This window comes from Mesoplodon densirostris, chromosome 2 (genome assembly GCF_025265405.1).
Source record: "Mesoplodon densirostris isolate mMesDen1 chromosome 2, mMesDen1 primary haplotype, whole genome shotgun sequence".
In the NCBI taxonomy this organism is placed as follows: Eukaryota; Metazoa; Chordata; class Mammalia; order Artiodactyla; family Ziphiidae; genus Mesoplodon; species Mesoplodon densirostris.
Genome location: NC_082662.1, coordinates 59,044,264 through 59,278,710, shown reverse-complemented (window position 1 = coordinate 59,278,710; position 234,447 = coordinate 59,044,264). Strand labels below are relative to the sequence as shown.

General features: G+C 37.6%; 3 protein-coding genes across 3 annotated transcripts; 1 reads left to right on the top strand and 2 right to left on the bottom strand.

Annotated features, from left to right (window-relative positions):
* The first annotated feature begins 34,510 nt into the window (after positions 1-34,510).
* INSL5 (insulin like 5) lies at positions 34,511-37,158 on the top strand. The gene is given in 3 exon segments (XM_060084412.1): positions 34,511-34,685; positions 36,925-37,013; positions 37,015-37,158. Coding segments are annotated over 3 exon segments (408 nt in total).
* A 23,354-nt stretch (positions 37,159-60,512) lies between these two features.
* DYNLT5 (dynein light chain Tctex-type family member 5) lies at positions 60,513-81,968 on the bottom strand. Its single transcript, XM_060084400.1, has 4 exons — positions 81,850-81,968; positions 66,384-66,475; positions 61,567-61,691; positions 60,513-60,716 (listed from the first exon to the last, which is right to left on the bottom strand). Exons 1-4 carry the CDS (start codon positions 81,966-81,968, stop codon positions 60,513-60,515), a joined length of 540 nt encoding a protein of 179 aa, XP_059940383.1.
* An 11,351-nt stretch (positions 81,969-93,319) lies between these two features.
* SGIP1 (SH3GL interacting endocytic adaptor 1) lies at positions 93,320-220,411 on the bottom strand. Its single transcript, XM_060119528.1, has 25 exons — positions 220,291-220,411; positions 203,635-203,698; positions 198,843-198,867; positions 190,983-191,039; positions 187,324-187,378; positions 186,445-186,620; positions 170,163-170,174; positions 164,755-164,766; positions 161,584-161,608; positions 160,565-160,616; positions 159,161-159,246; positions 156,074-156,166; positions 154,604-154,678; positions 151,768-152,259; positions 144,614-144,741; positions 143,514-143,640; positions 137,893-137,958; positions 136,902-136,961; positions 114,005-114,116; positions 104,581-104,736; positions 100,169-100,301; positions 96,394-96,596; positions 95,068-95,132; positions 94,329-94,493; positions 93,320-93,342 (listed from the first exon to the last, which is right to left on the bottom strand). Exons 1-25 carry the CDS (start codon positions 220,409-220,411, stop codon positions 93,320-93,322), a joined length of 2,583 nt encoding a protein of 860 aa, XP_059975511.1.
* Positions 220,412-234,447: the final 14,036 nt, after the last annotated feature.

Below are 234,447 nucleotides of genomic sequence, written 5' to 3'. Positions count from 1 at the left end.
CCATTCTGACTGGTGTGAGATGATATCTCATTGTAGTTTTGATTTGCATTTCTATAATGATTAATGATGTTGAGCATTCTTTCATGTCTTTGTTGGCAATCTGTATATCTTCTTTGGAGAAATGTCTATTTAGGTCTTCTGCCCATTTTTGGATTGGGTTGTTTGTTTTTTTGATACTGAGCTGCATGAGCTGCTCATAAATTTGGAGATTAATCCTTTGTCTGTTGCTTCATTTGCAAATATTTTCTCTCATTCTGAGGGTTGTCTTTTGGTCTTATTTATGGTTCCCTTTGCTGTGCAAAAACTTTTAAGTTTCATTAGGTCCCATTTGTTGATTTTTGTTTTTATTTCCATTTCTCTAGGAGGTGGGTCAAAAAGGATCTTGCTGTGATTTATGTCGTGGAGTGTTCTGCCTATGTTTTCCTGATAGTATCTGGCCTTAAATTTAGGTCTTTAATCCATTTTGAGTTTATTTTTGTGTATGGTGTTAGGGAGTGTTCTAATTTCATTCTTTTACATGTAGCTCTCCAGTTTTCCCAGGATCACTTATTGAAGAGGCTGTCTTTTACCACTGTATATTCTTGCCTCCTTTATCAAAAATAAGGTGAACATAGGTGCAGGGGTTTATCTCTGGGGTCTCTATCCTTTTCCATTGATCTTTATTTCTGTTTTTGTGCCAGTACCATACTGTCTTGATTACTGTAGCTTTGTAGTATAGTCTGAAGTCAGGGAGCCTGATTCCTCCAGCTCCGTTTTTCTTTCTCAAGATTGCTTTGGCCATTCAGGGTCTTTTTTGTTTCTATACAAATTGTGAAATTTTCTGTTCTAGTTCTATGAAAAATGCCATTGGTAGTTTGATAGGGATTGCATTGAATCTGTAGATTGCTTTGGGTAGTATAGTCATTTTCACAATGTTGATTCTTCCAATCCAGGAACATGGTATATCTCTCCATCTATTTGTATCATCTTTAATTTCTTTCATCAGTGTGTTATAATTGTCTGCATATAGGTCTTTTGTCTCCTTCGGTAGGTTTATTCCTAGATATTTTACTCTTTGTGTTGCAATGGTAAGTGGAAGTGTTTTCTTAATTTCACTTTCAGATTTTTCATCATTAGTGTATAGGAATGCAAGAGATTTCTGTGCATTAATTTTGTATCCTGCTACTTTACCAAATTCATTGATTAGCTCTAGTAGTTTTCTGGTAGCATCTTTAGGATTCTCTATGTATAGTATCATGTCATCTGCAAACAGTGACTGCTTTACTTCTTCTTTTCCAATTTGGATTCCTTTTATTTCTTTTCTTTCTGTGATTGCTGTGGCTAAAACTTCCAAACCTATGTTGAATAATAGTGGTGACAGTGGGCAACCTTGTCTTGTTCCTGATCCTAGTGGAAATTGTTTCAGTTTTTCACCATTGAGGATGATGTTAGCTGTGGGTTTGTCATTTATGGTCTTTATTATGTTGAGGTAAGTTCCCTCTATGTCTACTTTCTGGAGGGTTTTTATCATAAATGGGTATTGAATTTTGTCAAAAGCTTTTTCTGCATCTATTGAGATGATCATATAGTTTTTCTGCTTCAATTTGTTAATATGGTGTATCATGTTGATTGATTTGCATATATTGAAGAATCCTTGCATTCCTGGGATAAACCCCACTTGATCATGGTGTATGATCCTTTTAATGTGCTGTTGGATTCTGTTTGCTAGTATTTTATTGAGGATTTTTGCATCAGTGATATTGGCCTGTAGCTTTCTTTCTTTGTGACATCTTTGTCTGGTTTTGGCATCAGTGTGATATTGGCCTTGTACAATGAGTTTGAGTGTTTTCCTCCCTCTGCTATATTTTGGAAGAGTTTGAGAATAGGTGTTAGCTCTTCTCTAAATGTTTGATAGAATTCTCCCGTGAAGCCATCTGGTCCTGGGCTTCTGTTTGTTGGAAGGTTTTTAATCAAAGTCTCAATTTCAGTGCTTGTGATTGATCTGTTTACATTTTATATTTCTTCCTGGTTCAGTCTCAGAAGCTTGTGCTTTTCTAGGAATTTGTCCATTTCTTCCAGGTTGTCCATTTTATTGGCATAGAGTTGCTTGTAGCAATCTCTCATGATCGTTTGTATTTCTGCAGTGTCAGTTGTTACTTCTCCTTTTAAATTTCTAATTCTATTTATTTGGGTCTTCCTTTTTTTCTTGATGTGTCTGGCTAATGGTTTATCAGTCTTGTTTATCTTCTCAAGGAACCAGCATTTAGTTTCATTCATCTGTGCTATTGTTTCCTTCATTTCTTTTTCATTTATTTCTGATCTGATCTTTATGATTCCTTTCCTTCTGCTAACTTTGGGGTTTTTTTGTTCTTCTTTCTCTAATTGCTTTAGGTGCAAGTTTAGGTTGTTTATTTGAGTTGTTTCTTGTTTCTTGAGATAAGATTGTACAGCTATAAACTTCCCTGTTAGAACTGCTTTTGCTGCATCCCATAGGTTTTGGTTCATCGTGTTTTCATTGTCATTTGTTTATAGGTAATTTTTGATTTCCTCTTAAATTTTTTAAGTGATCTCTTGGTTATTTTGTAGTGTATTGTTTAGCCTCCACATTTTTTTATTTTTTACAGAATTTTTCCTGTAATTGATATCCAGTTTCATAGCGCTGCAGTTGGAAAAGATGCTTGATACGATCTCAATTTTCTTAAATTTTCCAACGTTTGATTTGTGTCCCAAGATATGATCTATCCTGGAGAATTACCACTTGAGAAGAAAGTGTATTCTGTTTTCTTGGATGGAATGTCCTATAAATGTCAATTAAGTCCATCTTGGTTAATGTATCATATAAAGCTTGTGTTTCCTTATTTATTTTCATTTTGGATGATCTGTTCATTGGTGAAAGTGGGGTGTTAATGTCCCCTACTATGACTGTGTCACTGTCGATTTCCCCTTTTATGGCTGTTAGAATCTGCCTTATGTGTTGAGGTGCTCCTATGTTGGGTGCATAAATATTTACAATTGTTATATCTTCTTCTTGGATTGATCCCTTGATCATTACGTAGTGTCCTTCTTTGTCTCTTGTAATAGTCTCTATTTTGAAGTCTATTTTGTCTGATATGAGAATTGCTACTCCAGCTTTCTTTTGATTTCCATTTGCATGGAATATCTTTTTCTATCCCCTCACTTTCAGTCTGTATGTGGCCCTAGGTCTCAAGTGGGTCTCTTTTAGACAACATATATATGGTTCTTGTTTTTGTATCCATTCAGCCAGCCTATATTTTTTGGTTGGAGCATTTAATCCATTTACATGTAAGGTAGTTATCAATCTGTATGTTCCTATTACCATTTTCTTAATTGTTTTGGGTTTGTTACTGTAAGTTTTTTCCTTGTGTTTCCTGCCTAGAGAAGTTCCTTTAGCATTTGTTGTGAAGCTCGTTTGGTAGTGCTGAATTCTCTTAGCTTTTGCTTGTCTGTAAAGCTTTTAATTTCTCTTTCAAATCTGAGTGAGATCCTTGCTGGCTAGAGTAATCTTGGTTGTAGGTTTTTCCTCTTCATCACTTTAAATATGTCCTGCCACTCCCTTCTGGCTTGCAGAGTTTCTGCTGAAAGATCAGCTCTTAACCTTATGGGGATTCCCTTGTATGTTATTCCTGTTTTTCCCTTGCTGCTTTTAATATTTTTTCTTTGTATTTAATTTTTGATAGTTTGACTAATATGTGTCTTGGCTTGTTTCCCCTTGGATTTATCCTGTATGGGACTCTCTTTGATTCCTGGACTTGATTAACTATTTCCTTTCCCGTATTAGGGAAGTTTTCAAGTATAATCTCTTCAAATATTTTTTTCATCCCTTTCTTTTTCTCTTCTTCTTCTGGGAGCCCTATAATTCGAATGTTGGTGCGTTTAATGTTGTCCCTGAGGTCTCTGAGACTGTTTTCAGTTCTTTTCATTCTTTTTTCTTTATTCATAAAAATATGCTCAACCTTGTTCATATCCATATAAATGGAACTTAAAACCATTAGGTATAATTTTACACCTAAGAGAATGGCAAAATTTAAGATTTCTGATGTAACCAACTATTGAAGAGAATGTGTGTCAAAGGGAAATTTTATATATTGCTGAATGTAAACCGGTAATACTACTTTGGGAAAAACATTATACTTTATTGTGTAATTTATACTAGATATACCCCATAACCTAGTAATTGTATTCTTAAGTTCTGGTGTATGCTAAGCAGTGGGTCTCATATTTAAATGTACTTACAAATTACTTGGGAATCTTGTTAAAATGTGATTCTGATTCAGTAGGTCTGGGACAGGGCCTGAAATTCTGCAACTGCACAATGCTCCCAGGTGAGGCTGACTCTACATAGTCAGGATTTAGAGCACTGACTTTCAGACTTTTTGATTATGACTTCATTGTAGAAAATACATTTTAAATCCCTATTTGGTACATACATTTACAGTTAAAAGATGTCTGTGACTCCATCTAGTTCAATCTCTCATTCCCAGCAAGAATAATTTCTTCAGCATTACATACATAAATAGTTATTGTTAAGTCATTTGTCTTCTCTTCTAATGAAAGAACACTTACTATTTCCCTAGATTGTTAGTTCCATTATCAGGTAGCTCTAAATGTTAGAAAGTTTCTTCCTCATTTTAAGCCAGTGTTTGTTCATGTAATTTCTAGACAGGATACAAAGTTCTACCCTTTATTCCAGCAAAGAAAAACATCTATATTTTCTTTGCACAGTAGTCCTTCAAGGTAATTTAATTATTGTAAAATCATGATAGAAAGAAAAAGGCAACAATCAACTGTCTTCTAGATAGTATTTCTAGTTTGGTTCTTGAATTGTCTCTAAGAGATCTTGAATCATCTAATCTTCTATTTAACACATTTACTAATATATGCCAAGCAAATGCATTTTGATTTTTTTGTGTTATAGGACACAAATATCTATTTGGCTGGCACTGAAGAAGGTTATATTCACAAATGTTCTTGTTCATATAATGAGCAATATCTAGATACCTACAGAGGACACAAGGTTAGTTTAATTATAGTAGGTATGGAAATTTTTATCTTTAATATTTCTGAAAAAAATAGTATCATTAGGCACAGCATTTTTAATGCAATAATTTACAACTTCAGAGTTAAAAATACCAGCTTGAATTAGGTGCTTTCTTATACAGAAAACACCAATAATATGGGGGTCATTTAATTTGGCTTCTAGGTATCCTTGATTTCTTCTTGCCAGTTGCGGAAGCCACAATTTTTATTTGTTTCTAAAAGACTTTGCTTATGTTGACATGCTGATCCCAGAGTAAAATTGTCTCTGGCATATACCTATTCTCTACATTTTTTATGATTGTTCCAACTATGTTTTCTTCATTTTCTCCCTTATTTCTGTTTATTTTCCTTAACATTCCTTATATTTTTAAAAGTAGTATAATATGTATAAATATTTAGTGAGTATTGTAGCAACTATATTTTTATGTTTCTGAAGGGCATAATTTAGGGAAGAGATTCAATTTATGGCCTTACTCTCAGCTAAAATAATACCCACACAATAATTACATGGTGTATAAGATTTTAGAAATCTGAGCATTTTTAATTTGTTGGTCAAATTTAAAGTATAAGAGGGTAAATCCTACTTACCTATGTATTTTAATTTATTTTTCTAATTTCAGGGTCCAGTGTATAAAATAGCATGGAATCCATTTTGTCATGATGTATTCTTAAGCTGTTCTGCAGATTGGGGCGTTATTATATGGCAACATGAGAATCTTAAGCCATTTTTGAGTTTTTATCCAACTACTTATGTTGTTTATGATGTTGCCTGGTCTCCAAAATCATCCTATATATTTGCAGCTGCAAACGAGAGCAGAGTGGAGATTTGGGACCTTCACATCAGCACGTAAGTGTTAATATTTTTCTTGGAGTTATTTCTAATAGAAGCAGTTCAATCTAAATGATACCTGATAGTATTGACATTGGTTAGAGAGAACTGTAGTTACTTTAAAACAAGTAATAGTTTACACTGTGAGAGTCCTTTCTGAATAAAGAGATATGCCAGGATAATAAATATGTTTTTGAACCTGCAAAGTATTATTTTATTTAAGAAAAATAAGGAATGTAGTGTAAAATTATGACATGGGGAAAAAGTTTGCAAAACATTCATGTGGAAAGAAGGTATTTTAACTTTTTAATATCCATGTTTGCTTAATTCTTGTCAGCTGTTCAATACTGTTTCAAATATCCTGAATTAATAACTATACCAACAAAATTCATCCCCAGTGTTTCCACAGAAGACATTAAAATATGACCAAATTAGTTTTTCATTTTCTTCAACCAAAATAGTCTCTCTTAGTCCTTTTTGTGCAAAAATATTACAAGAGCAATTTAAATGGAAACACTGAAATAACATGCCAACATTTCAGAGCACATTTAAAACACCCAGATAATTCTTGAAATTACCATATTCTAAAATAGAATAATATATTAATGTTAATTACTTATACCATACGTCATTTTAAAAATATTTGAATGAAAAATATTTGAATGAAAATAGGTTACCTTACTCCATCTCCATAAACTTTTACAGGCTGATATAGAATATCATAACTAGCTTGAATTCTCTGTTATTGCCTCGTTTATGGATAAATGCAGAGAGGCACTGTTCTAATTGTGTCTAATTAACTAAAGGCTTTCTATAATAAGATAAAGAAAAGGAGCAAAATAAGTATTTTTTATAATATTTACTTACTCTCTTACCTTGCTTTAAAACATATTTGAAGGGGCATGCATTTAATTAAAATTTTTTATTTTAAGTGTTACACCAAAGTTATGAGAGTGCCATCTAGGCCATTTATTCTTTTTAATATGAAAGTTTATACAATGCTGGAATAAAGTATTTAATGGTTCTGTAATACTTATTCAATCAATATTTCAATATTGGAAAATATTGGAGGTCTTTAGGCAAGTTATTATCAGATGAAGCATGGAAATACATTCTTGTTTAAAATAAATGAAATAAAATTCAATGGGTTTATTATTAATTGCAAATTTTTTCCTAGAGATTAGTAACTTAGTAACTGGAAAATTTCATCATGGCTTGTTCTATAAAACAGTTTGACCCAAAAATCAAGGATTACAACACAAAGCAATTTATTTTTGTGTATGAGATGACTAAGGTAGAAAGTGGCTACTTAAATGATCCTACCTCTGATTTTATTTTTTCTAGTAAAATTGTAGTTCCCAGGGCAACATTTCTTCAGAAGTATGCAAGTGACTGCTGCTGTTATTTTATAAGGGTGTCAATGAATTGCTTTGGATAACCAAGAGTAGCAAAGGTTCTTGTTCAGAGAACCTTTGAACAAGGTTTTCAATCTTGTTCAGATTCATTTATTTTTTAATTTAATTTTTAATTTTTTTAAATAAATTGATTTATTTTATTTTATTTTTGGCTGGCTGCGTTGGGTCTTCGTTGCTGCCTGCGGGCTTTCTTTAGTTGCCGTGAGCGGGGGCTACTCTTCGTTGTGATGTATGGGCTTCTTATTGCCATGGCTTTTCTTCTTGTGGAACACGGGCTCTAGGCACACAGGCTTCAGTAGTTGTGGCACGCAGGCTCGGTAGTTGTGGCTCATGGGCTCTAGAGCACAGGCTCAGTAGTTGTGGTGCACAGGCTTAGTTGCTCCACAGGGATGTGGGATCTTCCCGGACCAGGGCTCAAGCCCATGTCCCCTGCATAGGCAGGCGGATTCTAAACCACTGCGCCACCAGGGAAGCCCGAGATTCACTTATGTTCCAGGGGTTCATTTGGATCAAAACATCCTTCTGTTAAGAGACATTTATTATTTAAGGAGTTGTATTAGGGATCTTCAGAGAAACTAAACCAATAAAGAGAGAGAGAGAGATTTAAAAATATTGGCTCACATGATCGTGGGACCTGGCAAGTCCCAAGCCGGCATGACAGGCTGGCAACCTGGAATTTCCATCAGAGGAGTCCATGTTGCAGTCTTGAGTACAAAGGCAGTCTGGAGGCAGAATTTTATTCTACTTCAGGGACCTCAGTCTTTTCTTTTAAGGCTTTCAATAGATTGGATGAGGACAACTCACTTTACGGAGGGTAATCTGCTTTATTCAAATTCTACTGATTTAAGTTAATCATATCTAAAAAAAAAAAAAAAAAGAAAGATACCTTCACAGCAACGTGTAGACTGGTGTTTGGCCAAGTTAATGCATAAAATTACTCATCATGGGAGTTTAAATTGTGAGTTCCCATCTTAATTGTGAACTGCTTTAATTTATTTGGTTGAAATTAGTTTATTGATAAAATGAAAGTTTTGATTGAATAAAGAGTGAGAAGCAGTTATTTTGCTTTTGGAAACACATAAAGAAGCTTTTGGTTTTTGTTACATGAAATCACAAATATCTCAGATTTTTCTTAGTCTGTATATAAAAAGAACAGAGTAACAACAACTAAATTTACAAATAAAATATTTCGTTACAGTTTGGACCCTCTGATTGTGAATGTTGCTAAACCTGGAATTAAGTTCACAACTGTTCTCTTCACTAAGCAAACAGATTGCCTTCTGGTGGGAGACAGTGATGGACAAGTTGCTGTGTATGAATTAAGAAATATGCCCACTGCTTTGGACTCTAACCGGGTAAGACTCAAAAGTCATAATTTATGTCATTCTATGATTTTATTCAAGTTGTAATTTTGTGTCATGGAAGAGATTAACATTTCTTAAACGTATGTTAAATGTGGTTCAATGGAAAGAATGTAAATCCCAAGAGTTGCTACCTAGTAGGCGTGGCCCCTACTAGGCTTATTTTCTTTGAGTCTCACATTCTCTATCTGTAAAGTTAAATAATGTTGTTGGGCAGAATAATTATAAATATTATATGAAAGAACTTAAAATTGTCCCTAGTATATGGTTGGGACTGCTTACTGCAAATATTCAAAGACTATTACAAGAAATATTTTTAGATATTATCCAGTGTTCCTGAAATTGGCATTTATTTCTGTTGGTTTAGCATTATCCTCTTCCCTTACTCTGATTTTCAAATATCAAAACTTTGTTGTAAAACTTTGACAAGCAAATCCGTATTACTAGATGCCCATTATTTTAAGAATTATTTATGTAATTATATATTTACTTATTTATTGTTTAAAAAAATTTTTTAATTGAAGTATAGCTGATTTACAATGTTATATTAGTTTCAGGTGTACAACAAAGTGATTTGATATTTTTATAGAGTATACTTAAAGTTATTATAAAATATTGGGTATATAACCTGTGTTGTACATTACATACTTGTATCTTATTTATTTTATACCTGGTAATTTGTACCTCCTTAATCCCCTTCTCTTGTCTGCTCCTTTCCCCTCCCCTCTCCCCACTGGTAACCACTAATTTGTTCTCTGTATCTATGAGTCATTTTTCTGTTTTGTTACATTCATTCATTTGTTTTATTTTTTAGATTCCACATATGTGTGAAAACATATAGTGTTTATTTTTCTCTGACTTACTTCACTAAGCATAACGCCCTCCAGGTCCATCCATGTTGTTGCAAATGGCAAAATTTTATTTTTTATGGCTGAGTAATATTCCATTGTATATATACCATATAGATGCCCATTATTTTCAAGACGGCTTTTCAATTTTTTCTGTTTATGTTTAAGTTTCTATTTTAAGGAGTAATCTGGCAATTATTATCATGAATATATCAACATGTTAAAAATATTAAAAATATTAAAAATATGTACAAATCAATGAGAAAAAGCATTAAGACTCCAATAGAAGCGTAAGTAATGGTCAGGAACAGTTCATTCACAAAAAATGGCTAGTAAATATATTTTAAAATTTAACCTCACTAATAAAAAATTGTTAAATTAAAATGTGATACCATTCTCATATATCAAATTAACAAAGTTTTTTTAAATTGGACTACTTATTCCTGGCAAACATTCGATAAGATAAGTCCTCTCCCATACTGATGGTTGAAATAGAAATTGGTATAACTTCTTTGGAAGCAATTTGGCAATCTGAACCAGAATTGTCCACTTTAGGGACTCTGTCCTACAGAAATATTCATAAAGGCAATCAAAGAAATTAGTTATAGCATACTTTGTGATAGGATGAGGAAAAAAGAAAAAGAAACAAAAGGAAAGAAAAAAAGAGAAAAAGAAAAAGGAAACTATCTAAATATCCAACCAGAGGGAAATATGACCAGGAATGTCAGATGTGCTGATTAGATTTGGGGCACATGTCGGAGGTGCAGTTCTACTCCAACCATATGGACTATAAATGTTAAACAAACAAGCAAGCAAACAAACAGAGAATACCTACATACATACATACTAGCTTGCTTGGGACTTTGTACTTGTTATTCCCTCTCCCTAAAATCCACACAGTTTGTTCCTCTACCCACTGCAAGTCTTTGCTCAAATGTCACTTTCTTAGTGAAGTCTTCACTGGCCACCTTATTTAAAATTGCAACCTCCACTCTTGCCCACACTCCCTATTCAATACTCTTCCATAACTTATTTTTCGTAGTAACACTTACTTGGTATATACCATATTCTTTATTGATTTATTTTGTTAATTGCTAGTCTTCCACAGCTAGATTATAAGCGCCACATAAACAGTGAATTTTGTCTCTTTTGCTCTGGGCTATATCCCTGTGGCCTAGTACAGTGCCTGGCTTGTAGTAGTTAGTCAATAGATGTTTTTGAATAAATATGCATTGAAAAACTAGAGAAAAATTCAACATATTAGAAGCATTATTTTTTAGGGGTACAATCATGAATGAATTTTAGTCTTTTACTTATCCATTTTACAAATCATTACACTACACAAAGTAATTTAAAAAATACATTGGTCTCCTTACATAACAATTTTAGTCTGCTCTGAGATGTGCAACCCTAATGGCTTATTTTTTCCATATAAAACATTTAAATATTTTCAATTTCTCACACATTCATTGAATGCAAGATATTTTAAGAGGATGGGGATGTTTGTGGTCACAGTGGAACTTGTTTAAGATACACAGCTCAACAACCAAAAGAAATTAAAAGAGAATTCTATTCTTTATTTAAGTCTCTCAAAGAAACATTAAAATGGATCCAAATATATAGTTCATAGTACTCCTTTTTCTTCTTCTGTCCATATCTCTCAAACCCTAAATATAGCTTCAAGGCCTAAACCCATCCCTTTTTGTCTCTGTAATTCTTTCAGTTCTGTCCCAAAAGAGCTCTAAGAACTTGTCCACAAACTCTGAACTTGGGGCAGTGGGGAGGGAGACTTGAATTGTTTCAAAATTTTTCTTAGTATGTGTTGGTGTACTGGTAGAAGGGAATCTATAAGCATTAGCATGCTGATTCTTTTTATCACATATATTTTTCTGCAGGACCTATCAAGTACTACAACAATTTATCAATATAAATTATAATATTTTGTATACATGTCTTTCTTACTGGTTTGAGCTGCTTGAAAATTGTATGTTCAAGTGTCTAGCATAGTGCTAGCACATAATAGGCATTCAGCAAATGTTGAATAGATGTGTGAATGAACAAACCTATAAACAAAATGAATATAGTTTCTAAGAAAGAAGCAACATATGCTTAAGAAACATAATCAAGTCATAAAGAACAAAATAAACTCCTATAGGAGCACAGAGCAGGACAACAGTTGACTTTTGAAAGGAGAATAGGAAGAAGAAAAGGAAAAAATAAGAATGCTATGGAGAAGGCTTTCGCACAGGAGATTAAATTTCAACTGTGTTTTGGAGGATTAGGATTTTTTCTTGTAGACAAGAGAGTAGAATTGTTATTCCAGACTGAGTGAAAGGTTTAAGCAAAGATATGGAATTGAAAAGGTTCATGGCGCTTTTCATGTGGAAATGGTGAGTAGATTTTTTTGACTGGTAAAGAGATTGCTTGAGATAAAAGCAAGAAAAGGGCCAGTTGTGCCATCTGGGACCAGAAAATGTATGACTGCCATCATGAGGAATTTGAACTTTATTCTATAGATTATGGAAAGCCATTTAATGTTTACAATTCTAGAAGTGACATGGGGGGAAACATTAGATCCCCATCTCACATTTTGTACAATGGTGAACTCCAAATTGATTGAAGACTGTGAAAAGTAAATGAACTCCTAGAAGAAAATGTAGGATAATACATTTAAGGTCAAGGATAGATTTTTTTTTAAATGACCACCCCAAATCCCCTAATTTTTTCAATTTTTTCCTTTTTCTTCTTTTTTCTTTTCTTTTCTTTTTTTTTTTTTTTGTGGTACGTGGGCCTCTCATTGCTGTGGCCTCTCCCGTTGTGGAGCACAGACTCCGGACACGCAGGCCCAGCAGCCATGGCTCACGGGCCCAGCCGCTCAGCGGCATGTGGGATCTTCCCGGACCGGGGCACGAACCCGTGTCCCCTGCATCGGCAGGCGGACTCTCAACCACTGCGCCACCAGGGAAGCCCTCCTTTTTCTTTATTTGTAAAATGGGTATAATATTGGTACCAGAATCAAAGGTTGTTAGAAAGATTGAGTGAATATGTGCAAAGTGGTTAGAACTGTTGCTGGCACATAGTAAGCTCTCAATAAATCTCAATTATTCTTTGTATGATTATTATGTCAAAATTAACATTTTCTGTTCAGGATTCCTTATGCCAAGTTAAAAGAAACAGATTGGAAGAAGGAATTCCAAGATATATAAAAGACATTTTATATCCAAAATGTATAAAGAACTCCTACAAAACAATAAGAACAACTCAATTTTTTATTTTTTTTTTTATTTTATTTTTTTTTTTTTTGCGGTATGCGGGCCTCTCACTGTTGTGGCCTCCCCCGTTGCGGAGCACAGGCTCCAGACGCGCAGGCCCAGAGGCCATGGCTCACGGGCCCAGCCGCTCCGCGGCATATGGGATCCTCCCAGACCGGGGCACGAACCCGTATCCCCTGCATCGGCAGGCGGACTCTCAACCACTTGCGCCACCAGGGAGGCCCCTCAATTTTTTAAATAGGCAATGTATAAAATATTAACTCAGAGTAGAGGAAACTAGATTATCAAATAAACTTGTGAAGCAATAATCATTCTCACTAATAATGAGGGGATGTGCAATTAAAATTATACAAGATACCAGTTCATATTGATCAGATTTACAAAAATTAAAATATTAGCCAATATCAAGTATTAGCAGAGTTGTAGGGAACTAGAAATTCTTATGCAAGGGTCATGGGAATATGTCGAGATTCTCTTGCACAAGTGTACCAGGAGACATGTATAAGGTAGCAATGTGAGGTTTTTTTTTAATGTTTCTTTTAGACATAGAGAAGATTACTCAGTCTAGGTTCATTTCAAACATTCACATTCAAATATGTTACAAAATTTTTAAAAAACTTTAGTTCACCTTAAGCTCTTACATTTAGATTATATATTTTATTATTTTAAGTCTAGGAAACTTTAATACCACTTTTAAGGGAGTTTTTGTAACAATTAAATTTCTTTAAATTCTTTAAATTACATTTATAGATTTAATATATTGGATTTTTAAGTACTTCAATTGTCTTAGGGCAAACAAATCTCAGATACTTAAGGAATTTTTATTAATTTAATATATTTAAAATATTGAATATGCTGAATCTTAAACTTTCCTAAATGTTTCAATGCTCTTTACAAATTTATAATATTTACATCTATGATTAAAAGTCAAAATCAATTATCTAATCACACATTAAAATTAGAATCACAAATTTGTTAGACAATAAAATATGACAAATTCTTTTATATGTAATGAATATTTAAAATTCCAAGTATGTACAAATTCCTTAATACAAAAATATTAAAATTACCTGTTTGATTTGCTACATTATTTCTATACACAACTTTTATTCTTCTCAGGCTAAAAATATGTTTTCCCAATAAAGAAACAAGTGAAACATTCCAAATAGCTTTGGAGATTATTTTCTCAACTGGCTGCGATGCATATTGACAGTAGATGTTTAAGGGCATTTTGCAGTCTACCTTGGCTGCCAGGCTGAGCCCTATTTTACAGTTGATTTGTCAATGCCCTCCATATGGAATAGTCCCAAAACCCGTGTCTCCTCACGTCTAGTTATATATTACCAGCATATTCCATCTTCTCATGGAAGTCTGCAACCCTGAATGTGTTACTGCATTACTTGATTCATTTCAGTTCATTTATTGACTGTGTCATTAATTCTAAATTACTACAGTTTTCCTATCTGGTAGGACTATAATTGTTCTAGATGTTTAAATGACATCTGTTTGGGGCCTCCCTGGTGGCGCAAGTGGTTAAGAGTCCGCCTGCCGATGCAGGGGATACGGGTTCATGCCCCGGTCTGGGAGGATCCCATATGCCGCGGAGCGGCTGGGCCCGTGAGCCATGGCCGCTGGGCCTGCGCATCCGGAGCCTGTGCTCCGCAACGGGAGAGGCCACAACAGTGAGAGGCCCACATACCGCAAAAAAAAAAAAAAAAAAAAAAGATAAATGACATCTGTTTGGATTCTGTATATCTCCCAGGGCTTTGTTTAATTTGTTGGTAGTGGTCTAAAAGACATGCAAATGCGAAAAGAATGTTCATAACAGCCTTGTTTCTACATTGATAAATTGGAAACAATCTAAATGATCATCAGTGGGAGACTGGATAAATAAAATATGGCATAATTACATAAGTGATTACAATACAGAAGTTTAAATGATATATATTTCAATGTGTCAATATGACAAATTTTGAATAAACCTTAAAAAACACAGTGTTGAGTGACAAAAACAAATTGCAGGAAGGTAAATACAATATGTTATGATTTATGTAATATTATTTAAACACAAAAATCAAAATTATGTCCTTTACTGGTTATATTTATAGTTAGTAAAAGAAAAGAATATAGACTGGAATGTGAAAGAAAAATGTTTCATTTTTGTTTTGATTTGAATCAGTTAGAGACATCTTTTATTTTGAGCAGTATGCTCTGTAAGCAGAAGGCTAAGCTCAGAGAGTCTGAATGTTTTCGACAAACGTGTGTGTGTGTGTGTGTGTGTGTGTGTGTATTAATGATTTCAGTGCTGCTGAGCAAAATTTTCTTTTAACAAATATATTCCATACATTAGTATAAATACAATTTCCTAATACAAATAAGTTTTTCATTCTTTTTGGCCATTATATTTTAAAGGTTCAGGGTTATATTTCCGAGAGATTAAACAAAAAATTATCAATCAGGTTTTTAACCACAAGCTTAACTGATACACTTCCTCCTTAGCTTTTCAGAGAACTATAATCATAAAAGTAATTTAAAGTCTCAAAGTAATTAATGTCAAACCATTATTTCCCATCAAGATGTCTTACCAAGTAACGTTATGACCTACAATTTCTTCATTAATTTTAACCAAGAGTTAATCAAAATTTTGGAAGTCATATGATTTCACTATATAGGAAAGATGTACATCAAATTTATGATAAAGGCTGCCTCTGGAAAGTGAAAGATGAGGGAAGAATAGGATTGGGGAAGGGTACAAAGAGAATTTCATCAGTAAAGTTTTATTTCTTTTATTAGAAAATATTCAAGGCAAAGATGATGTTTGTTGATTTGGGGTAAATATGTGTTTCACAAAGGCAAAGTACCAGACAGCCCATGCATAAAGTTTACTGGAGCAGGGTTCACTGAGGAAAACCCACGGAGAAGGGATCAATAGCAATTTTAGGACCACAACACCCACTCGTATTCTCATTGCCCATCACTTTCTGGGGCCTTGCACAGCAGGAGATGGACTTTGATCCTTGGGCTGTGGAGGAGGTTTTAAGTGACATAATTTCTGAAACTCTGGACCCTCCCAATGTGATCATGGGTCAGAGTATTATTGTGATAGTACATGGCAGAACATTGGCTCTAGCCTTATCCTACTGACTCAGGGCTCATGGTTAGGGGTAACATCAGCCTGATGCCTGACAGAAACAGGCGGTTGGGGTCCAAGCCTTGCAGTTATAACTTTGTGATGTAGCTAGCTGTTGACAGGATTTACCACCACATTAACATTTATTGTTTGTTGAAGCACCAACTCCTCTCCTGGTGTGATGGGGTTTGGTTGATGGGGGCCTAAGTCTTGCATTGAACAGAATTATGGCTTAAGCACTTGGCAGAAGCTAATTTCAGTGGCATAAACCAACTCCTTTTCTGGAGGCAGCCTGTAGAGAATCACTCCTAAATACTATATCTACTCTTATGTTTCAGTATACAAATGTTTGCCATCTTTTCCTCTGTACTTTTGAGTGTACATTTTTTCCCAAATTAAAGGGAAAACAAAAAGTTAAGTTAAATTGTCAAAAATATAAACACACACACACACGTGTGTGTGTGTATATATATATATATATATATATATATATATACACACACACACATTAATGTTGAGAGACACTGAAGACAGAAAAAATAGACTGTTCATTCAATAAATATTTACTGAGTATACACTATATGACAGGGTCTGTTTTAGGCAATAAGAATACAACTGTGAACAAACTACAGTAATGATCTACTACGTTTGCCCAAGTGAGAGACTGAACTAGATTTAGGTAGGTTTGAGAAGCAACTTAGCAACTGATTTGATGTGTCAGAGCTTAAAGGATGGGGAAGTACCAATGTGTATAGTATAGGTTAAAAGACAGGAACTGACTTATGTATTATCTAAGGTGTTTATAACTCTTTAGAGTTTATAAAACACTTTCACCTACATTAGCTCATTCACCTCTTACAACAGTTTTTGGAAGGGGATGTTACTATTTCCATTATGCATTCAAGAAACTAAGATTCCCAGATATCAGTGATTTCCTCAAGATCACCTATATGTGATAGAGAAAACTCTAGTCTTCTGCTTCCAATTCCCATCTTTTCACTATGTCTTTCTTGAAAACTCACCTCCCATCTTTGGTTTCATTTACCCTTTTAGTACAAAGATCATTATTATTAAATGAAATACAAAATCCACATAGAAATTCAGACATTTTACTCTCTCTAAATCAAACACTACAGATCAACAAAGAGCTTAAGATAGCATCAAGACTAAAAGTTATTTTACAGATGAGAAAACTGAGATTTAAGCATTAAAGCTAAACAGGAGCTGCCAAAATTGTCCCTTTACTGAATCCTTATAAAATTGTTTTTCAAACTTCATTAAGAGAATCTCTCATAGGAAAGAGCAGGTTCATACTAGGAAGTAAGTGTTATTATTTAAACTTACCTTGGTTTGTTTCATTTTATAATCTTATTGGATGCCCTTTATGTGTGTATCACTAGCTTATAAATTTTAAATGACATTTTAAAGACTACTTTACTTCTTAATTTGTGTTTTATTGCATTTTAATTGTGTGACTTTTTTTTTCTTTTCAGGGAAATATAATAGATACTTTGCTTGGGCCCAAGTCAAATCAAAGCATAATTCATCATCAGTAGTATCTTTTTTGTTGTTGTTTAAAGGAACAGTGTTTAATATCCAATAGTCTGGTTTGTATGCAGTGAGCTGGGATTTTGATTATAGAGCACAATATTTGATGTATAACTTCCATCTAAATTTAATATAAACTTAATGAACTTTTACTTCAGAGAAATGTGATTAGTTTGTGATTTAAGCTAATTGTAAGAGTTTTACTGGGTTTTTCTTAATTTTTTGAAATTTATTTCTATTCTTTTTCTTAGTCATAGTCCAAGTACATATATGTACTTATAAAATATCCAAACAAGTTAGAAATTGTTATTTCTTTAGAAGCAAAGCTTGGAAAGTATTAGAATTATTTAAACCAGAATCTTTATTAAGACAAAGTTCCATACACTTTTAAATCTTCTGCTTTCTGAGCTGTGTTTTCCAGGGTTTATGAATTTTGCAGGTGTATTGTGAGAATACTGGATTTTCATACCCTATTTTAAATAAGAATTTTATACTCTTAGATCTGAGAGCTGAAACTATAGAACATTGTTAGACTATTTGACAAACAAAAGACATGACAATAAATGTCAGAATTGCATTGTTTGGCCAGCAGGCATCATACACTCAATTCAGAGAGAATTAGTCTGGGACACATCAGGGCATCCTCCTCTGCATCCTTCAGAATCTGCTCTGGGTTTTAAGTCCAGACTTAAGTGGGCCTAGAGATAAAATAGAAGTCCCTGATCTGTAGTTTGCATCAGGATGTTATTTTGTGAAGGGTTCTAGAGCAAGCTTGTGGAAATTGGAGGAGTGGGAGGCAGCAACTCCTCCAAATATAGCTTGCTAACTGTCTGTTCCATGCTGTTTGTCTTAAAAAGTCTTGCAGTTTGTTAACTGAGACCATAGGACAGTATAGCCTGTTCTATAAAGCATGCTAAGTGGAGAGGAGAGGATAAGTCACTTGAAACTCACTAAACTGTCTGAAAAATAATATTAAAAATGAGAATGGAATCAGAGCAGCTGTGGGAATTATCAATCTCCATTTCTTTGGAGCCATCCTTTAAACAAAAGCAAGGCAATTTTTAGGTGGACTGAAAGCTAAGGTCAGGTTATAAGGATTATAAATTTTCTGCTGGTGTAAGTCATTAACTCTTTGTCTTTTAAAAAGATTTGGACTTTCCATAATACTTTGTATAACAAATTAAAACTTAATTTAATTGAAAAAATGTGTGTTTTTATTATATATTTTTGATCTTAAAAAATTTTCACATGTTCTATTCTCATTGCTCATCAGGCCTAAATGAAAAATAAAGCTATTTTATTCTTCTTGGATCCTGGGCAACTGATCCTGAACTGAACCTATTCCATTGTATGGGATCATACAATATATAGCCTTTTCAGATTGGCTTCTTTCATTTAGTAATATGAATTTAAGGTTCTTCCATGTCTGCTCATGGCTTTATAGCTCATTCCTTTTTAGTGCTGAATAATATTCCATTGTCTGGATGTACCACAGTTTGTCATTCACCTACTGAAGGACATTTCATTTGAGTCCAAATTTTGGCAATTATGAATAAAGTTGCTATAAGCATCTCTGTACAGTTTTTTATGTGGAATAAGTTTTCAACTCCTTTGAGAAAATACCAAGGAGTGCAATTGCTGGATCGTATGGTAAGAGTATGTTTAGTCTTGTAAAAAAACAAAACAAAACCCTGAGCCATCTTCCAAAGTGGCTATACCATTTTTCATTCCCACCAGCAATGTATGAGCATTCCTGTTGCTCTACATCCTTGCCAGCTTTGGTATTATCAGTGTTCCAGATTTCAGCCATTCTAATGGGTGTGTAGTGGTACCTCATTATTGTTTTAATTTTCATTTCCTGATAACATATAGAGTTTACCATAACATGTTAAGAATTGAATGAGAATTCTGCTCAGTTGTTAGCCATCTCTTTTTATCTTTAAACACACACACTCACACACACAAAATACCAATGGGCTGGTTAAAGGTTGAAGGAGGGAGTGGTGACTGGGCTAACTTTAGGCTCCTATTTTGTGCTAGGTATGCATTTTTGCATTTGGTCATTCTCTGCCAGGCATCTCTCAGAGAGAAGTTAAACTGTTGTCTGAGAGTAAATTGTTAGCTGCTCTTCCAACTTCTGTAGGGAAGGAAGATTGTATTCTCTAGTATATAGTTGTACATCATATTTAGTGTGTTCATTTAGTTCACCTCTGTGTAGTTACATACAATAATAAATGAGAAGTAGAGCATTTAGTATTTGCTGCTTTGTCTCAATAGGAGTCTCTCTAAAAATGTTGAATTGTACTGTGAATAATTGTTATCAACGCGCTAGTAACAGTGTACCTGTTAAAGTTCTTTGCAGTTTGCAAAACATCTTCAAGTCCACTGTTGCATTATACCCTTACATTGATCCTATGAGACAGGTAGGGCAAGCAGTTGTATTATTATCATAATCTCTATTTTCCAGATGATATAATTAAGGCTTAAAGAGGTGATATATTTTGCCAAAGGCCATAGAGCTGGCAATTGGTCAGACTTGAACTCAAACCCAAGGCTTTGAACAGTTCTTATACATTATCCACTATTGTGTTGTCAATGGTTCATGCCTATATGGTTTGCTGAGGTCTCATACACCAAAACATAAGAGTACATATTCTTCTATAATTAAGGTTTTACCCCTAAATAATAATGCTAGTAACTTAGTTTTTCTCAGCTTTTTCCCTCTGCTATTAGACATTGCCATATGGACCCCTTCTGCTGGGAGTACTCTCCTCCTCTCTCCTCACTCCCCTTCAGTGTGTTAGCTCTTCACTCACCCTTCAGATCTCAGTTCATATCTCATCTTCTCAGAAGAGCCCCTTCTGAGCTCCCTCCTACAGGACCTCACCCAGCCAGGCTAAATTTGCTCCAAGCATCTTGAACATGAAGGGAAATGTGAAGTTTCTGCAGGGCTGGAGAGGAAGGGGAAATGAAGAAAAGAGAGAGACCTGTGGATCCACAAAGCAGAGGGGACCCATTTCCTACTTCTGAAAACCATTGTTCAGGAAGTAGTAAGACCTAGGAGGGACCATAGTCAACCTCAAAAAACCATTCTCCATGGAATGAGTGATGTGCAAAGAAGCAAAGGAACTGAAAAAGCCAGGCAACTGAGGGTGATTAATGATCCAGCAAGAGCAGCGCTTTGGTGATAGAAGGGCCTTGGCGCAGAGTAAGATACTAGACTTATATCCTGGGAAATGGAAGAAAACCAACACTGAGAGATACGGACATTAACTTTTTGTGTGTGTGTGGTTTGTTTCTGCCAGCTGACTGGAATGAAGACTTGGAGTTAGAAATTGAATTATAGAAAATCTATTTCTTGGATACCTAAGTTTCTGAGTTGACATTCATACCTGCTGTGCTAAATATTTCTGTGGTCATTTGCATAGTGTCTGCCTCCAGCCCTAGACTGTAAGCTCCTTGAGGGCAGGGACTATATGTTTTGCTCACTACTGTATGTTCAACACCTAGAACAGCACCTCCACAGAGTAGTTATTACCACAAATATTTGTTGAGTAAATGAATTATCAAATTAATGTAAGTAATGTTGGCTCCATGCTTGTCCCATATTATAACATCATCTAATATTTTACATATGATTTCCTCAACATCCTAACAAAATGTCTTAACATCACAGAGGGTAAAAACATTTTAATGGTGGAAAACATATAAAGCATAAAATGAGCCTTGAAAGTTGCTAAACACAGGTCATAGCTCTTTTTTGTTCTACAACAGGATAAATCCTTTTTCCCCCTCAAGACAAAAGCTAAGAACAAATCTATGATCACTTTCTTTAGGTGAGTATTACTGCTGCTTTGTGAGATTGTATTCTCACTGACAATTTGGGGCACAATTTTCCTCCAGCGTAAAGCACTTAGCAAGATTCCTGGTATGAAGTAGTTGCTCAAAAATAGCAGTTCTCATTTTGATTATCCAGACCACATCCCCACTTCTTGATCTGAGAACCCCTTTGCCCTTAGCAGCTGGCTGTGTCCTTGCCAAGGCCCTACTCCTCCTTCAGGAGATACAGACTGTGCTTATGACCTCATTTGTTCCTTTATACAACATCTGGGCTTCATGTCTTGTTTGTTCAGGCCTTCAGAACCATAGAACACTTACTAGGCTATTAGCCTTCATTTGCTTAGGTTGGCATACCTAGTTGGTGATAAAACTAAAAGGCTAACAGTTTACATGAAACTAATTCCTGGGTTAAATAGAAAGCAGAACATGCCCATTAAGTTGGAACACCTAAAAACATGGTTATGAATCTCATAAAATGAGCACTTCTTTTTTTTTTAAACTGATGAAACATTTATGTAGCATCCAGAACAACTCATAAAAAATGTACTCTCACCGTGTCTGTGATTTCTTTGGATAAGCCAGCTTTTAAAAGATATGATGCCATTATACCAGGAAGAACAAAGGATCCCAGCGCACTTTAGGGATCTTACATCACAACTCACTGATAATAGTTTTAGTGAATTTTCTAAATTACACATAGTTTGATTATTTATTATTTTAATAATTTCTAAAAGCCCCAAATAACAACAAACGCATAAAAAGAAAATAGCTTCACTTCCGGGTAAGATGGCGGAAGAGTAAGACGCGGAGATCACCGTCCTCCCTACGGATACACCAGAAATACAGCTACACGTGGAACAACTCCTACAGAACACCTACTGAACGCTGGCAGAAGACCCCAGACCTCCCAAAAGGCAAGAAACTCCCCACATACCTGGGTAGGGCAAAGCGGAGAGATTCCCGCACAGAGGATCGGTGCCGAGCAGCACTCACCAGCCCAAGAGGCTTGTCTGCTCGCCCCGGCGGCGCTGGAAGCTGAGGCTCGGGCTTCGGTCAGAGTGCAGGGAGAGGACTGGGGCTGGCGGCGAGAACTCAGCCTGAAGGGGGCTAATGTGCCACAGCTAGCTGGCAGGGAGTCCGGGAAAACTCTGGAGCTGCCGAAGAGGCAAGAGACTTTTTCTTCCCTCTTGATTTCCTGGTGCGCGAGGAGAGGGGATTAAGAGCGCTGCTTAAAGGGGCTCCACAGACGGGCGCGAGTCGCGACTGAAAGCGCGGAGCCCAGTGACGGGCGTGGGACGCTGGGGCTGCTGCTGCCGCCGCCAAGAAGCCTGTGTGCGAGCGCAGGTCACTGTCCACACCGCCCTTCCGGGAGCCTGTGCAGCCTGCCACTGCGGGGGTCCCGGGATCCAGGGGCGGCTTCCCTGGGAGAACGCACGGCGCGCCTCGGGTTGGTGCAACGTCACGCCGACCTCTGCCACTGCAGGCTCACCCCGCACTCCGTGCCCCTCCCTCCCGCCCGGCCTGAGTGAGCCAGAGTCCCCGAAGACGCTGCTCCTTTAACCCTGTCCTGTCTGAGCGAAGAACAGATGCCCTCCGGCGACCTACACGCAGAGGCGGGGCCCAATCCAAAGCTGAGACCCAGGAGCTGTGAGAACAAAGAAGAGAAAGGGAAACCTCTCCCAGCAGCCTCAGAAGCAGCGGATTAAAGCTCCACAATCAACTTGATGTACCCTGCATCTGTGGAATACATGAATGGACAACAAATCATCCCAAATTGAGGAGCCAGGAGTCAGTGCTGTGCCTCTGAGGTGGGAGAGCCAACTTCAGGACACTGGTCCACAAGAGACCTCCCAGCTCCACATAATATCAAACGGCGAAAATCTTCCAGAGATCTCCATCTCAACGCCAGCACCCAGCTTCACTCAACGACCAGCAAGCTACAGTGCTGGACACCCTATGCCAAACAACTAGCAAGACAGGAACACAACGCCACCCATTAGCAGAGAGGCTGCCTAAAATTCTAAAAAGTCCACAGACACCCCAAAACACACCACCAGACGTGGACCTGCCCACCAGAAAGACAAGATCCAGCCTCACCCACCAGAACACAGGCACTAGTCCCCTCCACCAGGAAGCCTACACAACCCACTAAACCAACCTTAGCCACTGGGGACAGACACCAAAAACAACGGGAACTACGAACCTGCAGCCTGCAAAAAGGAGACCCCAAACACAGTAACATAAGCAAAATGAGAAGACAGAAAAACACACAGCAGGAGAAGGAGCAAGATAAAAACCCACCAGACCTAACAAATGAAGAGGTAATAGGCAGTCTACCTGAAAAAGAATTCAGAATAATGATGGTAAAGATGATCCAAGATTCTATTTCCCAGATCCAAAATCTTGGAAATAGAATAGACAAAATGCAAGAAACAGTTAACAAGGACCTAGAAGAACTAAAGATGAATCAAGCATCGATTAAAAACACAATAAATGAAATAAAAAATACTCTAGATGGGATCAATAGCAGAATAACTGAGGCAGAAGGACGGATAAGTGAGGTGGAAGATAAAATAGTGGAAATAACTGCTGCAGAGCAAAATAAAGAAAAAAGAATGAAAAGAACAGAGGACAGTCTCAGAGACCTCCGGGACAACATTAAACGCACCAACATTCGAATTATAGGGGTTCCAGAAGAAGAAGAGAAAAAGAAAGGGACTGAGAAAATATTTGAAGAGATTATAGTTGAAAACTTCCCTAATATGGGAAAGGAAATAGTTAATCAAGCCCAGGAGGCACAGAGAGTCCCATACAGAATAAATCCAAGGAGAAATACACCAAGACACATATTAATCAAACTTTCAAAAATTAAACACAAAGAAATCATATTAAAAGCAGCAAGGGAAAAACAACAAATAACACACAAGGGAATCCCCATCAAGATAACAGCTGATCTCTCAGCAGAAACTCTACAAGCCAGAAGGGAGTGGCAGGACATAATTAAAGTGATGAAGGAGAAAAACCTGCAACCAAGATTACTCTACCCAGCAAGGATCTCATTCAGATTTGATGGAGAAATTAAAACGTTTACAGACAAGCAAAAGCTGAGAGAGTTCAGCACCACCAAACCAGCTTTACAACAAATGCTAAAGGAACTTCTCTAGGCAAGAAACACAACAGAAGGAAAAGACCTACAATAACGAACCCAAAACAATTAAGAAAATGGGAATAGGAACATACATATGGATAATTACCTTAAATGTAAATGGACTAAATGCTCCCACCAAAAGACACAGATTGGCTGAATGGATACAAAAACAAGACCCATATATATGCTGTCTACAAGAGACCTACTTCAGACCTAGAGACACACAGACTGAAAGTAAGGGGATGGAAAAAGATATTCCATGCAAATGGAAACCAAAAGAAAGCTGGAGTAGCAATTCTTATATCAGACAAAATAGACTTTAAAATAAAGACTTTTAGAAGAGGCAAAGAAGGACACTACATAACAATAAAGGAATCGATCCAAGAAGAAGATATAACAATTGTAAATATTTATGCACCCAACATAGGAGCACCTCAATACATAAGGCAAATACTAACAGCTATAAAAGGAGAAATTGACAGTAACACAATCATAGTAGGGGACTTTAACACCCCACTTTCACCAATGGACAGATCATCCAAAATGAAAATAAATAAGGAAACACAAGCTTTAAATGATACATTAAACAAGATGGACTTAATTGATATTTATAGGACATTCCATCCAAAAACAACAGAATACACATTTTTCTCAAGTGCTCATGGAACATTCTCCAGGATAGATCATATCTTGGGTCACAAATCAAGCCTTGGTAAATTTAAGAAAATTGAAATTGTATCAAGTATGTTTTCCGACCACAATGCTATGAGACTAGATATCAATTACAGGAAAAGAGCTGTAAAACATACAAACACATGGAGGCTAAACAATAGACTACTTAATAACAAAGTGATCACTGAAGAAATCAAAGGGGAAATTTAAAAATACCTAGAAACAAATGACAATGGAGACACGACGACCCAAAACCTATGGTATGCAGCAAAAGCAGTTCTAAGAGGGAAGTTTATAGCAATACAATCCTACCTTAAGAAACAGGAAACATCTCGAATAAACAACCTAACCTTGCACCTAAAGCAATTAGAGAAAGAAGAACAAAAACATCCCACAGTTAGCAGAAGGAAAGAAATTGTAAAAATCAGATCAGAAATAAATGAAAAAGAAATGAAGGAAACGATAGCAAAGATCAATAAAACTAAAAGCTGGTTCTTTGAGAAGATAAAGAAAATAGACAAACCATTAGCCAGACTCATCAAGAAAAAAAGGGAGAAGACTCAAATCAATAGAATTAGAAATGAAAAAGGAGAAGTAACAACTGACACTGCAGAAATATAAAAGATCATGAGAGATTACTACAAGCAACTCTATGCCAATAAAATGGACAACCTGGAAGAAATGGACAAATTCTTAGAAATGCACAACCTGCCAAGACTGAATCAGGAAGAAATAGAAAATATGAACAGACCAATCACAAGCACTGAAATTGAAACTGTGATAAAAAATCTTCCAACAAACAAAAGCCCAGGACCAGATGGCTTCACAGGTGAATTCTATCAAGCATTTAGAGAAGAGCTAACACCTATCCTTCTCAAACTCTTCCAAAATATAGCAGAGGGAGGAACACTCCCAAACTCATTCTACGAGGCCACCATCACCTTGATAGCAAAACCAGACAAGGATGTCACAAAGAAAGAAAACTACAGGCCAATATCACTGATGAACATAGATGCAAAAATCCTCAACAAAATACTAGCAAACAGAATCCAACAGCACATTAAAAGGATCATACACCATGATCAAGTGGGGTTTATTCCAGGAATGCAAGGATTCTTCAATATACGCAAATCAATCAATGTGATACACCATATTAACAAATTGAAGGAGAAAAACCATATGATCATCTCAATAGATGCAGAGAAAGCTTCCGACAAAATTCAACACCCATTTATGATAAAAACCCTGCAGAAAGTAGGCATAGAGGGAACTTTCCTCAACATAATAAAGGCCATATATGACAAACCCACAGCCAGCATCGTCCTCAATGGTGAAAAACTGAAACCATTTCCAGTAAGATCAGGAACAAGACAAGGTTGCCCACTCTCACCACTCTTATTCAACATAGTTTTGGAAGTTTTAGCTACAGCAATCAGAGAAGAAAAGGAAATAAAAGGAATCCGAATTGGAAAAGAAGAAGTAAAGCTGTCACTGTTTGCAGATGACATGATACTATACATAGAGAATCCTAAAGATGCTACCAGAAAACTAATAGAGCTAATCAATGAATTTGGTAAAGTTGCAGGATACAAAATTAATGCACAGAAATCTCTGGCATTCCTATATACTAATGATGAAAAATCTGAAAGTGAAATCAAGAAAGCACTCCCATTTACCATTGCAACAAAAAGAATAAAATATCTAGGAATAAACCTACCTAAGGAGACAAAAGACCTGTATGCAGAAAATTATAAGACACTGATGAAAGAAATTAAAGCTGATACAAATAGATGGAGAGATGTACCATGTTCTTGGATTGGAAGAATCAACATTGTGAAAATGACTCTACTACCCAAACAATCTACAGATTCAATGCAATCCCTATCAAACTACCACTGGCATTTTTCACAGAACTAGAACAAAAAATTTCACAATTTGTATGGAAACACAAAAGACCCCGAATAGCCAAAGCAATCTTGAGAACGAAAAATGGAGCTGGAGGAATCAGGCTCCCTGACTTCAGACTATACTACAAAGCTACAGTAATCAAGACAGAATGGTACTGGCACAAAAACAGAAAGATAGATCAATGGAACAGGATAGAAAGCCCAGAGATAAACCCACGGACATATGGTCACCTTATCTTTGATAAAGGAGGCAGGAATGTACAGTGGAGAAAGGACAGCCTCTTCAATAAGTGGTGCTGGGAAAACTGGATAGGGACATGTAAAAGTATGAGATTAGATCACTCCCTAACACCATACACAAAAATAAGCTCAAAATGGATTAAAGACCTAAATGTAAGGCCAGACACTATCAAACTCTGAGAGGAAAACATAGGCAGAACACTCTATGACATAAATCACAGCAAGATCCTTTTTCACCCACCTCCTAGAGAAATGGAAATAAAGACAAAAATAAACATACGGGACCTAATGAAACTTAAAAGCTTTTGCACAGCAAAGGAAACCATAAACAAGACCAAAAGACAACCCTCAGAATGGGAGAAAATATTTGTAAATGAAGCAACTGACAAAGGATTAATCTCCAAAATTTATAAGCAGCTCATGCAGCTCAATAACAAAAAAACAAACAACCCAATCCAAAAATGGGCAGAAGACCTAAATAGACATTTCTCCACAGAAGATATACAGACTGGCAACAAACACATGAAAGGATGCTCAACATCTTTGCTCATTAGAGAAATGCAAATCAAAACTACAATGAGATATCATCTCACACCAGTCAGAATGGCCATCATCAAAAAATCTAGAAACAATAAATGCTGGAGAGGGTTTGGAAAAAAAGGAACACTCTTGCACTGCTGGTGGGAATGTGAATTGGTACAGCCACTATGGAGAACGGTATGGAGGTTCCTTAAAAAGCTACAAATAGAACTACCATATGACCCAGCAATCCCACTACTGGGCATATACCCTGAGAAAACCATAATTCAAAAAGAGACATGTACCAAAATGTTCATAGCAGCCCTATTTACAATAGCCCGGAGATGGAAACAACCTAAGTGTCCATCATCAGATGAATGGGTAAAGAAGATGTGGCACATATATACAATGGAATATTACTCAGCCATAAAAAGAAATGAAATTGAGCTATTTGTAATGAGGTGGATGGACCTAGAGTCTGTCATACAGAGTGAAGTAAGTCAGAAAGAGAAAGACAAATACTGTATGCTGACACATATATATGGAATTTAAGGGAAAAAAATGTCATGAACATAGGGGTAAGACAGGAATAAAGACACAGACCTACTAGAGAATGGACTTGAGGATATGGGGAGGGGGAAGGGTAAGCTGTGACAAAGTGAAAGAGCGGCATGGACATATATACACTACCTAACGTAATGTAGATAGCTAGTGGGAAGCAGCTGCATAGCACAGGGAGATCAGCTCGGTGCTTTGTGACTGCCTGGAGGGGTGGGATAGGGAGGGTGGGAGGGAAACGCAAAAGGGAGGGGATATGGGAACATATGTATATGTATAACTGATTAAATTTGTTATAAAGCAAAAAATTAAAAAAATTAAAAAAAAAGAAAAAAAAAAAGAAAATAGCTTCTCTGTCCATACAAAATGAAACTTTAAATATTACTGTTTATGAGATTTTTAATAAAAACCTTTTCAGCTGCTCATTTAATTTTTAATGATAGGGCATTTTAAAAATCACTAAAATGGGTCTTCCCTGGTGGCGCAATTGTTGTGAGTCCGCCTGCCAATGCAGGGGATATGGGTTCGTGCCCCGGTCCGGGAAGATCCCACATGCCGCTGAGCAGCTGGGCCGGTGAGCCATGGCCACTGAGCCTGTGTGTCCGGAGCCTGTGCTCCGCAACGGGAGAGGCCACAACAGTGAGAGGCCCGCGTACCGCAAAAAAAAAAAAAAAAAAAAAAAACAGTAAAATGAATGGTAAGAAAATTTTATCCATAAAATTATGCAAAATTATCTAGATAAATGGTATTTCAATATTGGTTCTACAGATAGTTGTAGAGTAGAAATTAACTGGTATTAAAGAGGGGAGGAAAAGGAGTTTTAGGTGAAGAAAACAGTATGTGCAAAGGCCTAGAGAGAGAGAGAGAGAACATGAACCTTTCAAAAAAATCTCTGAGGTGTTTGGTATAGGTGGACCATTTAAAGTTTGAGGGTATCTAAGACCTTTGCAAATAGAGGCCAGATCATGAAAGGTCTTACAGGCCATGTTAAGGGAATTTTGCTTTTTCTTGAGGAAAGTAGGAAACAATTGAAGAGTCTTCAAAGTGGGTAATAATCACATGTTTTAGGAAGATCATCCTGGCAGTATTGTGGAGACTGGATTGATGAAAGATATAGGGCCAAGTAAGAGGCCATTATAGTAATCTAAATGAAAGTTGTGATCATGGCAGAGGTGATAGCAGTGGGTAGAACACAGGGAAATTTATCAATAGAAGGTAGAACTGATGAGACTTGGTGATTTAATGGATGTGTGTGTACAGGAGGATTCAGTCAGTGAAGAGTGAGAGAGCATGAGGAGCTGTGACTGACCCACAAGAATAGCTGAGTGAATGGTGGTGCCATTGAGGAAAACACCCTCTAGAAGCAGTTGGTATGACTATGAGCCAAGGATGAGCAGTACTAACTCTGTGTTAAAAATAATAATAAAAATAGGGCTTCCCTGGTGGCGCAGTGGTTGAGAGTCCGCCTGCCGATGCAGGGGACACGGGTTCGTGCCCCGGTCCGGGAAGATCCCACATGCCGTGGAGCGGATGGGCCCGTGAGCCATGGCCTCTGAGCCTGCGTGTCCGGAGCCTGTGCTCTGCAACGGGAGAGGCCACAACAGTGAGAGACCCGCGTACTGAAAAAAAAAGAAAAAAATAATAGTAATAATAAAAATAAATTAGTGTTTGCTAACAAATTTATACAGCGATCTCATAATCATCATTAACATAAAATAGCTATATGTGGTATGCTTTATAATTTATCAGTGCTATAATTAACATTACTTCATTTGACCCTGTGATATTTTTCCATTTTACAAATTTGAAAATCTAATACAGGTTAAATTACTTTCTCAAGCTCTCTTAGCTAGAAACTAGAGTGGCAATAATAAAACTCTAGCATTCTAACACCAAGATCACTATGGCACAGTGTAATATTTGGTAGAATTATTATGATTACCGTCAATGATCAATCTATTAAAAATTCCCTTTGTGCTAGAGACTTTTGATCAGCACTCTTTCATAATTTAGTCTTGAAAACCACCCTAATAAAGTCAGTATTATCATTTTTTTGTAGTCAGTATTATCTACATTTTACAAATGAAGAAACTGAGATTCAGAGACATTAAGTTATTTCCTAAGTTCACATAGATGTTAAATGGCAGAACTGAGATAGGATTTCCCAAATCTGACGCTATAGACGGTTCTTATAACTCATGCCAGTCTGCCCTCAACACCATCTATTAGGCATTCCTGTGGCTGTAGTTCCTTGATAAATAATATATAGGTGAAAGATTTACAGAATCCATTGTCTAGTTGTTAATCTGGAATTTTGGTTTGTGTTAATTGTGGACTTTCATATAATCAATAATATTGAGCATGTGGTAATTAACAGCAATTGTTAAGGTCAAATAATTCATCTTTGCTTTGGATCATATAAACAGTCTCTACATCTGTAAAATGTAAATAACTTTAATTATACTAGCCAGAATAAGTCATGATGTTGCTACAACCAATAATTGCCAAATCTCAGTGGCTTTAAATGATAAGGATTTATTTCTCATTCATATTACATGTTCATTACAGATTAGCAGGTGGCCCTGCTCCATGTTGTTCTGACTCAGAGATCAGATTCCATTGTCAGGAATGTCGTTGGTCACCAAGGCAGGAGAGAGGTAGAACTGGGGAATCATGCACCTATCCTTAAATGCCAGGTAGAAGTGACATATGTCACTTCCACTCACATTTTATTTGCTAAAATATGTCTCTTAGCCACAAACAACTTTAAAGATCAGAGAAATAAAATCCTACCATTTGCTTGGAACTACAAATATATATACTCTAGGTAATTCATAACGATCCCAGATATTAATCAATTTCATGGTGAAAGATTTTCTAGGGCTAAATAAGTTTGGGAAACATTGAACTTAAAGTTAAAGAAGTTTCCTAACTATAAGTCTTCTCTGAGCCCTGACTATATTAGTATGCATTATTAATCTCCAAGAAAGGGACTATTATTATGGGATCCTTTTTTTTTTTTTCCAAAAATCATCTGCAAAGACTCATGACCTGAAGACAACACTTTAAGAAAGAGTACTCTAAGATTCTGCCTTTTTAGAACTTATTTCTAAAGAGGAAATAAGTGGAAAGAGGAGAAGAAAGAAGGAAAGGAAAGAATAAAAGAAGGAAAGAAAAAGACTAGAGCAGTGTAAATTTATGGATAGTTTTGAGATTGAAAGTTATTCATAAAAGACATTCATAGGGGCTTCCCTGGTGGTGCAGTGGTTGAGAGTCCGCCTGCCGATGCAGGGGACATGGGTTCGTGCCCCGGTCCGGGAAGATCCCACATGCCGCGGAGAGGCTGGGCCCGTGAGCCGTGGCCGCTGAGCCTGCGCGTCCGGAGCCTGTGCTTTGTGACCACAACAGTGAGAGGCCCGCATACCGCAAAAAAAAAAGACATTCATAGTAGCGAGTAGTGACCCAAAATTACATTTTCTAATCTATTGCATATGACATTGTTAATTTATTGAGCATATAATAAGCTTCATATATTGTGTTTTACTTGTGTTAACTCATTCCATCTTCATGACAACATAAAATGCAGATTATTGTCTCCTCACAGAGGAGGAAACTAAACCTCAGAGAAGATATCCAGGTAGTAACCTGAGTTACAGACTAAATGAGGAGAAAAAGTTGCATTAACCTCCGAACATAAAGGATTAGGGCTCCAGTTAGAGGTATAAGCAACAAACTGTTGTTGGTCAAGAGATAGATTAATTTTCATTTTAGTTATCCTTTCTGGTTGGACCTTGAAGTGTGTGGAAAGAGTGATATTTGGGCACCTGAGTGGAGAGCCTTAAATTCCAGGCTGTTTGGATTTTATTCTCCAGGTAATGCCGAGCCACTGAAAGTTTTTGAGGGGGGAGTAACAGAATTAGCCAATTATAGCAAGACGTAGAATTTCAAGTTCAAAAGAGTTTCTTTCTTTCTTTCTTTTTTTTAAAGAGTTCTCAAGTAATTCAATCCAACTCTCTCAATTCACAAATGGGGAAAACAAAGCACCTAAATTTGAAGCTCTGCAGCTGGGGCTTTCATTATTGGCAATAGCTTTTTCATCTGGATAACTGACATGGGTGATTAGCTTGCCTCCATTTGGTCACAGGCTGAGCTCAGATCTTGTTCAGATCTCTCACCTGCGTCCCAAATTAACAAGAGTCCTGATGAGGCCTAAGAGCTGGCTGAAGAAGGGACTATTTTGAGCCTTGGGAGATCAAGTAAGGGTGATGACAGAGTTCAGAGATAACAGAGTGTATGTAACATCTAGGGTAGGGTCATTCCTTGGCTGAATGCGTCTCTCTTGGGTTTTGCAGAAGCCTAACCTAGCCCATAGCCACTGATGACAGCTTTACTGCAGTGCTATGTTAAAGCTGGCATTATCAAGGTGGGCAATATAAGTCTCCAAAGAAGGGAAGAAGTTGGGAATAAATGGCTGAATAATTGCTGATGTTGTGAGTGTGTTAGACTTGGTCATGCAGATGTCCCTCTGGAGTTGATAAATGACACAGATTCACCTGCAGTTTTGACCCATCAAAAGATAAGGTAGCTCTGTCTGATGTCAAAAACCATTCCTGCGCCTTTGGTGTCTTTCTTAGCAAATGGGCGCCCTACCTCCCAGCTGTGCAAGGCAGAAACCTAAATACCACTTTTGGCTGCTCTCTCCTTTGCCCCTGATGCCCAATCAGTACCAAGCCCTTCTATTTTTTGAATACCCATTTGTCCCATCCTCTCTACCATGACCTTAGTTTAGGCCACCATCATATCTCATCTAAATTATTGCAAAAGCCTTTCTCTGTTTTCCCTGCCTCAAACCTTGTACCCCTTAATCCATTATCTGCAGCCAGAGAGAGAAAAAAAGCATCAATTCTTTGAAATAATATGTCTATTTTTCAGAGTCAGAGATGTGTCCAATGACAGCATAGATTATTTTGTTCTGTTTTCTAGCTTCCCTACGGAAGTGGTGTCACAAATATTAGGGGTGAAATGATCTTGATCCACAGGCTCAAGTGATTTTTTTCAACCAGATATCACAAAGATTCAACAAAATCAACTAAAAAATTATTTGTACAATTTGCTAAAAAGCGACACAATAATTCTTTAAGATCTCAAACTCTAGAATTTTCAGTTTAGATAAAAGCTTTGCAAGAGCTAGTGCTTTCAGAGGGTTTACTGTAAGAGAAATTTCATTATTTAGCTATTTGAGATTATGAATTCAGTTTTCTATTATAAAAACGTGTGTTGATAAAGGCGTACCTAAGGCATAGTGTGAAGGATAACAAGGAAAATTCTAGTCAGAGAAATTCTACTGAATTCGAAAGGAAAGTTATCTTTCTACTTTGTCCAGATGGTAAAGAAAGAAGGCAATCAATAATTATTGACTGTTTATTTTGCCAAGCAAGATGCACATTATCTCATTAGCTCTAGAAAGCACTTACTATCAGCACAATTTTACAGTGAAGGATGCTTGGGAATGTTAAATATCTTGATAAAGATTCTAGAGCTGATAAGTGGGAAACCAGCATTCAAGCCTAAAACATGAGAACCTGCTTTCTTTTTTTAAATTTAATTTAATTAATTTATTTTTTATACAGCAGGTTCTTATTAGTTACCTATTTTATGCATATAGGTGTATATATGTCAATCCCAATCTCCCAAAGAGAACCTGCACTCTTAAGTGTGCATTCTCAATGCTTTGAAATAGATGGTGCTTTCAATACTTACAAATCCCTTATGAGATAGGTTTTCCCATTCTATAGATATTATTATCTAAGCTTAAAATGTTTAAAACTTGTCCTGTGTCACTCAGTAAGGGGTAGGGCTGACACTGAATCTCATACTTGTCTACTTTCAAAGTCCATGTGTTTTCCACAATGTCTTCCAAGACAGCGTCCTGTTAATTGTCTCGCATATGCGGCTAATAGTAAGTGATGATGTTCAGAAGTGACTGAATAACTAGCAATAATAGTAAAAGCTCATTTTCAAAACTTCATGGTGTCACCTATGTGCTTAGCAAATATTGTTAAAATGACATATTGACCAATAAAATGTCAGGAAATTTCGTATAAATTGGCCAAGGGTGTGAGGGCAACTTCAAAACTTGATTTGACAATATTGACTATATCAGACTCTCATTCAATTCCCAGCAAAATGAGGGGTTTCATTTATACTTTGTTTCTCTTCTCTCTCCTGCTTGCCATCTCAGAAGTGAAGAGTGAAGAATCCAGGAAGCTCTGCGGGCTCGAGTACATACGAACTGTCATTTACATCTGTGCCAGCTCCCGGTGGAGAAAGCACCTGGAGTCAATCCTGCAAGGTCAGCAAGGTAACATGAACGCATATGACTCCCTCATTTATTATTATATTTTAACTGTTTCTCTAGTTACTGCTAAGCCACTTCTATATCAATCTGGAGGATTAATTATCGAAATAAACAATTTGGCTTGGGAAGGAGGTGAGCTTGCTACCTTTCAAAAAATAAGGACCTTGTTTTCTTTAGTCCCCGGCTTGAAATGATTTGATTGCATAACTACTTCGATGAGCTCAGCATCTATGGCAGGTGCTGGGGGGGTGGGTAGAGAGAAGCATGTGATTTCAAGGGTCATGTTGGAGCAGCAAGATTTTCACACGCGGATAATTATAGAATATAATAAGTTGGCATTCAGGCAGGTGCTAAATAAGAATGGAAGGAAGGAATCTAACTTTTATTGAGCACTTATTACATGCCAGGCAGTTTCATGGGCAACATTTCATTCAGTCTTCCGATAAGGATCCTTTGAAGTAAGTAATATTACCACCATTAGGGCCTCCCTGGTGGCGCAAGTGGTTGAGAGTCCGCCTGCCGATGCAGGGGATACGGGTTCGTGCCCCGGTCTGGGAGGATCCCATGTGCCGCGGAGCGGCTGGGCCCGTGAGCCATGGCCGCTGAGCCTGCGCGTCCGGAGCCTGCGTGTCCGGAGCCTGTGCTCCGCAACAGGGGAGGCCACAACAGTGAGAGGCCCGCATACCGCAAAAAAAAAAAAAAAAAAAAATATTACCACCATTTACCATTTTACTGAGGACAAATTTGTTCACCCAGCTAGTAAGCAGGGTGGTTGGGAAGCAAACCAGATCTTTCTGGCTTCAGAGCCGAGGTCTCCTGTTTACTCTATACTGCGTCTCAGGTGGGGAAAAGATGGTGGTAGTGTGTTGTAATAAATGACACTACCGTGGAGGTGGTGGTATTTGACAGAGGCCCTAAGGGTGTGTAGGGTTTGGGAGTTATGGGGAGTGGGATGGGAATTCTAGCAGTAGGAACTGTCTGATCAGAATTTTAAAGGTGGGAGTGAACCCAATGTGTTTCAGAAACAGAGAGGGGGGTGACTTCACTACATCTCTTCATTTTCCAATTCAAGTAACTTAGAAGTTGGCATTTTTCTCCTACTAATCCTATATTAAAGTGTGATGTATAATTTATTTAAGATTCTATTTTAATAATTGTGTTTATTATGTTTTATAATAAAAGTAAAAAAGAAAAACATGTTTACATAATAAATGTTGCAACCACACATATGATATGAAAACTTTACAGGTTTCAATTTGGTTTAAAATGACTGGTAAATAAAAAGATTTTGGAAAATGACCCAGAGATTTTGTATTTTGGTGGACTAATGTCTTGAAAAATTATGAACTTACCACTCTTACTTTAATAATGAGAGGTTCATAGTTACTAGATGTTAATAAACAATAAGCGTTTTTAATCTCAAGGGAGTAAACATAATTTACCAGACTGACCATAATTTATCAATCTCCGGCAAATCAGAATACAATAGAAAAAATACATTTTGAATATCTTTAAAATATGTGGGGCAATGGAGTGTATGTCCGTATAAGGCTATCTCTTTTGACACCACTGACTTCATAATACTGTTTATTTAACCTTTCACAGGTTTTCAGATATTTTCCCATACATTATTTATTTGATACATTACTGGCTTACCAATCAGCATTCATTCATCTAAATGTTTTCTGGTGCTTGCCAGTGTGCTAAGGTGCTGATAAGTAAGTTTGAACGAAGTTAAAGTGAGACAGGCTTATACATGGACTTCGGGAACAACACTGATAAAAACAGTTGGGACCACTTTTAATTTGCAGACATAGAGGTTTAAATCTCCACTTCCTTACTGATCAGCTTTGCAGGGCATACACTGGATTATTTTTTGTTTGATTGTTTTCGTTGATAGCATGTAACTAATACTTTTGGAAGCCACTGGTCACTGTGCAGAGGTAGCCAGGACAACAGAAGTCAAGCCCTGACTTGGCTGCTAACTGGCCAAGTGATATTGGTTCTGTCACTCCTCCTCTCTGCACCCACATTTCCTCTTCTGTAAAATGAAGAGGGTGGATATGACTGAGTTCTCCCTAAAATATCTAATCTCTCTGAAACCCCAGACCAATGTTAAAAAAAATCAACTGCAAGATTCAATTTCCTTCCAGAAATCCAATGCATTTCCCCCAGAGTAGAACTTGGTTGCTGCCTTTGTCAGAGCTCTCTAAGGAAGTATTGTTTTTTCCCTTCCATATAGCTGAGAGAGGAAACGGCTTCCAGCTGCCTAATGAACAGGAGATTTCTGAGGAAAGCCCAGTGCAAAACCTTCGGAAGACGGATTCCTCGGGGGGAGGAAAGTCTTCAGGGTGAACAGCTGCCCACGGAAGGGCTTTGGAGGTCAAAGAAGTATTAGGTGATGTCAAGACAAGACTTGAAAAAGTTGTGCTGCACCGAAGGCTGTTCTGTGTCTGACTTGAGCGCTCTTTGTTAGGACAAGCAAATCCCCAAGGATGGCAGAATTTTAGCACATGTTTAATCACAGTGTTTTACTTCCCAGAACAATACTCACATTGTGTCATTAAACTAATGGCTTTTGGGTAGGCAATCCTTCTTTCCTAAATGTTGTGGATAGTTGGCTAAAACCACAACGAGGTCTAGTTTCTCCCATTGCCAAGGTGAATGCACTGTTCTTTCCAAATTTTAACTAATCCTTTGAAATTTTAAATGCTGTGCAAAATTGCAATAAAAATTCCATAAAGCAAGCTTACTGTGATTTTTCTGTTTTTAAAACAATTTTAAAGAACTTTAAAACAGTAAACCAAAACTGTTGATGGTAAAAAAAACCTTAAAAAATAAAAAACTATTACCTCATCATCTAGAAATAACAATCCACTCTTAACTTTTGTGTTGCTGTATATTATTACTGAAAATTTAAACATCGATTCACAGTCAAGTGTAAGAATCTAAACAAAGTGCTTTCCTCAAGAGTTCTGAGAGTGCTCAATTAATGTTTCCTAATATCATGCATCTCTTCAACATTATACTTGAGAATAGTTGGGTGCATATATATATATAAAAGAGGGCCCATAAACAGCCCAAATCCAGAAAACGTTTGGGTATCTTAGCTCCTTTCATAGTCTGGGCTGCCTTGGTTTTGCCTTCCTACTGCTGAGATGAAAGGACATTCTATTCTCATCCTGGATGTTGAGAAACTAAAACGCAGATAACCAAGTCATTGTGCCACAATTGGATGTCTTCACAGATGAAAAGATAAAGTAAGATATCACAAAATTATGCTCTTATTTCTAACTCTGTCAGCCAACTCCCCAGTAGGTCTTAACATAGTTAGACTCTTTGTTCATCTGAGGTGGTGCCTATTAATACTCCAGCCTGTATTTGAAATTCGTCATCTACACATTGTGTACGTAAATTGTGTCAAAGCATTGTTCTTTGCAGATAAAAAACTGAGTCTCCCTAGAATTATGTAAACGTCTACTAAGTCACACAGCTGAGGAGGTGGTGTCACTGATCCAAACTTAGGCTACTTAGCATGAATCAAGGCAGTCATATCAAACTGCACTGGTTGTCAATTAATCTTTACCACGAGACACTCCCTGTTTGTTTAAACCAGTTTCACTGAAGAATGTCTTTTGAAGAAGCAGTAGAAATTAATGATATTAAATCTCAACCCTTGAGTACATGCCCTTTCAACATTCTGAGGAGTGAAATGAGAAGACTGCATGAAGCATGTTTGCTGCAGACTGAAGTATGATGGTTTCCTCAAGGAAAAGCACTTCTGTGATTGAGTTTGAACTTAAAAGTAGCTGCTTTTTCCAAGAAGCACCATTTTTAAGAAAAAATAAAGACTGAAAAACTGTGGTTATTCAGATTTGGGTATTGGCAATGAAATGAAATAAAATTTGAAAATGAACAAAGTAGGCTTCAAGGAAAATGACTGACAGTATTTGTTGCTGATGATAAAGTTCAAGCTTATAAGCAATTTTGGAAAACTTTTACCCACCACCCTGAGCATCAGTGGTGATATTTGATTTTTTGATATTATATGACATGTGTCAACATTTGGGAGATCTGCTATAACTCAATGAACCAATATTTTCCAAATGATCAATGCATAATACTACAAAATCATGAATGGTTAAGAAATCTGCTCAAAGTGCAAAATAAAGATTTTAATCTAACTACAAAAAATTCATTGATATCATTTCAGATTTTACACTGCAAGTAACTTTTTTTTTTTTTTTTTTTTGTGGTACGCAGGCCTCTCACTGTTGTGGCCTCTCCCATTGTGGAGCACAGGCTCCAGACACGCAGGCTCAGCGGCCATGGCTCCCAGGCCCAGCCGCTCAACGGCATGTGGGATCTTCCCAGACCGGGGCACGAACCTGTGTCCCCTGCATCGGCAGGTGGACTCCCAACCACTGCGCCACCAGGGAGGCCCACAAGTAATCTTTAATAAACAGTCACTTGTTGAGTTTTGGTATAATATCAAAAGAGAATATATTGATAAAAATGATCTGAAAATGCTATTAAAATACTCTCCCCTTTTGCAACTAAATATTTATGTGTGGCTGAATTTTCTTCATGTACATTAGCCAACATAACACACAGCAGCAGATTAAAAATGTAGGAGCTGATAGAAGCTGTATTTTATAAAGACAGTCATTAGAGACTTGCAAAAATATAAAACAGTGCCACTCTTCTCACTAAATGTTTTTTGTTTTGTGAAGATATAGATTTTTAAAATAAAATATGTTATTGGTGTTAATGTGTGATGAGTTTATTTTTATTTTCAAATGAGTTAAACATATTTAAATTCCTCAGTAAAATTCTAATATGATAAATATTGATAAATTGAACCCACATAAACAAAAGCTCTTTGAAGTTCTTAATACTTTTTAAGAGTGTGAAAGGATTATGAAACCAAAAAGTGTGAGAATTGCTCTTATATAAGGTTTTGCCACAAATTTTTGAGGTTCCATCAAGAGATGTTTAGATTGCTGTATTTGTCATGACAAAGATGCAATAAACAGCCTTGTTTATATACCCTTATGTACTGACACTTTTATTTCAATAGGATAGGTTGCCAAGTTGCTAGGGGGAAAAATATGTGTATTTTTTTCAGTGTACTTATAATAGTTATTTTTTATTTGTTACATACTTATTAGTCATTATAAATGTATCTATTCAATTTAAGTACATAGAGAAACAAAGAAGAAAAATGGGACCTAGTCTTTTTACTTAAATCCTGCAGTCCCTTTTTTTGGGAAAAAAAGATAATATATGTATATGGTTAGGAAACGTAAACAGTCCAGGGAAGTATAAAATACAACAAAAGTCTCGCTCTCTTCCATTTGGTTCTGAAGTAATATAACCCTTATTCAGAGTTTCTTGTAATTTCTGCCAGAAACAAAAAATTATGTCTATACTGAATATATGTGGTATAGTTACAGATTTAGTAACTATAGTAGATATAGATAGCTTGCCCTATATCATTATCTATCTATCTACCTACCTATCTTATCTATCTACCTATCATTGCCTATCTATATCTATATCTATCTATATCTATAACAGATCTATATCTATAACATCTATATCTATATTTATCTATATCTATCTATCTATATCTATATCTATATCTATCTATATCTATCTATATCTATAACAGATCTATAACAGATCTATATCTATAACATCTATATCTATATTTATCTATATCTATATCTATCTATATCTATCTATATCTATCTATATCTATAACAGATCTATAACAGATCTATATAGATCTATATCTATATCTATATCTATCTATATCTATCTATATCTATCTTTTAGCTGTCCACTAAAACTTCTCCTCTTCCTCTTGGGCACAGATAGACTACATTCCTCAGTTTCTTTGTAGTTTCATGTGGTCATATGACTGAATTCTAGCTAATTAAATGTGAGTAGTAGTGATCCATGCTATTTTAAGAGTAGTCCATCAAGTCTCCCTCCCTCTCCAGTCTCCCTCCCTCTCCCTCAATTTAGCAAGCAATAACCTTTGACTTTTTTATGTTTGATTCTACTTTTTACAGTTGTTAACCCACTCTAATACAATATATACTGAATCTATCAACCCATTTTACACAAAAAGAAATTACACACACTCATTGCTTTTTTTAATACATCTTGGAAATATTTCAATAACATCCCAGTATAGGTATTATAATTTTAAACACATACCAAGAGATTACCATTTAAAAAATTTGTATTAATTCATATTTTCACTAGAAATTTATGAGTGACTCTTTCTCTACATTCTCCCCAGTCCATGATGTTATTACACTTGTAAAAATTTGCAATTTTTATAGATGAAATATTGAATATAATTTTGTTGTATTTGCATTATCACAACTATGATTGCCTTTAGTATTTATTTGACATTTTAATTTCCTCTTCTGTAAATTAGTCTGTTCATATTCTTTGCCTATTTTTCTATTTCTATTTATTTATAATAGTTTTCTTATCAATTTTCAAGACTTTTTAATATTAAGGATATTAACTTTTTGACTGCCATCTTAGTAAAATATTTCCTCCCAAGTCTTTGGTATGCCTTGATTTCATTTAGGATGTCTTTTGCATACAATGTCATTGCATACAATGTCTGTCTTTCCTTTAAATTTCTGGATTTCCTTTTTTGCTTAGGCAGAGCTCCCTTATTGTGAGTAAGGTTGTGAAAAAGTCTACTAAATTATATTCTAATAATTTAATTTTTTAACCTTTGCATTTAAATTTAATCCATCTTATATTTATTTTTGTATAGTATGAGGTGTTTAATTTTTATTTTCTTCCAAATGAACAGAACATTATGCCTGCATCATAGAGCAGCCTTTTCCCATGTAAATTTCATGCCATTTTAGTCATATGTTGTTTCACATGTTTGGAGCTACTGTAGGCCCTTTATTCTGCTCTTTGCTCTATCTATCCTCAGTTAGCACCATACTATTTCAATTGAAGTAACTTTATGGTAAATTTTAGTATCTCTTAAAAAAAGTTGTCCATCACTATAGATTGTTTAAAAATTTTTCATGGATATTATGAGACATACATCCGTCTGTGTGGATTTTATAATCCAGTTTCCAAAAAAATTTTATTGGAATTATAATTTGAATTGCTTTACATTTATACTCATGTAGAAAACATTTATATTCTATGATATTAAGAATTCTTATCTAAAATATATTACTATAATAATACAGTATTTTATTTCTTTTAATAACTTTTTATAATTTTAACTATATAGGTTTGTGTCTTTTTATACTACCTTCTAATTTTGTTACCTTTTATTTTCATTTTTTTCTTAAACATCTTTATTGGAGTATAATTGCTTTACAATGGTGTGTTAGTTTCTGCTTTATAACAAAGTGAATCAGCTATACATATACATATATCCCCATATCTCCTCCCTCTTGCGTCTCCCTCCCGTCCTCCCTATCCCACCCCTCTAGGTGGTCACAAAGCACCCAGCTGATCTCCCTGTGCTATGCGGCTGCTTCCCACTAGCTATCTATTTTACATTTGGTAGTGTATATATGTTAATGCCACTCTCTCACTTCATCCCAGTTTACCCTTCCCCCTCCCCGTGTCCTCAAGTCCATTCTCTACGTCTGTGTCTTTATTCCTGTCCTGCCCCTAGGTTCTTCACAACCATTTTTTTTTAAGTTTCCATATATATATGTGTTAGCATATGATATTTATTTTTCTCTTTCTGACTTACTTCACTCTGTATGACAGATTCTAGGTCCATCCACCTCACTACAAATAACTCAATTTCATTTCTTTTTATGGCTGAGTAATATTCCATTGTATATTACATTTTTATTTACCATTTTTATTTGCCCCTGTGAATGAGACATTTCCCCGATGTTCATTTCTAAATGCATGCTGTGATACAAAGAAAAATCTTGATCTTTTTGTATACTCATCTCCAGCCACCTCCTCCAGTTATTTTATTAAATTTAATGGCTAGTTTACAAGTCTATCTTGGGTTTTCTAGGTGTACAATATTATCATCTACTAATAAAAAGGTAATTTTGTCTCTTTCAATATTTAAACTGATTGCTTCATATTCTTGTCTTATTACATGACTCATTACTCTGAAATTATATATTGAGAGGGTAATGTGCAGGCATTGTTGTGGGTGCTAAGGATACAACCATGAATAAAACAGACAAAGTGTATATTCTTATGGAAGGCAGACATAAGCAAGAGAAATAGTAGATAATGATGGATGCTAAGGAGAAACTATGATAAGGGAGCAGAAAGGCTTGGAGTGAGGGTGAGAATTGAATTTCAGACAGAATAACTAGGGAAGACCTCACTGGGAAAGTGACTGCATCAAGAATTCTTAATGATGATGATGATGGTAGATATCTCTTTCATCTTCCTAATTTTAACAGAAAAATGGTTTCTGCATTCCAGTACTCAATATAACATTTGTTATTCAAAATATAAATAAATAAAATAATGAATAAATAATAGTCTTTATATTATAGATGCATATATGTATATGTACGAATATAAATAATATTGTTGATCATCTAAAGAGTTTTATTACATATTGCTTATGAACTTATTTTGTTATAAATGGCTTCTAAATTTTATCAAATATCTATTTAACTTCAATATATAATATTTTTCTCTTTTGTTAAGGTGAAGAATTATATTGCTAACTCTACTTATGTTGAAATTTCTCTGTTTTCTCATGATCATGGATTTATTAGTTTTTAGTGTAATAGGTTTTCAATACTCAGAAGGACTAAATTTGTTAATATTTTATTTAAAAATTTTAATCTGTGTTCATAAGTAAAACTGATCTCTATGTTTGTCAATGAAGATTAATATAGCTTCATAAAGTGAAAACATTATCTGCTCTTTAGAAATTTGGAAGAAAAATGCTATAATAGTATCTTTTGCCTAGTGACTTTAAAAAGATTCGCTGAAATATAATATACATATACAATAAAGTGCAAAACTTTTAAGTGAATTTTTGCCTATTTGTATAGCCATGAATTCCTAGAACAAATTCAGTTATTAATAATTTGTTATTGTTTTTGACATATCACTGGATTTTATTTGCTAAAATTTTGCTTAATATTTTTGCATATATTTTCATTAATAAATTGTATTTTTCCTATAATTTTATTTTTCTGTAATATCTTAAGTGATTTCGATATCAGGGTTAAGTTAGCTCTATAAAATGAGCTGGGACAATCCCTTCCTTCCTTCTTTCCTTCCTTTTCTAATCTCTGAATGTTTAAGATTGGTATTATTTCTTCTTTAAATGTTGGAAATTTCACTACTGAAGTCATTAAAGCTTGGCATTTCCTTCGTAGAAAGATTTAAAATTTCAGATTCAATTTATTTTACAGGTGCAGAAATTTCAAGATTTTTACAATTTTTCCTGAACAAATTTAGTGATTGTGTTTTTCAAGGGATTTGTCCATTTCACCTAAATAAATTCTTCATAATATCTTCTTAACTTTTTGCTGGGAGGTACTTTTTACATAGTAAATCCTTACTTTTCTAGTCTACTTTGTAGTTACTGATCTTTTCAGACTTCTATCATTTTGAGGGTTAATTTAGTTATTTATTACTCAGAATTTCTTCTAGATTTTAAAATTTGCATGACAGCAACCACAAGGCTTTCCTTTATAGTGCATCCTTGGTTTCAAGAACTTATGTTTAACACATAAATTCCAATTGTATTATCAGCATTTATTCATATTTCAGTGTATATAATCTATATTTAGTGCAAGAATTACTGCTTACCACTATTTTCTCCTTCTTCCTGATACATAGTTTCTAATCAATAAGTATATTTTGGTTGAATGAATAAAATAATCTTATATATTTTTTAATATTATATATTTATGTTCTATTTGCCTCTTAATCAAGCTTGCTGATGGAGAAGGGTGTTTTTATTCTGTTACTCTTTTTTTAATGTTTTGTTTTCGTTTTGAATTTTATTTTATTTATTTTTTTATACAGCAGGTTCTTATTAGTCATCAATTTTATACACATCAGTGTATACATGTCAATCGCAATCACCCAATTCATCACACCACCACCAACACCCCACCGCTGCTTTACCCCCTTGGTGTCCATACGTTTGTTCTCTATATCTGTGGCTCAATTTCTGCCCTGCAAACCCATTCATCTGTACCATTTTTCTAGGTTCCACATATATGTGTTATTATACAATATTTGTTTTTCTCTTTCTGACTTACTTTACTATGTATGACAGTCTCTAGATCCATCCACATCTCCACAAATGACCCAATTTCTTTTCTTTTTTTTCTTTTCTCAAATTTATTTATTTATTTATTTATGGCTGTGTTGGGTCTTCATTGCTGTGCACAGGCTTTCTCTAGTGGTGAGTGGGGGCTACATTTCATTGCAGTGTGCGGGCTTCTCATTCCAGTGGCTTCTCTTGTTTCAGAGCACGGGCTCTAGGGGCATGGGCTTCAGTAGTTGTGGCTTGTGGGCTTCAGTAGTTGTGGCTCACGGGCTCTAGAGTGCAGGCTCAGTAGTTGTGGTACATGGGCTTAGTTGCTCTGCAGCATGTGGGATCTTCCCGGACCAGGGCTCGAACTCGTGTCCCCTGCATTGGCAGGCGGATTCTTAACAACTGCACCACAAAGGAAGCCCTCGTTCCTTTTAATGGCTGAGTAATATTCCATGGTATATATGTACCACATCTTCTTTATCCATTTGTCTGTCGATGGGCATTTAGGTTGCTTCCATGACCTGGCTATTGTAAATAGTGCTGCAATGAACATTGGAGAGCATGTGTCTTTTTGAATTATGGTTTTCTCTGAGTATATGCCCAGCAGTGGGATTGCTGGATCATATAGTAATTCTATTTTTAGATTTTTAAGGAACCTCCATACTGTTCTCCATAGTGGCTGTATCAATTTACATTCCCACCAACAGTGCAAGAGGGTTCCCTTTTCTCCACACCCTCTCCAGCATTTGTTGTTTGTAGATTTTCTGATGACACCCATTCTACCTGGTGTGAGGTGATACCTCATTGTAGTTTTGATTTGCATTTCTCTAATAATTAGTGATGTTGAGCAGCTTTTCATGTGCTCCTTGGCCATCTGTATGTCTTCTTTGGAGAAATGTCTATTTAGGTCTTCTGCCCATTTTTGGATTGGGTTGTTTTTTTTTTTTTTAATATTGAGCTGCATGAACTGTTTATATATATTTGGAGACTAATCCTTTGTTCATTGATTTGCTTGCAAATATTTTCTCCCATTCAGAGGGTTCTCTTTTCATCTTGTTTATGATTTCCTTTGCTGTGCAAAAGTTTTGAGGTTTCATTAGGTCCCATTTGTTTATTTTTGTTTTTATTTCCATTACTCTAGGAGGTGGATCAAAAACGATCTGGAAACAGAAACTATAAGTGACACAATAGACCAGAGAGATTTAATTGATATTTATAGGACATTCCATCTCAAAATGACAGAATACACTTTCTTCTCAAGTGCTCATGGAACATTGTCCAGGATAGATCACATCTTGGGTCACAAACCAAGCCTCAGTAAATTTAAGAAAATTGAAATCATATCAAGCATCTTTTCTGACCATAATGCTATGAGATTAGAAATCAATTACTGGGAAAAAAATGTAAAAAACACAAACACATGGAGGCTAAACAATACATTACTAAATAACCAAGAGATCACTGAAGAAATCAAAGAGAAAATCAAAAAATACATAGAGACAAATGACAATGAAAACAGGATGATCCAAAACCTATGGGCTGCAGTAAAAGAAGTTCTAAGAGGGAAGTTTATAGCTATACAAGCCTACCTCAAGAAACAAGAAAAATCTCAAATAAACAATATAATATTACACTTAAAGGAACTAGAGAAAGAAGAACAAACAAAACTCAAAGTTAGCAGAAGGAAAGAAATCATAAAGAGCAGAACTGAAATAAATGAAAAAGAAACAAAGAAAACAATAGTAAAGATCAATACAACTAAAAGCTGGTTCTTTGAGAAGATAAACAAAATTGATAAACCATTAGCCAGACTCATCAAGAAAAAGAGGGAGAGGACTCAAATCAATAAAATTAGAAATAAAAAAGGAGAAGTTACAACAGACAGCGCAGAAATACAAAGCATCCTAAGAGACTCCTACAAGCAACTTTATGCCAGTAAAATAGACAACCTGGAAGAAATGGACAAATTCTTAGAAAGGTATAACCTTCCAAGGCTGAACCAGGAAGAAAGAGAAAATATGAACAGACCAATCACACAGAATGAAATTGAAATTGTGATTAAAAATCTTCCAACAAAAAAAAGTCCAGGACCAGATGTCTTCACAGGTGAATTCTATCAAACATTTAGAGAAGAGCTAACACCCATCCTTCTCAAACTCTTCCAAAAAAATTGCAGAGGAAGGAACACTCCCAAACTCATTCTATGAGGCCACCATCACCGTGATACCAAAACCAGACAAAGATACTACAAAAAAAGAAAATTACAGACCAATATCACTGATGAATATCGATGCAAAAATCCTCAACAAAATACTAGCAAACAGAATCCAACAACACATTAAAAGGATCATACACCATGATCAAGTGAGATTTATCCCAGGGATGCAAACATTCTTCAATATACACAAATCAATCAATATGATACATCATATTAACAAATTGAAGAATAAAAACCATATGATCATCTCAATAGATGCAGAAAAAGCTTTTGACAAAATTCAACACCCATTTATGATAAAAACTCTCCAGAAAGTGGGCACAGAGGGAACCTACCTCAACAAAATAAAGGCCATATTCGACAAGCCCACAGCAAACATCATTCTGAATGGTGAAAAACTGAAAGCATTTCCTCTAAGATCAGGAACAAGACAAGGATGTCCATTCTCACCATATTACTCAACATAGTTTTGGTAGTCCTAGCCACGGCAATCAGAGAAGGAAAATAAATAAAAGGAATACAAATTGGAAATGAAGAGGTTAAACTGTCACTGTTTGCAGATGACATGATACTATACATAGAGAATCCTAAAGATGCCACCAGAAAACTACTGGAGCTAATCAATGAATTTGGTAAAGTAGCAGGATACAAAATTAATGCACAGAAATCTCTTGCATTCCTATATACTAATGATGAAAAATCTGAAAGAGAAATTAAGGAAACATTCTCATTTACCATTGCAACAAAAGGAATAAAATACCTAGGAATAAACCTACCTAGGGAGACAAAAGACCTGTATGCAGAAAACTATAAGACACTGATGAAAGAAATTAAAGATGATACCAACAGATGGAGAGGTATACCATGTTCTTGGATTGAAAGAATCAATATTGTGAAAATGACTATACTACCCAAAGCAATCTACAGATTCAGTGCAATCCCTATCAAATTACTAATGGCAATTTTTATGGAACTAGAACAAAAATCTTAAAATTTGTATGGAGAAACAAAAGATTCCAAATCGCCAAAGCAGTCTTGAGGGGAAAAAAAGGAGGTGGAGGGATCAGACTCCCTGACTTCAGACTACACTACAAAGCTACAGTAATCAAGAAAATATGGTACTGGCACAAAAACAGAAACATAGATCAATGGAACAAGATAGAAAGCCCAGAGATAAACCCACACACCTATGGTAGACCAATGTGTGACAAAGGGGCAAGGATATACAATGGAGAAAAGACAGTCTCTTCAATAAATGGTGCTGGGAAAACTGGACAGCTACATATAAAAGAATGAAATTAGAACACTCCCTAACACCAAACACAAAAATAAACTCAAAATGGATTAGAGACCTAAATGTAAGACCGGACACTATAAAACTCTTAGAGGAAAACATAGGAAGAACACTATTTGACATAAATCACAGCAAGATCTTTTTTGAATTACCTCCTAGAGTAATGGAAATAAAAATAAAAATAAACAAATGGGACCTAATGAAACCTAAAATTTTTGAACAGCAAAGGAAACTACAAACAAGATGAAAAGACAACCCTCAGAATGGGAGAAAATATTTGCAAATGAATCAATGGACAAAGGATTAATCTCCACATATATAAACAGCTCATGCAGCCCAATATCAAAAAAACAAAAAAAAACCCATCCAAAAATGTGCAGAAGACCTAAATAGACATTTCTCCAAAGAAGACGTACAGATGGCCAAGAAGCACATGAAAAGCTGCTCAACTTCACTAATTATTAGAGAAATGCAAATCAAAACTACAATGAGGTATCACCTCACACCAGTTAGAAGGGCATCATCAGAAAATCTACAAACAACAAATGCTGGAGAGGGTGTGGAGAAAAGGGAACCCTCTTGCACTGTTGGTGGGAATGTAAATTGATACAACCACTATGGAGAACAGTATGGAGGTTCCTTAAAAAACTAAAAATAGAATTAGCATATGACCCAGCAATCCCATTATTGGGCATATACCCAGAGAAAACCATAATTCAAAAAGACACATGCTCTCCAATGTTCATTGCAGCACTATTTACAATAGCCAGGTCATGGAAGCAACCTAAATGCCCATCGACAGACAAATGGATAAAGAAGATGTGGTACATATATACAATGGAATAGTACTCAGCAATAAAAAGGAACGAAATTGGGTCATTTTTTGAGACGTGGATGGGTCTAGAGACTGTCATACAGAGTGAAGTAAGTCAGAAAGAGGAAAACAAATATTGTATATTAACACATACATGTGGAGCCTAGAAAAAATGGGACAGATGAATCGGTTTGCAGGGCAGCAATTGAGACACAGATGTAGAGAACAAGCATATGGGCACCAAGGTGGGAAAGTGGCGGTGGGGTGGTGGTGGTGGTGTGATGAATTGGGTGATTGGGATTGACATGTATACACTGATGTGTATAAAATTGATGAGTAATAAGAACTTGCTGTATAAAAAAATAAATAAATAAAGTTCAAAAAAGAAAAACTTCTGTTTCCTTATTTATTTTCATTTTGGATGATGTGTCCATTGGTGTAAGTGAGGTGCTAAAATCCCCCACTATTATTGTGTTACTGTTGACTTCCTCTTTTATAGGTGTTAGCAGTTGCCTTATGTATTGAGGTGCTCCTATGTTGGGTTGATATATATTTATAATTGTTACATGTCCTTGGATTGATCCGTTGATCATTATGTAGTGTCCTTCCTTGTCTCTTGTAACATTCTTTATTTTAAAGTCTATTTTATCTGATATTAGTATTGCCACTCCAGCTTTCTTTTGATTTCAATTTGCATGGAATATCTTTTTCCATCCCCTCACTTTCAGTCTGTATGTGTCCCTAGGTGTGAAGTGTGTCTCTTGTAGAGAGCATATATATGGGTCATGTTTTTGTATCCATTCAACAAGCCAGTGTCTTTTTGTTGGAGCATTTAATCTATTCACATTTAAGGTAGTTATCGGTATGTATGTTCCTATTACCATTTTCTTAATTCTTTTGAGTTTGTTTTTGTAGGTCCTTTTCTTCTCTTTTGTTTCCCACTTAGAGAAGTTCCTTTAACATTTGCTGTAGAGCTGGTTTGGTGGTGCTGAATTCTATTAGCTTTTGCTTCTCTGTAAAACTTTTGATTTCTCCATCAAGTCGTAATGAGATCCTTGCCAGGTAGAATAATCTTGGTTGTAGGTTCTTCCCTTTCATCTCGAAATATATCATGTCTCCCCCTTCTGGCTTGTAGAGTTTCTGCTGAGAAATCAGCTGTTAACCTTATGGGAGTTCCCTTGTATGTTATTTGTCATTTTTCCCTTGCTGCGTTCAATAATTTTTCTTTGTCTTTAATTTTTGCCAATTTGATTACTATGTGTCTTGGCCTGTTTCTCCTTGGGTTTATCCTGTATGGGACTCACTGCACTTCCTTGACTTGGGTGGCTATTTCCTTTTCCATGTTAGGGAAGTTTTCAACTATAATCTCTTCAAATATTTTCTCAGGTCGTTTCTCTCTCTTCTCCTTCTGGGACCCCTATAATGCGAATGTTGTTGCATTTAATGGTGTCCCACAGGTCTCTTAGGGTGTCTTCATTTCTTTTCATTCTTTTTTCTTTATTCTGTTCCACAGCAGTGAATTCCAGCATTCTGTCTTCCAGGTCACTTATCCATTCTTCTTCCTCAGTTATTCTGCTATTGATTCCTTCTAGTGTAGTTTTCATTTTAGTTATTGTATTGTTCATCTCTCTTTGTTTGTTCTTTAATTCTTCTTGGTCTTTGCTAAACATTTCTTGCATCTTCTCGATCTTTGCCTCCATTCGTTTTCCGAGACCCTGGATCATCTTCACTATCATTATTCTGAATTCTTTTTCTGGCAGGTTGCCTATCTCCACTTCATTTAGTTGTTTCTCTGTGGTTTTATCTTGTTCCTTCATCTGCTACATAGCCCTCTGCCTTTTCATCTTGTCTATCTTTCTGTGAATGGGGTTTATGTTCCACGGGCTGCAGGATTGTAGTTCTTCTTGCTTCTGCTGTCTGCCCTCTGGTGGATGAGGCTATTTAAGAGGCTTGTGCAAGTTTCCTGATCCTGTTAGTCTTTTGAAAGGAAAAATTGTACTTTTTTACTAGTTTTTAAATTTTTATTTAATTTGTTTCTTTTTTTGTCTGTAGCTATCTCCCTATTTTTCTATGTAAATCTCCCTCTTATTTGTTTTGTTTATTTTGAAATGCTTTCTTAATTACTAATATTATCTATTTCCTTCCTTTTTTACTCACTAATGTGTTTAAGTCTAAATATATGTGTCTGAGTATATCTTCAGCTATGTCCATGGGTTTGATTATGAAGCATTTACCTTCTTATTATGTTCTAAATTCTTTTCAGTTTTAGTTTTTTCTTCATCTTTGACTTAAGGAATTATCTGGGAGAGTTTCATAATTTCAAAATAATACAGTTTTGTTTTCTTAGTCCCTGATTTTTGATTTGTAGGTTTAGAAGTTTATGATCACAGATTAATTTCTGTAAATTCTCTAATTTTTGGAATTTATTAAAGTTTTTCTGGGAGCCAAAACAATAAAAAAAGTCCAGGTACATAATATATAGTTGATATTGTGAGTATTGGCTGTTAATAGCTCACAGCTTTCCCCTTTTTAGAGAACTGCTGTGACCAAATGGAGGTGACTCACCAAGGAGGTTATGTGCCTCTCTCTGTGTCCCCTCTTCCCCCACTCAGGGATCAGCAACAGGTAATGACTGACTTACACAGAGTACAAAGGGCCAGCCCCCTTTTGTCAAGGCAGAACCAGCAATGTGGTGCACCTCCTGCTCCAGGGCTCCAGGATGAACCAAAACTCCAGCTGAAAACACGTGCTTTGCATAGCTCCTTGCTGTCCGGCTTTCCTTTCTTTATTCCTCCTCAAAACACTCCCTTAATGTTTCAGTCCCTGTTCTGGGGAAGCTAACTGTTTCAAGAGCTGTCATAAAAAACTGCCACAAGCTGGGAGGCTTAAAAAAAAGCAGACATTTATTCTCTCATAGTTCTGGAGGATAGAAGTTTGAAATCAATGTACCATCAGGACCATGCTCTTTGAAGGCTCTGGGGGAGAATATGTTCCATGTTATTCTCTCAGCTTCTAGTGTTGCTTGCAGTTCTTAGCATTTCTTGACTTGTAGACACATCACTCCAATTTCTGCCTCTGTTGTCGCATAGCTATGTTCCCCTCTCTGTATAGGGCTGTCTTGCATCTCTTTTTCTCTCCTTATGAGGACATCACTCATATAAGCTAAGGGACCACATTACTCCAATATGACCTCATCTTAACTTACATTTTAATTATATCTGTAAAGACCATATTTCCAAATAAGGTCAGATTCACAGGTATCAGTGGTTAGGAACTTTACATATCTTTTCTGAGGACACAGTTCAACCCTAAACACTGACCTAACACATCAGATGAAAATGCATATTCTCTATTTTAGGGCATGTCCTTCTTTCTGCCTGTAACTGCTAAATCACGTTTTAAAAAAATATTATTAAAATTCTCCATATCTTGCTTATTTTTTGCCTTTTTTAAGACTCGGTAAAAGAACTTTTAAAATCTCCTATTTTAATCATGATTTATCGGGTTCTTTTATTTTTAGGAATTTTTACTTTATGTATGACTGTGACTATTGGGTGCATAAAGATTTACTGTTGTTATACCCCCTTCAAGTTCTATTTCTACTATTAAACAGCATTTTTCTTTGTTTTATCTAATACTTTTAAACTTGGAAATCTGCTTTTTCTTATATCAATATGGCTTTACTTGCTGTTATTTAATATACAAAATTTGATGGCTGTTTTACCTTCTTTATGAACTGTATCCTTTGTTCTTATGAGAAACTGTGTTAGTTAGCTCAGCCTGCTGTAACAACATACCATGCACTGGGTGGCTTAAACAACAGTGATTTATTTTCTTATAGTTCTGGTGGCTAGAAGTCCCAGATCAAGGTCTGGAAGGGCTGGTTTCTGGTGAGAGCTCTCTTCCTGGCTTGCAGACTGCCATCTTTGGTCCTCATATGGCCTTTCCTCAATGTGTAGGCCTGTGGTGGTGGGTGGTGGGTGGGAATCATTCTCTTTTCCACTACTTATAAGGCCACTAATTTTATCGGATTAGAGCCTCACCCTTATGACTCCATTTAATCTTTTTTTTTCCTAATGTATTTATTTTATTTATTTATTTTTGGCTGCATTGGGTCTTTGTTGTTGTCCATGGGCTTTCTCTAGTTGCGGTGAGTGTGGGCTACTCTTCGTTGTGGTGCACGGGCTTCTCATGGCAGTGGCTTCTCTTGTTGTGGAGCATGGGCTCTAGGCACCTGGGCTTCAGGAGTTGTGGCTCGCGGGCTCTGGAGCGCAGGCTCAGTTGTTGTGGTGCACAGGCTTAGTTGCTCCACGGCATGTGGGATCTTCCCGGACCAGGGCTTGAACCCACATCCTCTGAATTGGCAGGCAGATTCTTAACCACCGCACCACCAGGGAAGTCCTCCATTTAATCTTAATTACCTCCAATGTCCTAATCTCCAAATATAGTCACAATGGGGATTAGAACTTCAACATATGAATTTGCGAGGGGACACAATTAAGTCCATAGCAGATATCATTCCTTTTCTATTTAATGCTTTGGGCCTTGAAATTTACTTTGTCTAATATTAGTATTGACATTGCTTTTTTGCTCATATTTCTGTGGTATATCTTTGACCAAAAATTCAAACTTAACTGAACTTTAACTCCTACTTTTCTTGTCTTTTGGTTTTCAGTGTGTATTCTCAAAGTCACATGTAGCTGGCTTTTATTTGTTAAACAAGCTAATTCATGTTTAATGAGTGGTACTTAATATATAGCTGATTATATTCTATACAATCTAGTATTTATTTTAATTTTTTTGTTTGCATGACCAATTCCCCTTCCTCACTTGTTAATTTGGAAATGTTACTGTGCTTTTCCATTTCATTGCTGGTTACTTTCCACTTTCTATTAGATGTACAAAAATCTTGACTTCTGTCTTTTATAATTCCAATTCCCCTCCTCCACTAAGAGAATCCTTTAGAACTAGGGCAGTCAAACCATGGCCTTCGGGTCAAATCTGCCCTACCATCTGATTTTTAGGGCTCACATGCTAAGAAGTGTTTTTACTTTTTAGACGGTTGATAAAGAAATCAGAAGAAGAATAACTTTTCATGATATATGAGAATTAAATAAAATTAAACTTTCAGTTACATAAATAAAGTTTTGTTAGAACACTGCCACACTTATTTTGTTACTTATTGTCCCTGACTATTTGTGTACTTTGATGGCAGAGTTGAGTAGTTGTGACAGAGACTGCATGGTTTGCAAGGCTGACAATATTTACTGTCCAGCCCTTTACACTTTGCTGACCTATGATTAAGAACATTCTAATATCCTCTGGTTGACCCAACTCTCTAGAATGTGTCCTTTGCTTATGCTTGTAAACTGGGATACAAATAAAAAGTTTAGCTGTATTTTTAATTTTTTAGCTGTCCTACCAAAATATAGTTCTTACTATGGAATAATTTCCTCAAAGAAAAATAAAAAGATAATGTATTTTCTATAATTAATATATAGACTATTTTTCTTTATTTCCAAAATGGAATGACTCTCTAAGGTTAATATTTCTCATATGAATTAAAAAAATGATTTCTCAGCACTCTCTGCACAAATCAGTCTGGATATTCTGTCCTTTTGATGGTTAGATGATCCACCTTCATCGTTGTCTGTGGGAAGCAACAGACTTTCTTTTTTGATTACGAATGGTAAGTGTGGCTTAGTGCTTCCCATATTGGTTATACTGGTTCTCTGCCTTGCTTAGTAGGAAAATGGCCTAGTGGGTGGGTAGAGAACCACAAGTTTCCAGTTATGTCCTGCACTAAAATAAAAATATAAAAAATTGTGCATGGTAGTTAAATTAGCAAGGAAAGAAACTGAGAAGAAATTTCAGGAAACTTTAGTCAGACACTTAGCATAGTTAAGCTTTAATAAGCCTTCTGGTAGTATGTGTTCATGTATGGGAAGAAGGGAAGAGAACATGTAAATTCAAATGGACACTAAGACAGGAAAAAATAAGTAGATAAGTAGGGTAAGCAAAAATATTAAAAGGGACTATGAAAGTCCTAAAGTGGGAAGCAAGACATCTGATCAGAAGACGTATAAAAAAATAGGCAGAGGTTAACAAAAAGAGATTAAATTTGGGGATGAATGGTATTTAATAATAAATGTGGACTTGAGAAATAATTCAGTGTTTCTGACTCAAAGAAGGCAGAAACATGTGATTAAAACTTTTAAAAGAAAAAAAAGTAATCTAGGGAGTATCGTGGAGAGCAGAAATTGCTAAAATATATGCTCAATTCTTTAGGAAAACAGGTTCTGCATAAAGAAGTTGGAGGTGGAGAGGGAGCTTTCCACGATGGATCAGATGTTTTACATACACTTTCCCTTTCAGTCTTCATGGCAACAACAGAAGTAGTGATCACCCATCACTGATCAGTGATAAGTAGCAATCACTTTTACAATCATTTTTACCTTTGAGAAAACTGAGGCTGCAGACACTAGTCACTTTGCCCAAAGTCACATGGCTAGTAAGGTCTAGAACATAAAATGAGATATATGTCTGTCAAATCTGCAAGTTAAAACAAACAAACAAGCAAGCAAGCAAACAATCAAACAAACCTATATCACATTGCTGCTCAAAAAAAACGAATTCAGAAGAGAACTGAGGTGGAATGCAGCTGGAGGAATGTTTGGCACATTTGGCCCCAGGCACAACTTCCAGTGTTTGTGAAAGCAACATATTGGTGGGGCTGAGATCTGGATTGCAGGAGGTGGAAGTGAGAGCAGCAGAGAAAGTCAGAGGCAGTGGGGCAGGCCACTTATTTAAGAATTTCAGGAGCAAAAAGCACAGTAAATTGTCAATACTATTTAATATTGAGTTTTTTGTGTTTTTTTTTTTTTTTTTTTTTTTGCGGTACGCGGGGCTTTCACTGTTGTGGCCTCTCCCGTTGCGGAGCACAGGCTCCAGATGCGCAGGCTCAGCAGCCATGGCCCACGGGCCCAGCCGCTCCGCGGCACGTGGGATCCTCCCAGACCGGGGCACGAACCCGTGTCCCCTGCATCGGCAAGCGGACTTCTCAACCACTGCGCCACCAGGGAAGCCCCAGATATTGAGTTTTCTTAATCATTTTTTGATAATATCTAGAAAGATAGGTCAAGTCATGGTCCCAGAAGGAAAGTGTTCACTCTCTAAAATGGCTAGATTTAAAAGTTCTGATTTCTCAACTGTTGTTTTGTAAACTAACCCACGTACTGGATAATTCCCAAGAGTTTCTAAAAAATCAATGAGCTGAGATAGCTCAATTTCCCGACACGTAATCTGTAAGGGCCTTTTATTATGTGTTTTCTTTAAGGTTGTTTTACTAAGGATGACATCAGACGATAGCACTGACCCTTCTATTTAAGGTGCTGATGTATTTAGGACTGAACCTTTATATTTCTTGTGATGTATGACAACAGAAACCAATCATATAGAATTTTTTTTAATGAAGGAAAAAAAATAAGGTATCATTTAATTTTGATTTTGGGAAAAATTTCTCTATTGATTTAGGTGAAGGTTTCCTGCTGACATTCCTAGAGTTAACTGAATTTTCAGTAATTTGCTACTAGTACTGACTATACTTGCTGAAGCTGCTGCTAATGAATATTTTATAAAGCAGGAGGAAGATATTAGGTCTCAATTTGGATGTCTGCCAAGTCTAAATTTCTCACCTTGATGTTGTAACTCAGCTCCAGTCCCACTTTTTCAGTTGCCTGAGGCAACCTCCAACTGAATGTCCCATTATTAACTTAAATTCAACAAGTGCAAAATCAAGCTTAGTATTTTAGTCTTCAAATTCTTCCTGCTGACTTTATTTTTGCTAGGAGGACCATTGATCTGGTTACTCAGACTCAGACTTTCAACTGCAATCATAGGAGCTGTAATCATAGGGCTTCCTTTTAGGTATGGTGCTGTGAAGAGCTTAGCTAACATATGGATTTAATTCTCACCAAAACCCTGTGAGGTAGGTACCAGAACTATCATTACTGTACTTTAAGATGGGGAAGCTGCAGCTTAGTGGGGTTGATGATTTATTTAAGATCACTTAACTAGTGACTGGGATGGAAGGACTCAGACCTGAGGCTGCAAACATCAGAGCTTGAAACTTTCAACCACCTTTTCACTTTGCCTTAATTACCTCTGACTCCTTCCTCTTTGCCTGATTATGTAGACGTTGTCCTTAAAATGTTCATACAACTGTCTTCTCCTTTCCATTTCAATGACACCGGTGAGTTCAGCCCCTCATTACCTGTCACCTCTCCTAAGTGGTCTTCCTGTTCTTTACTGATGTATTCATCTTCTTAAAGAGTCAGTTCATGTATACTATCAGCCTAATGAAAAGCCTTTGATGGCTACCCATGGTCTGAGTGTCATTTTCGTACTCAGACATTCAGGTTACCAATCTTAGTTCCAACCACTTATCTTCATGAACACTGTGTTTTATCCAGTCTAGACTTCTTCCTGTATTCTGAACTTCTGTGTCTGTTGAAATTCTACTTGTCAGCTTCATAGTATAGATAAGTGCTTCTTCCTTCATGAAGCCTTCCCTGATTCCCTTAATTATATAAAGATATTCTGGACTTTTCTTAAGAAAACATATTCTAGCCTGTACCATGGTCACTTGTATACTTATCACCCCTATAGGTTCCTAGGTCTTCTAGGGTTGAACTCTGTGTCCTACTACCTTTTTGGTTGGTAATTATGCAGCATAGTACTATCAATGCTTGTGATTCTTTCTTGAAAAGTTAAGATATATTACATTTTATTCTTAGGTGTTGTCAGGATATGTGGTCCATATATTCAAGATGTTTTCAATCTAGTAAGGGAAACAAAGCTATTATTCAAAACTCAGCTAGAGAAGAATCAGGGGCTCAGCCATGAGGGTGATGAAAGGAGAGAGGATGGGAGGGGAGAAATGAATGGAGAAAGATTTAGAGAAAAGGTGACACCTGAGTTTAATGCTGAAAATTGAAGGAAGCTGCTATAAGTGCAAGGAGGGTGTTCTGAACTAGGCACAAGCATGAGTCAGGCTGTGAGATAGGGATGGCTTTTTAGGAACATCTATTGAGAAGAAAAAACACCAGGAAAGTTCAGTGGGTTTCAAAGTAAAACAATTCCCTCAAATTTAGTGTCATTTCTTTTTTTAAAAAATATTTATTTTAAAATTGAGATATAATTGACAGAACATTGTATAATTTTAAGGTATACAGCATGTTAATTTGATACATTTATTGGTTGGAATAGGTGTTAGCTAATATATCTATCAAAATTTCCCATCACAAAGCTTTTTAAAATAATCAGCATTCCTCCAAGTTAGTTACAATTAGTAAGTTTTTACTATATATTCTTATGCTGTTATATAATTGCTAGACTACCTGAATTACAGTACACAGCAATATGCTGGCAAACTGCTTCCTTTTTCTGATTTTTAACTGCCATCGTATTGTAAGGTTTTGAATCCTTATACAGCTTAGGACACATGGTAAGAAATTATCTCATGGATGAGATTTTATAACTCTAAAAAATAAGGACATTTTTATAATGGACTTTCTACATACTAAAAAAATTTGTTTCATACTGATTTATTCATGCAAAATTGCTATATGATTTCCCCTGCTATTGTTCTAAGAGGAGACATGTTCATAAATGTATAGTGAATATATAAAAAAATATATAGTTTTATATATTCACTATACATTTATGTACTGTACTTATGATCTAATCCAGATTCAACACTGGCTCTGAAGATCGACAAATCTTGGTTGTGATAAATTATTACACAGACATACTCCCACTAAGGCACAACAAAAAAAACAATGAAAATTGACTAATTCATTTTGAAACACTACCTTAAAAGCCAGAACAAAGAGAAGAAAAGGGATTTAAAAAGTATACTTAAAAAAAAAAAACCACGTCATCTTGAGGGAAAAATAAGACATCAGTACATGACTATAAAGCACTATCTTCCCATTTGTTAAATTCGTTTTGATATGAATTACACATCATTTTTTCCTTAGGACTATAGAGCTGTTAATTTTCTCCATATGTGTACACTTCATCTTTGACCTTTAACAAATGTCCTCTAGGCAGACCACTTACCATCCAAGAACAATGTCACAGCACCATTTTACATGCACACAAAGGGCTGAAATCTCCATAAAAATAAATGATCCATGTTATACACGACATTAACCCACAGAATAATAAGCTATTGCAGCCCTGTAAATTTTAGTGCCATCCATTCAAAACCACACTGGGTCACTTTAGTATTAAATTCATAGGAACAAAATAGTAAATACACATGTTTTATCTGTTAAGCTGCCAGCTATATAATTTGTGTAAAAGTCTGTTAGCCTAGGAAACCTATTGAAAGATGTATCAGGCAGTGTATATTTAAAAGCAGTGTCTCTTTCCAATACACGATTTTAGGTTACAGATACACTTACTATTAAGCATCATGTATATTTAATATCACAACCTCTACTTCAGTGCCCTAAAAAGCCTTTGTTCATTTTGTTGTTTCCATTATTGAAGAGCTAATATTTGGTTTTCCCACAATTTTGTAAAGTGCAGGCAACCCACAAGAACTTCTAGTTTTAGCTAGCAGTCCTGTGGGACTATGATAATTGTTATGAAATCATTAATTCTACATTAGCAGTTTCAACTGTCAGGTACATATAACAATAATTGCAGTTAATGAATGCTGCTTAACTTATTAAGTACAAAATGAAAACCAGTATTCTTTTATACACAACACGGAGACAGAGTACCATTGATCATTTGTGTATACCACATTGAATATGCTACCATCATTTATTGGTCAGGGTATATAGCCATATTTTTTAAGACTTCTCTTCATTAAAAAAATAATGCAGGGAATTCTAACTCTCTAATTAAAGTGTAATTAAAATAATTAGTACCCAAGGCAATATTTAATAAGAATCTATGTCTATGAAAAAACAATCCAGCAGAACCAAGACTTAGTTCCTTCTTTGGATAAACAAGATTCTTTCTTGTGCCACTTTCTCTCCCCCAAAGAGTAAGTATACTCTTTCATACTTACAAGAGTATGAAAAAGTCCCCAAACTTCCAATTGTTTGAAATATTAGTGTTGTGTCTTTCTCAAACATCTGGGCAGTGAAACTTGTGTACAAAGATACAGCCTATTTCTTGATTTAAAAAGTACGACCTAGATTTCTTGTTTTCAGTCACTCAAAGTAAACTGTGTAGACATTTGCAAGAGCAAAGAGAGAAGAATTTCTGAAAATGTAAGATGCAAAGGTATCATTTTTAGGATCCCAGAGGCATCTGCTTCCAATCAGTATGCTCTGGCCAGTCAGTTGTCCAATGTGAACCATCACAATTAGCTTATATCGTGGAATCATTAAGTCCTTCACCTGGGCTTTAATAATCTAGAAATTAAAAGCAAAAAAAAAAAAAGCCCTCACTTAGTCACATTGAAATGTGAGAGTCTTAATTTTCCTCATAAATATAGTGGATTTAATTGAAGAAAACAGCATGATACATTTTGGATCCTTTTAATTGTTGTAGAATGGTAGCTATAATTTCCTTCAAGCACTGTCCTCACAAGACAGGACATTTAGGGACAAAATGATAGCCCCAGCAAGAAATCTACATTTTCTAAGGCACATGGAAAAATGATAATCCAGAGAATAGAGTTCAATGGATTTATTACATTCTTTGAAAATCTATGTTGAGATGGCTTCCCTTCAAAGAATGTTGGCATTTGAGTTATACCCTCTTGTTCATGTCTAATTAAGGGACCATACAGCTGGAGTCTCCTGTAATATGACTAATCATGAATGCTTATTAGAGAGTTTGTAATAAAAAAGAAAGGAGAGAAAACCTGATGGAGTGCCAGCATTTTACTTGATAAAAATAGAAAGGTATTTAAAGGCCACAGTGTTTGCATTTGATGGCATACAAAGAAGGTGACTTGGGGAAGACAAAATGATTATTAAAATGTATTTTTTACAATAAAAATTTTTAAATAAATGGGGCAGTTTTATACATTTCTTAAACAGAATACATGCAACTGATGCACATAATACTTGTATTAGACAAAGGCTTTTTACACACACACAGACACACATAGAATATGACCTAATAAATATTTTTATAAAATAAAAATAAGCAGTTTTACTGCTACTGCAAATTAATTGCCTTCATCAAAAAGTAGGGGGTTGTGCTTTCAACAAATATTCTCATCATAGTTAACACTTTGGGAAATAACACGCATACCTCAGAAATCGTTTTAGTCATCTGTCTACAGAGCTCTGGTTCATATTTTTCTTCTTGTAGGTAGTTAGTTAACACATCTTTCAGTATATGATTGACAGTGACAACAGGAAAATGTTTGGTAGGACCTGAAAATACAGATGGAATTTCTTTCAAAGAAGTAATTTGAACTCACATCCATCCACCCCATAGCTTAACTGAAAGAGGGGTCTGAGAAGGGAACTAGATCCCAGAAGAGCCATGTGGAGAGGGCTCCCTTAAGAGTAGCTTATGCCCTTCTGTTGATAGATGCAAACAGCCCAAGATGAGCCCAAAGCCAAGGGTTCACACTCCTCTCTTCCTGCTGAAGTTTCCCGATGGCTGAACTTAACCAGAAGGTGACAGCCCGTGCCTAGAGTTGAGTTAGGTCAGCCTCCTGGGGCTCAATTAATAGTATTTTTATTTTGATGATTATATATGAATTGTTCAATTAAATTGAAATCAGCCTGGGGAATGAATGTGGACAAGTAAAACAGAGACATCTGATACGAGTATGAAAATTAACCCCAGTATTTAGTCAGCAGGAATCTCTGTTCTACAGGAGAACAACAAGCAGTTATAAACCTATGAAGGGTTGGTCCTGGTTGCTCTTGCTTCATGGGATCAGAGATAGGGCACCAGCCCCAGTAGGCAAGCTCCCAGACACCTACTGTGTCACCATCCTGTGGATGTTTTAGAAGATTTCCACTTGCATACGCTAGTGAAATGAGGCTAAATTTGAGAGTGGTTTCTCCCTTCCTACTTAAGAAATTAAAAAATGATACTACCAGCTTGGACTAAATTAAATAGACTATGTCCTTTAGATTGGTACCTCTCTTTTTTTTTTTTCTTTTTGCGGTATGTGGGCCTCTCACTGCTGTGGCCTCTCCCGTTGCGGAGCACAGGCTCCGGATGCGCAGGCCCAGCGGCCATGGCTCACGGGCCCAGCCGCTCCGTGGCATATGGGATCCTCCCAGACCGGGGCACGAACCCGTATCCCCTGCATCGGCAGGCGGACTCTTAACCACTTGCGCCACCAGGGAGGCCCTGGTACCTCTCTTTTTCACTCCTTCCTACCAAGCACTCATATGGCATTTACTTTAACTTGACCAGTATCATTCACATGGAACTTAATTTGGCCATGTATTATAGCGACCGTATGCATTGTTCCCTTCAGAAAATAGTAAATTCTTTCAGTGCATATATTTGTCCACCTATGCCTAGTACTCCTCCCTGTGATTTGGGAACGGCATCTCCCAAATGGGAGGAACTGGTCCTCTTCCTACTCTAACCATGTGGTTCTTTAGGCTCTACCATCATTTTCTTTGAGCTCAAGTCCAGGTCATGGTTGATTGGCCCTTGATGGACTTGCCCCAAGCCAGGCCAATTAGAGTCATTTCTTGGAATTTTTATTTTACATTGGAGCTAGGAAAAAAAAAAGTGTCTCTTTTTGGTGTTAAAAGTTATGACATGTGACTCTCAGGAACTGCTGGAGGCTGTTTCTCATAGTGGGAAGGCAGCCAGGCCACGGTGAGAGAAGGAGCCTCACACAGTTTAGGGCTGGAAAGATGGAATCCTGGGGGCACCTGAGTCCCAGTTTCTAGTAGCTCCCACTGTCCAGCTGCACCAATGCCCTTTCTGCACTTTGCTCAGGTTTGTCTTTTTAATCTCATTAACAAGATTCTATTCTGAAAAGAATTTTAAATATGGTAGCAAACTTTTCTTTTCTCACTTCTTTGTGACCTTGGCCCTATACAGCCAGAATTATCTATTGCCTTACTCAGGCTGGGATGCTGAGAGGCAAAGAGAGAGAGTCAATATTCAGCAGTTGACTTCCAAAACAAGCTCCTGAAGCTTTCACAATCAACTAATGCCTAAGCTTTTTTTCATTTCTTTTTTTTAGAGCAAATTTTTTTCTTTAGGAGGAAAAAATGTCTTTAGAAATCAAAAAGCAAAGATCTGAAGAAGTATCAGGATGGAAAAAAAAAAAAAAAAGAAAGAGAAACTTGTCCATAAAAATAGATTTAAGAGAGAATAGATAAAAATTTGGTTATTTAATATATCTGTGTCTTAGCTTCCCCAATAAGGATAGTGATAAGAATTATCACATATTGTTTTTTGTTGGGATTAAATGAGACAAAGTATTTAAAATGCTCAGAATAGTGCCTGCCACACAAAAAAACCACTCATTAGAGCTTTGTTATTAAAAGTGTTGTAGCTGTTATTGTTGCCACCTTATTCTGAGCAAAGAGATAGGGATTGCTCTTGCTGAGAAGGCAGCAAGATGGGCAACAGTGTAAGGAGGGATGTAGTGAGGCCTCCACAGGCGGGAAGGACCCTGTAGGGTGGAGCAAAGTCAGCACTGAGAGACTGGCGGACTCTGTCCAACAAAGCATCTGGTGACAGGGCCTGCTCATCTCATGGGAGTTGAGTTCAAACGATGTCTCTCTCTCTGTTTTTAGATTCTATTTTTCAGTAATTGGCTTCAGGTGGACTGTCTTGATGTGGCAGCAAAGATGGCCCCTTGTGTGACATGGTGCTCACAGTGTTTTTAAAAAATCAGGTACCTCTATAGTCATTGCTCCAGAAAAAGTCCTGTGGAGAACTCATTCCATACTTAATAGGAAATTATGCTGGATGTCATAGAAGGCTTTTCTTCTTAGTGATCTAAGGTGAAGACCTAGAATCAGTCAGTTTGAGAAGCAATAACATACTGAATGGGGAAGCAATTTAAATACAATAGTTCATTTAATTCTCACAGTATCCCTACTTGCAGATGAAGAAACTAAGATTCAAGGATGCTGAATCCCTTGCTCAAACATCATTTATTTAGGAATAGGCAAAATGAGTATTCAGATTCATATACATTGGACCCTACAGCCCGTATTTTCTTCTGTACTCATGTTTCAGTAATTAATTAATGGGAAGAGGTAAGTGGCTTTTATTATAAGAAATATATTTTCATTCTTCCATTCCCCCTTTTTAAAAATTATGATTTATCTCATTCTTGGTGGCTGTAATTACTTAGATATAGGGAGGACAAACATGCTAAACATTTAAGATGCGTTTACATGATGCATGTGAAAAAGTAAACACAGTGATACTGGTGATTGATATTTTCCTCACTCTTCTGGTCAGTATTCATTGTATAGATAGGAGAAAATCTTTGCCAAAGGCCCACAGACTATCTTCTTTCAGAGGCAAAATAAACCCAGAAACAAGTGGAAGTGGAAATACATTTTTGATTATTAACAAAATAGCTAGTTAACTGCTTAAAAAATGGATTGTCATGTATAGAAGACTTTAATCACAGAAGAATAATTCACATGACTTTCTGAAAGAAAATATGGAAAATAATTTATACTAAGCTATTTCTAAAATTACTTTTCTAACTTGCTTCAACACTCATTACTTCTAAAACTGATTAGACAATTTAGTTTATTTGGAGAAATGTTATGAAAATAGATCCTTTTGAAGAAGAAACACAGGGCTTCATATTTAAAATGCTTTATCTTGTGAAAATCAGATTCAAAACCTTCTAGCATGCAGAGCCCAGAGTCATAGGCACTGAATGGCAAAGCTCTTTTAGTTACAGGAAGACCTGACCCAAACTTAGTTTGCCTAACTGAAAAGTCTAAGAGTACACAGCTGGATGTAGGACTTGGTCTCAGGCTTCATGTGAGGGCAAGATGGCCAAAGCTGCCATAAGCCCTTATTCTTTTAAGTTTCAGGATATGAACTGCTTCTTCAACAGCCCAAACAACATTTTCTGAATTGAACCTCAAAGGCTTTGATGGCCTTGACCAAATCCCCAAGTCAGTCACCGTTACAACTCTGAAGCCAGTGTCAGCTTCAGGAGGATACTATGGACCAAAAGTGATAATGATGGCAGTGGTCGGGCTCCCCCAAAGGAAACTGGGTAAGGCTACCAGAGGAGTATAAATGTATCTTGGTTGGCAGGAATATTAGTTGTCTACCATAGGCACTGTGAAAATACCAGTAGACAGACTAATTATGGGGCCTTATAATCCTTGTCTTCTTGGGGATTACTGTAGAAAACTGGCTAGAAGGCCTAATGGGATGTGCTGATGGTCTATAATTTTCTTGAGGTTAACTGACCACAGATGAAACCACTCTGGCCTATGGAGTCTTCCTTTGGTCACTGGTAAGTCTCTGCGGAATTTCTATACAGCAGTAATTATATATGGATCCAGATAATAGTGAGAAGGTACACATTTAGAGAAAACAAGTAGTTCTATGAAGAAATGTGAATGGGGAATGATAGTCACTGTGGACTCCACCTGGAGTATAGGGGCAGGTGCAAAGATTTTTGTTTTCAAAGACCCAAAACCTCTGTGGGAAAAGATAAACATCTCTGTCAACAGGGGACCAGGAATCATTTGCCTTTGCCTTAAGGCTTTTTTCTCCACCCATCAGCAACCTTGGTTGGTTTTGTTTGATAAAACTATAATGCATATCTCTTTCATTTAACTCAAGTAGATATAAAAAACTCCACAAGAAATACCCAATGAACTCCTTAATTCAGTAATACAACTACACCTCAGTGCCACCCAGTGACTTGCTTGGTATTTAGAAAATACTGATAAAGAAAAGTAGGTAATGGATACTGGTCACACTTTGCAGAGGAAGAAATTAAAGCAATACCAAAGCACCCAATTAATTAAGATCCCTTATATTGTGCTAGCATTGAAGATAATGCCAGGTTATCAGATATTATTTTAAGTAAATATCACCCATGAAATTAGAAGTCTTAAATAGGATGGAGTGATAAAATGACACACCCAGTTGGTAGGTGTTTTCCATCTGAACTGCGAGGTGAGAGGCATCATCACGCTGGCTAGGTTCATCCATATAAGACACTGTACTCAGAGAGCTAAAAGCAAGGAGAAAACAAATTTCAACAGTTACTATAACAATAATAGCAAAACACCATGTTGCTCTTAGCAAAAATGTGACAAAAGTTTTATGTTTTCTCTAAAAATATTTCAAGCGAGTCCCCTGTAAATATCCTGGTAATACATTTAAAATCTAAAACATTTTAGAGATGGAAATATTACCAGTGCAGAGAAGTCACTTGGAGCAGGTCTCAAGTGTACTGGGTTGAAGCCCAGTACAGTGCCTGGGGCATTTGATTATCACGAAAGTATTCATGGGTTGTTCCATCTGTGGGCTAACGGAGTATGTACAGTCAGCCCTTCGCATCCAGCGATTCACCCAATCACATATTTCAGTTGGTTAAATCCGTGGATGCGGAACCCATGGATATGGAGGGCCAACTGTACTGCGCCATTTTATATAAGGGACTTGAGCATCCACTGCTTTTGGTATCCATGGGGGGCTCCCGGAACCAATATTCAGCAGATACCGAGGGCCGACTGTACACGTTTCAAAAGTTATTGTCAATTGCATCTCTACTGCAGGTGCAAAAGTCTCTCCTCAAAGTGGACAGAACTCACAAAAGGGACTGGGGATTATGTGAGGAAGCTTAAAATGCTGGGCAACAAGCTCTTTACATACATGGGGGATTATAAGGAGTTTACTATTAAATGTACCTCACAAAATCCCTTTAGTAGAAAAAAGAAAAACGAGAAACTCATCTACATGATGAGAGAAACCGCAATTCACCCAAACTATAGTAATCAATAAGCATCAATCACCCTTTTCAACATTAAGAAAGGGTTTTGGCTTGGTTACCAAGGCAATAAAAGCTTATCCAGGTGCTGAACAGGAGACCCAAATGAAGAGTAACCCCTAAAGTCCCTCCAGCACTACTTAATCAGAGAAAATTCAGCCGTCACTAATGGCAGTCTCAGATCTCTACCCCAGTTCTCTCCACCTGTGAAACGGAGGTTAAGACATATCATTTCAAAGGAGATGATATAACAGTGTGTGTGTGTGCGTGTGTGTGTTTTCAGAGTGATTACTTTTATAAGAAGGCTAAGTTTTTGCTTTAATTAAATGAGAATGAGATATTTGTTCTTAATCTTTGGGGACTTTTTTTTCTCTCTGCAAGGAGTTTTAAATACTTAGTTTTGAGCTGTTGGGAGTTAGTGAGCTTCCTGCAAATTGCTATTTTAAGAAAATCACAGATATTATATTTTAAAAATCATATAATACAATTTAAACAATAAATTAAGGTTTACCCACCCAGCCCAAGAAAGTGATGTAAGACATTATGGCTGCTTTTCCACAATGGATTTCTGGATTAGTGAGTTAGTCTCCATTCTTATAACACCTGCTTTCCTCAGTTTTCTGCTGCCCTTTGAAGTATCAACCAACCTGTTTAGCCACGTTGGCTGCAGGTGTTGTGAGCAGCGCCAAAGATGGTAGCTTCTGCTTAGAAAAACCAATGTTGCATAAACCCCTTGATTTTAAGATAAGCCAGCCTGCCCCAATATTGTATATGCTACTTTTTTTCTGCAAAATATTTTCCATCAACTGTCTCATTTTATCTTTAAAATACCACCTTTAAGGAAGTAAAAGAGTCATTATTCTGCCCATTTCAGTGATAAAGAGAACTGGCAAAGTACTTAACTGCATATACATATAAAAGGCAGACTTAGATTTCAAATACTCTATTTACCTCTGTAACAAAGTTTCATATATGATCATATCGGATAGAATGGAAATAGGGGCAATGACTACCTGAAATAATTAATTGCTGCAATTAAAAGTTACTTGCAGAAACATAAGAAGATGTTAATAAAACCCTATTTCTTTTCTACTAAACGCCATATTAAAAACTCATAAGGGAGAAGTAGAGTTTGTATAAAACTCAAATTAGCAGAGTTAGAAGTCTAACACAAAAAAGCAAGTAATGATTTTTTGCTTTGGATACTCTTGCTTTGGCATTGCCATGTTACTAAAAAAATGATATCCAGTGCAGTTTGTAATATTATCAGTATGATATTGGTAACTGTCATAAGGGCAGCTTCAAAACCCCACTGGCTGAACATTGATGTGCAAATAGAAAGTTCTTTAGAGTGACTTTTTTTTGGAATACTGAAGGTGATTTTGTACAGTGCCTTTTTATTTCTACAGCAATCTGTAAACAGTGTATGCTCATTGTAAAAATTTCAAAGCGTACAGGAAAGTATAAAGAACAAAGTAAAGTTACACAAAAAATTACTAACCTCAGTGATTATCTAACCGCTCATAATATTAAAAAAACTTTTCAGACATGATTTTACATATGGGATCTATTGTAGATGCTGTTTTTTGTTCACTCAGAAATATATAGCAGATAACTATGTCAATAAATAGTAATCTGCATCCATGTTTTAAATATCAAGACAGTATTTAATTTATGAACATACTGCATTTTATTTAAACAGGCCATTTAGGTTGCTTTCAATATTCCATCATTATAAAGAAAACTATAATGACCATTGTGGCAGGGACTGTCATTTGCTCTCTGATGTTGTTCTCTTCTTCCTTGGTAGCAGAACCAGAAGTTTGTGGGAATATTTCTCTCCAAATTGAAGACAAATGCTTCGACTCTTTAGTGCTACTGGGGCCATGTGGCTTATGAGCCAATAAGATGTAAGTGGAAGTTACGGGTGAAAATTCTGAGAGAATTAATTCAACCAACTAAGTCAACCAGCAGGGGCATGTTCATGACTGGACCGTGGATATGATGGCAAGAGCTCAGCAGCTATCTTGGATCTTGAGATAACCTTATGGATTACAGATCAGAAGCTAGAAGACTAGTCCTTCTAGACTCCTTTTATGTAAGAGAAAATATATTTCTATTTTGTTTAAGCCACTGTTTTTATTTTTTATAAAAAGATTTTTATAAGAAGCATTAGATAAAACTGATACAAATTTTAACTGATACAGAGTTTGGAAGTGGGATTCTGCAAGTAATAGAGCACAAAACTTGGAGTTAATTTTGTGGAAGAGATGAGGAGTGAGATTTCAGAGATTTCAGATATTTCAGATATATTAACCTGGCTTCCCTTATCATACAGAAGGAAAATATTTGGTTAGTCTATTGATTTCTGTACATTGGAAATCTGACCATGTATCAACCAAGACTATAATTTCATGTAAGTTATAGAAAAATTTTACTTTTTAAAAAACCCTATTTATGGTATTTTTTGAAACTGATATCTGATAGTTCCTATATTAGAATGAGATGCCTTGGAAGAAGGGAGAGAGAAAAGAGAATAAGTTGAACAGAAAAAATATAATATATATTGCATGAAAAAAGACAAGAAGAAGACATAAAATATTAAAAATGCTTGAAATTACCAATGTCAGTTCAGAATACTGACTTAGAAAAACATGTACATATTTTCTATTGATAAACAGCTTTATTCAAGCCCTTTGAAATTTTTAAAGATAAAAATGTGAGATGTTTCAAAGAGCAAATTTATAATTTTAATTACCAGTGCTGTATTCACAGCAAAACAAATTTATTGGGTATATTTCACATTACACGTGGATGAGTTTCTGTTGCCTATGACCGGGCCTTCCTTAGTTTATAATAATAATCCTTCTTAGATATATGATCTCACTGCGAATGGAATGCTGTAGTTGATTTTTTTAAATGTGAAAAATGGGGGTTTCCCTGGTGGTTGAGAGTCCGCTTGCCGATGCAGCAGACACGGGTTCGTGCCCCGGTCTGGGAAGATCCCACATGCCGCGGAGCAGCTGGGCCCGTGAGCCATGGCCGCTGAGCCTGCGCGTCCGGAGCCTGTGCTCCGCAACGGGAGAGGCCCGCCTACCGCAAAAAAAAAAAAAAAAAAAAAAAAAAATGAAAGAGGAGATAAAATGACATGATATGTGTTCTTGTGGGATACATTTTTAAGAGTAGGAATGATTCTGAAGGACAAAGAATGAACCATGCAACCTGTGAAATGTCTAGCTCTGAAGCGATTGAAGATAATCCAGGAAATGTGACTGACAAAGTAGAACAATTTTGAGTGGGTGAATAGAAAGTCAAAGTTAGTGTCTGAAGCCCACTGTTGGATCTCTTTATCCAAGAGAAGGTGAGGTTAAGGTCAAGAGCAGCTGATGAAACTTCTGTTGCAGCTCCTGGATGAATGCACAGTTCAAAGTCGCATTACCCTTGACAATCATCAGAGAGGTGAGGCTGGGAGTGTGTGTGCCATGGTTACCCCTACAGTGCCATGGAGATCATCAAGGAGTGTCGTCTGTTCCAACAGATGTTCAACACAAATGATAATATTCTTCTTCTTTTTTTAATAGGTACACAATGGAATGTTTCAGCAAGAAGGTAAAGAATACCTTGTTTTAAAAATTTGAACAAACATTTTTCTTTTTGCTGTAAATGCATCTTATGTCTGCAAGATGAAAGCCCTTAGTCACCCTGGACTTACATACTTGGACCTGTGAACCTAACCTGTTTGTATTCAGGAATTAGTATAAAATAATAATTATTCATTCTACTGTCAAAAAATATTTATTGAGTGACTGCTATGTGCCAGGTACTATTCTAGGTCCCTGGCATATAAAAAACAAAAAAACCGCAAAACAACAACAAAAAACAAAAAAACCCCAGAAAACAAAAACAAATTAAAATCTCTGCCCTCATGGAACCTAGTGAAAAGAGACAGAAAAAAGGCAATAAAATACTAAACAGGTAAGTTATATACTACGTTAGAAGATGATAAATGCTACACGGGAAAGGAGAGCTTAGTTAAGGGAGCTTGGACGTGGATGGGAGAGAGGCAGTTGTGTGTAATTTTAAACAGAATGATCAAGATAGATCTCCCTGAGCAAAGAGTTGGAGGAGGTGAGGAAATGAGCCATGTGGATGTCGGAGGGAAGGGTGTGTCGGGGAGAGGAAAGCACATGCACAGGCTTCGAGCAGAAGGCTGCCTGGTATTTTTGAAGAAGTGCATAGAGGCCAGAGTAGCTGGAGAAGAGGCAGCAAGCAGGAGGGTGGAAGGAGATGAGGTTACCAGGGTGTCAGGTAGCTGAACCATGTAGAGTTTTGTGGGCCATCTTAAAATCTTGGCTTTTACTCTGATAAAGTGGGAGCCTTTATAGAGTTTTGAGCAGAGGAATAGCAAGATCCATGTTATATTTTACAATGATAACTCCAAATGTTGTGCTGAGAATAGGCTATAGGGAAGCATGTGTAAACACAGGGATTCCAGTTAGAAAGCTTTTATAGTAACCCAGGGGAGAGATGGCAGTAACTGCTAGGAACAAAATTGTGTCTCTTCAAAGTTCATAGATTGAAGCCTTAACACCCCATGTGAGTATATTGGAGATAAGGCCTGTAAGGGGATGATTAAGGTGAAATGAAGTCGTAAGGGTGAAGCCCTGAACTGATAGAACTGGGCTCCTTACATAAAAGAAAGAAACAGCAGCATTCTTTCCTCCATGCAAGGACACTGTGAAAAGATGGCCATCTGCAAGTCAGGAAGTGGGCCCTCACCAGAACCTAACCAAGCTGGCACCCTGATTTTAGACTTCCAGCCTCCAGGACTGTGAGAAAATAAATTCCTATTGTTAAAGCCACACAATCTGTGGTATTTTGTTATGGCAGCTCAAGCTAATACAGTGACCCAGACCAAGTCAGGGAGTAAGTGGTAAGTAGTCGGGTTCTTTTTAAAAGAAATTTATTTATTTATTTATTTATTTATTTATTTTTAGTTGAGTTGGGTCTTTGTTGCTGTGCGCGGGCTTTCTCTAGTTGCAGTGAGCGGGGGTTACTCTTGGTGGCGGTGCGTGGGCTTCTCATTGAGGTGGCTACTCTTGTTGAGGAGCACAGGCTCTAGGCATGCAGGCTTCAGTAGTTGTGGCATGTGGGCTCAGCAGTTGTGGCTTGCAGGCTTGGTAGTTGTGGTGCATGGGCTTAGTTGCTCCACGACATGTGGGATCTTCCCAGACCAGGGCTGGAACCCGTGTCCCCTGCATTGGCGGGCAGATTCTTAACCACTGTGCCACCAGGGAAGTCCCAGTCGTTGGGTTCTGAATATATTTTCAAAATTGATCCAACGGAATCTCCTCTTGAATGGGAAGGAAGGTAGTTAAAGAGTTAAGTTGTGAGATGTTGAGTTTGCAATGTCTGCTAGGTACTGAAGTGAGGGGTCAATAGTCAGTTATGAGTCTGGGGTTTGGGAGAGATGTGTGGGCCAGAGATATACATCTGGGGGCATAGCACCATGTCTCAGTCACTAGACTGGAGGAGATTCCTGAGGGGCAAGTGTAGGACAAGAGAAGAAGGGGACAAAGGGAAAAAGTGCTCCCTGAGGCACTCCTATATTAAGAAATTGGGGAGAAGAGGAGGGACCAGTGAAGAAGATTGAGAAGGACTGACCACTGCATCAGCAATGTGAAAGTCTTTATGATCTTGACAAGGGCAATGCCACAAGTTCAGGGACAGTCTATTTTGTTCACCACTGCATCTTTGGGACATAGCACAATGCCAGTAACCCAGGCAACAAAAATGTGTTCAGTAAACAAAAGACATGATGCAGTGATGAAGTCATTGTTATTCTCATTTTATAGATAATATATTAAGACAAAGAATATTAAATAGTAGCTAGTTAAGTTAACAGAAGATCAGGGATTCAAACTCAGGTCTAGTTTGATGCCAAAGTTCTATGTAATAATAATAATCAATACTTGCTCTGTTCTTTGATGTGCCAAGAACTATTCTAGTGCTTCCATGTATTATTTTAATAAATTCTCAACATGCCCGAACTGACAGCTATTATTTTTATCCCATTTTATAGAGGAAGAAACTGAGGCAAAGAAGGCTTAATAACGTATGCAAGACCAGCAGATTGTAAGTGCTCACACTGGAATTGACCACAGCCAGTGATGGCAGATCAGGCCTCTGAGTCACCCGTTCGACTCCCTGACTAAGCTCATGCTATTCCATTCACTCCTTCAGAGATACAGTTGACAACGTGGGGGTTAGGGGTGCTGACCCTCTTTGCAGTGGAAAATCCAGTAGAAGTTATGGTCGGCCCTCAGTATCCATGGTTGCATTTCCTCAGTATCCTTGATTCCACATCCACAGCTCCAACCATGGATCATGTAGTACTGCAGTATTTACTATTGAAAAAAATCCACGTGTAAAAAAAAAAAAATCCACGTGTAAGTGGACCTGCACAGTTCACACTTGTGTTGTTCAAGGGTCAGCTGCACTGCAATAGTTAGCCAGGGCTGCCATAATGAAGTACCAAGCCTGGGAGGCTTAAACAACAGAAGTTTGCTGTCTCACACTTCTGGAGGTTGGAAGTCCGAGAACCAGGTGTTGGCTGGATTGTTTCCTTCTGAGAGCCATGAGGGAAGGATCTGTTCCAGGCCTCTCTCCTTGGCTTGTGGACAGCCATCTCCTCCCTGTGTATCTTCACATCACCTCCCTCCAGGCCTGTTGGTGTCCAAGTTTCATTTTCTTATAAGGACACCAGTCACATTGGTTTAGAACCCACCCTAATGAACTCATTTAAACTTAATTACCTCTTTAAAAAAGAGGTAATTAAGTTTATCTTTTATTCCAAATAAGGTCACCTTCAGAGGTATTGGGGATTAGGACTTCAACGTATGAATCTGGCAGGGGTAGTGGGGTACAATTAGCTAGTAATAAATAAAAATACTTTCATGAGGTCTCTAAATTCTAGGGTCAGAGAACCACAGATTATTTGCTCTGTCATCAGGGAACTGTGTTACACTGGCCAGTCACTTTACCACAACAAGCCTCAGTGTCCTCAGTATATGGGGATAATAGGGCATGTATATCCCTAATTGTGCTAGGGCTTCCCTGGTGGCACAGTGGTTGAGAGTCCGCCTGCCGATGCAGGGGACGCAGGTTCGTGCCCCGGTCCAGGAAGATCCCACGTGCCGCGGAGCGGCTGGGCCCATGAGCCATGGACCCTAAGCCTGTGCGTCCGGAGCCTGTACTCCACAACGGGAGAGGCCACAACAGTGAGAGGCCCACTTACTGCAAATAAATAAATAAATAAAAAGAAAAAACTGGTTCTGAAGAACCTAGGGGCAGGACAGGAATAAAGACAGAGACGTAGAGAATGGACTTGAGGACATGGGAAGGGGGAAGGGTAAGCTAGGACGAAGTGAGAGAGTGGCATGGACATATATGCACTACCAAATGTAAAATAGATAGCTAGTGGGAAGCAGCCGCATAGCACAGGGAGATCAGCTCAGTGCTTTGTGACCACCTAGAAGGGTGGGATAGGGAGGGTGGGAGGGAGATATGGGGATATATGTATATGTATAGCTGATTTACTTTGTTATACAGCAGAAACTAACACACCATTGTAAAGCAATTATACTCCAATAAAGATGTTAAAAAAAACCCATCATTTTCCCTTGCTCATATATTATGTTCTATATATTCATAGGTCTACTTCTAACGTTTCTATGTATTCCATTGCTCTATTTGTCTATTTCTACACCTATTTGTTTATTCCTGTATTTATGATTATTTTTACTTACTACAGCTTTGTGGTATATCTTAATATCTGATAGAGTAAATTCCTCCTCTATGTTCACTCTTCAAAGTTAACTTAGTTACTCAGAATTCTTTCCCTACTTATAAAATTTAGGAATGGTTTGTTGAGTTTCTCAAAATGTACAAATGGGTTTTGATTGAGATATGTGCATTTGTAGATTAATTTGAGAAATATTGATATGCTTTTGTGTTAAGCAGTTTCATCTATGAATTATTTCACCATTAATTCAAATCTTCCTTAACAGGAATGCCTTTACCTGGGATCACATTCACAGGGCACTTTTCACAAAGATGCCAATGAAGGGTTATGTACAAAGATGTTTTACATGGCACTGCATACCTTGGCAGGGAGGGAAAACCAATCTGGGTGTTCATCCTTAGGGGAATGGATAAGAGCATGAGTGATGGATGTATATTAAGGACTACTATGCAGCAGTAAGAAGCAAAGAGCTAGACATCCATAGTCACATGAGTAAACATAAAAAAATAAAATTATTGAATGAGATATGAGATTGAGCAAACAAAATGAGATTTAAGGCACAGTACCATTCATGTAAGTAAAAAATGCATATCTTTAAGTACTTGTTCTGTAATTTTTTATGAGAGTCAGTCAGGTGAAGTCACAGAAGGAGTCAGAGGATGGGTTCATGAAAACAGTTTATTATACTCACAGGTCCTAGAGGCAAGAGACACAACATGCCACACAGGACCATGTGGAAAAATGCCAGTGTGGTCAAGAGGCAGAAGACGGGAGCAAGGGAGAGCCAGGGACCTTTACTGGGGTTTCCCAGGGAAAGGCAAAGTGGTACAGGGAAAACAGCTCAGGATTGGCCTGGCCTGAATAATTTCAGTGGGCTCTAAGCTATAGGAAGGGCCCCTAGTTGCCTGGTACTTGGCACTGGGATGATTAGGGTGGAGAAATACTGCCTCCTGGGATGTGTGGGGGGCCAGAGAGAACGGGTCAGGATGCCAGTTGGTTAGTTTGCCTATTAAAGGCATGCTCCCTGCTGAGTCCTTGACTATCTTTAATAACTGGCTACGCCTGGTGCGGGGGGCAGCCTCTCCTCAGCCAGGAAGGTTTTTGAAGATGTCAAAACATCATAATACACAGAAAATTAAAAATATATATAATATAGTATTTAAGTATGTATATTCTTGTAGTATATTTAGTATTTTGTGCATCAGAGTGGGTGCCTATTGGGAGATGAGAGTGGGAGTGAGGATGGGGAAGAAGGGGGTAATCAGGCAAATGAGGGGTCCTACTCATATTAGCGATGACAATGTGCTATGAAATGAGGAATAGTTTCAACTCATCTCGGCTCCTGAGAAGTAAGATAATACATGAGATGAATGGGGATAATAAAAGTACCTTCTCTACTTAACCCACAGGGTTTTAATGAGATTCATATAGATATTGTATGGGATGTATCTATTAAGCACAACTTAATATTAGCTATTGTTTTGGTTTAATTTAGGAACATGGCCAATGCAGTTTCTCAAGCTTCTCTCTCTTTGGAGGGAAGCTGTGTCTCATCCAGATCTTGTTGGGGGATTTAGTTTGATTCAGATGGCAATAGAGCTTATCAAAAGGAGGAAACAGACCAGGCAACATCATTTTTAACTGCACATAAGCGGCTCAAGTAGTATAGGTTGGAATCATTGAATAAATTCGTCACATTTAAAAGGACTTGTTCATTGCCTTTCCCACCAGATTATTTCTGTGTGGTTCACCACCTACTCATTGGTCAATAAACATTTATTTCAAATGAAGCAATGAATGTAATCTTTTCCATTTTTTCCAAAAAATGATTATCATGTGGCTTTAAGTTTACTTGAAAAATGAGATTCTCTAGAGAAGAACAACCCTACAGTTAGTCACCTTTATATGCCTTGCATGTGGCACAAAGTGGAAGCTTAATAAACCTTGAATAAATGAATAAGTGGAAGAATATAATGTGGCCTAACTACTGCATTAGATGCCACCAGTGGGTTCAAGTGGACAGCTCTGAGATCCATCAAAATTCTGGTTCATGATATCACTGTAATTTTGGTTTGAGGCAAAAGAGACTCTTCAGTCTTCAGTCTTAGGCTTGACCTACCAGTTGAACTACTGGCCTCAGAGATAAGAAGGTTGGATATCATGTCACATTATCCTGGGAAAGTAATTTAATCTCAGGCTTCTATTTCCATTTTAAGGATATGAGAGCAGCACATCTGTTCAAATACTCTTTGAAAGCTGCCAAAGCCTGTTTCCAACAAGAAAGACGTCACTGTAAATACCTGCTCTTACCCATGGATGGGAAACAGAAGGTTCTAGTGAATGAGTAGAAGAGTTTAATTGATGCAAGTTACACGTAGATAGCCAATTTTCACAGAATGAAAATTTTTGACTGTAAACAAAAGCCCGTTTTGCCACTTGCTGCTTCTGTAGCTTTGGAGCCTCAACCTCTCTAAGCATGTTTCTTCATTTGTAAGATGAAGATGCTAACAGCATCTCTCTTATAGAACAGGGGTCAGCAAATATTTCTGTAAAATGCCATATAGCAGATATTTTCCACTTTGTAGGCCCTGCACTTCTATTGCAACTACTCAACTCTGCCATTATGGTGTCAAAGCAGCCAGAGACAATACATACATGAATAAGTATGGATGTGGTCCAGTAAAAACCTTATTTATGGATACTGAAAGTTGAGTTGCTTATAATTTTCACATGACAAAAAGTATTATTCTCCTTTTGATTTTTTTTCAACCATGGGAAAACCTTTATACAAAAACAGATGGCAGGTTGGACTTGGTCCTCGGGTCATAGTTTGCCAACTCCTGATACAGTGCATCTCTGAAACTTAAATGAGGTCATAGTGAGGGCTCAGTAAAATTTAGCTTAGCACCCTTATTATTATCAATTATTTAACTGAAAAGCAACAAAATTCAAAATTATAGATAAAGTATGATGACAACTAGGTATCTATAGGAAGAAATATGCCAATGCACTAACAGTTATGATGTTGGGATAGTAAAAACCAGCTTAAAATGCTTCTTTTTAAAGAATAAAGCATAAAAATTACCTCATAATGAAAACATAATTTACATTAAAGAGACAAATCTAAAAACAATTAACAATAATTATATTGAATATAAATTCAATCTTCCTTTTACAATTCAGAAGGCATTTCAGGTATCCATTACGCCCAGGGATCAATGTTAAGCATTAGTTACTTCTATAGAAGACCACAGAGAAACCAAGAACGTGGATGAGCTTATGCTGATCTTAGGCCACATCTAAGAAACTGTTTTCCAAGTAGGTCTACCTCCTATGCTTCTTTGCCCTCCTTATCAGAGTGTTTACTGTTATAAAGGCCAATAAGTCCACAGTCTAATGAGAGATATAGACAAGAAAACACCCAAATACAGTACCACGTAGAAGGTGAAAGCAGCAGGAGCAGAAAGGAAGAGCATCTGACCCAGTCGGAAGTGGAAGCGGTTGTAGTTGGGTAGTTATGAAACCGTGGCTTACATCCATTTCACCTGCCTTCGCTAATCAAGGTTGTTTTAAGACTTGCATGTCCTCCAGGCGGTGCCTAACTTAAACAATAAGATGTTTGCCCAAGTTATTGTTTAGGAACTTGGAGTCAGCTGCATCTAATTCGAGGTCAGCTGATTAAGGCTGGATAGGACCACTGACCCTTCACTGGGCAGACGCTAGTGTCCAATCAGTGACCTTTTAACATCAGAGGGCCCAAAACTCCACACTCAGAACGTGCAGAGGGCTGTAGGCTAGAAACGTCTGCACGGAACAACAATTACTGCATCTTTTCCCAATCACCTTTCCTCACCCTCCCCACACTCCCCACGCCTCATACCACCCTGCTTCTTTATTCTTTGTCCCATAAACTCCCCATCCCCTTGGCTTTGAGGAGGTGGATTTGAGATTTGTTCTCCTATCTCCTCGTTTGGCTGCCTTGCGAATGAACACTCTTTGCTGCAAACTTCAGCATATTAGCGTTTTGGCTTGCTGTGTGTCAGGCAAAATGAAACTGTTTTGGAAACTGTGATCGAGAGCTTCTTGGAGAGTTGGAGATGGAGCTAAATTCTGAAGGAGGAAAAGAAGGAAGCCAGAGTGTAAGACGAGCATTCCAGACAAGGATACCCCATGGGAAAGCAACGTGAGGCAATGGCTGGAGGCAAGGCAGAGCACTGAGGGATTGTAAATATGGAAGGTGGGAATGGCCCAAGAGTAGGATACAAGCAGGATAGTGGGGAAGACGGAACTAGAGAAGAAGGCAAGAGTCCGTGGACCCTTTTGGCCATACTCATGATTTAGGACTGTATCCTAATCCTTAAATTGTTCCTTGACCTATAAGTCTCAGCTATTTCATAGCAAAATGGTAAGAATGATGTCTACCTAGTAGGATTAATGCTGGGGAGATTAAATGACATAATGTATTAAGTCCTCAATATACTTCAGCATATGCTTTATACTATTGAAATTAATCTATTCAAAAAATTGTTTTGAGATAACTTGCAAGTGAAAGGTATATGTTTTTCCAAAAAAACACTGCAAATTCGAAACAATGCTGCATTTGATAGCCACTAAGTTTTCAGAGTTTTTCTACTAGTTGAAGACCCATTTCAGAAAGGAGAATAACCCATACATTCTGGTCCCTGGCAAGGATGAAGACAATGGAAAATAAGTGGGAGTTAGGGTTAGGAGGCAGCCTCCTAAATGGCCCCTGCATTGCAAGAGTGCTTGGAATCTGTTCATTTGCTATTTAATAAAAAATGCTCCAATAGAGGATCCATTCTGAATATTTTGTTTGAGAGTCCCTGTTTTTACTTTTGAAATATATCAAGATAATTATCACTTAAATGTATTTGTTAGTAAAAAAAAAATCTTTCCTCATGTGTTGCTAAAACTATTTTTGTGTTCTTGTTACCTTTTAATTTGTTTTTATACTTCATCAATAAAATAAGAGTGATCTTTAATTCTTCAGATTGGGCCATGTTCTGATTCTATATACTTGAATTTCTAATTTGCTTTGAAAGGGAAGAAGTAAATGAAACTTAAGCAAGTAGGGATGATAGTTTAGTTTTTGGATAAGAACAGTGCTTTTTAAATCATGGGACCAGGATTTATGTCAGATTATTATTATAATATTTGCTTCTAAAAAGTTGAATTTAAGCTAACAATTATTTTAAAATAATTAAAAAAAACTCTTACACTTAAATCTTGGAAATAGCAGCCAAAATGACTTAGGATCAGAAGCAAAAGCTATAGAGGTTAATTATTCTCCCAGCTTTACTTCTGATGTGCACTGAGATTGCTACTCCTTTATATTTCCTATCTGTAAAAGAGAGAGTTTGTACAGGACTTGTAATCCACAATCATCTAGTGTTGAAAACTAGAATTCTGAGTAAGTGTATTAATACATTCTGAGAGCAGAACAATTTGGTTTCAGAATTCGAACGTAAATCTCTTCCAGTTCTTCTGGTCTCTGTTCCAACAGACACACCAGCTCCTGCTTCCCAGTCATGGGGATTAATATGCTACATCTTTCTTTCTTTCTTTTAAATTTATTTATTTATTTTATTTACTTATTTTTGGCTGCATTGGGTCTTCGTTGCTGCGCGCGGGCTTTCTCTAGTTGTGGCGAGCGGGGGGCTACTCTTTGTTGCGGTACGTGGGCTTCTCATTGCGGTGGCTTTTCTTGTTGCGGAGCACGGGCTCTAGGCACGCGGGCTTCAGTAGTTGAGGCTCGCGGGCTCTAGAGCGCAGGCTCAGTAGTTGTGGCGCACGGGCTTCGTTGCTCCGCGGCATGTGGGAACTTCCTGGACCAGGGCTTGAACCCATGTCCCCGGCATTAGCAGGTGGATTCTTAAGCACTGCGCCACCAGGGAAGCCCTGCTATATCTTTCAATCTTGTAGAAACTTTTAAGAAGGAAAGTTTATAATATAAATTAATTGACCTCTGCATTGAATAATTTGTTTGGTTTTCCTCCCGATGGCAGTCAAAAAAAATGCCATGAAACTATTAAAAATTAATTCATCTTTTTTAGGAGAGCAAATGCAATATGTAGCAAGAGCCAAAAAATGTACTTATTATCCTTTGACCCACTAATTATACTTCGGGGAAGAAAACAATCAGAGACTTCTTATATAGTAAAAAATTTAAAAAGTGGAAACAAACTTAAAATGCTCAATGATTGGGGAACGGTTAGCTAACCCAGAATTATAAGCTGACAAAATATTGTATTATGTAACCATTTAAAAGGATATGCACAAAGACTATGAAAATACATTACAAAATTTGTTTAAAATAATGCTAAATGCATTGTATATGTATATATTGATTAAAAAATGCAAAAATGATGTATTCATATAATATTGAGGAGAAGAATTCAGGAGTCACTTAAGAAGTAGCTGGTTTACATTGCATATGACATTCTTTTCAGTAGATGAGTTTTTGGGATAGTCTCTGAAATAGTAAAAATGCTGCTGTGATCAACTTATCACTTAAATTTCCTTGTTCTTTTTCTCTTTCTTCTTTTTCTTGGTGCACAACACAGTGATTTAGTATTTCTGTACATTTCCAAATGATCACCACGATAAATCTAGTTACCATTTTTTCTCGTTCTTTTAAAAAATATGGCCCCCAAAGATGACCTAAACCTTGTACTTGCCCATTTTTCTCCTTTTTTATGTCCCAAAGGAAGTGCGTTTTTTCCCTCCAGATAAATATTATGAACCTGTTTATTAAATAATTTAGTGTGTTAATAGACATCCAGTCACTCACTCTTTGGTGCGCCCACGAGGCTCTTTCCGCCGGAACTCATGGCTACTTAAAGAAGACACACTGCCCCTCTTCTTCAGTAAATGAGCCGTTCTGTCTTTAGCAATGTCTGACATCATCATAACCTATGGAAGAAAACTTCTGTAAAATACTGAACAAAAGATCTGAAAATATTTTTGTATAACACAGAGACTCATTCTAAATAAAGTACACAGATACTTTTTTTTAAAGCATTTTTGAATAGGAAAGTGGGGTTTCCTTAAGAGTGATTTTTAGTGTATGTTGTTATTCTGGTCAGTATAACTGGAAATATGATAACTTTAAAAAAAATTTCAGAATTTATTTATAAGAAGTAGAGACTTTCTTTTTTGTTTCATTTTTATTTTTTGGGTTGCACTGCATGGTATGCGGGATATTAGCTCCCTGACCAGAGATGGAACCCGCTCCCCCTGCAGTGGAAACACGGAGTCTTAACCACTGGACCACCAGGAAAGTCCCATCTGATAACTTTTATTTATGCAATAGCATACTTAATTCACACAAGCATATATTAAGCTTCAACAAAAATACTTAACTGCAGAAGAGGTTAAAGTCACTGAGAAATGATAGCCATAAGTAGAAGAACGATATTATCCTACACCAGAAAACAATATTTTTATTGCCTCCCCAAATTTAATCTCAATGATATTTTGCTAATTAACATTTGTTGTTGTTGCTATTACTTTAAAAATTAAGGGGCCTCCCTGGTGGCGCAAGTGGTTGAGAGTCCGCCTGCCGATGCAGGGGATACGGGTTCGTGCCCCGGTCTGGGAGGATCCCATATGCCGCGGAGCGGCTGGGCCCGTGAGCCATGGCCGCTGAGCCTGCGCGTCCGGAGCCTGTGCTCCGCAACGGGGGAGGCCACAACAGTGAGAGGCCCGCATACCGCAAAAAAAAAAAAAAAAAAAAAAAAAAAAAAAAAAAAAAAAAATTAAGATGAGCTGCTTCTCCAAAGGGTATTTTTTTTTCAAGCAACAGTGATTTATTTTGTAAAGAGCAAATAGAACTTTTAATGAGGTAATTTATTGGAAAACCTACCTCCTCTCACAAATGATTGTGAAAAAGCTGGTAGTAGGAATGGACTTCCCAGAACTTGGACTATAACTCTACTGCCCTATTGCCTACATACAAGTTTAGACATTTCATTGGAATTATTTTATAATCTGTAAATCTGAGAGCCCTAACAGGGAGACACTGTGCTAGGCACTGAAATAGAACTAAAACAGTCCCTGCCTTCAAAGAGCTGGCAGTTGAAGTGGGTAGGTCAGACAAGAACACAACCTAAAACCCCAGTGTGTCAGTGTCAGGGCAGACAGAGGCAAAGGGTACTGAAGGGCACACAAATATGGCAGAGGTACTGTGTGTTAGGAAGCGAGGCAGTGTGGGGTGTGTGTGATTGTGGACCTGTGTGTGAGAGTGTGTGTACGTGGGTGTGAGCATCTCTATGTGAGCATATATATGTCTCTGTGGGCATGTACTTGTGTGTATGAGCATGAGTGTGTCCCCATGAGTGTGTGAGGCTGTGTGTATGAGTGAGTGTGTACATGAATGTGTGTGCCTGTGTGAGTGCCCATGTGAGCATCTGTGTGTATGAGTGATTATCTGTGTCCTGAGTGTGTGCCTTTGTATGTCGGTATGTGCACCTTTGTGTATGATGTGTCTGCGCACTGAATGCATGTGTGCTTGTATGTTTGAGTGTGTCTGTGTACATGAGTGTGCCTGTGTGAGCGTGTATATGTGTGAACTGAGCCTGTTTAAGTGGGTCATTCAGGTTCCAACCTTAAAGTGACACAGACAGACCTCGGTCTGCTCACCTGTTTCTAAAGCTGCCCCACAGGCCAGAATTGGGACCTGGAGGTCCAGAGGGGCTGAGGCCGCCGGTGTCGCCAGACCTCAGGCAGACTGCTCAGAACTCAGGCTGCTCCACGATCGGACCGGCTGGCCACTGCACTTGGCAACACCGTAAAGCCGAGACACACAGGCGGGTAGGGAACAAAAGGCTGGGACCTGCTTCCAGTTCCAAAAACTGGGGCCACTTTTTTCTTATTTCTTGGAGGGAGGAGGAATAAGGCATTAGAGAGAGAGGTCGTGGACAAGGCAGGCAGCCCATTTCTAACACAGGGCCCTCCCGGCTTAGCCCCCTCGATCCTCGAACTTGCCTTTTGCCTCGGCCAATCTTCTCTGCTCCTGCCCAGCCGCGCTGCGGAGAGGGCGCACTTACCTAAGGCTGTGCTGGAGATGCAGACGCGAATCGGCCGGGGGCCTCCCAGACCACGGGCTCCTCCGCTGCCGGGACCAGCGCGGGGTGAGGCTCCCGCCTCCCAGGCTTCCCTCTGCCCGCGAATGCCCGCGCACTCCCCCTGGACTCCGCGGCCCGTCTCCAAGGTGACCTTCTCAAACAGAGTCCTTGGCCCGCCCCAGGCAGACATAGTCGTTGCGTAGTCCTCTGAGCCGCCTAAGGATGTGGAGGATCTCCTCGTCACTGCCCAGAGGGGGCTGCCCTGAGCCTGGCTGTGCCTTGGGGTGGCCGCGAGCTGGAGAGAAACCGAGTCGTTCTATAGCGAGGGGGACATCTGGGAACTCAAGGGGCAGCCCTGAGAGCCCTCATCAGTTTCCTTTTGCAGTTGTCAGGGGCAGGAGTGGGAAATGCTGCCGGTTCCTAGGACGGGAAATGCGAGGTACACAGAGAAAGGAAAGCACCGCCTTCCCTTTCCCCGATCCCTGATGCTGCCTTCCACCACCCCAAGGCACAGATGGTTGATAATAGAGCTCACATTTACCAGGTACTGGCAAACAGTTTTAGTTTTATCTAGTCCTCCCAACAACTCTTTCAAGAAAGCATTTTTGGGACTTCCCTGGTGGCGCAGTGGTTAAGAATCTGCCTGCCAATGCAGGGGACACGGGTTCGAGCCCTGGTCCGGGAAGATCCTAGATGCTGAGGAGCAACTAAGCCCGTGCGCCTAACTACTGAGCCCGCGCTCTAGAGCTCGTGGGCCACAACTACTGAGCCTGTGTGCCACAACTACTGAAGCCTGATCGCCTAGAGCCCAGATTTCGCTACAAGATAAGGCACCACAACGAAGAGTAGCCCCCGCTCGCTGCAACTAGAGAAAGCCCGCGCGCAGCAAGGAAGACCCAACGCAGCAATAAATAAATAAATAAATAAATAAAGCAAAGTAAAAAAAAAAAAAAAGAAAGCGTTGTTAGTCCTTTACAGATTTAGAGAATTGAGATTCTGAGATATTGAATAATATGCCCAGGGCCGCTTGGAACTCATCGGCTTACCTTTTGGGCATTACAAACTTTCACGTTACACTTTCCTTGACACCACTCTCCCCAATCCTTAAAGTTTACGAAGATATGAAATGGAGGCTGTTTGGGGTTGAGAACCCACCTGACAAAACTAATAGGCCCTTCCTCCTTAATAACCATCCCTCTTCTAACCCCAGAGCCCTTCCCCCAACCCAAAGCAAACAAAACCAGACCCTGAAGGGACCTTCACATAGTGGGCAATCATTGGAAATAGAAAAAGATGGTGCCCTAAGCACCTAGCTTGGTGCATGTCCATTAAGGAGTGCTCAGTGCAGCTAGAATTGGCTGTCAATAGCAATACATCTGCATAACGGTAGAGCACATAAGGATTAGGATAGCATTGGAGAAAGAGCATTAACATTTTCTGGCCCGTCTCGATCCCTATTCACATAAAAATAGGAACAGGAAAGGATTGTTGACTATTTACTATATAATAGTTAGGAACTGTTAGGTGACTGATAAATATTATCTCATTTAATCTGTTCAGTGACCCTAGGATAAGGGGATAGTAACTCTATTTTTTTAAGATAAGGAAATGAAGAATCATTGAGTAACATGCTCAAGACTATAGTTAAATTATAGAATGAGATTTGTCCAACTCTAAAGCCCTTGCACTGTGCCAGACCTTCTGCCCACCATGCCCACCCTAAATATGCAACGAAGTTTTCCAGAAATGTGGTAAAACTTTAAGAGCCTGGTAATAAAAGAGGTTCACAACTCAACTTATTTTTATGTTTTTCATTTATTTTCCAGAAAAAAAAATCACATTTAAATAGTAACTTACTTATATATTTGATCTTGTTCTCAAGTATAATTAAACTTTGTCCTGCAGTGGGAACCCTAGTTGAAGTAATGTGCCATGATAAATAATTGCATATTCAGGATTTTGTGAAATGGGTGATTGGGAAAATTATGAAGGAAAAAACACTTGTAAAAATCATTATTTACAAAAAATGATATCCACACCTTTTCTATTTTATAAGGCAAGTAACATTAAAATGTTCTCATGGTTATCTTCAAGAAGTCAATATTACAATTTCATAACACCATTGCTCATCAGAGAGCTTTGGGCAGTTCTGTGAAGGAACAAACCCTTGCTTTTTATTTGCTGGTTTTTTCTTGAGCACGGCACATAAGCAGTAAAGATTTCATCACAGCTACGAGAATTAAGTATTCTCTATTGAATTACACATGTAGGAAAAGGAGCCAGCCATCAATATTTTAACTAATTTAAATAGTATATTTGAGTATTTTACCCCAGAGTTTTTTTTTTTAATAAAGATTTTATGCTCAAGGTATTTTGTGAAAATATGTACTCCATCCAAGGTCATAAAGACATTGCTTACTTTTGCTACAAAGATCATGGAGAACTCTAAATAAAAGCTACCACTAACTCAAAGTATACACTAACAGAATTTTCTTTAAGAAAGACAGCTGACTGAATTTTATTACCTTTAGAAATACAAGAAAATTTCTCTGAGATTCTTTTCCTAGTTTCTCTTATTGTTAAAAGTACAAAAAAAAATCAATGCCTTCCATTGCCATTCGATCATTTCATTCATACAGATCTTTTCCTATGCAAAGTGAAAAAAAAATCCTTTGTATATTGAAACCCAATACTCTTCAAACAGTTTAAAAAGCCAGCTCTACAAATGACTGCTGGGCCTGTAGTGAAGTCCTACTTATACATGAGATTAGCATATCATACCAACACTTGGCTTTTTCAGGAAAAATTATTCAGTGGCAATTTTCCAACTCCCTTAGAATGAGAGAGTGACACAGGAAGAGAGAGAAAACAGGGGCCAGTCTCTCTCACACATGTCCATTTAACAAAGCAAGAGCTAAATACTGAGCTGCAAAGCCACAGCTATAAAAATGATCATCCTATCATCTCATAAGGAAAAGAAAAAACCTGGCTTTGGACCTTGATCGCAGTGATAGTCATTTGGTGTTTTTTTTTTTTTTTTTTTTTTTCGGTACGCAGGCCTCTCACTGTTGTGGCTTCTCCCGTTGCGGAGCACAGGCTCCGGACGCGCAGGCTCAGCGGCCATGGCTCACGGGCCTAGCCGCTCCACGGCATGTGGGATCTTCCCGGACCGGGGCACGAACCCGTGTCCCCTGCATCGGCAGGCAGACTCTCAACCACTGCGCCACCAGGGGAGCCCCATTTGGTGTATTTTTAAAAAATATTTTAAAGTAATGATGTATGAATAACACTAAAATTTGTTTTGCCAAAAGAAAAGAAAAGAAACTGTCATTGAAGTAATATACAACTGAACAAATGAGATGGAATTAACATTTGCATGATATACTCATTCAATGGAATGTTTTAAAATGATAAATGGCTTATGATTCATCAAGCTGATTCAGAAATTCTGAATGAATTAAAAATTGAACTATATTTAGAGAAATGTAAAGTGATTCAGCTTTACTCTTTTCTGTCTGATAACAGACAGTTTACCCAGGAATTATTAAAGGATATTTGTTGATTTTTTATGAAAACAATTGATTTGCAAAATAAAGCAAAGCAAAAAAAGAACTGTGTAATACTCATTAATAGAGTGTAGAGTCCTGCAAAATCTATACTAAATAGTGCATTTTTCTTATGTTTAACTGAAATGTTTTTCATATAATTTCTAACAAGATTATGTAAAAATGCAGTCAGCATCAATCCATCATGATTCAATTTCTTAAAGTGTTTAGATAAAGTATTACCAAAGATTGTTCACTAGTATTAATTCTACTCTGTAAAGAAATTTGGACCATCTTCAACAGATAGCAGCATGATGTGATGGCCATAAGTGCAGATCCTAAAAATAATGCTTAAAAAAGTAAAACAATTTTATTGTTTTGTTTTGAATATTTTAGGTGATAAAGTTAAACTCACTAAGATATACTTATGAAGGGACAGTCAAGAGGTCTGACCATGGTCAACTCAAAAGACCCTAAAATTTGATGTTCTTTCAAGAAGGATATTTGGTATTAGTTAGATATTTAAAATGCAGCTCTATCCTATAGATTACAGAACTTCACAGAAATAGAAATGCTACTGGGTTTTGTTGTTTGTTTTTAATATTTGGAGACTTAAACATTGCACTCCTATCTCATTTTTCCTCCATACATTCCACAGACAAAAAGTAATGTAATGGTAGCCATGTTTGATTCACAAATGAGCAAATGGCATTTAACTACTGTTTGCTGAATGAAAAAAAAAAAAATGGAAGGAGCAGGAAAATACAATAAAGCCTGAAGAGAGAAGTGCACATAGTAAAAGAGGTGGGGTGGGTCATCAGAACAGTCTCTTTAATCAGTGTAACAAAGATTGACTTGTTCATTCATATCAACAATTTAATTTAACTCATTTTAAGGAAGCATCATGTTGCCAACTTTTAAAGCGATATTTAGAGATCACCCTAATTTTGATACCATAAAAAAATTATGCTTCCATTAAAAAAAAATGCTGACCAGAATACCATGTAGCAAAATGAATACATTTAAATTGAATGGGATTTTGCTCAAATGCATAATCTTTTGGAAAAAACAAAGTTAAAAAAAAAAAAAAAACAAGAAACCACAAACGCATCTCCTTAGTAAATATAGGCACATTTTACCGTGTCATTCAACTTTAACTGACAGACTGTGATTATTTTGAGAAAAAATAATGCAAAAATGAAAGCAATTGGTGCAACTCTTTTTGAATGACAGTAGTCCGTGCTTATAAAGCATCCAATTCAAAGGCCTACAAAATAAACAGTGTCAGCTCACAAGTTAGATGCCTGTGTCCCTTGCAGGAAGGGAGCCATGTTTTAGGACATTTTATTTGGAATGAATGACAGCTTGCAACCTACCTACTTCTTTTAATCTTTTAAGACACTGACAAAAAGGACAGAAAAATGACAACGGGAGAATGCATTTCATGTCAGTTTGAGATAGCATAAAAGAACTCTAAGGAAATGAGGAATTTTCCTAGAAAAATACCTCTACGTTTTTTTTTTCAAGATTGTAGGAAGCTAAATGGACTGAATGAAAAATTAAGCTGACTAGAAAAATGGTATTCAAATTATAATTGAATGTGCAAAATCTGATGAAATGTCAGAACTAAGAAGTATTTGAGAGATCTACTAGGGCAGTGATTCTCAAATTTTGGGTGCTTGTCAAAATACATATTCTTAAACCCCACCCCTACAGATTTATTTATTCAATATCAATTTATTGATGCCCACTACATTCTAGGCTCGGGGGATATAGTGGTAACTAAGCCAAAATCATTTCCCTTGTTAAATAAATGATAATACAAGTGGTCCACAAATCATGTTTTGAGAAACATATTCTTTTCCAACAATTTTGCTTTTGGAATTATCCTTATTTTGGTATTATTTTTTCATAGCACCTTTTACCTGGGTACTTAAGTGGAATATGTATAGTAAAATAAAACAGAAAAGTTCATTTCCCAGAATGAACAAGTAAAACAGGTCAAGGGCTCCCACTGCTGTCAAGATAACTGGGTTACTTCCAGCTGCTGTCACTTTGGGCAAATTATTAATTTATTTAAGCCTCAATGTCACCATTTGTAAAATATTAATTAAAAAGAGTATCTACCATTTGGGGGTTGACATAAAGATTAAGTGAGCTAACATCTATAGTGACTGGTACATGCTAAGCACTCAAGAGAATATCAATTTTTATTGTATATCAATTACTATGATTGTACAAGTTTTTTTTAAAGCCCGCAAAGGTGGATCTCTCTGAGTCAACTAGAACCATGGAACTTCTGAGGTGGGGGAAGCTTTATAGATCATGGCTGTGTTATTATGGTATTTAAACAGTGCTCTGGAGGACCAGATTTAAACTGCTGGAGGAACTCCTGAATTTCTCTGAGCTGTTTTGCCTAACAGGATTCCATGTGCAATTTTAGCAGAAAAAAAGTTTGGCTGTTAAGAAAAGCTTGGAAACCACTATCAATCTCAACTCCTTATTCTAAAGGTGAGAAATTAAAGAGGGCTATGATTTGTCCAAGGTCACACAGCAAGAGTTAGTGGTAGAGCTAATGTAGTTACCAGGCTTCTTTGAAATGAATATTTGGAAATGGAAATATGAGTAATTATGGTCTCAAACACTTTGCAGATTGAGATTCAGTAAAAATACATAAAAACCAAAATAAAACAACTGTAGTTGGACTTTCTGGAAGGGATGGTTCCTCTCTATTCACTTGAAGCCACTTGAAATGTGGACATTCTTTCTTTATAGGTGAAATGTACTTCCAAATACTATGCAGTGAATTTTCGTTTTGGCTGTACATGTAGAGGAGAATAAAGCTTTAAAAATAATTTAAAATTTAATTGTTTGGAATTGTATGTTCCAATTATGCTAAAATTCAGACTAATTCTTAACAAAAATTTATTTTTAAAAATAACACGAAAATATGGAATTTATTTGAAAAATAATATTTCCCATGTTGCAAAATAAAGCATTCATACTTTCTATCTTGTTAGAGCAGAATCTTTTTGAATCATAATGCTCAGGAAATGGTGTTCTGGTTAATGAACTTTTTATTTGAACCCTTGGTATTGAAAATCTAAATATGTACTAGTCCATTTTGTTTTAGGAATTGATAATGAATCTGACTTAGTATTTCTTTTATAATTGCATTGTCTAGGATCATTTTTCCTAACACAAATTCTTATTGTACAGTACTTTGGATACAGGAGTAACAGGAGATTATAAACTACAAGATTAAAAAAAAAACACCAAAATCTAAATCCCTGATATGAGCTTATTGTGTTATTATTTGACCTATTTTCTGAAAGAAGAAGGGATATATTCTCTATGAAGGTTCTGGTATTCAATAATAATAATAATAATAATAATAATAGTATTTCAAAATTAATAATTTTGAAATCTCCGACTTTCATTCTGTTTCATAAAGACCAATTATGGAATCATAGGATATCTTCATAGTTTCGAATTTAGTGCCTAGAGACATTTGAATAATGTTAGAGATCATTGTAATCTGTTTTAAATTACATTATATATCAACCAAATTATTCTATGAAAAGAAAACACTTGTGTTTAATTACTAATTCACTCTAGAAAGATATAAAATAAAATAAGATATAATGAGCAAGACATGAGAACCAATATATTTATACACTTTTAATATGCTTTGTGTTAATATCCAATATGTTTTCTCATGAAATGATTTCTTAAAAACACATTTTTATATTCATATGCTGGATAATTCTCAATTTTCTGTTACTTACTCTCCATTGGTTTCAGTGTCTGAAATTTCTCCGTGTTCCATGGGATTTAAAAGTTTGCATTTACTATTTTGGTTACAAAATCAAATTGAATATCTTTGCTTAAAGTGAGTTTATTACTTACTTGTTCAAAAAACTTCAGAGACTGCTTGGCGAGCCAATTGAGAGTTGTTTGAACAGTAAGATTTCTTCTAAGGTAAAACAGGTCATTTTGAACATTCTCTTGCTAGCAAGCACTGATTGAGAAGTACAAATATTAATTTTGAAAGTTTCACTATAAACAATTGCCAGTCACAATCTCATTTTAAATGTAAGACTTATAAAATTTAATTTGATTCTAAAATTTAAAGGGGCTAAAGTTTCTTCGTCGAGTATGAATGAATGTAAAATAAAATTTATCAACTAATGATGAATATAACAACTTAATAATTATAGTTATTTAATAGTATAACCTAGAGTAGGAATTAGCTTATGTTTAAAATAGGTTCTATGACTTAAATGAAAATTCATATTTTCAGATTGTAATGAAGGAAGGTTTTACAACTGGGACCCCTGAAGAAGAGCTTCTTCATCCCAAATTCCCATATTATGAGGCCAGACTGAGTAATTACAGTTTTTATTATACCTTGCAACAATGAAATCAGAACATACATTTTTGATAACTCTTTTTTTGATTCCCCAAGAATGGCAAAAATTTATAGTTACATACAATGAATCTTATCCAAAAGGAAATTTATTGCACAATAATGTGGTTAGAATTTGATTTATAAAGCTTATTTTTTCCTTCCCAAATGATATAAATGATGAAAATTAAAATTCTCCTTCTGGATTTAAGTAGGGGACTAAAATCTTTTTTTTCTGGGATATTTAGACTCAATGTTTTGGTTCCGATTGGTAAAGAGGAAGATGCTTGGTACCATTCCCCATGCTGGATGGGAGGTACTCTCTGTTTACAGTTATTGTGCAAAAGTTGTTAACCAGTTCAACGATGGAAATTCTTGAAATTTTAAAATCACAATTTTGGTTTTAGTCTGATTATTCAGTAATCTCCACAACATCTGCTGAACTGTGGAGAGAGGGGGAAGTAGTTAAGACTTCGACCTCTTCTTTACTCTTGATTATAATTTCATAAACTTTAAATATGAATTGCTTTCCCTTTTTACACGTTATAAAAATAAGAGGGCCTGTTTACACAGTTTGCATTTTTATGAAATTTGCAGTTTGAAAAAAAAGCTTTTTAAAAAGTGGTAATTAATGCTTTTCTTTGAATATGCACATGTACCTTAGAATTTTTTTTTTCTGAAATAGTTTATGACTTTAACCCACTAAATATTTGAAGATAGAATTTTTATTTAGCACTCGAGTAAAACATACTAAGGACCGAAGAAAAGGAAGTTTTTTTCTGGTTCCACTGAATTTTCTTTGTGTGTGGCACCCCTTAAGACAGCTATCAATATTATATTTAAATTTTATATATTGACAAAATGCAATCTACCTCTGTAAGCATTGTGCCATTCAACAGTACTACTATTAAATTTACATACCACAGTTTAAATTACATCCATTTCAGGAATGGTAAAATGCTAAAACTCAAGTATAACTGCCTTACTGGAATGAGTACAATTTACAAATACAATAATTACATTTTAAAACCATTAACAATATTACACCTAGAAGTAAATACTGTAGGACTGGTCATCATGGTATTGTGTGAGGGAAATCATTGCTGAAAGTCATTGACATTTCCAGCAGATATACCCCAAGTGCAGATTTTGGTTTGTTTTCTTCAAACCAAAATTAAAACCTGTTTCTCATACAGTAGTTCTCCATTATATGAATCCTCCAAATCCTTGCATAAGATTTTATTAGTTATCTGCCAAGTATTTTCCTGCAAAATAAAACAACATATCAACGGGTTACCTGCTAGTTCCATAATGTGGTTATTATGTGGGTAACATTTCTATTCTTCCTGCCCTACTCCTAGAAACCAATACTATGTAATTGAAGGGTACAATACTAACATAAAATACATAAAGTTTATTAAGTTTCCAACTTTCCAGACCAGCTAGTTGCCTTTTCACATTTCCATATAGGAATACTTTGCAGAGGTTTGGGTTGCCCAGAATAGCTTGGAAGATTTGTTCCTGGATGTGAGAATCCAACTTCCTATAGAAAGAGTAACCATATAATTTCCACCCTGGGCCATTTTTGAGAACAAAAGGGGTGTAGTTAATAATTACATCAATATGGCAGACATAAAAACCAGGATGTATTCCAACAAATCATTGACAAAGATAATCACCTTAATATTGGGGAATCCCCACCAATAAACTCTCGTGTGTGCCAAAAACCTGTCTCATTATCACATTTCAGCTCTAGGCAACCAGTTCTGATCTCTGGTCTAGACTTTTTAAGGTGTTATTAAAGTGAAGATGGATCCTCTTAGATTTCAGCTAAGCCTAGACAAGTCTAAAATCTATGAAGACCTGCTGAAGAAAAAAAGTTTTCAGGTAAGAGATAAATTCAAAATTAGCATTTATCTTGCTTGTCAATGTAACAAAAGTAGGATTTACCCCCATTAACCTCAGTGTACACACCTATATAATGGGAATGACAGGTCAGTCCCATATAAGAAATAGCCAGAGCCATGATAAGTATCCAGGACCTTCCTGATTTCTGATTCCCAGTTTCATTGTCCTATTTTTACTTCATTCAACAATTGGTTTGCTTTCTGATTGTGATGGAAAATGGGGATTGGGAGTGGGGAAGAAGAGGAGGAAGATGATCAGAAAATCACAACCTTTTCCTTCTTAAGGAAGAATAGCTAAGGCAACATTATTGTTTGCAAATGGAACTCACAAGATACCCACTTACCTGCAGCAAACCTTTTCTTGATGAGTGAAAATCTATACCCTGCTCCAACAAGTTCAATGTCACAGCCAGAAAGGGTGCTTCCTTCACTTGTAAACTGCACAACCAATGGGGAAGGTTTGCTTGGGCCTTCAGATAACTGAAATCTTGCCAATAAAGAGCCCACTCCTACAAAAAGAGTATTATTACAAGATAACAGTCAACACAACGTTCTGGATATAACTTTGGAAATTGTATTCAAAGTTAACGAGCAAAATCGAACTTACTAGAAAATAGTATATGTTTCAGTATAAATACAATAAAATTTATCATTAAATATTATTCATGATGTTTTTTGCACACTGATAAAAATGTAATTCAGCCAAATGGTACTTCAAAATTTGGAAGCATGCTGCTTGGAAGGCAATGTATTTTCCAGCTTATGATTAATATCAGAGGAAAGTGGAAAATATCTAACTATCAGGGAGTGTGAGATCTGATACAAAATGGAAATATGCCTTTTTAAAAGCTCTTCTCTGCTTAAAGTATGGTCTGTTTGATGTGGGGTCTTGGGCAGAAAAAAGGTAGCAGAGGATTCATTGAAGAGCTATTTTCTTTTATTGGTTAAAATAAGTATATACCAAAGTGAACTGAAATATTTTGCTTACTTTTAGTGCTAAATTATTTTGGTTAATAGTTTTCTAATATCTGAAAGTTATTTCAGCTTTATATATTAAATAAAATAAGCCTGTGATTACATTACCTCCATTTTCTGACTTCTGAGAAATATCAGGAATCTTCCACAATATTCTGTGCTGTTCAGCATTCCTAAAAATAAAGTAGGTAAAAGACTTTTTCATATGCAAGGGTTTTTATTTAATGGATGTCATACTTTTCCAGATAGTGTTATTTAATAAAAATGATCTTAAAAATTTTAGCTACAATTAAAGCATTATCTATCTATATCTATCTATCATCTATCCATCCCTTCATTTTTCCCTCCCTCCTTCCATCTATCTATCTATCTATCTATCTATCCCTTCCTCTTCACTCCCTCCTTCCATCTATCTATCCATCCATCCATCCATCCATCCCTTCATCCATACATAAATACTCTCCTTTCTCTTTCCTTATTGTAAGTAGTCACAACACTGTCAGAGAGATAAACATTTAGAGGACAATGCAGTTAAAAATTTTTTTAACACATCTACTGAATAAATAGATGGGAAGTGTTAGTTGATCAATTAATTCAGGTAATTTAAATTGGAGCTGTCACATGGTTGACATTCTTTTTTTTTTTTCTTTTTTAATGTTCTACTTTTTGCTTCTAACAATCATAAGGAAAAACTAGAGTATTTTTCCTTAGGAGAAAAGGCTTTTTTTAACATCTGCTATTGGTACTCAGTGTCTATTCTGTTTCTGTTCCCATACCTTCTCTAGTGTGCCTTTTAATAGTCCAGAGGCTGCAAAATGAAACTCAGACTCCCTTGTAATTAGGGTCCTAGATGCAGATTAGGGTCCATCAATTAAAGGTACTACTTGAGATCTGGAGGATAGAAGGGAGGCAGAGGCCATTTTCCTGATGATTTTGGGGCTGTTTTCTGCTGGTCAGCAGCCTAACTGAGATGTGGGGATCTTGTTAAACAGTGCTCCAGTCCAGTCTCAGTTTTGTAGTTGTTGAGAAGCAGTTTAGGCAGTGCCAGTAGGAGCTTTCTTATCCTTGGATTTTCATGAGGGTGGTGGGTTCTTGAATTCAATGGCTCCACTGACAGCCTTCTAATTTCTCTCCTTCCTGGTTGTAGCAGAGGTAGCAGCTCCCCTGGTGGACCAGTTCTGCAATCTTCTGGGAAACATTCTTGGAGATCCAGTCTAAAGCTTGTTCCTCTTTTTTTTGTGTGAACATCTAAATCCCTGTGTTAAATCATTTTCTGTTTGAAATTAGCTATAGCAGCTTCTGTTTTCTGCCCTGAACCCTGACACCCAGGCCTGCTGTGATCTCTTCCTGTAGGAAACACAAATGCTAAAAAGTCTGTGATCCCTTTGTCTAGGAGCCCTTTGGTGAAGAGGAAGGGGACTAATGGCTCCTTACCAGACTGCTGGTGGGAGTACAGCCTGGAGCTTGGTTACCCCTCCATCTATGGGGACCAGGAACTGCACATTGTTGAGGGCCACGGCCGTTGTCATTGCATCCGTATTGTATTTGTAATCTATGCGCAGGTCTGTGCTTGCCGGCTCACATCGCCAGCTCACTGCCAGGTTCAGAGGTGTGGACTGAATGCCCTGGGCTGACACCTTGCCAAAGACAGGGAAGAGAACATTTAAGGCTTGAATTTAAGGCTGAAACAAACCCAGAAGCTATTATTATCTCCCAATGGAATATTCTTAGATATCAAAAAGTCATAATGTTGTTTGTGCTGCTCACGAATGAGCACTCAGTAAAAAAATCACCATGAAGGGTGCCATATGAGTGAGAGCTGGGTGCTTCAGGTAAACTGTTACAGATTAAAAACATAAAATCAATTATTAAAGTTTCTATAGCACTTTAGAGTTTACAATGCACTTTATGTCAGATAGGGAGCTGGTAGCACATTGGTTAGGAGCTGAGGCCAAGAAGGCAGACAATCCTGGGTGTGAGGTCTTTTTTCCTTTCTTCCTTTTTCTCTCTTTCTCTCTCTCTCTCTCTCTTTCTTTCTTTCTTTCTTTCCCTTTCTTTCTTTCTTTTAATTGAAATAGAGTTGCTATACAATATTATATAAGTTACAGGTGCACAATATAGTGATTCATAATTTTAAAGATTATACTCCATTTATAGTTATTATAAAGTATTGGCTATATTCCCCATGTTGTACAATATATCCTTGTACCTTATTTTATACCTAATAGTTTGTACCTCTTATCCCTTACTAGTGCCCCTTCCCCTTTCCCTCTCCCCACTAGTAACCACTAGTTTGTTCTCTATATCTGTGAGTCTGCTTCTTTTTTGTTACATTCACTAGTTTGTTGAATTTTTTGATTCCACATATATAAGTGGTATCATACAGTATTTGTCCTTCTTTGCCTGACTTATTTCACTTAGCATAATGCCCTCCAAGTCCATCCATGTCGCTGCAAATGGCAAAATTTCATTCTTTTTTATGGCTGAGTAGTATTCTATTGTATACATATACCCCACATCTTCTTTAACCATTCATCTATTGATGGACACTTAGGTTGCTTCCATATCCTGGCAAATTGTAAATAATGCTCCTGTGAACATGTATTTTTTCAAATTAGTGTTTTTGTTTTTTCAGATATATCTGGGTGTGAGTTCTGATTGTCACTTCCAAGATGAGTGATCTTTGACCAGTCACTAAAAACTTCTCTGTGCCTCAGTTATTTCCTCATCTGACAAATGGGAATGATAATATATTTTTTCTAATTTTTAAAAAAGTTTTTGGCTGTACCGTGTGGCATACGGGATCCTAGTTCCCTTACCATACTCACGCCCCCTGCACTGGAAGGGCAGACTCTTAACCACTGGACTGCCAGGGAAGTCCCAGAAATGATAATAATATTTATGCCTAGAGATGTTAGGAAGATCGAAGAAGATGTTTTATATGAAACACTCAGCCTAGTGTCTCATATACAATAAGGAGTTAACATTTTAATACATGTTACCTATTAATATTCTTATCATATTTGCTCTTCACAAACCAGTGAATTATACAAAGGTGAATTTGACTAAGGAAAAGCCAGGTTTGAAGAAACAACAAAAAGTTATAAGGCAATAATATCAACTAGAATCCTGGTCCCACAGTGAAAAATTTGCAAGGTTATTATTTCTATGTACCTTTTATAAGCACGCGTGCACTGCAGGGGCCGTGTGGGTGGTGTCTGTGCCCTTGCAGTTTTATTCATGGAGTATGAGTTTTGCTGATTTTAAAGAATATAAAGAGCTCTTTATTGGCCTAGTAATGCCTGCACATATGGACACCACATGGAAGGGTCCTGAAGGCAGGCTGCGCTTAAAAGTCAGGCATGGTTGCTGCAGAAACAAACCCAGACATGGATTCTTTTATAAAATGACAGACATGGCTTTTAATGACATAATTTTAGTTTGATGACCATTATAATAAAAGCTTTAAAACTTTATAATAATCTCTATGATAAGCTTTATAATAAGGTTTTTAAACTTTAACTATTTTTAGCAGCCCAATCCTCTGCAAATGCACTTTTATTTAGAAGTCTGTTATTTAAGATAGCTCAAAAGCAGAGCAGACTCACTCTCCCCACCCAGTTCTATACTCTGTCCTTGGCAGGAGTTCTCAACTTCTTAGTAGTTCCTCTACCTGGGGAGGTGCTTTATGTATATGTGATTGTCCCAGTTACTGGGAGGGTGCTACTGGTGGCCAGAAAGTAAACATGATGTGATTTGATCCCATAAAATGCTAATTATGCCTCCCAACCAATCCCTTACATTGTTGAAAAACAATAACAACACAACTAAACCACATCAAAAGGGATTCCTCAGAGCACCTTTAAAACAAAATGTCAGCCTTAGGGCTACTTACATTTCACAAAGTACTTTGAAATGTGTTAGGGTGTGAGATCCTCACAGCCTATAAAATACCTAGGTAGGAATCCTTTTTTCCTAATTTGCAAATGAGGAAACTGAGGCTCAGGGACATTAAGTGCCCAAGGTCAGTGGACAGTAGGAAGCTGACTTAATTCCAGAATTCAGTCTCTTGCTTTCATTATAGTACTTTACATCAAGCTTATATGGCAATAGGTGAATTCTGTCTACTTTCTACGTTTTGTTATAATGTCCAAAGCTTCAATGATATTATTCTTACTAGAAAAACATTATATTCATTTGTATTTTTGTGAAATGTACAATTACATAGATGCTTCACGTTCAATGGTTCCCTTAGAACATGTGGTTTTCAATCCACAGTGTGCATTATAATCATTTGGAGGACTTGTAAAAATATATACACCTATGTCACATCCTGAACCAATTAAATAAAAATCTCTGGGAGTGTCAGGGCCCAGTAGATGTCTCTGTCTCTGTCTCTGTCTCTATCTTTATCCCCTCCCCATCTCCATCTTTATTTATCTATAAATAGATTTTTATATAGATATCTATCTATATTTATATCTGTGTCTGTCTATAATTAGTACCAGTTCAAAATCAGCATTTGTTTATAACCTCCCTGGTGATTGTAAAGTACACTCAAGTTTGAGATGCACTGATTTCTATTAAAGTACAACTTTCAAAAGAGATCAAGTGGCTAGGAATCAGTGGGATACTCAAGCTCTATAGAATCCTGGTTTGAAACAGGGTTATTTATTAAATCAGTAATATTTGGGGGTAAAGGGAAATCCTAAACACAAAAAGAAAGTTCTCATATCCTGTAATGTGTTGTACCAAATATTCTCATTAAATTATTTCTTAACATAAGTTTCATCAGAATTTATTTCATAGACTATCACATTATGAAAAAACACCAAATTACTTACATTTAATCATTTAAAATAAGAGATTTTAGTACGGTAATATTCTTAACAAAATTACAGTGAACTATTTCATCAATATTTGTAATCTTAATTGATGTAGTTTTCTGAAAATTCATTTTTTGGCATGTTTCCCTAAATTTGAATGAAATTTTTTACTTGCAGGTTTCTACTAATAAGAATATGTATGAATATTCTTGACACTATATAGCCTCCAAATAGTCTTTTAAGGTTTCTATTTTCTTATAAATTGTAGCTTTTAAATAATATTGAAAGAAATGTTACTTTGTCTTCTTTTATTTAATGTTAGGTATGTTAGAATGTACATTTGTAATGTGAAAGAGACACCTTGACCATATAAATAGGCTTACCTGATATTTGAGCATATCCACGTTATAATATGTAGCCTGGGGCTTTTGTTCCGACACTTTCTTTAGATGAATCATCAAATTTGGCATGTTTACCCAGAATTCCTTGGTATTGGCATCATTTTGGGTATTATCACTATTCAATTGGGAAGAAAAAATGATTGAGTAGCATTTTGTAACAAACATAAACCACACAAAAAAGTATCTTAGCAAATTGTCATCAGATTTTTATCTCCATCTTTGACAATTTGTAGAGATTATATTATTAACAATAGTATAGTTTTAGTATAATTGCAGTCCTGAATGGTATTATGTTAATAGATTAATACCCATAGGGAGGCATTATTGTATTGCTATAAATCTCCGTGATTTATACCCAGTAATATTACCCAGTAATATTAACCAATCATGATGATAACTGGTTGCTTTAAACACCGAATTATTTATTAACCCAAATTTAATAGCCCTTTCTACATCGCCACCATTTCCTATGAATTAGTTGGTTAATGAAATCAAGGAGCCGAGTACATTGATTTTCTTTTGAATTTACTTGAACAGTAGGGTCTCAGAAATTACTTAGTAAATATTTGTAAGCAAACATTTGTAAACAAATGTGTAAACAAATATCTGTAAACACGGTCTTTATCTCCAACTGAGGAGAAAAGGGTAATACTAAAATTATCATTCTCCTTTTTTAGCATTCACAACAGTTCATCTAAGAGTATCTAAATCATAAAAAGTCACCTCACTTATAAGATGATCCTGGAATTTAACTGATAATAACCATGGTAGTTACACTAGAGAGTGCAGTCTTGGTGAATTAAGGAGTTTTGTATTCCTATGAGGGTCGTCAGTGTTACTCTGTGACCTGTCCACAGGCCACTTCCCCCATGTCTTGTGAAAATGTTTGTCTCAATGGCAAAAAGAATCAGGCTAGAGTGTGAAAAGCATCTGCTCACTTCTCACATGATGAAGAAACTGGGGTCCAAGTGGCTCAGTAACTTACTGACATTTCACTTTCAGAATATCCTATGTAATACAATAATAGTAGTTAGAATTTTTTGAGCCTCTATTATGTGTTAGGCACTCTGTTAGATACATTATAAACTATATCATTAAAATCTACCCTGCAAAAGAAGAATTATCTTTCTTTTTAAAAATAAGCATATGTTATAAAAAGAGAAAATTAGAGGTCATGGAGATAGAAGTGTGTGATACAGTGATAAAGGCAGGTCGAAAGTAAGTTCCTGTGGTTCAGCCTCCAGAAGCCAAACATATCAAGAGCTGAGTCAAAAAAAAAAAACATCAGGGCCTTGAAACTGCTTCTGGTCAGTTAGGAATAAGTGGTCGTGGGCACCAAGTCTCAGCAAGGCCCCTGTGGTTCTGTTGTGCCTGCTATAGGTTGTTGAGGACAGAGAAAACCCTGTGCCTCTGTGCAGGAGGAAGTGAATGGAAAAGACTCCTGGCCCCTCGTCCTTGCCCCTGGCCCAGCTAAGCTAAGGGTGCTGATAAATGTTGTCTAAACTGTTATTATCTAAAACATCCAAGTTACCCAGAGCTTCCAGAGTGGTAGCTACACAAGGAGGCTGAAGCTAAGAACAATAGAAGTTCAGCAAAATTAAGTAATTTACTTAAGGTTGAACAGCTAATAAGTAAGAGAGTCAAGATTCCAGCCCAGGTCAGTCTTACTGCAGGTCATACTTTCCCACTATACAAAAAGAGGTGTGGAATTAATATCCAGTAACATTTTATTAATTTGTGCTAAGTAAATCCAAATAACTGAGAAAATCCCAATTATATGTTTAATAACAAAGTAAGCTAAGTCATATATCTATGATAATTCCTCAGAGAACTTGCTTTAACAAATAGTCAAGAAAGGTTTGTCAATCAAAAGCTTGCACAGAGATGCAGTTCTTGAATACTCATAAAGCCTTGAGAATTCTTCAGACTCAATTGGTTTAGCGATTGTTCCTGAACATCCTTTGTAAGCCAATCCCTTTCATAAGGGAAAAGTAGAAGTAAATTTCAATTTGGTCCCTGTCACAGGGATTGCAAACCCAAATGTCTCCAGGGGCCAAGCTGCTAACTTAAATAAGTCTTTCAGTAAGGATAACTGAGAAGATTGGCTGGGTGTAAGATAACAGATGAAGAAAGGCTTGAACAGCATTTGAGAATAATGCTTGGTTCCATGGCCTTTTGAAAAGTAGGTGTGGCAGCAGAGGTGGTGGAGTGGAGCTACATACCAAAACCAAACCGTCTCTAGGACTGATGGGTCACCAATCACAGCCCTGACACAATCATCAACTACTTAGAGTTAATAAAGTACAAATTAATAAGAATTGTTTCGTTTTTGTTTTGTTAAATAAAAACAACCTAAGGGTCCATATAATGTTTTGACACACAAAACATTCTCAGACTGATATTTAGTTCAATTCATAAGACTGATTTATTAATATAAGTATAAAACTCTGACACATATGCCTAAGGACTTGGCAACATAACTGCCTAAAAGTGCAACAAAAGCTATAAGCATCACACCAGTGATATTTACAGACACACTGGTGAGATGGTGGCACATAATTCCTAATTTCAGATGGAGGAACCTAGAAAAATAAAATTAACTCACTGTGTGGCTCGCTGTGCACATCAAAAACACGGAGGGAAACTGAAATAAGAAGTTCCCAATTTCCAATCTTGATCATTTCACATTTATTTTTCATTTAAAGGGTGAGCATTTCTTTTGTATTTTTAAGCCTGGAATCAAGTTTGCCAATTAAACCATCGCAAGGACCAAAGAGAAGGAGGTGATCTTGGTCATCACCTGAAACACCTGTGACTGTTTTTCATCATGGGAGCGAAAAAGTCTCACTCAGGCAAGAGAAAGAGAGTGACTGTATTGGTCCTCAGATTCCAAATAACCTTTAGTTATTTCTACATAAATATCCAGCTTGACAAAATTCTCTAAGTTATAGTTGAAATGTTAATTCATTCAACAAAGACTACTCAAGTCCTTATTAGGCATAGTGGAAGGTACTGAGGATACGGTGGTGAACCAATAGATGTGTTCTACTCCCTCATGGATTTTACAGTCTAGTGGGGGAGATGGATGGATGAAGAAAACAAATAGATATGTAATTATTAGTTTTAGTAAGTGTGACAAAGGGAAGAATAGGGAAGATTGAGAGAGAATAACAAGGCGATGTGATTTCATGTGGGAGTGGGGAGGAGAGTGGGGAGGTCAGGGGAGGCTGAGTGGAGCTGAGATCTGAAGGATGAGTAAGAGTCCAGTGAAGAAGGGTGGAAATCCTGTTGGAGGCAGAGGAGACAAGCATACAAAGTCTTGATGTGGGAAAGGACTCAGCAGTTCCCAAGACTGGCAGGTCTGGCTGTAGCTACAAGGATTCTGAGGAGGAGGGTGGGAGATGAGGACACAGACAGGCAAGGGTGGATGACTCAGGGTCTTGAAGGCAATGGTAACAAGTCTGGATTCTGGTACAGATGCAATGGGAAGCCATCAGAGAACTACGAGCGAGGACAACCTGATTTACCTCATAAAAGGTCATCTGGTTATTGTGTGTAGGAGTGGGGCAAGACTGGATGCAGGGAGGGAAGGAGGAAAACAGTTGCTGTGGTCCACGGAAATGATAGTCATCATTTGGAAAGAAGAAGTGATGATAACAGGGAAAAAGTGGCCATTTTAGGGAGAGAATTTTGGATGGAATATCAGGACTTATGGATGGAAAAAACTGTCAAGAATGACTTTTCTTGTCTCATCCATTGTCAATAATTAACTTGTAGAGTGGATCATTTTTTAGTAGCATGTATATATGTGTGTGTTGTGTGAATGATAAAGGCATCAAATTCAGTTTTAATAGGAAATGTGAAGAAGTGTATTTATGTAAACAAATTCACATAAGCTTCTTTGATGCCATACATGTAAAGTCCCATCAAAACAATCATCATTACAGTACAATGAAATTACATGTTTAACAAAGAGATTTTCAAGCTTATATGAAGAGTAGCTCATAGTTCAGATATCATTTGATTTTAGAAGATGCTAATACAACAAATGGATTTTTTTTATTGGGCTCATTTTCCACCATCCTCATCCATTGTCTACCAGTGAAAAGCAAAACAAACAATGACTAAATTGTCACTAATGCAGATTTCATTACTCTAAATGTCTCTTTAGCCACTTGAGATAGTTGGCCATTAAAATACATATATGCACACACACACAATCACCCACCAACAATTTTTACAGCTGGTAAAAGTTCTGGGATTGAATCTATAAACATATCTGAGTAGTGGTAATTTCAGTACAGTGTATCTCTTTTGCTAAAGTACACCCCTCATCTAAGAATAAGGTGCTAAGCCACACACATCTCTAAAAAATTTGTGCAAAATATATTTACCAGCAGAGAAGTTGGGGATTTGGCAGGACGTGTTCTAACCTGCTGAAATTTGTCACCCTAAAAGTCAGGGCAGCTGGCGATGGGTTGTTGGCAAAGTGTCTGGTGATACCGGCAGGAAAGGACAACACCATTTCTCCAGTAATCTTCACGATACATCTGGCATATCACAACACGTGAGAGGAAAGAGAGGAAACCTAGGTCAACATGTGAATCAAAGCAGTTGTGAAAAGCAAAGATTTCTGTAACAATATGACACAGCAGAAGAGAGGAAAAGTAAGCTCTTACAATTTCTAAAGACCTGAGGACTCAAAGGTTTAACATGTCTCCAAAAAAGGTGGCTATTTTGTTGAAGGTGGTTTTGCACCATTAGAAGAAAAGTGCTGCTTTTTTCTTTCTGTAGAAAAGTCTGTATGTTCACCTCACAAACAGAATCATTTATTCTGGTGATTCTCTCTCTTTGACTGCTGAATTGATGGCAGTATGTTTGAAGACACTAAATTGCACAATGTTATCACACTATTCACTGGGACTTATTTTAGTTCTCTGAGTAATGTGATTGATGCCTTGAGTGTGTTCTTTTACGGACACATGGGGTAAACTTCCTGCTTCCCACTTAATTAGATCGTTATTCCATTAACTTGTCTATCTGGTTGAAATTATAAAATCAGTCATATATATAAGTTAACACAGTTGGATGATAATTTGGAAGGAATAATAATCCTTTTTATAAAAGGGCTTTATTGAAGTATAGTCAATATATAATAACTGGTGCTTATTTATAGTGTAAATTTCCATCATTTTTGACATAATCTACATCTATGAAACCATCACACAATCAAGATAATCAAGATATCCAATGTCCTTAAGAGTCTCCTCCTGTGTTTTTGTTTTCCTGTCTCCTGCCCTTCTCCATCCTTTCCCTCTATGTCCCTTGGTAATTACTAATATATTTTCTGACATTACATATTAGTTTGGACTTTCTAAACTTTTAGATAAACAGAATTGTAAGGTGTGTGATTTCTTTTTGGTCTGATTTTTTTCCACTCGGCATAATTATTTTGAGATTCATCCATGTAGTGTGTGAATCAATAGTTCATGACTTTTTATTGCTGGGTGGAATATGGATATACCACAGGTTCGTTTTGAAAATTCATTCACTTGTTGAAGAACATTTGGATTCTTTCTATCTTTTACCTATTACAAATAAAGTTGTGATAAATATGCATGTACAAGCCTGTGTATGGGCACATGCTCTTATTTCTCTTGGATAAATATATGACTGGATCACATGACAGGTGTACCTTTAACTTTTGAAGAAACTGCCAAACTGTTTTCTGAAGTGGAAAATACAGCTGAGTGTAAGAGTTTCAGTTCCTCCCCATCCTCACCGACACTTGGTAGGATCTGTCTTTTTATTTGTCATTCTCATAGGTGAGTAACAGTATCTCATTTTTTTTTGTTTTGTTTTTGTTTTTTTTTTTTTTGCGGTGCGCGGGCCTCTCACTGTTGTGGCCTCTCCCGTTGCGGAGCACAGGCTCCGGACGCGCAGGCTCAGCGGCCATGGCTCACGGGCCCAGCCGCTCCGCAGCACGTGGGATCTTCCCGGACTGGGGCACGAACCCGTGTCCCCTGCATCGGCAGGCAGACTCTCAACCACTGTGTCACCAGGGAAGCCCTCATTGTTGTTTTAATCTGCACTTCCCTAATGGCTAAGGATCTTAGCACCTTTTCACGTGCTTATTTGTCATCAGTTATTTACTCAGGTGAAGTGTCTGCTCAGATTTTCTGCCAGTTTTTAAAATTGAGTTTTCTGTTCTCCTATTAATTTGGGTGTTTTTTTTTTTTTGTACATTCTGGATGTAAGTAATTTATCAAATACATGCTTTGCAAAGATTTTTTTCCCCAGTCGGGCTTGTTTTTTTTTCTTTCTCTTAAGAGTAATTGGAAGGGCAAAAATTTTAAATTCATCAATTTATTCTTTTATGGGTTGTAGCTAATCACTTTATTCTTTTGGAGTCTTATCTGAGAAATCTTTGCTAAATCCAAGGTCACAAACATTTCACCTATGTTTTATTCTAGAAATTTTTAATTTTTAGTTTTACATTTAGCTTTATGATCTATTTTTGGTTAATTTCTGTATATTTTCTGTGAGGTATGGGTCCAAATTCATTTTTTAGTGTGTGGATATGGGTATCTAATTGTTTTATCACCATATGTTGAATTTATCAACTTGGTAATTTTGTTGAAATTCAGTTGTCCATATATGTGTGGACTTATTTCTAAATTCTCTATTCTGTTCCATTGATCTATTTTGTCTATCTTTACACCAATCCCATACTGTCTTGATTGCTGTAGCTTTAAAGTTATTCTGAGATCAAGTAGTACTAGTCTACCAACTTTGTTCTCTTTAAAAATTGTTTTGGCTATTTTAAGTTATTTGTATTTCCACATGAAACTTAGGATCACTGTGTCAATTTCCACATAAAATCAGTGGAGTTCCAATTCACCCTTTACTGTCTGCTCTGAGAGAATTAGTATTGGGCCATTAATATATTTTTTCTTTGCCACCATAACAGGCACTATCTTACTTTTTGTCAGTAGAGGGCACTAGAGAGACATTGCAGGAAGAAGAGACTTTTTTCCCTTCCTGGTTCCAGTGCGCTTGCTAGGCAGTCCTCTGCAGTACTCAAGGCTTTTCTAGAGCTAGGCTCCTGCAGTGCAGGAGGCACGTGGCACCCAAGAGTGTGGGTACTGCAACCCGTGTGGCTTTGCTAGTGCCCAGTGACACTGGCAGCTTCCACAGCCTCTGGCTCCTGAGGCACGTGTGGCTGGGCTGTCCCAGTGGTGCCCAGTTCTTTTAATGCAGATGGGGTCCCTGGCTCCAGGCTCCTATCATATGCACACCTTCTCCATAGCCAGCTTCTGCAGTGCATGGTGGTCTGCGGTACACACGGGCCATTAGCTTCCTCGGGCACCCTCCTCAGCCAGTTTTGCAGTGGAGTGTGCCTCAGTGAGACACCTCCCACGAATGCCTGTGAGTCTGCTGGGCTCTCCCTATGCCATGGCCTGGAAACTCTCCAGGAAGTCAGTTGGGGCAATCATACAGCACATCTCACTTCTCAGGGGTCACTGTCCTTCACCTGAGGTCCTGTGTCTTACAGATCATTGTTTCATATATTTTGTCTGTTTCTGCAGTGTTTTCAGGTAGAAGGGTAAATTGGTCCCTGTTATTCTACCTTAACCAGAAGCAGAAATCTCAAAAAGATTATTCTTCTTTGGGAAATGGTAAATATTTAAAACGAATGAACTTCTTTATAACTTTCCTATACATCTGGATAATTGACCCTTGTACCATTTCTGCAAGTTTAAGTTCAGGCATGTACTTTCTAGGGAAATTGAGGTTAATAAATGAAAACTTCGCTCACACTTGAATATAGGAAACTCGATTTGCCCCACAGTCACCTTGTATGCTGTGTAATTGTGATTGATGAGGCACAGTGGCTCAGATGAGATGGTCCTTGGCACACATCAAAACAGCTTGTGTGAAGAACTGCTATAGCCTTGTATGTGTAAGGCTGGGTTTGGGGTAGAGGTGGAGGGCAGGTGAGCTTCCTAAAGTTGCCATGTGCCCCCTCCTCCCACTCAGATAATATCATCCCTAACTCTGAACTGCTCTGAATAAGAATTCTTGTTTCTGGAAGTTTGCCCCTCCATCTCTGCTGGAGAATATTGCTGATCTCCCAGTTTGGTGCCAACTCTGCTGTCTTCCTTCTTTATCTTTTAGATCCATAAGGCTTGCTTGATTTACTGGTGATGAATTGGTGCTAAGCCTGGACTTCCTCTTAAGCTGAGTCTACTCTTAATGTTTTTCAATATGTGGGCAAGAAAATTTTTATCTGATGACTCTAGAAGAAAATAATAAATAGTCAGAGCACTTGTTAAACTAGACTTCAGCACCTACCACCACTCAGTACACTGTTAGCAGTAGTTGCTCAAATGTTTTTTTAATTGGTAAGGAATCTGCTCAGTTTCTTTTCCAGGTTGCTCAAAATGAGCTCTAAGTGGTGTCTTGGTGGAGGACAAAGTTTCTCTTTTGAAAGAAATTCAGCAAGGGGAGGAGGTGGAATTTATTAAGTCAATAAACATTTATGGATGCCTAACTATGTAAGTTGGGGTTGTTTGTTGTGAGTGGGGAGGCAATTAAAAAATGAGCAAAAGACATATATACACTAATATGTATGAAATAGATAACTAATAAGAACCTGCTATGTAAAAAATAAATAAAATAAAATTCAAAAAAAAAAAATGAGCAAAAGAACCCCTGCCTTCAAAGGGCTTACAGTGTCGGGTGGACTATGAGAGAAGTAGTCAGTATAAGCCAGTAGATGAAGCACCCAGGCTCGTCAGTTACATTACATTTCTGAACTGCATCTCAATTGTCAGAGTCAGACCTTTGGTGATTTGTTAATCCATCCAGTGTCTATGTCAATCTGAAATTTTCTATATAAAAATTAATATTTTCAACCTATGCTCAGTCACTAAAGGAAAGTCTTTGCTCAGCAGTAATGATTGTTCCTATCTGTGTGATGTGGCTACATTTCATGTGAGTTTAAATCATGGAAATCTGACATACTGCAATATGGAAATATTGACACAGGTACTTTATGAAGTAAATTTAAAACCATATGAATCCCCACAAATGAAACATCTGTCTAGAATGGCAAGATTTCCAAGTCAACTGGTCAAGAGCCTTGTAAACTGGGTTCTGCCTGTTACCACAGGCAGCATCATGTTAGCTGGTCAACAGAAACACTGGCCAATTTTGGTCAGGAAATGTGTGGATTTGATTTATGTGAGGTCATCAGAAATACATCCCTCTCATAAAGTATAAGTTCTACTGCTTTGATAACTAAGCTCATGGTTTTCTGTTCAAGCATACACACTTTCGCACATAGGCTGCTTCCTTTCCTTTATTTATCATCCCCTTTTATTGACTTGGGTACCAGGCAAAAACTCCTTTTCATATTCAAGACTCAGTTCAAAGGCAGGCCTTTCCAAGGTCTTCCTTAATATCTTCTCCATTCAGCCCTCTTTAGTTTTTCCTTTCTTTAGTTTCCTTGGACAAATGGACAGATTTTTTTTTTTTTTTTTTTTTTTGCGGTTCGCGGGCCTCTCACTGTTGTGGCCTCTCCCGTTGTGGAGCACAGGCTCCAGACGCGCAGGCTCAGCGGCCATGGCTCACGGGCACAGCCACTCCGCGGCATGTGGGATCCTCCCAGACCGGGGCACAGACCCGTGTCCCCTGCATCGGCAGGTGGACTCTCAACCTCTGAGCCACCAGGGAAGCCCAAGGACAGATTTTTTTAAAAAAACTGTTTTGTAGTTTCTTGCACATATTTACTACTGTGAAGGCAAGTACTGTGTCTTAGGTTCTGGGAAGGCAAAGGTATAAAACACAGAACCCAGTGCAGAGTAGGAACTCAATAAAGTGTTTTAAAAATAAATTCATACATTTAACAATTCTATATTGGTGCCTAATCAATGTACCAGGCATTGTGTAACACACTAGAATGGGCAGTGAGAAACAGGACAAACGTGGTCCTGAGCAAACTTCTAGTTTAAGCAGGGAGATATACACTTGAATAACTAATTGAAATATCGTGATAAGGGAAGGATAGACTATAACTGAGAAGCCTAAAGTTTTCTTGGGAATTAGAGAAATAGTTCCTAACACCAGAGTTGTTCAAATAGGAGCTAATGATGGGAAAAGTGTTTCCCCCAGGTGGCAGCAAAGTCAAGGAGTTCTCTGCCTTTGAGCTACTGAGAAAGACTCAGATGTCAGAATACCAGTAGTAGATTTTTGTTTCCAATGTATGGTCTGAACACAAATGGGGAAGTCTTTGATACAGGATGAGAGAGAACTACAGGCAAAGCAAAACCACATGCTTTTTCTACATCATTCCTCTATGTGGCACTGTGTTTGGCTTTATCCTCCTCCCCATGATGGAACTTTTGAACTTGAGCTGTTTCTTTGAAAGTGAATAACAAAGGAACAGCAATTAAAGTGATTCACTGCTTGGAGATGAAATTAAATTTAGAAGAATGTCGCTTCATGATCTGTTCATCAATTTCAGATCTCATAATTTCAATGAAATATACTAAATCTCCCATCTACCAATATACAGTATACGCTACAACTACTTATGGCAATAGAATTGAAAAAAGACTCAATATGTGCAGTCATCCACCGATCAAAGGCTCAGTTAATTAGGAAGGGCATAGGAAAAGCACTAATATTAACTTGGCTCAAGTACCACATCACGGGAATGCTAAAGTCATGGACACCAGGCTCACTGGTACAGACCTCCGCAGACACTTGTCGGAGTGTGCTGGGGAAACCGAAACAAGATGAAGGACCCAGCTTGTATAGGGACAGGTCCGCAGGTGACTGGTAGGCTGCTATGCCACTTCTTGGGATTTAAAAAAGATTATTATTAAGGACTTCTTAACTCCCATTGCCCCATATTTACACCTCTCCTATAGTGGACTTTGCATTATATTTATGTACAAGTTTTATTTTCCATATCAATCGTCTTCACCACCAATATATCCCTGCCTAGCACAATGGCGGCCACATAGTAGACATTCTGTAAATGTTAGGTGAGTAATTCAACTCAACTTGTTCAGCAAATATGCACTGGGTACTCCATGCCAGGTCCTGTTTTAGGTACTGAAGATATAACAATGAACAAAATACTTAAAGTCCCAGCTCTCATGAAGCTTACACTCTAGTGGGGGAAGGGACAGATAGTGGACACAGAAAACATGGAACATGTTAATTAGCATGTTCATTAACTAGAAAACAGGAAGTATGTTAACTACGAAGGAAGAGAAAGTGAAGTAGGGAGAAAGGAAGTGTTGACAGCGGAGGGGGCAGGAGAATTGCTGTTTTACATAGAAGGTCTGTGATAAACTGCTGAAGAATCATGAAGGAAGTGAGGGGGCAGGTCACTCAGATAGTTGCGAGAAGATTTCACTAAGGCGGAAGGAGCAACAAATGCAAAGACCCTGAGGTGCAGATGGGGTTGGGCTGATGAAAGAAAAACAGCCATGAAGCCAGAGTGGCTAGAGGGGAGTGATTAAGGACGAGGGTGACGGAGGCAAGATCAGAGAGGTGGCAGCTGGGATGGGTCGTGAAGGACAAATCTTATAGACCATTATGAAGCATTTGGCTTTAACTTTGAACAAGTTAGGAAGATTTTGAGCTGAGGAGTGACATGTTACATTGAAAATAGATTTTAAGGGGGATCAGAAGTGGAAGTACCCCTACTACCAATTAGATCTCTCTGAATAAATGAATGAATGAAAGCCAATTAGTAAGCAGACAAAAAAGCATTCATTCTCGTGTGATCCCTAGTGTTTTTCACTCCATTATAGACACCTCTCCACATCTTCGACTACTCATTTTTTTAAGGGTGTGTTTCTACCTGCAATTCAGGGAAGCTTGAGCTTTCTAAGGTCTAGGTCAGTCAGTAATAAGTAGTCTTTAGAACTGGTGTGACAGGAAGTCATGCAAATTCTTTACTCAAAGAAGAGTCTACAGAAGAAACATGTATGTATGTATACAAAGTCTGTATACAACCTAAGCTAATGATGCTTACTTTTCTCTTACAGTTCAAATGCATATTCTGTATGAGGAGCTTTTAGTTGCTGTTGATGCTTGGTCATGGCAAATGATCTTTCTGCTCTGAAGATGAAAAAGAAGAGACGTGGGAGAAACCAGAACGCTATAGCCTGAATGCTTGTGTTCTCCCAAAACTTATATATTTAAACCTAATCCCCGATGTGATGATATTTGGGACGTGATTAGGTTATGAGGATAGGGCGCTCAAGAATGAGATTAGTGCCTTTATAAAAGAGACCCACAAAGTTCCTTAGCCCTTTACAGTATGTAAGATTCCGATGAACCAGGAAGCTGGCTCTCATCAGATACCGAATCTGCCGGGGCCTTGGTTTTGGACTTCCCAGCCTCCAGAATTTTGAGAAATAAATTTCTGTTATTTATAAGCCACCTAGTCTGTTATAGCAGAACAAATGAACCAAGACACCAGCGTCCACAGTATTTGTTTCTCTGCAAAACTCTGGGCCCAGAATAAAACCTAAATGCTGTTTAAAAGAATATTTAGGGAGATTGATAGATCTCAGTGGCCAGAACGGAGTGCAGTTACTAATTATATTAGTTTTCCAGCATAATACTGTTAGATTTAGACTTAAAAAAACCCCAAAACTAGTGTTTCTGAAGTGTAAAGAGGGTTAACAGTCATACAGATTTTCACTTAAAATAGAGTTCCAAGTTCTAATTATACTTATCATTATTTCAAAAATTTTTATAAAACAGTCTAGTGTTCTATATGCACATTTAATTTTTTGTCTCATCTTTATTTCCATGTCTACCAAGGTTTTCTAAGCTCTAGTACCTGCAAGTAAAAAATAAAAAGCAATTCTTTCCTCACCTAGGTTTGTCCTTTGTTTATACATCAGATTCAGAACTGGAATTGTATTGGTGACACACTTGAAAGCCAGTTTGACTTAGGTGTTTAGTTTTCAGTGTAGACTAATAATCGCCCTTAACTTTTTTTTTTTTTGAATCTGAACCCCTTTGTGAAATTGATGAATACTGTAGAGTGTCTATGGACAAATGTGCATGTGCACACATACATTAGGTATGAAATATAATTTCAGGGGATCCATAGACTTCATGAACCCCATCCATGGGACACCTTATAGAGAAGCTTGTACCTTCAGGTAAAGTCCATTGTCAAGTTGTACTGATATAAGTGTGATCAGGCTCATGTGAATAGAGAGTGGTACATTTTTATCTAAAATTTTTACTTTGCTGTGATTATTTTTTTGGCTAGTTTTTCCTCACTTAACAAGGGTAACACATAACTTGTCCTCTTACATATCTGATGTTATGGAAAGGTGGTTTTATTCCAGGCTCTCATTCCAATGCACCATTGTTTCAGTTTATATGTGGGTGACTCCCACCCAGGAAAGACTAAGACAATAAAGACATGATCTAGACATTTCCTTTTGTGAGTTAATACATTTTCTCATTGCTGATGGAGTTGGTTGGGTTTTCTGTAACCTGCAACCAAAACTGAATCAGAGATTTCTGTATTAGATTAGGTTACTGGACCTTTTGGCATATTTTTTTAAAAAGCAATGAATTAATATTCCTAATCAAATTAATTCTAGGTATGCCACCTGTTACTGTTGACTGGATTTTTTTTTTTTTTGGTTTTAGGATATGGAATGAAATAATTATATGTAGGGTGTCCCCACTGAATTGGATAGAGTTTGGAGAATACAATGGACCCAAGGCTTACTTGCTCGGATTCAAGAATACAAGCCCCAGGCTTACTTGCTCGGATCTGCTCCTTTGAAGTAGGCATTGACCGTTTCTGTAAATGCTGCTGCAACAGGGAGGGTGTCCTGGGCTCCCATGGTTAGGGGGCTGGGTCCCCTGGAAGAACCTGCATGAAATGAAAAATCTTCATTTAATATGGATCGGAGCCATCTTAGTATATGTGGAACTAAAAACCCATTAAAGGATTAGAGGATGAAATCTAATACTGAAAAAAAAAGCAATGTGCTAAGAGCCATAACTGTATATTCAACATAGAGCTCAAGTATTTAAAAGGAAATATTTGGCTGGTTTACAGACAAACACACTTGAAATTAATTCAATGATGTATTTTACTACAGAAAAAAATCCAAGCAGAAGAATAAAGTCATAGGGGGTTCCAATGTTTTACATAAAGCATAAGGCAGTATTTGCATGACAGTTTGTACAGCAGGTAGTTAGTAAGAAAATTATTAGCTTCCTATTTGAGCCTTCACCTTATACAATTGCCCATACACTCAAAACTGTTTGCATTTCTTCATTTTAAAGAGATAAACAGCCATGGAGCACCATGTTATACATTGTCCTTTTCTGGGGTGTTTCCATTTCAAACAGTCCAATTACCCTCAGATCAAGTAGTCTCAAGTGTACATGTCCCCAAACATACACAACCCAAACGTCCACCTTGACTTAGCACAAACACATCAATGCATCAATTTACATTATTAAAAATAACAGATTACTGACCATCTACTACACACCAGGCACTACACTGGATACCTTACAAGAATTACCACATTCAAGTCCCACATCAGCCCTGTGGGATAGGCCTTATTATTCCCATTTTACAGAAAGAAAACTGAAGCTCAAAGAGCTAAGTGACTTGCCCAAGATACAGTTAGTTAAGTGGCAAAACTAAAATTCAAACCTAGGTTTGCCATCCTGTAAGGCTCATGTTTTTCGCCATACTGTTTACATACCATATTGTTTATCTAAATGAAACATTTTCCTGTATGTTTTTGATACAACTTGAGGTTTCCAAAAGGAGCAAAGTTTAGGATTGTTGTCTTCATTAACAATCTCTAGACATGGTACTGAAGAGTAAAGTTTTATAAGGACAAAGTATTTAATTATGTCACACATTCACTGCTTCTGCTTCTTATCACACAAAACATATTTACTCTTCTCCACCTCATCACAGACTACCTGTTATGCTTTTTATCTTTTACCTTTAGTAACTTTCATACTCTTCTCTGATTATGAAAAGATCTACCTTTGTATATTTCCCTCCTCAGTAAAGTTTTCCTTGATAATTCTAGTTCATCCTAGTGTCTACATTTTCTATCTTCCCTTGTCTTTCAATATCTTGGATGTAGTAATTGATCACCAACAAACATTGGCTTATTATCTGCTATGTATCAGGCATTATGGTAGGTGCTGGGGATTCAGAGATAATTAAACATAATCCTTGTCCTCAAGAAATAGGTTTTTGTTGTTTACGAGCCACGCCTCCAGTGGTACTTTTTTACAGCCGTCAGAATGGACTGAGGCATGCAGTCTGGCCCAGATCTATCCTTCCTCACCTCTTCCCTCTGTTTCCAACAACGCTATACCCTAGCTGTGTTCACCTCTGGGCACTACAGTCCTTACTGTGGGTTTAATCAATAATGCCAGGGAAGGAAAAAACATCAAGATTTTACAAAGAACCCTTTTACCTTAAAGGATCCACAGTTTACAATTCTAATTTCTGCACATCCCTATACATTGAAATTAATATGCCATCTTCTATTTTACTTTTTTCATTTATTACACAATTTTTCTTATTGCTATCTGGTCTACATATCATTTCCATGACTATATATTATTCTACAAAAATTCTCCAAATGTTGGGTCATTTCTAGGTAGCAATTATTCTAAATCCATCTTTGTATAAATTGGTCTTTTTCTTTTAATTATTTTTTTAAAATATAGTTTTATTACTACAAAATGGGATGACCCAACAATAGGCAGATAAATTTTTATTTTATTATTTTATTATTATTTTATTTTATTTTTAAAAATAAATTTATTTATTTTTGGTTGTGTTGGGTCTTCGTTGTTGCACGCGGGTTTTCTCTAGTTGCGGTGAGCAGGGCTATTTCTTTGTTGCGGTGCGCGGGCTTCTCATTGCAGTGGCTTCTCATTGTGGAGCACTGGCTCTAGAGCGCAGGCTCAGTAGTTGCGGCACATGGGCTTAGTTGCTCCGTGGCTTGTGGGATCTTCCCGGACCAGGGATCGAACCTGTGTGCCCTGCCTTGGCAGGCAGACTCTTAACCACCGCGCCACCAGGGAAGCCCCCCAGATTATTTTACATAAAGATTATACTCAGTGAAAATGCTATTAGTAATAAATGAATGCTTCTGTTCCCCTGCAGTACCTTAGAGAGTCTTTGTTACTATGATTATTGGAAAACTGGGCTAAAACCAGGATAGTGTCTAAGATGCTGAGAAATTCAAACCTTATGGCCTAAGATGACTAAGAGGGGCCTCAAAACTATTTTCAAATATCTGAAATAATATTACCAGACAGTGACTCTAGGGACCAGGATTCATGGCCATGGATCTGCAAGTTAATAGCTTTGTGACCTTGGGCAAGTGAATTATCTTTAGGTTTTCTCAAGCATAAAATGAAGGCAATAGATCACATCATCCCTGTGTGTTAGGATTCTATAATTTTAAGTTGTTTATAGGAATTTAAGGAGTTTTAAACAGTAGGAACAATTATCTCACACAGAAATAAGCTGCTTTGAAAACTGTATCCCTTCACTGGTGGTTTTAGTGAATCTGCCAAATATTTACTGGGTCTCTACTATGTGTAAGATAGTGGTGGGAACACAAATATGTAAACTTTCAGGAAATAAGATACAAGTATATAGGAAACCCAGTAACAATATCATATACAAACAAGAGCTTAAGACAATAGCTCAAGTGACAGCACTATGAGGTTTTTTCACTGCAAGATTAATTGTCCAATGAGCAGAACAGGAAATTCTGCTCCTTCATTTAATAAAAAGAAGCTCAGACTCTGGTGTCACATAGACTTGTGTGTGAATCCCAACACCTCCACTTACAATCTGTTATGACCAGGAGCAAGCTATTTAATCTGTCTGTGACTCAGTTTCCTCATCTTTAAAATAAAATATCAATCGATAATAATATCTATGTTAAAGGTTTGTGGTGGACATCAAATGGGATATCCTTAGCATGGTATATACTTGAAAAAACATCTTCTTCTTCTTATTTTTGTTGCTGTTATTTTGTCAGGGTGAGTTTTACTAAGGTTGTTGAATTAGAGTCGGTTCTTTGAATTTGAATAATTATTGAGGTAGAGAATGAAGGGAGATACCACAAATGGTACTCCTCACTGAGCAAGGAGATAGACCAACATTTTCAGGTTCCTTCCTAACTCAAATTTCTTTTATCATACGAGCAATGAATTCTATCATGCATGTTTAATTTTTTGTGTATTACATGGGTGGCTATCATATCTTTTCAAGTTGCTTGATAGAATGCTCGGACTCATAGGAGATGAAAGTTGGTTGAATGCATATTTGTCTGTTGATTCATTTAAATGTGAGTTCCTGCAATAAGTAGGCATTGTGCTAGTTGCTGAGGGATTCACAGAAATGTATGAGATGTACCCCTCCCTTCATGGAGCTTATAGTATAAAAGGGGACTATAATATTAAATACAAATGAAAGACAAAGCACTACATGAAGTTGGATAATATTGATAGTTAAATATTATAATTATTATATTATTATTAATGATTATTTTTAAAGAATTTAATGTCAAAATAGTAATTATTATGTCTGTCTTACAATAAAATAAAATATCAAACACTAATATGGCTTTTTGTTCTTTATACATTGAGGGAATAAACAGGTTCAGTGTAATTATCTCTATTGCACTAGCCCAAGTTCACTCTGCTAGTAAGTGGTAAAGATGAAATTCAATCCTAGGCCTCCTAATGCTAACAAAAACAGTAGCAACAACGAAAACTTTGTACCTCTTATCGCATACTAAGAGCTATTCCTGTATTACCTCTTAATCCTGATAATACCCCTATTAGGGAACTACCATTGTTATCCCTGTTTTCCAGAGGAGAAAACTGAGGTTACAAATCATTCAGTAGCCTTGCCCACAGTCACCCAGTTAGTAAGCAGTAAGAACAGCATTGGGATGCAAACCTAGTACTTCCTGACTCTGGATCCTGAACTCTTACCTACTCTGCTCATGGAACATATATGTCAGAACAAAATTATGTTAGGCATCTGAGGGTGCATATGTGGTCCCCCAAGAAGGACAAGTTGCTGCCATTACCCTGTCGAGTTCTGACAAAATAGCAATTCCAGGGCCCTGGAAAGCAATTGACATGCACACTTACGGATTTCCGAGAAATGGAAAAAGGCACACAGAGTCACTATCATGTGATGAAATTCTCTGAAAGGCAGTTTTCTGTGACTCTCATTACCAAGCAAGGTTATACACACACACACACACACACACACAAAACCTAAGGCTAAAGAAAAATTAGTATGACATCTTTAAAAGAAGAGGTCATCCTACTATATAGCACAGGGAACTATACTCAATATTTTGTAATAACCTATAAGGGAAAAGAATCTGAGAAAGAATATGTACATATATATATATATATATATATATATATATATATATATATATATATATATATATATGTAAAACTGAATCACTGTGCTGTACACTGAAATGAACACAACATTGTAAATCCACTAAAAAAATCAATAAAAAAAGAAAATATAAGGTTGTTAATTTGTGAAAGCATTTCCTGAGTAGTCAATTGAAATATGAATGTGGGTATGGAGTAGGGGCTGTATATGTAAAAATATGAAAGGAGAAAGGGAAAAGGGAGAGCGATTTTAGAAGAGAAAGGGATACAAATAAAAAAGAGGGAGAAAAGGAAGCGAAATACCCAGGTACAGAAATTGAGTAAGAGTACAAGGTTTACTTGATAAATAAATGGCTGTTCGAGTCCCGGGTTCCACAGAGACGCCTGGTACCACACCACTGCTGGTCTTTTGTGTGGAGGGGAAGTGTGTCCTAACGGTGTGCCCAGAGCAAGCCTGTCCGGTCCCCCTGACCCCCTGTTCGGTACAATTTACTCCATTTTCTGTATAATGTTTTCCACTTTGCAAAGTTGAAATTTAGAACTTTTTTCACATCAAAGCCAGCTCATGAAGAAGACTTATTTTCAGTTGTTTTAAATATAGCATGAATTTATGTCAGAGTAGTGCTTCCCTCAGGGGTGTTTGTAGAGTTTGTCATTATAGGCTCAATAAATGGTAATAGCTGTTATTTATTGTGTCCTAACTCTGTGTGATGCTTCATATGCATTACCTCCTTTAATTCACACAAACACCTCACCAAGTAGGTGCTATTTTTAACAACCTTTTCTTACAGATGAGGAAACTTTGGAAGTGTAAGTAACTAGGTCAAACTCAGAGAGCAAGTGATCTATACTTTTAGTTATTATGCTTTGCTGTTACAGTAAAGAATCTAGAACTTCTTCAGAGGCTGTGGGCTTCAATAGTGACTATGCTTCTTAGTTAACATGTGCCCTTGGGCAGGTCACTGATTCTAGCTGCATCCCTATTAAATTGAGACATCAATGTCAGTGCCGCCAACCTTATCTGACTGTAAAGAGGATTTGCACTTACAAATGTCAGGAGTTAAAAGAGCTGCAAATTTTACTCTCTTTTCATCTGGGTTTGGAAACAGTCACTCTGAAAGTACAACATGAAGCATGGACAGCAGGAGAGGGCTGTCTTGTTTGTTTAGAAGACCATTAGCAGCCTTGCAGCCTACCAACCCGAACAACTGCTGCTCCACCAGGCCCGCTATACACGCAGGGCAAATGACCCTTATGTCCAGGAGTGAGAATGAAGGAGACAGAACCAATAGATGGAAGCAACAGAGAGCATCAGAATGCATGAAAGAAGAGAGGAGAAATTCCAGGAGTTGTATGAAGAAGCAGAGAGTGGGAACTGGATTAGCGTTTTCTAAAACAAAGCAAATCATATTAGTAGGATTAGTAAAAAAAAATAAATTATAGTCAATTCAACTATAATTTATAGAGTATATTCTGTATAATGTGATAAAGACAAAAATGTTGGAATCAGATTGAATTAAATTTGAATCCTGACTTTATCACTTATTGCGTTACCTTGGGAAAGTTACTTAACCTCTCTCATGTCCACCTTCATCATTTTGTAAAATGGAGATAGTACCTTCTACAGATACTGTGAAGATTACATATGATGATATAGAATGTCTTTGTTATCTGAGGATAGTCAGTATCAGAAAAAAGAGTCACTTAGAAATGAATGCATTTAAATTTCATAGGATATAGTAATAAAAAGGCTTGACTAGCACTCTAAATTGTCATAAACTAAATTTGTGAAAAAATCTTTTATTAACACACTGCAATCAAATAATCAATGAGTTCTTAGAATGAACAAAAATGATTTGTGTTGATATTTTGAGGAAAGGCATATTTTTCTGATAAATTGTATTATAGCTTCATACAATAATCTAGTTTCAGATTTGGTTTTCTTTCATGATTATAAAGTGATCCTTAATTGCAGCATTAATTGAGAGTTTTATAAATTTTCCTAAGGGTCTCTCAATTTCTTGATTTTCTTTTGAAGTGGCTATGATGTAAGCTTCCTTTATTTCTTCTTTTTCAATCATTAATAGTATTATTTCTGCTAAACCCTCAATTGATAATGACTTTTAATATGACCTAAGGAGCTTTACACCATCACTTTCCTTGACTTCATGGAATCCTGTATCCTTTCTAAGATTGGCAATTCCATTTTGCAATAAATGTACACTGCACCTGCATTCTATGTCCATTGTTTGTTTCAGACATTTATGGAAAAACTAACTAAATCTGCATATTATGTGATGAATGGTGATACTAGGGTTAATTTGGTAAACTGATTTTAGAATGGGGACTAATGTTCTAGATTAATACTTTCATGTTGAGTTGGTCTTTACTTTCCTACCAAATCCAATAACTGCAAAGACACCCGTAAGGACACTAAAGTAAGGAGTTTCACCAGTATATGTAAATCTGAGTGCCTGCACATAGTAAATACTCAATAAGTATAGCCATTATCATTAACAGAGACGGAGAAGTTGCTGGGCAGTCACAACATGTAATATATTGTTTCAGGCTGCCCTCAACACCATATCCATTTAGCATACAAAGTAAGATAAAGAGACGATTAGAAGCTTTTCTTAGTCCAGTAGAAAGAATTTTATCGTGAGAGCTTAACTTGAGAAGGTGAGTTCTACTTTTGTGACCTTGTGAATCTTAGCTAGCTGAAGTGATGGTTAATAATGTAATATTACTTTTAAAAAAAATCACAGCAACTTTGTTTAAAAATTTTTAGGATAGGTTTGTAAGAAAAGGAGTCAAAGGAAAGTTATTACATATAAAATTTTCTATTTGTTTTTCTCTGCATCTTGGAATGTTACAAGTTTACATAAACTAGTTGACTTAAATTATTTGAAATTTATCTTATATATGTATGTTGTATATATGTGTATATGCTGCATATAAAAATGTACATGTAAAATATTTTGTGTATTTCAGTATATTTGTATATTTTTGTCTCTTAGAATTCTAGGTCTAAAAATTCTATATCTAATGAATGCTGTAAGTTAATCTCATAAATAATAATGCTGTAATGATAGCTAAACTGAACATATACTTTTTGTATCCCAGGACTATTGTAAAAGTTTCACATGCATTACCTTACTGAATCCTCACATTAAAAAAAATATTATTATTACTATTTTGCAGATGACAAAACTGAGGTTTAAGAAAGTCAGAAAGGTTCCCTAAGTTCTAGTTTGGTTCCTCACATTCTGAGATAAGTGGCATCAACTGACTTGCTAAGTGCCAAGTGCCAGTACAGAGGAAAAAGGGCAAACTTCAAATGAGGAGTCACCAACATTACTGAGTACTTGCTGTGGGCTACACACTCTCTTTTATGCTTTGCACATACTGCATCATTTAATTATCACCACAGTCCTATGCTCACATGGACACTACTACATATTACAGATCAAGAAACTGAGTCTGAAAGAAGATAGTCTTTTGCTCACATTCTCATGGTAAGCAGTGGAGTTAGTTAGGATTCAAATGAAGGTCCGCTTAACTCCACACTCCTTCCACATAAGGAGCCCCATAGGCTTGTCTCGACCCACAGTGGCTTTGGGTGAGTTATACTTGTTACATGCTTTTCAGTGTGCAAGGCATACACCTTCGTGAAAATGAGGAAGGCATACTTAAGAAAGTCAGTTATCATAGAGTAGAATTAAGGACACTGAATTTCTGGGTATGTAAATAGGATTAGAGTTGTTTTCAGTCTTCCTCTTCAAAAGTCCCTGCTCACCTGCCTTGGAGACATATACATATATATAAAATATATAAAAATATATTTTATGTGTAAAATGTATATATACACATATAATATATATATATTTCATGTGCATATAATTCTTGCTTTTCAAATTCCACTTAGTCCATAAACATGTGATTGGTCGACATTTTTGTTGTATTTTATAGAGAATTTTCTTCAAACTGGGTCTTTGCTTACAGTTCTCAAACCATCACCCAATATTAATTAATGCCGTATTTAATTAACTTGCTAAAATAATATGGTTGACACAGAAAATGGGAAAATTATGTTTCATTTTCATCATCAAAGTCACATCAAGCATATTCAACACAAGGACTATTATTAGAAATGGACATAATGCAGGAGACAAAGCCATAATGAAAATGTCTTCAGTATGAGGACTCACATGACCAAACCCTATACAACTTCATACAGACAGTACTGAGAGTGATTAAGCATCTGAAGCTAAGCCAGCTAGAGTGTGGTATGACAAAGAATGTGGAGAAGACATGAAGAGCTACTCTATGTAGAACACTTATATGGGATGGCCATTGTGCTGAATACTTTACATGCATTATGTCTTCTACTTTCCAAACATCTCTTTGAGATACATACCATTATTAGGCATGTGTTACCATTGAGGAGATTGAAGTTTAGTGAAATTAAATAATTTGCTCAAGGTAACTTGCTCTATAGTAAGTAGAAAGGTGCTGTGACTGAAACCAGATCTAACTTCAATTGTATTTTCAATGTTGGCCTGTTCATGTTAGAAAGTTTGCTTCAAGATCCAGCTGGATGCACAGTATGTATTCTTAATGGGGCAGCTTCTCCCCAAAAGGGGTAGAAATTGGTTCTTAGGGGAAGGTGAAGGAAATCTTTACCTTTTTATGTATGAAGCACACAGATATTCATACAGTACATAACCAGGTGTACAGTACATCTGTGATATTAAAATTCTACTGGGGAGCAATGAGGGGGAAACAAAGGTCTAAAAAGACTCTGTGGGTAAAGGAAGGGGGATAATGAAAAAACAGTTTGAGAAGATCTGGTTTACAGCTTTAAAAGGGTCATTAGTTGTGAATGTCCTTTACACCTCATCAACTCTCTTGGGAAAAACTTTACGGGACTGGTTTTGCTAAAGGATAATAATGGTTTATTTCTTTCTTCAAACTTAGAGTGAATAATATCTATGGGGCTGAAATTATGGGCGGGCTAATCAAGATCATTGGGAAAATATCTAGTAAGGACCCCACAGAGGAACCATAAATGGCTAAAAAGTTTGAAAATAAGTTCAGCCTCACTAGTAATCAAAGAAATACAACAGGAAGAGAAATAATTTTTTATCTTTTCAGATTAGAAAAGATCTGAAAAAACCAATACTTCATGCATGTGAGCATATAATGAAATAGGCACTGTAATATAATGTTGATGGAAGTAAAAGTTGGTATAACCTTTCTAGAAAACTGCTTGGCAATGTGTATCATGAGCTTTTAAAACTGTCATAAATTTAGCCCATAATTCCAATTTTAGGGATCTATTCTAAGAAAATGTCTTAAGGCCAAAGAATTATGTGCAAAGATGTTCATGGCATGTGGGAGAACTTGAAGCAATTTAAATGCCTAATAACTGAAGTGAAATAAATCCCAATTCATGACAGAATAAAATGCTATGCAGATATTAAAAGGTTTTCAGTAATTAAAAATAGAGCTAAAAACAATCACATATCACATTTTACCTATTAGATTGGAAAAGATGAGAAATACTGACATAATTCAGTGTTGATAAGTGCATGGAAAAAATGTTAATCATAATGCTGGTATAAATTTTTGGATGGACATTTGGCAATATGTAGTATTATTTTAGATGTGCATACCCTTTAACACAGTGATTCTAGTTTTAGCAGTTTATCTTTTGGAAAAATTCACACAAGTACGTGAGGACATAGGTTTAAGGCTGCTCATTGCACCAGTTTACACAATAGCAAAAAAAAAAAAAAAAAAAAAAAAGGAAAAAAACAACCTAAATATCCATTAACAAAAGAAAGGTACATGCATACAATATAATACTATGGAACCATTAACATGATTATATAGATGTATATGTATATAATGCACACACATATATACCCCAAACACTCCATATCATAAATTTAAATGGCTACTATTGAATGCAGGTTATAGAGCAGAGTCTATCTTCTATTTGCATAAAATCATACATACTTCTTTGATTGTTAAGAAACATACTTTTGAAAACATGAAAATATTAAAATTTCTGAAATTGAGATGCATCTTGTAATCAATGTCAAAAGAAAACTGGCAGCTGCTAACAGAATATGTTCCAGAGTTGTCTTTGCTTGTATTTGTGGGAACGTAACCTTGATTAGAAGTAATCAGCTCATCTCGAGGTCCCCTCAGTTGAGTTGAGTTATTTGAATTGACAGCCTCTCATGTGATTAAATTTGGACCCTTATTTTCCCTTAAGAATTTTTTTAAAGATTCCATCTGATGCAGTAATAAAGTGAAAGTTATTTGTACACAGAAGATAAACTGTCACACACCAAGCTATGCAACGGCAGGCAGGAGAAACTGCCAGATTCTTTGAAATGTAAACCATGGAATTTCAAAAGATGGGACAAGTAGGTTATGACTGAATTATGCATCATGAAAGAATATATAACTCAGGTGCTAAAACTGTATCTGTCAACAACTTCTGGCTGACTATCAAGAAAGTTACCTTTTGGCAATTTATAAATAAACTTAGGAATACGAATGCAGATAAAACCTTGGAATTTTTGATGTGCCCCCAAATGAAACCATCAACATCAAAGAGAATAAAAAGACCAAGATTATGAACATGCTGTATAAAAAGCATCAAGTCACTGTGATATTAAATATAACTGCTGATGGACAGAGTGACTTAGGTGTATTTTTAATTCTGAAATTGAAATAAGTTTAGATTCAATTTCTGATGGTTATACTGAAGATAGTAGCTTGCAATTTGTGTGTTATCGTTAGTTAGGAAAAAATGACTTTATACTTTTAATGAAGCTTATTTTTCACCTGAAGTGTTGTTAAACCAATGGAGCACATCCCAATGGATGGTTTTTTGGAATCAAGTAAATGCAGCATGCACACGTGCACACACACACACACACATACGTGTGATTTCAGCGTTGTATTTACTCTTTTTTTTCAGTTCCAGGATCTTTTTTCTTTAACTTTATTGAGGTACAATTGAGAAATAAAATTGTAAGATATATAATGTGTATGTGTGATGATTTGATCTACATATACACTATGGAGGATTCCTCCCATTTAGTTAATTCACACGTCCATCACCTCACATGTTTTTCTTCCTTCCTTCCTTCCTTCCTTCCCTTCCTTTCCTTCCTTCCTTCTTTATTTCTTTTGTGAGAACATTTAAGTTCTACTCTCTTAGCAAATTTCAATTGTATCAATACAATACAGTGCCATCAACTATAGTCACTACGTTACACATTATATCCTCAGACCTTATTCATCTTATAGTTGAAAATTTGTACCCTTTTACCAGCCTCTCCTTATTTCCCCCACATCCAGCCCCTGGCAACCACTTTTCTACTCTCTGTTTCTATGAGTCTGACTTTTTCTTTTCTAGATTCCACATATAGGTGATACCATGTAGTATTTGTCTTCCTCAAGATCCATCCACGTTGTTGCAAATAGCAGGATTTCCTTCTTTCTCTGTATTTACTCTTTTATCTATACTTCTCCATATTGTTTGAAGTTTTAAAAAGTAATAAGCTTACATCAATTTCACAATCAGAATAAAACAATGAGCTATTTTCAAATACAGTTTAATGGCATGGGGGACATTATTATATGTTAAAGTAAGAGAATGCATACTTATATACTGTATGAAAATATAAACTACACACACATACACACACACACAGTCACCTACACAAGAAAAATCTTAGAAATAAAATACACCAAAACAATGGTTGTCTATGGTTATTCGATTATAGATTATTTCATTTTTATAGCTTTCTGTTTTTCTAAATTTTATATAATGAGCATAATTAGGGATAGTGTGGCAAAAAATATTATAAATAGAAGATGTGGTACATATATACAATGGAGTATTACTCAGCCATTAAAAAGAATGAAATAATGCCATTTGCAGCAACATGGATGGACTTGGAGATTATCATGCTCAGTGAAGTAAGTCAGACAGAAAGACAAATATCATTTGATATCACTTATATGTAGAATCTAAAAAAATGATACAAATGAACTTATTTACAAAACAGAAACAGATTCATAGGCTTAGATAACGAACTTATGGTTACGGGGAGGGGAAGTGGGCGAGGGATAGATTGGGAGTTTGGGATTGACATGTACACACTGTTATGTTTAAAATAGATAACCAACAAGGACCTACTGTATAGTACAGGGAACTCTACTCAATACTCTGTAATAACCTATGGGAAAAGAATTTGAAAAAGAATAGATACATGTACATGTATTGATATAAGTGAATCACTTTGCTATACACATGAAACTAACATAACATTGTTAATCAACTATACTCCAATATAACACAAAAATTGAAAAAGAAAGAAACTGAGAGTTATACTAGGATCTTAAATAACTCTGAAGTTTCTACATTTGTCCTTTATTTCTTGAATGGTTTCTGTTCTTACAGTTAAAAAGTAGATGCCGGTAATTTTGAATTTTATGATACTTGATATTTATGAATGGAGAGGCATAAAGAATGCTGTCGGTCCTAGTCTGACTGCCTGAAAGCCTGCTCTTTGAGCCACCAGTTTCCTGGAGAATGGGCTGTGAGCAGAGTCAAAAAAGGCAAAATCTAGGAAAGGAGTAATCAACATTAAGTAACTCATTCTTCCCCTTCCTGGACTCACCTGTTACAATGATGACTGCAACTCCAGAAAGTCACCAAAACATCTTTGAAAAATTAACCTCACCCTTGCCCCTTTGTGATACTTCTCCAGAAAAACCTTTTGTGTTTCTCAAAGGCATAGTTCAATGAGCCTCTAAATCAAATCTTGAAGCAATGTTGCAGTTACTCTGAATATAAGACTGAGCAACACAATTGTAAGTCGCACACACTGTCTGTGTGAATATGTGCCAGCAGGAAAAGAAGCCCCAAGGCCATATTTACTAATGGTGACTAAGTACTAATCCTGGTGACTCAGTACAGCAGAGCCAGCAGAAAAGGAACATGTCCATGAAAATTCCTGTCTGCTGAAATTCTACACTCTAGCAGAGATTATTGCCACATACATGTTGCAAAATAGTTGAAGATACAAAAGGGTTAAAATCTTAAGGGCAATGACTTATCTTAATGCCTTATCTTGATGACCCAAAATTAATCTTTGATTTAATAAATAAAGCAATGAATGTAAAATTCTTAGCACATATTAAGTATTCATTAATGTTAATTATTATTTTAAGAAATGATTACATTTGTATAGTACTTTATAGTTTACAAAGGCCTTTCACAAGTAATTGACTAAAGTCTATTAGGAGTATGTTTGATATTGATGAAATATATACATTCCACATACATAAAAGGGCTTAGAAATGGGAGATTCTCCAGAGTCTTGACATCACCTCTTTGAATCCCGTTTTCATTCACTGTGTCAGCTCTCTTCTCTCTAGGGGGTAATCAAAGGTCCTTTTCTCTGTCTGGGGCAGTCAGAGTCAGGAGTACAATGTATGGGCTGTCTCCATCTGTGGACAGCTCTTCTTAGAAGACACATAATAAAAAACTATTGTACAAACTAGTATGTGTAAAATAAGTTACAGGGATATATTGTACAACACAAGGAATATAGATAATATTTTATAATAACTTTAAATGGAGTATAACCTTTAGAAATTGTGAATCACTATATTTCTCACCTGTAACATATAATATTGTACATCAACCATACTTCAGTTAAAAAAAAGCTATGCATGATGAAGGCTCACAACTATGCAAAGGTAAAATAGATCCTTCTGGTGATTCTCAGCTTCTCCATTCTTTTCTCAGGAAGTTTGAAGTTACTTGTCAAATTTGCTGAAATACCTTGATTTACAAATTCCTTAATAAAAGAAATGATAACAGATTTTCTTCCAACATTTCCCATCAGCATGAACACAGCATCCCGAGGAATGTATCACCAGGCCGATCATTAGCCTCAGCGAGGCAGCTTTAATGATTGGCTCTGGTGGAGGCTGGTGGTAGGAAGTGAGTGTACAGCAGGAGGACGCATCCTGCTTCCACGTGATTCTCCTGACCCATAAGCAGCCAGAAAAGATGGCCCATTGTCCCTGCTGACAAAGAGTGGGGGGCCATGTAGCAGCTCACAGCAGATTGGGTTGCCAGATGCTTTATGTGGAAGAAGACTAGAATGCAGCAACACGACCTTCTTCAAAGCAGGAAATAACTAAACAAAGCAGTCCAGGGATATGGGAATTTGGACAACAGTGGTAGCAGCTAATCATTATTGAGCACTTTGCATGCACTGACCTCGTACTTGACTATTTAATCTTTACTACAACCACTACAACCCTATGAAATAGGTTACTATTTCCTAGTAATACCATAACTATTCCAATTTCCAGAGAAGAAAACCAAGACTTAGGTTAAGTAGCTTCCCTAAAGTCACATCATGCTTAGACTATAATTTAGACCCCGAAGGCTAATTCCAAAGCCAATGCACGCACATACACACACACACACTTTCTCCTTCTCTCTAAATATATATATATATTCCATATATTTTTCTCTATCTCTATGGATATATGTGTGAGTGCATGCATGTGTGTACACTGAGAGTAAACTAATATAAATTAAATGGGGACTCTTTTTCTATTTCTAATATCTAGGATAATATCCAATATGCCTTTAGATTAACATTTATACATTATGTAAGATTTTTATTAGAACTCTAACTCAGCAAAACATTTTATCTTTCTTTAAAGTGGACTCTGTGTAGACTTAAAAGTCATGCCTGTCTCTTCTTCTGGAAGCTCTCCCTAACTTCTAGGCCAGGTTGTCTTTCTGCTGGGTGCCTCCCAAAACACCCTATCTCCTGAATTATAACAATCTCTGCACGTTATTGTAACAACTTGTTTAATGTCTTTTCTATGCTCCATGAAGGTAGAAACATGCCTTTCTTTTTCCCGACTGTAACCCCAGTATCTTTCATAGTGCTGAGCACATAGTAGAGACTCAGTAATTACTTGCTGACTGAATGAATACAGCCACAACAATATTTGTCCTTATAGTAATATTATCAAGGCCGTATTCTACAAATTTGTTTATTGTTTTCCCTATCAGATACCTACCAATTGTAGAATTAGTAAACATGGTAAACCTTAGCATTTTAATCAATTTTGTGCACATACATATAAACATATGTAGACAGTCCTAATTCCTGCTAGAAAATATTAACTGCGAGCATGTCTAGACACATTGCCGCTACCATGAGGAGGAGTTTAGAAACTCTGCAATATCATAACAAGCACCTAATTGCTCTTTTGAACATGACTTATATAAGTTTACTGTGGGGATAGGCAGGGAACTTTAACATTTATTGCAAGAGCTCCTACTTCATGGAAAAAGAAAAATGAAGTGCCCTATTAAAAGAAACAATTTTCTTTCTATTTATAAGCCAAGAAATACAAAATTCATTATTCAATTATTTGTAAGGTTTATACAAGTCATTACGCTTTTGTTTGATGTACTCAACAAATATTAAAGATTCCTTCAGTCTCAAATGATGTTCAGTTTTGAGTGTCCACGTCTGTGGGTCAGGAGGAAGAGATAGAAGCTTACAAGACAGAGGAGAAGGACATACGCCCAAGAGAGGACGAAAGGCATGGACAGGCAGCGGTCAGGGAAAAGAGGCAGGATGTCACCTCTAAGCTAACTTGTATTTGCAATAATGGCCTTCTAGAAGTTGGTATCCTCCTTCTAGGCTTAGTGTCTGCAATTTTCCTATCTATTACTTAGGTGAACTGTCATACTCAGAGTGTAGCTGGGTGAGCCGGTTAGGTGCTCTCCCCCGAACACGAACGACCGAGAGACAACAGATGAGCAAAAGATCTAGGCACTTAATATATACCACAAAAACCTGTCCATTAAATATCCTGCATTCAAAATTAACCATTAATATTTGTGTGGCTATTTAAAGAAAAGATACAATGGAGCAAGTTCCAGGCTACAAAGCATTCCTTTTCCCATATGGCTCCTGATACAGGCTTGCCCCAAGGCTAAACCCTTACCTCCCTGGATTCAGCCCTTACCTCTAAGCAAATGACTCCCATGTTTCCACAGTCTGTTTACTCCTGGACTCATATTATATAGATGGTGTGCAGGACTTCAAAGCTGAGACGTTTCCAAAGTTTCCAAAGAAACTCATTCGTTCTGACCAAATCTAGTGCTCTTGGAGTCTCCTTTCTCCTGGTTTACAACAGTACCCTTCTCCCTGTGTCTCAGAATGGAAGTGTTCACTTATTTTCCACAACCTACTAGATGTCAGATGTTTCTACCCCAGTGGCGTTTTTCAAAGCTCTCCGTGAAAACGGTACCGTCGGTTCTTTCCTACTTCTCCCAAACTGCTTCAGTAAATCCCCAAATTTCTCTGTGCCTCTAATCCTAAAAGTCAAAGATGATCCTACCACTTTCTTTCTCCAAAATTTCTCAAAGTTCCACCTTGCATAAAGATTGTAATCAAATTTCTTCTCTCAGTATTGAAAGCCTTTTGGAATATGATCTCTACTTACTTTTCAAGAGCATTTCTTAAAACATTCCTGGCCTCTCCCAGTGTTTACTGAATATAATGTGGATATCATTCCTGGGTATGACGTGGATATCACTCACCCTAACGCCTTTGCTCAAGTCATTCTTCAAACTGGAGCAATCCTAGGTGTCTGAAGTCCTCCTTGTCCCTTACTGTCAGTCAATGAGAAGTACAGGTGACTTGTGGGACTTGTGACTGGTGGGTAAAGTGGGGGGCAGCCTTGTGGGACTGAGCTGTGGGGTATGCCTAACTCCAGGAAGTTATGTCAGAATTGTTCAGTGTGAAGGGAAACACCCTACATGTTTGTTGTCAGGATTGAGTAGAATAAAGAGAGAGGCTTCTCTTTTACTTTCTTGTCTATCTCCAGCATGACAGTCATACACAAAACATGTGAGCCAAGGCACCTGCCTCAAAGAACAGGAACAAGTGAAATATCAGCATGTTGGTCAATCCCAGGATTTTCAGAACCAGGTCACTAATTTCTTGTGAAGAGGTCGAGTGAATTCTGAAACCCTCAGCAGATCTGCCTGGTAGAACATTTTGCAGGTTCAGCTCCACTTGAGTCTTCTTCACAGGTTTAGGCTATTTTAAAAACTGCGACCTTCAGTTATGAATAGAAAGGACTTTACATTTTATATTGACAATGTACTTTACATATAAAAATTCAGAAGAGCTTGGGAGTGCGATTTTAATATTTTTACTGAAGACAGTCTTGTATCATTGCTTTTTATGTTTCTATATTATTTCCCCAACTTAGTTGCACTTAACACTGTGATTTGCAGTGTTGGGTACTCGATAAGTTTACTGCATTATTGATTGAAAAGGGCCTACAGTGGGGTAGGGGCAATTAGTGGACACTTCCCACTTGAAGAATATTGTGAATTTAGCAAAACAGCTGCTTCCCAGAAAATTGGTTATGCCTTTCAATTTTTCTTTCTTTAGTGACTCTCAGATGAATGAATTATTATCCTTCTGGTCATATGTGAAAAATTTGACCTGTTTGCTTCTTACAGAATGCTATTATTATTGTCAGGGTGAAGAAAGTTGAGTGGTCCATGACTATGATTATGTCTTACCAATTTTTAAGCAAGGATATTTAATAACCTACTGAAGGAAGTTAGAAGTTAAAAATATCCAAGTGTTACTTTTTTCACACAGACTACATAATTCCAAAGAGGAAAATGTAGATCCCACTGTATAGAGACATCCTTTTCCTCTGTGGGGTCTAACCTGTATAAAGAAGAAAACTTGAATGTAGGCTTGGCTAGTGGACTGAACGAGAGTGGGGTGGACATGAGACTAGAGGTTTCAACAAGGTCAAAGATAAGGTGTAGTCAGGGGACCAGGAAGTTGGAAGGTTAGGAGAGTTGGAAAAACCTGCCAGCATCACCTATCTTAAGGGGCTGTTGCGAAGGCTGAATGAGATCATGGATGAGGAGCAGAGCATCAGCCTCGGTCTCCAGCTAGGAGCCTGGTTTCAATCCCTTCTCTGACTCTTCTTGGCTGAGTGATCCTGAAAAAGTGACTTATGTTAGCTGAATCTGAATTGCCCCAACAGTGAGTTGTGCAGATGAAATGAGAAAGTAGATGAAATGAGATAGTAGATGAAATGTACTTTTTGCATAGTAAGAACTCAGGTGTTAGTTATTATTATTCATTACTTTTATTACCTCAGGTCCTCTTATTTATTTATTTTCACCCTCAATATGTTCCATTCTCCTTCCCTATTTTATATTTTTTCTGTAGAACTTACACTGTAAATTTTATTTATCTTTTAATTTTTGATTCTCCACATTAAAATGTAAGCTCCATGGTGACAGGGAATTTATCCCATTTTGTTCCCTACAGGGGAGTGCCTAGGACAGTGCTGGCACACAGTAGTACTCAATAAATATTTGTTGAATGAAAGAATCATTGTATAGGAAGGGGGACACATGGTTAGTTCTGAAATAGCCAAAATGACACTTGTCAGTAGGGACCATTTCCAAGATGTGGCCAGAGGTGTGGGTTAATCAGTGGAGGGAAAGTTTATTGGAACTGAAGAAGTCAAGAGGCTCTGGAGCGAGGGTGTTGGGTGGATCATCCACATCGAATCTATGACACAAAATGAAGCTAGGGAGTGAGGTGGAGAAGAGGGTGAAAAGGGGCTGCCAGCATCCCTAAGCCTGTAGATGAACGCAGAGGAATGCTCTGTAGTCAGTGGTGGATGGCCGTAAGTAAAAGGTAGAATGAGCAGATGGCTGCTTTACATTAAGGGGAGTGGGAGTTGGAGGTAGCAATGGGGAGTTGGGAGAACTCGTAGTCCCATGACATAGGGCCCACAGAAGACTGAGGAACTTTCTGTGGAGAGAGCTAGAGGAGAAGAGATGGTCCCTGGAGAGAGCTGGGATACAGTTAAGGAAACAGGTGGGCGAGTGTGGCAGAGAGCCTGGGAATGCAGAGAAGGGTGTTGCTAAGGACATAGCATTCCCAAAGGTTGGTGGGAGTGAGACTAGTAAACGGGAGCATGGAGCTGTCTCGAGAGGAGAGTGCAAGTGGCTGTATGCACAGAGGAGAGGTGACACTCAAGAATGTATGGTTGTAGGTCATCTTTTTCTCCATTACCAGATACAAGATGATTTTGTAGTTAAATAAGTTAAACAAAGAGAGGGCCAGCACATTTCTGGAAACATCCTGATGTTCAAATGCTCTACAGAATTATTCAAATATCTAACAGTCACATCTTCTACTTGTTATGGAAATATCTTTCCCTTCCTTCCATCTCAGAAGAATACTTGATAGTTTCAGTTGGATATACTCCTGGATGAATGAATTTAAACAGTTACCACCTTTCGTAACCTTCACCAATTTTTTCAGCTCAACTTAAATAGGTTAAAATTTCAGTGAATTTTTAAAAAATGAACTTGTTTATAAAAGTAAACCACTAACACAAGCTTTGGAACTCTTCTGAGTTAGAACTATCATCTAATGCTTTTCTATCTCTCTTGTTAAGTTAAATTTGGAGGTGTGAAGCATCTCAAGTTATCTCCAAATAAGTTCATAAGGCAATGTTCATTAGTGAGTTGGTTGATTGGTCAGTGACTCAAACACTCACTGGGTAACCACAATGCCTAGAGCACTGTAAGAACAAAGCAATGGATAAGACAGGCTAAGGTTTTGAACATGATAGAAACACTATTTAGATGCCAACAAATAATAATTTCAAAGCTATTTAGAACAAGTGAATATTTTGAGCTGGGAATCTTTCTTCCTCTTCTGCATTCCCTGAATAAATAATTGAAGATAATGATAATTAACATTAATAATAACAAATGTGGGTAAAGCCAGAGTGCCCTAGAAGAATATACTGAAAGTGCTACTCAATAAAACATGTTGAATGACAGTCTTTTGGGAGTTTAAAATTTGGGTAGGGGCACTATTCTCAAGGCATTTTAACATGTCACTGTTTCTATGCCATTTTATCATCACAGCAGAAAATTTAAAAATCATTCCAGGTTGCACTAGCTTAAACTACCTGAGACTAATGTACTTAAATGATGAAAACAAAGTACTTTCATCTGCATGAGCGTTTCTTGATGAGAAGACTAGGGACACATTTATGAAACAGCTGCTCCTATAGTCCCTTAAGAAGCCCTGTCTATACTTTCCAGCCTTGAGCAAAGTCCAAGATGAAGCTAACACAGAACTAGAGGTTCCAATTAATTTCTATTCAACCGCTTTCTTGTATGACTTCTCTTGGCTCAAATTGAGATGCTTAAGGAATTTGGATCTTACTAATTAAAATGGCAATGTTACCAACTTTAGATACCCCAAAATCTACTAACAAATATTTTCTTTTCCTAAAATGAAAAAAGGGGTTCACATTGTTATTCCATGTTTATTAATACTTATATTTGATTGATGATGTGGATTTTAAAAACAAACAAACCAACAACCAAAAGTTCTCTTTAGATTGGTATCTTCAGAAAAAGTTTACCTCTCTCTGTTTAAAGAAATCCAAACCAAAACACAAGCAAACCAACCAACAGATACTCTAAAGCCAAAACAAACCACACCAACAAAAAATTATGAAATATATTTTTTGGAGCCCCAGATGTTACTTGAAGGTTGCTGGTAGTATATGGCTTAATTTCCTGGTTAAAGCAGGGTAAACTACAACTTCTACCATGGCCAGACTGAACCAGAGAAAGGGCCTTTATGTATGCAGGTATTGGCTATAAGTCAGGATCACCAAGCTATTCAACCGTAGCTTCTGCTCTGAGATGTGCTGATCAGTAAAAATACACCTGGGCACTTTTTAATTCTATCTGATTCGAAGAGAAAGTTTAGCAGGTCATAAGTTTGTGGATTTTGCATCTTGGTTATCACAAAATTAATGGCCCGAGGCAACGAAGGTTTCCGACATCATGTGGAAAATATGCATCTTCCCTTAAAGACTGCCTATCCACCTGTTCTCTGCCTGACCCAGGACAGACATCAAGTATTGGGAAGCTTTAAATCATACAATATGTCCTGCTGCTACCCAAGCTACTCCAAGCTAAGGACTTCCATCTCTGGGACCATCTTGCAAGGAAAAGTCACTGTTAAGAGAAAAAGGCCACACCACAAAAACTACTTCAAAATCTGTATCAGTCATTCTGATTTTTTACAATTGTGCTAAAACACACACTTAAGAAAGTTCTTTTTGTTGTCATGAAATATAAAACGTTCAATATTTAGTTTCAACTCTAGAGTAGAATATTTTTTGGCCAACTTTTTATCCTAAGATAAACTTAGCTATTTAAAATCATAGAAAGCAGAGTTTTAAGTGCTATGTGTAAGATAGTCCATTAATTAAGTTGAACTACTTAATTTTTCCTATACAATAGTTTAAACAGGCCATTTTATCAAATTCCTGGCCTGTTAAAATGATTTAGAACTTAAATATAAAACAGAAGAATGCTAATCCTTAATACAGAATATAACAAATTATCCAACATTGAGGTTAGACATCTGACATTATATTTACATATATTTTCTTTCATCTTCTAAAATGGCAAGTCCAGTGGTAGCTGTCCATTTTACTAGTCATTCCAGTTTCAATTTCCATTTCAGAAGATGTAAATAGAACTTACTAAAATACCTTTTTTCTTTTCCTCACTTTTCTGATCTCCCATGCAGCATTCCTTGTCATAAGAATATTTACACATTTACATTTTACAATAATGGATGTTGTATCTGAAATATTAATTATCCAAAGCAAAGTTAAATTCCAATTCCAGCCAAAAATGTCCTTATATTTGTTGTATTGCATTTGCAAAAGAGTTAGGAAAGAGCCCTGGTTGACAGAGTTAAGTTCCTTGCCCAAAAAAGGTGTTTGTTGTTTTTCAATTTAACACAGTTAATTAAGTAACCAATATTAACTGCAAATTAGCTTTAATTTTTTAATATGAAAAAATTGAAGATCCCATACAAACCAAATTCATGGAATATTTTCTTTAGTATTTAATACTTTCGAAGTAGCCATAGCATTTTTATATAGAAAGTGAGACCAGGTCTTTTGAAGGGAACTGGGATTTAAAAATGTGAATGGGGAAAAGGCATGAGGGGAGGATAAATCAGAATCTGGTATGCTATGTACTACTTACCTTCAAAAGTCAAATAAAACTTTCCTCTGTCAAACCAAACGAGGGAAGGCTGTTCATTCTCTGCATGGCCAGGAGTTGAAGCGGGATGGGAAAGGTTAAGGAGAGGGAGAGAGAAGGACACAGTATGAGTTACAGAGCAGGTCATTAATCTCACTAGGGGGGAGGGCAGAGGCACTGCATGCCATTAGCGTGCAGGAAAAAGGGAAGGCTGGCAATCTGTTACTATTATTATTTTGTTTTCAGTTTGGGAAACAGAAAGCAAAAGCAAAGCTATGGAGGCCTAAAGGGATGGGCACGTGTTGCTGGTAGCTTGGTACTCGGTGCTGGTGAGCATGGAGCAGAAGTCTTCCTGGCCATGCAGGGGCGTCAGCATATTTTAACTGCACTAGTTTGGCCAAACTGTCATTCAGCAATTGCTGTATTTATTTCATCTTCAATGTCATCCCCTTCTAGGTTTTCAAAAAGATAAACTCAGAGTTATAGGTTATATAAAACTTAGCTGAGGTTTTCAATGACAACAGCATTGCATATCAATTGAAAGTTCATGGAAGATGTCATATTTCTTCCATCCCCTCCCCTGGAATCACCTTAGGCATCCAGACACAAAACACCCTTTACCTACGTACCAAAGAAAAAACAAGATTACTCACGGTGCTCTACTATAATTTTAATTAAAAAGCCATCACTGGACATGTAATTCTGAGCAGTTAAATTATTCCTCCTTTTGTAAATTCACAAAGCAATAGCATCTCACCTTTTTTGAACCTTTTCACTGAGAAACTGTCATGCAACCTGCTGCTTTATAAAATGTTGTCTCAAAAAACATTTCCGTGGCATGAGTTCCACGATGAATGGTAAATAGACGGTGCATCTGATCGGCACTGGACACTCATGAGGTGAGGAGCATGTCCATGAATTGAGCATTCAGATGGCATAAGGGCTTGGATTTTTAAAGTCTAGGTATCTAGAGATCACTCGGCTAGCACCATACCTGCAGGCGTTTCACAGCGCCTTTCAAACGAGGGCAGTTTGTCATAAAAAACATCATCTTCTGACACTACAAACCAAAGAAATATAAAAGAATGGAAAACAAAAACACAAATACAAATCTCAAATGAAATCAAGCAACACACTTCACTGATCGAAACACAGGAATGATTTTAATGGAAAAGGAAACAAAACCTAAGACGCTGAGATTATGGAAAGGGTATAAAAAAGTGATGTGCTTATTTCATGATGAGCCTATGAGAAGAAATGGAAATCTAAAAAATGCCAGATTTTAGCATCTGTGAATTCACTGAAGTCAGCTCCATGGAAGAACTCCTTTTCAAGGAGTTGTTAAAAGCACTATCATTAATAATTGACTCGTGCAGGTGTATTTCACTCAGACACAATTCTCAAGTGGCTGGACATATATCCATCAACAGAACCTGTGGACAGAGCGCTGACAGCTCAATGGGATCACCCAGCATGCACCTTCCTCCCCATGGGGAAAGAGGAAGCTTTTAATGAGACCATAAAAATGCAACAGTATGAATCTGAGGCCCTGAATGAAGTATCCCATTTCAACTTCATCAATATCCAAATTCAATTTGCCTTGCACCTGTACTTGGTAGTTATGGATTGTTAATTTTGAACAGAATTATTGTAATTCCATCTTTGGCTATGGTATCAGGCATGGCCAAATGTCTTTGTAAACTGGTCACAACAGTTGCTCTGAATCCCAACCATTCTGGATCTCTGTACATGGTCTCCCTCCTCACCAACAAACAAATGTAGACAATTGAAGTTTTATTCTATGTGATTTAGATCAATCAATGCCACATGTCTGAAGGGTATTATTATAACCTTAATAGAAAATTGAATAAATTCTGTACAAAGACTGGTAAGGGAGAATCTTCCTTAGAACTTAGAGAAGTAAGATAAGGAAATGGATGAGGGTAGTAAAATTATTTCAAAAACTCTGCTTCTTTGAAAATATTCTACTAGCTTGCCTCCTTAGACTTAGTGAATACTTAGTGAATAAGGCAGGGAAACTATTTCTTTGTCAATTCTTAAGGCTCTAGGATAGCACCTGTCAATCAGCTTTTAATATACATGTGGTTTCCTTGGTGGCTAGAATAAGCGAATGCAACTCCTATAATATCTGTTGGAGAGGAACAAGAACTGGCCCTAAGAAGGATACCCCATAATATCTCCAGAAAATAGGACACAAAACAGTTACATTGGCAGTAACTGAATGTAACAGTGCCTTTTCATACCTATTAGTGGGGAATGGTGGAGAATATTCTTTTCTTTTGAAGAACTAATTTTCTGTTTACAGTCTCCTTAAAATGAGGAGCCTCCAATACTGTCATTTGTTCTTTGAGCTGAAGTTACAAAAGAATGGTTCGTAAGGGTTGAACAGCTTGGCTATCATTTTTTATTGTGGTTGTGGACATTGAGCGCTTAGAAGAAAACATACTAAATAAATCAGAGAACTTAAAAAATGGGTGGTTGCATAGCTCTGTGCTTAATTTAAATAAGGGCAACACTCAAATCAAGTACAGAAGAAAAATTTCCTTAAGAACTAACCATGGACGGCTTCCCTGGTGGCGCAGTGGTTGAGAGTCTGCCTGCCGATGCAGGGGACACAGGTTCGTGCCCCGGTCTGGGAAGATCCCACATGCCGCGGAGCGGCTGGGCCCATGGGCCATGGCCGCTGAGCCTGCGTGTCCGGAGCCTGTGCTCCACGGTGGGAGAGGCCACAAGAGTGAGAGGCCCGCGTACCGCAAAAAAAAAAAAAAAAAAAAAAAAAAGAACTAACCATGGAAATTGCCTCAGATGGATCTGAGATGGGGAAGTCAGTACTGGAGACAGGCTTTTCCAAAAAAAAAAAAAAAAAAAAAAGGCAGAAGGAAAAAATACTGAAGTGTGAGAATTTAAAATTGGGATCAAGAATATCCACCTCCAGAGGTCTTTCTTTTTGTCCAGAATAATTGATGTTACTACAGATATATTTTTTAAAAAGCTTATCTAAGTCAGAATTGCCACCCAGCTTAGAGAGACAAAGACTTGGAGGAAATATTTTAAGTTTTAAATGCTATGGTTAATATTCCTGTACTGAATACAAATCACTTTTGCTCAAAGATCTACACCAAAGGAAGCATCAAAGTCCATCTGATGCTTCCTTTGGTGCCCGTAAATGATTACCTTTCATTCATTACAGATTCCTGGGATGTTAAAGATCTAATTTAAAAATGCATAATTAACAGTGAAGGAATATAATTCATAGTGAATTTAACAATGAAGAAAAACTGTCTTCGTGGTGGTCTTTTTGCATTGGGGTACCAAAGGAAGGTTTTGCAAACATCAAAAAAAAATGACTATAACCTATAGAAATAAGAAACAAATAATAAATTGGTTATATACAATTAGAGATAACTCCGTTTATCTCTAAATGTCTAGGAATTTGTTTCTTACAATAGAATAACTTTAAACACTTTCTTTATTCATATAATATTAATAGGATTCTTCCCCCCAAATCAAATAGTGAAGGTCCTGTGAGCTTTGTTCAGTACAAAAGGAGTTTATTGTATGTCATTGATTCTACTATGTGTACTTTTTTTTTTTTTTTTTTTTTTTGCGGTACGTGGGCCTCTCACTGCTGTGGCCTCTCCTGTTGTGGAGCACAGGCTCCGGACGCGCAGGCTCAGCGGCCATGGCTCATGGGCCCAGCCGCTCCGCGGCATGTGGGATCTTCCCAGACCGGGGCACAAACCCGTGTCCCCTGCATCGGCAGGCGGACTCTCAACCACTGCACCACCAGGGAAGCCCTATGTGTACTTTTTAACCTCTCTGGCATTGGGATGGGTCTTAAAATCAATACGATAAGAAAGTATTGCACCTTACCTCAACTGGCAGCTTTCTCCGCCCTTTCTCAGTCATATAGAAAATAATAGTGCATCTTCTAATTGAAGGTAACTTAAATTCAGTGACATATAGTTGCAAAGGGACTCTTCATTATTGGCATGTTGACAATGCACAGAAAGTCCTGTTTTCAGTTGTGGCATCAGATTTACTACTTTATAATCACAGGTCTCATGAAAAAGATTTTATGCCCAAAGTCTGGCAGGAGCGAATTCTTACTTGAATTGTTGTGTAGGAAGATCAGACATGCTCTTAAACATTTAATCCTTGAATTATATTAAACTTTGCAATAAGCAAGTACAAATAATAAGTATCCAGTTTCTGCCACACATGTCCCAATTTTGGCACAAGTGTCACAGGAAATGTCAGAAAAGTATCTTGGTGGAGGGAGGGAACTATTGAGCCGTCGATGTCAGGAATTTGCTGCTGAAATTCTATCTCCCCCAAGCCATCTGATTACATTAAGTTGATGTTCCAAGGCAGTCATGAACAGTCAGCACCTTATTGCTGAACAGCCAAAGCACATCCTCTCCAAAAAGAGATAAACAACGCTACACAAGGTGCTGCTGGGCGGTTGTTGACAGTGTATTTACTTCAGAGAGAAACGGCTGTCAGGTGACCCACAGCAGCAGGAAATAAAGAACAAGAGAGTGAGGAAGATGAAGACCAAACAAAAATAACAGACCCAAACAGATAAAATCAGAATGCTCCTCAGCAATGAAGCAATGTGACCAGCCTCTCAGGTGGCTTTTTTCTCTTTTTAGCCCCTCTGTGGTTCATCTTAAAAGAATGCATACTAGCTGTGTTAAGAATCAGAGTCACTGGGCTTCCCTGGTGGCGCAGTGCTTGAGAGTCCGCCTGCCGATGCAGGGGACACAGGTTTGTGCCCCTGTCCGGGAGGATCCCACATGCCGTGGAGCGGCTGGGCTCGTGAGCCGTAGCCGCTGGGCCTGCGCGTCCGGAGCCTGTGCTCCGCAACGAGAGAGGCCACAACAGTGAGAGGCCCGCGTACCGAAAAAAAAAAAAAAAAAAAAAAAAAAAGAATCAGAGTCACTGGCCAGGATTTGAGATTTCTGCAGCAGGGAGCATGAGAACACATGGTACAAAACGTGGCCACAGGTCAAATGCTGTGTGTGTGCAATTTTCTCTATGAATCTCAATGAGTTGAAGGAATAGGTTAGATGGTCATCTGAGGTCACTTGAGGTCTGCTTTCTGAGTGACAGTTTATTATTCTTACTTTCCTCTCTGAACCACCAGGAAAATCACAGAGAGTGAGTGGAACAAATGACCTCGAGGAAAAAACAACAGAAAAACAACAGAGCAGGTGTGGGGGAAATGGCTGTAGCAATCAAGTATTAAAGAGAGTTCAAAAATAAGGTTGGAAGTTACAGAAAAGACAAAACAAAACAGCAACAACAACAAAACCCAGAGAGAAACTAGCTAATAGGCATCTAAAATTAGGGAGCCCTGAATTGCCCCAGCTGATGATGCAGATAAAGAATAGACATGGTTATATAAATGATGTTAAATATCTGTCTGTTAACGAATCATATGAAATTGGATAGCTGGCTATATTTTCACCAAATTTGAAGAATTCTTTGGGGCTGATCTGATTAAAAATGTAGAGCACGTGATATGGTCGAAATTCTCTTTGGGGGCCTAAGAGGCACACTTTAACTTATTTCCCTGGGAAAAGAGGGATTTCTTCTCCAGAAGAGCTTCAGGCTTTGATCAAATTACTCCTCACATGGGCAACTCTGTAGTGTGCTCTTTTTTGGCAAGTAGCAGCAGGAATTTATTTAGCTTTGGTTAATGATTCTCCCAAGCAATGCAGCATGAGCCAGCTGGTTTATAATATGGGAGACTTGGAGGGCATTCAGACAATAAAGGAAAACAATGGGAAAAAATGGAATGGGAAAGCCCAGGTCAGAGATACCATGCAAACATAAGAGAGGCAGCAGGAGCTAGGAAGGTGGGTAAAGAGGTGTAGACAGAGACCGGCCTTGGGAAGAAGGAAGACGCTCCAGGCAAAAAGAGGCATTTAAACCTGGGAAAACCATCCAGCTGAGCAGCCATTCTCAACTCTTCACTTTCATCACACCATAAGGAAAGAGGCACAAAGGCATTTACTGAAAATGCCAGCAATGACTTATTTCTTGGGGAAAATTGACTGCACATCACTGAAAAGCACTACAAAAAATGTCGAAAAGTTTTCTCACGTCCCACAGTGCCCATGTTTATACCATCTGTCAACATAAGAAGAACCAAAGTGATGAAGAAATGAAAGCTCCAAGAAAATAAAAGTTCTAAATTTTGTGATTTCTGATGGGTTACATGGTTGGAATTTAAAAAAACATTCCCCCCTCAATGGAGACTATTTTCATGATAAGAAATAATATCTAAATTATAGGATCTTATTTGATGATTTCTTCTTTACTTTTATGAATAGCTCTGCATGGAAATAGCATAAGAGAATTCCTGCAAAACACAGGTGTTCACATTCTTTTATTTGCTTATTTACTTACTTAAAGCACTTTGCCTTCTTTGCTGAGAAGGTGCTTTTAAAAGAAGAGTCAGATGATAGTAGCAAAACACACAGCAAAACAACTTTGATCAGAAACATAGGGCATTAGGGTTTTCAGACCATAAATAATAGCCAGTCAAAACTACAAACAGATTAGAAGAGAGGAGATAATTTTTACCAACTGTCGGGGTGGTGGCTGCACTCAAGGAATTGGTGGACGATATTGAAGAAGTGCTCTCAGCCCGGGCTAGGGGGGCTATCGGAGGAGGGCTGGAAGAATGGATGGGAGGGCTGAAAGGTCGGGGCTGCAGGGAGAAAAAAAGAAATGGAAAGTTAGATTCACAGGTCTGCCCTCCATATTTTTAGTGTCTTCCGGCCCCAGATATGACAACTCAGGTTCTTAAAAGAGAACAGGTGGCACCATTTTTACACTGAAATTGATTATATCTGTACAGGAGCTTGTGGATGGAGCTAGAGGAACCATCAACCGTAATGCGCTGCACTCAACAGGAACATCACATTTAGAGAAGCTGAGGTCTGGGATGTGGTCAGTGATGTTTCAGGAGGATGGTCTCTTATGCCCCCAGGAACTAAGCAAGTAACATAATGTGAGAGCTTATACCCACTGAAAGATATTTTAATACAGAATACTGTACTGTGTTAGCTAAACTAGATATCAGGAACATCAGCAGTCTGTGACTCCTGTGTGCAGATACCAAAGAAATTTACCTCTGCCCGAAGTCTCTTAATTGTTCACACAGAATGTTTCCCACCCCTCAGCCTTAAAACATGATGCAAGAAACGTCAGAAAAAACTCATTGGGTCATACGATCCTCCTTTATATTCACATAGTGTGCCTACCACCAGTAACTTCTCTGTAGTCTAGGGACAGAAATCAGGACTTGCCCTCCCTTGGAATCTTCCAAATCAGATAAATATGGTGAAAGGAAACACCTCCCATTCTAAAGGATTTAGCACAATTGAGCATTATTATCTTAATTTTCATCAAACCCACTGTAGAAGAACTAAGGGCCCCAGGATCCTATTCCTATTATTTTTGACTTTGGCTTGAAAGATGGTAGAGATTTGAGGGCAACTGAAATGTACACTCTGATTGCAGTGACTGTCTTTCAGATGTCACCTGTCAGGGCCATTTGTACAAGCACTGTAAGTAGGACTTAGACCTGAAGTTGAGATGACCTGCGTTCAGGCACTTGGACTCCTGTTTGTCATTCCCACTGGATGTTTCTGAGCAGGCCAGGGCAGAAGGGAACATACCACATCTCCAACTCCAGGCTTCCCTGGAGGTAGCTTTGGCCGAGACGGAGGCCGGGGAGGAGGTGGAGGTGGGGTCGTGGTGCTGCAAAGAACCAAGGGGGTGGCTGGCCGAGCAGGGGATGATGCACCTGAAAAACAAGCTGGTGTTAAAAATGGCAAGGAACGCAGGTGGCCAAAAGTGCTGTCATCACTGGATCCCGCCTTCCCCATTCCCTGAAACAGTGTCAATCACAGCCATTTTTTTCACCTCAGCAGTTAGTACAGTCAACTCTGTAGCACATGGGGTTTGGGTTTGTTTTTTTTTTTTTCAATAAAGAAAAAAAATCACTAGGTTGAACTATGGTTGATGGCAGAAGCTGAAGCTCGTTGCCTTTTGTTGTCATGTGACACCCAGTGAAAGGTAAATCCTTTTATTACTCCCTGTGACAGAAAATATATTCTTAAGACTCTTTTGGTTGGGTGGGTGGGTATCCTTCATTTTGACCATGATACACACCAAACTTATTTTAAATTCTCTTGATTTTTGCATATTCAGAATTTATTTATGTCCAAGATGAAAATGGAGGTTAGAACTTGAAAAAAAAAGATTTTTCACATTATATGTATATATACATATACATAAATATGTATATATATATACATATTTATATATATAAAACGCAGAAGAGAAGTATCCTTCTTACTGTGCTTCAAGATATGAGTGCTAACTTCGTAAATGTAAGCAAACACTTGATGGTAAGCAAAGGACAAAATGTAAGAAAGTAAATTAGATGGTACGTGCATACTTTGTGTAGAATCTTAACAGAAACACATTGAATTTAGAGGATTTTATTTTTCAAAGGAGGCTAGGTAGGAATCTGTCTGTGTAGAGGTTGCCTGTGATGATTTTTTTTTTTTTTTTTTTTTTTTGCAGTATGCGGGCCTCTCACTGTTGTGGCCTCTCCCGTTGCGGAGCACAGGCTCTGGACGCTCAGGCTCAGCAGCCATGGCTCACGGGCCCAGCCGCTCCACGACATGTGGGATCCCCCTGGACCGGGGCACGAACCTATGTCCCCTGCATCGGCAGGCGGACTCTTAACCACTGCGCCACCAGGGAAGCCCTGTGATGATTTTTAAAAGAGCCTCTTGGATTTACTTTTCTGGCTGTCAATGACAAGCATGTGAAACACAGAGGACACACAGAGGTTGGCATGCACGCTGATGAGCACACCAGAGAGGTCTCTAGACTCAGGGGTCTGCCTGTCTTCAATCATCTGTTTGGGATACATGGGTAAACTACTTGGCTAACAACCTTAAGAAAGTCCAATCAATATTCCAAACTGTTCTTGTTCAGTCAGAGAAGTTCCAACTACTCCTGAGGTTTTTTTCACTTTGATTAGAAGCACAGGTATCAAATCACTCCAAAAAAAAGTCTAAGAAATTGTGCCCCAGGAAAATATCTGTCCCCAGCTAGCCTCCCCTCCAACATGTCACAAAACTCTGTACTCTGGAGAATCCTAGACCAACACCTCCATGTCCAGATTTTCAGATTCTCAAGGAGCTTTGGAGTTGAGCAGCAAAACCCATCACCTCAGCATCTGCTCCCATCTTAGGCGTGTCCTGGAGGTGAAAATCTTGCTCCTTTGTTTAAACAATTTGAAATGTTGAGTGCGTTGTGTTTCTCTGTGTTGTTTATTCTAAGTGTAGTTTCATTGGTGCGAAACCCTTCTAATTATTACCACCCATCCCTACCGATACCTCCTCTCCACCACTACCAACTTTTTATTGTATACTCACTTTTTATTTTATTGGGCCAGTATCTATTTTAGGCATTTTACATGCATTATCTTATTTTATCCCCACAATAAGCTTTGGAGGAAGGTACTTCTACTATCTCAGTAGAAAGTAAAGCTCAGAGATATTCAGTAACTTGCTCAAGGTCATGTAGCTCAAATGGTCTATGTAACTACAAAGCCTGAGCTTTTAAATGCAGTGTCTTGTAGCTTTAGGTGGACCTTAGCCCCATATATTGCACAAAGGTCTTCTTTTCGCATGGACAGACTGCATACTTCTCTCTCAATATAAATATTCTTAGTCTTTGGCTAATCTTCTCTGAATAAAAAAATAGGGTATATTTTGATAGGTCCCACTACAAAGTTTTCTTTATACCCAGGACGTTTTCAGAAAACAGAAGTGACAGCAAAGAGATGGGAAATAAATCTTTACACAGCAAAGTCTTTGTCAGGAAGTTTTATGGAGATTTTTTGAGGGTTCTATTTTGCTGGAAAATCATGCTATAGGAGTGGGTCAAAATGTCTGTCCATGGGTCTATTTCCAAGAAATAGTCTTCTGAGTCAATCTCAGGAAAAGGTCAGCTGCTTATCCTTTTCTTACAAGTTAGTCTAGAAGGGAAATTTTAAAATCCAGTTTCAGTAATACTTGGAAAACCAGTAAGGAGTTGTCATCGAGGCAGTGTGGAATACCGAAAAAACTGATGAAAAGTCGGATGACCTGAGTTCTGGCCCTCCGCACCTCTTATCAGCTGTGGGATCTTGACTTTTCTGAGCCTCAGCTTCCTGTTTTAAAAAATAAGACACGTTTCTACTTTGCAAAGGGTTTGTAACAATTGGAATGGACAATGCTTTTTAAAGTATTTACTAAACTATAAAATACTACACAAATGGAAGGCAGTTGATGATGGTAAAGATTGTTTTTTGATACAGGTACAACTAGAAGCAAGGAAAAAAGTAGCTAGTTAACTGGTTTCCTTTTCCTTTTGGGGCACTTTTTCTTTACTGCTTTACTTACTTTTTCTTTACTGAATTGATTTCATTGATTCGTTGTACAGTTAGAAGACACCAAGGGAGTGTTTAAGAAGAAAAACCTGCTTGACAGAACCCACACATTCAGCAGAGAGTAGTCAGGGCCTAAGGAGTATTTCACAATTGTACTAAGGCTTCACACGATTTTGTGAGATTACACAATTATTTTGTATTGCAAGAATATAGAGGGTTATTATTTGTACATCTCTATCCTCATTCTTCTACCTTCAATTATACTTTCATTTTCCCTTCAAGCAGTGTTTACTCCCAAGAACAATGCTGGAAAATAACTGGACAGCATTGTTTAACTTTAAAAATCACATGTACATCATTTGAGTTTTGTGAGTTCAAAAGAGTTGGCAACAATTGACATGCTCTCAATCCATCTGCTGCTCTCAACCTGGAGTTCGATCATAGCTTTGGTATGAGAACCGCATAAGGATGACTTCAACTTTCATCTCTCTTTTTGTGTGTGTGCTCGTGGGTGGGGGAGGGGAGTGGTGGGGAGAAGTGGTAAATCGAATCCAACAGACCTGAGGTCAGACAGATAATGGCTTTGCTATTTATTGCTTTGTAACGGTGGCAAGTGCTATCTTTCAGCATCCGTTTCCTTATCTGTAAAATGAGGCTAATACCTCACAATGTTGTGGAGGAGAATCAAATGAATTAAAATATATGCACTTCGAAATATGTAAAGAATCAGTCTTTCCCAACTTGTGTTCCTTAAGACACAATTATACCATTGCTTTGAAGAAAGTATTAAACATATGTGAGAATGGTTTCACACTGTGTTTCTTTTTTGGTGACCAGCACATTAAAAGCCCTAAAACGATACTGTCCAAAAGAACTTTCTGTAATGATGAAAATGTTCTGGAACAAGTGTTGTCCAATAAGATAGCCATTAGCCACATGTGACCACTGAGCACTGAATTGTGCCTACTGCATCTAAATAACTGATTTTTAATTTTAATTAATTACCATTAAGATTAAAATAGCCCCATGTGCCTAGTGGCTTCCATATTGGACATGTAGTTAGGAAATATATTTGTTTAATTCAACCCCAGGTAGCTCAAAGTTATTCGCTTATAGGGGGTTGTATGTGTGTGTCTGTTTGTGTTTAACATGATTTAATATTGCTTTAGTTTCCCCAGTAGGGAAACGTTGCACTGAATGTTCTATCTTTATGGACACCTCTCTTTCCCTGGCTTCCAAACTTGCTGCAGGCCAAGAAAACACTTTCTCCATTCCATCCCCTGGGCACACACAGCCCACATAGGATAAGAGATAGCCTTTGCCAAGAATCAGTGTCTGCATTCCAATAAAGCAATGTGTTGGCCAAACTATGTATTTTAAACTTTTGCCATAAGGAAACTACAGTTCTTGGAGCAAATTCTTAACTTCCAACTTTTTCAATAGCAGGTAACTCTTCTGATTCACGAGGCCTGAGTACTGTCTAAACTTGGTCAGTGGCAGTCATCTCAGTGTGAATGAAAATTTTAAAGTAGGCATAATGGTATCTAATTAAATATAGTTTGAGGTATACAAGAAGAGTTATTCCCATCAGGTTAAGTTTTAAGAAGCAGGTAGTGATAAGCACTACGAATCTTTAAAACATGAGACCGTATCCTATTGTTTTAATCCTAAATTTACATTTCTGCCAGTCTGTGTATATTTCATCAATAAAAGATTTATGAGCAAATAAACTGGGACTTAATTAAGGAGATAATGGTGCACAGTTTTATTTATTCATGAGCTTCATTGGCCCAGTTCAGTCTTCTACTTAGAAATTCAATCCTTTAATACCAGCAAAGTATAGTTTTTTTCCAGCTCAGTTATTAAGAATTGATAGTCTTTACCGGTAACATTTTAAAGTCATTTTAAATAAGAATATGGAAACTAAACATTAAAACAACAAAACTCCCAAGGATTCTAGAAAGAAAGCCAGAGCCTCTCTTGTCACTCATTAGCTCAGTGGTCAATTCAATCAAACAATCATCTCCCAGAGCCTTGTGGAAGGTGTTGGAGGAGCTGGGTGAGTAACAAAGCTCTCCTCCCCCGACCAAAGGTGTTTACTTTGAGGAGAGCATAGTGGCCGGGCCACTGGAGAGAAGGCAATATTCCTTGAAAAATTCTTTCGGAAGACTCAGAGTCTGGCCCAGGAAAGAGAGTCCCATCCAAGGCAATGGAAACATGCCCCTCTTTGACAGAGGACAACCAGCTTCTTTGGGGTTGAGGTCTGAAATGAAGGTTTTACCTAGGGGCCCTTTATTATCTTTACAGTTAAGTAAGAACCCCAAAGACCTAAAAAGCAATTGAGGGTGGAAGTGAGGCTCTAACCCTCCAGAATTATAGAAAGGAACACAGAGGAGTAGGTTTGGAGAGAAGACTTTTGGTGAACTTGATGTTCAGTATAGGTGTGTGTCAGTCTCAAATAAGTTTGGGATATTTTGTCACTAAACCTTACAAGAGTGCCTGGAGGGCATAGTGGTTGAGAACACAGGCTTGAGATCAGAGAGACCCGAGGATGAATCCCAAGTCTACCACGTGCAGCTGTGTAAACTTGGGCAAATTACTAAACATCCAAGAGCCTTGGTTTTTCGATCTGTAAAATGGGGGAAATAAGAGTATTCACCTCATGGGGTTGTTGTAAGGATGAAATGATGTGCATAAAGTTCTTGGCATGAAGCCAGGACAAGAAACTATAGCTGTTGCTCTTATTGGCACAATAATGGCTCTCAGAGGTCCTATATTAAAGAAGCCTGCCGATTTTGTTTTAACACAGTTTCCCAAACTTAAATTTTAGTACTGCATTCTTTTCCCTTTTTGGTGGAGGAAGGGCACACCTAATGATATAAAACACTGATTTTGTGTGCAGTGCAGGTGACTCTCCAGTCCTCTCCTTGATCGGCTTGGATGCTCTCACTTTAAAGCACAGAGTAGTTTGCAAACCAGAGCAAGCACTGAAATATACTCCATTGAAAGCGGAAGCAATGATGACTATTAGAATAGAAACAAACGCCCTTCCTTTCTGTCTCTTACTAGATCTAAATAACTTAAACTTGATCGCCTCTTCCAAAGAAAATAAAAAACAAATAGTCCTTGACACCCCTGCAAAGGAACCTAAACCAAACCCACAGGAACAGTTGGGAAGGCACTGGAGGATGTTGTCAGACAAACATGAGCACCAATGGAATGAATAATACAGAAGATGCATTAGAAAAATCTTGGTCTTTCTTGGATATGCTTGGTAGTTCCCATCCTTTCATAATTAGAGAGCACAAAATGAAGCTTCAAATAAGGGAAACCAAAAAATCAGATTCAATGTCAACATGTGCATTTAGAATCCCAAAATGTACATTTCTGATAAACTGCTCCATCACCTGTCATTATACTTAGAGTTGACCTTGTAGGCTGATGAGCATGTCAAATGATGACATCAGAGAGCAGTTTGTTTCAGTGGCAGCTTGATTAGCCTGGGGATGCAATAAGGCAGCCTCTTTTTTGCTGTCCTCTAAAATCTCTTTTTCAAGCCCTACTTCTTTTTCTCTGAAGTAATTAGAGCAGTTAACATAGTTCTCCCACAATAAGGAAAATAAACCAGAAGAAAACACATTGATCTACAAAAACTAGGACTCTTGAAAAAAAATACAAACAGATTTATAAGCTTATAAGTTGAATAATGTCTGAGGATCTAATGTATAACATGGTGACTATAGTTGATAACACTGTATTGAATGACTGAAATTTGCTGAGAGAGTAGAACTTGAATTTCTCACCACAAAAAAAAAAAAAAAAAAAAGGTAAATATGTGAGGTGATGGACTGTGTTAATTAACTTGGTGGGAAGAATCCTTCACAGTGTATGTGTATATCAAATCATCAAATTGTACACTTTAAATATCTTACAATTTTGTCAGTTATATTTCAATAAATTGGGAAAAAATGAAAAAAAACCAAAACAAACAAACTAGGGCTCTCGTGGTGGCATCTGATGAGGAAATCAGACATTTAACATGAAACTCATTTGCTGTGTAACCTGTCTTTCTAGAACTTTTCCTGAATTCTAAACAATGTCATCACAGCTTTCTTTAAAAAATATACACCTTATCTGCAGGGTGGAAGGCAGGGCACTCCTAAGGGCTGCGAGTGCAGGGCAGGACACATCCACAGACTTGCACTATGACCGTGAGCATTCGATGGACTAGGACATGCCACAGGGCACAGGACACCCACACCAAAGGAGGGATGGCTGAAGCTCTAAAGCCAACTGCCAGGCGGGAGGAAGGCGTTGCTCACACTGCAGTAGCCAAGGCCATTCCCGGTCACACGAAGCACACTCAAACATAAGACGTACCACTGGTGGTCCCCGTACCACTGCCGGAGCCAGGTCCGGGGGATGAAACCACAGTCCTGTAGGTGGGTGGTGGTGGGGCAGGCGGAGTTGCTCTCTGCCCCAGCCCCAAATCTTTAGGAGATGAGATTGTTTCTAAGTAATCATCTTTAATGAAGGCCTGCTCAGCGACTTTCTTCTGGACTTCTTCTAAGTTGAGTGGCGATGGTACATTGCGAGGAGGACTCGGAGGTCCTGGGGGGCCAGGAGGGCCTGGGGGGCCCGGAGGCGGGGAGTCAGCTGGGTTGTCTGAGGCAGCTGGTGGGGACACCACCTTTTCCCTTGGAGTCAACTCTGGAGTAACGCGTTCCGGGGATGTATCAGAAAAATGGACCCACTTTTCTTCAGCATTAACAGCAAAAGACTTGGGGGACAACACAGGGCCAAAAATGCTGTCCAAGTCATTGATTGATGGTAGTTTTTCAATTTTGACCTCTGTGGCTGACTGGTCATTTCCTGTGGTTAAAGTAGTTGATTTTAAAATTTAATTGACTTTGTTAAAATTATTTGTATGGGAAGTGGGAGGGGTGAGGCAAAGCCTGGTATACAGATTGTCTTGTGAGGTGCCTAGGTAGGCATATTTCACAATGGAAAATCTTGATTGGAGTTGAAGGGGAGGGAAGAGTTCCTTGCGTCTACAATATGAGTATCACCTTTTTTGCTATTATTTACTCTCGTGTGGGGTGACCCGAGTTGGCTACTTCTACCATCATCGAAAGCACTTGAACACGCGACTGCCCTCCAAGGCTGCTCACAGGCATGCAAAGTGTGGTCATTCTGAGAAGGCAGTGCTAGGTTCACAGAAGTGTACAAGCTCTGGAACTGGAAATTCCAAAAGGGAGGTCCCTTTGGAAAATCTGGCCTACTGAAATACAGAGGACACAACCGAAAAAGAACTGATAGCTGGAAATCACCCTCATTTGATAAAGATTGTCTACTCTGGCATATTAAATGAAAATGTTTCGTGAAACTAATGACAATATCTGTTAGTTAAAAAAAATTATCACATTATAATTAGTTGTATATCCTCCACCTTGAACACACCAGAAACACAGCACAAAGATTATTTAAAGAGATATTCCCACATGAATATTTACAAACATAAACATACACACTCCACACACCACACACACAGAGGATAATGAGAATACATTTACTACTTATTAGAACTGTTATATACATACCTGTTTAATAGGGAAGAAAATTATAAAAACATCTTTATAATTTCTTTTCTCAAGTCTAACCTGTTAACATCAAAGGCATAACTGATATATATCTACCTGAAGTCGCAAAACAAAAAAGTCTGTTTTGCTTAAGTATTAGCATTAGTTATTCTTTTTAATTCTTATCAGTAATAAGAGAAAAAATTAAAACTATCTTCTACAGATTGGCAGGAAATACTTGATAACAATTGAAATGTGAGGACGTGTACCTTTTACTAAACCGAGGTTATTTAAATTAGAAATTGTTACCTAAGTAATTGCAAGGCATGAGCAGAAGCCACTTTACCTTTAAATAACCTTCTAGCTATAAGAGCTGGCTTAGTATTTCCATATTTCACGTTTGAAAAGAGTTAACCTTCAAGGTTCCAAGGCTACAGATAAATCGGATAGCAGTTTGCATGGGCCACAATATTTATAATTTTGTTGCTGGTAGATTTATTTATCTCTAACACATTCATGGGAATCCAAGGGGCCAAAATGATTTGAACCTTCACCTGTGACACTCTGGATGACTCTCTGTTGGGTCTGAATCAATGTAAATTTCATAAATGACTATGTCTTGCATTTGCTCTTGTTGATAAATACCCCATTCTGTAGCTATCAAACTCACCAGGCTGCATAAATAGCTAAGGATGAAGCTGCAATAGAATTCCAAAGGTGATGAAGAACTGCATTCTAAGGACCCAGGCACATAAAATAACTACTACTGTTTTTTTTTTTTTTTACGGTACGCGGGCCTCTCACTGTTGTGGCCTCTCCCTTTGCGGAGCACAGGCTCCGGACGCCATTGCTCACGGGCCCAGCCGCTCCGCGGCACGTGGGATCTTCCCGGACCAGGGCACGAACCCGTGTCCCCTGCATCGGCAGGCAGACTCTCAACCACTGCGCCACCAGGGAAGCCTGCTACTACTGCTTTTGACTTGCTAGTCCAGTAAGACTAGGTAGCTTATAAACTGTAGGAATACATAGTATTGATTTTAATAGATGGTAAAGATGTGCCTTAGAAATTATCTGCCTAAAGGCATGCAGCAATTCCTTGCCATATTTCATCATGCTTACACATCTCTTTGCCGTGGGATAATAAATACTTTAATAACTACTGGGAAAAATTCCCACCACCCAAGCTTACCTGTATGCTGCATATCCCAGGAACCATTCTATTATCATTGTGGATGACATAGTTTTAATTCTAGAAAAAAACTTATTGGTTCTTGGAACAATACAAATTATGCCTTTTAATTTGTAAATCATTACAGTGAGATCCAATGAAGTGAGATGTCAATTGAACAATGACTTTTAATATTGAGTTTGTTTTCTTCCATCTCACAAGTAAAGGTGACCTTTGTTCAACAACATTATACAGAGAAAAAATGAGTTGGGAAAGTGAGTCCTTTTGTGAAACCTGGTAGTGATACTTTAAAAGAAGTCTACATAGTGAAATGTAATGGCAGTAAAACTAAACGCAAACAGTTTCATGTTTAGTCTAGCCTATAGCTTCCACCACATCAAGAGCATGTTGAGGTACAGGGCAACTGCTGATTGCCACGTCATCCCAGAGCAGAAAAAATAAAGCTTACCTGGTCCAGTTGTTAAGGGGGAGCCTGTTCGGGGTGGGGTGGCTGGTACGTGTTTTGGAGGCAGTGGTGGAGGTGCTGCCAGGAGATAAGAAGCCAAGCATTGCTGATCACACTCTCCCTATGTTACACAGTATTCCCTAGGTAGGCAGGATTGGGGCTTTCACTCATACTTCTGCTATTGGAAAAGGAATAGCCATTAACAATCCATCTTCTTTAAAGTTCAAAGCTAAGGGATTGAAGCAGGACTCATTCAGATTCTTCCATTTTATGATAAGAATTTGTCAAGAGAAAGTCAAATAGTAACAACAATAACACCATCATTTCATTCAGTCGTTCCTTTGTTCAATATGCCTCAAGTACCAATGAGGTCCCAGGTCCTGTACTAGGAATGAAGGGCGTGGGGTTGACTACAACGAGCCTCTGTCCTCAAGGAATTTACTACTGAATGAATGAAGGTCATGGTCACTGGCAATTACTGCCCAGAGTATGGTCAAGGACAATGAGAACAGCTTGGGTAGGGGCTCAGGGGAGGGGTTTTAATAGAGTCAGTATATTATGGCTTGGATGGAGTCTGGAAAGATTTCTCAAAGTTATATGTCTTAAATTTGGGTATATTTTTGAAAGACTGAAGCAAAATGATTTGGATCAAGGAAGAATGAACAGATTCCTTTGATGAAGTTATAGCTAAAAAAAATCCATGAGATAGAAAAAGTATTATATTATGGCCCCAACCCAGAGACTCATCCTTCTGAACTGGGCTTGTCACTTTGTGAGCCAAAGTTAAGAATTTCAACAGGTACGCTGTTTTCTTATTCTTTCTTTAAATGTATGTTTTCCTCTCACTGCTATATTTGGTAGATCTGGTGAGTTCACTTTTTTCTTCAGGACTTCTTTCCCCAGCCACATGGAGTAGGGGTTGGGGGCATTCTGGAATAAGTGGAGATGATGGCTCTCTTTGCTTTGAGATGAATTTGCCCTGATCTCCTGTCTCAGCTTCTCTCTACCATATGGCATCATTTCTCTTGTTCTCCAATTATCACTCTTTCCTCTCAATGTGTCCTCTCTATTCTCTGCAGCCTCAGTTGTTCTGTAGGCCTAGCAGAGACCTTATCTGATTTGGTTAGCTCTGTGTTGTCTGCTAGCCCATGCCTGGAGCATAGCAGGGTCTTTATTTCACTTGCTTATCACTCCTACATAAACCTATTGAACAAATGAATGAGCCTGTGGGACGTCAGAAGAAGCTATGATTCCAAGTTACTTATTCTGCTTTATTTATTATATTATTCCTGTCTCAACCAACTGTCCTACATCCCTGTAACTCTAAAGCTTATCAGGATAACATCTCTCCTTAATGTTAAACAGTCCAAATGTGGCTTATGTAGACTTTGTAAGGGTTGCCTAATTTCACTATGCAGGCAGACAGTAAAATGAGTCACTTATTTTTCCAGACAGAGCGGACACATAACTTACTTCCAGTGGGAAAAGGCCTTGTTAACTTTGGCGACTCCGTGCTTGGATTAATTGGTTGGCCTGGACCCCATATCTCAGGCTGATCTAAAAGAACTGGAAACGTAAAAAGAAAATTTCCCAGGGTGAGTTCAAAAAAGAAACGTCCTGAGTTTAGAACTTAAAATTTCAATTTAAAGTTGAGTTTCACAAAATTACTTCTGTCTTCCCTCAGTCCTAGCAAATTAATTTAGAGATGTGTTGTTCCTCATTCTTTTCAAGCAGAGAATGGACATAGGAGCAGAGTGTGTGTGTGTGCGCACACACACATGTGCGCAGGGGGTGTCTGTGTGTGCACATATAGCTAAATAAAAACTTGCAAAACAGAGTGTCTGCATTCTTTTCCTGGTTGGTCACTTAAGGACATTCTAAATGTCAATACATGTACTGGCTCCTTTCTGGCACCCACTTGAAAATCCAGGCATTACTCCCATGGACATTTGTTTTAAGTTGGTTTATTTAAAGTTTGCTATGAATAGGCTTCAAGAATGAAGATGCCTGAATTCTGTACAGTGGTTCCCACCTTTAAAGGATCTTTAAGGGGTCTTTAAACAATCCTTTTACAGTATCATAAAGAGAAATTAAATTATTCAAAAAATGTTTGGTGAACATATTAAGAGAACCAGAAAAATAAATAAGTCCTTAGGCATCTAAAGTAAATCAGGCCAATTAGGTATTAGGCCTAAGGGCACTGAATCTAATATTTCTTCTATTTTTTTTTTGTTTGTTGCTATGGTAACAATGTAATGAACTAGCTCTTCTCAGCACCTATCATGTGTCAGGGTCTGTGTAAGTACTGCTTGTAATTCATTAGGTTGTAAAACACGCTGGGAAGTCAGTTGGATGTGGATTTGAATCCAGCCTCTACGCTTACTCTAGGACCTTGGGCAATTCGTGTAACCTCTGAACTTCCCTTCCTTCAGTGTAGAGATAATAAGAGAAATCTCAAAGAGTTACTAAAAGGATTAAAGGATGTAATGTATATAAATATAATGTATATAAAATACATGTAAAACACTTATCACAAGGCCAGTAGCTATTATGATATATTTTAGTCCTCACCACACCACCATGTGGTTGATATTGAGGAAACCAAAGAGTACAGTGATTAAACAACTTGCTCAACGACATACATGGTGAAAGTAGCAGAGCTAAGATCTGATCCCAGGCATGCATACCTATCTCCAAAAATATCCACTTTCCTCTCAGGCCTTGTAAACTAGTGATAGAAGAATCAATAAAGAAAGTAAGGGTGAGTAGATAAGAAAAGTAGGTGCAGATATTGGAAGAGTTAGTATGTTTGGTGCAAATGTTGGAACTTTACAGAACTTCAGGGGCTGAAACCACCTAAAGAACAATCAAGACAGGCTCATGGACAAGTTCAGGTGTGTATCTCCTCTCCACCACAAACCTCAATGATGGTCTTAGCTCTGTTTTGTTTTAACATGAAAGCACACATTCTCCAAAGATGTGATGTGGCATTTGGTTTTTCGTAGATTCAGTGTGGGACACCACTTTGATTTTTAAGAACTGTTTTCTATTTTGTCTATCAGGTTTATATAATGTTATGGGATTTTTTAATAGGTAGATTCAAATGCAACAAATCAAACCCCACCTTCAGTCACTACACATGACTTTATGTCATTAAAAGTGAGACTGATCACAGATCGGTTAATAAGATAACTGAGAACCTCACCGCAAGGCCACCTTTATTTATGGATTCTAAGTTGTAGACATTTAAATCACTGAAGGAGTATTTAGGGATGTTCTTTATACACTTTGCTAACTACATTGTTGAAAAATATTCAGCTGTGGCTGGCTGCTAGCTGTCTCCCAGGATCCATTCTCCATTTCTTCTACAGTTAAAATTAAGCAGGTCATACGGCACTAAATTCTTTCTGATGGGCTCTGGTTGGAAGTGATGTGTGTCTCTTCCAGGTTTTTCTCTTACAAGAATTGGCAGTGAGTTCCATGGGTCCTCCCCTGCCCCCCTTTCTTCTGATGGTGAGAGCTGGAGCAGCCCCCTTGCACCCAGAGATGAAGGCCACATGCGGAGGATAGAAGAACCGCCCAACCAGTTCTACATTGTGTACTTTGAGGCTGTTTACATGAAACAGAAATAAAATTCTATCTTGTTTAATTCACTGTACTTTGGAGTCTCTTTGTCACCGTATCTTAGCCTACTTACTATGCTTTCTAGTCTTGTTGTCCTTAACACTTATATCTAATTTCCTTCACCAATTGGTCCTAGAAAAATCATCTTTGACTGTACATAACCATAGCAGTCTTAAATCAAATGATTTCTATAAAAACATCCCATATTATCAAATATATAGCTGCTGGAGATCCCTGCATTGGACATAAATACATTTTAGGGATAGATTAGATCCCTTTCATAAAGAGTTTCTTTTATGTCAACAAGGTATACATTACTCACAGCCATCCAAAAATGGTTAATGTTTAAAAGTTAAAATATTTAATTCTAGGAATAAATATTTAATAGGTAAGCCCAACAATAACAGCCAAAATGATGTTTCTCCCATAACATTTTATTTCTAAGTTGCTAAATGATTTAAGGTCATCCCTGGGTCTTGAACCTACAAACAGTGTCTATTGTGTGAGCAAGACAATTGACACCTTCACTGATGAGGTGGACAAGAGAGAAAATGTGGTCAAAGAAGCTATATCACAATGACAGTGACTATGATGGGGAATTTGAAGGTCTGGCTCTATAATAATGGCTGTTTGGCTAATAGAACACTTATTCCCCATCCAGTGAGTTGTAGAGATTTGCAGTCATTCTTATTGACCTCTTTTGAAGAGTGAACATGTTAGCTCTTAGCTACTTCTGGAAGTAAAGTTTCAAATCCTGAAATACTAGAGGTCTGTGAACCAAATTCCCATGATGAGAGCACACCTAGATCAGAACTCTCCTTTCACATGAAGATCTGGTGATACATTAAAAACATGCCTCAAAACACATTTACTCTAGGTAAGTTATACGTTATTGAAAGGAAAAACAAATCTATAGGTATACAGAACTTTTCCTACCTTCTGTCTTCTGTTCATCAAAAGCTGATTCTAATGGTGGGCCAAAGAGTGGAGCAAGTGCCATGGTGTCATCTGGAGGTTTTCTGCTGAATCACACACATTACAACAAAACATAGAGAAAGGAAATATTAATGTTAAAAAAGATATAAAGCTTTCAAATATTTTCCACAGTAAGGCTGATGTATGTGTGTGCACTTATGTATATATATATGTATGTACTCAAGCTCCCGAGGGGCTAAAAAGTATATTTATGAAGAGGTCAAATGTATATGGACAAAAGGTTCAGTAGGAGGTAAGATCCCTCATTCTCAACGGGGGCCCAAGGGGCTGGTCCAACAGAAATAAGATGAAGAGAGAAACTCTTTCAAATCATCTGAGTCTCTATACCTAGAAGAGATTATTAAAGATAACAGTTTATTGCAAAGCACCTTCTTCTCTTAAGATCTCAAAAACCATTTATATCTGTCTTCACGACATCTCTGTGTTGTAGTTAATGTGGGTTTATGATTAGTGAAAGTCAGGCACAAGGAAGTTAAGAAACAAGCCACCAGGAAGTTTGTGTTTGAATAAGAAACTGAGTCTACCAGCTTCTAACTTCCATCCTCCCCCCACCGCCCCACACAGTTGACTAATTATAACTTCCTAATACCTTAATATTGCACATTAGAAAAAGAAGAGCGTTGAGAAATCAGGGGGGAAAGACAGGTAGTAAGTTAGATGCTCATCCTTTCTACTAATTATTACTTAAACTGATTATTAAAGAAAAGCTGCATAATTATCTCCATTTCTCCCCCAGACCTGATTCCCTTCATTGATCCTGATGAGTTCTGTGTGTGTTGGGGGATAAGAGGTGAAGAGGAGAGGGGAGGGGTTAGAGAAGGAGGGAAAGTTAAAAGGATCCAGCCTTTAGATAGAAATAGGAGTCTTTGGGGGAAACATTGCTTATGTGCACAATACTTATCCCAAGGATTACAGTGTAAAACACAATGCTTTGCCAAAAACAAAAAACAAAATAGAAGATTCCTTTGGTGTGTGGCAGGTAGAATGTATCACAAAATTGTAGCCAGCTAAACAGGTTACTCTTTGTAAGGCAATATAATCATATTTCAGATCAGCATTTCAGACACCAAATGACGTCTTCATGTAGAACTTTAACCCTCTCATTAGTGAGGAGCTCCATATTCTGATAGATGTTACTTTAGATGACTACAGAGTACTTTCCTAAAGGTCTCCCTCAGGCTGCACTTAGGAGAAATGATAACATATTTGAAACTGCTGTGACATACACATATGGGCAGGCCCTTTGTTATTAGATGCTGAGACTTTAGCCCAAAGGAGATTTGTTTCATTGTTAACAGTGCATGATGCCTTGCATAAAACGCAACTAGTGTTTTTCATGCTCACCTTATGAGTTCTGGAGTTGGTGTGGAACGCCTGGGTCTCGCAACTTCTTCACCTGATGCACAGGACAAAGGGAATTTTTAGGCATATTTTTACCATTTTTTTTCTTTTATGTCTTATGAGCTATGTTTGGAAACACTTAGAGATTTAAGTCCCATCAATAAGCAACTCCATGTGAAAACTTTGCAAAACAAACCCAGAAAACAAACCCTCTCTCCTGGCAATCCAACAGCCATATATTAGGCATATGTAGTAGCATTTTCTTTGGCATTTATAAAACTAATTAACCAGGGAATTACCATGATAAGCCAGCAAATGGAAGATGTGTACACTGTAGAGCTTAGTGGAATAGCACACCATTCTTTGAATGCCTGCTGCCTTGATCAGTTCTGCTTCTCAATTAACATAAGAGAATACTAAGCCAGGCCATATGTACATAGTGCATGAATCCAGCATTCTCTGCCTGTTCTTTTCTTGAACTGCCAAGAAAATGTTATACCTTTAACTAGGAATCATTCATTTAAAATTTCCTAGAACGTGCTGTATGCAGCAGAAGAAAATCATGCCACATGTATATTATAACCTATTTCATATCGTTATGGTTTACTAAGATTTTCACATCAAATAACACAAAAATGGGTAAGTTGCATCTACCTTCAGTTCCTTCAGCCCTCCTCCTCTCCCTACCCCAATCAGCAAACACACACTTGATTAAATTCATTTCTAAAGTCAAATGATACAGTAAGAGTTGACAAATATAGGAAGAAAATAGCAATGTTTACCCCAAAACATATTCACTTTCAGGATCTAAACATTAGTCATTCAGAAACCACTGAGCCCTTCTATCATTACAAGATTTCTTTTATCATTACAAGATTTCTTTGCTGTAAGAGTAAGACATTTGTAAGTCTTAAAAATCAAGCCTGAGAGTGTATAAATCAAATGTATATATGCTCCAAGACCCAAGGAACTGTTCCTTCTTTTAAATCATACTCTATTTCTGGTAGCTAAGATATACTTACTGGATAAGTTCCTTTTAATTGCACCCTAGAATTAGAAATAGACACTATAAGGTTTAAGACCACATATATGTTATGTACAATATGTATATTTCTGTCATTGCAATTAAACTGAACTCAGAGAAATGCAGTTGGGGAAAAATGAATTTTTTCTCAGAATTGCATTCAAGTTGGAAATTGTAGACACACAAACATATAAATCAATTTTTCATTTTATTCAAAGATTACAGAGAGGAAAGAGAGTAAATAATAAGTCTTCCAAACCAGAAAAAAACCCTTACCTGGGTAGATTTGGTAAGTTAAAGCAAATATTGAATAGTCTATTAAAAAAAATTGAAATCTAGCAGTCAAGAAAGTAAATCCATGTTTAACTTATGTTTGATGTTTAAAAATTACAGACTGTATGAGGAGTACTCTCTGCTCTTATCAGATGGGGTCCGTAAGTTGCTTGTAGAAACAGTCATTAGTTTACGAATGCAAAATTTAAAGATACATGTGGAAAATGTTAAAAAGAAGGAAAACTTGAAGGTATTACCACTGAGTGGGCTGTTCTCTTCAGGGAACCAGAGAATTCCATTCTTTCCCACCTGCCCTCCCTACCCCAATTTCTTTCACTTGCCTGCCATGGGGGCACCAACCTATCAATTGGGTGTCAATTGGGTGTCATTCCTTTAGCTCAAGGCACTGTGATTCTATAGGAATGACAATTTACCTGGCAGGAATAATCTGAGAAGGTCATTTTCAGATTTATAAGGCCCTAGGAGAAAATTACTTTGACAACAGAGGATTGATTCAAGCTTTGATTAAAAACTGCTGTGAAAGGTCCTTAGCAAGTGATGCTTCCAGAAAAGTAGACCACTAGAAGCGTGGCCTCATAAGATGGGACATGGCTTGGCAGGGCCTCCTTAGGAGAATGACAGGGGCAGAGTTCAGGTTGGGGAAGTGGAAGTATAAGAAAGTTTTCAAAAGGGTATGACTATGAGTTTGGTGGTTGATAATCAAACACATTTTTTTCTACTTTCCTACTTTGGTGAAGGCTCAACATGGTGCCCACAGATGTTTTCTTCTCTCAACACCTCAGGACAAGATGTAGCACCTCTATAACAGACCTATAAGAAGGTTCTTTCCCTCTTTCCTAAGGATTTATCAGAATTTTGTCTCATTTTGAACTCATTTACAATAGAGGAGCAGTTTCAGACTGAATAAGGATCCACTAGATGTTTTTTAGTGACTTGCATGTACGTGCTATATAGAGATTATTATTAATACATTATTAGTAAAAACTTTTTAATAAATATTTTATTTATTTTAATAGACAAACACTTTAAATCAGTATGTTTAAGTTAACATGTTCATTTAAATTAATAAATATTTAAAACAAATATGATCATTTAAATCAGTTATGGTCATTATAGAAGTTTTGATGTGGATTGGCTTTTGGAAAATAAGACTCTGTAGACAAAATAATAAGGGAACAAATTGTTTAAATGGAGTTAAAATGTTTTTCTAGGTTGGAGAGCCTCAGATTGTCAGATTTTTATTAATAAAGTCTGAAGGAAAAGATCAGGTGGAGGCGTTAGGTCCAAGTAGTCAATCACAAGGTTGACACTGAGGGACTAGGACCTACCTGGTATAGTGAGACCTGAAATTCAGGAGTTAGGGGACCCCAGAAGCTGTATTGAAGATCTTTTGGTCTTTGTCTTACCCCTTTAGTTATAATGTAATATTCATGAAACCAAGAAAGATACAAAGCTTCTTTGGTGTTCATTGGTATTCATCATTTCCCGGTGTATCAATTCATTTGATAGATGTTTATTGTTGAGAGGCACTAGACAAGAAGCCTCTGTAATATTTTATTAAATATTGCGTATGAATGAACAATCATCAGTGAATAGGAAGCAAGACATGGCAGAAATATGCAAGAAAACTGTTGTTTAGAAATTAGAAAGAATAAAATCATATCAATTTAGAAAGGAACAGATGTTCAAACAATAAGCAGGAAACCATTAGCAACAGAAAAGAAAGTCCCTTTGTCCCATGATCCGGCATACAGATCTTTGATGGCCTTGCTGTCAAAACAAGACAACTCTAGAACAAGGTTAAGGTGATGTCGACCACATAAAGCACATTCAGGAAAAAAGCCTATTGAATCCTGAAACCTTCTCCTCCCCAAGTGACCACATTTTCTTCCTTTCAAGGTCTTTATAGGTAGACTGTGAATAGACTTCCTGCATTTTGCCTTAGTTAATTCACTCTTTTTCTTTTTTTAAAAAAAGGAGTAACTTGTCATAATCTGAGCTGTGACCCCACTACTGGATTGGAATCAGCCACATAATCCCTGTAGGTGTTATCTTTGATCATCAACTATGTGGCTTAAACAGAGAACCACAGCTTGTCAACTGGTGCAGAGTATTTGTCTCAAGTAGTAATTGACTGATCAAATTGGCATAGGCCTACTTTCTGACAGCATTGTTTCAATTCCATTTCCTCTCTCAAGGGACTGACTGGGCAGGTCAGGGTCATTTCAAACATAGCAAAGTCTCTTCTTGTTGCCTCAAATTTATCACACTCTCAACCTGAGGAAAATGACAGATTTACTTTGAACAATGCAAACTAATACTGATTTGCCTTCAGTGATGAAATATATATGTGACAGCCTAGAAAGATTGATTGAAAGTATGTCTCTTCCTCCCAAGATAGAAATTATGATTGTGTATGACTATATATCAGTACACTGAACAATTTGAGTTATGGTCCAGGGACTTATATTAAATTTAGGCTTAAAAACAATGTGGTTTACAAATTCTTTCCTTACTTGCCTTACAGTTTTCTTATTCTTTATTATCACCTTGCTATAAATTTCTATGGTGATTTCTGGACAATCTCCAGCCCTTGTACACACACACACACACACACACACCACATTTTTTACGTTTAGCACTAGGAGTTGGGGTACCTACGTATTGGTTTAATTTGTTATGGAGAAGTGCTCTGATGATCCTAAAACATGCTCTTGACACATATAAGACCAGAGACTTTCAGCCACTAACCCTAATTCATCTGCCTCGTTCATACTGGGTTATCATAAATTTAACAAGAAGCCAACCTGGCCACCTTGCCTAGGCAAGAATTATCTCTATACATGTTTAAGGTAAAAATGTTGAGGATTCTTACCGGGCTGCGCCTCTGTGATCAGCAAAAAGGAAGAGAGAACAGACACCTAGTCAGAGAATGATGGATCAGTCAACAGGCTTGGGTAATAGAAGATTTCATAAACAGCTAACTAAACACACACTCCAGGTAATCAGGCCAAAGGAAGACAGACAGTCATTGTGTTTGTGGCTTATTTAAACCATAATGAGGTTTTGGAGAACCTTAAGGAGAATCTATCCATTGCATAATATAGCTTTGCTAATGGGGATGTACTGGTTTCAGTTATGTGTACATACAGACAAAGCAGAAACATACAAGAAAACTTTACTGATAGATTTAAATGTCTTGTCATACAGAGTTTTTCTTCATATTGTTTGAGGAGGGGAGTTTTAGAGACTGGGTAGTACAGAGAAAACTGTTTCCCCACACAAAAGGATGTTAGCAAACATCATAGACATGATGCATTTCCCACATAATTCAGGCTTTAATCGGAGCCTCCAAAAATCAGAGAGCAGGATTAGAGACACCTCTTCTTTGCCTGGCTCTTCTCTTCAGTGTTCTGTGGAATGAGTGCGGATGAGGACTTTTTTAAAGTATATGTTCTTGGCCTGGTGTGATTTGGGCAGCCTCACCCAATGGGTAGAATGTAGTGGGAAGACGAGGAGCTCCTGACAAGCACAGATGTGATGATGAAAATTGTCCAGCACCAATAAAACACTGGTGGACCAGATGATGCCTGGAAAAACACAACATGCTGACCTATGACTTTTTTCTTTCACTCCTCAAACTTTGATCATGGCTGCTATCAATTTACCCCAACAATCTCTGGTTGCTCTCCCTCTTTGGGATTTTTCTGTAGTAACAAGAGTGACTATGATGTGAGTAGGGAAAGAGCTGTTGCTCAGTTTCATTTTCAGGATATGGGCTAGCCCGTGAATTCACCAGAGGCTACCTGGGACCCAGAACTGGCCAAATTCCAAAATCCAAAGAAGAAGCACAAACACAAAAGTATCTAGAAAGTTGCTTAAATGAAAAAGATGATTCTACTCTCCATAACATAGACAAGAAATAAAAACCTATAGTCTTTTATACCTACTCCAGTTGATTTTACTTGTAATATTTTAGATTTTATTATTTGCCATATTTTTCCAGTTCTGTTCCATACTGATCCCATCTTTCTTATAAATCTGTCTATATGCATGGATGCAATTTAAATGAAATTAGAAAAAAGGACACATTAATATGTATTTCTGGGCTTACATTCTTTTACTGACGAATTCATACTGTGTTTTGAGAGAAATCCAAGCACTCTTTTATATATTTAGACTTTATAATTCTTTAATGACCAGGTTAAAGTTCTTCACTTAAGAAGATGTGGGCATTTATGATTTTGCTTTAATTTCATGTCAAACATTTCCTTCTTAAAAGCAGCATAAAATACAGCAAAGAGGGGATTAAAAGTGACACAATTTCCCCCAAGATGATTATGAGAAATAATGCAAAATAAAATGTGTATTGCAACCATATAGAGGTAGAACCTTAAATTCAATGAACTTTGTTAAGATTATAGAGAACAACACTGTTCAAAATAATTTCAATTATATAAACTCACCCAAATTAAGTCCAGTGAATTAAAAACCTATATATTTTAATCATTAGTTCCTGTTTGTATTTTTTCTCGTAAAAGATAACATGAAAAAAAAGGAACATCAAGGAACATCTGTTGAAATTCATGTAGTCACAGGCTTATTAACCAAAAGCCAGAAGACCCAGCTAAAAGCTATGGAAAGGTCAGACCCAGAAAACCTCAAGGTCCACAATTAAAAGTGATCTGAAACCTGCAAAATAAAAGGAATTCCAGAAGTCAAATTGAAGGGCTTTCTATACACTAATTATCACCATTAAGGAGCATAAAGCAGTTGTAGGTTCTGCTGAACACGGACAGCAAAATCATTATCCACCAGGAGGGGAGAGCCTTTCCTTTTAAAAGTTTTATTTTACTCTTTCTCCTGTCATTTCCCAGGAACTTTGAGGTCTTTAGCATTCTATCTTTGTTCTACCAATGTATAGAATTTGCTTCAAAGGCAGAAGGAAACATTCAGTATCTGATCTTGATATATTCTGTAAGCTGAACACTCTCCATGTTAAATCACAAACTCAAAAGCTTGCAGGGCAAGGAGCAGGGGTGCTGTGCACGAGGGAATGAGAGTTTCACAAAGCTTTGGTGAAATGGCCACAACTCAGGGGCACCATGCTTGCAGCACAAAAATATGGGCCTAATGCTGCCAGATCTTCAGAGTTGTCAGAAAAGACGCATATCTTGATTTTTTTTTAACTTCAAAGATTCTGGTTTTTAAATGGCATTAAAATTGTTTTTAACTGCACGACCAAACAAAACATCTATTCAGTTGTTCAGAATCTGCAGGTGGCCAATTTGTCTCTGATTGCAGACATTTGTATCACACATAATAAGCTCTCAGCAAGTTTTTTTTAATCTACTGTTATTATTATTTCACCTGATTACTCAAACAGGGACTTTGCAATTGGTCTATTTGTTTTCTGAACAAATTTCTTGTGTTCCTAATTAAACATTAATTGCTCAATTCCTTGATTTCTCTTGACCTTCTGATGCATTCTGGAGAAGGTATTGAAAAACATTTTATTTTCCCCTCTACTTTTATTTTGATGTTCAACTTAGAGATAAGTCTTAGTTTGTATTTTGAGGCTATTTTCAAAGTGGGTATACATTACTAGGTTATGATTTGGTCACTAGAATGAAGATCTTTGGTCAGAACATTTTGCATTTCTAAAATTTATATACTTGACTATATGAATATGCCTTCCTAAAAGAAAATACTTCAGTAAATGTCCTCACAGCACCCACAGTGTCCTTACCCCACACCAGCTTTGTTTTGTTATTTTTCTGCACAAAAGGATTAATTTAAATTCAGCTAAGTAGGCTAACTTAGTCTTTGCCAATGCGGGTAAGTGTTTTAAGATATTTATAAAAAGAAGTAACCAAACACAATCTGTCCGGTTTGTCAAAATCACTAAATAACCAACCTCAGGTTTTGAAGCTTTACAACATCCTCATTTGCTAAAATTCAGTGCTATAGGGAAACAGAGGAAAATACGTGTAAAGCCACAAAGCACCAAACAAATATTATTTTTATACAGTCTAGTCATAGCAAATTTAGTCATTCATGGTAGTGAATTTTCTAGGAAAGAATTAGAATATATGATGATTATGTCTATTATTATGGTCCTAACCAGTTTCTTGTTTGCTTTCAAATGCTTCAGGGTGAAGATAATCTCTCTGGCAAGCACCTATCTTATGTCCCCACCCCCTCTAACTGTTGTGTTTGTCTATATTTAAATTTGTTCCCATATCTATTACAAGTCAGATAACTGTGAATGCCTGCCAGATCCAATAGGACTTGGTAGAGATGATCTTCTGAAATTCCATTTAGGAAGAGACACAAAGAGCCTATTACTAACCAAGATATCACTAAAAGTTGACTGGTTTGAACATCAACAACATGGGCATTGCCAAAGAAAAACGAGGCAGGGGAGCAGGAGAAGGACTCATCCTTAGAGGCACAGCTAACAATGCAAAGGAGTACTTGTAGTTGAAATTGCTGTAAGAACAACAGGAGGAAAACCAATGAGGAACAAGGAGTTTTTAAAGCACCACAGATAAATTTCAGACCACTTAGTCCTGTCAATATTTGAAGTGGCCAAATCTGGATAATTCAGAGAAAGATTCAGGGTCAAAGAGAATAAATGTAATTGGCAAAATACTGTTGACTGAAAAAAAAAAAGCACAATGTGAGAGCTGTGAGTTAAGTTTTATTTGGGGCAAAGTGAGGACTATAGCTCGGGAGACAGCATTTCAGATAGCTCTGAGAAACTGCTCCAAAGAGGTAGTGGGACAGGTCAGTATACATGTGATTTTGGTGAAGGGGGAGTTCATGCAGTCAAGCACATATTTTTTGCAGAAGGTTGCTTCTAGTCATGAGGAGCAGCCATCACCATGAAGGATTTTAGTGCTTTTCTAGATACGAAGCGATGCAACAGTTGGGCTCATAAAATCTTCTCCTGAAAATATCTAACCATCTGAAGTTCTGTCATTTTTTCCCAGAGCACAGATTGCCTCATTCCTGATCTCTACCCTGAACTCCTTTCAGGGAGTGTTGAAGGTCAGCAGCTGCAGTGGCTCATAATTTAATCCTTGTAGAGGTAGATGGAAAGCACCAATTTATAGTTGGCAATACAAAGAAAGGTTGCTGAAGTGCACCAACGATATGTATGTCACATAGCATGTGACACAGAGTTGACTCGCAGTTACACAGAAGTGGGCCATTCAACTTAGTAATAATAATGATTATAATCATACTAATTTTATTTTTGGAAGCAATGTCATTGGGTCCATATTTTGACAAATTGTAATATTTTGATTCTGTCTTTTGTTCTTCCTGTGTCTTCTGTTCTTCCTTCCTCAAAAAATCACATGAAATTGCTACCAGTACATTTCCTGCATGTGGTACAGGGACTGCCAGGCTTGGGTCAATGGGCAGGATGGGAGGTTTAGCAATAATTACAGCATCCACTTAGGTGAGGTCAACAGACAACCAACTACTTCTCGGTGTGTGTTAACATGGAAACACAATATTTTCATATTTTCCACTGGAGAGGTCACGTGTGTCAGCCATGCATCAGCATCCTGGGAACATGTTCCCATAAATTAGGCAGCTGAGACAAGAACAGTGCATTTTTTTTTAAAAGTAGATCTGTTTCATTGCTGCTCTTAAAAAAAAAATGATGTAGGTACATACTAACAGATCTGTACTGCCACTTAAAATCACCTTGGTGTTTAAAAGGACAATGTAAGAGATGCTTTTCACTTTATAAAGATCTTCCTTTTCTGTCTCTGACAACTCCAGAAGGGGATAATTTTTCTGATTAATTGAAAAAAAAAAGAAGAAAACAAGACAACTTCCCTTTCCTAGGCCAGCTTCACAAGCACCACTCAGGATGCTATCATGTTGTACATTCAAAAAAAATTTAACAAAAAAAGTTTGTGTAGCTCATGGTAAATATATGTATCTTGACTAACCCAAGTGGAAGCTGCAATAAATGAAACTTAATACTAAAATATTTGAACATATGCCTGTGATTGAGGCAGAGGTGAATCTTTACAAAATTACCATGGCCCTTAATAACAGGTTTGGAAAATCACTTAGCAACCAGCTTCCTTTTATCCCCATGGGGCATAATTAGACGGTGTCCTGGTTCACAAAAGTTTGTTTTTAAAACTCAGAATCTTGTTTAGGTGTTAAACACAGTCAGTCATTAGATATGCAGATGATGAAAATGAACAGAATATACAATGTTTGGCCAAGATGTAGAAAGCATTTGTTGTTTCTTACCGGACTTTTCCTCTAAAAGCGTAGGCATGAGGAGGAAAAATAAAGAGAAAATGAAAGAGGTGAAATGTATATTCAAGAAGATACCACTCAAGGCTCAGAATAACCTTACTTAAAGCAGCTCCCTAAGGCATGGCTTTTATAAATGCTTCCTGTGGATGTCTGATATAGTCATACCCAGGCTGCCGGCTTTATACCACCCCAAAACATGCTGCTTGGCCATACTGATTGTTTTGAGCTGTAGGCACTTGAAAACAGCAAAATCAGGAGAGGCTTTCTATGAACAACCCTAATCTGTCTAAAGATAAATCTTCCAATTGTCATAAGGGTTTCACCAACCAGGAAGGACTGACTCATCATAGGAGTGGATACCAGAAATCGACACCATATCCAGACAAACTCTGTCACAAACTATCATATTTCCTATCTATGCTTCCAAGGGTCCATTCATCTTCCCTAAATTACTCTCCCTTAAAAAGGCTCCATCCCTCTCCCTTTTCCCTGTTAAGACGGTATTTAATCCTGAATTCTGAAGACACCTCTTTGAGTTACTCATTTTTCCTGAGCGTTTGCCAGGTATACAAGAAATAGACATGTTAATAAACTTATGTTCGTTTTCCTCTTGTTAATTCTGTCTTTTTGCTGAAGAGTCCCAGCTGAAAACCTAAGACGGATTGAGGTAGTTTTGCCTCCTGTCCAAGTTCAAGTGATAGAGGACATAGTTGTGGCCTCCATTTGAGCACATTCTAAGCTCTGTTTTGAATGGTTTACTTTTATCAAATAGATTTGTACTTTCAAAATAGAGACTTATGCTTTGTAATATTGAAAGGAGTGGGAAAATTCCATGAATGCATTGCAGCCAAGCATGAAACTAAAATGTGAGATTTTTCCCAAAATTCTAATCTTGTCAGGGAACCTGGTACCTAGTATCTTCTCCCAAGATACTCTGGCTAGAACCATCAGTTTTTCCATCCCATCCTTCATTTGTCCCCACCCCGCATTGGGCAATGACAAATTATTTTCCTGGTGAGTGGTCCCTGGTCCCTGGGAATGCTCTTTTCTTTCCTCCACAACTGTCTTAATGAGGGCTTCATTTCTTGCTGACAGTAGTACTCCTCCTCCATATTTCATCTCCTAAATCCATCCTTTGCAGCATCCCTAGAATTATTTTCCCAAAATAGTGAAGTCAATGTATTACTCTGCCCTGCAAAAACCTCCCTATTATTCAGAAAATAGAATGCAACCTCCATTCTGTAATTTAATGCCTTTGTGATGGGCTTCAGCTTACCTTCACTCTCTCGTCTTCCACTGTTGTCTGTATGAAGCCTACACTTAGCTGCAGACGCTCCTTCTCATCTCCTGAACGTGTAGTACACTCACACTTCCCTGCCTTCTGCTCAAGCTGCTTCTTCAGCCTTGATGCCTTTTCCCTCCCTCTCAATTACCATCTTATTCTTCAAGGCCAGTAACATTTCCTCTATGAGGGCCTTCCCCAAGGGACTTTCCAATTAGAATAAATTGTTCCCTGGCATTTATTAGCCTCAGAGAAAACAGAGGTACATAGGGGTAGTATATATTTTTGCAGTTCTTATTTTGCTCTGTATTATTTAGATGTCTCCATTCGATTATTAGCTCCCAGTAATGGTTATGAATGGCCTCTGTCTAGCTCCAAACAGAGTGCAAGTCACACAATAGGCACTCAAAGCATGTTTATGAATTGTATTTTTGTGGTCATTAAAACATTATACAAATGTTTGAAGCACAGTGTCTTTTAAAATATAGAAAGATGAATTGCTCTCTGAAATAAGGCTGAATTGTATATAATATATAGCCCAAGGGATATGGTTCCTTCACCAGCTCCTATAAATATTTCACTTAGCTCCTATTTAACTGTTGATTTCTCTGCCCATTAGTGACCTCAGGGGCTGATATATGTTACCAAGGCTCCAAGGAATAAGCACGCTTTGCACAAACATTTGTGTAGAGCTATGTGATCAGCTCTCAATGTTCTCCTATAGCAAAAAGAAAACTAGTGTTTCAGCATAACTGAGGATCCAGATAGAGTCCACATCCTAGGTGCTGCTTTCAGACCCAGACCCTTACTAAGTAGCACAGAAAAATGAAAATTCTTAAGGTCCAGGTCCTCGATTTACAAGCAGAAAGAATTTTGGGGTTAAACTCAAATAGCTTCAAAGAAGTTGTCATGGAAGGAGATGCAAAAGTTTTTATATATTCAAATTAGCTTAACCCCTTATTTTCTGCTTGCTTTTGCACAAGACATACTGTTCCTCAGTTCCATAGTTTGCAAAGTAGGGATGATTGCTATCTTATAGAACAGTTGTGAGGATTAAAAGATATGGATGATAGTGACAGAAAACATTCACTGAGAATTTACTATTATTGTTTTACCTTATGAGGTTGGTGTCATTATTATTTCTAATTCACCAGTGAGGAAAAGGAAGCTCAGTTGCATTCCAAGGTCATGTGGTTACAAAGGATGAGAGTGGGACTAGATCCCAGCTTGTCTAACTCCAGAAAGCCTGGGCAGGAGTGGGCTCATGGCACAGCTCAATTCCCCTAGCCCTTATCAGCACTGGGATTTAGAAACAACAGAGCTAATAGCTTGCAGATCACAGAGCCTGGAAAATAATCTTGGATTTTTCCAATGGAAGGAGTTAAATAGGTCATGCTTGTCTATCATAGCAGGTCACAGGGAATGAACTTTTCAGAGAGTGAGCTTATATTTTTAGGCATGGTGTCAGATCTTAGAGTTAAACTCTGATTATATAGGTAAATTTCTCAGCCTCTTTCTAGAATTAAGTGCATTTTATTAAATTAGAATCAGAAGAATAAACATGAACACATGAGTGATAAGGGCCCTCCCCTCCTGCCCACTCCAGGCTAGATGATGATTAAACCATCTTTATCCAATATGTTGTTTTAATTGTTAGCAGCTATCAACACCTAGGCTATGGCCGTTTGGCTTAAGGGTTTCTTCAGAATGTTAAACAACCAAAGATAAAACAGGACAAGACAATTCTTCTTTGGGGAAAGCAAAGATATTTCTTGATTTAAAATGAACTAATAGCATCTGAGTGATTTTTAATTATGGAAAAGATAATAAAAGAAACAAAAAAGAGATGTATACCTCCAGGTACTCGTGTTCACAGAAACAAAGTCAGTGAATTTTTGGATTGAACAATATATATACCTAAAATATAACCACTGTCTCTAACTGCAGGGATGTTCCTGTCCTATGGCCTGAGATAATATAATTCTCCAATTTGCAAGCCTGTTGAAAGGTAGCTCATCCTTATGATCAAGGAAGCTTTCCAAGGAGCACACAGACCCCTGCCCTCTGGATGGAGTCTCTCTCTGGCTGCATTATCCTAAATCACTTTCTAATGCAAGTAGTTATTCAAGTTAGGGCTTGTTGAAGCCTTCATTCTGCATGAAGAGATAGAAATCTGCAGCATTTAAAACTGCATTCTCTTGGAGACCCAGACCAAAGCTAACTGAGGTGAATAGAGAAAATATACACCAGAGTTTCAATGATCCTTACATGGAGATTTTGTGCTCTAAATACACCCCTGTCCTCTGAACAAGGAACTGAGCTGCCATGGGAATTTTTGGCATCAAGTTTCATAGAGTGGGATCAAGACACAAAAAGTCAGATCTAATTTAGAAGGTTTTTAAGAGTCCACAATTGTTTAACCTTGAAAATAGGATAGCTATATTTTGAGTCTTTATATTTTAGCTAATGAGATTTTTTATAGATATAACCACTTCCTATCAGTTACGTATGAATAGTCAGGTATTCACAAGGAGCAAAAGGATTATTTATTCATTTATTAAACCATTAACTGATATTTATTGGGTACCTAATAAAGACCAGACACTACTCTTGGTACCTTGGTGAACAAAACAATAGGAACAACAAACAAAAAACTTCAATGAGCTTTTTGGGGGGCAGGGGAGGAGATAGATAATAAATAATAAATATAATAAGTAAGCAAGGTATTTAGTATTTTAGAAGATGATATATACAATTTTAAAAAGTAGAATAAATATAAGGGTTTGGGAATACCAGGGTAGAGAGTTTTGTGATTTTAAACAAGGTGGTCAGGAGAGGCCTCATTGAGAAGGTGACTTGAACAAGCACTGGAAGTTGAGAGGGAGGTAGCAGTGCCAGTATCTAGAGGAAGAGGGCACAGCCAGGGAGCCGGGAGGGGTGGAGTGAGAAGGAAGAGTGGCAGGTGTTAGTCTGGGGTCGTGGTGTCCCCACCGCAAGGGTCTTGAAGGCCAATGTGAAGACTGGCTTCGCTCTGCTCCATATCAGGAGTTCTCAGCATGGACATTTAGTCACTCTCGGTTGCTGAGAAGAGGCATTGATGAAACAGATGAAACAAGACCAGAAAATGCCTCGATGTGACATATGTTGTTGTTTTTCATTACTCTTTGGAAGCTTCTTTTGATTCCCCATGTACCATGCTAAAAATAAAATAAAATAAAGATGGGTTTCATACAGGTTGGGAGGTAGAAAGAGAGTTTCAACTGGGCAAAACAGAATGAGACCAGTCTATCTTGCCTTCCCTCTGTGTCGGCCACTTCAGGACAAGTAGCTCAGACTGGCGTGCACAGCTCTGTACCACAGCTGTACTGGTGGCTGATTTGAAACAGTAGTTCTTAAGGTACAGTTAGTGGCTGTCCTTTAGATAATATAAGAGACAGAAGGAAACTTCACCTTCTTTTTGTTTAGAAATGAAATTTCCCCGTCTTTGAGGAAACATTTTCTGACATAATTAATATGGGTGATTTGCACTCTTAAGATTTTTTTTCTAAAACAATTAAAAAGTACATTCATTGCTGTAGATTATTTCTGGCACTAAAAAAAAATTCTCCTTTAAAGAACAAAGGGATAGATCCTTTTTTCTTATACTGTTATACTTATTTTTATACTATTATTCATACATTTATAGAAACTCTTTGGTATAAAAATAAATATAACAGTGTAAAAAGATAATAAAGTATCTACCCTTTATTCTCAAGGTCATGAACCACTAAGTGACTGAAATCTGAGATGAGAAAACAGACATCTCATTAGGATGTATGGGATTAGGGGAAGAGAATTATGACAAAAAACTGGCAGCCACAGAAAAAGACACATTAATAAACTTTAGAAAAGAATCTACAGATAACTCCTATAAGAGAAGAACAGTTATTGTTCATACTGATCATCCATCTGATAATGAAGAAAAACTTTGTTGAATTGAAGGGGAAAAGATAAAAAATCTTCTGTCTTTATAAAATAATGTGAGGGATATAAGTTGCCTTATATCCCAGTGAAACACCAAGTTCTGTATATTTCCCACAGTGAAGAGCATCCTCCTGTTCAATCAACCAACAAATTTTGTTTTGTTTTGTTTTTGGCTGCACCATGTGGCTTGTGAGATCTTAGCTCCCCAACCAGGGATTGAACCAGGGCCCTGGCAGTGAAAGCACCTACTGGACTGCCAAGGAATTCCCAGCCAACAAGTATTTTCTAAGTACCTATTACATGCTATTCAATGCCCTAAACTCTAGAGGAAAGGCCCCATTAAGGCAGGAGTAAGAACCTATAACTTCTGGGTGCAGGATGAGTTGTCATTAACCCAACACTTGCTGAATTGTTCACAAGTATGTTTCTGTTACAAACTTATTTTCCAAAATGATTGCTTCTTTACAGGGCCCATTCTATCCCGAATACATCATTAGCTAATAAAAATGGTTTTAAATTCAACTCTACACTGGTAGGACTAACACAACCAAGGCAGAAGACCTTAAAGATAGAAAAATTAGCCTTTTTGATTATAATTAGCATTGTAATTAAAAGATTAAAAGCATATAATTCAAGAATTTGCTACCTCTGGTTGAGGACATCCTAACATTTTTATGTGTGTCAATATTGTGAGTCTATTGTTTCACTCAATTAGATTTTTTTTTTTTTTTTTTTTTTTTTTGCTGTACATGGGCCTCTCACTGTTGTGGCCTCTCCCGTTGCGGAGCACAGGCTCCGGACGCTCAGGCTCAGCGGCCATGGCTCACGGGCCCAGCCGCTCCGCGGCATGTGGGATCTTCCCAGACCGGGGCATGAACCAGTGTCCCCTGCATTGGCAGGCGGACTCTCAACCACTGCGCCACCAGGGAAGCCCACTCAATTAGATTTTAAGTTGGTAACAGAAATTGAGGGTTAAGGTCTCTGACCCTGGTGTTCATGTTTTTGGAACCCCCAATCAGATTAGGTTGTCTGAGATAGAAGAACACAATGAAAGAATCTGCAGTTATGCAAGGAAACACTAACTCTTACATCTCACAAAGGGAAGCAAAATACCAGGTACTCAGAGGGTACAACCAATATTAGTTGAAGAAATAATAACAGAGGCAATCCAGATTGAATTAATATTCTGCTCATTTTCAAGGAGATCAAAACATACAACAGCTCAGGGATTTCTTCTTACCATCCTAGGCTGGGCATAAGGGTTTGGAAAAATGATATTTTAATTTTAAATGTCAGGGAATGGAAGCAACAGAGAATTCCCTAAGCAAAAATAGTTAGTAATGAAGGAAAGAACGTACACATATCAGATATGAAACAAATTCTTCTGCGAATAAGTCGCATGGCTTACTATAATGCATGAAAGAGAAGAATATATTTTGAAAAAGGAGGATCCCACCCATCTCCCCATCTATCCTTCTCCATAAGGCCTGGAAAAAAAGAGATACATCTCATGTGCCAACTCCAGATGATTTTGGCCAGGCTGCTTGCAGCTCTGTCTAGAGGGGGCTTCTCAGACTACATCTGGGATGTGGGATCTAGTCGTAATGTCTGCTGAGGGTTTGGAAGGGGAGTGGCAGTTTATATGCTTCATGCTTGACATCCCTGATCTAATCCCAACTCAAATCATGTTTGATGTGTTGAACCCAAGCTGAGCCTCTCCCCTCCAACTTGTTGCACTGGAGGTCTGGGCTGAGCGCTTAGCATCAGAATGCATGCAATCTTTACCCTCCCCTTGCACCGTGCAGAGTTTCTACCAGGAGCGAATGCCAGTGTGTAGGAGACTGGAGCTCTCCTTCCCCATCGATGACTCTTTGTTTTTACTGAACTCAATGGGGTGCTGAACCTTCTGCCCAAGTGAGGACAGGAAAGGGGGTGGTGTTACCAAGCAGCAGCAAATTCAGGGATTTTGCTCGCTGGCAGGATACTTTGGGGGTGGGGGGCCACCTGGAATAGGCAAACAGCACCAGACTGACCTCAATTAAAAGCTATCACCCCTCCCCAGATTTTTTGATTAAATAACTCCGTTATGGATGGCAAATCTCCAGGAACAAGATTAAACTAATTGCCCCTTCATAACTCCATGTCAAATTCTTTGTATCACTGAATTTTGCAGGGGAAAGAGAGGAGGCACTAGCACATATGCCAGGCTAGGTCAACTCCTACTCTCTCATCATTTCTATCAGCCCTCTTCTTGACTTTGCTCAAGTCCTCCCTCGCTATTTTTATTCTTTCTTCCTCTCACAAGTCTCTGAACTTAAGGAAGAGAGAAATGGAGCTGAAAAAGGAACCGATACTTATAGAGCCCCTTCCTAGGTGATAGGCACCAAAGTGGGCATTTTGCAACATTATCTCATGTCATCTTTACATCAGTCCTGAGAAGGTAGGTATTACTGTTCCCATTTTACAGACTTGGGAACTGAGATGCTGAGTTAAGGAGCTTGCCCATGGACACAGAGATAATAAGATACAGACTCAAAAGCCTGTGTTCTCTCTACTTAACCAATGGGCTTCAAGGAAGTGCTCTCTTTCTTGGTCTCCTTGCTATATCATCAACCTGCCCCTAAAACAGAACACTTCCCACAGAGATTCTTGGGCCAGAATATGCACAGCAGACTATTAAAGTTGAGAGGAATTTAAAAATAATTGAATCACAGACCCTGATTCAATGTAGATGAGAAAATATACTGTGTTCTTAACTTGGCAGAAAGGAGGCAGATGCTGGAGTTCAAGTCCTGGCCCTTGAAACTTCAGCTGCCTCTTGATCTTTCGGAGTTGATGTCTTCCCTAAAATAAGGTGAGCACCACCTCCCTGCCTACTTAACAGTGTAGCTTGCTCATTACATCTTTCTGATCATGACAGCTTTTGTAAAACATGAACCATTATTATAATGAACCATCCATATAAAAAATGCTTGCTGATTGATTGATTAGGGGAACTGAAATATATGAGTCATATAAAAACAAGGTGTCTTTCTTTAACATTTAAAACAAAGGTGACACAGCAGCAATTAAGCCTGACTGACCTATCAGCTCAGCCTTGCTCTCTTGTCACAGGAGACAGTGTATGTAGAGTGACATGGGCTCTTTAGGCACCATTATAGTGATAGCCTTCAAAGGGTTTGTGAGTAATCAGAAATTATTTGTAAAATGTTTTGTATGAGTTAATGAAATTTTAAGTTTTTCCTCTGGAAAGAGAAACAGTAGCTTTCATCAAAAGTAGTATAATATAGTGGGTAAGAGTTTTGAATTGGAAACCAGAACTTCTGAGTTTAAATCTCAGCAACTTCACTTACTAGGTGTGACATCTTGGGTGAGTTAATTAATTCTTCTATGCCTCAGTTTTCTCATCTGTAAAATGAGGGTAATAATAGTGCCTATCTCATAGGATGGTTTTGAGGATAAATGAATTAACATATGTGAAGCAACTGAAACACAATCAGTAAGCAAATTTTCATAGCTGCCAGCCAGCAACACCATCACCATCGTAAATTCTCTAAGTGGTCTCTGACCTTAAGGATGCTTATGAGTAGTCACCATGAGACACACTCCATTGTTCTGAGTAAAAATAGCTATCATTTACTAAGCAACTCCGTTGGGCCTTACATAAATATACTTACAAAGTACTAATTACTTTACATGCACTACTTCCTTAATTTTTATAAGGATTCTATGAGGTGAATAGTATTATTAAAATGATTTTACACTTGATTAAGCCTTGACTGGGACTTAAAGGTTTAAGTAACTTACCCAGGATCATGTGGATAATGAGTGCAGAGCCAGAATGCAAACTTAGTTCTGACTTATCCCAGAGCAAAAATTTGTAATCAGTATAGAACTAAATGCTTCTAGTTAAGGACAACTTCTCAAGGTAAGTCACAGTGATCTTCGACTCACCAAAGAACAAAAGTAAAGGAATCAACGGCAGCTCATGACACAAGGAAAAGAAGATATTGCACCAAGAATTAAAATATAGCATCTGTCTTTTCAATTCCAGGAAAGCTATGAGAGCCACAAGATTCAAAGTACCTAGTGAGCAAAGCACATCGCTGAAGATGTGTCCCTGTGGGTTCTGGAAGAAACGGAGATGTCTACCTCTGAGATCCTGAGAGGGGTGAGGAAGTCAGGAGACTGTGAAATGGAGGCTAGAGGGGAAGCTGACCACATAGGCCCACATATTCAATCAGGACTGAGTGAAGACAGGCAGGTGTTTGGACCACAAGGGGAAGTTCAACCTCTGTGTGCTGCTTGTGACATCAGCTATACATTGTTTTCTGATAAGCTTGTAGTTAGTTAGCACGAAGATTGGACAAAGTGTGTCCAATATTTCTGATGCTAGCTCTCAGTGCCTGCCACATAGAAGGTGCTTACCAAATATTTGGTGAATTGATTCGAAGAGGGCTGAAAAACGATGTCATTTCTCCATGAAGTAAATTTGGTGGGGATGCACAATGTAGGATCCCGTTGGGAATGCTAGCCTTCAGTACAGTCTCCTGAAGAAGCACCACACTTATTCAAGGGATTTTGTTAAAACAAAAGTAGGAATGCTAAAACAGGAATGCTTCTGGAATGAGCTTCAAAACCAATCCACAGGCATCACAAAATAAGTTATTTTATTAACACATTTTCCCAGTTTGATACTCAGAGTAATTACTGGTCTTGGCTCTAAATGACTTTTGGTCATTTGGGTTTCCTGATTTACCACCATTAATGATATTCTTAAAAATATGCCCCAGGCTCTGCAGACAATTCTAACAACAATAATCAAATAATCCCTAAATGTAGCATCTGAGTGCTTTCTATATTAACACATGCCACCCTTACAATAGCCCTGTGAAGTAGGTATGGGAATTATCTTCACCTACTAATGAAGAAACCATGACTCAGGTTTTGTAACTTGCGCAAAGCAACCCCAGGTAAGAGGCAGAGCCCAGTTGTTTGAGTAATTGTGACATCATTGGAATAAGTGTCTATTTGTATCTCCCTCAAATTATCTTAAAGGGAATTAATGATATTCCATTGTGTCTTGAATTTTCATTTTGTTGTTTTTATAAGGGCATATTTCTTTATAATCCAATCTTGCACCCGTTAATTTATTTAGCCCCTTTGAGAAATTTTTACTTTTTAAGGACAAAACCACTCGTGGAAGATATAATAGAGGTTTGCTTCAACTCTGAATGTAAGGAGTGTGGTACCAAGGGAAGCAGATAGCAGAACTCTTTATCTCATATCTCTGCTTCTATCTTCTCCTTTAAAGGAAAGATCTTTACATTTTATTAGCAGAGAGAGATGGACTACAGTGTAAGGTAGGTGTTCATTTATTCCCATTTTAGACATGAAGAAACTGAGACTCAAATAGGTTTAAGAAACTTGCCTAAGTTTGCAAGAGGTTGAGTTCAGGTCTATCAGATTCCAACATCTTTCCTGTAAGATAAGCTGGCACTGTATGCTAGGGGTTAAGTACAAAGTTTCTATTTGTGTTTAAAGAAATATCAATCACAAATGTCCAGTATGGAAAAAAAATGATTTAAAAGTAGTTCCTCTAAAAGGTGGAGATTTGGTTCAAAATTAAAGTCTAAGATAGTCAAGAGACTGTCCAAACTTCTTTAACTGAATTCAAGACTTGAGACACAGATACATTATAATCCAGGATATGAAAAGACAGAATGCTTTTAGGGCAGGGGACTAGAAATGGGGAAGCAAAGCCATGACTCTCAATAAAGGGTCAAGAGTTAGATTAAAAAATATGTATATATAAATATAGATAAATACATACATATATACATACCTACATACATACTAGTGTGATGGTTAATCTTATGTGTCAACTTGATTGGCTATCAGGTACCCAGATTAAACATTATTTCTGAGTGTGTTGTGAGGGTGTTTCCATATAAGATTAGCATTTGAATTGGTGACCCTCCCCTATGTGCGTCAGCATTATCTAATCTATTGAGGGTCTGAATAGAAAAGAGGTGGACTAAGGAGGAATTCACCTCCTTTTCTGCCTCATTGTTTGTGCTGGGACACACCTTGTCATCTTCTGCCCTCAGACTGGAATTTGCACCATCAAGTCTTCTGGTTCTCAGGCTTGAGGCTCAGATTGAATTATTCCACCAGCTTTCCTGGGTCTCCAGTTTGTGGACAGCATGTTGTGGGACTTCTCAGCCTCCATAATCACGTGAAGCCAATTTCTTATAATAAATCTATCATCTATCATCTCTCTCTCTCTCTCATCTATCTATACACATATATACATATATCCTGTTAGTTCTGTTTCTCTGGAGAACCCTGAACAATACAACCAGTAATAAAGAAACAAACAACTGCAAAGTACTATGTACACATCAGGTACTGTTACTAGGATATTCTGTGTGCTTTCTTCATTCACTCATTTATTGAATAACTATATGTATGCCCAATGTGTGACATGTACTGTGCTAAGCACAGGGAACAAAAAGTCAAAAAAGATTTGATCCTTCCAGAGACCAACCATAATCTACAGAAAAATTCCATAGGGACCATTATTAACCTCACTTTACAGAAAAGGAAATAGAAGCTCAGAAGAATTATGGGGCTTATCTAAGGTTACATAGGTAGAACATGGCAGACCTGGGTATTATTATACGGCTACCTCCTATTAACCCAAGATTCTAGAAGAAATTATTTATACACATGGCCAGAAAGCACTTGGAAAAGAATGTGGTAACAAGAGGTGCCAAAATATGCCATGTAGATTTGTCTTCAGAAGGGTTTCTCCCACAGCTCTTAGGAGTGCTATTGGCAGAGAGCCTTCAACTGTCAACACTTCAGGATCTGACTCAGCTGCAGAGAGCCACCTTGGCGAAGATCATGCCCCTTTCTTAGCCTGCCCATATTGGAGCACTAGCAGTATAAAGGTTATTGATCTCAGCTAAACCCAGGACAACTCGGAAGGGTCATTCTAGCTCACAAGTTCCCCATGTGATTAACTTAGGCTGTTGTTGGATGTGCAAAACAGCTTAACTTCTCCCTCTGCCCACCCTACCCCACAGGTATTGAGCCCAACATCCTGCACACTAAACTTGGAGTTGGAGTCAGCATGCTACATGGAAAACCTGTTGAGAAAAGGAGGGACTCTGTCCTTTTTCATCCTCCAAAGAGCACAACTATAACATGAACAAAAGTTACACAGAGACAGCATTTGGGTTTAATAAATTTCTTTCAACAATGAAACAGCCTTCCTCAAAAAGCAGTGAACTTTATAAGATAGAAGGAGCACTATTACTGTTGGAGGCATCTCTATCAACCAAATAAGTTGGTATTTTACTTAAATTTGTTTCTTTTCATCCTTCTGCTGGCTAGCACATAGCATAACATAACTGGTATTTAGAAATTAGTGATTAGAATTCTCTAAAAGGAAACTTCCTAGTTTCAATAGGTTCTGGGAATAATTTTAAGATAGATGGGGGGGGGAAATCCCATTTTCCAATAACTCCCCAAATTTATCTGAGATTATTTAAGATATAGTGGCACAGAAACTGTGTCAATATCTACCACTATCCATTCACTCCTTTAACTTTTAGTAACAGAACCCTGAATTTTAGCTGGTTATATGCATATCCAGCCAAAGACTACATTTCCCAGACTCCCTTCCAGCTAATATGGCCATATGACTAAATTATGGCCAGTGGGATCTGGGGGGGCAGTGATGGGTACAACTTCTGAATTAAACACTTAAAAGAAACCACTTGCCTTTTATTTTCTCTTTCCTCCATCCCAAGGCTGGAACATGGAGGTGTTTCCTGGTGGTAAGGCACCAGCATCCTTGAAAAGGTAGAGCAATAATACAGAAAGTTCCTGGGTTCTTGAATGACCCTTGGAGCAAGACTCTATTACCCATCTGGACTGCCTACTAGCTTTGACTCTTTTGTGGGATAGAAATAAACCATCCATTATTTTAAAGCCATGACTATTTTAGTTTCTGTTAAAGCAGCTCTACCAATATTCTAACTCATACAGATCCCAAATCAACAACTAAAACCTGGGTGATTTTCCTTCTTTACCATATCAGCATGATATCTTACTAGGAGACCACAACATGATAAGAATAGAAATTAACATCTTTTGCCTGTGAGTTGACCTCTGCATCCTCCTGTCTTCTTTTATGGTGCTTGGCCTTGTCCTGGTCCATACTATACTTGATTTCTATATAAAAATCAAGGGCCCAGGTGAGATCTGGACTGGAATTATGTTTATTTGTCTGTAGAGTAGGATTTTTGCCAGTAGTTAAAACCCTTATTTTCTATGTTGCTGAAGCTTTGTCTTGGGGAGGAGTAATTTTCAGATAGGTTTGTTTATACTATATATACACATAGATATATATGACACATTCATCCATCCATTCATTCATTTCATTCATTTATCAAGTCATTTGACCATGATGTGTATACAGGAAACCTATCCAAATAAAATGAAAATCAATTCATGATAAGAGATATCAAATGGGTTACAATTCATTAATGCATATTCACAGATAGATGAAAAGAACAAGTGAAATACAACTTTATCTTAAAATTCTTCAAAAGAAATAGAAATCAGAAATTCAACATAAGATATTGTTATGAATAGCTTACCATTTGGAATTTTCTTTATTTCTAGTAGTGTAACAATTGATAAGCTTTTGTAGCCTAAGAACCATAGCCTAAATGAAATATTCTGATATATCATTAACTGGTATAGGTCTTATTTCTCTTTTTGTACCTGAATTAAGTGTAGCTGTGTGAACGTCTGATTGCTTGGCTGGAAACATCTAGAGCTGTGCAAAGCATTCCTCATTTTTATCATGGCACTAACTGGATTTCAGAAGGTTATTTCTATTCATCCAGTTTTGGAGATAAAGTTCTACCTATGTCATTTGTGAAATATACCTATATTTGGTTATGGGTTATCTAGAAGAGGGCATGGATTCTAAAGCCAAGAATATGTTTTCAGTCCAATCTCTCTTTTCACTTATGTTTATCCAGAAGCGTGCCTACCTTTCCCTAAAGCAACAATCACAGCTCATTTTCTTACAGTAAATGTCAAATATCACAACTCTTTGGGAATCATAGTAATGAGAGAGCCAGGTTCTCACATTAGAGGAAACCAGCTGGGAGTGTGGAGGCAGTAGTGGGGGGGGGGCATCCCTTGGTTTGTGGGGCTGCAGGTCTGCAGGAATTGCCTAACCCTGGGATTACTTCTCTGGGTGTCTCCATCTAGTTTTAACATTGCTTCCCTAACATCGTTTTGTCAGTCTCAGCCACGTCATGTCATGTCAATATATCACTTTAAAAACTGGTGTTGGGAAGAGCTCAGAGTGACAACCACTCTCCTTGCTGGACCCTCATTATCTGGTTGGAGGAATGACTTGGGTAGGCATATTCATTTTGATAGAAGGGACTTCCCCTTTCCAAGACTCAACTAGCTTTCAGAAAATACATCCCACATGTCTGGGATCATTCTAATAAGTTTTCTTTCACAGAAATTTGTTCACTGAACCCCATGAACTTGCCTTCTTACACTTATCCTGGTAACTTTCAAATGACCACTAAGTTTATTACACTCTATAGAGAAGTGGATATAAACTGGTTTCAGGCCTTGAAAGAAACTTTTACAATTGATAAAAAATGATTTAGTAAGTAAAAAATGATTTGAAAGATGTTAACTGAAAAGTGAAAGTGTGTACAGTTAAAATGCCCCTATTACTAGAAATCACCTGTATTGTAGACCAACATGTGAATTTAAAATCTGAACCCTCCATGGCAGAAGGGAAAGAAAACTAATACATGTTATGCCTCCCTTTTCAAGAAAACATCCTAAGATGGCAAGTGAGTATATGATTAAAAATGACCTGAAATATCATTTGCTGTGGTTGACTACTATTAGCAATCATGTTAGTTGACTCTAACCATAGTGGTAAAGGCCATTATAAGCACTAAGCACTAAAGCAGCCATCTTTATAGACTTTATTCATCCCAGGCAGGCAAACATTTATTCCCAAAGGATGGGTGATTACAATTCCTTTAGAAAGGTTAGTCGAGATATTCCAGAAGCATCTCAAAAATGGTTCAGCATTTATTAATTATCTCATTCATGGGAAATGCTGCAGGGAGAGCACATTTCTCTAAAGAAGATGCCAAGAAGCCAAGAACATATTAGCTCCTAGTATGAGAGCCTTCAACTGCTCTTCACAGCTATTTTTAGAAAACAATTGCAGCATTTATCAAGTACTACAGAGAAAACACTGTAAATGTTGGAACTCAGAATGCAGCAATTAGAGAAATTTAGTAGATGAGAATTGGAGAAGGAAGTACAACTTGTAGAAAAATACGAATTTGATTAATATAAATAAGGCACACCTGTATCTGAGGTGCCTAAATGATGAGATTATTTAAGACAATTTGATAATAAAATATAATGAAGCTTATGAGTTTTAATATCTTTTTAGACTATGATCTATGATGTTAGATTAATATTTCTTTTTGAAGCATTAACAATGAAAAGGGTTTTTATTTTCCTAAAAAATAAGCAATTTTCTTGGTTTTCTTTCCATGAGTTTTTATGTGTTATATCATAAAAGATGACATTAAGATGTGTTTTTTAAAATCGCTGTTAGTAAATTTGTAAACTTCATATTGTTTTTAATTGTTTCAGGAGTAAGTCTGGATAATCTTTATGTTATTTTTTCCTTCTTTGAAAAATGCTTGCAGGAAAACGTCAAAAAGAAATGTGATCTCATGCATTTTTACCATTTTGAAAAGCACAGAAACTGCAATATAAAATGAGCATAACTTTCCATGGCTAGAACGAGCTGTTTCAGATTTATAGACTTCATAAAATGGTGACCATATGCAGCCTTCCGTTTAAGAAGTTTCTGATCTACTTAACATGTATGGGCAGAGCACAGCTCTCTGTCCAACTTCACCAAAGCTTGAAATAAAATCCACTCACCACTGGTGATGGGGAAAGTGCAATGTTGCCTATTGATGCCTTCAGTTCATCTACAGTTGCAGTGTTCTTAAGAATGTCTTTAGCTTGCAATGGCTTAATCTTTATATTAAACTTCTTGTGTGATTCTTCTTCCTCTTCTGATTCACTTGAAGAATAAAAGTGCTTTCCTTTGGTAGGTAGAACACAGTTAAAGATACATAACTCTTTTTTTTCTACTGAAAGGCAATGATGAGTATAAGACATGAGTGACTGCACATAGAGGCAGCAGAAGTATCCTAAGATGGTAGAAAATCAAAGCAAAACAAACAAAAATCAAAGGGTAAATCAGGAAAGAGTTAGAATTTATTCACCTTTCCTCGGAGCAGGATTAAGGATGGTGAATTTCAAGGAGGAATTTACAAAGTTGGCCATTTGTGTCTCACTCAGCACACACAGTGACAAGCCCACGGAAACTTCCTCTTACTGTGGAGAAAGGAAGGTCACTCTACGGACGATTTGTGATGACTTTTAACTGCTTCAGAGTGTGACCTGATCTGACCAGAGATGGTTTGCAGGCAAAGCACAAGTCAGAGCTATTTTCCAGCCACCATTAGTGACGTTGTCATATCAGATTTCAGCAGACAAACCAGTACCCACAATTTGTACAACTGTTTTTCAGCACAACTTTTCTCCTTCTCCTCTCTCTCTCTTTTCTATGAATAGAGCAAGGCAAAATGCCTGCTTGTTAGTGATCAGGCTGTTCTCTGTGCTGTTTATTCATCTCTAATACGAGGGACAACAGGACTTGAGAAGCTTGGGTTTCAGCACCTTTTCAATACAAAATTTATCACCCTGCTGAGAGCAAATGAAAATTAAAATTAAAATATAAAGAAAGGATATAGCCGGGTTCCTCAGGTCTGATGCTGTAGCCTTCTTCATCCAGCTCCGGTGAGTTCTATAAAATACAAGTGCACATTAAGCAATTATTATCCTGACAATGATAAAGGAATTATTCATTTTCCTTCAAGAGTCTTCCAGTTAAGGATATAGACTTGTCTCTTGTTTTGGGGGTGAGTGCTGGGCCCTATATGTTTAGATATTTACTCACGGATATTTGGAGAGTCTTCCTATTGGGAAAATAAACTAGGAATCAACTGTCAATGAAAGAAAACATTCAAACAGAATTTATCATGCATTTCCTGTAAGCCAAAGACTATGCTGAGCAACATGGCAGGGATACAAAATGCAAATTATCTTTCGTCTGTATTCTGTTAAGCAAAAGTTTAAAAAAATGCAAAACACAAAACATCAGTGATAGGAGTTTGAAAGGAGAGGAAATTTGTGAGGTTTGGAAGAATTAGGGAGTCTGTGTGTGCCTTTCGGGCCAGATGGAGAGGAGAGGGGAGTCAGTGGTGAGGAAGAGCCTGTACCGAGGCACCAAGGCAGGAATGGACAGTATGATTCCCATAGGGAAAGGGAGAGGCAGTGGTGACAATGACAGGACTGGAAAGGAAGCTGTATGGTGGGAGACCATGGAAAAGAAGACCATGGCTGGGGGCTGGGGGGCAACATGCTGGGGGAAGAGTCTGGACTTGATATGGCTACTGCAGCTTCTCAATTAAGGTAGGACATGCTGAAAGCAGAATCTTAAGGTGTTGGAAATATGCTTCAGGATATATTGGGGACAGAAGAAACTGGAGAAAGGAAAACTAATTTAACATGCTTGCATCAATTCAGGTGAGGTGTGCTAAGTAAACGACCAAGTTGTTGGTGATGGGAACGGATGAATCAAGGACATTTGGAAGGACAAATTATTAGTTCTTAGTAACAGACTGGTCATAGGAGAAAAAGAAGATGGAAGGTTCAAGAAGACTCCAAGATTGCTATCCTCAAATTCTGGGAGTACTCCTGGCTGAACTCATTCTAACAGAAGGCAAGTAAGATTTTTAGGAAAAAGACAGTAAAGATAAAAGATAGTTTGCATGACTGGGATTAGAGTTATCATATTTTAGTTCCTATTATATGGTAAGTACTGTGACCCACGCTTTATTTTACTGACACTTCATAACAATCATATGCAGAAAGAATTATCCCATTCATCAAGGAGGAAACTAAGAGGAATTAGACACCATTTCTCAAGGAAACACACCCAGCAAATGGTAGACCTGGGCCTTGATCCCAGATATTTTGAGGCTCAACTCTATGCCTGAGAGAGGAAAAGGGTACAGAGTTCAAGGGCAGCCTCTTGAAGTTGAGGTCATAGGCCTGGAAGTAAAGAAGACAGAGCTGGAGAGAGAGATTTTGGAGTCATTGAAGGAAAAGACATACCATGACCATGGAGAGAGAAGAGGGCCTGAACGCCATGGAAAAGCTGCCATTTATTGGGCATTTATTGTCTCCCTCTGTCCTTTCAGTACTCAAAGCTACTTTTAAAATGCAAGTGTATTAAGGTTACTTTCCTGCTAAAAACCTGTCCCTGGCTTCTCACTGCACTTTGAATAGTAGTCAGCACCACTGTGTAGCCCACAAGGCCCTGCATGATTCTCACAAGGCCTTCTTCCCACTATTAACATTTATGATTTGATTGCTGCAAGCTCTTTCCCACTTCAGGGTCCTCATAAATGTCCTTCTCTCTGCCTGGAAGTCTCCTGCCTCAAATCTGCAGTCAGGTAAACCCTACTTAAACTTTAGGGCTTTGCCTGAAGGCCACATCCTTCTCTAGGCCTTCCCTGCCAAAAACACGATGATATAATCTATTAAGAATAAAACCTTTATTATTACTTAGAGAAAGTGGAGTCTAGTGTATAATTACAAACACAATTCTTGTGACCTGAGTATTTTTTAGGACCAAGCAAATTCTAGGGAAATTCTGCTTCGTTTAAACACTTACATGTTGACAGGACAGCACTAGGGTTTAGAGTTTAGATGGGGTAGCAGAAGTACTTGATGAGTAATTTTGTATTTTAATTATCATGCTTCTTGTTTGCTTAGAGTATCCCATTCCTGTGTATTAAAGAATTCTACAAAACATAACAAAAATCTTTCTGTGTGAAAAAGTGTTAATTTTGAGAAAAGAAATCATCCTTCCTTAATATCTTTAGTAACTTCCTTTATAACATTATTTGTGAACAATTTGGATGTAGGATAACATAGGGGCTATCATAGATCTAGGGAATTAAACTGCTAAAAATATCAAAAGATCTCAATCCTCGGAAACAAATATAAGAGAGGACCAGGTAATGAGGTTGACAGAATGACATGTCTTGGACTGCATGGGAGGCATGAAGAATTTAACCTTTCTGAGCTTCAGTTTTCTTTTCTCTAAAATGCAGATAATGTAGTATTTACCTTCTAAGGTGGTAAGAATTCAGTAGCATATAATATTATAAATGGTGGTAGTTATAAAAATAAAATTCTTCTTATTAACAAATGTGCAAAAGCATTAACATCAAGCTTAATTCTTATGAAAGGGGAGGCTGGGCCAGATAGTCACCTAAGGTATAAGTACAAAGGCATTTTGTAGGGATTGTGAATCTGGGCACTTACTATGCAATAGAAATGATTTTAGATGTGAATATGGTCTACACGTTTTCTATGATTAGAAATCTAAGAGCCACTGTGTCCATTCTATTGTGGTTGGTGAAGTGTGTGGTGATGAGGTTAATTGCTTTCTGGGGGAATTATGAGGAGAGTTCAGGTCTCAGCTGGGATTCATCTTTGCTTCTTGAGAAGCAACAAGTGATTGTCATTTGGCCTGCGAAAAATCTGTACCACGAGGCTATAATAATTATCGTGAGTTATGGTATGAAGGTTTGTATTCTCCCCAAACTTATATGTTGAAATCCAAACCCCAAGGTGATGGTATTAGGAGGTGGGGGCCTTTGGAGGTGATTAGGTCACGGGGCAGGAGTCCTCATGGTTGGGGTTAGTGACCTCATAATAAAGACCCCAGTGAGGTTACAGCTAGAAGGTGCCTTCTATGAACCAGAAAGTGGGCACTCAACCAGACAGCAAATCTGCTGGTACCATGATCTTGGACTTCCAGGCTCGAGAACTGTTAGAAATAAATATCTGTTGTTTATAAGCCATTCAATTTTTAGTATTTTTGTTAGAGCCGCCCGAATGGACTAGGACATTATGAAATCAAGGCCCAATACTCAAAGCTGCTTAGAAATATAACCAGGACTGAAACATCTGGAGTTAATATTTTAAAAAGCATTTTTTGAACACATATTACAGGCTAGGCAGGCTACTGAAATATTCTGCAAATAATTAGCTCAATGAATCCTCACAACAGTGCTATAAAATAACTACTGACTTCATTTTTGCTGGCCAGCAAATAACCAAAGCCACACATAGGAGATATATGGAGGGGCCAGGTCTTGAACCCAGGTCTAATAGACTCTAGTGCTCTTAACCGCTATACCATGCTAACTGTGCCGGCACTTCCTAATGAGATGTTTCACTTATTTCCGTGTCCTATTTTAAATACAAGAATGCCTTGACTCGATTTCACATTCTGAAATATTTATAAACACAAACAATCTTCTGATACTCACGTATCTTTCCCAATCAATTTCCGCATAAAATCCATTTGGTGCCCCATTGCTTTTCTTCTGTAATAAATTTGAAAATACGTTTAGAAGAGAAACAATTGAATGAAAAAGAAAAAAGGAACAAAGAACACTTCACTCTTATCTGTATTTAGCAAGAGCTATCAAAATCCAACACTAGAAAGACAAATTAGAGCAGCCTATTAAGCAGCCACATTGGTGTAACTGAATGGTAAATTGAGCTGCTGTGACACTGCATAAAAGAATTTACACACTTATTTCACAAAAGACTGTAGGATACCTAAGCATAGAGATATTAACAACTAGTTGTTCAAATTTTATTCAATTACTAGAGAGTCAGCAGCACCTATGTTATAATTTAATCCTCTATACCTTAGGGGATATACCCAGACATATATACATATTTAAATGGAAATATTTTGATTTCTACATTACTCTCATATACAATTAGTTCCAACAGATCCAAAGAATATTCATCCAAGTCATTAACTAGTCTTCTTTTAACTTTTCTGACACTGACTCAACTTTTTCCTAACCACCCCCTTGACAGAATATAAAGGAAATCAGCTCCAAATTAGTTAACTCAGCCTGTAAGTATTAAAAATAGTGCTGATATTCTTTTCGAGTGGCTTTTCTTACCAAATTATTAATATAGAATTTGAGGATTAAGAGCGGATTTCTATCATCCATGCATCCTAAGCCTCCATGAGCACACATAATTACAAGTGACTGGGTATCAGCATTGTTCTCTCAGGGTTGTCTTAAAGTTCTATTTTGACCCCTAGTACAACCATGACATGTGTGGCCATAAGAACTTGAGCAAGGATGTGGCATCATCCAAATTGAAATTCCTGGGATTCTCTACTTCTTGTGAGCAAAGGACAAAAACACAAATGAGGTTGGTAATGGACAGTCCATTCAACAACATTCCTGTAGCTGGCACATGGAGCAGCAGTATGTCACAGAGCACTCACAGATCTCACAACAACACGCACCAGATGCTGACATGACACACGAGGCTTAAGGACTGGACACCTAATTTTGCAGTCACAAATGAAGGCCAGTTGAAATAAAATGTGAACAGCTGACACAATTTGACAAATACGTAGGAAAAGAAAGCTTTGCATCTATGCATATAGGATCACTAGAAAACCAAATCAGAGGTAACTTAGTAACCATCATCACTGAGTAATACTTACTGCATGTTGACTGGGCACTCTAAGAACTAACAGTAGTTTAGTAAGGGTGAAGTGCCTAGGGAATAATGTGTTCATTATCTTCCTCTCTCTTCCTATACACTAACACTGCCCTGGAATTTACAAATGCACCAACTCTGCCCCACCTCCACCAACAAGTGCCCCAGAATACAGGGCTGGTACCCCTCTTCGTCTCTGTCTTGCTCCTGACAAAGATAATGTACTTTGTCAGACTACATCATTTTAACCTTCTCACAGAATTGCCTTCATTGAATTAGTGCTTCAATGACATTCTTTCTTCTTTGAACAAAGGTTGCTTTAAAAACCTGCCACATCAACTCTGCACCTGTATAAGCGATGAAGCTGCTTTTGAGGACATGGTCCATTAAATAATGTGCCGTTTAATAATAAAAAAAAAAATCTCTCTCATAGTGAATGGGCATGGTTCCTATTTTCTTTTTGTCATATTTGCTTTCTTTTAAAATTTCTACTTTACCAATCTGTTTGCATGTGTCTTCTTTGCAAAATTCTCCAAATCCTTCTTAGATAGCATGTATAATAAATTCAAAATACAAATGTAATGTATAATAATGAGAAATCAAATAAACTAAGCTGATACCAAAGAACTAAACTGATGAATTTTGTGATCAGCATAGTATTATTAATAGACCTTTCAGTTATCAAACAATTCTTCAATACAAAGGATTGTTATCTAAAAACTAAAGAGGGGCTTCCCTGGTGGTGCAGTGGTTGAGAGTCCGCCTGCCGATGCAGGGGACGCGGGTTCATGCCCTGGTCCGGGAAGATCCCACATGCCGCGGAGCAGCTGGGCCCGTGAGCCATGGCCGCTGAGCCTGCGCGTCCGGAGCCTGTGCTCCAAAACGGGAGAGGCCACAGCAGTGAGAGGCCCGCGTACCGTAAAAACAAACAAACAAAAAACTAAAGAGATTAGATAAACTACTGAGTTCAAAATTTTCAAAGTTCTACAGTTGTTTGCTTCCATGATAAGCTCATCTCCATAATCAAAACCTTTCAAAACCAAGATAGTTGATATGTTCAGCTAAACAAAAACAAAATAAATATATGTGTGTGTATATTTCTTTCCTGACAACATATATCCGACATTATGACTAAAAAAGTTCCTCGATTTTTTGAATTTTCTAGATCTGGGCTGAGTGAAAAATTTCCCAGTTTCCATGGAAACCAATGGAAGATTGAGATAAAGAGAAGGCAAAGCCTATAAAAAGAAAATTTCCTTTAAAATAGGAACATTTTAAACATAAGTACTAAACACAAACAACAAATCATAAAAATACATTCTTTGGGGCAGACATTCAAAACATATGCAAACACACACACACACACACACACACACACACAGAGTTTCATTAGAGAAATTGGCAATTTGGCCTCATTCATACTAGTGAATTCTTACAAATATATTTGGTTTTGCAAGTGGATATTATCAAGTTAAAGCTAATCCAGAACCTGGCTGAAATTCTTCTGGTCAAACTCCAAGGAAGAAACAATTCTCCTGGTTTAACCATTTAAGCAGCTCATAGTGGTAATATGGAGGTAATGGCTCTATTCATTTTCAATTGGAAAACAGTGAAAAAGCAAGGAAGTATGTAAGTTAAGTGGGGAAATATTATTTAAAAACTAAGCTTGCTATTTAAAGCAATGTTTTCTATTCATCAACATATAAACAGTGATTTTTCTCTTGGAGTATAATTATTTATTCTTTTAATTCTTTTCTGTACTTTCTAAAATTCCACAATTAGCATAAATAACTTCTACAACTTGAATATATGACTGTTATTGAAGATAATTGAGGCTTACAGCAATGTTGATCATGTTTTAATAGGTATTTTACTTTGGTCAGGTTTATTATCTGCTCTCAGATAATATCATGGTTTAAATCAATAAACGTAGTAACGGGGCTTCCCTGGTGGCGCAGTGGTTGAGAGTCCGCCTGCAGATGCAAGGGACACGGGTTCGTGCCCCGGTCTGGGAGGATCCCGCGTGCCGCGGAGCGGCTGGGCCCGTGAGCCATGGCCATTGGGCCTGCACGTCCGGAGCCTGTGTTCCGCAATGGGAGAGGCCACAGCAGTGAGAGGCCCGTGTACAGCAAAAAAAAAAAAAAAAAACAAAAAAAAACGTAGTAACAATTGTGTTCAATTACACATTCATCAAAGTTCTTAATTTCCATTGTGAATGCTCTTCTTTTCCATGGTCGGATCATGGCCACATAGCTTTCCTTGGTGAGAAGTATTAAAGGCACATGATACACTGCCTAAATATAATCTTTTTGCCATTGAGACAGACTTGACTCACTTTGTATAGAAAAGCACCATCCAATAGAACTGTCTGTGAAGAAGTAAATGTTCTGTATGTGTGCTGTCCAATATGGTAGCCACTAGCCACAAGTAGCTCTGGAGTACTTGAAATGTGACAAGTGTGACTGAGGAACTGAATTTTATTTTATTTTTTTTAATTAAAATTTATTTATTTATTTACTTAATTAAAGTATAGTTGATTTACAATGTTTCAGGTGCATAGCAGACTGATTCAGTTTTATATATATATATATATATATATATATATATATATATATATATATATATTCTTTTTCAGATTGTCTTCCATTATAGGCTATTACAAGACAATGGATATAGTTCCCTGTGCTCTACAGTAGGCCCTTGTTGTTTATCTATTTTTATGTATAGTAGTGTGTATCTTTTAATCCCAAATTCCCAGTTTATCCCCCCCTTTCCTTTGGTAACTGTAACTTTGTTTTTTATGTCTGTCAGTCTATTTTTGTTTTGTAAATAGGTTCATTTGTATCATTATTATTTTTTTTAGATTCCACATATAATTGATATCATATTATATGATATTTGTCATTCTCTGTCTGGTTTACTTCACTTAGTACGATAATCTCTAGGTTCATCCATGTTGCTGCAAATGGCATTATTTCATTCTTTTTTATAGTTGAGTAATATTCCATGGTGGAATATTCCATGGTGGAATTCAAAGATGTGGTGTATATATGCACCACAGCTTTATCCATTCAGCTGTCGATGGACATTTAGTGAGGCTGAATTTTAAACAGCCACATGTGGCCACCGTGTTGGACAACACAGCTATAGTTGTTGCATAGTCTGGGACAGGATCAGCATCCCAAGTCCATTGTCAAGTACATTAGATCCCACAGGCCAAGGTCCTGCCAAATTCCTGATGTTACTGAGATAGTGCTTATCCTAATAAACAACTACTCAATTTGTATGGTGTTGTTTATATTACAGCCAAGGCTTTCTTATAAACAGCATATTCTTTTTAAAATTTGAATCCCTGTCCTTTGTGTAAGACATAGCAATCACACGTCTCTTATGCCTGATCGCTTTTTAAAAGTATATTCGGATGTCAACCTATAGAGTCTATTTGGTTGATTTAAAAATTGGCCCTGGGTATTCAGGAAGTAATTGGGAAATATTATCTAAGGAAGAGTCTTCTTAAATGCTACTGTTGTTTTTTTCAAATTTCAAATTGGGATTTTACTCACTGTTTCTACAACCCCTTGGATATCTTAAACTAAAATCTGTTTCCTTACCGAAACTTTTTTTCCTCCTTCACGTGCGCACTCTGCTTTGTAATTGTAGGGTGGTTCATGTGGGCTGGGCTGCTGGAATTGATTGTTTTCATGTAGAAAAAAGTTGTTAAAGGATCTGTTTGTTCTTCAAGACACATATAAAGAATCACATGGAGTCAGCAAGCATACCATAGAAGAAATCATGTCTAGGCCAAATTGTAGGGCCTACCAATCTTGGCAGGGTTCCTGAAGCAAAGAGTGGACTTTGGGGCCCATAATGAGGCTCTATTCAGCAGGCCGGTGTGGCTTGGCCAGGAGAAGAAGGGAAGGAGGAAGAGGCACCCCAGGCACTAGGGATGATGTGGATCTAGTCCTCACTCAGCCGGCACTTAATTTACAGGTAGAGAACAAACACCGGGACACACCAAAGAGACTTAATAAAAATGGTTGCATTTCTAATGGACGTCTGAAAAGGCTAGCTCCATCATATATTCCCCTGGATCAAAGCCTTCCTGGGAGACATCAATACACACAGCACACACAGTTGACAGCTCCAAATCCAGACCCTTTCTTGCACACGTGTTCAGGATGAGCAGAGATCTCCTCACAGCAACGGCCGTGAACCCCAGTGCCCCCAGTCTAGGTGTGGAGGGAAATCTGAACTGCTTAGGAAAAACTTAGAGTGTATCCTGCATAAAACAGAGTTTGTCTCTGGGTTAGACTGCATCATCACACACAGTTGCCTGAAGCTTCAGACATCGAGACAGACAGCTCGGCCGAGGGCAGGCATTTTCAGCCAGTGGGGAGCAAGGCAAGCCCATCTTGATACATGCAGCCTGGCCACAGAGGCTCTGTAGATAAAAACTCAAAAGCAGTGTCACCAGAGATGGGCTTCACTGGATTTTTGAGAAACTGAATTTATATAGTTAAATCTATCGTGAGGCCCCTGCATTGACAAAGTCGTTTATAAGTATTAAATGGGTACACCACAACTTGTAGTTTGTGGAGCCACATTAGTGAAACCATAAATTTCAACTTCAGATATTCAAAAAGCAATAAGTTGAAAGCTAACTCAGCCACATAAATGTGGACTGGCTCCACAGACATGAGGTCTTAAAGAAATCAGTCTGAGTTTGAAAGAAAATCACTTTGAGATTTCCAGGGACTGAATGCGAACAGAAACTTGGACCCCTGTAGCACTGGTCTCATAAGACGTTCTCAAAATTTGGTGACCATAGTATGTGGAAAAAACTTGAGGCACATTTCCACATAGTAAAATTAGCAGCTGGCCAATAATTTCCAGTTACCTAGGAAGCTGTACACCCGGTTTCTGAGAACCTGCATTTATTTCGAATGCAGCCTGTTTTCCAAACAGGTCTGTGTTATTTCCTGAGAAATCGAAATTAAATGATTCTTCCTTCCTAAAATCATGACCATTCATGGCATTTCCAATTAAGGAACAAAGAAGGCACATCTGCTGATAAATAACTTGATGTGACTGAGAATGGTGACAGTGAAGGCGGATCGGGGAACTCAGGGATGAAGCCTTGACTTAGGGTGGGCAAGTCCGCAGAATCATGGCTGGGCTTATTGACTCAGCACGTACTCAGAGTTGCCTGTTACACGCCCACCAGGACTGTGCCAAACACTGGGGTGCATGTTCTGCTCGAGATTTAAACTCGTGGTCCCTAGAAGACCAGAGAACTCTGAGATAGCAGTGGGGCCTTGGGAGACAATAAACAGCAGGGTGGGAGGAGCTTTAGAGAAAGGAAAAAGGACAAGACTGAGGGTGCCACAGGGAGAGAAGCAAGAAACAGCAAACCAGCCTGGAAGCAGCAGGGAGGGAAAGCAGAGACTATCTCACAGAGCCTTGCAAGGGTCAGAATGAAGGGGACAAGAGAACTCAGGGAGGGGACCAAGACAGAAGCAAAGAGAAGACACAGAAGCAGAGAGTACCTGAGACAGAGTTAACGAGAGGGCTCTGAGCCAGAAGCAAGAGGTGAGGAGAAGCTGAGTCTTCTGGGTCTTTTTTTTCCCCTGCTGAATAGAGCCTTGATTATAGTGTTACCCAATGTCTGATAAATTTCAGTCTACTTTCTTAACATTTCATGGCGAGAACTACATGAATGCAAAAGGCGCCCCAAAGCTAAGAACCTTGAGTCAAATATGGGAGAAAAACTCCTACCATAGCTGCAGTTAACACCCCAATTTAGGTCTAATATTATAAAGGGTGATTTTTCAAGAAAATATTTTTAACTATCTGGTTTATTTTCATTCCCACTTCAGCCCAATGAGCCTAATGCGAGTCCCTTTTTTTTTTTTTCCTTCAGTAACAGCTGTTCTTTTGAACCTTCTGAATAGGCATCTGATTTAGATTTGAAGAAAGTCATTTTAGAAGCTGGTGCAGACTCGCATAAGCACAACTCGGATAAATCCAAGCCCATGCATCACAGATTTCTTTAAAAAGCAAGAAATCTGGTGACCAGCAAGGAATCAGAGTTACTGTTGAATCTAAACCCAGTGGACACATTTTCCTCCCCCAGGCTGTAAATTCAGGCATAAATGGTTTCAAGACTATTCCCTACTTATGAATTTAATATAGAAAATGTATCTGCAGCTCAACTATGAAAGAGGAAGAGCTTCTTTCAATTTTATTGGATCTCAGATCCATTATGACTTTGTGGCCTCTGCTGAAGAAAAACATTCTCATATAAGGAGCTCTTATATCATTAAATAGGAAACGAAATAGCAGTTGATGGTAGCAGCCCCTGCAGGAACTCTCTGGCTTCTGACCCACCATATTGATGACTGGTTTGCTTGCCTACTCTGGGGAAGGGTTTTTGGTGAATTCAATAAATAAGTTTAACTTGACCAAGACTGCATTTATGTCCCATGCAATGACTACAAAATTTACAACAAAAAAAGTTGTAATTGAAAAGTCATTTAAGCTAATTTTTTCCCCTTGCAGAAAAAAAAAAAAGAAGAAATGGGGCTTTAAGAAATTTAAACTAGCATAGGTTGAAGTGCAAACCTACTAAAAATGGTCATTTAAATACTTACAATTCCATCTCTATCTGGTGAACCTCTGTAACAAAAAGAAATTGGTAGCTATTAGGAAAATTAATCATTCTTGCTACATAGTCTCAAGTGTGACAGTAAGAATCGTTAACCACCTTTCTCCCCCCTCTCACGAGTTCCAACCCCAGTAAACCTGGCTAATGAAAGCCAAATCAAAACAGATTGGTTGAGTGATATTTGAGTGTGGGGTGTGTGTATGTGTGAGTGGGAGGGAGAGTCTCATTAAAAACTGAAATCCAAAAGGCACAAGTTGCTGGTGCAGTGTCTTGAGAGGAGAATTCATTAAGAGCTGTCCCACTCAGCAGTCTTATATTTAAAACTACCACCAGGAATGCAAACCCATTTGTTCTCTCTCATCTTCTCCCCATAAGTGGTCTTGAATTTCCCCTTATAAGAAGGAACTTCTTATACTAAGAAGAACTTATAAAACTACAAAGTAGTTTTCAACTTATTTTGAGAATCTATATTTTCTTCCATATTTCTAGAGTTACTGCTCCTTTGATTACAGGAGAACAGGAAATGGAGGGCAATTTTGCTAAATGGCTTGCTTTGATGACTAAAGTCCAGGGTATTTAATCCATGGTGAAGCTAGGCTGCAGTGCTTAAGAATAAGGGCTTTAGAGTAGGATGAATCCAGGTGTCCAGACTCCACCACTTATTAGCTCTCTGACCTTGAACATATTGCTTATTACTTAGTTCTCTAAGCCAGCTTAAATATGATAAGGTATATAAAGAACTTATAATGGTTCCCGACACATACTAAGTATTCAAAAATGTTTGTTTGTTTGTTACAGGTTTTTTCCTCTTCCATGATGTCTCTACCCTAGGAACACAAAACTCTTCACTTGCAGCCATGTTAGACTTTATAGCAATAGAGGAAGGGTATTATTATTGTTAGTTTGGAAAACTGAGCTGGAGGAATCAGAGAAAGAGAGAAGAAAAAGAGTAGTCACTTTATAACTTCTTGTATTAATTAATTCTGTAAGGAGCTAGAAAAATATTATTCTATTAATATGGAGACCAGAATTATGCTTAGATGGGGACCTGCATTGTTTGGAAGAAAACCTTAGTAAGTGCTTGGGTGGACTCTGAAATCTTGAAGAGTTTGGTGTGATTGGAACTGTTCCTTAGCAGGTGGGACCAAGTGACAAGATTGTTTATTGCTTCATAGGGTGGGACAGAGGAGAGAGAGAGAAATGCAGAGTTGGTGGGACGTCTTCTTGGCTTCAAGAGGTGATTCCCCTTCCCCACCAACACCCCCTTCAAAATTAGCAGAATATTCTACTTGTATTGCAAAACACTTGATGGGAGAGCATCGTTTTCCATAATCATTTCTGTGTCCATGTGGATACAGGGATGAATCAATGATACAGAGGCTAGAAGCAGAGAGGACCCTGATATTGAAAGACCATGGGAGTTGACAGAAATCTCAGGATCTTTGGACATTCGCTGGCTATGGGAAAAAGTTGGTTCAAAGAAATTTCATCTAAGATAGAAAGATAGGAAGAGTCTTAGCCAATAAAAGTTATATATAATTCATTGAACAACTATTGAGTGCTTATAATAGGCCAGGCACTAGGCTAGGGTCAGGAGATAAAATAATGGAGAAGACATGCTCATCATACAGAGAATGAGACAGGCAAGTAAATCCAGTGGGTTATTATGGCTGCAGTAAACCCAGGTGGTAGGAAAGTACAGAGGAATGGTACCAACCCATACTCATCAAAGTCAATTTTCCTTAGATTTGTACACTGCAAAAAATGAGCATTTCTTACTAGGATTTCAGCCTCTGCTAAAGGAACTGATAGAGAGGAGATTGCATCAAATTTTGCGTAGGACACAACCAGAGGCACTGATCCTCATGGGGTTGTCTTTCGGGGCAGGTGATAGATGTGGAGAAGACAAGGCTCTGAAGATAGTCCTGGTTGTGGTGTTGCCAACTATTGGTCCAGGTAGAAGGGCATAGCTATACAGGATCTTAAATGGGAGGCCACTTGGTCTCATGCATATTTCAGCTATAGGGATGGCACTTCAAAAATCTTAATCAGAATAATTGTAATTGTACATAGCAGCGTTGGTGTCTATTCTGATCCTTTGTCTTATCCACTGATGGAAATGGGGCTGCTGCTTCCCCATATGAGAGCAGTAATCATGGTGGTATAGAGCACTAGCTATAGTGCCCAACTGCCCAGGTTCAATCAACTTAGATTTCCTAGTTGCATAACCTTGGACCAGTAATTCACTCCTTTGTGTCTCAGTTTCCTCATCTATATAACAGCCATGATAACAGCATATAGCTCATAGGGCTGTTAAAGGATTCAATAAGTTAATATAAATGAAGAGCCTGGAATAGTACCTAGAACATAGTAAATACTCATTAAAAATGGTACCTAGAATAAAGTTATTATATAAGCTGACCTAGGATGGGGAGTAGAGAGAGATTTTAGCAACCTCAGACAATGGGGTATGTGTCCTCAGTTTATTTCCTAACCCCCTCTTATTAAGTTTTATACATTTTTAAATAATTTTTTTTCTTTTTAACAGCAGACCCATTATATTTACTGATTCTGTTTTAAAACTGATCATCTACCAGGGACCTTTGTCTCTATTTTAAAAAGTGACAGTCACCTCTTGCCACTGCTGCCTTTTCTCTTTTACCCACCTATTGGTCTTGAATATAATTTTGCCTATCTATTCTTTTTTTTTTTCTGAGTAATCAAAGAATAGGCACTTGACTGTGGACTAGAATACTGGCTCCATGTCTTATTTTTCTGAGTAGCCTTCAGCAAGTTACTTAATTCCTTTTGGCACTGATTTCTCATCTCCAAAATTGAGATATTATTTCTAACCTTATTGAATTACTATGAGGATTAAAAAGGATATCAGTACATACAAAATACCCTGCACAGGGCCTGCCACTTAGCACAGCCTCTCTCCTTTCCTCTATCAGCCATTGTAACGTTGATCAAATCAGGAAGCTCTGGTTCTAACTCCACTCTATCTAAGGACACTCAATCAACTGAAGTTGGAACTGGCAGCTACCATAGCAGGTTACTTGGCAACCCTCACGGAGTTGCAACAGCCCTGAAAACAGTTTGTATCAACAAGGTTTCAGTGACTGCAGACTAACATAAGCATTACCTAAATCTGAAGGGATAGCACGTTGCCAGAACATTTCTCCAGCCTTCTGCAAGAATGATATATGACCCAGTTAGAGAGCAGGGGCTCATGAAAAGCAAAGGCCTACACTAAACATCTTGTCCTTTGACCATCACTGCTGGTGGAACCAGTTTATAGCTAATTTGCTATCACCTAAGTAAACTGGGGCACTCAGATGATAAGAAGTAAAGGACAGATGCTTGGGATTTTACAAGTAAATGTCTTGTTAGAGTACTTCAGAGAGATTTTGGGCATCTACACAAAGCCATGAAGAGTAACTTCCTCATTTTCATGTTTTTAGAAGTGGTGATGGAAGAGTGGTACTTTGGCCATCTGCAAATGAGCTCAGCCTGCCCTGGGGAGGTTGTAGCAGACGGACTGCTACAGTGTCTGGCCTTTTATGGAAACTCAGTTCCATCTAGTGCAAACTGAGGCCTATTAGAGGAAAGGGTAATTCTAAGTCCGTGGAGCTATTGGCAATGCTGAAACCAGAGCCCAGTCTTCCGACTCTGGTGAACGAGCAATCTCCTATTCTGGTTAATGCTTCAAAGTTGGAAATTTCTTAAGAAATAATGAAAATTATATAAGGCTCAGAAAATTTTGTTTCTAATTTAATCATTTAGAAAAATTGGCAAGACTAGAGTAAATGCAGCTTCCATGAAATAATTATTTACCAAAAGAAAAAACACAAAGAAAAGGTAAGAACAGGGGACTTAAAATTTGATATCTGGACAAAAGATAGCTTTTTACCCCCCAATCCTTTACAGTCTCTGGTTTAAAAGCCTTCAAGGCTTCAGGGTCGCCCACTGCCTAAGGAAGGTAGCCCAGACACCTCAGCCTGGCTGGTACTTAAAGCCCTTCCTATCTGGCCCTGATCTCCTTTCCAGCCTTGCCTCCCACTATTACATTTATGTGTGGCCGACAAGTAGACAGACTGCTCTGTTTAGCTTGTCCTGAACACCTACTTGGCTTTTCTACATCTCTGCTTTGGCTGTTGTTCCCTTTGCATGAAATGCATGTCCTCATCTTCTTGAAGGCCAAAATCAAGGCTACTCTCTCTTTGAAGCTTCACTGATAATTTATTCAAATATGAGCTTTCCCACCCTCCAATTCCCCAGAAATTCCATTTCTAATCGCTCCTAAGGAACTTACCACGTATTAATTTGTATTAGTGATAATAGTAGTAGTGGCTGCTACCATTCACTGAGCGTTTACTAAGTACGTGTTACCACGGTAGTCATAACAAATGTTAGCTCTTTTAGTTATATGAAAGATACTTCAATTTGCATGATAGATATTCTATTCCATGAATTATAAATTCTCAGAGGACAAGGCCACAGGGCAATTCTCAGCACCTTCTGATAAAATTTATGCACGATAAAAATGTACAGAATGAAAAGCTAAAGGTGTGAGATCAACATAACCTTTTTTTCTTTTCACCTGTGCCTAAACAACTATTGATTTTTGCATTTCTAACTTTCTTTCAGAGATTCTTGCCACATAAGGGGTTTAATAGGTTCATTATTCTGCTATACAGCAGACCACACCAGATCTGTGTTTCCACACGGTCACAGCCAGCTGATGCTGAGCAGTGGTGCTCTCCTTAAGTACATACGTAGAATCAGTGTCCTTTTCTTTCTTCCGTATTCCAAAGGCCTTCCTTGTACGTTTTTTCAATCCTGTGGGAAAACAACAAAAGGTCAAAAAATCTATTTTCTATTTGAATGTTTCTAGCAACATTCAAGTGAACATATTTTTTAAGTTGCAATATATTAAATTTGAACGTTCAAAAAGCAATGAAAGTTTCTTCACATATATGCATGTGTGTGTGTGCATGTGCATAGGATTCATTATTGTTTTTCAACAGATATTTATCAAGGACATGGTACTGTAAGTTCTTAGCCCTATGAGCAATGTAAGAATATTTTTTAAAAAATGGAAAGGAGATCAAGACAAGGTACAGTAAAGTTGGCAAGCTTTTCTTAGACTATTGTTAGCCATCGCCCAAACTGGTGCTGTGCCAAGAAACCCCATCACAGACTTAGAAGAACAGTAATTTCCAGGGTAGACGGATTCTTGACACTGGGATAGTTCCAAGACAGAGATTATGTAAACAATACAAAAAAGCCACATTGGCCTGACACTTCTTTGTATCCCATATTCCCAGTTCATCTTTTTCTACTTCCTCAATTCGGTGGCTATACTAGATTCTCTGAACATCCTCAATATCTGTTCTCCTGTATCTCTTTTCTCCTTATGTGGTCCTTGCCACTGGCTGAAATGCTTTTCCTGTTTTGTTGATATTTACAACTTCCATATGTGCCTTCACAGCCCCGTCAAATGCCCCCTCCTCTGTGAGGGCCTCTCAATCTTAGTGCTGTCAGAACGGACTATCCTGTGCTCCCCCAAATGTTGCTGTTATATGTATTACAATATATCAAAGCATCCCACTTATTAGTTCCTATGTCAGTTTCCCTCATAGACTGTAAGCCTTTCTAGGACAGAGGCCAAGGATACCCTCGGTATGTCCTCTACGGCAAGTAGAGGAACCAGATAATATTTGTTGATTTAAGATGTCTTCCAGGAAGCATCATTCAGGTGGTATTGGGGTAAGAAGGCTCCTTTTCTTCCATCCTGGACAAACCAAGCCTACTCTTGTATCTTCTATTCTTCTCCTGTCAAGGCTCTGTCTGGGATTCCTATCTCCCACGGGTCCTCTAATTACATATGTGGCTTGTGTGTTTCTCATGTTAGTATTATTTAAATATACCAATGCCTATATATTCAAAATCTTAGACTTGTTACTGGTGGTTTGGAACTTCATCCTGACAAATTAGAGCTGGAAAAGTCACTGACGTTCAGGATTTGTTTGACACTACCAGGTGGATCAAGGGGAAAAACACTGACAAAATCAGAGATTTGATGACATCTTTTTTTAAAACATGTGAGTCAGCCCAGACCACTCAGATGATCTGAGTCATTCATTATCTGGCTCTTAGGATACTATTCAAATATAATCTCCAAAATGCCTCTGTTTGTCTAATTTTGTATTTGAATAGTCATTCCATTTAAGATGTTTAGGTCTTTAAAATGTCAATGTTTGTTTAAAAAAAAATCTCCCACATCAAGCTATTCTCCATTACCCTCCACATGAGGAGTTTATAGAAAACTTATTGACATTTAAAACTACCCACGCATAATATTTAGGAACACCTTCTCTCTGTTCATTTTTAATTTTGATTGTGAAAAACTTCTTTCTTCTCACCTGTAAGTGCCTTATCTCCTTATAGGGACAAAATATTGTAGTTAAAATCATCATTTTCCTCCTATAATTTTTCTTGGGCTTCAAGTCTCTTAATTGGCTTCTCCATGCTTCTATTTCAGCTTTGGAGTCACAATGAATGCTATATTCACCAGTCACTACTGGTTTTTATAGAATTATAAACCAAATGCTATTATTATCTTATGTTTTCAAGTTACTCTATTTTCTGTAACTTGACCATGAGACAAGAGATAGCATGCCCTACCAAACAGATGAGAAAATACAGACAAATTCCAGTAATTCTTGTATTAAATTAGTAACAGAGCAGGCAATAGTAATTTTCCATAGACTCTGTCCTGTTTTTGACCACCAAACTTGGATAATAGCCAACATGAACTAGGTCATGAACGTCACGGGTTGTCCATTTTCCAGTGAAAAGTGCCCTGGATCAGGCTGCAGGAGACAGAGTCCATTCCCAGCATCATTTCTAATTGTGTAGATGAGTATGAGTTACATTCTTTTTGTATTTCCATCTCAGTGTACAACAAATCAGCCAGTAATAAGGAATGAAAGAATTTGCATATGTTCACAAAATGCAATGCCATTCTGTAGTTTTAGTTTCACTGAAAGTTATATTTCCCATATGTAGAATACATTCCCATATATGGAATATAAATAGGAATACACTAGAGATGTGACATTCCAGAAAAACAAAACTAATCGAATTATTGAATAAGAAAAAACACTGAAAACTTTTCCCCCTTGAAAGGTGGAAAGATGTGAGAAGTTTAGAAAAGTATGAAGAAAACTCTGAAAGACTAAAACAAAGTTATGAAATATAAAAGTTATTCATATCTTAACAGCTTTTTGAGAAGACCCAGGAAGAAACAGTCATACCAACCATGTTAAAAGTGAATGGAGAGGTGTGGTCAAGTCTTTTGAGAGTTTATTTAAAAATATTCAAAGAAATTCTTCAGAAGAGAGCAAGGACAGTCAAAAATCTTACAGGAGTAACAAGTTTAAGACACTATGTCTGGTAACATGATAAGCTTAAAAAACAGTATATCCAATGATTTTTCACTTCTGACTCCAGAATAGTGTAATTGTTTTTAGGTTGGGTCATGAATTTTTGTCAACTATTCTTTACCAAAAATGGAAGGGAAAAAAAATCAAGTGCCTTTGAGAAATGAAGTAAATAACTTTTCCCTTGCCAATATCAAAACAAAGAGATCTAAAGAGAAAGAATTTTAAGGTCCTGATGATCTGGGGCTAGAACAGTTTCCTTTCAAGCTATGGAATTGAGAACATCCTCCTGTGTGCATGCAGAACTGGGTCAGAAGTCTGGCCTGTGCCTCTTAGCATCTCTCCACCTAATTTAGATTCTTTTAGCTTCCATCGGTATTATGGGAGAAGCTAGCAAAGTCTGGGAACAACAACAACAACAAAATTAAAAACAGACTGAGTTTTAAGAGGGTAGGAAAGCTTATTTCAAAATAGGTAGTCCTGGATATGATGTTACAAGATAGTGAAATAAAGAAACATGAAGAAACTGACAATAGTGACAGCACAAATCTATATAGTAATATTTGTAGCTATCATTACTGAGGTCCTACCTATGGGCCAGGTACCAGCTGCTTTGCATATGTTGACTCATTTAATTTTCTTACAAATCTTGTGAAAAAGTAGGAGGTGTTTTCTTTGCAAATGATGAGCCTGAGGGTTCACCTGAGTTAGGTTTTATTTATCATCATCTCTAGGGAAGAAATTGGAGGCTCCTTCTCCCTCCATGGATCCCCAAAATACTGCTGGACTCTGTCCTAAGTTATTTACACTCTCTCCCTGGGGCAATTTCATTCACTCACATGGTTTCATTTTCCATCTGTATGCAGATGAACCCTAAATCCATAGGTCAGATCCAGTACTATCTCATGAGCTTCTGGATATACAGCACTTCTTCTCATGCTCGAACTTCTACAAATAGACATCAGATTTCTTTGAAAGCCTTTAGGTGTCTCTCTCTCTCTCTCTCTCTCTCTCTCTCTCTATATATATATATATATATATATATATATACATATATGTAATCAAACCTCTAAAGGTATGTCCAATTGATTAATTTACAATTATTTTCTGAATAAAATCCCCCTTAAAATGAAATAGTTCTCCATGAACTAATGAATGGATAAACAAAATGTGATGTACCCATACAATGGCATATTATGCAGTCATTAAAAGGAATGTGATACTGACACATGCTACACAACATGCATGAACCTTGAAAACATTATGCTAAGTGAAAGAAGCCAGATACAAAGAACCACCTATTGCATGAGTCCATTTATGTGAAATATCTGGAGTAGGCAAATTCACTGATACAGAAAGCAGAGTAGAGGTTGCCAGGGGTGGCGTAGAGGGGAAATGAGGAGTGACTGCCTAATTGGTACAGAGTTTCCTTTTGGGATGATATAAAAGTTCTGGAACTGGGTAGTGGTGATGGTTGCCCAACACTGAGAAAGTACTGAATACACTTAAACATGGCCAAAATGGTAAATTTTGTCATGTGTATTTTATCACAATAAAAAAGAAACAGAATAGCTCAAGCCAGATTTTTCTGTGACCAGAGGGAAGAAAGATAGGAGGGAGTGAAAAGGAAAAAAAGAGATAAGGCAGATTGGCTTAAAAGTTTGGAATATTTTTTTTCCTTTTTATTTATTTCTTTGTAAAGTTGTCAAATATTTAGTTAAGAAACTGGGAGCTATATAGTCACAAATCTGTGTTCATGATGACCTTCACCATCGAGAAAGTGATATGTCCACAAGAATTTACAACTACAACAAAACCTCCAGCTTTTCTCTCTCACATAATAGCTGTTTACAAAAAGCTTGTCATGAACACATTTTTAATGTAATGTTCCTTTCAGCTTTTCTCATCAGATCACAATGTTATGTTAATCCCTACTAGATGGTAAGCTCTGTGAAGTCAGCCACTCTACTATGTACATGTCTGTCTTTATTTTCACTGTCCCATAGTGTTTCACGAATAGAACATTCCTTAAAATGATTTACTCAATTGTGTTAAAATAAAGACATTATTTCTCACCTTCTTTTCAGACTGCAAGTCAGGCCATTGGAAACTTATGAAATCAATTTGTTAGGGTGAAACCTCCATTCGAAAATGAAGTAGAAGAGAAAAACTAAGTGTGCATTCCCTGTAGAAAGGATGAAGAGTGTATCATGAAATTCTTGGCCTCAGCTGTGTGGGTGGTGAGTGTCTGCAAACTGGGTGACCATGTAAAATATATTTCTTATGATAGCTCCAAAAAGTTTGAAAGTCTTTAAAAAAAATAAACCTTTCTTTTAAAAGTCTTTTAAATTTAAAACACAAATTACTGTGTTCACTATGTTTTTCTCTGAAATGTCTTCTAACTAATTAAAAAATAAAGATACCTTCCTGACTTTGAGTATACGACTCCACAGGTGAGGAAGAAATAATACAGCAAAAAATTACCTTTATCAATTTCCTTTTCTCCCAAGTGTAACTGTTCTATAGAGATTCACTAAGCAAACACTAAATTCTAAATTTCAGCCTTTAAATGTTACAGTGAAAACAGAATTTGTCAGAGGGATCTTCCAAAACAGAAAATTTAGCCTCTATACGATATACTAATTTTAGGTAAAACATCAAAATCTGATACTCAAAAGAAATACAGCGTTTTTGCATGGTTGGTTTCACATCTTCTATTTCTTAAAATTACAATTGAAATATTTTTCCCTAAAAATGAAGACTAGATCTATAGATGGACAGATTGAGATAACAGTACTGGAGTTGAGTCCAAAACAGGAGAAATCAAGGTGTGAGCATCCTGTAGGCAGGAGCTGAGGACCAAACTCACAGAAGATTCTGCTGGCCTTCACAAGACGTTCTCCTGCCACATAGGAGTGAAAGTGGAGAGTCCTGCCAATACCTCCTCTTTTCTCTCCTTGTCCTGAATTCCTACTTTTCCACTGCTAGCTGGTAAGACAACAAGAAGAGGTCAAAGGTAGACTGGTCACCATCCTGTCAGCATGTTGGCAGCAAACTGGTTTATCTCCAAGATAAAGGGACTGGGATGGGAAGAGATGTGGCACTATATTTTATTACCTTCCTCACTCACGTCACAGTCTTGCTTACACATTGCTTTCACTAACAGCTCTTTATTATGGTGTTAAAACCCCCATATAAGCGTTTTGCATTTAAAATTGATGAAAAGGCGTCACTTTTGCAGATCATGTTACTGGGGTGTACTTGATCCTTCTGCTTCCCACTCCTCTACAAACAGTGCTTTTGAACAGAGCTTGGACCAGTCATGGCCTGGGCACAGAGCTGGCTCTAAGAGTGACCTAGAGCTTTGGAAGAAAGGGGAGCACCAGAAGGAGGAGAGGGTGGCAGTGACAGCTGTTTAGGGTCAGTATGTAAGACACAGTTCACAGAGGAATGCAAACCATCTTCTCGTGTATCTCCTCCAGAAGCATGAAGATGCCCGTCCCAGATACAGAGCAGGAGACATGGTGGAAGGGAGCAGAAGGACTGCTTTCTTTGGAATCCAAAGATCTGGAATCAAATCTTAATTGGACCTCTTACTGGCTGTCATTTGCAGTCAAATGTATAGAGAATCTGAGAGGCACTGTGTTACTTTCAATATAAGATTCATGTCCTCCCAGGACATGAGGTTTGGAGGAATAGCCTCAGTTTTTCTCTCTGTAATCCCTAGGAGTGAGGGGAAGGCAGCGCTGGTTCACTGAGTCCCTCATACGTGTTACACACCATGTTAGGCATTTTCACACACTAACACTTTCAACAAGCCCAGACGGTATTACTAACCCCTACTTTATGGATTAAGAAATAAACTCAAAGTGATTAAATTCCTTTTCCAAGATCACCAAATAAACAAGTTAGATAAGACCAAGATTTTGAGCCAGGTCTGTGTGCCTCCAAGCCAAGCGACTTATCGGGTAGTCCCAATGCTTCTCTCGGTACCCAGGGCCATGTTTAGTACACGGTGGACACACCATCCATGTTCGTCTAACATCTTCTTTAAAAAGTCACTGAATGTTTGTATAATAATTAAAAGAAAAACCAAATGACTTTTCTGGATGTTTGCAATCTACATTCCATTGATGTTTAGTTTTTGAATATTTATTTGTATATATGGAGGTATCAGGGAAAGAGAAGGAACCCTAAGCTGCATGGGGTGGACCTATCTGACAGCATGTGCATTAGGGCAGGGAACAGAGACTCAGGGGGAGGGGTGTGAGGTGACCTCACCACATTTTTAGGTGAAGAATGTATACAGTGGCACATTGAAAAGCTAAATTTAGCCCAAAACACACATCATGAAAAAAACCAATAGATGTAATTTGTTAGGTACTTAAAATGTTTCAGGAAATTCATCAGGAACTTCGTTATCTTAGCTCAACACAGCCTTATTAACGGGAGCTATTATTATTGTATTGATTATGTACCATGGGGCATGAGGAGTGACTGGTGTCAGGTCACACAGGTGGTAATTGATGGACAACATTTCTTTTTTTTATATATTCATGGCTATAGTTTATTACAGAAAGGCTATTACAACTTAAAATCAGCAAAGGAAAAAGGATGCTTAGAGCAGATTTCAGGAAAAACCAAGTGCAAGCTTCCAGTTGTTCTCTCCTACTTTTGCATGGGTGGTGCTTAATTCTCCCCGTAGCAATGTATGACAGCACATGTGAAGTGTTGCCAACCAGGAAACCTCACCTAAGTTCAGAGTTTTTACTGGGGGTCAGCTCACATAGGCATGGAACACCTGCATGACTGACCTGAGGTTTTCAGTCTACAGTCCCTTAGATGTCAACCGATAAACCCAAAGCTTCAGGCACACAAAGACAGATGCTCACCACAAATCACACTGCTGGCCTAAACTATCTGGTATGGCTGAAGGTTTCAGATATACAATGCCACTCTTATCAGGCAGGGTATTCCGAGGGCTCCCTTGGAGTTTAGTTCCCAGCAGTTGGGACAGACCATATTTCAGAGTCCCCTCTGCCTAACTCCAGAGTCTATGCGCTTCATGTCTTTGGGATATCTTTCTGTTAGTTGAAAATTGGTCTTGCCTTCTTATCAAAAAAACACAAAAAACAAAAAAACCAAAACCTTGATTTTTTTTTAATTGAGAAACATTTTTAGGGAAATTAGGCAGTACATTTGTGAAACACAAAGACCGTGTTTTGTATGTTTAAACCTTTTTGTGCTGCCCAGTGAACATAAGGAGACCAAATAAATGTTTGCTAAATGGATTATTTCTGTAATAAATGTAAATTTTCAAGCTTGAGTCTTCGTCGGCTTGGAGGGTTACTCAAAGGTGAATCACATGTAATGGAATTACTTATTTTCTGCAGGAACCCAGGCCAAACATTTGGTCTCAATAATAAAAAACAGGCAAATTTAATTGCCCTGGGCGTAATGCCACATATTGACAGCAACTCTCACTGGCAATGTCTATTAATTATAATGGCCACTGTATTTCTGTCAGGAAAGATTAAAATGCTTTGCGTATTAGCTCTTCCCCTAAGTTTTAAATATAGGTACTATAATCCAATTCAGATTCTTTGTCCTAAGAAGGTCTTACAGAAAAATGTATGACCAGTTGAGATGAAGGCCAGTCTCTCCCATGATTTTTTTTTTTTTTTTTTTGCGGTACGCGGGCCTCTCACTGCTGCGGCCTCTCCTGTTGTGGAGCACAGGCTCCGGACGCGCAGGCTCAGCAGCCATGGCTCACGGGCCCAGCCGCTCCACGACACATGGGATCTTCCTGGACCGGGGCACGAACCCGTGTCCCCTCCATCGGCAGGCGGACTCTCAACCACTGAGCCACCAGGGAAGCCCTCTCCCAGGATTTTTTATGATATTTATGATTTCCAGTGCCTAGACTATTGCTTAAGATATGGGGATGCTTAATAGAGGCAAGTACCAGGGAATATGAAAAGACAAGTTCAGTGTCGAGCAGTGCCTGGCACAGGGTAGTCACTTAACAAAAGTTTGCTGGTTGCTCTACACATTTCCAGATTGTTCAAACTTGGTATGCATGTGGTCTGAATGCTTTGCTTTCATTTTTATGTGACTCAAAGGAAATCTAGGTGATCTTTGTACTTAGCACAGAGCCTCTTTACAATATGGTACCCCTTTATTCTGAGCTGAGCCTATTGGGGGAAATATGCATCTTAATGACACACTCCATTAGTGCTGGATTGCAAAAGAGGCTGATGTGGATGGCACCTTGAAATTCAGATTTGATCTATGGGAGTTCAGGTTAGTGCGCTGAAATGGAGATGACCGTAAGACAATTAAGACTTTAAGGGCTAAAAATAGTAACAACTTTTAAAGAAATATTTGACCTTTTGGAGACATGGAAGAAATGTTGCAAATAAAATGGTCATGGAACAGGTTTGCCACAAACGGACATAGTATTTGCTATGCCAATATCAGTGCAATGAAGGAGTTGAGTGGGAATGGGAAGAATTTTAAGCAGGTGAACAACTTCTATTAAGCTTTAAATACAGTAACAAGATCCATGGGAAACATGCAGTTGTAAAAAAACATAGGAGCTTTGAGCTCTGAAAAACTTGTTCAAATCCCATCTTCACTCCCTCCTGGGGTAAGTTACATAACTTCTCCGACTCAGTTTTTTCAGCTATCATAAAAGGTTTTGGAACATTTAAATGGGTGTAAAAGCTTTGTATCATACATAAAATATATTGAGCATCACTTTATGCATATTTTCTTGCTTTTCTTGCAGTTTTAATAGTTACAAAGCAACTAGAAATCAGCTATTTTAACAGATTACATAAAAGTAACTAAATGCCTGATTTCAGCACTTATAGCATCTCCATAGCTCTATTCCTTTAGAAATAAAAATACAACATCAAAAACTGAAAATAACCAAATTTTCAAAATCTCAAGCTTCTCCTGGTTACAGCTATAAAAACAAAACCAAGATCAAGAAATGTAATTTACTAACATCTATCATAAAAGGTAAGTGGGGATTTAAAAACTCACAGTAAGAAATACAACAATCTCCTGAAGCAGGAAAATACATCATTGATGAAGCCTTTACTGTATGCAAATCTATTCCAAACTTTAATCAGCTGGTCATCCCAGCATGATTTGAAAGTAAGCCAGTGTTACTTTTACTTGGGTTAGTGGTATATAGAATTTGTTTTCTGCTCCTACCAGGTAGGGAGAAAAACACTTCAAACACTAGTGAAATTAATTTGACCTGTTCCTTGGGAACCTTGTTCTGTAAAATGGTTTTCCTCTTATTCTCTATTTCTCTCCCTTATTCTCTTTCCCCACATTCATTGATTCTCTTCTCTCCCCTCCATCTCCAGTCCCTCCCCAGCCTGACACTGACATGTAAACAGAACTGAAGTTAATGATCCTGCACAGGACTCTGGTTTTCAGGCCTAAACAGAAAAATTCAATTGAATTGTAATTCACCAAATCTCATTTTTCCAAACACTCCATTTTCAACAAGAAAATAAATCCAAAAGAAAGCAAACTGCACAACAACAGAAATGCTTTTCATATGTTCTTGTCTTTTTATATTTCATCTGGAGAGGAAGGAGCAAGTCCTTTGGTCAAATTTCTAAATTGTTACAACATGTGGCATTTAGCGCTGTGAATTAAATTCTTCAAATGTGAATTTAAAAAAGAAAGCTGGAACATGTCCTACAAAGAATCATTTTGGTTTAATTCTAGCCTACTACATGGAGGCAGAGAGGTGAACAAAGGAAAGGAGATTTACATGGCACGGTTGACTCAATACATCACAGGTTATTAGCCAACTTTAATTAGTGGGAATCCATGAAGTCTACTTCTGAAATGGAATGGAAATGGTTTAAAAAATTAAAAACATATAAACATGGAGTTGTTTTTTTAAAAAGAAGATCAGTTATCAGAGAAACATACACAAAATAAGGGTTTAAAGGAACTAAATATAGAATTCGTGTCTAAGTCCTTTTGAGGCCTCTGGAATGCATGTGGATTGATTCTGTTTGTAAGATTTATCATCATCATCATCATTATGATCATCATCCATCTATCTATTCACCTGTCCTCTATACATTTGCCTGCCCACCCACTCACCCATCTATCCTTTGGCTATAAATTTCAATAGGTAACAAAGTTCAATGTCATGGAATTATGCCTGTTGTATAATATAAATCTACCATGTTGCAATGAAAATCTACTCTCCTTTAGTCTGTTCTCATTGGAGGTAGAAAATATCAAGTCCACCCTCTTGGAAAATTAACCCTTGGTAGGCTTGTTGATTTATTAAGCCATGCCCTCAGCATCTTGGTAGACTAAACAGCCATATTCTTGTTCCCTTGCTTTATTTACCAATGTTATATTCCAATCACTTAAACTCATGTTTGTTACTCTACAAATGATCTCTGATTCTAGGTCTTCATATTTACCTAGGAAGCTCAGATGGCAATTTTCCCCATTACTGGTCAGTATTCTCTTCATCAATTTCTAATATTGGTCAGGGAGATAACTCTAGCCTTTTATTCAATGCCTAGAGTCATGCAAGCTCCTGTATTTGGGATAACTATCAGAAGAGCTCATCTTCTCATTTGATGGTTGATAGAACAGGAATGTATTGGAAGTCTATCATGTGCCAGGGGCTCTTCTGGACTAGAGATACAGTGTCTAATATGACCCTTGAATTATGTGAAATCAAAGATAAGTTACTAAAACCCTAAAACACCCCCTTGCAATTAAGTAGTTGTCACCTACTTTAGCTCCTCCTTTCCTACTCATTGATGGGACATGCATGCATAATTGTATGGTGTTAAGATGAAGAGTGACATGAGGTAAATATGTCAGGGGCCAGATCATGCAAGTTCTTGAAGGTCAAGTTAAGGACTTTAGATTTTAAAACAAAACAGGCAGGGAATTCCCTCATAGTCCAGTGGTTAGGACTCTGTGCTTTCATTGCCAACGGCATGGGCTCAACCCTTGCTCTGGGAACTATGATCCCACAAGCCGTGCTGCATGGCCAAAAAAAAAAAAAAGTGCAACAGGCAGTCATTGAAAGCATTGCAGCAGGAAAGTGACATCGTCTAAATACTTTTTTTTTCCCACTAGCAATGTGAATTACTTAGTACCAGAAAGCTCCAATAGTAATTTGTATAATGGTCACTGTGATTGCTAAATAAGTAACTTGTCTGTTTTAGATCATCAAAAGACACAATCACATTAAGTATTGTTTTAGCGTTAAAAATATTATGTTGTACCAATTATTTGAAAACCAGCATTCAAGTTGGGTTCTGTTTAGAAACTCTAACTAAAATACTTATCAGAACAGCTGGATATCTGAGCATTTCTTACCACTTAAAAGTTTACCATTTGTGATAGTATGTAAGTATACCAATTTTGACAATCCTAATTGAGATTCAAACTAGCTAAGAGCCTTCAAACTAATTAAACTCCTGTAACTCCTGAACTCAAACTCCTCAGAGTTTTGTTACATTTGCAGTCAGCCCTCAAATCAGATTCTAGCTTTACTACTAACCAACTGTGTGATGTTGACAAAAATCAGTTACTCTCTCAAGAATTCAGCTTCCTGAACTATGAAATACCTGCTTCCCATGCTGATTGTTAGTATTAAATGAGAAAATGGATCTGGAGATGTAAAAAAAATGCTACCTAAGAAAAAAGTAATATCATTATCTATTTATATAATTATTATTATCATTTTAATTGAGGGTTGAAAATAGTAAACTGTAACAGTATATATCCTGTAAAAGTAAAGTATCCAATCCAGTGTAAATGGTAAGGTCCCTCTCTTCCCTTGTTTGCATGAAAAGGGGAGGAAAATCCATTTTCCCTAGCAAAACATCTAAGAGCATATTTTCTAATTTCTTCCTTTGGGTAGCATTAACTCTAAAATTCTATAAAATCTTGCTTATTTGTTTTTCAACAATCTATTAAGATAAGGACAAGTGTTTACACGAGGCATGGATAATCTAAACTGGAACTTTCTCCTTAGCCAGTTCCTTTGCCAGAGGTTCCCTCTCCATGGAAAATAGTACCATCATCCCTCAAGATGCTCCATCCAGAAATCTAAGAAGCACCTTTGACTCCTTTCTCTCCCTCTCCACAGCCAATCCATCGGAGAGTGCTGTTAGCTTCTTATGTACATCCAGTCTGTTCACAAAGGCTCCTTCCATCTCTGTCACCTTCAAGATATGACCTCTAAGATTGTCATGGAAGGGAAAGAAAGCATGAGGAAGTTACCTGGGATACTTTACTACCTCAGCCAGGAGGGACAGAGTTATGCTTATATACCAGTGACCAGAAGGGTTTGGGCTTATGTACTATCTAGTCTCACCTAGATGTAAGAGATACTGGAAAACAAAGACCCTGGCTGTGAAGTCACTCCCCAGCAACAGCTCTGTGTTGTGGAAAGCAAGCTTGGCTCTTTGGAAGTCAGCTAGCTGTCTCTTCCAATCCCTATACACAAGAGCCTCACCTCCCATTTCACTTCTCTGCAGCTGAGAGCTCTAGTCCCACATAATTAATTGATTCTGCCACTTACTACTTGTGTTACTGTCAATAAATTTATGCTTCTCTCAACCTCAGTATTCTCATCCATAAAATGGATCTTATCTCATAGGGTTGCTATGAAAACTAAATGAATCATGCATGTAAATTGTTTAGCAAATCAATGGCTTATCACAGTCAATATTTTCTAGAAACTGAGTCTGGATATAAAATTCTTAAAATAATTCTTAAAATTGTTGGAATAAAAAAAATCTATACTATGATTTACTGAATTATCTTTTCACCATAGAGGTAATGGTTGAAGAAGGAGATTTTTGTTTCCTTTTTTCCCCCCTAAAATCCCAATTTAAGCAAAACATTCTTGTTCTTTGAAGAAGCTTTTAATAAGCCTCCATTAAAAGATTAAAAAGGGGAAATAACATGGCACAGCTGCTAGGCAGTTAAATCACAGACTATCAGGGTACAGATAAACTAATAGATAAGCAAAACTGAAGTGCCAGGGGACTAAAGCAACATGCCTCCAGCCACACAGAAAATTATAGAGAAGGCTGGATACAAACCTTTGTCCCTTTACTTTAGTTCAATATACTTTACCATATTGCTTCATTATGTATGAGTGGGCATAGGTATATGTGTGTATAAATAAATATATAATAATATAAAAAATAGCCTGGCGTTCCCTGGTGTTCCAGAGGTTAAGACTTCACACTTCCACTGCAGGGGCACCGGTTTGATCCCCGGTGGGGGAACTAAGATCCCACATGTTGTGCAGTGCAGCCAAAAAGTTTAAAAATATATATATATATATAATTTTTTATATTTATATAAAATAAATATATAAAATAAAAATATATATTTTTATATATACATATATATATATAAAAGAGAGAGAAAGTACACAAACTATCTCCCATAGTGCTCTAGAATACCAAGTAGTTTTAGGTTTGAATATGGTTTTTCTTTCTACTTCTATGCTAAATATATCTCATTACTTTCTAAGTGTCTAGAACCGTGTCATGAACCCCTGTTTGGCTGAATAGCATTCTCCCAACAACCTGGGTCACAATTCCAGTGACACTAATACCACTTTAAGTGGAAATTTGGCATAGCATTTTGATTAAATTTTCTGTTAAGTACTCTAAAAAGACTTTTCATTTCATGAGACTATAACCTCAAAGGCAGAAGGAAGTAAAAGGTGACTTTAATAATGATAAAAACAAAACAAAACAGAAAAAAGTCATTAGAAATGGGGTTTGTAGAAACACCAAGATCCAAATGCTGAGTCTGAATTAAGCTACTTATGTGGTACTTTCCGCAAACGTATGTTTTTCTTCCTGGAACAGTCATGCTAAAAAGAGTAATTCTATGCGAAATTCAAAAGTTTGCTATCATCCTAGTCAGGTTGCCCCAGATATTTCTCCTCTGAAATGCATTTGAAAACCTCAAGTGACTATAGTTCCTTCTTTTTTACAGCCACCTAAATACATGCCCACACTTGGTTCACCTCCGCCATTTGGTTTAATTAGAGCCCCCTCAGTGATTTCAGCAGAATTCAGTCTGCTCTGAAGTTACCAAAAGACAGATCTCCTTGCTTAGGTTGGCATTTCAGACCTGGTCTATCATATGTCTCTAGTTTTATCTCTCACTATTACTTGTAAACACTCTGCTCTGCAACCGAATGAAAATTCTCCTTATTCCCTAAACAAGTGTGCATGTCTGTGGCCTATGTATTAGCTTCTATTTTGAGGACTCTCTCTTTGGACCACCTTCTCTTTAGCAGATAACCACAGGAACCCACCTATGCTCCAGCTGGTTCATAAATACCCCACCACACCTGCAGGAGGGTCTCCTTCAGAATTGATTTTTTTCTCTTGGGTTCTTCCAAAACTTAAGACTCCACAATAGAAATGATCAAATTTTGCCTCATATGTCAGTTTACAATGTCTTTGTTCTTTTGCATTTTAAGCTGCATGAGGACAGGACTCACTTCTCATTCATCTTGTGCCCCGTCAGTGAAGCTAATTCAGTGCCCTGCAATAATGTCAACTAAGTTAACATTGATTGAATTGAGAAAAGGGTTCTAAGCCAAGCCAAGGCTCAGGTGTCAAAAATGACCTTTTCGGGCTTCCCTGGTGGCGCAGTCGTTGAGAGTCTGCCTGCCGATGCAGGGGACGTGGGTTCATGCCCCGGTCCGGGAAGATCCCACATGCCGCGGAGCAGCTGGGCCCGTGAACCATGGCCGCTGAGGCTGCGCGTCCGGAGTCTGTGCTCCGCAACGGGAGAGGCCACAACAGTGAGAGGCCCGCGTACCGCAAAAAAAAAGACCTTCTCTATCCCTGCTGGATATAAGCAAACAAATCAGGAGCTTTCAAGTTAAGTCTTCTTCCATCACTGAGAAAAGAACCTCCACTAAATACTTGCTAATCTTCACATATACAAGCGCATGTATCATAAATACAGCCAACATCCTAAAAAGCCAGCAGAGTTAATGAAGAAGTGAAACAAAGGTGAAAGAAGGTATACTAGTGTGTGTACACAAATAAGATGTACTAATACTTGTGTATACAGCACAGAAGAGATCCTCAGTTTTTCTCATTGTCTGTTCCCTCCTGTGTTAAGGACAGAGACAACAATCTTACTAATCTTCTTTTCCAGACCAAAAGGGCAGCAGCTAATTAGAATGGGTCAAAGAGGCAAAGTTAATCATAAGTAGCAATGGCAGCTGCCAGAGAGGAAATGGCACGTCGCACTCTTCAGAAAATGAGAGGGCTTTTATCATCAGGCTACCAGCCCGGCTTGTAACAACAGCGCCTGATAGCTTTGTTGAATTATAGCATAGGGCATTCCGTGGTATTCTGAACAATGATAAATATAAAAAGCACTTTTTAGTTGTTTTAAGTAGTTACAAAACTGTTACTCCTCACCATCAAAAATGGGTTAAATTAAGAAATATAAGCAATATAAGAATATTGATATATCAGAATATATGTTACATATATTAAATATATATTTATATATCTATGATATGTAAACATATTAAAATTTCACTTTTGATATCTTTAAAATGTAATATATGTTACACATAAAATATATAATATTTTTCCCTCAGAAAATTAATTTCTGTGGGATAAGACTGGCTAGTCTTAAGGTAGCATTTATTAAATGCCTGCCAGGTACTTTTCATGCATTATCTCATTAAAATGCACAACACCCCACTGTGCTGTAGGTATAATCATCTCTGCTTGGCAGACAAGGAACACTTCTTCGAGAAGTTCCACAACTTGCTGACACGGCATGGATTAGAAGTGATGGGCTGGGGTCTCATTTAGGCTTGTCGGAACCCAAGACCTGTGCTCTTGACCCATATGCACGTGTCTGCTGGGTGACTGGGGAGAGAGAGCAGGGTGCACACAGTGCCCTGACCGTGCACTTGCTGAATGCACTCGGGAGACCCGGTGATTCTCCTCTTGCTCCCCCAGTTTCCTCTGCCAGCACTGCTGGGGATATCTGCTCTAGATGGTCTGCTACATTCTCTTGTTACCATTATTACAGAAAAAGATGTGTACATTCAGGAAAATGAAAAGCAATAGCAAGAACTAAGTCAGTGGTTGGCATGTAGGAATGAAATATTTCCCTTGCCACCAAGTCCTAATGTTTTGAGTAGGCTTCCCCTCTGAAGAAATTGAAGAGATTGATCAGGCATCTCTGTGACGGGTTGTCCCCTGGTGGGGGAGCATCCCTCTGGGCCTTTCAGGACTCCCCCATGATAGAACAGGTTCAGCTACACAATCAGAAGGCAAGGGGAAAAAAAGGGTCCGGTTCTCTCTCTGAATTACCAGCTTTTACTTTAGCAATAGAGACAGTGACTTACTTTCTTCACTTACTCTCAGCCATCAAGTGCCAGCAAAACGTACCCTGCCACTATGGTGCACCCTCCTTCACTCAGCTATACCCAATGGTAGACCATGCTTGAAACAATCAGTTTGCTGTTTCACATCTGCTTAAGGGTACTCTCTAGGACTTAGCAGGTTTTATTTATAAGTAATGCATAGTCAAGGATGCTAGGCTACCTGGTCACTGTGTGTAATAAAACTACAAGCCTTGGTCCCTCATCCTAAAGGAAATTGTCATTTGAGATAACCAAACAGTTAGTATTTTGTTTTGAAATATGAGGAAATATTTGAAATATGAGGAAATATGAGGAAAGTTCATGGTTAAAGGAAGGGTATTATAGACTCAAGCATGTTTCTTAAACAATTAAAACAGACCTTGGAATATCTGGTTGAATTCTGTTGAGGAAAAAATGTGATAAAACCCCCATAATAAGATAGTACAGTTCACAGAAACAATGCATGGCTCCAATCCTGTTTTCAGCAGGGAGTATACTTTAGAATTCCAGGAAAAACATACTCATGAAAACGGTCTCTCTAGCTATAAAGAAAGTTGGTCTTTTACTATGTAGCAGTGGCTCTTCACTTCTTTTTGGTCGCAGACTTCATTGAGAATCTCATAAAAGATAGGGATCCTCTCCACATAAGATATTGGCATATCTACCAACCTGTGCATATTATTCCTGCGTTATAGACTGGCTAAATGTATCACGGACCTCAGGTTAAGCCCCTTCTCTGTAGGAACTCATTTTTTTTTGCCTTAATGTGTAACAATAGCATATAATAAATGATCGTGGCCAAGACAACCCAGCAATGCCAAGCATTATGGTGAATCTTTGTTAGAAATTAAATGTTACTTAACACTTCAGAAGGAATCAGGGACTGAGTCAGGCTTAGAATTCAGTGTCTGTCCCTGGAGCCATGATGATGGATGCTCTAAATTACAGTCCATCAGCCGAGTCCTTTGTCATGTCTCACTCATGGAGCCTCCCTATTTTTCTTCTGGCTGGTCTAGTCATCCATCTGTTTCTATTACAAACAGCCACAGTGCTTTGGCTGGACCTGCAGCTTTCAAAACTGAGTAGGAGGAAAGAAAACCCCAGAAGCTAAAGAGCTTGGTTATTAGCAATGATAAGGGAAGAAAAAAATAAACATAGTTCCTACTGTGTGTTAATTACAATGCTAGGCTCTCTCACGTATTTTATCTCAATCTGTAAATCATTCCTACTGGGTAGCTATTATCAATCCACTTTTTACATGCAGGTAAAAATCTAAGAGATTATGTGACTTGTGTAAGACACCATGGTTAATAAATTGCACTAATATTGAAATATATTTGTGTCTGACTCCAAGTCTAGTATTTTTCTACTATATAATGCTTTTAAAAGTACTTATTAAAAACATCTGAGATCTAACTCCATGCTTCCAGTATCTTGAAATTATCTATGTCTGAGAGACCTCAAAGCTTCCTCAGATGAAAAGTTGTGCATGGAAGAAAAGGTGACATACACCTCCTAGAACACTCAGGTGAATTCCAACACTAAGGTCACATGGTTTTCACTGAGACAAAGCAGTCGAAACCTTACCTGGAGGACTGGGTTTCCATCCAGGAACATTCAGACTCATAATGCTTTTTCTCCCAAGACATGGCTAATTGAACCACAGAGACAATCAGAGATATCAGGCAGTCATGATGAAACTTCGTATCCTCTTTCCATTCACCCTCAGACACCAAATTAGCCTTCACCTGTATTTCCTTCTAGATTAAGAGTCAAAGCTTTTATGGACTGTCAAGGCAAGAATATCAGCTTGTTTTGGGCTATAAAGGGGTCATGAGTCATTGTTTTGCTCTATTTGTTAAGAACTCTGGGACACACCAGATAACACAGTAGTTTTGTAATATCTAGGCTGATTGCCTCCCCCCACATCCCATTAAGAGACAGTCTGGTATAATGACCATGTCCCTACTCTCTTTAAATTCATTTCAAGTGTCTAGGTTGAAAACAAAGCCACATTACAATGCTTTAGAGACATGTCTGACAGAGGTGTCCCATCTCTTCACCTTCTTTGACAGCTTCGCATTTCTACGTCTCCTTTCATTTCTCTACCTCTTGGGCAAGGTAACTGAGATGAGGTAAGCAGACAGTCTGGGGGTCCAATGTTTCCAGAAAGTCCTGCTCATGGAGTTCTACCTGGGGAACTACTGCCACAGAGCAATTGAATAGTCAGATAAGAAAGCCTTCAGATGACGTCTTCCAAAATCATGCTTAGAATGGACCCTGGTTTCTCCCTTGGAAACAGCCTCCTGTAACTCACCTGAAAACATCTGGCAAATGCTTATTGAGCACCTACTATATTCTGGACATCATTCTAGATATTGTTCTATGGAGATAAATAAGATAGAGCTTCTGCCTTTGTGGAGTACTGCTGAGTTAGAAAAAGCGATTCCTAAGTATAAAATTTCAATAGAACATATTTGGGTATGCTTATGTGCAGTAGTTAGAGTCTATGAGAGCAAATAAGAAAGACACCACCCCAACCTGGGGACTTAGAGAAGAGTCCCATCTGACATGCATAACATGAGTATCAAAAGATGAGTAAGAGTTAGTGTGGTGGAAACAAAAAAGTGGGATGAGCAAAAAAAGGGGTCTGGACTGAGGAAACCACATAAACATAGGCACAGAAGGATGAAACAGATGATATGCATGGAGAAGTAGCAATAAATTGCTATCTGTTACCAAAACTAAGTAAAAAGGAGACAGTGACAGGAGATGGGGCTGGAAAGGTAGGTAAGGATCTGGTCATAGAGAGTCCTCTATGCCATACTAGGTAACTTGGACTTCATTCTGTAGGTTATTATGAAGCAAATGCAGGCTTTTAGCAATGCAGTTACATGCTTAGACTTGTATGTGGTGGAGAAGATGGATTAAGAAGGTAAGACCAGAGGTAGGGCGACCAGTTTAAAGATCTTTGCAACAATCTAGTCAAGAGATGTGATGGGGACCTGGGATTGAGCAGTGGTACAGGAATGAAGACCAAAGAGTGGATTAAAGACTTTATTTAGGAGATAAAATAGGAAAAACTTAGTGAATGACTGGATATTGGATTGAGGGGTGGGAAGAGCCCAAGATGACTCGAGTTAGAAATAAGGGGCTAAAGGTTGACTGGGGAAAACTCAAATGTCTCAAGAGTATACAAACAATCAGCTAACCCATGGTTAATCCAATGCAATAATTTATACCTAGTTACATAGCAGTGATTGTTTATGAATTAGATATTCATCACATCATTTTGATCCTCCCAACTGTCCTATGAGAAAAACACTACTTTGTTACAGATGAGGAAATGGGTTCAGGGAAAGTTAAATGGACTTGGTCAAGATCATATAACAAAGCAGTGGTTGAGAGAGACTCAGACTTTCTAGATTTATACCAGTAACCTAGAAAATGATTTTCTTTTTAAGTTAAACTGTATAAAATTGTCCATATTTTACCATTTTGACTATTTGGGCTATTTCATATGATTCGACCCAACACTCTGGTACATTCTTCCATGGAGGAATCTTGTGGTCTGAAACCTCCATGACAGAAATGCAGGCTTTTTCTTCAGTCATCCCACCAGAATCTTTCTGTTTCTGTACTTAAGTTGTTTTCTTGCACAAACTATTCTGCTACATAATGAGATGAAATTCAGAACCCTGGGAATAAGTCCAAGGAGTAAGCTTTGGAGTCCTAGTGCCTTCTCTGATCTGGAGAAGAGTGGCTTTTTCCCCTTGCACTTGCCCTTCTCAGAAATCTCAACATATTTAGATTACCATCGAGTTTTCCGGGGACAGACTCTAGGTAACTCACGGGGTTCCCATGAAGGCCAAATAGGAGAATACATGTGAAGGGGATTCATAAACTATAAAGTGCTGTTTAACTCATAGTACTGTGTTGTTATTCTCTTGTCATAATGAAATAAAAGGGAGGAAGACAAAAATTTTAGTCAATATCCTTCAGACTCCTTTCGGATTCTGAGTATACTCCTCACGTCAGCACATTCCAACATTCATCTGAGGTTCAAGAAGCTAGGTGCTGATTATATCTAGCTACAGAAAATTAAAAAAGAAATACTCCATAGATACTTTTTTTATTAAGATACTGGAGGAGAATTGGAAAGCGATTGCTTTTTCTATTTTATTTTTCTTTCCTTTCTAGACCTTACCTAAAATATTTTGCCTGAAGAGATTGGGTTTTCCTACCTTAAAAATTTATATCAGCTTTTAGTGAAGGGTTGCTCAATGTGTTTCACAGCTCCAGTAACATGAGGTCTGTGTGACTGGTTCTTATTCTTTTTCATGCATAGCTTTATACTTCAAATGCTGTATCAGAAGCCATACAAGTGAATATTCTAATTCCACTGCTTTCCTTTCAGCTTTTAAAATCTCCTTATTATGTCTTAAACCACTGAGAAAACATTAACTGGTCATTTTTAAAATGGAAATTGAACTCTTGTAGGCCACTAAGCATAGACAGTCTCTGAATTCACTCACCCAGAGACTGTGGGGTTTGATATGTAAATCCTGCACAGGATGTGATTTTATATATCATTCCTATTATTTATCCTATATTAGTAAATCCAAATCTTTACTTGAGAAGTACCATGAAAGAACTAAAAGTTTTTCCACAGTTAGACTGAAAAACCTTTAATACCCTCTCCTTAAAGGCTGAACACTCTATTCTCACCTCGTTTTCTAAGACAAACTGTTGTCAAATAGCATGAGCTTAAAATTTATCATGTATTTTAGGACTGATTCATTTAGGCTCCACCTACAATAAGGTGAATTTTCTCATATGTTTCTTCTGATATACATGTTTGTAAAAGGGGAGAAAACAAGTACACACACAAACAAATCCCACTGTTTTCCACAGACAATAACTATAGCTCATCATGTTATTTTATTTCAGAGAGGTCAGTTTTAATTTAGGACTTAATTTAATTATGTAACACTTTAAAACATTTATGTGAAACTTTTTTTAAGATTTTTTTTTGATGTGGATCAGTTTTAAAATCTTTATTGAATTTGTTACAATATTGCTTTTGTTTTATGTTTTGGTTTTTTTTGGCGGCAAGGCATGTGGGATCTTAGCTCCCTGACCAGGGATCAGACCTGCACACCTGCATTGAAAGGCAAAGTCTTAACCATTGGACCACCAGGGAAGTTCCTATGTGAAACTTTCTTTTAAGTTCTAGGAAATTTCTGATGTTACTATAAGCAAAATATTCAAACGTATTACAAGAAAATAATCTTTTTTCCACATTGTTATAATTAATCATTTTTAATGTGAGCAAGGAGAGAACATGCAAATTAGGAGATAATCTGATGCTGCTTTCTGTTCTACACTTTGGACATTTGGGTTTATTAGTTATGCTCAGTCTAAACACTGCAGTTGACTCTGGAATTTCAAAATTCAGAAAATCATTGATAATTTGCCCAGATTGGCAGGGAAAACTGGGAAACCTCTATAATGGCGTCTTGCACCTAGAGGGCTTTTGGCTGTTTGGGGGTTCTTACACACACTATTTCATTTGTCCCCCATCACAACCATGACAAGGAGGCAGATCACAGACTCTTCTCTGGAGCAAGAACCTGGGGTTCATAAAGCCCAAATCAGAGAGTTCCAGTCATGTTCATGCATGTGGGTCATGCAGGGAGATTTAAAAATGTTTACATTCCCAGATCTGGCTTCAGCACTCAGGAGTCTGGGGTTGAAGCCCAGAAATTTATACATTAAAATACTTCCCAGGTAATTCTGCTGCAGTGAGTCCAAGGTTCAGTACCTGGGAGGCTCAGGTCACATGAGCAAAATCCAGGAACTCTCAAATCCTATGGCAAGTTTCTGTGCCCCACCAGTGACACAGCTTTGACTTTAAGTCCCCCTAGTAGAAAATCCCTGTGGTCTGAGATGCAGAGATTCCAGTCTCCAGACCACTGTTTCTCAGCTCAGCCATGTCTCCTCTATGCTCACCCAACACCAGGAGCTCCTTGGTCTGTACATAAAAGAATTACACAGATACACTTGGGACATGGCATCAGGAAGGTGAGATTTATAGAGGAAGGTGAGATTTACATATAATTAAAAATATTGTTTTATTAATATGACTGTTATAAGGAAAGGCTCTCTACATCAGAATGGAAGTTGAACTAGATCAGTATTTTTCAAACACCAAGCAATCATTCATTAGCGGGTCAGGAAATCAATTTACCAGGTTTTGACAAGCATTTAAAAAATGAAATCGAGTAGAAAATAGAGTGACTCTCACATAGAAAAAAATAGGGTTTTTTGTTTGCAAAATACTATACTTTTAATCTGTGTACATACATCTGTGTATAAATCTGGATGTAACATTTTTTTTTACTGTAGGGATCAAGGTAAAGTGTTTTTTTGGAAAACACTAGACTAGATCATTTAGCTTCATTCCAAGTATGGACACACACACACACACACACACACACACACACACACACGATCAAAAAAACAAGCCAAAAAAAAACCTGACAAAAATAGTGGAAAGAGAACTCTGTATGAGTTTTACTAAAGAAGTATAAAAGTTACTTTTACTTCTTTTGCACAGGACCAACACTGGTGTCCTTGAAGCCCAAGCACCCCCTTTGTGTTCATGTTGGGGAGACATTTTCTCTGCCTGGGAAAGGTGGGGACACTAAATCACCATGAATTGTCAACAGTAAGAGTCTCAGGGAATAAGCCTTCACATGCAAATAGTGTTTGCTGTGCACTATTCCAGGACGCTAGGTACTGCAGAAGGGCTTTAGAAAGTCATCCGGCCTAAATAATTCCTGCTTCAAAAAAAAAAAGAAAGAAAGAAACACATCAAGGAAATATCAGTGGAATTAACAATCAAAATGACAGTCAGTTCAAGAAGCATCTAAGTGAGGATCTGTCCTTGCTGCCTGGGCTTGGGAAGGCAAAAAGACAGATACCAGGAGATCTTGACAAGTCATATTGTATTGACAATACCGATACCACATACTGATATCATCAAATGTGTTGTTTGATAGAAAACTCTATCAAAGTGACCAAGTGCAGGAAGGAATTGAGGGGGGAAAGACCAGAGGCCTGAGGACCAAACGGAAGGGATTTTACAATGATCCAAGTAAGAGACAATGATGCCAATGACAGGTGGAATGGGGGAGCGAAAATTGGCAGGACCTTATCATTGAATGCAGGCAGAGGATAGACCTTTAGATTTCTATTATAGTACCTAGAATAAATAATGATGCCATGTGTTATCCATGTGTTTAAGAAAAAAACAAGAGAATATGTTTAAGGGGAAGTTGAGATTATAAACCTGTTAACTTTCAGATGCCAGAGGGATATGCAAATTGAAATATCCAGTTGGCATCTGGACATAGCACTCTGAGCTCAGGGATAAGAATGTCAGAATATAAGTAGTGCTTGGACCATCATGGTAGCTGACAGCCAATCCTGAAACCCTGCTAGTCTTCACAACAACCATGGGAGATAGGTCATATAATCCTTAATTAAGAAATGAAAAATCTGAGGCCCAGAGAGGTACAATAACTTGCCAAGGTCCCACAGTAGTGGCAGAGTAGAACTCCAACCCAAGTCTGACTTCCAAACCTAAACTCTTTCCATTATGCCATGATGCCTCTTGAGAAGAAAGTTAGGGAAAGATCTGAACCCTGGGGGATATTTATATTTGAAAGGTTGACATAGGAGGAAGAGCTGTTTGCACTGTCACAGTGAAAACCTGATCATGTTTCTGCAGCCCTTCTGCTACAAAAAGGTTACAAATGTGACAATGTCCGCCTGGATTTCTTAATATCTGAAACATTTTTGCAGTAAAATAAAAGAATGAAACTAACTCTCTTTGAGCAGCTACTATACACTAAGCATTGTTCTCTATACGAGATTAAATAATCTCAGCTAATTCTTAAACCTCTCTAAAATATGACCAGTTATTAATGATCTTTTATAGATGAGAAAAATCAAAGCTTAGGGGAATTAAAAAGCTCACTGAAAAAAAAAAGACACAGATAGATGGTATTCTAGCTCATGACTGTCAGGCTCTAATGGCCATGAATTTTCCATTTTCCACCATACTTTGTGGACTTCCAGATGAGGCATTAGTGAAATCATGAGATCAGTCACGTGAGCAAGTTCAAGTTGGGGAAGTTGGTCCTTAATGCTTTTTTAAAAATTACTTTTAATAACATTTAAATTCTTCTCACTGATTTACTTTAAAATGTAATTTCCAGTTAGGTCCTAATATAAATCCAGCCCACTTATTACTGTCCTATTCAGTGACAGTTAGCATTCATAGTTATCCCCCTGAGGGGTAGCAAGATTCTGGAGTAGGTCTTCCTGTGTCGGGCTTCTTATCTATTCTAGGCTATTCTCTACACTATGGGCAGAGTGGTTTTTCAAGTCTGCAAATATGATTATGGCTTCCCCCAGCCTAAAATCTGTCAGTGCTTTACCCCACAAATCCATACCCTTGCATGGTGTACAAGACCATTTGCCAGGACAATCTCATCTACTCACTGGCTTTCTCTCCTGCTGCCCTCTCTGAGCCACGCCACAGCCCAGAATACTCAACTACTTGCATCCTCCCTAACAATGTGCTATTTCAGCCCCTGGTTTCTGAACACACTCTTCTTTCTGCTTTGAATTCCCTTTCTCAACATGTTCACGCAGCAAAACTCCTACTAGAGCTTCAGGTTAAAACCTAATCATACCTCCTCTGTAAAGGTTGCCTTGGTAGCATCATCTAGACAGAACCAATAACCCTTTTCTTGCTGCAACAATCAGAACTTGTGAATGCCTATTATTATTATTGCCTTATGATTAATGTCTTATGAGTTTCCATTTTTACGACTTCCATTTATAGGACAGGGTCGCACGCTTGCTTTGTCTTTGCATCTTCAGTTTCTAGCAGAACGATTGGCAAATAATATATATTTGATAAATATCTGAGCAAATGAAAGCTATCCAAATCAAAGGAAGATGAAATCTTAGATAGAAATTTCTTGTCTAGATGTGAGTCATAGTCACACCGCTTTGTAATGAATCTATTTTAGAAAATTAGATTTCTGTAAGTTTATTCAAGTGAGCCCAAGGCACAAAGACTGACTGTTTAACATGCTGCTCATAAGGCTGCATGTTAAATGCCACTAAACAAAAAGCAAAGCAAAAGCTCACCGAAGCTCTCTAAAGCTGTGTTTTAAAATACCCATTACAATAGATGTCAATGTGTCGAATCTTGTAAAAGTTCTAGCATTCATTGGACCTTGGGTTTTAATACTGCCTGCCCCTCTGGGCTAAAAAGATGGTATCAAGGATAATTTCTATGAGGGCTGATGGGAAAATCCAGACTCTCTTCAGTGTTAAATTGGAGCTCGGCAGGTTGAAAATAGATCCCAAGTGTCCAATTCCCTGAAAGACAGAATCAACCAGTTAGCTACAGGAAACCCGAGGAGAGGACATCATCCTCTGAAAGACCTCAGAGTCTCCTTGGTTACAGGAGCTGAAAGTTGTTTTAATATTGTTTTAGCGTTTATTCAGACCAAACTCAAATCCTCATGCCATAATACCATGTACGTTTTCCTCACATACTCAAAATCAAGTGGGGCAGTGATTAAATCAGCACACATTTTCCTGTCATTAAATAAGACATGGAGAATGGAAGTCTACCTCTTTATTCCGTAAATTCAAACCTGGAAGGAAGAAGACAAATGAGGATAGGGAGAGAAAGCATGGCTTTGTGAAAGGCGTCCTGGGAGGAGAATCAGGACACCAGGATTTTGTTTCAGTTTTGTCTCTAATTTCCTACGAATTTTCAGGCAAATCACTTAGCTCTGCAGCCTTAGTCCTTACCAGCCATTTAGATGGACAAGTCCCCCAAACTCCATTAAGTCTCAATTACTTTGGGTGTAAAAGTAGGCTGATCATACCTACCTTACAAGATTTCATGAGGAATAAACAAGAGAACATGGATGAAGTATGTTTCCCAATGCCCAAGTTCATTTGATGTCTAAGTAATATTTTCACAAAATAGAAATACCTAACAGCTCTGTTCATTAGTAGTTAGGTACAAATAACTTGATGAGTATTTTCAGGTCCTTAACAACTTAGTAATTGTATGAAAAAAAAGATACGTATATACTGAAAGAAAAAAATTAACAATTTTATTATATTTGTAAATAACCACAATTACTTAGTAACAGAATGTGTGCTCTTGCTGGAACACTGCCTCCTTCATTTCCTGTTCCACAAGGATTTTCATTCTTTACTTGCTTTTTGTCACAGTAACTATCTAAAACCCAGCTTTGCAAAGATATGAAGTCATCTGAAGGAAGGTAGCATGGTCTAAGGTTGAAAATGTGAAGTACCTTATGCTCATTCAGCATCTGACGGATATTATTGTGTTCCCCTTGAAAATTTAAAGTTCCCGTGGCAGCATGGTACCCTGGGGCACCTTGGCACAAATTCTGGGAACTATGGCCCTAGCACATCGTAGTTACTCAGGAGAAATCTGAACTAGATGAATTGACTCTTTCGGGTAAATAATTCTATGATTTGTTAGTTTTTTTATTGCTTTTCATATACTAGTGTGGATAGAGTTCACGTAAAGAAAATAAATTTAAATCACCTATTTGTCCTTTTCTCCTCGATTAAAAGATACCTTTATCTTCAAAATAAGTCACTGGTGTCAGCCTCTAGAAACTGATCATCTCTGACACTGAAAGCTGCCAGTATATATTAATCATTGCAAAGGGGGTACATATCTTTAAAAATATGCACATGCCCAAGAGAAGTTACTTTCCCCTACACGGGCCAGTTGTGATCTTTTTCTGCTTGAACAATAAAGAAATTAAATAAAACCTGTTCACAATTTAGCGGCTGCATATGGCATTATTCTTTAAGGGATGTTGCATTTAAATGCAAAACACTCAATTTGGGGAATATTTATTTATGAACAATAAAAGCATTTCAGCCAGCATGTGAATCATGCTTAAATGAGGTGAAACTGGGGGAGGAAACAAAAAGTTAATGCATAAAATCCTTTTTATTTGGCGTGGACAGGAGATAGAGTACACTAGAAAAATCTCATTCTCTGGGAAGGAGAAACAGCACATAAATGCTGACTCTGGGGCTCCATCTTGTGTCAATGGAAATTTACTGTTAATGTCTCTCTGAAGTGTTATGTTAAGAAGGATTCTGAGGAAAAATTCAGGCTTTTAAAAATTTAAGTGTCATGATCCACTAGTGATGATTGGAAGCATATATGCTGCATGTTTGCCATTTCTGGCTGAAATACATAGAAATCCAGAACACTCCCCCTTCACATTTTTAAGAAAAAAAAAAACAGATCTCATTTTTGCTTACTTATTTTACGGTCATATTAAACATAGAAAATAAAACAAATAATTATAAACCAATACTCTCGAGTTTTAAATGAAGTTCTCAGGTTGACATATTGTTTGATCAATAGCCTTCTGCTATAATATAGACTCAGGTCAGATGAGGGAGCAAATGTATCTTTGAGAACAGTCCCCAAAGTAGCAACATTATAATAATATTAGGAAATATTAAGAACACAGCCATGTTAGGGTTGAAAACACCTGAACATCATTCTCTGCTACTATTCTGAAGGAATAATTCTCTTTATCTGATACAAAATCGCTATAAAATGCAGTTGCAATTCCCAAGATGCTTATCATAGATCTTTTAAAACTCTTTTGAGATAATAGTAGATTCACATGCAGTTGTAAGAAATAAGAGAGAGCCAACTACCCTTCCCCCAGTTTCCCATTCCAGTGATAAGTCTTATATGACCATAGTACAATGTCACATCCAGGAAACTGACATTTATACAATCCACCCAATTATTCAGCTTTTATCAGTTTTCCATGCATTCATATGTGTTATGTGTGTGTGTGTGTGTATTTGCATGTTTTTATAGTGCAGTTTTATAACATATGTAGATTCTTGTGACTGCCACTACAGTCAAGCTACAGAACAGTTCTATTACAAGGATCCCTTGAACTACTCTTTTTTTTTTTTTTTTTTTTTTTACTTAAGCAACAGAAATTTATTTTCTCACAATTCTGAAGGCTAGAAGTCCAAGACTAAGACTTAGGCAGGTTTGGTTTCTCCCAAAACCTCTTTCCCTGTCCTACTCTTTAAGAGCCACAGCCAACCTCCTTTTCTCCCCTCTTCCTAAGCCCTAGTAACTACTAACATTTTTTTCCCTCTCTATAATTTTGTCATTTCAAGAATATTATATAAATGGGCTCATACAACATGTAACCTTTTGAGATTAGCTTTTTCAACACAGCATAATTCCCCTGAGACCCATCCAGTCTGTTGTATATGTCATTAGTTCATTCTTTTTGTCACCAAGCAGTATTCTATAGTATGGATTCCATAGATAAGTTTAACCATTTGCCCTTATCGTAAAATTTACGAATAGGTTAAGAAAATCAGTGAATGGAAATGCCAAAAGTACAAACTCTTTTACAGGCATAATGTCTGACAGAGGAACTCAGGAGTTCCCCAATATAACTTTTGTCTTTATCCTCTCATATTTTGTGAGGTTGTGGAAGGTATTTGGAGGGTACCCCAAGACCCCTTAGCATGGTGAAAATCTGATAAATGGAAACATCATTCAGTGATGAGAAATAGTCTGTTTTTAAGCTAAAAGCAGGGACTGGTGAGTTCACAGTGGCCTGTTCCCAGGATGGCAAATACATTTCATTTCCAGTAAAAATTATGAGCCATTGATAGTGGTGGCCTGGAGGGCAGTGATGAGAATTCAGAGCGTGAGTCCAGGCTCAGCAGGAACAGAAACTAGATGGTTCCTGATGTCTGCCCCAGGCATTGGTGAAGATATTGCCACATCTGTGCTAGTTGTTTGTCACCAGTTAGAACTAAAGAAAAACTGCATCAACTGAAAGGTCAATGACCAGCATGAAGTATATAAAAACAATGTTAAGAAAATCAAAACCTGACCCATGTGTCTCTAGTATTGTTTGGGCAAGGAGCTCCCAGCAAGCAAAGTGTCATTGGAAAGCTTATCTCAGTGGTGGGAAGGAACAGCTCAAGCCAGGAACTCCTTCACTGTAATCTCCTGTTCCCTTTTCTTCCCTCCTCTACACACTTCAACGAACTAGCTCATTCTGAGAGAGAAAGCACTGACCAGAACAGCTGAAAGTTTCCCCTTTCCCTAATATTTGAGTGTTTGGTAAGTGACAAATAGGGTGCTAATGCATTTTATATACATTATCTCATTAATTCTCACACAATCTTGTGAAATTGGGTCCTATTATTTTCCTCATTCACAGATAAAGACTGAGGCTTAGAAAAGTTTGGTACCTACCCAAGCCAGGAAAAGGAAGCCCTTAGTGCCTGGCTTCACTGCCTCCCCTGCCCCATAGCCTTTCCTTTCTCATTATAAGGTAATAAACTAGAGGTATGTTTAATATACAAATCTCTGGTGAGTCTGAGTCACATGGTGGTTTCCACAATCCCAGAGCCTGCTCACCTCTGGGTGTTGGCAAAATCAAGTGCCTGGATCCCCAAGTTTAAGGACCAGACCTTGCAAATGGAGACTCAAGTGAGTTTTCTGAAGCCACTTTGCTTAGTCCTGAGCCAGCCTTCCT

What these genes read in the sequence shown, in the direction of transcription:
- SGIP1 (XM_060119528.1), bottom strand. Translation starts at nt 220,411, where the DNA reads ATGGTAACAAGAGAATGTAGCAGACCATCTAGAGCAGATATCCCCAGC. An exon ending in CACCAGATAGAGATGGAATT is followed by an intron (nt 191,040 to 198,842) that starts GTAAGTATTTAA and finishes AATTTATTACAG; the next exon opens with AAGAAAAGCAATGGGGCACC. An exon ending in CCCCTTAACAACTGGACCAG is followed by an intron (nt 152,260 to 154,603) that starts GTAAGCTTTATT and finishes CTTTAACCACAG; the next exon opens with GAAATGACCAGTCAGCCACA.
- DYNLT5 (XM_060084400.1), bottom strand. Translation starts at nt 81,968, where the DNA reads ATGATGATGTCAGACATTGCTAAAGACAGAACGGCTCATTTACTGAAG. An exon ending in GGAAAACACCTACCAACTGG is followed by an intron (nt 61,692 to 66,383) that starts GTGTGTCATTTT and finishes CTGTATTTTCAG; the next exon opens with GTCCTACCAAACATTTTCCT. An exon ending in TGACTAAAACGATTTCTGAG is followed by an intron (nt 60,717 to 61,566) that starts GTATGCGTGTTA and finishes TTTAATTTCTAG; the next exon opens with ATTATTAAAGCCCAGGTGAA.